The 265,521-nt window shown below is 41.7% G+C and overlaps 6 protein-coding genes across 7 annotated transcripts; 1 reads left to right on the top strand and 5 right to left on the bottom strand.

The window, feature by feature from the left end:
- Positions 1 to 15,854: 15,854 nt before the first annotated feature.
- Positions 15,855 to 22,716, bottom strand: LOC125380939 (glycine-rich cell wall structural protein 1-like). Its single transcript, XM_048396707.1, has 5 exons — positions 22,578 to 22,716; positions 21,401 to 21,590; positions 19,549 to 20,797; positions 18,247 to 18,308; positions 15,855 to 15,944 (listed from the first exon to the last, which is right to left on the bottom strand). The coding sequence occupies exons 1-5, from the start codon at positions 22,707 to 22,709 to the stop codon at positions 15,904 to 15,906; spliced, it is 1,674 nt and encodes a 557-aa protein (XP_048252664.1). The 5' UTR covers positions 22,710 to 22,716; the 3' UTR covers positions 15,855 to 15,903.
- Positions 22,717 to 49,073: 26,357 nt separating this feature from the next.
- LOC124144898 (protocadherin Fat 4-like) lies at positions 49,074 to 66,341 on the bottom strand. Its single transcript, XM_046514513.2, has 11 exons — positions 65,195 to 66,341; positions 64,095 to 64,494; positions 60,985 to 61,178; positions 60,298 to 60,540; positions 58,913 to 59,169; positions 57,322 to 57,511; positions 55,241 to 56,410; positions 54,964 to 55,099; positions 53,983 to 54,053; positions 51,267 to 51,349; positions 49,074 to 49,346 (listed from the first exon to the last, which is right to left on the bottom strand). The coding sequence occupies exons 1-11, from the start codon at positions 65,298 to 65,300 to the stop codon at positions 49,335 to 49,337; spliced, it is 2,862 nt and encodes a 953-aa protein (XP_046370469.2). The 5' UTR covers positions 65,301 to 66,341; the 3' UTR covers positions 49,074 to 49,334.
- Positions 66,342 to 66,343: 2 nt separating this feature from the next.
- LOC125380979 (cadherin EGF LAG seven-pass G-type receptor 1-like) lies at positions 66,344 to 72,130 on the bottom strand. Its single transcript, XM_048396783.1, has 4 exons — positions 71,715 to 72,130; positions 70,236 to 70,429; positions 69,092 to 69,331; positions 66,344 to 67,063 (listed from the first exon to the last, which is right to left on the bottom strand). Exons 1-4 carry the CDS (start codon positions 72,101 to 72,103, stop codon positions 66,786 to 66,788), a joined length of 1,101 nt encoding a protein of 366 aa, XP_048252740.1. The 5' UTR covers positions 72,104 to 72,130; the 3' UTR covers positions 66,344 to 66,785.
- A 1,174-nt stretch (positions 72,131 to 73,304) lies between these two features.
- LOC124144897 (protein dachsous-like) lies at positions 73,305 to 178,417 on the bottom strand. The gene is made up of 61 exons (XM_048396705.1): positions 178,219 to 178,417; positions 176,751 to 176,992; positions 174,846 to 175,032; positions 172,688 to 173,117; positions 171,022 to 171,212; positions 170,154 to 170,396; positions 167,608 to 167,855; positions 161,846 to 162,107; positions 157,958 to 158,320; positions 155,753 to 155,832; positions 154,744 to 154,898; positions 153,454 to 153,647; positions 152,335 to 152,571; positions 151,118 to 151,371; positions 149,705 to 149,865; positions 148,242 to 148,571; positions 147,584 to 147,789; positions 146,709 to 146,945; positions 145,341 to 145,582; positions 142,968 to 143,154; positions 139,292 to 139,727; positions 137,459 to 137,652; positions 136,389 to 136,631; positions 128,967 to 129,196; positions 127,358 to 127,544; positions 126,196 to 126,604; positions 124,064 to 124,254; positions 122,003 to 122,245; positions 119,137 to 119,387; positions 115,849 to 116,032; positions 114,998 to 115,412; positions 113,702 to 113,895; positions 112,530 to 112,772; positions 110,083 to 110,306; positions 109,070 to 109,256; positions 108,233 to 108,656; positions 106,857 to 107,050; positions 106,290 to 106,532; positions 105,480 to 105,724; positions 104,894 to 105,083; positions 103,302 to 103,722; positions 101,964 to 102,154; positions 100,140 to 100,382; positions 99,481 to 99,731; positions 97,455 to 97,641; positions 95,515 to 95,935; positions 93,869 to 94,059; positions 92,554 to 92,796; positions 90,200 to 90,444; positions 88,806 to 88,989; positions 87,049 to 87,469; positions 85,767 to 85,960; positions 84,745 to 84,987; positions 81,756 to 82,003; positions 80,476 to 80,659; positions 79,058 to 79,478; positions 78,357 to 78,550; positions 76,215 to 76,457; positions 75,135 to 75,382; positions 73,831 to 74,014; positions 73,305 to 73,312 (listed from the first exon to the last, which is right to left on the bottom strand). Exons 1-61 carry the CDS (start codon positions 178,415 to 178,417, stop codon positions 73,305 to 73,307), a joined length of 14,940 nt encoding a protein of 4,979 aa, XP_048252662.1.
- Positions 178,418 to 220,219: 41,802 nt separating this feature from the next.
- On the bottom strand, positions 220,220 to 236,020 carry LOC124144889 (ADP-ribosylarginine hydrolase Tri1-like). 2 transcript variants are annotated; one of them, XM_046514504.2, is made up of 9 exons: positions 235,913 to 236,020; positions 234,905 to 235,024; positions 233,476 to 233,625; positions 230,577 to 230,720; positions 227,918 to 228,072; positions 227,049 to 227,208; positions 226,278 to 226,436; positions 223,460 to 223,590; positions 220,220 to 220,466 (listed from the first exon to the last, which is right to left on the bottom strand). In XM_046514504.2, the coding sequence occupies exons 1-9, from the start codon at positions 236,012 to 236,014 to the stop codon at positions 220,409 to 220,411; spliced, it is 1,179 nt and encodes a 392-aa protein (XP_046370460.2). In that variant the 5' UTR covers positions 236,015 to 236,020; the 3' UTR covers positions 220,220 to 220,408. The 2 variants fall into 2 exon arrangements, 1 of the variants encoding a protein (XP_046370460.2); XR_007221554.1 differs by lacking the exon at positions 220,220 to 220,466 and having other exon boundaries at positions 223,468 to 223,590; positions 226,215 to 226,436.
- Positions 236,021 to 238,441: 2,421 nt separating this feature from the next.
- On the top strand, positions 238,442 to 264,097 carry LOC124144888 (dnaJ homolog subfamily C member 2-like). Its single transcript, XM_046514503.2, has 18 exons — positions 238,442 to 238,651; positions 239,057 to 239,247; positions 239,876 to 239,951; positions 241,464 to 241,562; positions 244,425 to 244,569; positions 244,873 to 244,953; positions 246,004 to 246,069; positions 247,073 to 247,164; positions 248,950 to 249,071; positions 250,721 to 250,789; positions 253,284 to 253,364; positions 254,319 to 254,407; positions 255,706 to 255,775; positions 256,830 to 256,996; positions 258,401 to 258,498; positions 259,960 to 260,067; positions 261,063 to 261,241; positions 261,986 to 264,097. The coding sequence occupies exons 1-18, from the start codon at positions 238,597 to 238,599 to the stop codon at positions 262,049 to 262,051; spliced, it is 1,854 nt and encodes a 617-aa protein (XP_046370459.1). The 5' UTR covers positions 238,442 to 238,596; the 3' UTR covers positions 262,052 to 264,097.
- Positions 264,098 to 265,521: the final 1,424 nt, after the last annotated feature.

Here is a 265,521-nt window from a genome sequence, read left to right as displayed (position 1 = left end):
ATGGCATCACAAGTCAGTATCTCGTGTGTCCGCCATGTCCATTGAAGACTGCCGTGCAACGTCGATACATGGAATGGATGACGCGGTTGATGAAGGCCATAGGCACTTAAGCCCCCACTCTGAGAAACGCCTGACGCAGTTCAGCTGCAGTTGTCTGCCTTGGTCGGACGTCATTCAGCCGTCTTTGAATCTCGTCCCACAGGTGCTCAATGGGAATTAAATCGGGACTGAGAGCAGCCCTCTGCATGGTTATGATGCCATTCTACTGGAGGAAGTCTCTTGGTGATCTCGCAGTGTGGGTACGTATCATGCTGAAACCCGTGGTTGCGGCAACGTGACAAATGAGGTATTGCGGGTGGTCTCAAGACTTGATCAATGTACCGAGCTGCTGTGACACCATTTGCTCTCCTCCCTGGACTGATGTTCTGGAAGACCAAAGGGCCGACCCTCTGAGTAAGACCAATTCCATCACACACCATGATGCTCGGACCACCCCACGAGTCTCTCTCAACAACACAAGCATCCGAATAACGTTCCCCGCGGCGTCGCAAGACTCTCTCTGACAGTAACGGCTCTACTCTGAGAAGAGGACTCTTCTCCACTGCTGGTGGCGCCAATGCTGGTGCTGTGTTGCCAACTGAAGACGGTCCCGGCGATGACATGGTGTCAGAATGGGTCCATGGTGTGGCCTTGCACAGTGGAGGTGTCCCCGTGGTCTGTCGAGCACTTTTCGCAGCAGTAACAAAGCGATCTTGAAGATGCTGTTTATCCTGACGTCGGGTGGTGACCCTTGGTCTTCCACTATGTTGTCGGTCATCTGTTGTGGTCGGGTACATTTGCTAGAGCCTGTATATGGCCCTTACGTGGACTTGAAATGCATTGTCTCGTCAATCTTGGCATGTGGTAGCAATTCAATAACGAATGAATGTTATCCGATCTAGGTGGATTTTTATAGGGCAAGACATGGGGGAACGCATGTGCATTTCAATTTGCACGGAACTCACGTGCATCGGGTTACCATGGCCGTTGCCGTGATGCGTTTGGGCGATCGGTTTTATTATCATCTGTTTTTTTATCATCAAATTTCATTTTTCCGGACAAGGCAATGTTAAATTTTAGAAACTTTGACAAAAATAACCAGATATTTAAATGACAACTTTTCATGCAATGTGACTTGGGGTGACGTTTCTTTTGCGGTTCAGTATAAATACTCACGCGCAAAGGAAACGCAAGTGGTTTTAAGCAAATAGGTAACAAACACGTAACCATAAATTAATACGGGTTTTAGCATGTAGTGAAGCCTGATGGTGTTATCAATATTGTTGGTTGCATTTTGGAAGCCCCGAGTAAAAACGCAACTTAAAAAACCAATCACCAAAACGCACCATTTCAATGAATATGTGGGTATCATGCACTCATTTCTCGTGAAATCGAAAATTCACGAGCTGTAGTAGGTATAAAACTGTGACCGATCCTTGGACCTACCACTCCTTGGTCAACAATGCCACGCCTAACTCAAATTCATAGAAACCAGGCTATCGGACGTTTGGAAGCTGGAGAGTCTGTCCAAGATGTTGCCCGTCATTTCAACGTTAACATAACCACAATTTACCGTCTCCTGCATCGATACAATGCTACACAGACCACAGATGACCTTCCTCGGAGCGGTCGTCCTAGAGTCACCACACTTCGACAAGATCGGCAGATTACCCGTCAACACCAGCGACATCCGTTCAGGGTCATCGCAATTGGCGTCATCGTGAGAGGAGGCGTGTCATCTTCTCTGATTAAAGTCGCTTTTGTGTCTCCCATGCAGACGGAAGAGTCAGAATTTAGCGGCGTCGAGGTGATCGTTTCGCTGACAGAAACGTTGTGGAAAGGGATCCATGGGGTGGACCTAGCGTCATGATATGGGCAGAGATTGGACTTCATGCGAGACTTGGCCCCATGTGCTTTCTGAATGTTGGTCAAGGTCGGGGACACGGCGTCACTGCTCAGCGGTATATCGACAAAGTGATCAGACCCCACGTTGTTCCATTTTGCACAACATCAGCAACACATTTCCAGCAGGACAACGCTCGTCCCCATGTTGCCAGAGCTACCATGGCCTTTCTGCAACAAAAACAACATCCGTGTTCTTCCGTGGCCAACCCTCAGCTCTGATCTGAACCCCATCGAACACTTGTGGGATGAGGTTCAAAGGCGTCTCCGCAATATGCGCCCAGTCCCTACAACTGCCGATGAACTACGCACAGCTGCTCTGGATGTGTGCAGGAGGATCCCTAAGGCCTCCACAAATCGTCTGATCCACTCAATGTACAGGAGATGTGTGGCAGTGATCAATGCTAATGGTGGTCACACCAGGTATTGACTGTCATTTTGGGTATTGACCCAAAACTGTATAAGCCCTTAACATTTGAAAAAAAACAATTATGTCATCTGCCTTTTAATCCATTAAACTGTCTTCAGTAATTTTTTTGTCAATCTTGCCCTATTAGTATTTCTTGTCTTTACTGTTGAAAATAAATAACATGTATACTGCATGCTCGCCTTGACTTTCTTTTGCGTGTGAGTATAGATATATAGTATATAGCCGAGCAGTCCTTGTTATTGTTATGTTAGTTATTCCTTCAAAATCAGGACCAACGCAGGAGTGTGTTTGAGACACATTTATTCTTGAGGGCTACATCGACTCTGGTTGTCTCCACTACATCTCCTCTTCCAGGAGAAAGCAAGTTAACAATACTGTTAACTTTCAACTGTGCCTGGACAATGAAACATTATAATGCAGATAAAAAAACAAATCCAGATTCACTCACACAACGATGTGAACATAGCTTTAGCATACCCATGACCTCAGGGTTACAGAATAATAAAACTCACAACCATACACAATATTAATGAATATTGACACACTTGTCAACATTTAAATGAGAGAAAGTCTTGGTATCTATCTAGATTTCTTGATACTCTGCCAGATCGTGTTATGTAAACTGAGGAGTCATTTGTTTGTTTCAGACATGGATGAGGATTTGGTTCAGGTGAGTATTTTTTTTCAGGCACATTCGGAACTTGCTTTTCAGGAACATTTGGTAACAAGTTAATGTCAAGTCTATTCCGCCTATAGGTTCCGTCGTCAGTCTGTACGAGGTAAGACCGAGGACTTAGCTGTTTGAGCACAGTACCTGTTTCTTTCCTGTCTGGTACCCATGCATTATCTCCCCTTTGCAAAACAGGAAGTGAGCGCACAGCATGGCGACGATTGAAGTTATATTCCTGCTTTTGCTTTTGATGTTTCTCAAAGTTTACAAACTTTTGTTTCACAGGTAGATGAACTTCAACTTTCTTTTTCATGATTGGCAATTTTGTGCGCAGTTTCCTTGACATCAGCAGTTCAGCTGGGCTGTAACCACAACTGAGTGGGGTTGATCGGTAGCTGAGAAGAGCTGAATACGGATCTTCTGCTGAATGTAACAGAGTCTTTATAGTGCGCACAGCGCGTTCAGTTTATCCATTCCCAGGTTGCATCTCCAGAACTGCTGGTAACATGAGAGAAACCATAGTCTCGACTGAAGTTGTCAAACTCTGAAGAACTGTACTGAGGACTGTTGTCAGAAACTAGAGTCTCTGTCACACCATGTCTTGCAAAGATACTTTTAAGCGAGTTGATTACTTCTTTTGAAGATGTACTTGACAGTCGGACAATTTCTATGAAACGGGAGTACTAGTCCACCACGATAACATACTGGTTCTTTTTAAACTCAAAGAGATCGGAGGCAACTTTTTGCCAAGGTCTTTCAGGAGTTTCAGAAGTTATCAATGGTTCAGGGTGTTTGTCCATTTTCTTACAGCACACATGACACTTTTACACAAATTCAGCGATCTGTTTGCTTAAATTTGGCCACCAAACACATTGCTTTGTGATGCCTTGATGTCCATCATGAAGCTTTTCCAGGATGGTTGGCCTTAGTGTTTCAGGAATCACAAACCTTTCACCACAGAGCAAGAGATCAACTTGAATGGTAAGTTCAGCTTGATAAGGCCAATAGTGTTTAGCAATGCCTTTGATCATGTGTTTTTCAGGCCATCCTTCCAGACAATATCGAGTGATCTCCCTGCAGATGTCATCCTCTTTCTGATGAAGTCTGATTTCTTCCAATCTCTGATCTGAAGCTGGAAAAAAGTCGAGAATGTGTTCAACATACACTTGTCCATCTGCTTCAAGAGTCTTGTCTGAACTAGATTGAGATGCTACTGGAGCTCGAGGTCAGCATCAGCATCAGCTGTATAGAGATCACGACCAGGCACATGTTCAACCGTATAGGAGAACCTCATTAGTCTCATCCTGAATCTTTGGATCCTTGGAGGGAGTTGATCAAGATCCTTCAGACCTAACAGAGGGACGAGAGGTTTGTGATCTGTTTTGAAAAGAAAGTCTATACCAACAAGAAAGTCCTGAAATCGTTCACACGCCCAAGTCTGCGCCAACGCTTCTTTTTCTATCTGCGCATAACAGGATTCGGTTTCAGAGAGGGACCTTATACGAGATGCATATATGACTGGTCTCCAGCCACTTGTAGTCTTCTGAGTGAGGACTGCACCAAGACCAAATGCAGATGCATCAGCTGTAACCTTTGTTGATAAGTTCGGATTGAATAGTGCTAGCACTGGACTGCTACTGAGGGCTTGCTTGATCCGAGAGAATGATTCTTGTTGAGGCTTATCCCATGTCCAGACAGATTTCTTGTTGAGAAGATCTCTGAGTGGCTTTGTTATATCAGCTAGATTGACGACAAACTTTCCAAGTTGATTGACCATTCCAAGAAAGCGCCTGACATCGCCTACATTCTTAGATTCTTGCATGTCTTTGATTGCTGAGACTTTGTCCTCACTGACTTCAATTCCCTTGGCACTCACAGTTTGTCCTAGGAACTGGATCTGTGACTATCCAAATTCACACTTATCCTGGTTGAGCGTGATGCCAGCTTCACGAAAAGCTGTCAGAGTGTTCTTTAAATGTTTATCATGCTCCTCTCCAGAAGCACCATATATTATCACATCATCCATGATGCCAGCTGTTCCATCCAAACCATCAAGAGTTTTCATCACTTGCTTCTGGTAGTATTCTGGAGCAGGTTATTCTGAATGGGAGTCTTTTATAGCAATATCTCCCGAAAGGAGTGAGTGAGTGAGTTGGGTTTAACGCCGCTTTTAACAGTATTCCAGTTATATCAAGGCGTGTCAGCTCAATGTGGGAGGAAAGCCCGAAGTGATGCAGGTCTCATACGTTTACCACTTCGGTGAAACCCATGAGCACGGGTATGGTGCTGACAAACCTAGAAGCATAATCAGGGCAAACCGGGATTCGAACCAACAATCATAGGTTTCTGGCGTGCCCAAGGGACGCATCTTTGCACAGCAAATCGCGGCGCCTTAGACGACTGGGCCACCCGTGCCCCCCGAAAGGAGTCATGAAGGTTGTCAACAGTGCGGATCTCTCAGTCAGCTTCACTTGATGAAATCCTGAGTTAGCGTCTATCTTCGAAAAGATCTTGGCACCAGCTAACTTACCTAGAGTGTGATCAACTGTGGGAAGCATGTGATGTTCCCGCTGCACAGACTGATTCAAACGACGTAAGTCCACATATATCCTGACATCCCCTCGAGGCTTAGGCACTACTACCATAGGAGCACACCAGTCTGTGGGCACATCGACTTTGGTGATGACACCCAATTCTTCCAATTTCTGCAGACTTTCCTTGACCTTAGGAAGAACTGGAGTTGGAACACGCCTTGGTGTGGTGACTGCGTAAGGTATGGCACCTTCACGTAGTTTGATGTTGTACTCGCCCTTCATTTCACCTACACCTCGGAAGAGTTCTGGGAACTGAGACTTCAAATCTTCAGTTGTGATACTGCTACAAAACTTCACTAGTGCCAGCTGTTCACTTGCACTGCAGCTGAGAAGTGAGTGTGTCATTTCACAGAGAACATACACCTTGTCCTCTTAGGTCTTATCTCTCCACTCGAGCTTGACACTGTAGTAACCAAGAACGTAAAGTTCACTCTGGATTCCATGAAGGATCCTCTTGGTTTGCATTAGAAGTTTGTCGGGGAAGTACTTGTTATATAGTTGTTCAGATACAACGTTCACGTCAGCACCTGTATCCACTTTGACTGTGACCTTTGTTTTGTCCATGAGTATATCGACAAAGTGGTTTTCTCTTCGGTTTGAACTTTGAACAGTGATTCTTGACTTTCAGATGCATCACTAGAGTAGGTGACGTCATCATCTACAGTTCTGACGTAACTATGAGACCTGCACACTGATGAGTAGTGTCCATGCTTCTTGCACGAATTGCAGATAGCTTTCCTAGCTGGACAAGGTGTATGTTCTCTGTGACTGGTGTGCTCCTATGGTAGTATAGCCTGGACAGGCTCTTCTATCATGTGCGTCTTTGACACAATACGAACAGCTATCGTTTCGTCGCCTATCATTCCGGTTAGGAGCCTGGCGAGCATGACTAGGAGGTTGACGAGAGGGCTTATCTCTACTGGTTGCCTTTGACCTGGGACCTTGAGAGTGGCCTGTAGTCGTCTTCTTGAGAAAGCCAACAGCAGCAGGAGTTTCTTCTTGTAAAGATTTAGCATGTAGCTCACTCATTTCAGCAGTTCGACAAATATCAAGGGCTTTCTCCAACGTTAGATCATGTTCTCTAAGAAGTCTAGATCGAACTTCATCACTCATAATCCCTAGCACAATCCGGTCTTTAACAAGTGAATCACGTCACTGACCAAATTCCCAAGTTGCACTTTTGTTTCTAATGTCAGTGTAGAAAGTATCAAATTTCTCTCCTGGAGCCTGGTTTCGACTCCCAAACACAATTCTTTCATATGTAATGTTCTTTCTTGGATTACAATTATCCGTGAATTTCTGCAGAAGAACTCCCACTGATTCGTGATCTGTCTCGTTTTCAAATTCAAAAGTATTATACACTTGTCTGGCTTCTTTTCCAATAACATGTAGAAATGTATAAGCTTGCATTTTCTCAGGTTTCTTATCCAATCTGCTGGCAATTGAATAAATTTCAAATTCTTGTTTAAATGTCCTGAAGTTTTCAGCAATATTTCCTGTCAATTCAAGTTCACAAGGTGGTTTCAAATTATTCATTATAACTCAAAACAGCACAAGTTAACAGTCTATATACAATATGCCTGGTGAGAGAGCACTTCAAAGAGACCGCCAGACGACGAGTGAGACAAGTTGTAAACAATGTTGGAAGTCTAGCGAGAAAAGCTTGCAAAACGTGAGCCAGTGAAGCCTTGCGCCAGGACAATGACTGCATGCGAGAGATGCGATCCACATAAGGCAACTTCAGGACGATTGTTCACTTTGCGTTATGTATTGTAAAATACTTGAGTGTGCTGAAGGACGATGATTGGCAAGCCACTTGAAATATTGAAAAAGTTCGTATTAAGTTCAAAATAAAGTTTTTGACACAGAACTTTCGAGTACCTTTTTGGTATGATGTCCGTTAGGTCCTGTTTTGACACCATCCCACTTCTGACACCATGTTATGTTAGTTATTCCTTCAAAATCAGGACGGACGCAGGAGTGTCTTTGAAACACGTGTATTCGTGAGGGCTACATCATGACAACTCTGGTGGTCTCCCTTTGTGCATACCACTACACTTATAACCCCTAGTGCCGAGCGCCAGGCAGCGTAACAACAAGTACCATCTTTGAAGGTCTTTTGGTTTGACGCGGCCGGGGATCGAACCCCCGACCTTCCTCTCTCCAGGAAGACGCTCTACCACTAGACTACGGAGGCGGTTTTAGTGGTGGTAGTAGTAGTAGTTTGTTTGTTTGTTGTTTGACGCTGCACTCAGCAATATTCCAGCTATATGTCAGCGGTCTGTAAATAATCGAGTTTATCGATTATCCAGTGATTGACGACATGAGCATCGATCTAGGCAATTGGGACACGATGACATGCATCAACCAAGTCAGCGAGCCTGACCACACAATCCCGTTAGTCGCCTCTTACGACAAGCATGGGTTGCTGAAGACCCGGATCTTTACGGGTCAGTAGTAGTTGTAGTTGTATACTTGGTAATTGCCCCAATCAATCAATACTAAACTAGTGTCCAAAAGAAACGATACCAACTTATTTTCAAAATTGTTATTTACTAACTTAAGTGAATTGTCAAGTATGAAAACATGCCAATTCGTATTGCACATCCCAAACACAGCATAGTCGATAAAAAATACCGGGAACACGGGATCACTTCCGGGAAAAAACGTAAATTTCGTGAAAATGACATTTCCCTCTCTAGCATGTTCTGCACGTGCAGAAAAACTGTATAAAACGGCTGATCAGACACGTTGATATCACAGCAACAAAAAGAACACAAGATATGCCACGTTTGACAGCCATCGAGAGAGAGAGAGCCGTTGGAATGGTCCAACAAGGAGCGTCACACGTCGACGTCGCCAGAAGGTTGGGCTGCGCACGCATCACTATCACCAGGTTGATGCAGCAGTTACGTCAGAAAGGTCAGACGTCAGACAGGCCCAGGAGTGGAAGACCACGAGTAACCACGCCCCGTGAAGATCGTTACATCCGGGTATTACACCTGAGGAACCGCACCGTAACAGCGACGTCCACGGCGGCTACAGCACTGGGACACAGGATCAGTCGACAGACCGTCTACAGGAGACTACGGCAGTATGGTATCCGGCCACGTCATCCCTACCGCGGACCGCTCCTGACGCCTCGACACCGGAACAACAGACTGATCTGGGCCAGGCGAGTTCAACGTTGGCAACGGCGGGACTGGGCACGTGTTATGTTCTCTGATGAGAGCAGATTCCTCATCTTCAGAAACGATGGACGGCAGCTTGTATACCGACGATTTGGTGAACGTTTGGCGCCTAACTGTATCCAACAGGTCCGGCCGTTTGGAGATGGAGGGTTAATGGTTTGGGGTGGCATATGTGGTGACGTCAAAACGATGCTTGTCGTAATTCGTGGAAACCTGAATGCACAGCGTTATCTTGATGACATCCTACGGCCTGTTGTGGTGCCCTTTATTCAGCAACAGCCTCGTGGACTCCTTTTCCAACATGACAATGCAAGGCCACACACAGCAAGATTGACACAGAACTTCCTTGCCAACGCCAACGTACAGGTTTTGCCATGGCCCGCATGTTCACCGGACATGAATCCCATCGAGCACTTATGGGACCACCTCGATCGGCAAATCCGACGTCGCCGTGTGCCTCCAGTCAACGTCCAGGTCTTGGAACGATGTCTCCTCGAGGAATGGCAACGCTTCACTCCCAACGTCATCAGACGTTTGACGTCATCAGTCCGTAGGCGTGTTCTGGCATGTATTGATGCTCACGGTGGACATACCCGCTACTGACTTGACTTTGAGACGTGTGGTGTGACATTTCCCGTTGTTTCTGTGATCAGTGCTCTAACGAAATGTTCATTTTTCGACCCCACCCATCTTTAAAGGCTTGTCATATTGGTTGTACAGATTTTATTGAAATGAAATTTTTGTACAGATGTTGTGCAAGGATTTCTCAAAAGCATAACACCAATCCTAAACTTCTGCATTGTTTTGTTTTTCTTTTATGTCGTTGCAAACAGGTGGTATCGTTTCTTTTGGACACTAGTTTAGTTTCATAATAACTGGGATCACTTGTCCCACTCTACCCAAGCACAACCTGGAAGAATGTAAGAGAGATGCACAGGAGTGTACACTGTGAAGGGTAGCATTTGCACGGTTGGTTGGTTGGTGTATTGTTTAACGCCGCACTCAGCAATACTCCAGCTATATGACGGCGGTCTGTAAATAATCGAGTATGGACCAGACAATCCAGTGATTAGTACCATGAGCATCGATCCAGGTAATTGGGATCGATGACATGCATCAACCAAGTCAGCGAGCCTGACCACCCGATCCCGTTAGTCGCCATTTTACGACAAGCATAGCCACCTTTTACGGCAAGCATGGGTTGCTGAAGACCTACTCTAACCCAGGTCATGGACTGCAACAAAGCTGTGGATCGTTAAAGTAAACACTACGCCAACCCTTCTGTTTGCCTAGAGAATTCGAACACGTATGTTTTAGAATCTCGAATGCGATCGCATGTGGGTGTCGGGTTACTTGGTAATGAAGCTGGGACCGGTGTATTGTACTGTTGCATGCTTCTGTCCCAAAATACCCCGCTTGCCGTAAAAGGCGACAATGCTTGTCGTAAGAGGCGACTGACGGGATCGGGTGGTCAGGCTCGCTGACTTGGTTGATGCATGTCTTCGATCTCAGTTGCGTGGATTGATGCGCATGATATCAAAAGTTCACGTCAAAATAGTATCTTTCGCAAAGGAGTGCAGTATTGACACGCCAAACGGAGTCAGTGAGTGAGTATGGTTTCGCGCCGCTTTAAGCAACATTCAAGCAATATCACGGCGGGGAACACCAGAAATGGGCTTCACACATTGTACCCATGTCGGGAATCGAACCCGGGTCTTCGGCGTGACGAGCGAACGCTTTAACCACAAGGCTACCTGACCGCACCTGACACGCCAAACGGAAATTGCCTCGAAATACGCATGAACAGGAATATTCAGACATGCTAAACTTCCTACAAAGACATATTGGTAAATAGTTCATGTTGATGTATTGGGTATGACTCTGGATTATCAGAACCCAATTCGTTGGCACCATGTTGCTTTCATCATCAGATAGATTTTCGGGCCTGTTCGGGAAGCTTCCAAGTCCTTCACTTTTCAGAACGTTGTGCCTGGTTGAAAGTTTCGAAAACTCACGGTCCTATAAGGACATTTTGTAAACCTCTTGATTTCAGAAATCTATCAAAACGTGACAGTTTTGATCTTTAAGTGCCGGGGTCATAGTCCTACCCATTAGAGACCTCTTTGCCACGGTAAACAGCAACATAATGTATCGCATAGTTCATTTGTTCAACAAGTCTTATAACACCCTTCCAATTCATGGAATTCTCCAAAATGTTTATGTCATATTAAGTGTTCGATTATTTACTTTATTTCGATTTTGTTGTAGGAAATTGTCAATGTTTGAAGAATTATACCAAACATTATTTTGCTCGAGGAAGTCCTTGGCTGCAGTTGTGACACGGATACCAAATGACATGATTTTCATGCTATACATGTCGGTTATCTATCAAAGTCTTTCAGACATTTCTCATATGTGTTTCTTATTTTGAGGAGTATATAGATTTCAAATCAGTCTTCAGCAACCCGTGGTTGCCATAAAAGGTGACTATTCTTGTCGTAAGAGGCGACCAACTGGATCGGTTGGTCAGGCTCGCTGACTTTGTTGATGCAGGTCATCGATCCCAACTGCGTGGATCGATGCTCATGATATCAATTACTGGATATTTGCGGCGTTAAACAACAAACCAACCAACAACCAACTTTATCAAACAGGAAAAAACACACACAATGGCTGCAGAATCATACATGTACTTCCTCGTCACGATCGTCACGATCGTCATGCAGAGAGAAAAGACAAATATTGGAACTTATTATCAATAATGTTATACATACATTACGACATGTTTAACAACAATGAACCATGTGTTTGTATATAGCTATCTGGTTTCGGGAACAGGATGTAAACGTTGAAATCGTGATTCTATTTCAAATACAGGTACATTGTAAAATGTTCATGTAGAAGAGATGTCTTCTGAGAACCAATGTTCCAATCTTTGAGCGTACATAACATGTTCTAATGCGTCAAGATATGTGTGATACGGAATCAGTTGTGTGAGAAAGAAACTGGTCTCTCAAATGCTTTTTAATGGGTGCAAGTTCTTGACGTTCAAAGAGCGATCACTCTACTTTCACTGTATTAATATGCAAGAAGTAGCCCCAAAACATCGTTTCAAACAAAGAAGTTGTGATGCATAAAAGATTCATGTCTTCAAGTTCTTCTAACTTGTAAATGCTCATCAAAAGACCCGTGAAGATCCGGGGTAGAATAGGTCTCCAGCAACCCATACTTGCCGTAAGGCGACTGTGCTTGACGTAAGAGGCGACTAACGGGATCGGGTGGTCAGGCTCGCTGACTTGGTTGATGCATGTCATCGATCCCAATTGCGTGGATTGATGCTCATGATATCAATCACTGGATTGTCTGGTCTAGAGTCGATTATGTACAGACCGCCGTCATATAGCTGGAATATTGCTGAGTGTGGCGTTAAACAACAACAAACAAATACATTAATTTATTGTGTCAAGCATACACAAGACATGAGCAAAAAATAACATAATTCCAAATGATTAATTTCGGTCTAGACAAATGTATAAAACTCTCTTGCTTTGGCAATTTTGCAACTGTAACCCATAAACTTGCGTATTAAAAACACCTATCAATTTCCTGCATTTCATTGTCTAACTCTGAAAGCACGGACATAACAGCCAGGTAATGCAATAGCGCGCACGGAAGATTTATTATGCTCTGATCAGATATTAGTTACGTTAATAACAAGCTAGCCCCAACTGTCAGTACAGAACAGGGAAGGGGAAGGAATTTCTGTAAATATTTGTTCGGACCACGTGATCTGCATACATTCACAAAGGAGAAAAACTTTTTCAAAGCGTTTGGAAAAGTTAAACTATGTTCATATGGATGAATGAATGACTCATGTGGTCTTATAAGAACATTAATAAAATGTGGAGGTCTGCTAAAATGTACTAATATGGCTGATGGTGACGCTGTATATGTGTTTTACTCCAGATATTTTAAAACCAGCACGGCGGTAGGAAGAGGTAGAAACAGACCGTCAAGAACAATGTAGAAAAAAGCCTTGGGTGACTGACTTTCTCATAGTTATGCTTTCTGCAGTAAATCGAAACACCGACAGTTATCGCTCATCTGAATTTATCAATATTTAGGTACTTGAGAATGTCCGAAACGTGCAAGCAATAGTTTGGTTGGCTTGTTGTTTAACGCCGCACTCATCAATATTCCAGCTATTTGACGGCGGTCTGTAAATAATCAAGTCTGGACCAGACAATCCAGTGATTAATATCATGAGCATCGATCCAGAGAAGAGAAGATGTGGATTTATCTTAAAATTATGGGTGGTGAAACGAACTATTGGACATATATTAATCTCTTGTTCTTTTTCAAGTTGTCTGGTACAAAGGACAGTAGCATCCTTCATAGCTCACAAGTAGTTGATGGCGCCGTCCTGGGACCGCTCCTGGCTTCCGATTGGTCGGTTTGGTCTTCAGGTCACGTGACCTGCGCAGGGCATTGTGGGTCATGCGCGCGCATCCAAGATAGCTGCACTTCCGTTTCCGATGGCGCGCGCTTCCAAGATGGCGGCATTTCCGTTTCCGGGAGGCGAGCGCGCCTCCAAGATGGCGGCACGTCCGTTTCCGAGGGGCCATCTCCCCATCCGAGATGGCGGTACGGCGCCTCCAAGATGGTGGGAAGGGAAGGGCGGTGGCGGCGGCGACGGAGGGAGGGAGGGAAGGGCGGCGGCGGCGGCGGCGGCGGGTGGAGGGAAGGGAGTCGGGTTCCTTGTTTGGTTTGAGGGTCGTCAACGCCAAGGATGAAAAGCATTCTTTCGGGAGAGATGGGTGGCCCTGAAAAAAGGGCGGTTTTACGGAAGAAGAAGATTACTCCCTCACCCACACAGACGCAGTGGTGCAAAGGCGTAAGAGTCTCGACTAATGGGATCGGGTGGTCAGGCTCGCTGACTTGGTTGATGCATGTCATCGATCCCAATTGCGTGGATCGATGCTCACGATATTAATCACTGGATTGTCTGGTCCAGACTCGATTATTTACAGACAGCCGTCATATAGCTGGAATATTGCTGAGTGCGGCGTAAAACAACAAACAAACAAACCAACTAAGCTTATCGTTCCTGAGAGTAGTTTACGAGAATATCAAATATCGTAAGTATACACCTAGACCAGTAAGTACTGGTTCAGGACATGGATAACCCATACGTGAATTACTTTATTTAAATACGAACTTGGATTTATATGGTTGTCTCGGGACATTGGTTGCATCTCAACATTTAAGTTAATTTCCAAACAGAGATTTTCTGACCGCTTGTTTCAATACTGGCTCCCTCGATGCTCCAGCTAAATGCAATAACCACTCTCAGTTTACATCTTTGCTTAGTGTGGAAACCTATTTAACCTGCGAACTTCTCATTTAACAACATAAAATAGCCATGTTTCAGTGTAATCACTCCAGACTTGCAGTTGAATGTGGCTTTTGTGACTCCATATCACAAACGCTTTTGAATATTCTGCCATGCAAGAGGCCTTAAAATCCTATTCAAAGTTCCGTTGGTAGTCTTGACGTGTTAACAAATAGGGGGGGGGGGGGAGTGAGAGATAAGGTACATGCTACTATGTAAACAAGTTTAGGTCTAGTTTGAAACATGCTTTATAACACATTTTTAACACACATTTATGAATAATTATCAAAATAAAACAACATAGCTGAGAATGTCATGCGTGTTTTGCAATCTGTGCCACGGAATCCTGGAAGAGAGTGTCCAGTCATCTTGTTACATGTGGTGTTGCAAAGTCTTCGCCAAACCACCCGTTACTGCAAAATATTAGGAATCAGCTTCATGTTAGTCGTTCCCGTTAGTCGCCTTATACGACAAGCATAGTCGCCTTTTACGGCAAACATGGGTTGCTGAAGACCTATTCTACCCCTGATCTTCAATGAAGAAAAACACCTTCGAAACAACCCGATTATCCTTCGTCTGTTCTTACGACAAGTACTAATATATGTGATAAATGATAAAGTCGATTTCTTTACAAATTTGATCATTTTGATCATTCAATTGTTAGATATTTGTCAGGTTGATTTTGCATATGAAGCTTTTGGTGGTCTGTACAAACATAGACACTTTTTCCATGAAGGTTGATGCAATTTGTTCGCCTTACCAAATATCTGTACCTCACAGAGAGTGAGAAATTCCATGCGTGTTACCGTGTGTCCCGACAACGCTTGGTAGCAGGTGACGTCAGCTTCAACTGGTGGAGTTGATGACCAGTTGTAGCACATCTCGGCGACTATACTTGTCGTAAAAAGCGACTATACTTGTCGTAAAAGACGACTAACGGGATCGGGTGGTCAGGCTCGCTGACTTGGTCGATTCATGTCATCGATCCCAATTGCGTGGCTCGATGCTCATATCTATCACTGGATTGTCTGCTCCATACTCGATTATTTACAGACCGCCGTCATATAGTTGGAATAATGCTGAGTCAAACAACTATCAAACCAAACCATTCACTAGTATATACATTCCTTCGTAACGATTGCCATCTGAATTGCCTCTCGCTTAGGGACCGTCTATTTAATAGTACGGGGAAGGTGCGGATATTTTTCAAAACAAATTCGCTGGACATCCATGATGTCCTCAAAAGTATGTCTTGTGAAAACTGGGAAATATTGTTTTGAAACAGTGACCTAGAATTATTTCCCTATAAAGGAAGGGTCTCTGGTGTCGATCATCGATGACAATTGAATTATTGAAACCAGACATTAGGAAATATAACATTTCAAAGGTAATAATCAAATCTACAAATTGGATCTGCTGTTACAGTGGGGGGCCAGAACCATGCAGATACGTCAGTTAAAACATTGAAGGTTAAACAGTAAAATGTGAGGTTCATTTGAAACAACTTTTAATACGTCCTCCTATAATCGTTCTTCTTACAAAACATCAACAACAGGGGTGTTACATCTACTATGACACCGTACATATATATGCTAGCATATTCAATGCGTTTATTGTTAGTTTCGAATTGGTCGTTTCATCAATAGGCGCGTCATATTTCAAAGATAGCGTGGCGCCAATAGCTTCTACCTGTGTGTATCAATCGGCGCAGGAGCCTTGAACTCCGCTGAAAAGAAGAATATAAGTCAATATTTCCATCAATTCCATCATGTCATTTCAATGAGATATTACGACAATCTACCCATAAAGCGGCAATATACGAGTAGCCATCATCAGATCATGGTGGGTATGGAAATCACATCCTTTAAACTGACCCGATTTCATATTAGGCTTGTGCTTAACTGGTTCCCTACTAACTGGTACTGCTCTCCTAACAAGCTCTAAATCCACATTGTTCGTTTGTTGTTTAACGCCCAAGTCGGCGATATGATGACCTGACCATCGGTCCATTTCATCGCCTCGTACGACAAACTGGCATACTACATTAAAGGTTACATGTGACCTAGTCTAACCCGTAATCCTCACGGGAAGAATCCACATTTAAACATCAGAACAAAATACGTATAGTGGCCAACGCGTCAATGGTTACTGAACTACAATTTCAAAGTTTCATATTCACTGTTCAAAACAGCATTGAACCCAACTCACTCACTCACCCACTCACTCACTCACTCACTTGAGAAAATGACCTCATGATCAGTTGGTAGCCGCGCTGCAAACCGATCTATTTTCCAAAAGCATATTTGTTATATGTTGAGGCCATTAGAGAGTAGTGTTCCTTGGTAATATATTATGTTTACCGTTTATGTACATCAATAAACCAAAACGCATGCATTATACCTAAATGGACATGCAATGGATAAAATACCTTATTGTCAATCCACCATTGGTCGGATAATCCATGTACTGATTAAGCTTCGAACACTAAGTGGTTTCAGTGAAGATTATGGCTCTGTCAATACATTTAATGAAGTAATCGAAGTTTAAAGGTAATTTCAGAATCACAATATGGGTAAAACGTTGTGTATTTACCTTTAATACACAATAAATAATACATTGATGCGTGCACAAATGACCTGGTAATAGTCCAACAGAATTTTCAATCCTCATGGCTGGCATGATGAACATATATTGAGACAATTCGCCATTATATTCCAGTTTGATGAGCAATTACAAACGCTCGAAATTCATCAGGTGTAACTGTGTGTTATGTGTTTTATTATATCCACATCAGTGAGCAAGAACAGACGGTGATTATATAAACTTAAAAGTCTTATCCCATGGCATTTAGTGGAGATTTCTTGTGAGGTGAGGTGAGGTGAAATGGGGTTAAACGACGCGTCCAAGATTATTGCACTTATAAAGCGACGTGCATGCACGTGTACGTGTGTGTGTGTGTGTGTGTGTGTGTGTGTGTGTGTGTGTGTGTGTGTGTGTGTGGGTGTGTGTGTGTGGGTGTGGGTGTGTGTGGGTGGGGGGGTGGGTGGGGGGGGGGGGTGGGTGGGTGTGTGTGTGGGTGGGTGTGGCTGCTTGTACTAGACCGGACTGATGCCGATTTATAGCGCTAGCTCACTGAGATACCATGCCGCAGTTTAACATGGATACCCCACTCAGACACAGTATACTGACTCCGCGCCGACCAGTCCTTGTTTTAGCCCCTTAATGCCGAGCGCCAGACTGGGTAACAACAAGTACCATCTTTTAACGTTTTTTGGTATTATGCGGCCGGGGATCAACTCCGGACCTTCCGCTCTCCGGGCGGACGCTCTACCACTAGAACACGGAGGCGGTCAGATATCTTGTGGCTATGGAAAGAGTTTTATTTAACATCATTTGCTTGATAACGGTGTTAAAATCTACACCGAAACGTCGCCCAATTGTAATAAAGAAGTTGCTCATCCATAACAATTTTGTCTTAGTTAATGAATGTCTGTTGAACAAAACAGCCCTGACAAATTGTATCTATTCTTTGCCAAAACAGGTGTCATAACTTATTAAACCCGTGGTACCAACGGAGCACAGAACACTGTCAGACCACTAGTGAGTGAGTGAGTTGGGTTTAACGCCGCTTTTAACAGTATTCCAGTTATATCGCGGCGTGTCAGCTTAATGTGGGAGGAAAGCCCAAAGTGATGCAGGTCTCAGACGTTTACCACTTCGGTGAAACCCACGAGCACAGGTATGGCGCTGACAAACCTAGAAACATAACCGGGGCGAACCGGGATTCGAACCCACAATCATGGGTTTCTGGCGTGCCCAAGGGACGCAACTCTGCACAGCGAATCGCGGCGCCTTAGACGACTGGGCCACCCGTGCCCCCTCAGACCACTAAATGGAGTAGTGCAGATCAGTGATATACTAGTATTCTGAATGACGTTTTTTTCTATATGTTTCAATGGTTGAGTTGGCACATTCTAGAAACTGTATGAACGTTGCAATTCTCCAAATAGATTAACTCAAGATCTTACCTAACCCCGGACAGTCGTGAAGGCCAAGTCCATTGGCAGTACTCGCTGGTGTTACAGCAATGCTGTTTCAAGAAAACAAAATATTTAACCAACCACCGAGTTCCAACTCCTTAAAGTACTCAAGCATGCTATAAATTGACTCAACTTCACGAAAACATGTATATTTTTCTTCTTATCAACTTGTGTCTCCGTTGAACGTGTGGATTGACCTGATTCCTATTAAAACATGCATCATTTGGATATTTTACTCACCTTCATGTGCGAAAATCAATCAACATGTCGTTTTACTTTCATAATTGATTACTGGTGTTCAAGACATGTACAAGTAGTGTGTGTATATATGTAACATTAAGGTGTAGGCATTCCATACCCGACTCTATAAACAATGTATATTCAGCATCCTCTGTCTGACATAGAGCATGTTTTGTTGTTACTCATTAACATACTTTTATATATATTTCCAACCTATCAGAACAGGTATATCACCAAAAAAGCGAAATGACACATGGTCCTTTCTCTCTCGGTCGGTGTAATCCGCTGCCTACATTATAAATCAGGTACCGGAGTTAGTCAGTTAGTTTGTTTGTTGTTGTACGCCGCACTCAGCAATATTCCAGCTATATGACGGCGATCTGTAAATAATCGAGTCTGGACCAGACAATCCAGTGATTGTAGTGATATTGCATGGATTTGCTGTAAACCTTGTGACGTCAGATCCCATGGTATATAGTTCGTATAATACCTCGGCTTTTTTAGGAATATGTTAATGACTATTTTTTGCTTAACATTATCAAGGTGTACCCTTTGATTTGAAGGCAAAAGCAAACTGAAACATTGTAAATATCCAAATTATGACCATTACTTCCGCCAGATTGTGTTGTGTCATATGATAAAAGAGACAAAACCCTTTACATAAGAAATCTCGAGACGATTGTACGATTCCGACTATATCATGAACACGTGTCTGTGAATCACTATCAAACAATGATGATACCAAGTGTACGCTGAAATATGAGCGTATCCTACCCCAGTGATGGATCCCGTCACAAACACAAGCAAAGGCAAGGCAACTGTTCACCTGATACAACACGGACATGCGTCAAATTAGGAAATGTTCTTATGATTACGGACATCGCTTTGTTTTATCGCTTGTATTCCTTATAATTATGTAGGGAAATGTTAATATGAACTATATAAACTTGCCACAATATCGATATTTGGATCAATAATTACACCTTAAGTCATTTGCACTTTCATTCTTAATCATTCGAAGTCAGTTTTGTTCATGTTCAGGGTACTTACGTTTTCTTCTTAATTTTCCACATAACCGCCAGTGATCCTAAAGCTCCAAGAAACAACAGCAGGCCATAACCACCCCTTAAAGCCCATATCTCGTTGTTTCTATGAGATGCTACAGTAGAACAAATGTGGACACTCCTTCCCAATCCATCTCTGGGCTTATCAGTTCCTCTGAAGCAACCAGACCCACCGTTGTCACAATTGCCACCTGCTTCGCCAGCACCCCGTACAGTTCCTGTTCCCGTTTTTTTCTCAATGCCAACTATTTCACCTTGTCCCCTGTGGCCACCAAATCTACCATCACCACCCTTACCTGATACACTATCACTACCCATATCATTGAATCTACCTTTGTCAATTCCTGAACCAGCTCTCATTCCTTTTCCCATTTCTGCTGCTCCACTTGCACCAGCCCCGCCACCATCTACAACTCCTGCACCTCCTATTCTACCCGAACCAACTCCCAAGGAACCACTCATCCCTCCTCTCATTCTTGCTTCTCCACCCGCGCCAGCACCAGCTCCACCACCAACTCCCTTTCCTGCATCTCCTATTCCTAATGCCCCACCTGCACCAGATCCGCCAGCACCTCCCATTCCTGCACCTCCCATTCCTGCACCTCCCATTCCTGCACCTCCCATTCCTGCACCTCCCATTACTGCACCTCCCATTCCTGCACCTCCCATTACTGCACCTCCCATTCCTGCATCTCCCATTCCTGCACCTCCCATTCCTACTACCCCACCTGCACCAGATCCGCCAGCACCTCCCATTCCTACTACCCCACCTGCACCAGATCCACCACCAACTCCCATTCCTACTGCCTCACCTGCACCAGCTCTGCCAGCACCTCCCATTCCTACTGCCCCACCTGCACCAGCTCTGCCAGCACCTCCCATTCCTACTGCCCCACCTGCACCAGCTCTGCCAGCACCTCCCATTCCTGCTGCCTCACCTGCACCAGTACCTCTTATTACTGCACCTCCCATTACTGCACCTCCCATCCTTGCACCTCCCATTCCTGCACCCCCCATTCCTACTACCCTGCCTGCACCAGCTCCAACAGCACTATCGAATCCTAGAGATACTTTTAATTTTCCATTCACACTTTTTGGACTACTTCCACCATCAATTGCCTGTACTGTAATGTCAAAAGAAGACGACACGGCTTTTATATCAAAGTGAGATGCCTTCTTCAGCTGTCCAGAATACATGTCCATGAAGAAGTGATTACCCACGTCTTCACCCTTATCTGCGATGAAACAAAGTACTATAATTATGGTCATTGATTAGCTGTCAAGAAATTATATAAAAAATTATAATCTGTAGTCAAAGGAGCGGCCGGCAGCCTAGTGATTAAAGCGTTCGCTCGTCACACCGAAGACCCGGGTTCGATTCCTGACATGGGTACAATGTGTGAAGCCCATTTCTGGTGTCCCCCGCCGTGATATTGCTAGAATATTGCTAAAAGCGGCGTAAAACCATACTCACTTACTCACTGTAGTCAAAAGTCATCAATTGTCACATCATTATACGTTAGGTCCACAATGACGTCTGTGTACGTATGAAGTCATCTACGGCGTCTGTGTTACGTCAACATGGTGAAATGATTATCATTAAATTGTGTACACTATGTTTAACTTAATACCAAACTGGGTTAAAACTGGAACAACGCTCCGCCCTTAGCCATGAAAGGCCCAATTGTGGATATATTTAATTAAATGCGACACATCCCTTTCCATATTCATAAGAAATCTATGACAAACGCAGTCTATTGTACAACTCCGACACGTGACAGATTCTAATATCATAAAGGCATTAATATAGGCTGTTTGACATCTCAGTGAAAACCCACCTGATTTGACTGATATAATTCTGTATGTTACAGTTCCATCTTTACCCTTGTCATCATCTTTCGCTCTGAACGTTTCCACTATGGTTCCAACTGGGTCGTGCATAAGAATAGCTTTGTCTTCAAAACTGAAAGAGTTGGCTTGAAGCTTTGGAGACGTCCACTTTGGATAGAATTCATTGACCGGTAGGACCTTAAATACGAAGTGAGCAAATACAACTGATGCACATATTATTTGACTAGCGTATAGCGGGTGTAAACTTTATGACATTGCTGTGCTTGCTCCACGCAGGCGACCATAGCATGGAAGTGGCAATATGTCGACAATGCCGGATTCATGGATTACATACTATGTACATTTTGCCAGAGGTCAGAAAGAAGGCTCAGGGTTGGTTGGTTGGTTGTTTTACGCCGCACTCAGCAATATTCAAGCTATATGACGGCGGTCTGTAAATAATTGAGTCTGGACCAGACAATCCAGTTAATGATACCATGAGCATCGATCCACGCAATTGGGATCGATTACATGCATCAACCAAGTCAGCGAGCCTGACCACCAGATCCTGTTAGTTGCCTCTTACGACAAGCATAGTCGCCTTTTACAGCAAGCATTGGTTGCTGAAGACCTATTCTAACCCGAATCTTCACGGGTCACAAAGCTCAGGGACAGAAGTTGGTTCAGATCATCCTTGATTCCCATTTGATGCTGGGATTACTTGTTTTAAATGATTTGTTTCAGAAAATGCTAGAAGAAAAGCAACAAAATACTGCGGGGTGTCATGAAAAACATATTCTGTGAAACAAATTGTTCGGCTAGTTTCACAACGAAAACATTTCCCTTTGGTACCGAGCCTGATTCCCTTAGGTCGCCTTGTGCAACAAACATAGCTTGCTGGGGACTAATTCCAACTGGAATCACTACGGAGTCAAGTGATTAGTGACAGACCGATTACATCAGATAATCAAATCGTGATCACAGACTCAATATTAAACATTCATACATGAGAAAGAATCTTTTCATGTCACACGTTTTAATGAGTCCAAATTTACATTTTTTAAGAAAGTTCCAATCCCTGGCTTCAGACTACCTACAAGGTTATGTATTCGAAAAGGGTGTGTGTGTGTGTGGGGGGGGGGGGGGGGGGGGGTGCATGTGACAACCAATTTGAATGACACATACCTCGACCACAACAGTTGCTTTCCCTACGTTTACCCTCCCTGTATCCGGCATGTCAATTGCCCCCACAGTCAGGGTGTAAGAAAAGTCCTGTTTCTCTAACTCTTCGTAGTCGATCTTGGATGCATCCACCATCAGGGACGTTCCTTGCACGGTAAATATATTCTTATTGACTGTGTTGGGTAGGCGAAAGCGCACTTTTCCGTTCCCACCACTGTCTGCGTCGGTGATAGCGAAGTTGGCCAGTTGTATTGCTGAAAATACAATCCTTCCAGTTAGGTGGGGTGAGATGCGTTTAAGGCCGCGTTGAACAGTATTTCAGATTCAGGCGTGTCAACGTAACGTTGGAGGAAAACAACGTGACAGGGTGAGGACGTTTCCAACTTTGGATTTGGAACCCTTGAGGTTGGAACCCTAGATCGTGCTGATAGCCCAATACCCATAATCAAACAAAATCGGGGATTTAACTAACGACCAGTGGATCATGGCATTACTGAGGCACATCGCCTACCATTCCATTGAATTACTGGTAGGATTAGGTTAATATATACTCTGCAATCACTTCCACCATTCTAGCTGTCTTTGGTGCGATGAAACAAGTTACGCCACAAAACCAAAATATACTTAAGAATTGAACGGATGGGTTCATTGAAGTGTGGACGATTTAAAAGCGCTGGTTAAACTGTGTGAACCTCCAAGCTTGCCAGTTTCTCAATGCTTACTAAAACGCTGAGTTCAAGATTAAAGGTCTAAATGATCAGAAAGAATGCTTCTGTGTGTATTCATGCTAGGGAATTCTCAGTGGTCCCGTCAGTGTTATACTACGGCGACAACTTACAGACGCATATCGTGCTACCATTTGCACGCAAGTTTGGTCGACGTTTTGTATTCCAAGATGGCAATGTAGGTGCCCACCTCAGTGACATTATATCTAGGCAGTTACAGCAGCATGACCAGAAGACGTCAACATCCAACACCAACTTTAGATTACCTGCCACTTGTGCTTCAATGGGTGTTTAATGGATAGGGTACACATTTATCATTGGATGGATGACTATGAGCGTGCCACGATTAAACAACGAATGTAGGTTGAAAATGGAGGCTTTACCTGTTACTGATGGACACTTTGAAACTTTAATGAACTGTTTCCTATCAGGTTCCAACATTTTCCCTCTAGTTAAAGACAATCAAATCCTTCATTGACATGAAACACTCATTAATAACACTGCAAATATTTTATGTGTAAGCTCTTTGATATCCCCTACTTAATAAAATGTATCGAGACTAAAGATGCCACTTTAGAAAATGTCTCCATTTGGTATTAAGCACTTACCCTGACCTCCGTGTTCTGTGACGTTGAAGTGGAAGTAAATATCTCCAAAAGATGGGGCGTTGTCGTTGATGTCAATCACTGGAATCGTAAGCGACGCGTCAACCCGGTTACTCCCCTTATCGGTGACGGTCAAGGTCATCTTGTCAATCTTCTTTACACCACGAACACCATCGAAGTCGATTCTTCGTTTCAGTGTCAGTTTTCCATTGGCCTCATTGATGGCGAAATAATTGTGTCCCCCTTCAAAATAACAAAGTCACATTCGACATGTTCAATACCCATACTCTCTTACAATTATGTTACTAAAGAAATGATATGATAGTTAAGTTTGAGTTGAAAAGTGACATCTTTGAGCTTTGCTGTCATACCCCACGGGTTCTCCGTTCGTATACTGAGCCATTATCCAGGGCTCAGTCACAAGTGATCTTGAAATACAGTTAAGTACGGTTATAACGAACACGTTTATAACGAACTAACAGATATAACGAACTAACTTTTAAGTCCCGATTATGTGCTGTAGTTACGCTGTATATATGCTTATGACGAATTACGGTTATAACGAACTAAAATTAGTAGTCCCTTCGAGTTCGTTATAACCGTAGTTTACTGTATTTACATGCAACTACATGTATATATATGCACATGCAAGGAAAGCAAAAGTACATTACATGTACATATACATGCTCTCTGCCTCATAGCATTCATTCACCTGATGAAGGAGTATGCATATACTCTGAAACGTTGTGTTTTGTCCTAAGAAAGAAGTTGACATCCATAAATTCTCTTCCTTATGTGTATCACTTCTAAATGCCATTCAAAGACAGACACTATTATATTGATAGAATTGATGAAAACTCGTTTTCACAAATGATTAACCAGTCTCGGTTATTGTTGTTAGTATTTGTGTTGTTCTATAGGTCACAGATGATCATCGATGCTAACCTTGTAAGTTATATTTAAGATCGTCGTTGCGATCTGCATCAGTTGCGACAAACAAGCCGCTGAGTACAGTTCCAACCCTCAACTCTTCGGGAATCGAGAGGTCATCGCTGATTTTCAAAACGGGAATTTCGTCATTTACATCCACAACTTTGACACTCATAGCCACAAGGACAGTATGTAGACCATCAAACGCTCTGAAATAGATCATCAGACGCTCTGAAATAATCCATCAAACGATCTGAAAAAGCCCATCAAACGCTCTGAAATAGACCATCAAACACTCTGAAAAAGCCCATCAAACGCTCTGAAATAGACCATCAGACGCTCTGAGATAGACCATCAAACGCTCTGAAATAGCAAATTGTAAGTAAATAAGCACTTCATTGAGATTAGCTAAGATCAGATTAATATCATACAAATGCCTTTAACATAATTAGGACGAACATAGAAGCACAAAACAGAGAACACGTCTAATACGAATAAATAAAATACATGTATACGTATATAACACTAACTTTACAAATAAACAAATTAGAAAAAAAATATATATATAATAAACCGTTTACGTGATTATGATAATATATGTATTCAAAAAGCTGCTTTCAACTTGATTCATAATGAGCACTGAAACACAAACAACGAGGCTTGACGGAAACGTTCTGAGTCTAAATACAAAGGATGCATTGTACAACTCTTACAGCTTGCATCGTATTAAGTACAATACTGTCCATGCTTACAGGCTTAATAGGAACCATACATACACACAAACAAGCAGCATATTTCTGCAGGCATCAAAATGACTAGGTATTGTTATAAGGATACAATGAGTCTTAAAAAACGTTAGAAAATAGAAACTGCAATGACGTGGTTGCAATATTGTAATATATTGCAATATATATATATATATATATATATATATATATATATATATATATATATATATATATATAATAAAATAATAAAGTCCACGTTAGTCCATCATCTTCTTTATATCAGTTTCATACATAGTACTTTCGCTGTCTCATGACAGCTCTTCAGTGTAACTAGGTATTGTTATAAGGATACAATGAGTCTTAAAAAACGTTAGAAAATAGAAACTGCAATGACGTGGTTGCAATATTGTAATATATTGCAATATATATATATATATATATATATATATATATATATATGTGTATACAGTTACACTGAAGAGCTGTCATGAGACAGCGAAAGTACTATGTATGAAACTGATATAAAGAAGATGATGGACTAACGTGGACTTTATTATTTTATTATATATTACATGTACACCGAGTGAACATTTACCTCATTTTTGTATATATATATATATATATATATATATATATATATATATATAAAGTTTGTGTCCAGTCTATGACGAGTCTTGCCTGTTTTATTTAGCAGTTGTATTTGTAGATGGACTGGAGCGTTATGAAAAGTATGGGAGTATAACCTGTGTGTTGTGTTTACTCCTGATGTATGCAAGGGCCGGTACATGAATGTTGATAGAGACAGTTCGGAGTAGGAGTCGATTGACCAATCACTCCTTGACTAAGATGACCCGATTCTGACCACGAGATTAGCTAAGTCATGGCTTACCTTGACTATGACGACACGAAACGACAAAAAAATAAGGTAACTGTTGTAGGGCTGTGCGCGTAGGTTCGATTCCAAGATTCCCCATGAGGAGATTTCTAGGTTTGTCAACACCATGATGAGCACGTTAGTTTCACCAACGTTGTGAACGCTTCGGACCCGCATCACTGCGAGTTCTGCTCCAACATCAAGATGACACAGCCTGATAGAGCTGAAATACTGTTCAAAGTGGCGTAAAACACAACTCACTCACTCTTAATGTTATGCTAAAGCCATGAAGGTAATTGTAATGAGTGCACAATTATCTTTCTCAGTTCCCTTCTGAAGTGCTTCTCAGATATCACTCATGAAACAAAACTAAAATATCGCCATCGGTTACAGTTGAGTGAGTGAGTTTGGTTTTACGCCGCTTTTAGCAATATTCCAGCAATATCACGGCGGGGGACACCAGAAATGGGCTTCACACCTTGTTCCCATGTCGGGATTCGAACCCGGGTCTTCGGCGTGACGAGCGAACGCTTTAACCACCAGGCTACCCGACCGCCCCCCATCGGTTACAAATAGTCGAGTATACCCGGGGCACATTATATTATGGTTTTACCTAGTTTATTGTATTCAAACAAGGAGTACTTACTCTATCTTGAGGGAATATTGCCGGTCCTTTTCATAGTCAAGTATATGCTTCAGGATTACAGTAGAATTGACAATATGGAAGAGGTCCACGTGATTCTTCTGTGTCAACGTAATGGTGTCGTTTTCTGGGTCCTCGCACATAATGTTGAATAAAGCCTGGTGAAGTGAAAAACCGATATTCTTATGACACACTTTTATCAAACTCATGGGAAAGCCCACTCCATTATACTGTTTTAGCATGCACGGCTGACGTTACTACATAGTGTGATAATCGGGGTAATAAATATTAAGTGTAATAAATACTGTGATAGTCAGTGTAATAAATACTGTGATAGTCAGTGTAATAAAAACATGTGATAGTCAGTGTAATAAATACTGTGAGAGTCAGTGTAATAAAAACATGTGATAGTCAGAGTAATTAAAATTGTGATAGTCAGTGTAATGAAAACATGTGATAGTCAGGGTTATAAATACAGCTATAGTCAGTGTAATAAATCCTGTGATAGTCAGTGTAATAAATACTGTCATAGTCAGAGTAATAAATACTGTGATAGTCAGTGTAATAAAAACATGTGATAGTAAGAGTAAAAAATACTGTGATAGTCAGGGTTATAAATACAGCGATAGTCAGTGTAATAAATACTGTGATAGTCAGTGTAATAAATACAGCGATAGTCAGTAACAGTTTGTCAGTGTAATAAAACATGTGATAGTCAGTGTAATAAAACATGTGATAGTCAGTGTAATAAAACATGTGATAGTCAGTGTAATAAAACATGTGATAGTCAGTGTAATAAAAACATGTGATAGTCAGAGTAATAAATACTGTGATAGTCAGGGTTATAAATACAGCTATAGTCAGAGTAATAAATACTGTGATAGTCAGTGTAATAAAACATGTGATAGTCAGAGTAAAAAATACTGCGATAGTCAGGGTTATAAATACAGCGATAGTCAGTGTAAAAAATACTGTGATAGTCAGTGTAATAAATACTGTAATTGTCAGTGTAATAAATACAGCGATAGTCAGTAACAGTTTGTCAGTGTAATAAAATATGTGATAGTCAGTGTAATAAATACTGTGATAGTCAGTGTAATAAAACATGTGATAGTCAGTGTAATAAATACTGTGATAGTCAGTGTAATAAAACATGTGATAGTCAGTGTAATAAATACTATGATAGTCAGTGTAATAAAAACCTGTGATAGTCAGTGTAATAAATAATGTGATAGTCAGTGTAATAAAACATGTGATAGTCAGTGTAATAAAACATGTGATAGTCAGTGTAATGAAACATATGATAGTCAGTGTAATAAAAATATGTGGTAGTCAGAGTAATAAATACAGTGATAGTCAGTGTAATAAAACATGTGATAGTCAGTGTAATAAATACTGTGATAGTCAGTGTAATAAATACTGTGATAGTCAGTGTAATAAATACTGTGATAGTCAGTAACAGTTTGTCAGTGTAATAAAACACGTGATAGTCAATGTAATAAATATTGTGATAGTCAGTGTAATAAATACTGTGATAGTCAGTGTAATAAATACTGTGATAGTCAGTGTAAAAAATTTGTGATAGTCAGGGTTATAAATACGGTGATAGTCAGTGTAATAAATACTGTGATAGTCAGTGTAATAAAAACATATGATAGTCAGTGTAATAAAACTTGTGATAGTCAGGGTTATAAATACGGTGATAGTCAGTGTAATAAATACTGTGATAGTCAGTGTGATAAAAACATATGATAGTCAGTGTAATAAAACTTGTGATAGTCAGTGTAATAAATACTGTGATAGTCAGTGTAATAAAAACATATGATAGTCAGTGTAATAAAACTTGTGATAGTCAGTGTAATAAATACTGTGATAGTCAGTGTAATAAAAACATATGATAGTCAGTGTAATAAAACTTGTGATAGTCAGGGTTATAAATACGGTGATAGTCAGAGTAATAAATACTGTGATAGTCAGGGTTATAAATACGGTGATAGTCAGAGTAATAAATACTGTGATAGTCAGGGTTATAAATACGGTGATAGTCAGTGTAATAAAAACTGTAATAGTCAGGGTTATAAATACTGTGATAGTCAGTGTAATTAATTTGATTGGCTCTTTCAGAAATTACGCCCTATGGTTCGAAAAGCCTAAAGTCGTTTGAACATATTTTGCATCATACTGATCCCTGACTTTTAAAATTACATTTGAGGGATACATAATACATGCTGGTGTTTTCGAAATTATGGTTGTTAAAGATTAATATCAAGGACGGAAACATCATTGGGAACCCATGTCGTCAGTGGAATGTTTAAAATTTGAAAAAAGATCGCGCATCAAGAAAAATGTTCATACACATTGATAAGGGTGATTGCAACACACATTTGTTTTACAGTAAAGTAAGTAAGTATTGTCTGGTCCAGCATTGAAATCAAAGTGTGCCGAAAATATATTCCCTGTTTGAAGTCGAGATTCATTTACAAACGAGTCAAGTTTCATCTTGGATAATTAGACCTACATTTTCAGGACGCTAATGTATTTCAATACATTTAATTTCACCTGTCAATGGCTCAAACTAGGTTTCATCATGGAAATAATACTTGTATGTTTAGGGCACTAATGCAGTTCAATAGATTTGATTTCACCTGTCAATGGCTCAAACTAGGTTTCATCATGGAAATAATACTTGTATGTTTAGGACACTAATGCAGTTCAATAGATTTGATTTCACCTGTCAATGCCTCAAACTAAGTCGCCCTTAGGCGCACCAGAAACCTACGACGTGGGTTCGAATCCCAAATTAACCTTGTTTCTGGGTTTCAAGGTTGTTACAGTTGTTGGTTCAGATCCCGTAACCAAGAGCGTGGGTGTTAAATGTTTGTAAACCTGCATAACTTTGGGTTTACTCCCACATCAAACTGACACGCCGAGATATCATTTAAATAATTTACAAAGCGACGTGTTAATTAATCATTATTAAGTCGTATACTTCCCTCGTGAATAAATGTTTTAGGTGATGGACTTGAAAAACATTTTTAATTCCTATCCCTTTATTTGCACATTGTTGTTTTTTTATTTGTTTGTTGTTAGGTGTTTTTTTGTGAACAACAAATATTTTATAAACAAGGACTAATACATTACTTGCCTTATTGACTGGGCTGTTCTCGGGAACGCTGATCGTCGTTGACCCTGATGGCAATGGAACAACAAACACTGGAGGGTTGTCTACAACAGATAGAACAGATTTATTGGTATTGATCCATCGGGTATGAAATAGAATCCATTGTGGGATGTTTCATTTGCATGTTAGTCGAACCTCGTTGTGTCGACCTTGGATATGTCGAATTCCCCGTTGTCTCGAACTCATTTGGGAGACAAAAGTATCTAATAAAGCATAAAATGTCTCTGATGTCTCGAACCGCGGATAACTCAATTTTGTTTCCAGGTCCCCACGAGTTCGACACAAAGAAGTTCGATTGTATTAGGCAATAGTAAATAAAGACACGCAAGATGTAATCAAAGATTCGCTCATTACCCTTCAAGTGACTATGGATATCGTCATAGGGCACCTCAGTTCCCTATGCAGTTATGTCGACGATATCAGTTCGAATCCCATTTGTTTCTAGGTTTGTCAACTCCGTAGGTGTACTCGTGTAAAGTGGTACAATTCTACGATCTGCATCACGTTGGGCTTTCCTCTGCCTTAAAGGGGCGATCGGGTAGCCTTGTGGTTAAAGCGTTCGCTCACCACGCTGAAAACCCGGGTTCGATTCCTGACATGGGTACGATGTGTGAAGCCCATTTCTGGTGTCCCCCGCCGTGATATTCCTGGAATATTGCTAAAACGGCGTAAAGCCACTCACTCACTCACTCTCCACTTAAAAAATGACGAACCATGATATAAATGAATGGCATAACACCACTGCCACAGGCTAATTTATATATCACGTGACCGGACTTTTCTCTTGTTTATAAACAAACGCGCTTTTTCTGAAATGAGAAAAGAACGGCCTATTGCAAGTATTTTGGTGCGCTTTACCTATTGTTTTGCATAATCATGCAGATATGCTGCTAAACTGCGACAGTGAGTTGCATGACAATATATATTTATACATCTATTTTCCAAATACATGTAAGCTAATCTTAATAGGGTGAACGGGTGGCCCAGTCGTCTAAGGCGCCGCCATTCGCTGTGCAGGGTTGCGTCCCTTGGGCACGCCAGAAACCTATGTTTGTGGGTTCGAATCCCATTTCACTAGGTTTGTCAGCACCATACCCGATCTCGTCGGTTTGACCGAAGTGGAAAACGTCTGAGACCTGCATCACTTCGGGCTTTCCTCCCACATTGAGCTGACACACTGTGATATAACTGGAATTATATTAAAGCGGTGTTAAATCAAACTCACTCACTCACTCACTCACTCACTCACCCACTCACTATGTCTTAATAGAAAGAACTGATTCAATTCTAACTCTTTTTGGAGTCGTATTTTTGCAGAATAATTGCGCAAAAAGGAGGTGGGGTATTTAAACGGTTTTTGATGTTGAAATATATTTGGATACATATATGTCATCGTATCCCGATCGCATGGATCGATGCTCATGATGTCAATCACTGGATTGTCTGGTCCAGACTCGATTACTTACAGGCCGCCGTCATATAGCTGGAATATTGCTGTGTGTGGCATTAAACAACAAACAAACAGACATATGTTACTCTCATTTATACGAAGGCACGAGTGGACACGACTAGCCCGCCGCAATTTGTATTGCAAGGAGGCGTCCGTGGGTTCGAATCCTGGTTCGCCCTGATTATGTTTCTTGGTTTGTCAGCGACCATACCCGTGCTCGTGGGTTTCCCCAAAGTGGTAAACGTCTGAGGTCTGCATCGCTTCAGGTTTTCCTCCCAAATTAAGCTGACACACCATGATATAACTTGAATAGTGTTCAAAGCGGCGTTAAAACCCAACTCACTCACTTACTCACTTATACACTGCCTTATGAAAATAAAGATTATCAAAGTTGTGTCCAACTATCTTTGTGTTAGGCTCACCACCGTCTGTATTTGTGTCGTTTTCATTCATAGCGTGTGATTGATAACGTAATGTATAATTAAAATCTATATAAATATAGTAATCTTTATTGATTCAAAAACTTTCATTTGAAAATATTTTCAATGTCTAGGTTTTAGATTTCCAAACAGCTTATGGGTACATTTCAGGCAGTTGTCCCTGTACACCAGCAAACAAATGATATTTTGGTAGATATTTCGTCAGGGTTTATTACAAATACCACAGTGTCATAAACATTCACCGCAGTTAATTACCTTTTGCCACAATGTGCATGGTTACCCACACCAAAGAACAAATGTACGGGCTTTGAACCAAACAATACATATCCTGACATGCACAAGGTTCTCAACTCGGCTACCTGTACATGTGTCCCCTACTCTGACAATAAATAATAGTCCAGTTTCTACATACCCACTCGAAATCTCCACTGGCCTGGGGAAAGAGGCGTGAAAACGCTGATGAAATTGACCCCGCATGTTTGTGGACCTTTGTAATCCAAAATTGGATGGCTTTGGGTCAGGCTGGTTCCACGTCCCACTTTGATGTGTCCATTTTTCCATGAAATCCACAATTGGGTGAATTTGTCAGCAACCATAGTTGTTGCTAATGCTGTGGTGCTGAATACTGAACACTGAAGGCATCCATATTTGATGCCATTCATCCTATTTTTCCCGTCTCTGTGTTTCACTGCAAGAGTGATTCTGTAATACTTCCCCTTGCGAGGGTTAATTGACCTGGTCTCGGAGAGAATTATGTATGCGTGACCTTTTCCCTTGATTTAAAAAAGTAGGTGGTCTTTTCCACCAACTGGAACTCCAAGTTCATTGATCTCAATCAGTTTTGCGGCTCCATCTGTATCAATCTCTTTGAACTGGCCTGAAACACGAAGACAATAATGATAAATACTGTTAATCGGTTCTGGTGAGGAAATACCTCGGTCGCAACGCATATTAGTGTCAGCCACAGCAGAATGCGGACAGACAACATTCATTTACCGGTAATATCAATATTAAGCATTGTGACCCTTATCAGTATCACGTATACACTGCAGTTGACTTAGACATGTAACCCAAGTCACCAACTGACACTATCCATATCCTCCTGTGCCTGACTTACCCAAGTCACTGACTGACACTATCCATACCATCCTGTGGCTGACTTACCCAAATCACTGACTGACACTATCCATATCATCCTGTGGCTGACTTACCCAAGTCACTGACACTATTCATACCATCCTGTGGCTGACCTACCCAAGTCACCAACTGACACTATCCATATCATCATGTGCCTGACTTACCCAAGTCACTGACTGACACTATCCATACCATCCTGTGGTTGACTTACCCAAGTCACTATCATACACTATCTATATCATTCTGTAGTTGACTTACCCAAGTCACCAACTGACACTATCCATATCATCCTGTGGCTAACGTATCCAAGTAACTATCTGACACTATCTATATCATTCTGTGGCTGACTTACCCAGGTCACTGACTGACACTATCCATATCATCCTGTAGTTGACTTACCCAAGTCACTATCTGACACTTCCAAATCATCATGTGGCTGACGTAACTAAGTCACTATCTGACACTATCTATATCATTCTGTGGCTGACTTACCCAGGTCACTGACTGACACTATCCATATCAACCTGTGGTTGACTTACTCAAGTCACCAACTGACACTATCCATATCATCCTGTGGCTGACGTATCCAAGTAACTATCTGACACTATCCATATCGTTCTGTGGCTGACTTACCCAAGTCACTATCTGACACTATCCATATCATCCTGTGGCTGACTTACCCAAGTCACTGACTGACACTATCCATACCATCCTGTGGCTGACCTACCCAAGTCACCAACTGACACTATCCATATCATCCTGTGGCTGACTTACCCAAGTCACTGACTGACACTATCCATACCATCCTGTGGTTGACTTACCCAAGTCACTATCATACACTATCTATATCATTCTGTAGCTGACTTACCCAAGTCACCAACTGACACTATCCATATCATCCTGTGGCTAACGTATCCAAGTAACTATCTGACACTATCCATATCATTCTGTGGCTGACTTACCCAAGTCACTATCTGACACTATCTATATCATTCTGTGGCTGACTTACCCAGGTCACTGACTGACACTATCCATATCAACCTGTGGTTGACTTACTCAAGTCACCAACTGACACTATCCATATCATCCTGTGGCTGACGTATCCAAGTAACTATCTGACACTATCCATATCGTTCTGTGGCTGACCTACCCAAGTCACTATCTGACACTATCTATATCATTCTGTGGCTGACTTACCCAAGTCACTGACTGACACTATCCATACTATCCTGTGGTTGACTTACCCTAGTCACTATCATACACTATCTATATCATTCTGTGGCTGACTTATCCAAGTCACTGACTGACACTATCCATATCATCCTGTAGTTGACTTACCCAAGTCTTTATCTGACACTATCCAAATAATCATGTGGCTGACTTACCCAAGTCACTATCTGACACTATCCATATCATCCTGTGGCTGACTTACCAAAGTCACAATCTGACACTATCTATATCATTCTGTGGCTGACTTACCCAAGTTACCATCTGACACTATCCATATCATCCTGTGGTTGACTTACCCAAGTCACTATCTGACACTTTCCATATCATCATGTGCCTGACTTACCAAAGTTACTATCTGACACTATCCATATCATCCTGTGGTTCACTTACCCAAGTCACTATCTGACACTATCTATATCATTCTGTGGCTGACTTACCCAAGTCACTGACTGACACTATCCATACTATCCTGTGGTTGACTTACCCAAGTCACAATCTGACACTATCTATGTCATTCTGTGGCTGACTTACCCAGGTCACTGACTAACACTATCCATATCATCCTGTGGTTGACTTACCCAAGTCACTGACTAACACTATCCATATCATCCTGTGGTTGACTTACCCAAGTCACTATCTGACACTATCCATATCATCCTGTGGCTGATTTGCTCAAGTCACAATCTGACACTATCTATATCATCCTGTGCCTGGCTTACCCAAGTCACTATCTGACACTATCCATATCATCCTGTGGTTGACTTACCTAAGTCACTATCTGACACTATCTATATCATTCTGTGGCTGACTTACCCAGGTCACTGACTAACACTATCCATATCATCCTGTGGCTGATTTACTCAAGTCACTATCTGACACTATCCATATCACCCTGTGGTTGACTTACCCAAGTCACTATCTGACACTATCCATATCATCCTGTGGCTGACTTACCCAAGTCACTATCTGACACTATCCATATCATTCTGTGGTTGACTTACCCAAGTCACAATCTGACACTATCCATATCATCCCGTGGTTGACTTACCCGAGTCACTATCTGACACTATCCATATCGTCCTGTGGCTGACTTACCCAAGTCACTATCTGACACTCTCCATATCATCCTGTGGCTGACTTACCCAAGTCACTCACACACTATCCGTTTGATACTGTGGTTGAAATTTTATATGTATAATTATCGGTGATTCCTCTGAGGAACCCACGGTTTTTGGCGTGCCCAAGGGCACAGCACAGCGAATAGCAGCTCCTCAGACGACTGGGTTACCCGTTCCCCCCTTTTTATGGACGAGTACTCCACTCATTGTAGTATATTGTTTTTTGAGTAATGAAGCCAAGTACATTGTTGAAATCACGTATATTGGACCAGGTGTTTTCTAAAGTCATGTCGCTTCATTAATCAACTTTGCCTTCGGTTCCTTCGGTTTAACTTATTGCCGTTAAATATCCAGGTAACATTATGATAGCTCAACATTTCCAACACAGATACGTGAACTGTGAAGGCTGGTCATATCATATTATACATTCTGCACAACAACAAAAAGAAGTAGTAAAAACGTAAATATCTGACAGAGTGTCGCCGACATCCATACAAAATTAATACCAACAAATGAATTGGTCATTTCTGGATGAATTGGGATTGATTTGTGTGGAAAGAATGAGGTCCTACAGAAATTAGTTGAAAAGATGGAAAAATCGCAAAAATACAACCATGTGAGAGCCTTTCGCCGAAAAACACCAACATGACAAGCACGTGCAACATCTCTTGTGGAACCATAAACACGTTGGTTTTTCATTTGCATGCCATCACAATCTCATAACCAAGTTAATAGCGAAAACGTGCCACGACTGACGGAAGCCCAGCGCAACAACGCAATCGGCCGACTGCAAACAGGAGAACTTACAGCTGTAGACAGAATTGCCCACGTAGCATCAAGCACCAGTACAAGACTATGGAACCCTCAAGACACACGGGACAACAAGGGACCTTCCCAGATCCAGTTGACCATTTATCACAACTAGAGCACAGGACAAATTCATACGGCTTCGTCACTTACGTGAATGAACCACCACGGCCACCTCTACAACTATAAAATATCAGGATTGCGTTGGCACAAGCACTGCAGACAGATTGGGTGAAGATTTTCTAGGCCACACTTCGGGATCTGATTGCTTCCATGGGACGACGATGACAGTCAGTCTTGAACTCTAATGGTGACCATACAAGGTAATGAGGACAGATTACCTTCACCTTGAAAATCTACATGTTTGCCATATGGAACCTGGGTCAATGATGTGTGTCAATTTTGAACAATCGATTATCATCTGTTGATTATTTATATGATATATAAAATATACATCTAAAATCACTTTTGTGTTTCTTTTTTTTGTAGAGTATATGTAGTATTTGGTTAGATTGCAATTACATCGGGATTCAGTGGACATATAGTTTACTCAATACCTCATGAGAGTCGAAAGAGCCGACTTAAAGGGCGACCAGGTGGTTACAACTGCACTACACACATCACGACTTGGATGACGGAGAGCAAATTGAAGCTGAATGATGACAGAATTGAGGCACTGGTAGTTGTCACAAACATCAGCTATACAGAGGACAAGTCATGAAACCCGGGTCTTCGGCGTGACGAGCGAACGCTTTAACCGCTAGGCTATCCCTGTAACAACATGATGGTCAAATTTGAGACAATAATATATACATATTTAATAATTCCTCATACAAATAAGGATCCGTGAAGATCCGGGGTAGGATAGGTCTTCAGCAACCCATACTTGCCGTAAAAGGCGACTATGCTTGTCGTAAAAGGCGACTAACGGGATCGGGTGGTCAGGCTCGCTGACTTGGTTGATGCATATCATCGATCACAATTGCGTTGATTGATGCTCATGATTTCAATCACTGAATTGTCTGGTCGAGACTCGATTATTTACAGACCGCCGTCATATAGCTGGAATATTGCTGAGTGCGGCGTTAAACAACAAACCAACAAACCAACCAACCAACCAAGAAGTGTGTACTCAAGATATTCTTGGCTTGGTTCTGACCCGCCCCCTTGGGCTAGTCCCATCTCCAGTTTGGTTGGTTTGTATACCGGGGGAGGCTGGCTGGGCTGCGGAGTTAAAAGATGAATTTCTTCTTGGCGTTCTGTAACCCAGGAGTAAACCAGCTTCGGGGGTTAGCCCTGGCGATGTACGTTTAGTTCAGGGGAATAATTCCCCCCTTTCCAGTCCCACCATGGAGACGCGTACATACATTCTTTATGTTGAAATAGTTGGTTATTTTCATCCCCTATCACAGATGTAGAGCAGCTTGAAATCGAATGAAAACTTGGCATGTGACCATATAATCACGTGGGTTTTTATTTGAGGGGGGAGGGGGGGGGGGGGGGAGGGGGGGGGGGGTCAGCTGAACAATTGACTTGCGTGTGCATGTGTTTGTGACGGGTGTCACCGATAGAGCAGGATACGCTCAACTTTTCGCGAATACTTTGTTTCATCACTGTTTAATAGTGGTTCATAATCATATACTCAAGATATAGTCGGAACCGTACAATCGACTCTGGTTTTAGAAGAGCTTTCATATGAACATGGAAAGGATATTGTCGTTTTTATTTATTTTGAACTTTAAACGGCGTGAATCTACAGTGGCCTGTTTTGACGGGCGTGTATAGTGCACACAATTTTCTCTTTCCCGGTGGTCAACCAAGTGCCTCCTCCTTAGCCAGTGTGATGCGACTACTCGTTCAATCTTATACATTCTATTCAACAAATTATATATGTTTTTCATCTATTTCATCTTTTTACAAATAAATATAAAGATATGTGAGAAAATGGTTCATTTGTTTGAGATTTCATACTAAAACGTGACAAACTATTTTCATTTGAGTGGTCCATTGTTTACAAATTATGGTTTCACGATAAGAAATTTTACAAACAACGGAAATGTTTGGATATCATGAGATATGAAAATTGGCACGTGTCAGTGGTTCCAATGATTTTCTGTTATCAATTAAAATGTCATAATGTGCTGGTACAGATCCACTTAATACTGCAGCAAAACAGAACATTCACTCACTCACTCGTCTATAGGAATTATTCAAATGTATATTTCGTTTACTGTCAATAAAAAGTTTCAAATATTATGATATAACATGATTACCAGCTTCACTATTCTGTATCAGGAAGATGAGAATTGTCCATCCAAGAGAGCCAACATGACTACGGATTGGCAACCGTCGCATCCCAAATAATGATTAAAGTTGAACTCGAAAACTGTAAAAAGGAGGCAGACTGTTCCTGTGAGTCGCTGAAAAGAAAAGTTAGATTAAAGGCGACAACTGTACAAAAATAACGAGAGTTGAAATTATGAAAACAACATTATTTATGTTTTTAATCCTCCTTATTCAGCTTCAGAACGCACAACAGGAGGTATCACGTAACTCACACGGCTCAAACACGGCTCAAACCAGAACATGACGATAATATCGGCAGCAAGAAGAAGAGTCCATTCTAGAACTTGGTTAAATAGTTTCATGAGTTCAGTTGACCATAACATTAGATAACACTGTCTGGTGCCAGTCATGACCCTTTCGAAAGGTTGTTCTATACCAAATTGTACTCTTTATTTGTATCATTTGTTTGTTTGTTTGTTGCTTAACGCCGCACTCAGCAATATTCCAGCTATATGACGGCGGTCTGTAAATAATCTAGTCTGGACCAGACAATCCAGTTATTGACATCATGAGCATCGATCATTTTGTTACAGGGTCGGTCGGGTAGCCTAGTGGTTAAAGCGTTCGCTCGTCACGCCGAAGACCCGGGTTCGATTCCCGATATGGGTACACTGTGTGCCCATTTCTGGTGTCCCCCGCCGTGATATTGCTGGTATATTACTAAAAGTGGCGTAAAACCATATTCGCTCTCTCACTCGTGTTGTTACAAACTGTATACGGAAGGAACCCGTTCATATGCTTGGAATTAGGTAGGTAATGTAATAACCTGAGTCAACCTGAATGTCTTTCGGCTGTGATGACACTGCAAACATCGTGCTTTCGTAAATGGTCATTGGACGGGAAAACGACGTTAGTTGGACGTGGTGACGCTTCTTTTCCGAAATTTTATTCTGTCTTATCCGATTTCTTCAGCCTTATTCTACCGAATTACTCCAGGTTGAATCTGTTCTGACTTCCCTCCGCTGTGATATTCTGGCATATTTTGTAAATGTTCTAAAATCCAATCACGCATTCTTAACCAAGCCGGTGCGTCAACATACCATGCCTTACAGTCTCCTTACTCTCTACATAACCCATGGTGTGTCAACATACATTGCCTTACAGTCTCCTTACTCTCTACATGACCCATGGTGTGTCAGCATACCTTGCCTTACAGTCTCCTTACTCTCTACATGACCCATGGTGTGTCAGCATATCTTGCCTTACAGTCTCCTTACTCTCTACATGACCCATGATGAGTAAACATACCTTGCCTTACAGTCTCCTTACTCTCTACTTAACCCATGATGTGTCAACATACCTTGCCTTACAGTCTCCTTACTCTCTACTTAACCCATGATGTTTCAACATACCTTGCCTTAGAGCCTCCTTACTCTCTACATAACCCATGATGTGTCAACATACCTTGCCTTACAGCCTCCTTACTCTCTTAATAACCCATGGTGTGTCAACATACCTTGCCTTACAGTCTCCTTGCTCTCTACATAACCCATGATGTGTCAACATACCTTGCCTAACAGTCTCCTTACTCTCCACATAACCCATGGTGTGTCAACATACCTTGCCTTACAGCCCCCTTACTCTCTACATGACCCATGATGTGTCAACATACCTTGCCTTACAGTCTCCTTACTCTCTACATAACCCATGATGTGTCAACATACCTTGCCTTACAGTCTCCTTGCTCTCTACATAACCCATGATGTGTCAACATACCTTGCCTTACAGTCTCCTTACTCTCTACATAACCCATGATGTGTCAACATACCTTGCCTTACAGTCTCCTTACTCTCTACATAACCCATGATGTGTCAACATACCTTCCCTTACAGTCTCCTTACTCTCTACATAACCCATGATGTGTCGACATACCTTCCCTTACAGTCTCCATACTCTCTACATAACCCATGGTGTGTCAACATACCTTGCCTTACAATCTCCTTACTCTCTACATAGTCTCCTTACTCTCTACATAACCAATGATGTGTCAACATACCTTGCCTTACAGTCTCCTTACTCTCTACATAACCCATGATGTGTCAACATACCTTGCCTTACAGTCTCCTTACTCTCTACATAACCCATGATGTGTCAACATACCTTGGCTTACAGTCTCCTTACTCTCTACATAACCCATGATGTGTCAACATACCTTGCCTTACAGTCTCCTTACACTCTACATGACGCATGATGTGTCAACATACCTTGCCTTACAGTCTCCTTACTCTCTACATAGCCCATGATGTGTCAACATACCTTGCCTTACAGTCTCCTTACTCTCTACATAACCCATGATGTGTCAACATACCTTGCCTTACAGTCTCCTTACTCTCTACATAACCCATGATGAGTCAACATACCTTCCCTTACAGTCTCCTTACACTCTACATGACGCATGATGTGTCAACATACCTTGCCTTACAGTCTCCTTACTCTCTACATAACCCATGATGTGTCAACATACCTTGCCTTACAGCCTCCTTACTCTCTACATGACACATGATGTGTTAACATACCTTGCATTACAGTCTCCTTACTCTCTACATAACCCTTGATGTCCAAACATACCTTGCCTTACAGCCTCCATACTCTCTACATGACCCATGGTGTGTCAACATACCTCGCCTTACAGTTTCCTTATCTCTACATAACCCTTGATGTCCAAACATACCTCGCCTTGTGATCTCGAGCTCCTTACTCTCTGCAATGTGTCAACACACTTTGTTTTGCAGTCTCCTTACTCTCTCGACTCCAATGAGGATTAGTCAACAGTCATCCACCATCGACCCCAGCTGAGTTAACAAGCTTCCAGCAATAGCTGTTCAGTAAAGACAGCAGGCGAGAAATATCCTCATTCTTTATCCTTGCATATGCAAAAGATTATATCTAAATCTAGATTTGAAGGTCAATTAGCAATTACCTAACCCTGTATAAAACATTCGGTCACATGACCACTGTTCAATCTGTTACCTGCTAATATCAATACAGCATTCACTTGAAAAGAGTATGTTGTAGTTTATTGGGAGTCCTGCGTGGAGGCCATAAAATTATCATTAAGATGAAAGGTAAATCTAGTTAGAAAAGAGTAAATTTTAGTTAACGGAGCTTTGAACGGTTAATGATGTAGTCGAAATCGTACAATGGATTTCCGTGTGGATTTGCAAAAAGTCAAAGGATGTGCTTGACTTTTTTTTGCGATCTCAGGAAAATACAAGTTCAATTATGTCAATACATGTGACTATTCCACACGGCAAATCGCCATTTCTTCAGCCAACACTATTTGATAGTTATTCAGAAACAGATGCACATGATATAGTCGTAATCGTACTATTGACTCTGCTTTATGCAGAGATTTCTCACGAATATGGAAAGGGTTTTGTCGCTTTTTTTTATCCATGGGGCATTTGTCCCTAAACTTGTTGACAACAGATACAGTTACATCTCAGGACAATTTGTCAAAAATGAAAAATATCCTCTTAAATTTACAGAAAAAACATACTTCGAACTGCTGGATTTCCTCATTGATGATATTTATGTGAAATTTACTTGACATGTGACAAGTACAAATCCCCATCGTCACCAACAGTTCTCCACTCCTTACTGATCTGTTTCTTTATGCATACGTGGCAGAATTTCTGCTCATATAAGCAAACTCCAAACAAGGGAATTAGGTCAAGAAGATAAGCTTCAGGTATATCGTTCAAGAACTATCAACCAGCCCATTCCCTCCCTTTACCCACCTTAGAAAAAATATTCACAAGACAGTATGACGAGAAGGATGACTTCAACTTTCCCTTTTTGTCGAATTATGGTCAAGCAGCTTCAGTCTACTTCTCAGGACTTCGTAGACAAATTTCCAAATTTGACGTATCAGTGACAAACATGATGCCCAAGGCAATTTCTTTATTTTAACTATTTTACGGTATGTTCTCGTTGGTTGTTTGTTTTAAAGTGAACAATTAATGTGCCTGTTCATGTGTGTGTAACGGACGCGGCTTTTGGGGCAGGATACGCCCACATTTCAGGAATACCTTGCATTATCAATATTTGATAATGATTCATAAAAAACATGCTCATTATGTAAAAAATGTACTCTGTTGTTAGTACATATTTCTTATGGTTATGGAATGTTTTTTGTCGCTTTTTTCATGAAATTTGCAAACGTCTAAGGCATGCGTCACTTTTTACTTTCTTCCCGTATTAGGCTAGAGTCATATAGTTACCGTATTCGACGTAATAAGCGCCCTGGGCGCTCATAAAATTAGAAATAGGGGGCTCTTATTAGAATATATAGAGTTGAAAGATAAATTTCATGGTTATACTGACAGCCTAAAATGTTTATGTACGACAGATATATTTTTCCAGAATTTAATTGCCCATAAATTATGGGTGCATATAACACACGAGTGAGTATTATACGCGAATAAATAAGTCTTGTGTACATTGATCAATCGGAAGGGGTGCTAATTTGGATTGTTCACTAGCCAATATATCAGCAAATGTCATTGTGGGCGCTTATTACGTCGAATACGGTATATGTTTTTAAAGCAGCATTATATGATCCTCAATTATTATATTTTGTTTATTTATATCATTCTCAGATTTCCTTACCATTACGTTTAAATGTATACTTTATCCAAAATTTCTCTTCTCTCCACCAGTGTACATATGGTACATGTATATCGTGTTGCTTCCCACTTGTGTGGTACATCGTGTTACATACATTTCTCAGGCAAGAACATAGTTATATATCTGTCTCATGTTTGATAATGTGATATTTGATTGGGCCGTGTGAACACGCTCGTTTCAGTATGTTGTTTCCCATGCCCCGATGTGTTTACCTTGAGCGATGCTGCAGAGAAGTAATGTGCAACATGGCGATAAAAATCATAAAATAGAAATATTTTTTATTTACCAATTAAATCGTATAGAGAGACCCAACAAGTCGATACATTCTGTACTAATGTTAATCTAAGATGGGCGATGTCACGAAAATACAGCTTGTGTCGCGTGGGAAAATAACAAATTGCTTTACTCGAGGTTGATTGCGCTGGTTAAACGGTGTAATGTTGGGCTTGACTTGGGTTCAACACGTCCCCTTAATACCTGCACATCTGGCCTTTTCGTTCATAGTATAAGCCAAATATGTGTGAATTGTCGCATTAAAATTTCAACATTCCCCTCATCCGTTCACGTATGTAATGTTTTGATGAAATGCTGAAAACATATGACAGTTTTTCACTACCACGGCTCAAAACGTTAATTTGACAAGTTAATTAAAGTTAACTGTCCTAATATACTAAGAAATTAACACGGTTAACATTTTTATTAATTTTAGGCAGCTTTATATCTGATGTATCGCCTGGTGTGTTGTATCGCCCACTGTGTTGTATCGCCCAGTGTGTTCCATTGCCTAGTGTGTTGTATCGTCCAGTGTGTTGTATCGCCTTGTGTGTTGTAGCGCCTGGTGCGTTGTATCGCCCAGTGTGATTGATCGCCCAGGGTGTTGTATCGCCTAGTGTGTTGTATCGCCTAGTGTGTTGTATCGTCTAGTGTGTTGTATCGCCCAGTGTGTTGTATCGCCTGGTGTGTTGTATCACCTCGTGTGTTGTATCGCCTAGTGTGTTGGATCACTTAGTGTGTTGTATCGCCTCGTGTGTTGTATCGCCCAGTGTGTTGCATCGCCCACTGTGTTGGATCGCCTAGTGCGTTGTATCACCCAGTGCGTTGTATCATCCATTGTGTTCCATTGCCTAGTTTGTTGTATCACCCATTGTGTTGTATCGCCTAGTGCGTTGTATCGCCAAGTGTGTTGTATCGCCTAGTGTGTTGTATCGTCCAGTGTGTTGTATCGCCCAGTGTGTTGTATCGCCTAGTGTGTTGTATCGCCTAGTGTGTTGTATCGCCCAGTGTGTGATATCTCTCAGTATGGGGTATCACCCTGTCTGTTGTAACGTCCAGTGTCTTGTATCGCCTAGTGTCTTGTATCGCCCAGTGCGTTGTATCGCCCAGTGTGTTCTATTGCCTAGTGTGTTGTATCACCGAATATATGTATCGCCCAGGGTGTGGTATAACCTCGTGTGTTGTATCGCCTAGTGTGTTGGATCACTTACTGGGTTGCATCGCCTAGTGGGTTGTATCGCCTGGTGTGTTGTATCACCTATTGGGTTGTATCACCTCGTGTGTTGTATCGCCTAGTGTGTTGGATCACTTAGTGGGTTGCATCGCCTAGTGGGTTCTATCGCCTGGTGTGTTGTATCGCCTAGTGGGTTGGATCACTTAGTGGGTTGTATCGCCCACTGTGTTGTATCGCCTGGTGTGTTGTATCGCCCAGTGAGTTGTATCGCCTAGTGTGTTGTATCGCCTAGCGTGTTGTATCGTCCAGTGTGTTGTTTCGCCTAGTGTGTTGTATCGCCTCGTGTGTTGTATCGCCCAGTGAGTTGTATCGCCTAGTGTGTTGTATCGCCTAGTGTGTTGTATCGCCTAGTGTAGTATCGCCTAGTGTGTTGTATCGTCCAGTGTGTTGTATCGTCCAGTGTGTTGTATCGCCTAGTGTGTTGTATCGCCTAGTGTGTTGTATCGTCCGGTGTGTTGTATCGCCTGGTGTGTTGTATCGCCTAGTGGGTTGGATCGCCTGTGTGTTGTATCGCCCCCTGTGTTGTATCGCCTCGTGTGTTGTATCGCATAGCGTGTTGTATCGTCCAGTGTGTTGTTTCGCCTAGTGTGTTGTATCGCCTCGTGTGTTGTATCGCCCAGTGAGTTGTATCGCCTAGTGTGTTGTATCGTCCAGTGTGTTGTATCGTCCAGTGTGTTGTATCGCCTAGTGTGTTGTATCGCCTAGTGTGTTGTATCGCCTAGTGTGTTGTATCGTCCGGTGTGTTGTATCGCCTGGTGTGTTGTATCGCCTAGTGGGTTTGATCGCCTGGTGTGTTGTATCGCCTGGTGTGTTGTATCGCCTTGTGTGTTGTATCGCCCAGTGAGTTGTATCGACTAGTGTCTTGTATCGCCTAGTGTGTTATATCGCCCACTGTGTTGTATCGCCCACTGTGTTGTATCGTCTCGTGTGTTGTATCGCCCAGTGTGTGGTATCGCCCAGGGTGTTCCATTGTCTAGTGTGTTGTATCGCCCAGGGTGTTCCATTGCCTAGTGTGTGGTATCACCCAGCGTGTTGTATGACCAAGAGTGTTGTATCACCGTGTCTTATTTCGCCCAGTGTTATGTATCGCCTAGTGTGTTATATCGCCCACTGTGTTGTATCGTCCAGTGTGTTCCATTGTCTGGTGTGCTGTATCGCCCAGGGTGTTGTATCGCCAAGGGTGTTCCATTATCTGGTGTGTTGGATCGCCCAGTGTGTTCCATTGTCCAGTGTGTTTTATCGCCCAGTGTGTTCCATTGTCTAATATGTTGTATCGCCCAGTGTGTTCCATTGTCTAGTGTGTTGTATCGCCCAATGTGTTCCAGTGCCTAGTGTGTGGTATCACCAAGCGTGTTGTATCGCCAAGAGTGTTGTATCGCCCAGTGTGTTATTTCGCCCATTGTTATGTATCGTCTAGTGTGTTGTATCGCCCAGTGTGTTCCATTGTCTGGTGTGCTGTATCGCCCAGTGTGTTGTATCGCCTAGGGTGTTCCATTACCTGGTGTGTTGTATCGCCCAGTGTGTTCCATTGTCCAGTGTGTTTTATCGCCCAGGGCATTCCATTGTCTAATATGTTGTATCGCCCAGTGTGTTCCATTGTCTAGTGTGTTGGATGGCCCAGTGTGTTCCATTGTCTAGTGTGTTGTATCGCCCAGGATGATCCATTGTCTAGTGTGTTGTATCGCCAAATGTGTTCCATTGTCTAGTGTGTTGTATCGCCCAGGGTGTTCCATTATCTGGTGTGTTGTATCGCCCAGTGTGTTCCATTGTCCAGTGTGTTGTATCGCCCAGTGTGTTGTATCGCCCAGGGTGTTCCATTATCTGGTGTGTTGTATCGCCCAGTGTGTTCCATTGTCCAGTGTGTTGTATCGCCCAGGGCGTTCCATTGTCTAATATGTTATATCGCCCAGTGTGTTCCATTGTCTAGGTTGTTGTATGGCCCAATGTGTTCCATTGTCTAGTGTGTTGTATCGCCCAGGGTGTTCCATCGCCTAGTGTGTGGTATCATCCAGCGTGTTGTATCGCCGAGAGTGTTGTATCGCCTGGTGTTATTTCGCCCATTGTTATGTATCGTCTAGTGTGTTGTATCGCCCAGGGTGTTCCATTGTCTGGTTTGCTGTATCGCCCAGTGTGTTGTATCGCCCAGGGTGTTCCATTATCTGGTGTGTTGTATCGCCCAGGGTGTTCCATTGTCCAGTGTGTTTTATCGCCCAGGGTGTTCCATTGTCTAGTGTGTTGTATCGCTCAGGGTGTTCCATCGCCTAGTGTGTGGTATCATCCAGCGTGTTGTATCGCCGAGAGTGTTGTATCGCCTGGTGTTATTTCGCCCATTGTTATGTATCGTCTAGTGTGTTGTATCGCCCAGGGTGTTCCATTGTCTGGTTTGCTGTATCGCCCAGTGTGTTGTATCGCCCAGGGTGTTCCATTATCTGGTGTGTTGTATCGCCCAGGGTGTTCCATTGTCCAGTGTGTTTTATCGCCCAGGGTGTTCCATTGTCTAGTGTGTTCTATCGTCCAGCGTGTTGTATCGCCCAGAGTGTTGCATCGCCTAGTGGATAATGTCAGTGACACTGTTTCTGTTGAAGATTGTATCCATGTGCGTAACTAGACTACGACGGACAACATAACACACGTGGACGGCATTCGTATAATGTCATAGACAGCGGCGATGATGGTGTTTTGTTTCTACCATAAAGGGTTAAATTGTTTTTAGGTATTTTTGGTTCGACTGTTTTTCCCATTCAAACTGCACTGTCAGGTGACTCACTTATATTAGGCGACTTGCTCTATACGATCAGTTTGTAGAACTGAAATCATTCGTTTTATTTACAATTGCAAAGATGAACTTTGACTAAAATTCTGAATAACCAATCCAAACTGATAATAATAGTCTGTATTCAAATATTAATCACATCAGAAGAATATACATGAGAAGTGGTTCAACCTAAAAGACTGAAAATACCCTTTCAAGATTCATACGTCAATAGTAGCAGCCAATATGGTATTAACATTCCCATGATCTCAGCTAATATCAGTGTGTACATATCCGAATAACCACGCATAACCTGACATTTGATCTCTTTTTGTTACGTCTGTTTAAACCAAAGCTCAACTTGGCCCTGTTCATGTCTACCAGTTTATGACATTTTGTTTTTAGTTAGTTCTGTTTTTACTTAATCTCATATCCAGAATTAATACTTATTCAAGTTCGTTTTAGTTCACCGGATGATGGCAAGCTTGTCCGTTGTGTGTGAAGCTGAAACTTTGCATGCTTGTTCCCACATATGACGACACCCAAATTAGAGGTTCGATTTTCGGCATGTCTCCCACAACATATTCTGATGATAATATCCCATTAAGACTCTAATTTTAAGGTATAGTCATCAGTATATATACAACCAATATTTTGACATGGTGACAGGACCGCCTCCGTGGGCTTGTGGTAGAGCGTCAGCCCGGAGCGCGGAAGGTCCGGGGTTCGATCCCCTGTCGCGTTATAACAAAATACGTTAAAAGATAGTACTTGTTGTTACCCTGTCTGGCGCTGGGCATTAAGGGGCTAAAAGAAGGACTGGTCGGCTCGGAGTCAGTATACTGAGTCTTGGTGAGGTATTCATGTTGAACTGCGGCATGCCTTCTCAGTGGGCTAGCACTATAAATTGACATCAGTCTGGACAAGTACAAGCAGCCACACGCGCGAACACACAAACACACATACACGCACGCACGCACGCACTCACGCACACACAGACGCACATACACACACACAGACTTGCATGCACGTCACTATATAAGTGCAGTAATCTTGGACGCGACGTTAAACCCCATGTCACCTCACCACCCAAATGGTGACAGCAAATTTTGTGAAGTGGCCATCTTTGATATTTTAAACATTTGAGTGAGTGAGTGAGTATGGTTTTACGCCGCTTTTAGCAATATTCCAGCAATATCACAGCGGGGGACACCAGAAATGGGCTTCACACATTGTACCCATGTCGGGAATCGAACCCAGGTCTTTGGCGTGACGAGCGAACGCTTTAACTACTAGGCTACCCGACCGCCCCTTTAACATTTGACATATCCAGGTGAGCTTCAGTGCCAGGACACTTTTTGTATATAATATAAACGTCCGAAGGTTTTGTACCGGTAAAATATTTTATTATAATCTAAGGAATGTTAATACTAAGATACACCAATAAGTACAAATCAAACATGGTATGTACAAACAACGTAAACGTTTGCATTATTGTCAATTCTGACTGTCGTCAATGGAAATAAGCACCATACGTCTGGATAGATACCCAGGTCCAGGAAGTACATACACTTAGCATAGCGTACAAGTCATACAACAATACTGACAATGGAGTACAGTTCACAAGATAAAATCATTCCAACTGCAGCTTGAGAGTATCAATCAAGTGTCTGAAAAAGAAAAATTAAAATGTTAGACCAGCTTAATTTGAAAGGTGCCATGGAAATGATACTACTGACAGGACAGTTTCAGTTTGAAATTATTCGGTTGAACTTTTGGTTTGTCATGCTGCTAAACTAAAGTTAAGGATCACACTGATGAGGAGCCATACGCGGGTAAATGTCATAAGCACAAACTTGACAGAATGTTAATTCATTCTTGGCATTGCGTCCTTGGGTGTGATACAAATCAGTTATAATAATGATGGCAATAATAATAATAAAAAGAAGAAGAAGAAGAAGAATCGTAGTCCAACCCAGTGGCCTATTTGACAGTTGTGGATGGTACCTTAATCAACAATCAGAATCAATCTGTTTAATCAGTATTTGAGCGAACCGTTCTTCTTGTTTATGAAAGGGGACATTATTTTATTTATTGGTATTGGAGAGAACCGCTCTTCTTGTGTAGAAAACGAAACCCGTTCAATTTATATTTGAGAGAACTGTTTTTCTTGTGTAGGATACGAAATACTGTTTAATTGATATTTAAGAGGACCGTTCTTCTTGTGTATGAAACAGGATACTGCTTGATTGATATTTGAGAACTTTTCTAGTTTTTGCGTGTTTTGGCTTCGGCGACATAATATTAATAACCTTTAAACAGGTCGCCAATGATATATAAAAGTAAGAAAGATATAGAAATCGACCACCAAAAATAAGTAAAAATGTAAAAATATTTTGCTAAGGAACCCCAGGTGGGAATTATTATAGTGCTAAGATAATCATAAGCATGTGGTGAAAAAAGGAAATTGGGCCTTTTAAAATACTTTGAAGAAATGCAGGGTCACAAAGTTCGGTTAAATCATTGTCAATACGTCAAATAACAACGACTTCCTCCTTCTTCTAACCATTACGGGCATAATAGCAAACCTTGCCTAAAAGAAGGTATATATTAAAGAGTCATAACCTTCATATTCGAATATGCAGTAAACGCGAATTGAAACATCTACAAAAATGTATATTTCATCCTTAACTTCTTTTGAGCAACACATGGGACTACATCTGATTGGACAGTTACAACTCAAGCACATTCAAATTAAGCCGGTCATAGAAAACACACATCCAGTGTCACATCACTATCTAACAATTAATATCGTGACAAATAACTCTGGGAGTCCAGTTCTCTCAGGCGCTGCAATACGTTGAGCAGAGTTTCAGGACCTGCTGTTGTTCGTTCGATTCCCCGATTCAGTCCCAGGTCCGTTGCCAGCATATCTTTCAACATTTAGCTGTTACGCCGTGGCATATCTGAAGCACTGTTCAAAGTGGCGTTGACCCAAACTCACAAATCATTACACCAAATACATATATCCAGTACAGTATGTCACGCATTCTGTATATACTCCAGCAGAAAAGTAACTGTGGTGTCATAAACGTATCGTTAACAATGATGATATGAATCAAACCAGTAAACGCCAGGGTAGTGTGATCCTGTTTAAATGCACAGAAATTCACGCCTCAAATATTATTTACACTTCTCCCAAACTGATATACATCTAAAACAGGGAAGGAAAATAATTTTAGCATCATGCGTGTGTAAAGATCACAAATGTTGGTGCACAGAATTTGAAATTTTGAATTGTTAAAATATTAAAATGATAATAACAAATCTTTAGGAAGTCCATCTTCTGACACTACATTTTAAATCTTCAGGGACAAAAAGAGTAGCTAAGTACTTCTAAACATTCACAAATAGGACCAGGAACACAGTTACTTTCATGTTTGAGTATATATACGGATAATCTGAAAAAGAATCTGTATAAATACCACATGCACATTTCAATGATGATGAAAATGTTATACCTATATATGCTAAATAGTAAATGCGTGTGTGTTAGTTACGTAGCAAGTTCATTTACAGTAAACACGCACCAAAGATTCTAAAGAAAGGTATGAAGCAAGTCCTTTGTTCTGGGTGTCCACTGGTGCTAGGCCTCGAGGCATTTTGGACACAACTGAAAGACAATCGAAAAGCATATCAACCAATATATCGTTCGGTGTAAGAGTAGGATTTTGCAAGGACATTCTATTAATATTTCAAATATCATTTCATAGAGGGCCCTTGAGTAAGCTTCAGTAATGGGGTAAAAGGTGTCGCTAAAGCCAAACAAATGTGGTTCCAATAAGATACGGATAGGAACATTAATGACAGAGGCCCTGCCTACATGCTGAACATTAATGACATGGATCGGATAGGAACATTAATGGTGGAGGACCTACCTGCATCAGGTGGGAACATTAATGATGGATAAACTAACTAGATCGTGCAGGGACATTAATGACAGAGGACCTACCTAGATCAGGTAGGAACATTAATGACGGAGGGCCTCCCTAGATCAGTTAGGAACATTAATGACTGAGGACCTACCTACATCGGGTAGGCACATTAGTGACTAATAAACTAACTAGGTCGGGTAGGAACATTAATGACAGAGGAACTTAATTGATCGTGCAGGAACAATAATGGCAGAGGACGTACCTAGATCAGATAGGAACATCAATGATTGAGGACCTATCTAGACCTGGTTGGAAAATTAATGACAAATGACCTACCAAGATCAGATAGGAACATTATTGACGGAGGAACTAACTAGATCATTCAGGGACATTAATGACTGAGGACCTACCTAGATCGTGCAGGAACATTAATGATGGAGGGCCTACGTAGATCGTTTAGGAACATTATTGACAGAGAACCTATCTTGATCTGAGGGGAAAATTAATGACAAATGACCTACCTAGATCAGATAGGAACATTAATGACGGCGGAACTAACTAGATCACGCAGGAACATTAATGACTGAGGACCTACCTAGATCGTGCAGGAACATTAATGATGGAGGGCCTCCCTAGATCAGTTAGGAACATTAATGACTGAGGACCTACCTACATCGGGTAGGAACATTAATGACTAATAAACTAACTAGATCATTCAGGGACATTAATGACTGAGGACCTACCTAGATCGTGCAGGAACATTAATGATGGAGGGCCTACGTAGATCGTTTAGGAACATTAATGACAGAGGACCTATCTTGATCTGAGGGGAAAATTAATGACAAATGACCTACCTAGATCAGATAGGAACATTAATGACGGCGGAACTAACTAGATCACGCAGGAACATTAATGACTGAGGACCTACCTAGATCGTGCAGGAACATTAATGATGGAGGGCCTCCCTAGATCAGTTAGGAACATTAATGACTGAGGACCTACCTACATCGGGTAGGAACATTAATGACTAATAAACTAACTAGATCATTCAGGGACATTAATGACTGAGGACCTACCTAGATCGTGCAGGAACATTAATGATGGAGGGCCTACGTAGATCGTTTAGGAACATTAATGACAGAGGACCTATCTTGATCTGAGGGGAAAATTAATGACAAATGACCTACCTAGATCAGATAGGAACATTAATGACGGCGGAACTAACTAGATCACGCAGGAACATTAATGACTGAGGACCTACCTAGATCGTGCAGGAACATTAATGATGGAGGGCCTCCCTAGATCAGTTAGGAACATTAATGACTGAGGACCTACCTACATCGGGTAGGAACATTAATGACTAATAAACTAACTAGATCATTCAGGGACATTAATGACTGAGGACCTACCTAGATCGTGCAGGAACATTAATGATGGAGGGCCTACGTAGATCGTTTAGAAACATTAATGACAGAGGACCTATCTTGATCAGGGGGGAAAATTAATGACAAATGACCTACCTAGATCAGATAGGAACATTAATAACGGCGGAACAAACTAGATCACGCTAGAACATTAATGACTGAGGACCTACCTAGATCGTGCAGGAACATTAATGATGGAGGGCCTACCTAGTTCGGATAGGAACATTAATGACGGAAGACCTACCGAGATCAGATAGGAACATCAATCACAGAGGGCCTACCTAGATCGGGTAGGAACATTAATGACAAATGACCTACCTAGATTGGGTAGGAACATTAATGGCGGAAGACCTACCTAGATCGGGAAGGAACATGAATGACAGCAGACCTACCTAAATCGTGCAGGAATATTTATGACAGAGGACCTACCTAGATCGTGCAGGAACATGAATCACTGCGGACCTACCTAGATCGTGCAGGAACATTAATGACGAATGACTTATCTGGACCTGGTAGGAACATGAATGACAGAGGACCTACCTAGATCGTGCAGGAACATTAATGACAGCGGACCTACCTAGATCAGATAGGAACATCAATCACAGAGGGCCTACCTAGATCGGGTAGGAACATTACTGACGGAGGGCCTACCTAGATCGGGTAGGAACATTAATGACGGAAGACCTACCGAGATCAGATAGGAACATCAATCACAGCAGGCCTACCTAGATCGGGTAGGAACATTAATGACGGAAGACCTACCCAGATCGGGAAGGAACATGAATGACAGCAGACCTACCTAAATCGTGCAGGAATATTTATGACAGAGGACCTACCTAGATCGTGCAGGAACATGAATGACTGCGGACCTACCTAGATCGGTTAGGAACATTAATGACAGCGGACCTACCTAGATCGGTTAGGAACATTAATGACAGCGGACCTACCTAGATCAGGATGCTCATCCTGCGAGTCTGAGTCATAGAAGGAACCCTCTGGAGTCACAAGCGACTTGTTCCTAGAACCAGTATACACAAGGTAATGGAAAAATGGACAATTGAGAAAGGAACTTATACGAAAAACATTATATATCTGTTTGAGGAGAGTGTAAAAGGACAAAAAGAACATGTGATATGTTCCTGGTGTCAGAATTCTACCTCTGATCCTCCGTGTACATTTCCTATGAAACATGTATACTGCTATGGGAGCACGCCAATTCTTTGTCAGGTATATTCTTTGTTTCGGCTAGGATGTATTCAAACTTTATGTCCTTGAAGAGAGTGATTAGAAAACAATATATGTTCAAAGGTACGACACAAAAAGATTGTCGTAAAATCGAGTTACATATCCACAGAACTGAACTACAGTTAGTCATGATGGTACAGTTACTGTAGTCTATAGGTCACGGGACCGCCTCCGTGGTCTAGTGGCAGAGCGTCCGCCCGGAGAGCGGAAGGTCCGGGGTTCTATCCCCGGCCGCGTCATGCCAAAACACGTTAAAAGATTGTACTTGTTGTAACCCTGTCTGGCGCTCGGCATTAAGGGGCTAAAACAAGAACTGTTCGGCTCGGAGTCAGTATACTGTGTCCGAGTTGGGTATTCATGTTAAACTACGTCATGGTATCTTAATGAGCTAGCACTATAAATCAGCATCAGTCCGAACTAGTACACATACACACACACACACACACACACACACACACACACACACACACACACACACACACACACACACACACACACACACACACACAAGCATGCACGTCGCTATATAAGTGCGCACACGCACACACACACACACACACACACACACACACACACACACACGAGCATGCACGTCGCTATATAAGTGCAATAATCTTGGACGCGACGTCAAACCCATTTTCACTTCACCTCACCTATATGTTACGGGTGTTTGAACTCTGTACCTGTTTTTCTTCATTTTGTATACTGCCAGTAGCGACCCCACCACTCCTATTGATAGTAGACCACACGCTCCTCTCAAAGCCCAGTTCTCGATCTCCGATATATCTACTGTTGCACATCCCTCGCCACCAGATCGTCCTGGAAGAATTTAAATCAGTTCATCACATATAATGATGTGTGAGTAAGCTGATGATGATGTTTTGGTGTGTTTTTTTTATATTCCATTGAACTATAGCGTTTCATTTTCCCCAGGGATAATAATATATGAGATTATCTCACCTTTTCCAGAACCAGCCCGGCCACCTGACCCGCCGTTTCCACCACTGCCACTTCCTCCTCCTCTACCATCGCCACCGGCTCCACCACCACCACCCCCGGCGCCACCTGCACCACCGGCTCCAGCACCACCTGCCCCACCGGCTCCGGCTCCGGCTCCACCTGCACCACCAGCCCCGGTGCCTCCTGCACCACCGACACCACCGGCTCCAGCACCACCTGCCCCACCGGCTCCGGCTCCGGCTCCGGCTCCAGCTCCACCTGCACCACCAGCCCCGGTGCCTCCTGCACCACCGATACCATCGGCTCCGGCTCCAGTTCCACCTGCCCCAGCACCACCTGTCCCACCGACACCACTGGCTCCGGCTCCAGCACCGCCAGCTCCACCACCTGCCCCGGTGCCACCTGCACCACCAGCTCCACCTGGTCCGGTGCCACCTGTCCCATTACCGCCGCCGACACCACCTGCTCCAGCACCACCGACACCACCAGCTGCACCAGGCCCAGTACCACCTGTCCCATTACCGCCGCCGACACCACCGGCTCCAGCACCACCAGCCCCAGCGCCACCTTTACCACCAACACCAGCACCGCCAGCACCAGCACCGCCAGCTCCTCCTGCACCAGATCCACGTGTTCCATTACCTCCTCCAACACTACCACTAGAATTATTGTTGCAGACGCTGAATTTCACAACAATATGAGCTTCAGTTTTTAGTACAGGAATGCCGCTATCTGAGGCTGCAACGGTAACAACCTGGAACCGGTCTCCCTTCTTATCAGGCTTCTTCTGAAGATTTAATGTCCCGTTTGTGTTATCCACACTGAAATAAGACTTGCTGCCTTTCACAATGGAGTACGTCAATGTCTGAGAAGCGTCACTGTCAGTTGTACCAAATGTCGTTATAGGCGTTCCAGCAGCGACGTCACAAGCTACATCAACTTGATACATGGATTTGTTAAAATGTGGAGAGTTGTCGTTGAGATCGCTTAAAATGACTTTTATTTGTCCATCCACGCTCTTTGCGCTATTTCCGGTGTCAGTGGCTTGCACAACAATGTCATAGAAGTTGGAGCCACCAGTCTCATGATCATAATCAAGTCGAGATGATGTTGTCAGTTTACCAGAAGAGAAGTCCATGAAAAATAGGCTGCTCGCATTTTCACCCGTATCTGAAATACAACATTACAAGGTGAGGGAGTGCGTGCGTTGTGTTTTGCGCCACTGTGAACGGTATTTCACGGCGTGTCAGCTTAATGCGGGTAATCTCCAAAGGAGGCAGGTTCGCAGACGTTTGCTACCACTTTAATGAAACCCTTTAGCTCGGATATTGTGAAGACAAAGATGACAACAACGTAAAAGGCGACTGTGCTTGTCGTAAGAGGCGACTAACGGGATCGGGTGGTCAGGCTCGCTTACTTGGTTGATGCATGTCATCGTATCCCAATAGCGTGGATCGATGCTCATGATGTCAATCACTGGATTGTCTGGTCCAGACTCGATTATTTACAGACCGCTGTCATATAGCTTGAATATTGCTGAGTGCGCCGTTAAACAACAAACAAAACATCAAAAAAAACTATTTATGGGCTCGGGTGGCTGAACTGAACTAAACTTTAATTTATACTCAGCCCGGCATCAGAGGTACAACAACAAACAAAACAAATGAAAGCGCTTCTGATGATTACAGTGAGTGAGTTGGGTTTAACGTCGCTTTTAACAGTATTCCAGTTATATCGCGGTGTGTCAGCTTAATGTGGGAGAAAAGCCCGAAGTGATGCAGGTGTCAGACGTTAATCACTACGGTGAACCCCGCGAGCATGGATATAGTGCTGACAAACCTAGAAACATAATCGAGGCGAACCGGGATTCGAACCAACAATCATAGGTTTCTGGTGTGCCAAAGGGAGGCAACTCTGCACAGCGAATCGCAGCGCCTTAGACGACTGGGCCACCCGTGCCCCCTGTCAGGATATTGAAGGTGACGGATACATAATGTTTTTTTTCCTTTTTCCTGCACAGTGAATCGCAGCGCCTTAGACGACCGAGCCACCCGTGCCCCCTGATATTAACAACCTCTCACCTGATTTCACGGATACAATTCTGTAGGCGACAGAACCATCTTTGTCTTTGTCATCATCCTTGGCTTGGAATGTTTCCACTACGGTTCCAACAGGGACATCCTCCGCTATGCTCTTGTTCGGAAAATTGGAAGAGTTTGCCTGCAGTTTTGGGGTTGTCCACTCCGGCTCAAACTCATTAACAGGAAGCACCTGTATTCAATAAAGAATAGATTATTTTGTTGCATGGTAGTTGTAATCGTTAAAATATAAAGTTTTGACTATCTAGTAAAGGTTAACATAATTAGTGTGTCATGCGGCATTAAATATTTATAACTCCTTTAAATATTTTAGTATATATTGGTGGCCGATGGGTTGCACTGTAATACCATCGGATGAAATTTAGGTTACGCGGGAGACCATCTCTATTGCCTTGTTAACCAAATATAGTCGCAATTCAGGAGATTTTCATTTTGGGCTAGTGGCCGGTGATGAGACCTGGCTCCATAATCCCGAGATCACACAAGAATCCATGGAGTGGAAACACTTCAGGTCTCTAAAAAGGAAAAGACCGCCTCCGTGGTCTAGTGGTAGAGCGTCAGCCCGGTGAGCGGAAGGTCCGAGGTTCGATCCCCGGCCGCGTCATACCAACAGACGTTAAAATATGGTTCTTGTTGTTACCCTGTCTGGCGCTCGGCATTAAGGGGCTAAAACAAGGACTCGTCGGCTCGGAGTCCGTATACTGCGTCCGATTGGGGTATTCATGTTAAACTGCGGCATGGTATCTCAGTTGACTAGCACTATAAACTCGGCATTAAGGGGCTAAAACTAGGACTGGTCAGCTCGGAGTCAGTATACTGTGTCTGAGTGGGGTATTCATGTTAAACTGCGGCATGGTATCTCAGTGTGCTAGCACTATAAATCGGCATCAGTCTGGACTAGTACAAGCATCCACACAAACACACACACACGTACATGCACGTCGCTATATAAGTGCAATAATTTTGGACGCGACGTTAAACCCCATTTCACCTCACCTCACCCAAAAGGAAAACGTTTAAAGCAACTATATCCACTACGAAACTTCTGGCCACCTTCCTTTTCATATATTTACGGGGAACAACAATAAATGGCGAATATTATGCCAACGTATCGAACACATTTGGGACCAGGTGTTCTCCTCCAGCAGGACAATGTTTAAGTTGACACCAGTTTCAATGTGGATACGACCTTATACCCCAAACACCTTATTCATCAAATCTGACCCCTAGATACTACCACCTGTTTCGACATTTGACAATAACACTTGGGTGGTCAGAGATTTAACAAGGATCAAGAATTGGTTGCTGATGTGGAGTGCTGGTTGACAGACCAGAATTTGCCTCCTACAAAGCAGGGACAACTGATCTGGAGATGAGATGGAAAAATTGTACTGAAGTACAAGGGGACATTGTTGAAAAATAAATTAAAGCTTCCGACAATATTGAAGTTTTTTGTATGTAGGCTAAAATAACTTTTGATTCTCCTCGTACCTTGTCCTTTGAAAAACACGTAACGTTTTTTACTTAATCAGTGTCTTATCTACCAATAATGAGGTATGTACCCTGAACCTACCTCGACCACAACAGTGGCTTTCCCTGTGTTTACCCTCCCTGTATCCGGCATGTCAGCTGCCTCCACCGTCAGGGTGTAAGCAAAGTCCTGTGCCTCCAGCTGTTCGTAGTCGACCTTGGATGCATCCACCATTAGGGACGTTCCCTGCACGGTAAACACACCCGCCTCTGCACCTCCAGTGTTTGAGAGAGTCACGTTCACCTGCCCGCTGTTGCCACTGTCAGCGTCACTTATGGTAAAGTTTGCAAGTTCCAGTGCTGTTAGAAGAAATACGTGCAGGGTTCGAAATTCCTTGTTTTAAGTGCTAATGACACGCTTACAATCGCATTGATTAAAATGGGTTGCTGGTGCCTGAAGGGTACACTTAGAATTGGGTTTTTTCCTGGAAAAACTTTTGTTATGGTATGATTCCAGTGTCACATGTACTTTCGCACTGGTAAGCTGCAGAAACATGAAAACATGAACACCTCAACGCAAAGTTTGAATCTCAAAGTAAACCTGGGGATCCATGTAATGAGAAGCGTATTATCAGTCTTAATTAAAAGGAAGGGGACTTCCTGAATACCAACTGCTTTTCTATCGCGTTCCAAGAAAGGTCGAAAATATTCTTCTTGTGGGCAGACTTACATTCCAAAGAGTGAGTGGGTGAGTTTGGTTGGGTTTAACGCCGCTTTAACAGTATTCCCGTTATATCCGGGTGCGTCAGCTGAACGTGGTAAAAGCCCGAAGTGATGCAGGTCTCAGACGTTTACCACTTCGGGGAAACCCACGAGCACGGGTATGGTACTGACAAACCTAGAAACATAATCGGATCGAACCGAGATTCGAACCCACAATCATAGGTTTTTGGCGTGCCCAGGGGACGCAACTCTGTACAGCGAATCGCGGCGCCTTAGACGACTGGGTCACCAGTGCCCTCAAATTCCAACGACCACACTAAATAGTGGGATGAGTGCGCTGTGACATCTCATGAAAAGTATGGTTAAACAGATTTAAGTCAGATTTAAGACAAAACAATTTTCATAATCACAATAATAATAAATAATAGCGACAAATACATTTCCATAATTATGAGAAGATATCTCCATTGCACAATTCAAACAATATCATGAGGATACCGAGTGTTCGCAAAAAGTTGGCACCCATCACAAACACACGAAAAGACAAGTAAATTTTTCACCAGGAGAAAACACTGGAACATACGGTAAAGGTCAAATAAGGAATTGCATCTGTATCACTGATACGTCAAATGTGAAACGTCCTTCACATGTCTACCAGAAAACGTTTTGAAAGCTGTACTTATTATGGATTATGAAAATAATGGACGGATTAGATGGATAGATTAAACAAAGTCAGATATATGTTACAGTACAATTTATACGTACTCTGAGTTCCATTTTCTGTGACATTGAAGCGGAATATGATATCTTCAAAAGTCGGAATGTTGTCATTGATATCGTTGATTGTGATCGTCAACGACTCATTAAGCTTGTTTGTTCCCTTGTCTGTGACGGTCACAGTCAATTTGTTGATCACTTTTATTCCACTGGCACCATCAAAATCGATTCTTTGTTTCAATGTAACCTTCCCGCTTGCCTCATCGATGTTGAAATACTTGTTGTCATCTCCTGTTAATACGAGAAATCAAAAACAAAATATGGCAATGTTTGCTTTCCAACATAACGCAGTCAACTGGCTGCAAATGGTGTGATGTTGCAATACAATACGATTGCCTATATAACATGAATAAAGAATAAGGAATTACGACATGAGACAATGCCACGTATTGCTGTGACCACTAGAATAGGTCTTCAGCAACCCATGCTTGCCGCGAAAGGCGACTATGCTTGTCGTAAGAGGCGACTAACGGGATTGGGTGGTCAGGCTCGCTGACTTGGTTGATGCATGTCATCGTATCCCAATTGCGTAGATCGATGTTCATGATGTCAATCAGCGGATTGCCTAATATTGAAGCAACGCGTTGATAAGATGGTTTCCACAACGCACACACATCCAAGAACATGAAATGGTTGGTCCCCCTTCTGAATCAGAGAGTTAAAAGAACTACCTACCCTCCAGCCCAAACTTGAGTGTGTCGTCCTTATCCTTGTCAGTGGCCGAGAACAGACCCCCGACCACGCTGCCGATCTGTCTCTCCTCGGCCAGGGATGCTGAAGGCGTCACTTTCAGCGCTGGCTTCTCGTCGTACACGTTCGTCACCGTCACCAACAGGGAAAGGGTACTTTCTCTCTGTCCGGTACTGCCTCTGTGTATATTTTAGAATATGTATACAAGTACTTACCGCCAAAAGAAACGCGAACCACATAAACATATACGTTAAGAAGAGATGTTTCCAACGTGTACCACGGAGTGAATGTTTTTTGTTGTTGTTTATTTGTTGTTTAACGCCGCACTCAGAAATATTCCAGCTATATGACGGCGGTCTGTAAATAATCGAGTCTTTACCAGACAAACCAGTCATTGACATCATGAGCATCGATCTACGCAATGGGATACGATGACATGCATCAACCAAGTAAGCGAGCCTCACCACCCGAAACCGTTAGTAGCCTTGCCATTTACGACAAGCATATATAGTCGCCTTAAATTTACGGCAAGAATGGGTTGCTGAGGACCTATTCTAACCCGAATCTTTACGGGTCTATTTCCATTGACGACTGTCAGAATTGACAATAATGCAAACGTTTACATTGTTTGTAAATACCATGTTTGATTTGTACATATTGGTGATCTTAGTAATAACATTCCTTAGATTATAATAAAATATTTTACCGGTAGAGAGAGAGAGAGAGAGAGAGAGAGAGAGAGAGAGAGAGAGAGAGAGAGAGAGAGAGAGAGAGAGAGAGAGAGATGGAAGTACACGATGAGAACAAAAAGAAATGATAGGACTGACACAGGTGGACACAAAGTGTTCACAATAGTGGGAGCTGCACCCCTCCCCCACCAGATCCAACAGTGCAAAGCTAAACGTGCCGCTGAAAACAACGGTTTGGATTTCAAATGCTTCCTAAATAAGCGTTATCAAAGTAAGGTTCCAGGGCTATGATTTGGACCTGTATTCATAAAGTGCAACCGGTGCATCATGTGCAACCAATACGATTACAATGAGAATGAATATATTCTGACATGGGATATATTCATCTGGGCCCACTTGCACAAAGCGATCATAGTGCTAAGATGATCGTAACTCCCATGCTTTTTACAATAGTTGTAGCGCTAAGATCGCTTTGTGCAAGTGGGCCCAGGACTTTGTCCACTTGTAACGAGCGCTCCACAACAACGTGTTCTTGGCGTCAACACAAAATGAAAAAAAAAGAATATGGAATGTGGAAGTAAAGTTTAAAAAGTTTTGCAACAGATTCAGAGAATTACACTTCGTAGCTGCTGCTGCTACTCCGGAAGAACGAAATCCAAAAGTTCTGAGTTTATAAGAGGGGACAACTCTTTCTCTGGTTGCAGAAACGTAGGAATATACATCTGCCTGGGTTCTGACACGTCCCAGGGAACAAATAATATATCCATTAACAATTTTCAAAGTGTATGAGACGAATGACAGCCCGTGTATTCCTACCATATATACCTATGTGAGATTTCCGTGACGGAACACGTCCGCACTTTATGTATGTTGTGATATCCAGCCTCAGGGGGCACGGGTGGCCCAGTCGTCTAAGGCGCCGCGATTTGCTGTGCAGAGTTGCATCCCTTGGACACGCCAGAAACCTATGATTGTGGGTTCGAATCCCGGTTCGCCCCGATTATGTTTCTAGGTTTGTCAGCACCATACCCGGGCTCGTGGGTTTCACCGATGTGGTAAACGTCTGAGACCTGCATCACTTCGGGCTTTCCTCCCACATTAAGCTGACACGCCGTGATATAACGGGAATACTGTTAAAAGCGGCGTTAAACCCAATTCACTCACTCACTCCAGTCTAAGAAAGGATCGGGGAGTAAAGCTGAGCTGCGTCAAGCAATAAATTTTTACTTTATTTATCCAAACTATGTGAATGGCTAGTGCTACCGGTAGGACAGGACATGCTTACACTTTTCGCCAATACCTGGTGTCATCACTGATTTTCAGTGGTCCATTCACAAATTTCCACAACTATTTGCCCTTTACGCAAGTGGAATCTGTTTCGGCAGAAAATCTTGGTTGGTTATTTTCTTGCACCGACAATTTATATCATCACGTTTGATTTGAACACTTCGTCGTCATTAAAACATAACGATATGACAACATATTGTTTTAACATAGTAGGTTATTAGGTTTCACCCTACTCGCTGGAGTGTTTCTTTTCACATGGCATCAACTACGGACCTGTCTCACATGATTAATAACATGCCACTGTGTCATAATTTAATATCTTCAATACATTACGACTTAAACATGAAATCCCAGTCGCTAAGTAGAGTGGCGTCCCTTAGACGTGCCAGAATCCAATGATCGTGTAACGGATCCGCCCTGTTTATGATTCTTGGTTTGTAGACACCATTCCCATGCTCGCGGGTTTGACCAAAGTGGTGAACTTCTTGGACATATATATCATCGGAAATTCTTCCCATATCAAAGTGACACGCTGTGGGAGAACTGATCATATACTCTTTGGTGAACTAAGGTCACTCTCTCACCATGAAAATCCGAATCCATAAAAATAATCAACCCGTGAAGATCCGGAGTAGAATAGGTCTTCAGCAACCCAGGCCTGCCGCAAAAGGCGACTATGCATGTCGTAAGAGGCGACTAACGGGATCGGGTGGTCAGGCTCGCTGACTTGGTTGATGCATGTCATCGATCCCAATTGCATCGATGCTCATGATGTCATTCACTGGATTGTTTGGTCCAGACTCGATTATTTACAGACTGCCGTCATATAGATGGAATATTTCTGAGTGCGGCGTAAAACAACAAACCATACATAAAAATCGAACAACAATGACATACGTGGGGATTCCATGTCAGTATTTAGGTCCCCAGGAAACACTGCTTGTCGTAAGCGGCTGCAAAATATCCTAATTGTGTGGATGATCGATGCTCGTGATCACTGGATTTTCTGGTCTAGATTCGATTATTTACAGACCGCCATCACACAGCTGTAATATTGCTAAGTGAGGCGATAACCAACAAACACATAAACATAGAACAGCGATCGGAAAAGGTTTTTACCTCACTTTAACCATGTGGTATTCATTTTCCTCATAATCCAACTTCTTGATCAGCTTGATATTAGATCCTTCAGCTTTGAACACACTGGCCCATTTTTCAATGACCTCGTAGGTCATGTTCCCCGGTCCTTGATCTGGCATCGTGAACACGACCGCTCCGATGTCCTTGCCCTCTGATACCTCTGCCTCAAAGGAAGACTGATTCATTTTCATCTGAGGTAGGACCTTGTGAATCTTAATCCTAGTGGTGCCAGACACACTCCTTGGCGGACTCCCACTGTCGGCTGCTGTGAACTTCAGATTGTAGTGTTCGGAAGCCGCGTTCTTCATGCTCTTTATGAGTTTCAGTATCCCTGACGTTTTATCTAACGTCATTACATCCGTCACGTTGGCTCCAGTGTCTGAAGCAGAATGAGTTGTCGGTAAATCAAAGTTATTTCTTACTAGAATTATCAAATTAAGTATATATCAATAAAATAGTTCATACAATTATTATAACTCCATGACACAGCTTCACTCGCTGTTTTCATACGAGTGAAGTGATCCCGAATTACCTGCATGTGAAAACTTTCGCTTTTGTCATTCAAATAAAACGGGAACACATTGGCTGTTCGTTAAACACTTTTTCATTGATCAGCTGCATTCACAAGATATTTTATGCGAAGGTAGATGAGATGTACGAGTTTTTAAAAACAAATACGTGACACGAAACTAGAGTGGGTAAGTGAGTATGGTTTTACGCCGCTTTTAGAAATATTCCAGCAATATCACGGCGGGGGACACCAGAAATGGGCTTCACACATTGTACCCATGTCGGGAATCGAACCCGGGTTTTCGGCGTGATGAGCGAACGCTTTAATCACTAGGCTACCCGACCGCTCCTATTAAACTAGACACAATGCTAGAAGATAGATGAAACTCCACATAATACTATGCTTTATGAAACGAGAGAGGGGAGCCAGCAAAGACTCACACCAACGATCGCTCAGATTAAAAAGCGCTGACGGTAATATTTCTCGCTTGAAAACGGTCGTCGGCTTCACACATTACCTCAATGCCTCAAGACCGTGAATTATTCACGATGCAAAAAAAAGTAAATACCTGATGTCACTGAATCCAATGAATATGACAAAGTCCCATCCATCCCCAAATCGTCGTCAGTTGCTATGTAAGCAGCTATTACAGTGCCTTTAGGTGTCGAGTCCATTATGGTAATGTTGGGGAAGGATCCATCTTGTTCAGGGGCCGGGGACTTCCACTGTGGGTCAAATTCATTTTTCGGCAGAACCTAAGGAATATCGATACATGATTAAAATTTGTTTATGAGTCAAATGAGGGAAACTCTGATACGGTCGTAAATAATGCAAATGACCATATGAAGTATTTAAACACTCTGTGAAAAAATAAAAATGTCAACTGTTAAGAGACGTGTTGCTTATTCAATATCTTGTATTTCACTTGTATCAAATGTTAATCAAGTTATGAATACTTCATTTACCTATTATTTCACGTGCAAGAAATTTAATGGATTTTTCGTATTTGAATCAATGTCTGTCATTTAAGATTGTTCTTGGAAAAAATCATGAGATGCTAATCTTTTACTATTTGATCATAACAAACAATCACAAACATCAAACACAATGTAAAAACACATTGCTAAGTATCAGACAATACGAAGTTTCGACACGACATCGTATTAAGGTAACTCTACGCATTTGATTGTGTTATTATTCACATGCATGAATAGTGGAACCTCATTATCCCGGACTTTCTTACTCCGAAATGCGGACATTACGTGCGTTTCAGTAATAAGCAAATCGTGATGACGAAATTTGTTTCAAAACTGTAGCATCCAGAGTAGTGAAGTTCCGCCAATATAAAGAATACATACTACATCACTCCGTGTTAGTATGACGTTAAATCTGAAACAAACGTCACATCTATATAAAATGTTTGAAAATCCAATGGAATGTTGTTTACAATAAAAATATAAAAATATTAAACTCATGGTACGAATGATAATTTCTTATTATCCATGTTTCGTTCTTAATGCAAATATTTCATAATGTGTTAAGGCACACAAAGGCTAAATACACTTTACAATGCCATATGTATCTGCGTTAATAATTCAATAACTAATAACATGCATGTATTTAGTTTCTTTTTCAAGAGCCCTTGGACGTTGATACTCCATTAAGAATCTCATGACGGTTCACAACATCCCATACTTGTACTGAGAGTTGGCAAAATGAGAATCGGGTGGATACAAAGTGTGAACCGCCTGACTGTCACCCTTCCCCAGCGTTGATTGTTGTTCTTGTTATCAACCACTGGTTCGCCTAGCCAAGATTCATAAAAAGGTCCACTATAAAATATTCTAAAAGATTGCTGACTGTGACGTAAAACAACATTTTGTTTCACTGTTGCCACAATATCTGTTCGCCTGTTTCAGGGTATTGAAACATCAACTTGATAAATAAACTTATAGCAACTATGAACCTATTCCTGCTATGGGACGTAACTGTGCAGTGTACCGTTCATTGTATGACCTTATGCAGTAAAGCCCACTCAATACAGACGGTACCGTTGCCAGCTAAAACGACCGGACTAAACAATGTCCAGACTTACTGGCAACAGCAAACAATAAGAAGAGGTTTTCGAATTATCCCTGTCCGAATTAACTCAGATTTACTTAATTTAAGTTGTAAATACGTTCCCATGTTGTTACCTTGACAAACACCAAGACAGTGGCCGTCATCGCCTTGTCTTTATCGGGTTTATCTACTGCGATTATCGAGATCAACATAGGATTATCTCTGAGGGTTTCAAAATCAATATTTTGGCCATGCACAATGAGGTCACTGTCATTTAGGGTGAACGCGTTGGCAATTGTTTTTCCCATAATCTGAAGAGAAAATTCTCCATTTGTGCCGGCATCCATGTCTGAGCAGTTCAGGGCCTTTATCACATCTGAAAAGGTGAATATTTAACAAAGACATTACACAGATCCTAAGAGTGACCATTTCAAAATATTTGATGTCCATTTTTAATACTTAGTTTATGGCTCCGAAAGATCAAGAATTATAAGGGTAGAAAAAATCAGGTGGTCAGGCTCGCTGACTTTGTTGATACATTTCATCGTATCTCATTTTGGTAGATTGATGCTCATGATGTCAATCATTGGATTGTCTGGTCCAGACGCGATTATTTACAGTCCGGTGTCATATAGCTGGAATATTGCAATATAACAACAAACAAACAAAATCAATAGAAAGGACAAATCTGCAAATATAAAGGGTCATTAAGCACACGAAGCAGCACGTATCATTCCATTGTTGTATACAGTAAACTACGTTTATACCGAACACGCTTATAAAGAACTGACGGATATAACGAAGGTATTGTTTGGTCCCGGCCATTTGTTATATATATTTATCATTTAACTAAAGCATTTATCCATGACATAAGCTTATGACATAAAAACATGTATGTCATACCCCAATGACATAAGTATGCAAATTAGATATGCAAATTAGATAACCGGAAGTGGGACTTTTTTCGCCGGTGCACGTGAGTAGGTGTTTACAAACAACATGGATACCTTTGATGTTGGAGACATTATTTCAATTATTCTGCAAGTCTGTTCAAGTATTTTGTTTAAAATAATCCGAGGAACTTTTTTTCTCAGCGAAGGAATATGCGATAAAGGAGTTAAGAGGTTGTTTATTTTGGTTTACACGGCAATGGAAAACATGTATCACTACGCACGATCTATACGTAAGATTTCGACAAGTTGCTGATGTTAATGTTTAATGTAATTATTCCTTAATTGGGAAGCAAAAATGTGAAAATGATAAATATAATTCATTACTCGTGTTTTTTAATATGGGAAATATCAACCTCGTCCCGTTAATGGGTATTTGCCTCGCCAAAGGCTCGGCAAATACCGATTAACTAAGACTCGGTTGATATTTCCCATATTAAAAAACACGAGTAATGAATTATATTTATCATTTTCACATTTTTGCTTATAACGAACTACAGTTGTAACAAACTAAAATCAGTGGTCCCTTTGAGTTCGTTATAACCGTAGTTTACTAGTTAACACTAATGACATAAAAAAGGATTATAAAAAGACATGCGCCCACCCACATTATGGTTTGGAAATATTATCGGTAACCCAGTGATGAAAACTTGTATTCAAGTTAAATTTAACGTGGCGTAGAATATTTTCAAATATTACTGAAATGTCACCGTTTTCAGTTTTGATCAGACCGCCTCCGTGGTCTAGAGCGTCCGCCCGGAGAGCGGAAGGTCCGGGGTTCGATCCCCGACCGCGTCATACCAAAAGACGTTAAAAGATGGAACTTGTTGTTACCCTGTCTGCGCTCGGCATTAAGGGGCTAAAACAAGGACTGGTCGGCTCGGAGTCAGTATACTGTGTCTGAGTGGGGTATTCATGATAAACTGCGGCATGGTATCTCAGTGAGCTAGCACTATAAATCGGCATCAGTCCGGACTAGTACAAGCAGCCACACAAACACACATACACGTACATGCACGTCGCTATATAAGTGCAATAATCTTGGATGCGACGTTAAACCCCATTTCACCTCACCTCACCTCACCCAGTTTTGATCATGCTTATATCAACTATAAGGTTGTCTAGGGACTGGTCATATATCATTGGGCCGGTGGGTGGTGGTGAGGTTAGGAAGGTGGGCATGACTAATTGTTTTCTTTTTCTTTAAATAATAAGGGATTATGATATTTATGTATTATGTATTTTGTAAAGATGGGCTTGAAAATATGTTACATGAAATATGGGCCAACAGTCCCGGACCAATCCCCCTACTAATAAATTACTAGTAACGTATCATTAACATTAGTTCAACCTTTAGTATAGATGATATACACCTTGGGACTTTGCTTACGTGTGTACTAGCATCCATGTGTGAGATTTTCGGCTTATTGTAAGAAAATGTATACTTATCGTACCAGTTGTATTTTCTGTCACAGAGTATTTTAACACTCTCGGTTCACACTGGGGGCCGTTATCATTTCTGTCACGTATGGAGATGTTGAACATTACACTCGAGGCCAGTCCGCCCCTATCTGTCACTGTCAAGTTTAAACCATCGAGCATCTGGCGTCCGTCTTCCCCATCAGCATCTATTTTCTTGGCGATACTCATTTGCCCACTGGTGGCGTCTAATTCAAAATAGGCACTGTCGTTCCCTGTACAGAGAGTAATGTAGACAAATACTTCCCAATCAATTATAGACAGTGTGTGAAACGTACTGTTTGTTTGTTTGTTGTTTAACGCCGCACTCAGCAATATTCCAGCTATATGACGGCGGTCTGTAAATAATCGAGTCTGGACCAGACAAGCCAAGACAAGTCAGAGAGCCTGACAACCCGATCCCGTTAGTCGCCACGTACGACAAGCATAGTCGCCTCTTAAGACAAGCAAGGGTTGCTGAAACCTATTCTACCTCGGATCTTCACGGGTATTGCTTCGGCTGAGATGACTGTGCCACTCGTGCCCCCGATTGACAAATTAAAGCACCACTGTTTTAATGTGCCGAGAAGACCAGACAATCCAGTAATTGACATCATGAGCCTCGATCCATGCAATTTGGATACGATGACATGCATCAACCAAGTCAGCAAGCCTGACCACCCGATCCCGTTAGTCGTCTCTTACGACAAGCATAGTCGCCTTTTAAGGCAAGCATGGGTTGCTGAAGACCTAATCTTCCCGGATCAAAAGCGTTTGGCATTATCAAAGTATGAATATAATACACTGGATAATTGAGGATTGGCTAATTAATATTGTGAAAAAGTTTTGCATCATCAAAGTATGAATTAGCTAATCCTCAATAATCCAGTGTATTATATCTATATTCCATTGTGATAAGTACCCTGGACCCTATTGTCTCCGTAGTTTCGGTTTGAAATATCCTCCCAATCAAATTACTCTCACAAGCGAGAGAATTTATGTGCTAAATCGAGATAGGAGAGATGGTGAACAAAATTATACGCTGGATAATGGAGTGTGACATTAGTCTATATTACATACATAGTATCTGAGCGAAAAGCTTTATCAATGACTTACATTAAGGAGACAAACACCACATACCATTCAGAACGAACGTGAGCTTATCATCCTTGTCGTTGTCCTTGACCTTGTATATGCCACTTATGAAGGACCCTACTTCCATCTCCTCTGGAAGTTCACGAACATCTGAAAGCTTTATTTCAGGAGCTTCATCATACACATTTTCCACTGAAATGTGCACGAAAAAAGGAACGTCATTTTCGTCGTCACTTGCACTGAAACAAATCCATGTGAAGGTGAGCCATGAAATAATCCTGTGTAATATATTAAGTACCTCATGGATGTGCTTGGAAACCTTTGTTTGTATTATCGTGACATAATCGTTGCACATCATTATCAGAGGGCACTACATTTGCTTCTGAGGATTGCAATAATTGAATGCACTGATGCCCCCTCAGCGTCAAAGACGTCGTTTGACGACCGAGGAATTAGGCATGCTTGAAACTGGGTCAACAAAACGTCATGTTCTAAACGTCTTTGGCGTTAGCCAAAGTGTGATCAACAGGGCATGAACTCGACACCAGACGTTTGGATCAGCTACCCAGCGACAAGCAGGTGGTCGACAATGTTCCACCACACAGCGAGTAGACAGGTTCCTCCTGATGCAGCAAGACGTCATAATTTCGTGACTGCCACCATGCTCAAACATGACCTGCGGAACGCTAGTGGCGTTAACGTTTCTACTCAGACAGTTCGTAATCGTCTCAGTGAGGATGATTTTGGGGCACCGAAGGCATGCAATCGCATCCCAAAGACCCGACATCACAGGCACGCACGTTTGGATTGGCTGGAGATCATGACTGGGCTCCAGTACTTTTCACTGTTAAATCGAGATACTATCCAGACTTGGACGATAACGCACAACCACGGTTTGCAAGGATCGTTGATGCCTACTTAGAGCAGGAGACCATTATCCGCATAGAGTGGCCCGCCCTGTCACCTGACGTCGACCCTGTCGAATACATGTGGAACGACCCGCAGATCGTCCTCTCACGACGCCCTGTCCCTTCGGCAACTCTACAGGAATACTCTTACTGAAGAGCGGAACAATCTTCCCTTGGCAACCTTCCAGACACTTATTGGGAGCATGAGACGACGGTGCCAGGCTATGCTCGCATCACGTGAATCACATACGCGCTACTAAGAGGTTGTTTGTTTTTACATTGAATGTATTTTCATGAGTTTTTACGTTTCAATGTTGGTCAGATACTCTCATTTTGACGGGTGATCTGGCTGCTTATTGGTCGAATGTTTGTTGCATTGTGTGGCACATGACAACGGACATTTGTTCATGAAACATGTCTTCGCGCAATACTGTCTTTAGCTATTTCAACAGATGGATACAATTTGACGTATAACCTTTTAAAGTGGTGATCCTTAGAAACCGTTCAGTATTACAATGTACATAATGTCCGAAAATAATGTAAACCAAGAGGTCTTTTCTTAGCTCTCAACAACTGCCACTAACGCAGTGATGTTCAAAAATAATAATTTACTTACCTTGCTTTAATGATGTAAAATGACTTTTCTTCATAATCCAGTTCCTTCACTGATATAAGAGTGTGCGTGTCGAATGTGAATTCACTGGACATTTTCCCATCTACTTTAAGTGTAACGTTCCCGCCATCAGGATCGCTGGTGGTAACATTGAGAACTTGTCTCCCTTTTTTAGTGGATTCAGGCACCGAGACACTAAACATGGTTTTCTCCAGATAAGGCGGCTGGTTGCCTGAATGTTTGATCTTGACTCGTAGAGAGCCTTGTATTGAATTGGGGAAGAGCCCGCTGTCTGTTGCCATGACAATTACATCATAATATTTGACGGTTTTGATGTCCAGCTGTTTCAGAAGACTGTCTTGAAGATATAAATTCCCTGTTGATTCATCCATTGAAAACAAGCCTGTCACATTTTCATCTGTATCTAAACACAGGAAAATGAACACAAAAAAAGAATCGATCATAGTCAATGAATCAACAGTAATATCGGGTCATTCATACAGCCCTCATATTTTAATAATCCAAAATGTTAATGTTGTGTGCAACTATTCATATCTGAACATTTATAAATAACACATGTGCATGCATGTTCATAGATAACTGGAAACAAAGCCATTAAGTTTCCAGAAATATGAATTCGAAAAATATTTTGATTATATTTGTTAATGTTTGATCTTGATATAAAATGTATTGCTGTCAGTAACATTGACTCCGCCATGTTGACTGCTAAAACCTGTTTCAATATTTAGGAAAGTCGTAAATAATTATTTATTGTCTTATGGAGGACACGTGTGAGTAATTATGTTTTTGACGGGAGCGCATTGACGGAATCCTTTACCCTAAATAGTAGGGGATGCCTAATGGTGAAAGCGTTCGCGCGTCACACCGGGGTTCGATTCCCCACATGGGTACAATGTGTGAAGCCCATTTCTGCCGTGATATTGCTGCTGGATAATTGCTAAAAGCGGTTTAAAACCATACTCACTCACTCATTCGCCCTAAATACATGATTTGTAATGTGGAGATATTACGTTACGATTTCTTTGATAGCAATTTCGAGTTTCTTGTATGCTGAATATAATGTTTGAAATTGATGATGATTTCACTCATCATTACTATAATTGTTTATAAATGACGCATATTTAGATCTATACATAACGTCCAAGAAGTGGTCATTGATGTGCTTCGAACTCAGGCGCCTATCAATTAAATGCGCCTATTCCATACGTTAAAAAATATCCTGCATACCACCTGTACCGAGTTAGAGCTATATTGAAAAGCGCAATAGCGAGGGAACACTGTACTCTTGTTTTCGGACAGGCAGATTGGATAGGAATATATATATATAGTGGAAGCTGCAACTAAAATCACACGATATTTGAAGATATTATTCCTGATAAAATAATAATTTCAGATAAATTTTTTTTCAAACAATTGCATCAAAATCATTGGGTGATTGATGTAGTTACCGAGCTATCAAAACAATACCATGGAATTGGGAAATAATTGAAATGATGTCAAGAATTGAAAACACCAGTTTCAATTTGGTCATTCTTTGTGTACTGAAGAAAACCGTTAGTTTTGAAGATATGCTCACATCCCTGTGAAATGAGTCAAAGTCAAACTTGTTGCCATGAAAATGGAACAAATAATAATTCTAAAAATCCTTAAATAGCAAAAGGCATCAGTTGACAATTTGGTCTCTGTGTGTACAGAATTTAATGAAAGAATATCTATTAGTTTTGGAGATATGGTCCGATAAACACACCACTATGAGTCAAAGTCAAACTGTTGCCATGGAAACGGAAAAAATTATATTGTAAACATTCCTAAATAGGAAAAGGCATTAACTGACACCCTGAATTTTGAGCGTGCCAAGTTTCATGAAGGAATATCTATTAGTTTTAGAGATATGATCCGGACCCATAAAAATATTATGGACGGACGCACAGACACGCTGAATACTATACCACACACACACACACACACACACACACACACACACACACACACACACACACACACACACACACACCCATATCACATACCAGGGGGATAATAAGATGACCTTTCTGAGTCTAAATTTTATAGACTATTTACGATTTAAAAGACACTGTACCTTTTGAGACGGTCCCTAGAGTATATGTGACATGTCCGTCAGTGCCCGTGTCCTGGTCAGTAGCCTGGAACATGGAGATGACCGTCTCTGTCCTGGCGTCCTGGGGGACAGTTACGGGTGGGAATGTCCCATTGTCAGACTCAGGGTACTTCCACACTGGTGAAAACTCGTTCTTTGACAGTGTCTAAACAGAAGTTGTAATACGTTCATACGGTATGTAATACTCATAAGCAAATGTAACTTAGTCTGATAATGGTCTTCTTTATCGTTTTTGTGATGTTTATAAAATAAAAAGGAACACTTTCCAATGTCATATCTGAAATGAACAGAATTAATCGAACGTTTCCGACTGTATATCAAGCATAGTGTCATCACCATTGGATAGTGATACACATGATATAGTCAGAATTGTACAATGGACTATGCTGTGACAAAATTTCTTATAATCTTGGAGTTTTGTTGCTTGAGTAAAACATATAACTTGAAGATTTAAACTGATTTAAAAAGTTTCATTAGGGAGAATTCGGAACCCCAGCAAGCTTCCTAAAAACTCTCTTTTTCTGTTTCGACGTTTCAAACTCTGCCCAGCAAATCGGGTCTTCAGACTTTGTGGTGAAATGTGTTCTTTTCAGACATTATGGAGAGCATTGCGGTTACTTTCATTGCCAATTAGAGAAAATGTAATGTGTTTCTTTCACTTTGTCCCCATAACAAACATCAAAACGGCCTCACGTTCCCCTGTTCTGTCTTAACAAATAGTTGAGTGTGTGCATAGTTAAATGACTGCCCAATCTGTCAAGCCATGTTGTCCATACCTTCAAAATAATTATTTACTTCGCGTTGTCAAATTAATTTTTACTTGACCACAGGACCCGTGAAGATTCCGGGGTAGAAAAGGTCTTCAGCAACCCATGCTTGGCTAAAATGTGATTGTGCTTATCGTAAAGGCGACTAACGGGATCGGGTGGTCAGGCCCGCTGACTTGGTTGATGCATGTCATCGATCCCAATTGCGGGGATCGATGCTCATGATATTAATCGCTGGATTGTCTGGTCCAGACTCGATTATTTACAGACCGTTGTCATATAGCTGGAATATTGCTGAGTGCGGCGTTAAACGACAAACCAACCAACCAATCAACTTGACCACAGTTACTTTGAGTATTGAGCATTCATGTTATTATATCTTGTTTATTGGGTCCATATACTGCAAAGTATGAATACATAATGTAACTTTATATTTCAACAAAATATCAACTCCCTAAATTGAAGTTTAAACTTTAGGTAAGTAAGAGGTTGATATACCTGCACATATATCATGACATTAGTACTCTGACAGTCCTCCCTGCCAGGTCTGTCTTCAAGAAGGATGGTAAGGATGTATGACGATGCCCCTTCCTCCAGCGCCTCAAAGTCTATGCTGTTGCCTTCCACATACAGTTCCGTCCCCGACACTGTAAAGGTGATGTTGTCAGGTGCTCCCTTCAGCGTGGTGGTGAGGTTCACGTCGTCACTGTCACTGTCTGAGCATGTCAGACTCAGTAGTGGGTGATCTGTACGTTGAAGGAAGAACGTTAAATTGCTGAGTCATCTGTTTTACGAAACACATGCCTGTGGGTCCCATAAATTGTGGAATGACATAACAGGACATACAATGGTTATTGCATTGCCTTAGTGCACAGAAGTGCTAAACATTATTTGTTTGTTTCTCGTTTAACGGCGCACTCAGCAATATTCAATAATCGAGTCTGGACCAGACAATCTAGTGAGCATCGATCCACATTAGGATACGATGACATGCATCAACCAAGTCAGCGAGCCTGACCACCCGATCCCGTTGTTGCCTCTTACAACAAGCACAGTCGCCTTTTACGGCAAGCATGGGTTGCTGAAGACCTATTCTACCCTTGATCTAACTTCGTAACAAAAAGTGTAAAATGAAGAACATGCCTAACATTCAAAGTGCAGGTTCGAGTGGTGAATTCGATTACCTCATACATGAATTAACATCCAATAAATGTTTGGACCAGATGGTTTGGTTGATGTATTAATCATAGATTTTTAACGCCGCACTCGACAGTATGCTGATAACAGGACAGTGAACGTTGTTCAGCCTATATTAGTAGAAATATATCGAGATGAAAATTGGTAACGCCCCTCCTGTATATTTGAAAACGAACTGTCCAAAATTAAACTGTTAGAATACTATTTCTTCTGAAAGCAAAACACAATTACTCGACCCAAAACACATTTCACAAAAAATGGTCTTTGCTATTGTTTCATAAAATAATCTTTACATATTTGGCTATATTTGGCTTTTGATATTATTCTTGTTCTGAATCCAGCAACTGCCATCACTGCTATGGTTGCAAAGCTTACACGTACCGTAAGTCGTATTCTCGGTCACATTGATCCTGTAGAGAGCCTGTGTACAAACAGGAGCATTGTCGTTGATATCGGTGATGGTGATGTTCAGTGAAGTGTTGGCAGAGTTACCTCCCTTGTCAGTGACGACCAGTACAAGGTCATGAAGTTCACGAACCCCAGAACGTCCGTCGTGATTGATCAAACTTTTTACAACCATCTCTCCCGAAGACACGTTGATGTCAAAATAAGTCGAGTCGTTTCCTGTAACAATAGGTACATGTTGAATTTGTAAAGTGAACGCCAATTATGTCTGTGCAGGATTAACGCCGCAATTAACCACCCTGCTTTTTCACTCTGGTGAACCAACCACAAAGTCCATGCTAATTTACAAGATTTTTATAATCAGTGTTCCCTTCAGCTTGGTCTTTCGATAAAGTTGAGACAGAAAATGCACCTTATCTGTCGACGGAGTCCATAGGAAGTACCAATCAGCAACGAGTATCTTAACGCATGGTAAGATAAGGTTATATGCCATGTGTTTCATTGACGCGCAATTATTGTTTGTTACTGTTGGTACTACGCATTCCTACGCATTCTGGATATGTTATCGTTGATACCTGCTTTGAAAAATGCGGTACATGGCTGTTATCTGAAAAAAGTGACAAGGTAACCCATAAATTTTATATGCTGGAAAATGACGAACTTCATTATAATGACATGATTATGTTTTATTGAGACACTTATCAAAGGTAGTTGAGTACACTTAACATAGCATATACGAGAGAAATATAAGGGAGATAAGGTGTGTTTTAGGTCGTGTGCCAGCCGTCACTGATCTTCCCGAGGCAAGCATGTCAGCTAGCCTATATCAAAAGCCTAGTTTTCACCCATCAAGCCCACTTTTCTTTGCTCGATCCTGGCGCCACATCACGTAGATCACGAGTTGTGCCCCTTGTAATGAAAACGCGACATCCAATCAGATTGCTGTTCTCATATCGTATGGCTCCACAAAGATTGTGACTACCATAGACGACGACCTTGTCGATCAGAAAACGAACATATTACCGATTTCATCCCTGACAGACAAACACAGGCAATCATCGACGGGTTTAAACGATGAAAAAAACATGTTCGTGTCAACAAAGAAAGTCAGGGTTAAATCACTTTCATACGAAAATGTACCAGTTGTGGATGACGATTTTGTGAAACGTTCTCGTATTTAGCACAGGAAAGTGGGCTTGATATGGCAAGGGTCGAAACAGGGCTTTGATAAAAAGACAAGTGGACACTCTTGCCTCGGGAAATATGGCTGTCAAGGTGTCCGTCAAATGGTTCGACATCAATACAGAGGAAGATATTTTAGATAAACAGGCAACAATTATGCCCGTAAGATAATTTCGTTGTCAACTGGTCAATCGGGTATATGGTGTGATGTACCCTGTGTTCGAGCCTAACTGTAGGTTCACGTAGGTACATCATACCCAATACTCATCGAGACTGGTTGACAAATAATATCACTGCGTATTGTTGAACGTGTTGGCACGGGTGGCCTAGTCGTCATCGCTGTGCAGAGTTGCGTCCCTCGGACATGCCAAAAACCTATGATCGTGGGTTCGAATCTCCGTTAACCCTGATTATGTTCCTATGTTTGTCAGCCCTCGGGAGTTTCACAAAAGTGGTAAACGTCTACGTCTACGTCCATGCGCTGCGTCATTTCGGGCATTCCTCCCACATCAAGCTGACACGCCAAGATATACTGTTCAGTGCCGCGTTAAACAGACATATTGGTGTCAACAAAGACAGGCAGTAGAAAAGCACTTACATACGAATGTAAAGTTCTGAGAATGACTGATCTCGTCACCTTGCCGCTTACAAGCGCAGTACTTGGGCGACTTGATTGAAAACATCGAAATACTTATAGAATATTGCTCTTCGCTTAATTGTTGAAAGAACTTCAACGCAAATTCGAAAATCTACATGTTTTCGAGCCCGGATGTTGATTTTGTGAAACGTTCTCTGATTGGACTGTCAATATGTGAGATAGGCCAATCACATTTAGCACAGGAAAGTTGATTTGATGTGGCAAGGGTGGAAACTAGGCTTTGATATAGGATAGTGGACATGTTGCCCTCGGGGAGATGGCATAATGATTATACATACCCATGAGAGTGTAAGTCAAATAATCTCCCCTGTCCCTGTCCTTCACATTGAAGATACCGCTGATGACAGATCCAACAGGAATCTCCTCTCGAATTTCTCTGACATCGGAGAGTGTGATCACTGGGACTTCGTCATATAGGTTCTCCACAGATACGTGTATAATGAATGATACATCATTTTCACCGTCACTGGCACTGAAGACAAAGAGGGTAACATGAACAAATTCAGTCATATGAAGTGTGATAACATTACATTTAGTCAATTGACCGTGGGGATCCCACCCCGATGGCGTGGGACGATGCTCACAATATCAATCACCTTGATTGTCTGGTCATGACTCGATTATTTACAGGCCGTCTTCATGTAGCTGAAAAACTGCTGAGTGCGGTGTTAAACAACAACAAAAAAAAACACGTACTGAATTAGGAATGCAAATGTCTGTACGAATTCGTCCAAGTAAATTCAAAGAACCTTGCTATCACACCAGTGTTTGCAAAGTGGATAAACGTTTCCCTACACCATCGTGAGTTAAGATCGAAGATGCTGTGCAGATTGCCAACTCAAATACTTTACTGAATATCTGCTATACAATATGTTCATGTATGTAACATTATTTGTTTTCAGAATCTATTTCATCAACAAAATCAACAATATTCGTAGTTTTCAAGAATGAAGCAGGCATTAGCAAAATATTTTATTACCTTGCTTGTAAAATGTAAAAACTCCTCTTCTCGTAATCCAACACAGCTTTGGTTACCAACCCGAGGCCATCAAACTGAAAAACACCTTCATCCTTCCCCGTCCTAGACAGTGTAACGTTGCCCCCATCAGGATCAGTCGCAGTGATGTTGACCACGACGGTGCCTACTCCAGCCGACTCGGCCACTGATACACTGTACACTGTCTTCTCGATATAGGGAGGCTGGTTGTTGGAATGTTTGACCTTCACTTTGATGACCCCTTGGATTTTCTCTTGCGGGAAGCCATTGTCCCGGGCCAGGATTTGTATGTCGTAATACTTGATGTCCTGGATACCTTTCTGTTTCAGCATGCTCTCCTTCAGGTACAAATTCCCAGTTTGTGGGTGGATCTCGAATAGTCCAGTAATGTTGTCACCGTTATCTGTTGACAAAAATGTTGAAAGAATCGATGTTAACAGAACATGTTAAGAACATAACTATTTTGTAATTTTCACCAATAATGATGGCAACTTGTATTGCTCAACAGGCACGGGTGGCCCAGTCGTCAAAAGCGCGACAATTCGCTGTGCAGAGTTGCATCCGTGGGGCAAGCCAGAAACCTATGATTATGGGTTCGAATCCCGGTTTGCCCCGATTATGTTTCTAGGTTTGACAGCACCATACCCGTGCTCGTGGGTTTCACCGAAGTAGTAAACGTCTGTGACAAGCATCACTTCAGGCTTTCCTGGGCGGTCGGGTAGCCTAGTGGTTAAAGCGTTCGCTCGTCACACCGAAGACCCGGGTTCGATTCCCAACATGGGTACAATGTGTGAAGCCCATTTCTGGTGTCCCCCGCCGTGATATTGCTGGAATATTGCTAAAAGCGGCGTAAAACCGTACTCACTCACTCAGGCTTTCCTACAACATCAATCTGACATGCCGTTAAATAACTGGAAGAAGCAGCGTTAAACTGAACTCACTCATTCACTATATTGCCTTCAGGCTATATGACGGTGATACATTTTTAACTCTAAGACATAGAGACCTTCGAATATATGTCCATATGTAGATCGATATGAGCGTATTTAACCACTGCACCGAAAGGATTTTGTCAGGACCTTACAATTACATCATCTTCAGCTATAAATATAGGATTATGAAGTTATCGAGATGTCATTGTATACAAATGCTATAGTACCGACAATGTGTAACAATGTGTCAGGCACTATGTGACAACCTGGTTTTTGTGTGTGCAAAGTTTCATGAGAAATACTTATTAGTCTTAGAGATATGATCCGGACAAAAAAAATATTATGGACGGACGGAAGCACAGAAAAGCTGATTACAATATCCCCCCGTATTACATACCAGGGGGATAATAAAATGACCTTTCTGAGTCTAAATTTTATATACGATTTACGATTTACAGGACACGGTACCTTTTGAGACGGCCCCTAGAGTATATGTGACGTGTCCGTCCGTGCCCGTGTCCTGGTCAGTGGCCTGGAACATGGAGATGACCGTGTCTGTCCTGGCGTCCTGGGGGACAGTTACGTGTGGGAATGTCCCATTGTCAGGTTTAGGGATCTTCCACACTGGCGCAAACTCATTCTTTGAAAGAACCTAGAGATCGAGAACTTCAGACATTCATAATGGATACACCGTGTACATACTAGAGACAATAGAGACAGTATACGTGTATACACATACTGCAGATGTTTTGTACATACTGAGACAGTACGAAAAAGACTCTGCATACATATACATAAGGGATTTTTTTATAAACAGGGGGATAAAATGAGCATACTGAAGACAAAATGTACAAAAATACATTCAGGAGAAACTGTGTATTATCAGAGAAACTGTAAACGTGGTAGTACTGGTACATACAGGAGAAGCTTGAACCACAGAGGAGATTCTTTATAGTTTCAGACTTAGTCACATATCTATCTTCAATGGTTCAGGACAATTTGTCAAAAACGAAAGCAAATGTCATTCTGGGAAAACAAAATGTGAAATGCTTGACATCCTCATTGATAACAACCATGTAAAATTTGGGGGTAATCCTTTTAGTCAAGAAGTAGGCATCCCTATGGCAGCAATTGTGACCCCTTCTTGTGGATCTGGTTCTATAATATAGGATGCACTGCTTACAAGCAGATGTGTTTTGTAGAAGATACATACGACAAATACCACACTACTCTTAACTGGGGCGGTTAGGTAGCCCAGTGGTTAAAGTGTTCGCTCGTCACACAAGTAGTTGCATCCTTGAATATTGCTAAAAATGGCGTAAAACCATACTCACTCACTCAATCACTACTCTTAACTACAAACTAAAGACACAAAGCTTTGATAAGTTACCCTTTAAAGTAAAGCATGAGCGTTAGGCAACTTTTATGAGTAGTTTTCTAAGAATACTTACATAAAATACTATCTTGTAAAAGTGACTTGTAGTATCATCCTCATTTTAAACTACTTTAATCTTTCTACACATTCCTCATTATCTACCTACCAACAGCTCAAAAACAGAATATCTTATAAATTGTATTTTAACTTTTTAGATCCCTCAGGCTCCAGTACAAAAGGCATGTAGAAACGAAAGTCTTTCCCCGATTAAAGGGTACATATCCTTCATGTACACTACAATAAGGGCACATTCTTCTGACATCTGCAGATTTTCTATATTATCTATACAACACTGGATGAAAGGTTGATATACCTGCACATATATCATGACATTAGTACTCTGACAGTCCACGCTGCCAGGTCTGTCTTCAAGAAGGATGGTAAGGATGTATGACGATGCCCCTTCCTTCAGCGCCTCAAAGTCTATGCTGTCGCCTTCCACATACAGTTCCGTCCCCGACACCGTAAAGGTGATGTTGTCAGGTGCTCCCTTCAGCGTGGTGGTGAGGTTCACGTCGTCACTGTCACTGTCTGAGCATGTCAGTCTCAGTAGTGGATGTTCTGTACGTGGGAAGAAGAATGTTACATTGCTGAGTCATCTGTTTTACGAAACACATACCTGAACGTCACATACACATACATTGTGGGTTGACATGTTACAGGATATAAAACCGTATTAAAACGATCACCGAAGTGCCTAACTTTGTTTCCAAACAGTTTATGTAAGATGAAGAACACATTTATTCATGCGTCCTCTGGTTCTAAGACTAGTCCCACAATGGAACCATGCATACGATCATTCCTTGCACGAACTAAGTGCTACAAGATATTTCCACATACATCATTTTCATTATGACGCTTATGTCAAAGATATTGGAAAATATACACTCTAACACACGCATTATAACACACGCTGTGTCCCATATATATTGACACCTACATGTCACCTACATTGTATCTCATGCATTATGTTGTTATGCATTCATACACATTAGGACAGATACTATACCAACGAACATACAAGGGGTTTTTTTCATTTCATTTCTAAATAATAATTTTCTTAAATTTGATACAGAGTCTGTGTGAGATGTGAGACAACGTGGACCCATTTGGTTAATCAAACTTAACAGAGCAATCCAATACTTTCGCTAAATTGTTGATGTTACATCCAAATGAATACCACTACATGTCAGCAAGTGACCAGACAATTAACCCCGTATGACTATGTATGAGTTCCGTCCTACTGGCGCGTACCATTAAGAAGAAATGGGTAGTGGGTGGACAAGTCCTTTCTCGGCTCTAACGAGTTCTAGTGACGAGTTCAAGAGCACATAATAGTACGCGCTGATGTGAGGCACCGATGACTGTGAAAACGGTTGCATAAAATTTGCATAGATAACAATGAAGGGGATCCGTAGCTGTCAAAATGGAATACCTTTATTACCCCAGAGAACAATAATGAATAGTGTCATGTCATTCATCAAGTGATTGTGAAGGATGAGACCTTAAGGTCGTGATAGTTGACTCAATGACATTACCCCATGTGATTGTGTATAGGGTTTCAGCATACTGTAAACGTAATATTGCTAGCTGGATTTATACTGAGATAACTGGATAATCATAGGACTAGTCTTCATATTCTGATGCGGTTTCTGTATCTCATCCACTCGTTTGACAGCTGTCCATTTTTCTTTCAACCGCTATTTCCCGTTGCCAGTAGCCATCTTCAACACACCGGACATGCTTACAACATTCTGACTATTCCTTGGCACCGATTGCAGACATTCGTTCTCTCACATGCAGTTCGAAGCGATGTTTCCTTGTGAACTGCAAGTTTTGTTTGGCAACAAGTTTCTTCTCATTAACCCATATCAAGTCAATTGAGTTTAAGTATTCATATTAAAGAGGTAAACGCAGAAAAGCCTGTCAATGTTGTTTTAGCATGGTATCTTCCATCTATCATCAACGCAAGATCAAGCCTTTGCAACCATGCTTTTATTTCATTTCTATTAGCGGTTGTTGGGCATTTATCCACTTGCTTGCTATGATATGATAGGTTGTCCAAAGCAATGACGGGCTTATCAGACTTAATGACGGTGGAATATTGGGGATCAGATTTTCCTGCAACCGTGTGGAGAAATTATCCCATCTCATTATGTTAATCACCTGTTTTTTAGTTTTGCATTCAATATAAGCAGTGTTTTTGGCACTGATCCGTTCTCGGACCCTGCATGTCCTATGATCAGCTGAGGTCTGGCCCCGGGCGGGGGTTGAACACCACCTATACCCATATCACCCTCCAACTGCCAACATTTTGGGACAGTGTGGTGCACACACAACCACGTTTCTTCAATAAAGATGATTGGCCGGTTCTCATCTCGGTTGTTTTTCATATTGCACGTAAGTACTGCATGCACTTTGAAACAATATATTTCCGTTTCATTAACACCTTCCAATTGGACTGCGCTTTAGGCCTTTCTAAAAACTGAAATGTTTAAAGATAAGCATACACTTTCTCCAGAACTCCCATAATTCAGATCAGTATTGATCATGTCATATAAATGTCTTGAGTTGGCAGTGTTTTCGCACTACATTCGAATTGTGTACAACTTGGCGAACAGCGCCCTGGTCGAAACGTCAAGTTGCGATTTGATGACGATTTTGCGAAGTATACCGGTGAGCTTTAGTGTAGATACAGACAGACCAGAGGCAATGCCAGCTTTTGACAATGGTTGAGATATCTTTGTATGTCTTTCTCCATGTAATTTATGACATTATAGGCCAATTCTCAAACCTGAGAATGTATGATTTGGACATGCTTACCTAGCTCTCACATGTTTGTTTGTTTGAAAATATTTCTTCAAACGACTTTGAGAGAATTCTGGTATCGACTTGTCACACCGACCTCTTAATTGTCTTGTGAGCAACACGTGTGTCCATGGGAGTGTAGTCAATTTCATCGTCATGACCTGCACACGCACAGTAACCATGCACCCTTTCTAACTGGAACAAACTATGACTCAGCAATCTTTGCCCAACTTCTGTGAACAGGCTACATGCACATGTCTCAAATGCATTTTGTGAGTTGGTTCAACTTATTCTGGATTACCAGTAAGCAATGGCCAATCTTCTCTCTTCACACAACCAGCCTGACATCTCATTTATACTTCAAATATCTTATCTGTTTGTGACTAATTGTTTATCCTTAAATAATATTCTTATTGTAAAAATATTTGTTACCCTAAAATTAAGTTTCCAAAAACAACTACCTTCAGTACTTTTGTCACCAAGCTTATACTTACCGTAATTTCTATTCTCCGTCACATTGATCCTGTAGAGAGCCTGTGTACAAACTGGAGAGTTGTCGTTGATATCGGTGACGGTGATGTTCAGTGAAGCGTTTGCAGAGTTACCTCCCTTGTCAGTGACGATCAGTACAAGGTCAACAAATTCATGAAGTCCAGAACTTTCGTCGTAATTGATCAAACGTTTTATAGCCATTTCTCCTGATGAAACGTCGATGTCAAAATACGCCGAGTCATTTCCTAAAATACGAGCAGAAATGTGAATGTCTTAAAACATATTAGTCATGACCTGTGTTAAATCACCTTTTACAATTGGCCATGCTTCAGTCCACTGACTTGGAGATAACTGACTTCAACTCTGAGATACAAACTCCTGAGCATTGAAAAGAATAAAACAGTACAGAACAGTCATCAACTGTTCTACCAATGAAGGTCAATCACCCAGCGATATTGATGAACACTTGTATTGTATTGAAAAATAGGAGATCGCAGGGATGTGTGTGTAGAGTTTCGGATAATAACTCCTCTTTTGTCAGTGTTGTTGCAATAAATTTCGTGATTTGGGTGTGGACACATACTCCGTCTTCTTACAGTTAAATTTTAATTTGGGAAGCGTGACAGAGTTGATGCATATCGCTGATGTTACCATGGCAGGATACTATAGGAACCATTATCTGTGTCATTTTCAATTTGAATCAATAACAAACGGGTGGAATATTCACACATGCAAACTCCATTACTGATATTTTCTTAGGCAACCATTCCCGGAATTTGAAGGAGTAGGGAGAGAAGGAGAGAAGCTCTAGAAACAAATGATAAAGTTCCAGACCTTATCAACGGTCAATGTTACCAACATTATATAAGCATGTATAGTGCCAATTGGAACACCTGATAACTTACCACAGTTAGCCGCAACACCTTCAACCATTTGGGCCCATGCATCACCCCTACTTAAAATATCAAAGGTAAACCTAAACAAATCCACCCATGACTGACGGAGTGATAAGACAAACACTTACCTGTGAGAGAGTAATTCAGGTTATCTCCCCTGTCCCTGTCCTTCACATTGAATATGTCACTGATGATGGACCCAACAGGCATCTCCTCCCGAATTCCTCTGACATCAGAGAGTGTGATCACTGGAACCTCGTCATAAAGGTTCTCCACAGATACGTGTACGATGAATGATGCATCACTTTCACCGTCACTGGCACTGAAGATTACAAATGCGTTTCAGTGTGCATATAACACTTAAGATACATGAACAGGGGTGTTTCTTATATGGCATATTTTGATATTGGACCTTGTAAACTGTTTCAGGTTTTTCCTGCATGTACCTCTCGATATGGCAATTCCTCACTATTCTTGATTTTCATCAAAACCAAATTTAAATTGACAGACCGGCAAAAGAAAGTATAAACCCATGTTTGATTGGGGCTATAAATGAAACAAACAAGAAACAGGTTTTTCGATGGTGAAGTAATGAGCAGGTATTGTCATGATCTGATTGAGTTGGTTCACAGATACCAGACATTAAGACATTGTGATGTTTTGATACGTTCTGTTGTCTGGCCGTTTAGCATCTCACCTTGTCAACATGGAACCCTTGAGAAAACGTATTTCTAGATCATTAAATAAAAAATACCTATTCTCATAATCCACAGAAGGTTTTGTTATCTCGAGACCATCAAAGAAAATTACACCATTATCCTTCCATGCCCTCCACAAAGGTTTAACATGAATCCGTTCCAACAATTCGAATTATGATATAAAGCAAAATCCTAATCGACTTTTCAGATCTCAATAAATATCTTTAAAGTTCGAGCTTTGATAAGAGTCCTTTTAGGCCACCGGGATGTGCATAATTTAAGAGATGGGCAAAACCTTTGCAAATCATTGAGAGTTATTAGAGGTGTCATATAAATGAGAATTAAAGACTGATTTTAGATGTTTTGAAAAAGAATTTTGCAATATCTGAAAATGAACACGTCTTTGACCCAAGTTTATTTTCTTAGGAAATATAGCTAATAACCGTACAAACATATAAGATGAACACTTCTTTTGGGGTCATGGTCTTGCTTATATTTAGAATTTCTCTCGAACTTCCAAATTTCATTATTTTTTACTCATTTTAACTATTCTTATATATTTGGTTATGCCTTAATTCTAAAACTTATTACAAAGCAAAAAATGATTTTCAACCATTTAAACATGTGTGGTATGGGTTTCATGGCAATACTTCAGAGGTTTCTTTCACTTTAAAATTTGATATGCAAACTTAATTTTAGAATATTTTATTACCTTGCTTGTAAAATGTAATAACTCCGCTTCTCAAAATCCAACACAGTTTTGGTTACCAACCCGAGGCCATCAAACTGAAAAACACCTTCATCCTTCCCTGTCTTCGACAGTGTAACGTTGCCCCCATCAGGATCAGTCGCAGTGATGTTGACCACCACGGTGCCTACTCCAGCCGACTCGGACACTGATACACTGTACACTGTCTTCTCGATGTAGGGAGGTTGGTTGTTGGAATGTTTGACCTTCACTTGGATGACCCCCTGGATTTCCTCTTGCGGGAAACCATTGTCCCGGGCCAGGATTTGTATGTCGTAATACTTGATGTCCTGGATACCTTTCTGTTTCAGCATGCTCTCCTTCAGGTACAAATTCCCAGTTTGTGGGTGGATCTCGAATAGTCCAGTAATGTTGTCACCGTTATCTGTTGACAAACGTTGGGATTGTTTATGTTTAAGTTAACTAAATTACTAAAGCATGTACATTGTATGTATGTAAATCTATGCTTGAAAATGTGACATCAACCAGAAACAGGAATTCTCTAACAGGGTGTTACCGGACGTCACATACACATAAATATTTGAAGTGTTCACAAATCAAACAGACAATGAGTCGAATGGGATGCAAATATGTCATTAAAACCAATCGGTGTTGCCATGCAAAGAGGCATGCTTGTTACATTCTTCCGTCCATGTCCGATTTATTTTCTTTACCCGTGTTTCGTTTCAAACAAGAAAAGTCCGATCCTTCATTAGCTTAAGGCTTTCCAAGTACTTCATATTTCAGTTGTTGGTGCAGTAGTCACTGACCTCCCCAAATCAAGACTCTTGTCAAGCAATGTTCCAGCAGCTCCGGCTGCACAACTTTTGAGGAGCAATAGCGCATGCTCTCTCCATGAAACTTTCAAAAACGTCATTAGACTTGCTTGATCAGGGGTACAATATTCAAGGCCTTTCAAATATTTTATGATGGACATGTGGGGTACATTTCCAAACTTGACTCATCAGTGACAAAAAGGATGTCCGATGTTATTCCCTATTTCGAATTCACCTTGAACAATGCGTTCCTGTATTTGTTCAGGCGAACAATAGCTTTTGTATTAGTTTGTGATGGTTGCCAGCGGCGGGGCAGGATGTGCTCACCTTTTCGCGAACACCTGGTATCATCACTATTTAATAGTTTTATAAATGCATGTTAAATATGATAAACTGAGTGGGTGAGTGAGGTTTTACGCCGCTTTTGGCAATATTCCAGCAATATCGCGGCGAATGAACACTTTAACCACTAGGCTACCCGACCGCCCCAAATATGATAAAGTGATTGTAGTGCTTTTAACAGATATTTATTTCTTATGATTATGGAAAGGTATATGTCGTCTTTATTTAAATCATAGATTGATCCCTTGGAGGTGAGGTGTGGTTCATTTATATTGTACTTATATAGCGACGTGCATGCATGTGTGTGTTTGTGTATGTATGTTTGGCTGCTTGTACTAGCTGGATTTTATAGCTCTAGCCGTCTGAGATACCACGCCGCAGTTTAACATGAATACCTCACTCAGACACAGAATACTGACTCCGAGCCGACCAGTTCTTGTTTTAGTTCCTTAATGCCGAGCACTAGAAAGGGTATGACGCGGCCGGGATCGAACCCCGAACTTTCCGCTCTCGGATCACATAGATATGGAGGGACATCTAAGGTAAATCACGTGCGTCAGTGTGGGGGCTCACTTCACTTCAACACTTAAAAGAACATATTACCTTTTGAGACGGTCCCTAGAGTATATGTGACGTGTCCGTCTGTGCCCGTGTCCTGGTCAGTGGCCTGGAACATGGAGATGACCGTGTCTGTCCTGGCATCCTGGGGGACAGATACGGGTGGAAATGTCCCATTTGTAGACTCAGGGTACTTCCACACTGGCGAAAACTCGTTCTTTGACAGTATCTAAAAGAAACATAGCCGTACAAAATTAAAAATCGACACATAACATCAACATATTATAACTTGAGATTGCCACTAACTGTAACAATGTTTTTTGTAACATTTAAAAAAAAGACACATCAATATATGACAGGAATTTAGTTGATAGTTGGCCAGTACTCGGTGACATCCGGATAAATGAATCACAAGTTCAGAGCAGTTATTTCACGCACATGTTTGCAAACTCAAAATGGTTAGTCACAACACATGTATGTGTTGGCGTTATTTAGTTCCTCTCACTTCTCTCAAACGCTGGAGACATTTTGTAGCAGGCGTAGCAGATATAATTCATCTGATATCAACGCAGTTTCTGGTTTTAGGTGACCAAAATGTATTTGACAACCATTCACACGTCAAGTTGAAACCATAAACTGTTGGCTAAAATACTGGGGAGAACAGAGACCGATTCTCGACAAAAGTTTGCCCCAAAATAGTTTGCAAACAATTTTTGCAATGTTCACACACATAAAGTTATGTTTGCATGCATATATTGACAAAGTGTAAGTTTGTGGCGTGAAACCACCTCTGGTAATATGGGAAACATTGCGAGCAGAGACGAAGGGTGTAATTTTCTTTTCATTAAAATGTTTAGAATGGTCGAAGTGTGTGTACTCACTCTTCTATAGTCATAAATAAACCCAAATACGGGATAAAACATGTTCATAATAGCGCTAGAATATTTCTAATATCGGCGTGAAACCTTAATCATATTAGTTTAGTGCATTTTACAAAGAGTTAAATCATACAATAAATGCATTAATATTTAGGAGAAATGACAACAATAGGTCGTGCTTGAGGAAATATTTTAGGGACCGGTTATTTGATATTCTAGGGCAGCTGGGAGTTTTATTCTTTACAGAATATGTTTTCGGACACTTTTTTTAAACGCGCAATGTTTTTTGCTCTAAAAACCTGTTTTCTACCCACAAAACTATTTTCCGAAGCATCCAGCATATCTTATGAAAGATATATTTTTTTAATTTATTCGTAAAACCTCAGGCTTAATTTCTTTTTTCAAGTATTTTCGATAACAGAAAAGTATTTTAAAACCAAATGTACGGTTTCGTTGTATGTCAGTTCGGTCTGTATGGATGGCATTGGTGTCTTTAGAAGGAAGTTTTTTTTCTGAAATATCAGATCTGACGGGTGTCTTAGTATGTGATTAAGGTATTACCTGTACATCGATCATCACTGTCGCTGTCAAACTGTTTTCTCCGTCACCGTCTGCCACAGTAGCAATGAGTAGGAAATGTGTATCTTCAGGTTCCAGAGATTCTAAATCTATGTTGCTACCATCAGCAAATAGTTCAAGTCCCACAAGCCTGAATGTTGCATTAGGGATCATGCCATGTATGTGTGTTGTGAAATTGAAGGTGTTCTCATCTTCATCTGTACAAAGTAACGTCAGAATGGGTTCATCTGTAAATGGACAGATATCATAAAATATAAATGATTGCTTATTTCAATTTAATATGCAACGACTATGAAATCGCTACTTTTGCTCGTAAAAGTTGAAATCGCTACTATTTCTCGTAAAAGTTAGGTCCGTGAAGATCCGGGGTAGAATAGGTCTTCAGCAACACATGCTTGCCGTAAAGAGCGACTATGCTTGTCATAAGAGGCGACAGATGGGATCGGGTGGTCAAGCTCGCTGATTTGTTTGATGCATGTCATCGATCCCAACTGCGCGGATTTATGCTCACGTTATCAATCACTGGATTGTCTGGTCCTGAGTCGATTATTTGCAGACCGCCGTCTTATAGCTGGAATAGGGCGGTCGGGTAGCCTTGTGGTTAAAGCGTTCGCTCGTCACGCCGAAGACCCGATTCCCGATATGGGTACAATGTGTGAAGCCCATATTTCTGGTGTCCCCCGCCGTGATATTGCTGGAATATTGCTAAAAGCGGCGTAAAACCATACTCACTCACTCACTATAGCTGGAATATTGCTTGGTGCGGCATTAAACAACAAACAAACCAACCAACGTAAAAGATAATCTATCACTGATATTAAATCATTTGGTTTCAAACACATACGAGAAATACCTACAAGCCACCATTAAGGCTTACCATCGATTAATCGATGGCATGAATGTTAAATTTCCTTCTCCCTATCGAAAGATTGCCTCCGCAACCACAAAATAAGAATACTTGCAGATACGTCACCTTATTTCCTGTCAATTGCAAGAATAAACACCCTCTAAACAATATCTCACACTGAGTTTCAGATCTCATTACACAGTGTGTGATAACTAGTCCTGGCAACTAAGTGACACCCAACCCAAAATACCAATCACTCTTAGTGGTAGGATAACATATCTTCCTCGGGCCCACTCGGGTCCACTCGCCTTGCACAGCTACCAACAGCTACCAACATAACTACTTCTCGGGCAGCAAAGTAGCGACATTGTTCCAATGTAAATCGTAAGGCGTCATGTATGTCGCATACCATGACGTTTTCGAAAAGGTTTTCCAATCAGGAAATACCCTTTGATTTGAAGACAAAAGTAATCGAAAACAATTTGAACAGTTATATAACGTTCGCGACTGTCGCCAGTTTATGTGATAGTCACGTGCACGAAACCTGTTCCAATATGGATTCCTGTCAATGCTGGCCGAGGTCCTGTTTGTGTGAGATGAGCCGAATGCAGAGAAAGCTGGCACCGAATAGTACGGGGTTATCACGTGCAACAACCTACCAGAGGTCCAGATAGACGGCGTATTTGCGTAAAATACACACAATGAATCACCATAACCCAATTTGGAGTTGCTTGCGTACACATATGCATGAAACATTTTTTTTATTTTTTTTTAAACCAGTAGCAAACAATAGTGTGTATAAATAGCCAATGCAGCCATTTCAGCTTGCGTACCCGAATACCTTTACACCTGTTTATTTAATGATCGAATGTTAGCATAACCTACGTCTCGTTTATTGAAACTGAGATGTGTATCGCTGTTGTGCGACCTGTGACGAACCTGGGGTAGGACATGAACAGAAGAGGTGAAAGGTAAGGTGAAATTGGGTTTAACGTCGCGTCCAAGATTATTGTGTGTGTGGCTGCTTTTACTAGTCCGGACTGATGCCGATTTATAGTGCTAGCCAACCGAGATACCATGCCGCAGTTTAACATGAATACCCCACTCAAACACAGTATACTGACTCCGAGCCGACCAGTCCTTGTTTTAGCCCATTAATGCCGAGCGCCAGACGGGGTAACAACAAGTACCATCTTTGAACGTCTTTTAGTATGGCGTGGCCGGGGATCGAACCCCGGACCTTCCGCTCTCCGGGCGGACGCTCTACCACTAGACCACGGAGGCGGTCTGAACAGAAGACAACAGAAGTTACCTGAAGCAGCAGGTAAAGCAGAATTATTTTTAAAATTCATTTTTTACCTTACAGTCCCAACCCAGAGAGTAAAAATATATAGGACACCTAAAGAAAACAGCCAAATACCTAAAATGACTGATAACATATGAATAAATACTAATTGGTTCAATACTAATATCTAGATCCCTGACTTACCGTACGTAGTATTCTCTGTTACATTAGCTCTGTAGACATCCTGAGAACACAGTGGAGGGTTGTCGTTCACGTTCGTTACGTTGATACCGACAGAAACGTTGGCAGTGTTACCTCCCTTGTCAACCACACTCAGAATCAAATCATTGATGACCCGAGTGCCATTTGGACCGTCATAGTCTATCGCCGTCCTCATGAACATTGCACCCGTCAATTCGTCGATATCGAAATAGACACTGTCATTTCCTGTTGGATATAGATCAATATAAAAGTTGTAAAATTACTTTCGTAGCAGACATTCATATATATCATGAACTATGTTCAGGGTACATGCGATAATCTGGTAGCCTTGAGCGTCTGAGATATAATAAAATCTTTCAAAGCTATCTGTTGGTTGGTGATTTATCATATTTTACAATATTTTTACAGGACAGGGGTTGGATAGGATGTTTTATGGCCAAAGAATTGTCACGTCGCCAAGGCAATCGTTTAAGAAACGTCATGATAGATTATGTGACTGAGAAAATGTTGTATTTCTTTCAACACTTTCATGCTATGAACACACCATTATCAGTCTTTACTATATTTCCAAAGGAATCCTGCTTGGGTCAAAACCGTTAAAACTATTAAAGCCCCTCCGGAAAGCCCAAGTTTGGTCTTCTCGGCACATTAACACAGTGGTGCTTTAATTTGTCAATCGGGAGCCTGAGTGGCACAGTCATCCAAGGCGAAGCAATACTCGTGAAGATCCGTGGTAGAATAGGTCTTCAGCAACCCATGCTTGTCTTAAGAGGCGACTATGCTTGTCGTACGTGGCAACTAACGGGATCGGGTGGTCAGGCTCACTGACTTGGCTTGGCTTGTCTGGTCCAGACTCGATTATTTACCGACCGCCGTCATATAACTGGAATATTATATTGCTGAGTGTGGCATTAAATAACAAACAAAAACAAAACTTCCATGTGTGAGTTGAGTCCTGTGTCTGTCAGGTCTGCCCAAAACATATAATAGTGGGTTCGAATCCCGGTTCGCTGTGATAATATTTCTAAGTTGTCAGCACCATATCCGTGCTCGTAGGTTCCACCAAAGTGGTAAATGTCCAAACCTTCAAAAGACTTCCTCCTAAATCACTCCTTGATAAGAATGAAATACTGCTTTAAGCGGCGTTTATCCCAAGTCATTCAATATTATGAATAACAAACACAAATAAGTGCTGACAGTCATAAAAAAAACACGTCCGTTCACTGTCATGACACTATTTTGTTATGTTTTTTGTCTCTCGTGCGCCAATAGGTGATCCTTTAGTAATAGTTCTCACCACTTAGTGTGTAGTTAACGACGTCATCAATGTCCCTGTCCCCTACATGGAACAGCCTGTGGAGAGCAGCTCCCGCTGACAACCCTTCCTGCAGCTGTGTGGATTCCAGCGTGATTTCAGGTGTTTCGTCATACACGTTTGTCACAGTCACGTAGACTGAAGCAGAGGCGTCCTGCTCCCCATCAAAGGCCCTGGAACATGAATCATAAGCTTGAGTAAAATATTAACAATATTTCTAGCAATATCACGGTAGGGGACGTCAGAAATGGGCTTCACACATTCACCCATAGGGAAATCGAACCCGTGTGTTCGGCGTAACGAGCGAACGCTGTAACCTCGAGGCCACCCCAACCCAAATGATAAATGATAAATTCAATATAATTTTCACCACTATTTTGCCTTTTACGCCAAATGGCATCTGTTTCGGCAGATAATCGAGACTGGTTAATGTTTGGCGTTTAGCATGTATGAGTATTTAAGCACAGTTACAGCCAAGGCTACTCTAAGACTTGGTTTCACACATTGTACCTACTTTTGAACTCTAACCCAGGTGGTTGTTGGTGGTGTTTTTTTGTTTTACCCCGCACTCAGCAATATTCCAGCTATATGGCAGCGGTCTGCAAATAGTCGAGTCTGGACCGCACAATCCAGTGACTAACATCATGAGCATCGATCCACGCAATTGGGATACGATGACATGCATCAAACCAGTCAGCCTATTACGACATGCATTGTCGCCTTTGCGGCAAGCATGGAATGCTGAAGACCTTATTCTAACCCGGAACTTCACGGGTCTCTAACCTAGGTCTTCGGCATATTAAACGGACGTTGCAACAACTAGGCTTATCCACATATCTTATGAGATCCCTTAAACATGGAACTACCCCTATAACACCGTTTTATTTAAGTTTTTGTGACCGCCTCCTTGGTCTAGTGGTAGAGCGTCCGCCCGGAGACGATCCCCGGCCGCGTCATACTAAAACGACGTTAAAAGATGGTACTTGTTGTTGCCCTGTCTGGCGCTCGGCATTAAGGGGCTAAAACAAGGACTGGTCGGCTCGGAGTCAGTATACTGTGTCTGATTGAGGTATTCATGTTAAAACTGCGGCATGGTATCTCAGTGAGCTAGCACTATAAATCGGCATCAGTCCGGACTAGTACAAGCAGCCACACACACACACACACACGTGCATGCACGTCGCTATTTAAGTGCAATAATCTTGGACGCGACGTTAAACCCCATTTGACCTCACCTCACCTTGTTTTTTTTGGCCAGGTGGTCTAAGGTGCCGCAATTTGCAGTGTATCGATACATCCGCTGATGGTGGGGTTGAATCCCAAATTTGCTCCGATTATGAACCTGGAGTGTAAACTCTGTACGCATGGTAAGCGGGTTTACCACGGCGAGCTGACACACCGTGATATATTATAACTAAAATAGTGTTCAAAGCGGCGTTAAACCCAACTAACTCACATATGTTTCGTATATTTGTCGTTTATGCCGCGGTCGTGATTACGACGTCCTATAAAAGGTTATCCGGGCGTAATGATTCTTCACGATACAGCTGGAATATTGCCAGATGCGACGTAAAACAATATCTAATCAAGAGCACGCAAACATTCATTCAGACAAATTGGCAACCTACTTCACTTCGATGGCAAAAAACTTTTTCATTTCAAAATCCAAACTTTTCTGCAACGTTAACGCCAAATCTTCGAATTTGAAATAATCCGCATTGGTCTTCACGACATCTAAAGTCAGGTTCTTTCCTTCTGGATCAGAAGCGGTAACGTTTAGTATCACATCTCCAATATCCGTATCCTCCCCTACTTCCACTCTGTAAACAGTTTCTGCAAAGACTGGTGGCTGGTTGTTGATATGCTTGAGTCTGACCCTGATCTGACCTTGAACTGACTTTTTGACTGAGCCTCGATCTGATGCTTGGACTTCTATATCATAGTATTGTACATGTTCGCTGTCTTTTTCAGCTACCAAATTTCGCATAATAGCCAGGTTTCCCGTGGAATCATCTACAGTGAACAAACCCGTTGTGTTCTCTCCAGTATCTGAAAGAAAAAAGGGTCAGCAGTCAATTTATAATTAGCTTGACTTTCACTTTGTGTGAGTTCATTGGAGTTATAAACTTTCATAAAGTGAGGGCCAAACTGTATGAAAGTGGGAGCTGAACCTTCATAGAGTGATGGCCAAACTGTATGAAAGTCGGAGCTGAACCTTCAAAGAGTGAGGGCCAAACTGTATGAAAGTCGGAGCTGAACCTTCAAAGAGTGATGGCCAAACTGTATGAAAGTCGGAGCTGAACCTTTAAAGAGTGAGGGCCAAACTGTATGAAAGTCGGAGCTTGTCTCCCTAGAACACACACAAAGTGAAAGTCAATTCTTATGGTTTTTATCTCCATATTTGTTACCTCGAATGGCATAGGCCTAGATCTATACACAATTTTATTTAGTACATGTGACTTCATGTTTTCACTGAGAGCCATACAACAATCAGCTGTTTCGCGGAATAAAATAGTTCCTCAACATGACAGGTGACGTGGGAGTATGTATGCTCAACATGTTCTACAGGTACATCTGTTGTAGTTTGTCTACAACAAAGGTATTCGAATAACATCATCATTGGATGGGAAAGGTGTGTTAAGAACTACCTCAGTAAGTCAGTCAGAATAACAACGCGTCGTGATACATTTACATCAAGTACAAGACGTCAAAATGGCCGACACCATAAATGTGACGGGAGAGATTTCCTAAGTGGTTAATGAATCTGTGGCGGTCACATGTGTTGGTCATCATTGTGAATTGGCCGAACATTGAAAGGTGATTAATATTAAGATGTGCCAAATAGACACTCAGGTAAATTCATAGATTGCTGCAGACTGTCACTGTCCGTCTTGACACGGATCGAGTCAATACTACGATAATTTGGATATGAATTTCTTTATTTTGTTCACTAGAATGGGACGCAGCGAGAATATTCGTAAACGTTCACGCAGTCAAATTCTCTGACGTTTCTCAGTGTATGCTAAAACGCTGAGTTCAAAATTAAAGGGTTCAAATTATTAGAATCAACGCTTCTGTATGTATTCGTCCTAGGGAATTCCCAGGGGTTTTCCCCAAAGTAGTCCGTCAGTGTTAACGTCACTTCAAGAACACGGTCTCGTGAAAAACGTATGAACGTCAAATTGGCGGTCATGTAACAGACCTCTCGTTCAATGGAAAAGCTGTATATCGTGTAAACTTCAAATTAAACATGTATGTGGCATTATACAGATATTTGTCATGACATACCCAACAGTATATTCAACAAAGTACATGTTTAATAGTAAATGTTTTATGTCCATGAACCTGTTTTTGTACACACTGCATTCTTGACTGAAAATTATTTCGTTCTTAAGGGATTTCCTACATAGTATATATATACAAGGCCATTTCTGGTTACATTGCTCAAATATTGCTAAAAGCGACATAAAACTATACTCACTCACACTTTGCGGATACCCTAATTTTTTATCAAGTAAAAGTAGAAACTAGTTGTATACATGTGCAGAAAAAGTTCAAAAATATTTACCCGAAGTTGTGGATATAACGTTGAACTTAATTATTCCATCATCTCCAGCATCGTCGTCCTTGACCTTGAACGAGATGAGAACGGTGCCAACAGGAGCATTCTGGGATATATGAAGATCCGGAAATGACCCATTGATGTCTGGTTTGGGTGATGACCATTCCGGTTCATATTCGTTTGAAGGTTGTATCTGGTATAGGACAAAGTGGTTTCCAATTGTTATATAAGAAGAAGGGGGAAGATACACGTTCAATGTTGAAACCATCATACTATCAACGATGAAAGAATGACCGTGAATGCTGTATACGTATAACAGTATTGTTATGATTGACTATGATAGAAAGAATAATTAACAATATAAGTAAAAAAGATTCGATTTTTGAATATTATGTAAATGTATTCAGTTATGCATTTGAAATTCATAATCTGTTTAGAAACACCATTGCTTAGATGATAAATATACACAGAACTTCTACTTCATACACAAGAAGTTTCCGGAGATTTTGAAACCGAAAGGGTCGTTACTGGGGGGAAAATCAAAATATGCCAAACAAATCGGCACTACAGTGCAGTAGCATAGGAACGTGTTGACTAAAGGTATGCACGTTTTTCTACATATAATTACTTGGGGCACGGGTGGCCCAGTCGTCTAAGGCGCCGCGATTCGCTGTGCAGAGTTGCATCCCTTGGGCACGCCAGAAACCTATGATTGCAGGTTCGAATCCCGGTTCGCCCCGATTATGTTTCTAGGTTTGTCAGCACCATACCCTTGCTCGTGGGTTTCACCGAAGTGGTAAACGTCTGAGACCTGCATCACTTCGGGCTTTCCTCCCACATTAAGCTGACACGCCGCGATATAACTGGAATACTGTTAAAAGCGGCGTTAAACCCAAACTCACTCACTCACTCACATATTATTACTAATATAATCTTCACTATTGATAGTTTATTTGACAATTGACTGCAATATATTTTACTGTTGTTGGGGTACAAACACAAAAGATATTTGATAAACAATAAGTCAACAATAATAACTTCACAGATTGCTAATTTAATCATAACCACACAGCATTATAGACAAAGATACGAATCCAGTCACATCGTTCAGCATAAGAATGCAACACAATCCCCGCCCACTCCATTATGAGCCAATCAGGAGTCCTCTAGTAGAGTAGCCTTATGTAGCTGGGGTTTATGGAATATAAAGGCAAACAAAATTGCTGGTTTGGCCAATTAAATGCCAAAGAATCATTTCCAATGTATAAATTACGTTGTGACATTTGTTGAAATTGGCGTAATGTGAACTGCCTTGTATGTAACATAACAGCTGAGAAGTGTAAAGGTAAAATTGGCACAGGATACTTGTACTGCCAAAAGGCCTGTGAAACTCTACACCGTTAGACTACTCCCTAGAGCATTTTTAAATAATTATGTGAAAATCACAAAATTCCCCAGTTCCGTTAATCTGCAAATTTGTTCATCAGGACGTTGTAACATGGGAATGGTTTCATACGAATTAACGGGGTTCGATTACATCTGTATAGATTGGAATATCAAGTCAAACTTATCAAACCAAAATTGCGGAATCCTTGGACAGATATGGTACTGACGGACCAATAACAATTATCGGGGACATTGTGGAATACGATTTGTTTGTTTGTTTAACGCCGCACTCAGCAAAATTCAAGCTATATGACGGCGGTCTGTAAATAATCGAGTCTGGACCAGACAATCCAGTGATTGAAATCATGAGCATCGATCCACGTAATTGAGATACGATGACGTGCATCAACCAAGTCAGTGAGCCTGACCACCAGATCCCGTTAGTCGCCTCTTACGACAAGCATAGTCGCCTTTACGGCAAGCAAGGGTTGCTGAAGACCTATTCTCCTCCGGATCTTTACGGGTCCTACGAACTCACGTCCAGTCACGATGACTTAAAACAAACTCTGCAAATCGAGTTGCGGCGCTTCAGACAACTGGGCCATCTGTGTCCCCTGTGTGTTAAAAGGTCATTGGTCAAACTCACCAGGACATGAACAAGGACAGTGGCAGTGTTGACCCGCCCACGACTTCCGTTCTGTTGATCCGTTACAAGGACGGCCAGGAGGAATGGTTGTTGGTGTACACAACATTGCTCGAAATCAATTTCTCTATCCAAATAAAGGCTAAGGCCATTCGTCTTGAACATCGTATAATGGTTTCCATCTTTAATCTCTGAAGTCAGGTTGGTTGTATTATCGTCTATGTCTTGGCAGTCCAGTGTGAAGATTGAATCATCTGAAAGAGAAACTCACTTTAAGCAAAGAAGGCTTCATTTAAATAATAGGGTTTTCTATAATGTTTTCTTTTCCTGATGCTCTTCGTCAGTTACTGTTACTCTCATTTCTGTAGATATTAAGATAAATACTGCTTTAATTTGTTTATTTCACTTTAAACAAGACAAAAATCAAAGCGACAAGAGCCTTTCCAAAATCAGAAATATCTGCTAAAATCGTCACTATGAATCACTATTAAGTGGTAATGATACTAAGTGTTCGCGAAAAGGTGAGCGTATTCAACACCGCCGATGGCACCCGTTACAAACACATGCAATGACAAGTCAAGTGTTGACCCAAACATGGTGAAAATATTACAACTTCCAAACTAAATTACACTCACCATTTAAAAATGATAGGGACTCCTTACTTGTGGGTGTGTTTTCTGTGATGTTTACTGTATACAGGGTGTCTGAACATATTGGGGCATTGTCGTTTATGTTCGAAATTGTAACGTTGAACGTTACGTTGGCCGTGTTGCCTCCCTTGTCCACAACAGTCAAGGTCAAATCATCCAGGAAGTGACGACCATTATCGCCATCAAAGTCCACAGCCTTTCTAATTCGGATCTCCAGAGATGTTGGATTTATGTCGAAGTACTGACTGTCATTGCCTGTTGGAATGTTTGTATAAATCATATTAGAATATTTCATAACAAAAATGTTGTAATCTATCTTATCTGTAAAACAGTATATATTTTCGCAAAAATAATGAATATGTATGGCACAGTATCATACACTTGTTTCTTCCTGTATTCTAAGTGATGTCACGGCGTTGTTAGCAAAGCGTCTTAACAAATTTAAACTTACACGTGGTGATACCGGGTATGAATACATGCTTTATCACACAAAACTGGCTTCCACGGGAGTAATCGCTTGGGTGAGATCAAGCAATATCTCTGAGGATATACTGCTTCAATAAAATGGCATCACAGTACTTGCAGACCATTGTGACCTCATCGCTAATCATGGCGTCACTATCAAATGACATCAGTATTCTCTCTGCCACCAAAACTGGTTAGCTTTACTTTACTTTACTGCTTATTACTGTTTACAAACTGAAAAAAGTTGGAAGAATTATTTTGGATTATGAATATAAATCCTACCTTCGTGTCTTTTGATATCAAATACATCAACACTTCGACAAGCCTCGGTGTTTAAAAATTTTATCGACTTGTGTTGATATACTGTAAAACAGGAATTTAATGCGACATGAAAATAATGCGAGCTCTTGATTTTAGACATTAATGCGCATTTTAAATATGCGAGTGCCCATACTCTTTCCTAAACATTTACGGGCTGGATTTATGTTCTGTGTTATTTTAATTAATGTAACCTACGTAAATAAAAACCTTACCTGAAAACGCTTCGTTTGTTTCAAATGACGTTTTGAGCAGAAACTGTGAGCAGACAGAGATAAATAAAATAACTGTGCACTATAAATCCCCTGTCCATGTTTTTTCATTGAGATTCCTACCTTATTTTAATATTATTTAAGCTAACTGTCCGTATGTTTGACGGTCAAGCGTGAGAATGGTTTCCTTGCAGCTATCATTGTGTTAGTGTTGTTTTAGTTGACAGTCTGTTGGTACTAGTATATACGTTCGGCCCTTTGATGAAAAGAAGTAGAAAACAGATCAGTGTATCGAATAAGGGGGATTATGCTGATAGGATATTCTCAAATAATCAGGTGACAATCCTCACACACCTGTTGACCTGCGATATCAAAAGACACTCGGGTGAGATTCTCTATGAAACACTAGAAGTGCATAGTCGATTATGACGCTTGCTAAGTGGACAATGTCTGGGGGTTCAACTCAGACAACATTATTGCAATACCATATACCCATTTCCTTGTTTTCTGTCAGTTCGCTGAACATTATTTCCCAAATTCCGCTATGCGTTTTCATAGTGTGTCAGTATTTCCCGCTGCCTTGAACGGTGTTTCAGATAAATGAACGGTGTAATCAACGATCAACATTCCTTGTTGCGACGAAAGGACTTAACGCTTAGTCAATCCGTGTCCTTATATGTATCGTGAATAGTTTAATAGTTAAATATGAGAACACAACGCTTGCAAAGTGATCATACGGTCACGTTATCATTATACAGGCTGTCAAATGGATATCGTAGCTGTCCAGATGTAACTGGACGTGCGGTATATCAAATTCTTATTAAGCAAGGTTCAAGCTCACCATTCAACACCAAGGTAAGACTGTCATTGAAATCCGTATCCTCAACTGTGAATAGGTGAACTACAGTACCCGGTGGTATTTCTTCTGGTATTTCTAGAGGGTCTTTAGTTAATATCACAGGGTCTTCATCGTTGATATCCAGAACTTCTACAGACACAGTTGCAAGTGTTTCGTGTTTACCGTCACTTGCACTGAAAACCAAAGAATCTTGGTCTCATTGTTATAGTGACGGCAAGGTACTACTAGCCTAGAAGATAAAAACCGGGTTCTTCAATCGGAAGTCCCAGGTTGGAATCGCAATAGGAGAACAAAATGTAAGGCTGTGGAGTGCTGAAAATATGACTAACACTCTCAGTGAGGAAAATGATCTCAGGATGAAGATGCAAACAATGTAATCAGTATTCAAAATCGTTTAGTAGCTGCAATGAATCAAAGCGAATTGAAACGTTGTGAAAGGTCCAATAAAAGGAGCAGCTGGGTGAATGTTGTTTGTTGCAATATTCTAACTTTGTCACAGTGTCCTTAAGTGTGGGCTGAATAAACCAGTGGTTGTCAGTAAGAACACATCACATCAGACTACCCCTGAAATGTTTGACAAGTCCATTTTACGAATAGGTGGGTTAAGTCTGGTATTTCCCTCATATTCTCACAATCCTCACATCGATTTTCTGTACCGTTCCTCCTTATACCGATTGTAATATCTCTCCCACTTTTGGGTGCGATCGTTTGGCCACTGCGTTTATCTGTGTAGCCCAGCTATATATATGGGGAACAACTTACTAGACACTTCCCTCTCAAAAATAACGTTGTCTAATATATAACGTTATCAAGTTGCGAGCGCATATTCGAATCTCCAGAAATAACGTCATGATGGAACAATGTTTTATTGGAAATAAACCACGCTTCGTTTCTCATTGTTCTTTGCGATTTATCGCGAAGCTATCGTAATTAATGTGAAACCCACGATCACAGGTACGGTGTGGACAAGCCACGGATCACAATCAGGGCGAATCTGGAGAAACAATAAACTTCTCTGACCTTACGCGGGTCATGATGCATACGTCTGAAAAAGTATACACGAAAATATAAAAAGTCAATGCAAGAGAACAACCAGTCTTGATTATCCGCAGAATCAGATTCCATTTGGCGTAAAGGGCAAAATTGTTGTGAAAAGGATATGAATGGACCACTGAAAATCAGTGATGACACCAGGTGTTCGCTAAAAGGGTAAGCATGTCCTGCCAGACATGTCCTCTTCAAACCAGACTACAAACAAACACTGAAAAAATGGGAACGTTGTCTCTTAAACTATGATCGTAAATATATTAACAACTTTACCTTACTTGGAAGACAAACAGTTTTTGGTCCTCATAGTCAAGTTTTTCGACCAGCTTTAGCTCATCATAATCCAGAAGGAACTTGCCGGAGTCCATCTGGACCAAGCTCAGGGTGAGGTTGTCATCCTCCGCATCAGATGCATTGATCCTGTGCAGGACAGAACCTGGTAAGGCGTCTTCCATCACCCGCAGACTGTAAAAGGTTTGCTCTATCTCTGGGGGACGGTTTCCAACTCGCTTCACAAACACCTTGATGTTATCTTCTACAGACTTTGGAGGATTCCCTTTGTCAGAAGCCACGATGATTAGGTTAAAGAAGTTTGCATTCCGTGCCTGGGGTATTGAGGACAGTTTGTGGTTGAGTTGTAAATTACCTGACACGTCGTCGATGGTGAAGAGACCTGTGATATTATTTCCCGAATCTGGAAGAGGAAAATGATGTGATACCTGATACTTATACATTTACGTCAGTTACAACACGAAGTTAATCTCACTGGACCATTGTTATAGTCTCTTGATTGGTCTTACCCAAGAACAGTTCCACAGGCTGCAAAAAGTTCAGAACACTGCAGCCCGTATCATATCTTTAACGTTTAGACATCTACATATCACATCAGTTCTGAAAGCCTTACATCGGCTTCCTGTAAAGGTCAGGATGGAATATAAAATCCTGTGTGTGACTTTACAATGCCAGATTGGAAAACATATTATTGCTCTCGACTACTTCGTGGAGCTCATCAACCTCCCATCCCACCCAGAAGTCTTAGATCAGAGCATCAACACATGCTATGTCCTATGACCACAGAACAGCAGCAGCTACACTTTGGATATCTCGCCCTGTCAACATCAAGCAGTCTCCCTTCTTGGCCTCTTTCAGGAAAGTCCTGAAAACCCATGTCTTCCATCTTCCCGAGGCATCAGAGTAAACTGACTATAAAAGTCCAGTTTCCACCCTTGCCGAACTAGGCTGGAATTCCTGGGCTCGATCGTAGCGCCACAAGTGGCTATTACCAGTAATGTCCCGTCTAAGCCTCTTCCATGGACCAATCAGATTCCACCTCGCGTATCACTTGCGTTTGCTTCACACAAAATGGTGGCACCCAGTCAGGACGATCTGATCGACAATCAAGTTCTATATCGTGATAAAACGGGTCTTTCATCGCGAAATACATCAAATCACGTGAGCACCTTGATTGAAATAATGAAAAGATTTGGAAAATATCTGTTGACAACGAGTTGGCGGTGCACATGCTTTGCAAATCCTGCAATCGACCGAAATCTGCACGACAGTTTACGAACTGGATTTCGATTTCGGTGCGCGATTTTGATTGGACTATGCATAGACTCGTTAGTCCAGCCAAAATGTAACTCCATAATACCAGCCTAGTTCGGCAAGGGTGGAAACTGGACTTGTATAGTCAGTTAACTCTCTTGCCTCGGGAAGATGATGTCTTCAGACGCCACTACTTGTAATACCCTTCTGTTCTTTCTCTCTACCAAAGCTTTCATGTTTCATGTAGCGCTATGAGCATGCACTCGTTGGTGGATAATGTCCATTATAAGGAACATCTTCATCATGATTATTATTATTACCTGTAAATATCGAAGAGACGCCGAAAGTCAACTCTCCGTCCAGCCCGTCGTCATCGTCCTTGACCGTGAATGTCAACAATGGCGACCCTACAGCTGTGTCGTGGGGTATGTGAATGCTCGGAAAGGATGTCTCATTTGTGTTCGGTAGAGGGGAAACCCACATCGGCGAAAACTCGTTCTTGGATAATATCTGAAGGACGAAACAACACGTTTTTTTCTGAAGAGGTCGCGACGATGTAACACTTTGCGATTGTTGAGGACGAAAGAAACACACACGTTGTCTCTCACAGTTTCGACCGAGGGAACGGTTGTCTTAAACATTGGTTCATATATGTAGAACATTTTCAACCATGTTTTTATACCGGAAAATTATTCTGTATCATTTTGTATGAATGAATTAAAAATCGGTTAATCGTGTTCGTTCAGTTTGAAATCATTCTCAGAGTTATTTATGATTCTGAAAGCATTTGTGAAAGTAATTGTTCCCCTGACTTCCGCAAATACATATAAGACCAAGTTATACCTTTAATCTAGTTTTCATATTATCTAGTTCATCTAATCACAAATGCAAAATCATACGAGTTACCTCCACAACAACTATAACAAAGCTTGTTTTGGGTTGACCATTTTCCGGAATGTCGTGAAGTTCTATCGTCAGCATGTATTGCTTGTCACCACTTTCGTAGTCTAAAGTTTCATCTACCAGAAACAGGTCCAGAGACTTGACTCGAAAAGCGGAGGAATTCCTCTCAGAACCAAGGATGAGTGTCGTAAAATTGGTTTCATCAATATTGTCTAAATCGGTACAATCAAGAGTGAAAATCGTTGAATCTGTAACAAAAAACATAAAACTTTTTATTTTTAACAAAATGAGACAGGATACTTTTATTTCTTACTTTACCAAACTTAAATTTTTACCTTTTTCAACTGGTGTGTAATGTGAACAAATATATTCTATATATGCGCTTGCGGATAGCTTATTATCTAAATGCCCCATTTGAAAATATTTATCACCCCTTTGTAAAATGTCCATTATGAAATGCCCCCAGCAGTATGATAATTCATGTTTCTTAATCAAGAGACATTCACGTATTGGTGACCATAATGAAATACAAGAGACATGGTAAAAGAGAATACCCTTTGACGTGATCCGGGGTAGAATAGGTCTTCAGCAACCTATGCTTGCCGTAAAAGGCGACTAACGGGATCGGGTGGTCAGGCTCGCTGACTTGGTTGATGCATGTCATCGATCCCAATTGCGTGGATAGATGCTCATGATATTAATCACTGGATTGTCTGGTCCAGACTGGATTATTTACAGACCGCCGTCATATAGCTGGAATATTGCCGAGTGCGGCGTTAATCAACAAACCAACCAACCAACCAAGATACTTACTGTAACTGGTATCCTCAGTAACATTTATGCTGTAAACCTTCTCAGAACAAGAGGGCGTGTTATCGTTGATATTGACAACAGTCACGTTGAACGTGGCATCGGCTTCGTTGCCTCCATTATCCCTCACGGTCAAGGTCACGTTTCTTAACATGATTATTCCATCTGCACCGTCATAATCAATCAGGTTAGCTACTGATATCTCGCCGGATGACTGATCGATAGTGAGAAACCACGAATCGTTTCCTGTAATCAACAACATGATCGTCGTATTTACAATTGTGGTCAAAATAAATATTATTTATTCTTTACGATCTTTCAAATAACTCGTGCTGTAATTTAGAATGTCAAATTTATGACCTACTGATTTAATAGAATTATTTGTTCCATGAAAATATTTAATTTGATTACCTAAACCACGTTATACTGGTCCACTGTGAATCGAACTGTACATTCATGTCTATTGTGAAAATAGTAATTTGCTTTCTGAATTATATATATATAATTATTATTATAATAACGTAATGTGACACTTAGAAAGGATAAATAAAACGAAGCCAGATGTTTTACCACTTAAACTGTAAGTGTGATTGTCGTCAACGTCCATATCCTTCACAGAAAACCAATCATTGAGTGCCGTTCCTATTGGCAGTTCTTCCACCATCTCTATGTCAGACACCAGGTGTATAGATGGGAACTCGTCATAATCATTTTCAACTGATATGTAAACAACTGACGTTACTTCCATCTCTCCATCGCTTGCACTGGAATAATGATTATGACACGTAAAAAGACGTGAGTTAAATGACAATGGAAAGAGGTATAATTATACACAGAATGCAAGTTTTTATTTGTTTGTTTGTTTGTTTGTTGTTTAACGCCGCACTCACCAATATTCCAGCTATATGACGGCGATATGTAAATAATCAAGTCTGGACCAGACAATCCACTGATTGACATCTTGAGCATCGATCCACGCAATTTGGATACGATAACATACATCAACCAAGTCAGCGAGCCTGACCACCCGATCCCGATCGCTTCTTACGACAAGCATAGTCGCCTTTTACGGCAAACATTGATTGCTAAAGATCTATTCTACCCCGGATCTTCACGGGTCCAGAAGGCAAGTGGTTAATACCTAACAATCATGCCAAAATAACTAAATAACAGTCTGATTGTGGCATGAGCTCACCCTCTCCCTGTCTAAAATCCAATGTGAATGCGCTAATGTGAAAACTAGATACTCTTACTGAATGTCGAGGTTACAATTAAATTGAAGAACCATGATTATTAGAAAAAAAAATATAATATTTTGTCAATTTGAAACATGGTTCTGTTAAAGTGAACTCCGTAAAAAAGGACAGACTGTGTGACGTTTACATGACTAGTATGCCCATCATATGACGACTTGGGACGTCAAGAACGAGGTTCACACATTGTGCCCATCTGGATAATCAAGTTCGGGTATATTGATTTACCTACCAGGCCACCCAACACACGAAATACTGCACTATACGCGATCAAGAATGGAAATAGTACAGACACCATTTTGCAATGTTTAAGATTATTCCGAACCTTAATGTATCCATTCTTCATACCTACGCCGTGATGTTGTTATGTATTGAGATGTAAAACCTTTGTTTTGAGTGCTTTCATAGGTTGCTTCTTTATTTCAATGTTTGTTGTTTAAAGACACACTCAGCAATATTTCAGCTATATGACAGCGAAGTGTAAATAATCGAGTATGCTTGATATCAAGAGCATCGATCCAAGCAATTAGGATACGATGACATGCATCAACCAAGTCAGCGAGCCTAACCACCCGATCCCGTTAGTCGCCTCTTACGACAAGCATGGGTTGCTGAAGACCAATTCTAACACGGATCTTCGCGGGTTTAAATGTATAAATAATATTAAATCGAAAACAAATACCCAGGACTCACTTGATCTCAACAACGTATTTGCTATTCTGCTCAAAGTCCAGTTTCTGTTTTAGTCGCAACTCCGTCCCATTGAAACCGAAAACGTCAGAATATGGACCCGTCAAGGACACGTTGACATGTTCTCCTTCAGGGTCAGTAACGTTGACGTCGACCAGCTTGTCTCCAACCTTCATACTCTCAGCAACGCTGCACCTGTATACCGTCCTGTCGAAGCTGGGAGGTTGGTTGCCCTTGTGTTGTACGATAAGCTTCAGGTTACCGGTGATGGAGTTTGGTTGCACGCCTTTGTCTGATGCAGTTACGGTGAGGAAGTAAAATTCAATGTTGCTTGCATTTTGTTCCTTGCTCAGAAGACTTTTCTCGAGTCTGAGAAGACCGGTGACTTCGTCCAGAGAGAACATGCCACTCGCATTAATTCCAGCATCTTAAACACACATGAGAGTTAAAGCCCTTTTAAAGATATTTAGTTGTATGATGCTGTATAAGCTTACGTACCTACCTAGGTAATAGACGGTACTAGAGCATGGGTATTGTTCTTACTGACCATCTTATCGGGCGAAGCGGATCCTGTCACGACCAAGGGATGCAACTCAACTAAGTTCACGGTCTATCCAGATTGCGGTTAGTATTATGAATATATGTATAATGACATTAACGCTTTCGTTATTATTAATATTAATGATAGTCAATAATGTATGTCGATATGACGAAAGCTCTATAACTTCCCAGCATATGGGGAATATGTCTGTTTTAACAGAGTAATCACAAAATATACAGAAATGAATTTTGTTTAAAGTTTCCAAAATTGCATTGAATTCTGCTGAGATGTGCTCCTACCTGTGTGTACTGATTCAATACTGTATTGTATGTCGCCATCTGGCCCAAGGTCTGCATCCTTCACCTTCATTTGTATAAGAACGGTTCCAACAGCAGCATCTTGCGGTGCAGAGATGGAGGGGAATGTGTTGTTTTCATCGGGTGTTGGTAATATCCACTCAGGCACGAACTCATTTTTCGGTAAAATCTGTTTATGAATCAGCAAATTAAATCTCCAGCAGTATTTGTGTAATGTTAATGAACCTATAGATACGGTACACGTAGAACAGAGTCTCAGAGTCATCTAATAGTGAATGTTTGACAGTATTCATCAAACAGGATGTATTAACTTAAAATTATATTTGCGTTGAAACAGCATGAGGAAGTTTCAGTTAATACTAGCGTACATGTATCCCGTACGCTTCCTGGTAATTTATTTATGAATTGCATGTGAGGTTTGGCATTCAGCATTCAGTATTCATCCTACAACAGCGTCATACGACTCTTGCTCAGAAGTTGTTTGATCAAGGTTACAACATTCAAAGGTTTTATGGTATACATGTGGAGGACATTTCCAAATTTGACGCATCAGTGAAAACCCTTATGTCCCAATTCCCATTTTGACCTGTACCACATGATCCCGTGTTTTTTTAGGTGGACATTTGACTTGCCTTTGCATGTGTTTGTGACGGTGTCACCGGTAGGGCAGGATACGCTCGCCCTTTCGCGAACACCTGGGATCATCACTATTTGATAGTGATCCATAAACACATGATCATGAATAGTCGGATTCGAACATTCGGCTCTGCTTTATGCAGAGATTTCTATTGGATATGGAAAGGGTTTTGTCGATTTATTAACTTGAAATTCAATTGGTTATGTAAATAACGGCAGAAAGGGGTTTAGTTTAATACCAGCGTATTCTTTGATGAAACAGATTACGCCTTTCACGAATGACAAATATCGCATGGTATTTCACGTTTCAGATTCATGTTCTGTATACAAACCCTTATATGCAAGATAGTTCTTGCTACTTTATAGTCTGTTCTATTTGGTCTATCTGTGACTTCCACGTCCAAGAATATTTCCCTCTCCTTCGCTGACAGTGATTCGTAATCAGTATCGGACATGTTGGCAAACAACCTCAGATTCCTGAGATGATAGGAGACATTTGAGTCAAGTCCTAGTATCCTTGCTGTCAACGTTTCATTGTCTCCAGCATCAGCATCATGACACATCAGCGTGAGGAGACTGGCATCTGTGAGGAAGAAATGGAATAAATAAAGTATCATATGTGACGAGGTGAGCTATATTTTTAAAAAATACCCATAGGGTTAATCTTGTTACAATCAGACCTTTTACCATAACACGACACCTCTCAGCGTATCTGTCAACTCCTGCATAGAAGGTCGCGTCAGGTGAACGCTGTGAGAATATTAACTGCAAAATGAAGGATTTGTGAGATCTGGAGTCAATCAGATGTCAACTTTGTAAAACGTTATCCTTCATTTCTTGGCCACCTCGATTCGAAAATTTCGATTTTAAAACATAAATTACACACCTGATAAAAAATATTCCTTTGTTGATATTGAACATGACATGCCGTTCAGAAAAGTGGTGTATAAAACACCACAACAAATAATGACAAGGACTTTATTATTTACAAACGGAACTGGTCGTTTAGCTTCGCTGGTTCCTGCCAATTATTCCATTGGTTTCATTTTTGCGAAGCGGCCTATAGCAACGTGAAGTCATACCAACGCATTGTCGCAAACAATTGACGATGACGTCAATATGCAATTTTTATATGACGTCGTTCCAACAATATCTTAATTCTCTCCAGCGTCCCTTGACCACGCCAGAAACCTATGATTGTGGGTTCGAATCCCGGTTCGCCCCGATTATGTTTCTAGGTTTGTCAGCACCATACCCGTGCTCGTGGGTTTCACCAAAATGGTAAACGTCTGAGACCTGCATCACTTCGGGCTTTCCTCCCACATTAAGCTGATGTCACTGGAATACTGTTTAAAGCGGCGTTAAACCCAACTCACTCACTCACTTAATTGTCTCAACATGACAAGTTCATTTTTCTACATTTTCTCTGAAAAATAGGTCGGTAATGTAAAGACTTTCTGTCCATTGTGAAATAATACAAAATACAACTAAATTGACTCCTCGTAGCTCGTATGGTTTTCTCTAAATCCGGAAGTCCAGGTTTATTCTCAAGGCGGTCTGTACATACTTACGTCTGGGCCAGGCAAAATAATGTTTGAGTGCATATTAAGCAACGATCCATACCAACAAGGGAGGATGACAAACAATTTCGTTTTTTTCTAGACGTACACATGGTACTGACATTATTCTCTCTGACTTTGCAAAACTGCTGGGAATTGATAAAGGCAATGATTTCATGAACTTCTGGCAGCTAGAAGATAAATCTAGATCCCAAGTATCAAACCAATAAACTTCAGCTTGACACATTCATATTATTAACGATGTTTATTAGCAGAAAGAACAACAATACTGAATGTTCGAAAGACAATACCCAACCCAACTTATACAATAAATCAATAATGTGGAAAAAAAACATAATGTATCCGTCACCTTCAATATCCGGACTTGACATATAAAAATGTACTTTGTATATGTATAAAGATTACATATGTATGGCCAATGTAGGTGCCGGCTGAAATGAATAAGATGACACCCAAACACCTGGGTCCACTTGCACAAAGCGATCTTAGCGCTAAGATGATCGTAACTCCCATACATTAACATACTATTAGGCTTACAATAGTCGTAGCGCTAAGATCGCTTTGTGCAAGAGGGCCCTGGTCACAGATTGTAACTATCCGATCCTCATTGTCCTTTTTCCACAAGCATGTGTTGTGTATGCCCCGGAATCCCCAAGGCAAGCCACAGTCATTCGGTCAAAACGTTGGTCGCTCAGGGTAAAAAGGTAATTTTTCTTTGTTACAGTAAACTACGGTTATAACGAACTCAAAAGGACCACTTATTTTGTTTCGTTATAACCATAGTTCGTTATAAGCATATATTCAGCAAATATACAACAAATGGCCGGGACTAAAAAATAAGTTCGTTATATCGGTCAGTTCGTTATAAGCGTGTTCGTTATAACCGTAGTTTACTGTAGTTTATGTTTTAGTGGAAGCAGACCTCATTATTTCGAAAAGAATGTTATATTCACGAAAAATAAGTTCGAGTCAGGAAAGGTTCGGCAAGGATCAAATAAATTCTTTCAGAACCTACGTACCGACACGTCGCTACTGGTTGTTCATCCATATATCTAATCCTTTCTAGGAATAAATACCTCTCCTTCAGCAAAAAGTATATTACGGTTATGTTGGACTATAAGAAACGTGAAAATGAATAGATTCTAAAGATTCTAGCGGTTTCAAATTATAACTGGTCATATTATCCGCCTCTCTTTTACTAATGTACTGGAAAATAAAATACTTACTATACTCTGTATTTTCTTGGACTTCCACCTCGTATACTGACATAGAACATGTGGGTGGGTTGTCATTGACATCCAATACTGTTATGTTGAGGTAGGCGGAGGTAGAGTTCCCTCCCTTGTCTGTAACAGTGACCTTCAGATCGTCAAGGCGGTGAATGCTATAACCACCTTCATAATCAAGCCTCGTCTTCATCTTGACTGCCCCAGAAACTGTGTCAATTTCGAAATACTGACTGTCGTTCCCTGAAATAAATATTTTGATATTTATGATAAACAATTCTAGTTTGAAACATCATAATTTTTACGACGTTGCTTCATATACAAATAGCCAAATGAAACGTTGTTGCAAAGACCCAGGTTAGGAAAGGTCTTCAGCAAGCCATGCTTGTCGTTAGAGGCGACTTACGAGATGGGAGGTCGGGCTCACCACCTTGGTTGAGGCATGTCATCGTATCCCAATTACGTGGATCTCTGTTCATGATGTCAATCACTGGATTGTCTGGCCCAGGCTCGATTATTTACAGACAGCCGTCATATAACTGGAATATTGCTGAGTGCGGCGTTAAACAACCAACCAACAAACTATATAGATTCAACACAGTGAAACCTCGGTTATCTAGACGACAAAAGAAGGGACTTATGACAAAACGATTGACCGTCCAGTAAAGTATGATAAGCAATACCCCGACTATACAGTATGTTCATCATTTTCCATGTGTATATTAAAATTGACACATTGTATTGTTGGCACCAGGATTCCTAAATCACAAGGAATTTCGCACCCATTTCACACCCTCGAACCCTCTAAAATAAAAAAGGTAGTATTTCTGTTTCGTAGAGTAGCTGACCGTCAGAGCGTGATCCTCGTGCAGATCGAAATGAATATTTGTTGTACTCCACAGTAATGTATATTCGAGTTGCGTGTATATCACAGAAATAATCCAGTCTGGGGCCTACAAATCCATAGTTGCCGTAATAGAGCACGATGACACACAATCAGCCACGTTAAAATATGTCATACCTGATCTTCGTTATCTGGTTGTATTGACAAGTTTCTTAGGAGAAGGCCTCGTAAGTGTGTCACTTGTGCCTAATCCATTTGGTTTTCCGCAATAAAATATGATTAAATCAATACTGAGGACCTCTGCTTGGGTGATCCTACTCAGTCTTACCATGGAGGGAGAATGTGAATGAATCGTTGAGGTCAGCATCAGTGACGGAGAAGAGCTGTCCGAGGGATGCCCCAACTGGGAGTTCCTCTAATACCTCCAGCAGGCCCTGCACGATGACCTGAGGCGGAGTGTCGTACACGTCCAGGACCTTGACCATCACAGTCGTGGTGTCATTGTTCTTGCCATCAGTCGCCCTACATGAATTGACGAGAAGGGTAAGTTCGTTGTTATATAAATTGTTTGCTTGTCAGCTATATTCCAGCTATATGACGGTGGTCTGTAAATAATCGATTTTGGACCACACAATCTACTGATTGATATCATGAGCATCGATCAAAGCAATTGGGATACGATGACATTCATCAACCAAGTCAGCGAGCCTGACCGCGATCCCGTTAGTTGCCTCTTACGACAAGTATGGGTTGCTGAAGACCAATTCTAACCCGGATGATTACTGCGTTTAAACAATGGGAACAATGACTTATAGTGAAACAGCATTAAAACCAAACGCTAATGATAAACGATGTGTGAATTATAATGGTTTCATTATCCTATGGAATATGTGATATATTGTCATAAACTTGACTAATTCAAGTAGGAGTACTGATCATGTCTTGACCCTGGACATGATCACAAAATAGACAAAAGTTGCATCAATATCAATTTAGTTTCTCCCTATAGAAATTATACGTTTGATCAAGGTTACAAGATTCAAGGCATCAACAAAGTTTTCAAAAAGTTTTATGGGAGACATATGGAGGATATTTCCAAATTTGACGCATCAGTGACTAAAATTATGTTCCATGCAATTCCCTATTTTGACTTGTACCATATGTTTCCATGTTTTGGTTCAGGTGCACAATTGACTTGCCTTTGCATGTGATTGTGACGGCTGCCACTGTTTTTGGCAGGATACGCTCATGCTCATGCTCATGCTCATGATATACTAGGAATTGTACAATCGACTCTGCTTTATGCCTTATAGAGATTTCTATTGGATATGGAAAGGGTTTTGTCGCTTTATTATACAAGTTATGGATGAATTCTACAAACGACATAGCGAAACATGGACATTGCGTGATCAAAATCTTTCGGTATAGAAAATGCACGTCACACACACACGCACGCACGCACGCACGCACGCACGCACGCACGCACGCACGCACGCACGCGCCGCACCGCACCGCACCGCACCGCACCGCACCGCACCACACCACACCACACACATATCATATTAGAATGACGATATAATATTGTGTGTGATCGATGATAAATCGATGATGTATGTGTACGTACTGGACTGTGATCATGAACGCACGAGACGTTTCAGCATCTAAGCTGGTGTTGAGGACCACCTGAAACCCGTTCATGCTGAAATACACGTCCCATGGCCTCGCAACACTAAGAGTCAGTGGATCACCCTCGGGATCAGCCACAGTAAGGTTGGCCACCACACTGCCGACGGGCTGATCCTCGCTGATTCTCGCCATCGCTATTTTCTTGGCGAACACTGGTGCTTCGTTTGCAGCGTTTTGGAAGTTGAGTGTCATGACTCCCTCAACGTACTTGGCTGGATCTCCCTTGTCCGACACTCGTATTGTTATGTTCAGAAAGTCTGTTTTATTTTTCACTCCTGATAGAGATTCTGCTAATGTTATCACTCCTGTGTCCGAGTTGATGTTAAAAAGTCCTCTGGATGTATTTTCAGAATCTAGGCGAAAAATGACACACAAGTGTAAAATTGTGAAATATTTAAACTTTCCGTGTATTTCTAGATTTTCTTTCATATTTATGTACATATATATAATACAGATATATACGTTGCTTGTTGGATAAAAGTATAAAGTTGTTTTATATACTTAACTTAAAGACTTGAGATTAACGGCGCTTTCATAACAGTATTCCCGTTATATAACAGCGTGTCAGCTAAATGTAGGAGAAAATTCCAAAGCGATGCTTTAAGCAGAGTTTTCTTATGAATATCAAAAAAGGTTTTATCGCTTTTATTTACCGTTTCGGTGAAACAAGGAGAACGGTGCCTACTAAAAAACAGAAACAAGGGACTTGAACCACGTTCACGGGAACGTAACCTGCACTGCTCCTTAGACGACAGAGACATTGCGCCCACGTTCCCTAAAATTGCTCACCTGGTTGTATGGAGACTATTTGGTATTCCATCTGTCCGTCAGTGCCGCTGTCCTCGTCAGTTCCTTGTATCTGTGTTATGTAGCCCCCAACTGACGTTGACAGGGGAATCAGTAGATCTTGGAAAGTCCCGTTTGTTAACGCTGGGCTTGTCACTTCAGGGGAGAATTCATTTTTTGAAAGAACCTAAATCACAAACACTTCACTGTAAGTATTATTTATTGAGTATATGTTTAATGATAATATGATTTCATTTTTAGATCTTTGCATAAAGATTCAGACTGATCACAACTATCCACAAGACTGTATGACAGGTGGGATGCCTTCATATGTATATGAGTAGGAATTTCTGCTTGGATTGGCAAAGTTCAAACAGGGGAATTTCGCTTAAGTTGAACTTAAGCTGCAGGTATATCTATGATCTGACATCGTGCAATAACCATCAAATAGCCAATTCCATTTCACTGATTTAACCACCACAACTAGAAATAAAGGAAACTGGTAAGACCACTCCCTCCGTTTCATATCTAGATCTATGCATAAAGATTCAGTACCAACACTCTCCACAAGAGTATTCAAGTTTCCTATAGTGAGTATGGTTTTACGCCGGTTTTTGCAATATTCCAGCAATATCACGGCGGGGGACACCACAAATGGGCTTCACGCATTGTACCCATGTCGGGAATCGAACCCGGGTCTTCGGCGTGACGAGCGAACGCTTTAACCACTAGGCTACCAATGGTCAACTCTCCCTTTATGTCGAGCAATAATCCTGCCGCTCCAGCCTTTAGGGTTTACGTTTCACAGCTTTTGAGGCACAATCAAGCATGCTCTTTCAACGAAGATCTAAAGAACGTTCAAGGGCTTGGTAACCAAAGCTTTCAAAACGTTTTATGGCAGACATGTAGAGGACATTTTCAACTTTGATGCCTCACTGATAAAAATTATGTCCGATGGAATTTCCTATTTGACCTGTATCATGTTTCTGTGGGATGTTTTCAGGTGAACCATTGACTTGCCTTTGCATGTGTTTGTGAGGGGTTGCAACAAATGGGTCAGGATACGTTCGCCTTTTCGCGAACACGTGGTACCATCAGCATTTGAATTGGTTTTGTCGCCTTCATTTATTATATTGATTTTATATGAAAAAACAGTTGTAGCATTGACAATGTGCATTGTCGTAGGTGTGTGAAGAGGGCTACATCTCTTAAGCATCGTAAGAATTTGAGGAGGTTTTACACGTAAGCTTACTACGCGCGGATTGTTATCTATCAATTCAGGGAAAACGTAGAAACAATAATATTCATTATATACTTCGGTGTGAAAGACTGGGTTTTCCGAAGTCGAGAAAAGTGATATTTTCAGTGCAGTGAACATAACAGTGATATTTCACTGCAGTGAACATAACACTTTGACGGAACTATTGTCATACAAGAGTGACCTCCCCTTAAATTGCCTCCCTTTGTCGTAAGTGTCATGCCCGCACACAAACTGTTGGCGTCCTTTTTACGTTAGTTCCACACTGACAAGGCAAAATAATGACAAACGTTCATTTATAGAGTTTATATCACTTCTTGCCGTTCGTTAGTCTTTCGAAAATGTTTCGTTATAAACTGTTAATTTCTCAGTTAACTCGTCAAAGCGCCATTTTTGTTACTGGACCAGCGTGTATTCTTTCGCTTCCAACAGCTGTCTTCCTAGTTTTCAGGAATATATTTTGTCTAGGTTGATTTTGTATTAATCATATCGAAATGTATGACAAAGAATTTTCGTGACCCTAAAAAAAAATTTTATACTTCGTTTACATTTTTTAAGATTTTGCAAACACGAAATCACTTTTTTTAGTCGCAAATACAAGAGGTAGTGAACCGTCGCTGTGTGTTAGGTATGGAGAATTTACGTTTCCAGGTTTTACATTTGTAATGAAATAATAAACTTTCCGGTAGAAAACTACACAAAAAGTATATGATAAATGGGATATTCCATGTGTCGAGTAAAATACCTCCTTTTCATCCGTCACGAGATGCGAGAAACATGATATTTATAAAACATACATGATCATAAAACAAGTAACGAGATAAAAAAAAAATGTGAGTTCAACAAAATGAATGGATTAAAATCTGAAGGTTTTAAGGTATATTTGTGTTACCGTTAGTTTCGAAATCAATTCGTTTTATCCAAAACTTAATTTTTTTAAACGACTTCAATATTTGTTTTACGTTTATAGAAGTATAAACGTAAGAACTCGTGTGCAGGCTGTGATAACAGCGTTGCGGATTTGTGCAAAGTGTGCACACCGGTTTTACGTTTATTCATCCATAAACACATTTATGTTGAATTCAACCTATGGATACCTTAGACAATACTAACTCCACAGACTGCCTACTTCAGTATTAACGCTGTACTATCTTAACATAATGTGTATCAAAAACTTTAAACGCTCATCTGTGTGGCAGTACTGTTTGCTATAAACGTAAATTTACATTACTTATATTATTTATGCAGTTAAACAGCTGCTGTTATGAATTTATTTTTTTAATGAAGATTTTGTAAATGTTATTCAATTATTGTTTTATGCAATGGATTAATTCAATAAAAATTCCTTGTATGCCTATCCAAGTATTACTCCTTCCCTGGCCAGGCACTGGAACATTCCTGTGGTTGTACAATTTCACATTGCATTCTGATCACTGTCAATTTCATAAACATTAGATAACATGTCCTTCATTTTAGGTACTGAATAGGGTAAAACTGGGTAAAATATCTGATATTAATGAGATTTTATTTTGCTGAAAGGAATTTTTTTTTTGTCGTTGTTAAACGCCACACTCAGCAATATTCCAGCGATATGACAGCGGTCTGTAAATAATCGAGTCTGGACCACACATTCCAGTGATAGACATCATGAAGATCGATCCACGCAATTGGGATACGATGACATGCATCAACCAAGTCAGCGAGCCTGACATCCGATCCCGTTACTCGCCTCTGACGAAAAGCATATCCGCTTTTTACGGTAAGCATGGGTAGCCCGGATCTTCGCGGATCTTCAGCTATCAAGTGCTGTCCAAAGCAGGAAGGCCTGAATCAACATGTGACCAAAATACGTCACAATGCAGTTTCCTTTTTGTACATGACACCTGTTATATAACTAATAGTTTCGGAATATGTTTTGCAAAACCCTGCGAGGCTTATAAGAATAAAACACGCATTCGGCGCGTTCGATAGCTACCCTGAGTAAAGTGATGAAGTAGACAGACAGACAGACACACACACACACACACACATACCCGAACCATCACAACAGCTGTACTTGACAGCGACCGTCCTGACGCTGTGGTCTCAGTTGCCATGACAACCACCATGATGGGATTCCCGTCCACGGTTCCATTGTCCAAATCTACAGACTCGGTGTTCGCATAAAGCTCGGTCTTGTTTAGCAGGAATATGTTTAAGTCATTCCCTTTAACGATCGTCGTAGATATGTTCCCAGATGTGTCGTCATCAACATCCGATATATTAACACTTAGTATGTGGGAACCTGTTGAAAAACGTAACCACATTAGTTCAGCAACATTTGGTTTTCATTCAGAATATATTTCATTACTTGGCTGCTGGTAATGGCCGGGAAAGATCGTTTTGCAGAATGCATCGTCAGATCTTCGCAGGTTTTTATACACAACGTTCTTCCATCACCTATGAACACATACGACCGATATGTGTAGGGTAAAACACGTCCGAGGGTTTTTAATTTCATTTTAAAAAAACAGGGAAACGGGGGTTGATCTAGAGTGTTTTGTCTAACATATAAACACAGGAACATCTGAAAAAAACATTTATCAACAGTTGTTTCAAACATACTTTATGAGGGGCGGTCGGGTAGCCTAGTGGTTAAAGCGTTCGCTCGTCACGCCGAAGACCCGGGTTCGAATCCCGACATGGGTACAATGTGTGAAGCCCATTTCTGGTGTCCCCCGCCGTGATATTGCTGGAATATTGCTAAAAGCGGCGTAAAACCAAACTCACTCACTCACTCAAACATACTTTACATGAACCTTATGAAACGGAAGTAAAATATCCCTTGCTGGTGTAAATGTACTTGAAAAAGAGAATCTTAAAAGCATTGGGATTTATTAGCGACTCTTTAGCCTTATGGTACACTCGGTACGGATAAGAACGGGGTCGTCCAGATAACCGAGGTTTCACTGTGTTGAATCTATATTGTTGGTTGGTTGGTTGTTTAACGCCGCACTCAGCAATATTCCAGCCATATGACGGAGGTCTGTAAATAATCGAGTATGGACAAGACAATCCAGTGATTAACATCATAAGCATCGATCTACGCAATTGGGATACGATGACATGCATCAACCAAGTCAGACAGCCTGACCACCCGATCCCATCTCTTACGACGAGCATGGGTTGCTGAAGACCAACTCTTTCCCGGATCTTCACGGGATCCACATTTGAGAATATGTTTGAACATACATCATAGCAAAATTACAATACTTTAAACAGGGTCATACCATGCCAATTTAGCAGTAATCTATTCCCTAAAATGCTTGGAACAAAAACATGTGTCCTACTGGCTGCTCTGTTAGATATTTTCTCGTGGATTAGTGAGTGAGTGAGTGAGTGAGTGAGTGAGTGAGTGAGTGAGTGAGTGAGTGAGTGAGTGAGTGAGTGAGTGAGTGAGTGAGTGAGTGAGTGAGTGAGTGAGTGAGTGAGTGAGTGAGTGAGTGAGTGAGTGAGTGAGTGAGTGAGTGAGTGAGTGAGTGAGTGAGTGAGTGAGTGAGTGAGTGAGTGAGTGAGTGAGTGAGTGAGTGAGTGAGTGAGTGAGTGAGTGAGTGAGTGAGTGAGTGAGTGAGTGAGTGAGTGAGTGAGTGAGTGAGTGAGTGAGTGAGTGAGTGAGTGAGTGAGTGAGTGAGTGAGTGAGTGAGTGAGTGAGTGAGTGAGTGAGTGAGTGAGTGAGTGAGTGAGTGAGTGAGTGAGTGAGTGAGTGAGTGAGTGAGTGAGTGAGTGAGTGAGTGAGTGAGTGAGTGAGTGAGTGAGTGAGTGAGTGAGTGAGTGAGTGAGTGAGTGAGTGAGTGAGTGAGTGAGTGAGTGAGTGAGTGAGTGAGTGAGTGAGTGAGTGAGTGAGTGAGTGAGTGAGTGAGTGAGTGAGTGAGTGAGTGAGTGAGTGAGTGAGTGAGTGAGTGAGTGAGTGAGTGAGTGAGTGAGTGAGTGAGTTTGGTTTTACGCCGCTTTTAGCAATATTCCAGCAATATCACGGCGGGGGACACCAGAAATGGGCTTCACACATTGGAACCATGTCGGGATTCGAACCCGGGTCTTCGGCGTGAGGAGCGAACGCTTTAACCACTAGGCTACCCGACCGCCCCCCTCGTGGGTTAATAAACAAGGGGAGACGTTTTCATGTCATGTATATAATGGATAGTCGGTTAGCCTAATTGTTCGATTACCCACATAGGTACAACACGTGAACCTCACTCTTTTTCCCCCGCTTTGGTATGCCTGAAATATCACTCAATAAACATTAATAGAGACACCCTACTGAATTCTCTGTTAGTTTGTTTGCTCTTTAACGCCGTGCTCAGCAAAATGCCATCTATATGACGACGGCCTGGAAATGATCGAATCTGGACTAAACAATCCAGTGATTCATTTTGTGAGCAATGACCCCCGCCGTCGGGTAACGAGAATCCAGTGATTGATAACATGAGCATCGATCCACGCAATTGGGATCGATGACATGCTTCAACCAAGTCAGCGAGCCTGACCACCCGATCCATTTAGTCGCCTCTTACGACAAGCATAGGTTGCTGGAGACCTATAACCCGAAATCCCCACTTTGGCTCTGTTCGTATACTGTGTAAAGCCCATTCTTGGTGTACCCCGTCGTGAGTGAGTTTTACGCCGCTTTTAGCAATATTCCAGCAATATCACGGCGAGAGACAACAGAAAAGGGCTTTACACATTGTACCCATGTCGGGATTCGAACCCGGGTCTTCGGCGTGACGAGCGAACGCTTTAACCACTAGGCTACCCGACCGCCCCTACCCCGTCGTGAAAAGGTAGCCATATTGATAACAGCGGCGTAAAATGTTATAAGGATAAATGTGATCACATGAATAAACAATAACATAGACGTCCTACCTGATTCCGAATTCTCTGTAAACTCCGTCTCATATATAACCTTATCAAATGAGGGTGGGTTGTCATTCACTCCCACGACCGTGATATATATCTGTGTGCTGGAGTTGTGTCCTCCCAGATCTGTGACTGTCACGGTCACATTGTCAAGATACTTCCGCCCCGTTGGTCCGTCATAGTCCAGCCTCTCCCGCATCCTCATCACACCAGATGCCTCATCAATGCTGAAGAAATGAGCGTCATCTCCTGTAAAAGAAGATTGAAATCGTGGCTCCTTTGAGTAAGTGAGTTTGGTTGGTTGATTGGTTGGTTGGCTTGTTGTTTAACGCCGCACTCAGCAGTATTCCAGCTATATGACGGCGGTCTGTAAATAATCGAGTCTGGACCAGACAATCCAGTTATTAATGATATGAGCATCGATCCGCAATTGGGATACGATGACATGCATCAACCAAGTCAGCGAGCCTGACCACCCGATCCCGTTAGTCGCCTTTTACGACAGGCATAGTCACCTTTTACGGTAAGCATGGTTGCCGAAGATCTGTTCTACCCCGGAATCTTCACGGGTGAGTGTAATTGGATTAACGCCGCTTTTATTACTAAGCGCGTCGTAAAACCATACTTACTCGCTCTAAGCGAATGCGGTAGCTACGCTGATACACAAGACACAAATCTAGAGCAAAGAGTGAGTGAGTGGGTTGGGTTTAATGCCGCTATGAACAGTTTCTAGTTATATCACGAAGTGTCAGCTTAACGTTAGAGAAAAGCCCGAAATGATGCAGGACGTTTACCACTTCGGTGAAACCCACGAGCACGGGTATGGTGCTGACATAAGAAACATAATCAGGCTGAAACTGGATTCGAACCCGTGTCTGCCACGCCTTAGGGGCGCGACTCTGCACAGCCTTAGATGACTTGACCACCCGTGCCGCCTTAACAGGACATAAACTTGCTGATTTATAAGTTTAACTACACCGCGCAATATAGGGACTATTCTGCCTTTATTTAATTTTATGATTGGAACAATTTGATTGAAAATTCTGTCGCAAGACATTCGAACCAGTACCTACATAGAGCTAAAGAATATCTTTTGTCACGGCGACATGGAAGTGAAAATTAAATAATTTATTCACTAACATCAAGACTAGTTGAATGTAAACAATCAGTATTATATACAACACTGAACTACCTGTGACTTTGTAGCTTTTCGTTATAAGAAACGCATGGAATTAAAGAGTTCTCTTTTCTTGATCACTGCAATGTTTGCTCAAAATAGGCCCATCGGCACGGGCAAGTCATATTTATGTGATTGATTATGATAATGTGATGAGGTGTGTCATACTTACCCCAGGTAGGTATTTCATAACCTGACTCAACAAACAGCGAAGTGCACGTGCGAAAGGCAATCGGAACATATTTCATGTGCTTCACGTGGAGGGAACACACATACAATATAAAAACAGTGTTGTCTAAACATTTTTAAGTGCCCAGGCTCAATGCTTGTTGACAATAGTTTAAGTTAGTTTGACCGAGGGTAGAGCACTCGAACCACTGATAAATGTCCAAATGATAAAACTCTTTAGCTCAGATTTTCAACTAATAGATCTTGCCTTTAATGAAAACCCAATATGTTCAAAAACGTGAAATAAATAATAATTTCAGAATAGGTATATATTTTTCTGATTTTTATTGTCAAAGTGAGAGTACGAAGGACGCAATATAATTGGTGTTCGGGTTTACATGTTCACATGACCAAAACAGTATTTTTAGAAAGTAGAAATCTCTTAGAAAATCATGTTTCTGATCTTTATATCCCGAACTGTAGCCCAGATTATCCTTTTATAAGTAAAGGTCCTTGTCGTTTTAAATAGACTTTATTTCTTATTCAGGACTATGGTCGATATATAATTCTATTTTTGCCAAAGGATAATCGTAATACTCCAGACTGTGTGTACCCAACGTTTCCCTCGTAAATACATATAATTACTCAAAGTTTGTTACCACAGAAACACAAGACAGGAAAACAACAGTTTCGGCGTTAAAAAACAAAAATAAAACAATTACCTTCTAATGTATAATTATGCCTGTCGTCGATGTCCCCATCAGTAACAACAAAGAATTTTGCCGTCAGAGAACCGTGAGGAAGCTCTTCGTTGAGAGAGGCATTGGTTCCGGACAAGCGGGGTGGTTCATCAAAGACATTCAGTACCCGTATCAGCAGTGTTGTGTCATCAGACTTCTCCCCGTCGGACACACTTTATACAAAACACTGGCATCAGATAGGTGCATCAATATACAAACAAAAATGTTCAAAACAATGCCCTCTAAAACACGACTCCTTAACATTGAGCTATAACGCTTGAAGATCCGGGTGATAATTGGTCTTCATGCTTGTCGTAAGAAGCGACTAAAGGGATCAGGGGGTCAGATTTGATGACTTGTTTGATGAATGTCATCGTATCCCAATTGCGTAGATCGAAGCTCATGATGTCAATCACTGGATTGTCTGGTCCAGACTCGATTATTTACAGACCGCCGTCATATAGTTGTGATATTGCTATGCGTGGCGAATCGCGGCGCCTTGGACGACTGGGCCACCCGTGCCCCCATGTCAAAATGACTGCCTACTTCAATATCCGTTGTCTTGTTTTTCACTCAAGACAAGTGTAAAGACTCTGTATTCCGGGTCTGTACGAATGAAAGTCGGTAAGATTCATCCGTTGTCAACGAAAGCCCGAAGTGATGAGACCGTTACTCTTACTGTATTACTGTATTACTTTATTCAATATAGTATTACCTCACGTTATTTCCACAGTATTCAAGATGTATTACCTGACCGCTACTTCCACAGTCTTCAACACACTATTACCTGACCGCTACTTCCACAGTATTCAACATAGTATTACCTGACCTCTACTTCCACAGTATTCAACGCAATATTACCTGACCGCAACTTCCACAGTATTCAACATAGTATCACATGACCTCTACTTCCACAGTATTCAACACAGTATTAATTTACCGTTACATAAAAGTTTTCGAAATAGTATTATCTTACCGCTACGTCTAAAGTATTTGCCACAATATTTACTTACCGTTACTTCCACAGAATTTAACATAGTATTATCTGACCTTTACTTACACAGTAATCAACAAAGTTTTAATTTACCGATACTGTACGTTATTCAACTTACATAATATTACCTCGCCATTACTTACACATTATTGAACAAAATACTACCTCGACGTTACTTCCACATTATTGAACAAAATACTACCTCGCCGTTACTTCCACATAATTGAACAAAATACTACCTCGCCGTTACTTCCACATAATTGAACAAAACACTACCTCGCCGTTACTTCCACATTATTGAACAAAATACTACCTCACCGTTACTTCCACATAATTGAACAAAACACTACCTCGCCGTTACTTCCACATTATTGAACAAAATACTACCTCGCCGTTACTTCCACATAATTGAACAAAAAACTACCTCGCCGTTACTTACACATTATTGAACAAAATACCACCTCGCCGTTACTTCCACATTTGTGAACAAAATACTACCTTGCCGTTACTTCCACATTATTGAACAAAATACTACCTCGCCGTTACTTCCACATTATTGAACAAAATACTACCTCGCCGTTATTCCACATTATTGAACAAAATACTACCTCGCCGTTACTTCCACATTATTGAACAAAAAACTACCTCGCCGTTACTTCCACATTTGTGAACAAAATACTACCTCGCCGTTACTTCCACATTTGTGAACAAAATACTACCTCGCCATTACTTCCACATTATTGAACAAAATACTACCTCGACGTTACTTACACATTATTGAACAAAATACTACCTCGCCGTTACTTCAACATAATTGAACAAAATACCACCTCGCCGTTACTTCCACATTATTGAACAAAATACTACCTCGCCGTTACTTACACATTATTGAACAAAATACTACCTCGCCGTTACTTACACATTATTGAACAAAACACTACCTCGCCGTTACTTACACATTATTGAACAAAACACTACCTCGCCGTTACTTCCACATTATTGAACAAAATACCACCTCGCTGTTACTTCCACATTATTGAACAAAATACTACCTCGACGTTACTTACACATTATTGAACAAAATACCACCTCGCCGTTACTTCCACTTTATTCAACATACCGAACTGTTATCGTGTGAGTGTCCTTGTCTTCGAAGTCCAGCCTGCTGACCAGCACGAGATTCGCACCAGCAAATGAGAAGAATTCCTTCCCGTTATCCGTGATGTTAAATGTCAAGTTGGCATTTTCAAGATCATACACTGTCAGGTTGAGCAACGGCTGGTGGAGCGGACTGTCTTCGGAGATGTCGAACTGATACAAGTCCTGAAGGAACCGTGGGGGTCTATTGGAGGACTCAATATACACTTTCATTTCTCCCTGTATTGATCTGAAGGGGTCACCTCTGTCCCGAGCCTGGAAGGTTATGTTGTAGGTTGTCCCACTGGCAACACCGAGAAGTACGTTGGCCAGAAGGAGTGTTCCTGTTCTTGCACTTATTCGGAACAACTCGTTTGCATCATTGCCTGAATCTGACAATAAAATGAAATACTAATACCATAACTGTTATGTGCACGTGATTGACCATTTGATTTTCGGGGGGGGGGGGGGGGGGGGGGGGGGGGGTGTGTGTGTATTTATTGAGAGTTGATTTTTTGGATAACACACGCACACAGACGAACTCCCTCACTCCCTCACTCACTCACACACACACAACACAAACTCACTCACACACACTATCTTTAACGCCGTACTCAGCAATATTCCATCTATATGACGGCGGTCTGTAAATAATCGAGTCTGGATCAGACAATCCAGTGATTGACATTTTGACCATCGATTCACGTAATTGGGATCGATGACATGCATCACACCAAGTCAGCGAGCCTGACCACCCGATCCCGTCAGTCGCCTTTTGCGACAAGCAGAGTTACCTTTTACGGCAAGCATGGGTTGCTGAAGACCTATTCTACCCCGGATCTTCACGGGTCAATCTCTGTAAGAACATGTTTCTGGGTTAACCTTTGCGTTTCAAACTGCAAATTACCATCTAATAGAAGATTGATTGAATATGGTTTTACGCAGCTTTTAGCAATATTCAAGCAATATCACGGCAGGGGGACACCAGAAATAGGCTACACACATTGTACCCATGTCGGGAATCGAACCCGGGTCTTCGGCGTGACGAGCGAACGCTTTAACCACTAGGCTACCCGACCGCCCCTCTTATAGAAGGAGATTAGTATGATAGCTTAATGCAAAAACATAAATGGCCTTGATCTTACCATCAACGACACTCAGTATTTCATACTGGACAATGCCATCATTCCCCCAATCTTCATCCGTGGCTTCAACACTAGTGACAATGGTACCGATATCATCCGAGTCCAGTAATGTCTTATTCAGGTATATCTTCTCGCTGCTGTTGAACGGGAGGAGCCAGAAAGGTGTGAACTCATTTACTGGAATCACCTGAAAGGTATACTTTCTAAATAACATGACAATAAGTTTTCCGTCACTTTTAAAACAAAACGAGTCCCACGGCTTTCTTATTTCACAACACTTTTTTTCAGGACATGATTTATTTGTTGCTTAAAGCCGGACCAAACAATCCAGTGATTGACATCATGAGCATTGATCCACGCAATTGGATCAAGCAAGTCAGCGAGCCTGACCACCCGATCCCGTCAGTCGTCTCTTAAGACAAGACCCGTGAAGATCCGGGTTAGAATAGGTCTTCAGCAGTACATGCTTGTCGTAAAAGACGACTATGCTTGTCGTAAGAGGAATATTGCTGAGTGCGGCGTTAAACAACAAGCAAACAAAATCTTTAGACAAGCATAGTTGCCTTTTACGGTAAGCATAGGTTGCCGAAGACATAGTCTACCCCGCATTGAACATGCGAACAATTATCGTTATCAATATTTTCTGAAACATTTATATTTTCAAAACAAATTTATATTATCCCACAGCATTAATGGTAGTGGGTTATTTTCAAACTATACCAGCGACAAAAAAATATGGGAACTGATGAAATGACAGTGGAGGTGTAATAACGATGACTGTCTGCAAAATTAATTTCGGGCGTGTAGATCACCATAGTGATACTGTCCACCATGTTGGGCGACACATGCACGACACCTTGATGGCATACTAATGATTAACTTGGGTATGGTTGCTCTTGGTATTGCCCGCCATTCTGCCTGAAGAGCTACCCCAAGCTGGGACAGGGGGCACGGGTGGCCCAGTCGTCTAAGGCGCCGCGATTCGCTGTGCAGAGTTGCGTCCCTTGGGCACGCCAGAAACCTATGATTGTGGGTTCGAATCCCGGTTCGCCCCGATTATGTTTCTAGGTTTGTCAGCACAATACCCGTGCTCGTTGGTAAATGTCCGAGACCTGCATCACTTCGGGCTTTCCTCCCACATTAAACTGATACGCCGTGATATAACTGGAATACTGTTAAAAGCGGCGTTAAACCCAACTCACTCACTCACTCACTCACTCACTCACTCACAAGAGTAGAAGGTGTGAAGCCCCAATCTGGTGTCCCCTCTACCTTGATATTTCTGGAATATTGCTAAAAGCGGCGTAAAATCATTTTCATTTACTCACCTGACTTGATTGGTTATTTATAGTTAAATCTTTTAGAAATAGATGACATGTGTAATAACACAAAGTATCACCAAAAGTGCCAGGTTGGTCCAGACCGACAATCCAATGTGAAATGCTGATATTCAGTAGGCAAGGGACACCACTCTGCATAGTAAATAGCAATCACTGGACCACCCGTGCTCTTCAGTATGTAGAGACCCTAATGATAAGTAATTATCCTTCTACCGAAAGAAGTGTCGCAGACTAAGACTTACGTTTATAAATAGAAACGACCCACCAACCCTGGGTCTCCCATACGGGTCAGAATCTTGTACTAGAATTGGGAGGACGTATTGCGTCTTCGTGTTGGTCGTGGACTCGCAGTCGATCAGCTCTCCATTCACTGTGATGACATTTCCATCGACAGAAAATATTCCGAGTTCATTACCAGATCCGAATACAATGTTAAAGTTTGAGATGTTCGAGTGTGGAATGTCGGCATCGCTCACATTAAGCGATAACAGCTCAGTATCTGAAATAGATTTGGAATCATGTGATGTTATTCTGTTCTTTTTAATTAAAATGTGTTTTTGACGAGGTGTGAGACAGAGGATTTGTTTGTGTTTTTTAACGTCAACATCGAGTGGGGACCAGACAATCCAATGACTGACATTGTGAGCAACGATGTACGCGGGGGTTTACCGGGACACCATGCCACACAAGCAACCAAGCCACCGAGCCTGACCATCCGATCCATTAAGTCACCTAGTACATAGGTTTCTGGGGGCAAATTCTCACCCGCAACTCCAGATAGGAAGTGACGTACTCCTTTCAAAAACAACATATAGTATTATCTTTCCGACATTCGACATTACTACTAAGATGGCACTTAAATCTATTATTTTGAATTTAATTCTTTTTTTAAATATTTCTTCCATCGACCCAATTGGTAAAAACAGATGCATTATATTTCTGACTGCAGCTTTAGACAATATGATATAAATAAAAACACTTTTCCTGGAACAAACGGAATATTGACTGAACGAGTGTAATACCACATCAGGAATAATATGATAGCAAGTGCCCCAAAAAAGCAATCCAGCTCCACAACACAGGACACCATCCACATCCTAACCTAGCCCTCCAGCTCCACAACACAGGCAACCATCCACATCCTAACCTAGCCCTCCATCTCCACAACACAGGACACCATCCACATCCTAACCTAGCCCTCCAGCTCCACAACACAGGACACCATCCACATCCTAACCTAGCCCTCCATCTCCACAACACAGGACATCATCCACATCCTACACTTGGCCCTCCATCTCCACAACGCAGGACACCATCCATATCCTAACCTAGCCCTCCATCTCCACAACACAGGACACCATCCACATCCTAACCTACCACTCCATCTCCACAACACAGGACATCATCCACATCCTAACCTACCACTCCATCTCCACAACACAGGACACCATCCACATCCTAACCTAGCCCTCCATCTCCACAACACAGGACACAATCCACATCCTAACCTACCACTCCATCTCCACAACACAGGACACAATCCACATCCTAACCTACCACTCCATCTCCACAACACAGGACACAATCCACATCCTAACCTACCACTCCATCTCCACAACACAGGACACCATCCACATCCTAACCTACCACTCCATCTCCACAACACAGGACACAATCCACATCCTAACCTACCACTCCATCTCCACAACACAGGACATCATCCACATCCTAACCTAGCCCTCCATCTCCACAACAAAGGACACCATCCATATCCTAACCTAGCCCTCCATCTCCACAACACAGGACACAATCCACATCCTAACCTACCACTCCATCTCCACAACACAGGACATCATCCACATCCTAACCTAGCCCTCCATCTCCACAACACAGGACATCATCCACATCCTAACCTAGCCCTCCATCTCCACAACACAGGACACAATCCACATCCTAACCTACCACTCCATCTCCACAACACAGGACACCATCCACATCCTAACCTAGCCCTCCATCTCCACAACACAGGACACCATCCACATCCTAACCTAGCCCTCCATCTCCACAACACAGGACATCATCCACATCCTAACCTAGCCCTCCATCTCCACAACACAGGACATCATCCACATCCTAACCTACCACTCCATCTCCACAACACAGGACACAATCCACATCCTAACCTACCACTCCATCTCCACAACACAGGACACAATCCACATCCTAACCTACCACTCCATCTCCACAACACAGGACACCATCCACATCCTAACCTACCACTCCATCTCCACAACACAGGACACAATCCACATCCTAACCTACCACTCCATCTCCACAACACAGGACATCATCCACATCCTAACCTAGCCCTCCATCTCCACAACAAAGGACACCATCCATATCCTAACCTAGCCCTCCATCTCCACAACACAGGACACAATCCACATCCTAACCTAGCCCTCCATCTCCACAACACAGGACATCATCCACATCCTAACCTAGCCCTCCATCTCCACAACACAGGACACAATCCACATCCTAACCTACCACTCCATCTCCACAACACAGGACACCATCCACATCCTAACCTAGCCCTCCATCTCCACAACACAGGACACCATCCACATCCTAACCTAGCCCTCCATCTCCACAACACAGGACATCATCCACATCCTAACCTAGCCCTCCATCTCCACAACACAGGACATCATCCACATCCTAACCTACCACTCCATCTCCACAACACAGGACACCATCCACATCCTAACCTAGCCCTCCATCTCCACAACACAGGACATCATCCACATCCTAACCTAGCCCTCCATCTCCACAACACAGGACACAATCCACATCCTAACCTACCACTCCATCTCCACAACACAGGACACCATCCACATCCTAACCTAGCCCTCCATCTCCACAACACAGGACATCATCCACATCCTAACCTAGCCCTCCATCTCCACAACACAGGACACAATCCACATCCTAACCTACCACTCCATCTCCACAACACAGGACACCATCCACATCCTAACCTAGCCCTCCATCTCCACAACGCAGGACATCATCCACATCCTAACCTACCCCTCCAGCTCCACAACACAGGACATCATCCACATCCTAACCTAGCCCTCCAGCTCCACAACACAGGACATCATCCACATCCTAACCTAGCCCTCCATCTCCACAACACAGGACATCATCCACATCCTAACCTAGCCCTCCATCTCCACAACACAGGACACCATCTACATCATAACCTAGCCCTCCAGCTACACAACACAGGACACTATCCACATCCTAACCTAGCCCTCCATCTCCACAACACAGGACACCATCCACATCCTAACCTAGCCCTCCATCTCCACAACACAGGACACCATCCACATCCTCACCTAGCCCTCCATCTCCACAACACAGGACATCATCCACATCCTAACCTAGCCCTCCATCTCCACAACACAGGACACTATCCACATCCTAACCTAGCCCTCCATCTCCACAACACAGGACACCATCCACATCCTAACCTAGCCCTCCATCTCCACAACACAGGACACAATCCACATCCTAACCTAGCCCTCCATCTCCACAACACAGGACACCATCCACATCCTTACCTAGCCCTCCAGCTACACAACACAGGACATCATCCACATCCTAACCTAGCCCTCCATCTCCACAACACAGGACACCATCTACATCATAACCTAGCCCTCCATCTCCACAACACAGGAGATCATCAACATCCTAACCTACCCCTCCATCTCCACAGCACAGGACACCATCCACATCCTAAACTTGCCCTCCAGCTACACAACACAGGACATCATCCACATCCTAACCTAGCCCTCCAGCTCCACAACACAGGACACCATCCACATCCTAACCTAGCCCTCCATCTCCACAACACAGGACACCATCCACATCCTAACCTACCACTCCATCTCCACAACACAGGACACCATCCACATCCTAACCTACCACTCCAGCTACACAACACAGGACACCATCCACATCCTAACCTAGCCCTCCATCTCCACAACACAGGACACCATCCACATCCTAACCTACCACTCCAGCTACACAACACAGGACACCATCCACATCCTAACCTAGCCCTCCATCTCCACAACACAGGACATCATCCACATCCTAACCTAGCCCTCCATCTCCACAACACAGGACACCATCTACATCATAACCTAGCCCTCCATCTCCACAACACAGGACACCATCCACATCCTAACCTAGCCCTCCATCTCCACAACACAGGACACCATCCACATCCTAACCTAGCCCTCCATCTCCACAACACAGGACATCATCCACATCCTAACCTAGCCCTCCATCTCCACAACACAGGACATCATCCACATCCTAACCTACCCCTCCATCTCCACAACACAGGACACCATCCACATCCTAACCTAGCCCTCCATCTCCACAACACAGGACACCATCCACATCCTAACCTACCCCTCTATCTCCACAACACAGGACACCATCTACATCCTAACCTACCCCTCTATCTCCACAACACAGGACACCATCCATATCCTAACCTACCACTCCATCTCCACAACACAGGACACAATCCACATCCTAACCTACCACTCCATCTCCACAACACAGGACATCATCCACATCCTAACCTACCCCTCCATCTCCACAACATAGGACAACATCCACATCCTCACCTAGCCCTCCAGCTCCACAACACAGGACACCATCCACATCCTAACCTAGCCCTCCATCTCCACAACATAGGACAACATCCACATCCTCACCTAGCCCTCCATCTCCACAACACAGGACACCATCCACATCCTAACCTAGCCCTCCATCTCCACAACACAGGACACCATCCACATCCTAACCTAGCCCTCCATCTCCACAACAAAGGACACCATCCATATCCTAACCTAGCCCTCCATCTCCACAACACAGGACACCATCCACATCCTAACCTAGCCCTCCATCTCCACAACATAGGACAACATCCACATCCTCACCTAGCCCTCCATCTCCACAACACAGGACACCATCCACATCCTAACCTAGCCCTCCATCTCCACAACACAGGACACCATCCACATCCTAACCTAGCCCTCCATCTCCACAACATAGGACAACATCCACATCCTCACCTAGCCCTCCATCTCCACAACACAGGACACCATCCACATCCTAACCTAGCCCTCCATCTCCACAACATAGGACAACATCCACATCCTCACCTAGCCCTCCATCTCCACAACACAGGACACCATCCACATCCTAACCTAGCCCTCCATCTCCACAACACAGGACACCATCCACATCCTAACCTAGCCCTCCATCTCCACAACACAGGACACAATCCACATCCTAACCTAGCCCTCCATCTCCACAACACAGGACACCATCCACATCCTTACCTAGCCCTCCATCTCCACAACACAGGACATCATCCACATCCTAACCTAGCCCTCCATCTCCACAACACAGGACACAATCCACATCCTAACCTAGCCCTCCATCTCCACAACACAGGACACTATCCACATCCTAACCTAGCCCTCCATCTCCACAACACAGGACACCATCCACATCCTAACCTAGCCCTCCATCTCCACAACACAGGACATTATCCACATCCTAACCTAGCCCTCCATCTCCACAACACAGGACATCATCCACATCCTAACCTAGCCCTCTATCTCCACAACACAGGACACCATCCACATCCTAACCTAGCCCTCTATCTCCACAACACAGGACATTATCCACATCCTAACCTAGCCCTCCATCTCCACAACACAGGACACCATCCACATCCTAACCTAGCCCTCTATCTCCACAACACAGGACATTATCCACATCCTAACCTAGCCCTCCATCTCCACAACGCAGGACATCATCCACATCCTAACCTAGCCCTCTATCTCCACAACACAGGACATCATCCACATCCTAACCTAGCCCTCCATCTCCACAACACAGGACACCATCCACATCCTTACCTAGCCCTCCATCTCCACAACACAGGACATCATCCACATCCTAACCTAGCCCTCCATCTCCACAACACAGGACACAATCCACATCCTAACCTAGCCCTCCATCTCCACAACACAGGACACTATCCACATCCTAACCTAGCCCTCCATCTCCACAACACAGGACACCATCCACATCCTAACCTAGCCCTCCATCTCCACAACACAGGACATTATCCACATCCTAACCTAGCCCTCCATCTCCACAACACAGGACATCATCCACATCCTAACCTAGCCCTCTATCTCCACAACACAGGACACCATCCACATCCTAACCTAGCCCTCTATCTCCACAACACAGGACATTATCCACATCCTAACCTAGCCCTCCATCTCCACAACACAGGACACCATCCACATCCTAACCTAGCCCTCCATCTCCACAACACAGGACATTATCCACATCCTAACCTAGCCCTCCATCTCCACAACGCAGGACATCATCCACATCCTAACCTAGCCCTCTATCTCCACAACACAGGACATCATCCACATCCTAACCTAGCCCTCCAGCTACACAACACAGGACATCATCCACATCCTAACCTAGCCCTCCATCTCCACAACACAGGACATCATCCACATCCTAACCTAGCCCTCCATCTCCACAACACAGGACACCATCTACATCATAACCTAGCCCTCCATCTCCACAACACAGGACACCATCCACATCCTTACCTAGCCCTCCAGCTCCACAACACAGGACATCATCCACATCCTAACCTAGCCCTCCAGCTCCACAACACAGGAGATCATCAACATCCTAACCTACCCCTCCATCTCCACAGCACAGGACACCATCCACATCCTAAACTTGCCCTCCAGCTACACAACAAAGGACACAACCACATCCTAACCTAGCCCTCCATCTCCACAACACAGGACACCATCCACATCCTAACCTAGCCCTCCATCTACACAACACAGGACATCATCCACATCCTAACCTAGCCCTCCATCTCCACAGCACAGGACACCATCCACATCCTAACCTAGCCCTCCATCTACACAACACAGGACACCATCCACATCCTAAACTTGCCCTCCAGCTGCACAACACAGGACACCATCTACATCCTAACCTAGCCCTCCATCTCCACAACACAGGACACCATCCACATCCTAAACTTGCCCTCCAGCTGCACAACACAGGACACAACCACATCATAACCTAGCCCTCCATCTCAAACTTAGTGTAAAGTAGTGGCTTGTGATCTGAACTGTTAACTTTGGGGGGGGGGGGGGGTTTGCGTCCTAAACTGTATTGAAATCATGGTTTGTGTCCTAAATTGTAAATTAGGGGTTTGTGCCCTAAACAGAATGATTGAACACATTTACATGTGTCTTTGGTATATTATTAGATGCAAGACATATGTAACATCAAAAATTATTTCTGAGGGATTCTTTCACGAAGAATCATACGCGCATTCTCATTGGTTTGTCCTATTTTTGCACATAACATTCATCGATAGGGGGGCGAGTCTTCTTGCAGGTTACGGAAAGGGGCGAGTGGTGACGAATGTAGTAGTTATTATCTGCTAATTTCAAGAAGCCATTCCAAACCGGACTTCTTTCTCATCTGTACAGTGTGCCAACCGACATACTTCCACCCGAGTAGCACCTACACAGCATGTCACCTACCTTTAGGCGAATTTTCCTTGATGCCGACATAGAAAGATGCTTTCCCTAGGCTCGGTGAGTTGTCATTAACATTGGTGATACGGATGGACAAGTTAGCCGTTGTGGTCAGCCCTCCACTGTCGGTGACCACGAGTGTGATGTTGTCTAACATCTTTATGCCCTTGGGACCATCGGCGTTCATCGCCCGATACACGGCCAGTAGGCCCGTGGTACGTTGGATGGCGAAATAACCGCTGTCTGAACCTGTAGTGAGTGAGTATGGTTTTAAACCACTGAAAGCAATATTCCAGCAATATCACCCTACATCACTACTAGCATAACGGCTGGTGATCATACATTGATTTATCTTGGCGTTTCGAGTGGCCAATATTTAGATCCAAATGTACCTCAATAGCATTCCAGGGGGCACGGGTGGCCCAGGCTTTTAACAGTATTCCAGTTATATCACGGCGTGTCAGCTTAATGTGGGAGGAAAGCCAGAAGTGATGCAGGTCTCAGACGTTTATCACTTCGGTGAAACCCACGTGCACGGGTATGATGCTGACAAACCTAGAAACGCAATCGGTTCGAACCGGGATTCGAACCCACAATCATAGGTTCCTGGCGTGCCCAAGGGACGCAACTCTGCACAGCGAATCGCGGCGCCTTAGACGACTGGGCCACCTGTGCCCTCGGAGGAACATAGAAGTGACATAACTCGTAATAGGCGTTGCGATCGAGCCTAGAAATTCATGCCAAGCTCGGCAAGGGTGGAAACTGGACTTTTGTAGTCAGTTAACTCCCTTGCCTCGGGAAGATGTACCACATGAATCTAACACGCCACGATTTACATGAGTTAAAGCGGCGTTAAGCCAAACCCATTCATATTTCATAGGATAATGATTGCTACATGTATATATTATTCTTACAAAGAACCCCCAATTACTTGCAGGCATAAAATATATAATATATAACTTATCCTCACACAAGTGTAGAGATACCAATGGTTTTGTTTGGTAATTTTAACATCGAGAAAATAAAAAACACTGTAGATGGCAAGACTAGAAAAGGTGTTAATACTCTCATCTTACCTATCAGAGAATAATGTAATTTGTCGTTAACGTCAGCGTCTGTGACAGAAAACAGGCTTCCGATAATCGTCATCAACGGCAACTCCTCCGGTAAGCTGTTGTGTTCTTTAACTGTGATGACGGGTGCTTCATCGATGACATCCTCAACTTGCAAAAGTATCCGTGTCATTGAGGAGCCTCGGCCGTCTGTTGCTCTGGAACGTCATCGCATTCTGTTACTTATAGAGTGAGTAAGTGAGTGAGTGAGTTGGGTTTAACGCCGCTGTTGTTGGTTGGTTGGTTGTTGTTTAACGCCGCGCTCAGCAAAATTCCAGCTATATGACGGCGGTCTGTAAATAATCGAGTCTAGACCAGAAAATCCAGTGATTGATGTCACGAGCATCAATCCACACAATTGGGGTTGATGACATGCATCAACCAAGTCAGCGAGCCTGACCACCCGATCCCGTTAGTCGCCTTTTACGACAAGCATAGTCGCCTTTTACGGCAAGCATGGGTTGTTGAGACCAATTCTAACCAGGATCTTCACGGGTCTAACGCCGCTGTGAACAGGATTCCAGTTATATCACGGCGTGTCAGCTTGAGGTGGGAGGAAAGACCAAGTGGACGCAGACATTTACCACTTCGGTGAAACTCACGAGCACGGGTATGGTGCTGACAAACCTAGAAACATAATAGGAGCGAAACGTGGTTCGAACCAACGATCATAGGTTTCTGGCGTGCCCAAGGGACGCAACTCTACACAGAGAATTGAGGGGTTTTAGACGACTGGTTCATCTAAGCCCCCGTTACCCAAGAGATTAAAGAAGAATCATTTGAGGATGACTTGAGACTTTGTTTTAAATATTCTGTTCCCGATGCCGGAACACACAGTTCGTCTTCAGCTTTACACCAAATAAGAGGGGCGGTCGGGTAGCCTAGTGGTTAAAGCGTTTGCTCGTCACGCCGAAGACCCGGGTTCGATTCCCGACATGGGTACTATGTGTGAAGCCCATTTCTTGAGTCTTCCGCCGTGATATTGCTGGAATATTGCTAAAAGCGGCGTAAAACCATACTCACTCACTCACCAAATAAGACATCGTCCACTGCACATCTTAAAAGTGATGTGTTGTAGGTCATATAATTGTTTCAGCTCTTGCTTATGAAGAAGAGAATTGTCTGTTTTGAAGCTCTGCTTGTAAAGATATTCTGTATCCATATTTTATTAATATCTCTGAAAAAGGTGATGACACCAGGTGTTCGCTAAAAGGTAAGAATGTTCTGCTCTAGCGGTAGCACGCGCTACTAACAGAAAACATTAAAAGGAATTCATTAGATTTTTAAATGGCCATAAAGTACGCATCCTTTGAGTCGGATTCTTACAGTATATGCACACAATACAATTTAAGACTTCAAACTCACTCTGTAGTAAGAGAATGAGCGATAGTCTTCTCGTTGTCTTGGTTTTTCAGGGGGCACGGATGGCCCAGTCCTCTAAGGCGCCGAGATTCGCTGTGCAGAGTTACGTCCCTTAGGCACGCCAGAAACCTGTGATTGTGAGTTCGAATCCCGGTTTGCCCGATTATGTTCCTAGGTTTGTCAGCACCGTACCCTTGCTCGTGGGTTTCACCGAAGTGGTAAACGTCTGAGACCTGCATCACTTCGGGCTTTCCTCCCACATTAAGCTGACACGCCGTGATGTAACTGGAATACTGTTAAAAGCGGCGTTCAACACAACTCACTCACTCACTCACTCACTCACTTGGTTTTTCAAGAGTACCAAGCTTTCATTTAGTTGGGACTCATTTTTACATTATTATATGCATACAGTACATATTCAGATTTCAGACTCACCTCACTGTTAGAAGGTGAACTCTCGTCTTCTCGTAGTCTAGTTTTTTCAGGAGTACCAAACTTTCATTTTCAAAACCAAATATCCTTTCTGACTGATTAAGCGCCACCTGTTCTTCAATTTCTAGTGTATGATTATCTCCCCCTGACCACGTGATCGAGAGGTTGAGCAGAGGAAACCCAGTAGTAGTATTCTCAACAGTCTTCAGCGTGTACACTGACTCGCTAAATGTCGGACCTGCGTCAACCTTTTGGGGATCGATAAAAATCTTCATGAAAGTTTGGACATTTTTTGGTGGTTGTCCAGAATCTGCTGCTCTTAGTTCTAGAGTGAAGTATTTGACATCTTTAAATGAGGCATCGAGGAATGAGGATTCGGTTTTAAGAATTCCGGTGTCTTGGGTAACGGAGAAGATGCCGCGGGTGATGCTGCCTGCGTCTGAAACAAGATAACGTTGACAGCGATGTCATCAAACCTATTGAGCTCGTAACACTGCTAAAACCGATGAATACTTCATATATTTCATCTCAAGTTTTGTTTGTTTGTTGTTCAATGCCACACTCAGCAATATTCCAGCTATATGACGGCGGTCTGCAAATAATTGAGTCTGGACCAGACAATCCAGTGATTGACATCATGAGCCTCGATCTACGCAGTTGGGATACGATGACATGCTTCAACCAAGTCAGCAAGCCTGACCACGCGATCTCGTTTGTCACCTCTTACGACAAGCAAAGGTTGCTGAAGACCAAATCTAACCTGGATATTCACGGTGTTCACTGGTGTACCATAATAGTGAACTCAACGACACCAAGCAGAGTGCTCGTGTTGTTATTATTTACTGATGAAATAGGTGTTCATAGAAAGATTGTGGAGTCCAGTTGGAAATATATACTAGATAAAACATTTTGTCATATATCACGTGAACTGGTAACCTGACAAAACATAAACTATCAACTTTATCAGGTCCGTCGATAAAATACACATGTTATTTACAAGAAAATACAAATATCCTCTATTTCTCTGTCGACACGTCACATTTATATAAAGACCGCCTCCGTGGTCTTGTGGTAGAGCGTCCGCCCGGAGAGCTGAAGGTCCGAGTTCGATCTCCGGCCGCGTCATACCAAAAGACGTTAAAAGATGGTACTTGTTGTTACCCTGCCAGGCGCTCGGCATTAAGGGGCTGAAACAAGGACTGGTCGGCTCGGAGTCAGTATACTGTGACTGAGTGGGGTATTCATGTTAAACTACGGCATGGTATCTCAGTGGGCTAGCACTATAAATCGGCATCAGTCTGGACTAGTACAAGCAGCCACACACACACACACGTGCATACACGTCGCTATATAAGTGTAATAATCTTGGACGCGACGGTAAACCCAATTCCACCTCACCTGATTTATATAAAAGAGGCAAAACCCTTTCCATGTTCACAAGAAAGAAGTCGATTGTACCATTCCGACTATCTCAAGAGTATGTGTCCATGAACATCCACCAAATAGTGACGACACCAGGTGTTCGCAAAAAGGTGAGCATATCCTGCCCCACCAGTGGCACCCGTCACAAACACATACAATAGCAAGTCAATTGTTCACCTGGAAAAAGGGGGCACGGGTGGCCCAGTCGTCTTAGGCGGGGCAATTCGTAGTGCAGAGTTGCGTCCCTTTGGCACGCCAGAAACCTATGATTGTGGGTTCGAATCCCGGTTCAACCCGATTATGTTTCTAGATTTGTCAACACCATACCCTTGCTCGTGGGTTTCACCGAAGTGGTAAACGTCTGACACCTGCATCACTTCGGGCTTTCCTCCCACATTAAGCTGACACGCCGCGATATAACTGTAATACTGTTAAAAGCGGCCTTAAACCCAACTCACTCACTCACCTGTAAAATACATTATTCTAATCATCTGAACCTCATATAGTTTACGAAACGGTACCGTTATTAATGTTTGGTTGGGTACACTGTGTGAAACCCATTTCTGGTGTCCCCCGCCGTGATATTGCTGGAATATTGCTAAAAGCGGCGTAAAACCACACTCACTCACTTATGTTTGGCTTCTGATGGTACATTGTGCTTTGTTCTGTCTGATCGTATATTTATATGCGCTGTCGTGGGTTTTGTTTTAATCGGTTTCACGTGTGCCTTTGATGAGATATTGATGACTACTGAGACGTTTACACGTACCTGGGTGAGTGAGTGAGTTGGGTTTAACGCCGCTTTGAACTAAGCATTCACAGTTTGTTAGTCATATCACTGCGCATGGGTTTGAGGTGGGAGGAAAGCACCAAGTGGTGCATGCATACAAGACGATTAACATACAATGTAACAGACAAGATCATTGTCACAACACGCCTCTGACAATGTGTGACGCGTGCACGATTTTCCCGCGCTTTGAGCGCCACGTGGTCTAGTCCTCACAATAACAACCGTGTACCATGTTCTTTGAGGAATCTGTTTGTTGAGGAATCTGTTTGTTCACATATTTGGATAACATTTATGGAACTATGCGTGGACAAGGCTACAGCACGTGAGTAAGAAAAATTTGACTTTACTATGACACTGCGATGTCCAACAAGTATGTGTCGCCGATCTGTGACTTAAGATCTCTTCGGGATATTTTTTAACTTTTATGGATATAACTTATTATTTATGTGAACTTTTAACATTTAACATTAAGTCGTAAATAGTCTGAAATATATATAACAAGTGATGCAGGCCTCAGGCGTTTACCAATTTGGGGAAACCCACGAGCATGGGTATGGTGCTGACGCAACTCTGAACAGGGAATTGAGATGGCTTGGACGCCTGGGCCACCAACATGTTGATTGGTTTGTTGTTTTACGCCGCACTCAGCAATATTCCAGCTACATGACGGCGGTCTGTAATTAATCGAGTCTTGACAAGACAATCCAGTGATTGATATCATGAGCATCGATCCACGTAATTGGGATCGATGACATGCTTCAACCAAGTCAGCGAGCCTGACCACCCGATCCCGTTAGTCGCCTCTGACGACACGCATAGTCGCCTTTTACGACAAGTATGGGTTGCTGGTACCTATTCTACCCCGGATTTTCACGGGTCCCACCAAAGTGTATCTGAGAATATTGCTCCCAATACAAGGACCTCTTAGACAACCGTCACTGTCGACATGTGACACAGTCTCAGCGCTTTGAACACTGTGTGTACTTCCGCCCAGAGAGAGGAAGGTCGGTGGGTCGATCCACGGCCGCGTCAGAAGATGGTACTTGTTGTTACCCTGCCTGGCGCTCTGCATTAAGAGGATAAAATAAGGACTGGTCGGCTCGGTGTCAGTATGCTGTGTCTGAGTGGGATGTCCATTTGTAACTGCGATATTGTGTCTCGGTTGGCTAGTAGTATAAAACCGACATTAATCCGGTCTAGTACATGTAGGCGCGCGCACGCGCACACACGGAAGCGCTCACTCAAACACACAAGTGTATGCACGTCGCTATATGAGTGGAATAATCTAAAACGCGACGTGAAACCTTATTCACTACACCTCACCTCACCTCACCTCACCTCACCTCACCCCACCGCACCGCAAGTCACCTCACCTCACCTTGTAGACTGCATGTCATATATATTTTTGCAGCCCATGGACGATGTCAAAATGAGCTAACAATCGAATGATGTCATTGAAATTATTACCGGAAGTGACGTTGTCCAGAAAGTATGACACCTTTCCGTCGTCGCCCAGGTCCTGGTCTGTGGCTGTTATGACTGACACCATCGTTCCTACATCGGTGTTTTTCGCAAGGTGTATGTCTGACCTTGAAGTCGCCATGCTGCCGTTTGACAGTTTCCAGGAGGGAATAAACTCATTTCTTGGAAGAACCTAAAATATCATTGTAAAATTACATAGTGAGTCTTCACCAACCCATGCTTGCCGTAAAAAAAAAACATGATCGTGGGATGGAATGTTTCTAGGTTTGTCAGCACCATTCCCGTGCTCGTGGGGTGTCACCGAAGTGGAAAACGTCTAAGACCTGCATCACTTTGGGCTTGCCTCACACCTAAAGCTGATATAACTTGAATATTGTTAAAAGCGGCGTTAAACCCAACATACTCACTCACTCCTGCGTATTATATATCTCCATTCGCCACCGACGTCACCATATCAATATCTCTTATTAATTATGCTTAACATTTTCTCTTGCTCATAACCACCTCCGTGGTCCAGTGGTAGAGCGTCCGCCTGGAGAGCGGGAGGTCCGGGGTTCGATCCCCGGCCGCGTCATTCCAAAAGACGTTAAGACCCGTTAAGATCCGGGGTAGAATAGGTCTTCACCAATCCCATTCTTGCCGTAAAAGGCGACTATGCTTGTCGGGAGAGGCGACTAACGGGTTCGGGTGTCAGGCTCGCTGACTTGGTTGATGCATGTCATCGATCCCAATTGCGCGGATCGATGCTCATTGTGTTATTCATTGGGTTGTCTGGTCAAGACTCGATTATTTACAGACCGCCGTCATATAGCTTGAATATTGCTGAGTGCAGCGTTTAAGAACAAACAAACAAGTACATGAGTCAATACATTGGGTTTTACTCTGCTTTCAACAATATTACCAGGAGGCACCAAGAACAGGCAGCCAACTTTGCACCCATGTGGGAAAGAGTAACCAGATCATCTGCGTGACGAGCTAACGTTACACCGCCTCGTTATAAGCTTCCGCACCCCGTACCAGTAAACTCTTTGTGGTACCAGTTGTATCTGTCTGCACATTGGACCTGTTGAGGACCGCCTCCGTGGTCTAGTGGTAGAGCGTCCGCCCGGAGAGCGGAAGGTCCGGGGTTCGATCCCCGGCCGCGTCATACCAAAAGACGTTAAAAGATGGTACTTGTTGTTACCCTGTCAGGCGCTCGGCATTAAGGGGCTAAAACAAGGACTGGTCGGCTCGGAGTCAGTATACTGTGTCTGAGTGGGGTATTCATGTTAAACTGCGGCATGGTATCTCAGTGAGCTAGCACTATAAATCGGCATTAGTCCGGACTAGTAGAAGCACCCTCACACCTACATACACGTGCATGCACGTCGCTATATAAGTGCAATAATCTTGGACGCGACGTTAAACCCCATTTCACCTCACCTCACCTCACACATGAGGGAAAGAGTAACCAGATCATCTGCGTGACGAGCTAACGTCACATCGCTTCGTCATAAGCTTCCGCACCCTGTATAGACTATACCAGTAGACTCTTTGTGGTATTAGTTAGTTTATTTGTTGTTTAACGCCGCACTCAGCAACAGCCTAGTAACGGTTTGATAACGTTTGTAGCATTTACAGTTAAATCCAATTCCAAGTTTATTCTTTGGCCCCGCAGGTTATTTGTTTGTTTGTTTGTTGTGTAACGCCGCATTCCCGCTATATGACGGCGGTCGGTAAATAATCGAGTCCGGACCAGACAATCTAATAATTGACATCATGAGCATCGAGCCACGCAATTGGGATACGATGACATGCATCAAATCAAGTCAGCGAGCCTGACCACCCGATCCCGTTAGTCGCCTCTACGACATGCATAGTCGCCTTCGGCAAGCATGGGTTACTGAAGACCTATTCTAACACGGATCTTAAAGTGATGTTAAGATTGGTGGTATATTGATATTCGCATTGCCTTATGAGGCTCTAGAAGGTTTACAGACACATTTAGAAAGGTAGGAATTTTACAAACCTAAAGATTTTATAAAAATGGTTTATTGAAGATCAATATCACTTTTCATGTTTGTTCAGTGTACACCGATGTTAGAGTAAACTATCTTAATATATACCAAAATCAGAATGTTAACAAAATTGTTTAAATTAAGGTTATGTGATTGCACAGAAAAGTATGTAAGTTCATTTAACATGCTATGAAACAAAGAAAGTGTTTGAATTTGTAACACACCCTAGGCCATGTTCTGTAGGACTGACATTCACATTACTCATCCTACCAGGTACCCATTCACTGCTGGATTAATAGATGCACATTTCGAACCAAGTCACGTCCCTAATGAGACAATACATGCAGCATGTGATTCCCACCTTGACCAAAATGACCGTTGCTCCTGTCCTGGGTTGGCCAGCGCTTGGCGAATCCACAGCGTGGACTGTGATGGTGTAGCTGGAGTCGCCGTCGGTGTCGTAGTCGACCGTGGTGCCGTCCACTATGAGGTTATGGCCGTCAATGTTGAAAAGTGACTTGTCCCCATCAGTTATGTACATGGTTATATTGCCATTGCCTCCTCTGTCGGCGTCACTGCATGTGAGATTCACCAATGAAATGCCTGAATGAAACACAAATATCTGATCACTGATCAAGGAGGATAGTTATTATAATTGGTGAGCATATACAGTTTTAACCTCGTGAAATGTGTGATATGAATGATTGAAAAATTAACGGTATTCTGCAATTAGATTGGTTGAAAACCGTTTTTGAATCTCGCAGACCTTTCATTGCTTATGAATATTTTTCTTGATGGATAAGTATGTTTTTCTCAATCCCAAATTTGAAAAGAAGAGTCATTATGCCTGGTGATGCTGATATATATTAATTAAATACGTTTGATGAAAAATTTCAATTCAGTTGATTTTTCCACATTCTGTATACTGTGTCTGTGTGGGGTATTCATGTTAAACTGCGGCATGGTATCTCAGTGGGCCTGCTCTATACATCGGCATCAGTCTGGACTATTACAAGCAGCCACACACACACAGGCACAGACACACACACACAGGCACAGACACACACACACAGGCACAGACACACACACACAGGCACAGACACACACACACACACGTCGCTGTATAAGTGCAATAATCTTGAACGCGACGTTTAACCCCATTTCACCTCACCACACTATGTAGATAATCATGTGTTTTCAGATTTGTGGGTGTTATTGGGGTTTTTTATCCCCGGAAATTGTAACATTTTAAAACCCTGGCAATAATGCCCCGTCGGTTCCAAATAAAATTTCCGAGCATACGTAATGTATATCTCCTAAATGTGTAGCTGATCCTTTGTCGTCGAATATATTGAATAGGATGGACTTAGAAGAAATTGGGTCTGATTTTTACATTATTTATGTTAACTTTTCCTCCACCCACAAAACCCTGTTAAGACTCACTGGACCCGTGAAGATTCCGGGGTAGAATAGGTCTTCAGCAACCCATGCTTGCCGTAAAAGGCGACTATGCTTGTTGTAAAAGGCGACTAACGGGATCGGGTGGTCAGGCTCGCTGACTTGGTTGATGCATGGCATCGATCCCAATTGCGTGGATCGATGCTCATGACATTAATCACTGGATTGTCTGGTCCAGACTCGATTATTTACAGACCGCCATCATATAGCTGGAATATTGCTGAGTGCAGCGTTAAACAACAAACCAACCAACCAAGCAACTAAAACTCACTTGTAGAATTTTCCGTGACGTTCACAGTGTAGAAGGTCTGTTCGAAAAGAGGCATGTTGTCGTTGATATCTTCAATGGTCACTGTAAGGTCAGCTGTTTTCACTACGCCTCCTCCTGTGTCTACTTGAACGGTCAGTTTATCAAGAAGGAGTCTCGTCCTGTTGTCCGCGTCAATCCTTTCCTTCACTGACATCTCACCCGTGTCCCGATGAATACTGAAGAAGTGGCTGTCGTCCCCTGGTGTAAAATAATCATCTAACTTGTAATGTCAACTGAACCTTCCACAGACCTGCAAATCATGCCCACGAGTGAGTGAGTGAGTGAGTTGGGTTTAACGCCGCTTATAACAAACAGTATTACAGTTATATCGCGGCGTGTCAACTTAATGTGGGAGGAAAGCCCGAAGTGATGCAGGTCTCAGACGTTTACCACTTCGGTGAAAACCAGGAGCCTGGTATGGTGCTGACAAACCTAGAAATATTATCTCGGTGAACCGGGATTCGAACCCATAATCATAGGTTTCTGACGTGCAAAAGGAACGCGTGTCTGCACAGCGAATCGCGGCGCCTTAGACGACTGGGCCACCTGATGCAGGTCTTAGACATTCGACCCAAGAGCACGGGCATTGTGCACACGAACCTAGAAACATAATCGGGGCGAACCGGGATTCGAACCCACGGTCATAGGTTTCTGGCGTGCGCGAGGGACGCAACTCTGCACAGCGAATTGCGGCGCCTTAGGCGACTGGCCCTCTCTTGCCCCCAGAATCTTTACTGAAAATATTTCGACTTATGAAAGTTTCTTCCAGTCTTTTTAGGATTTGTACGAGTGAAGAATAATTAAGTGACATGCATCACATTGATATAATTACACACCAGTAAGTGAATAGCTGATATTCTTGGCGGAGTCTGTCGCCATGACAACAAAGAGACTGGGCACAGGTAACCCTGCTGGGATCTCTTCTGGTATTTTGACATCGGACTTTGCGCTGACGGATACCATGTCGGACTTGTTCGGACTTTCAGTCTCGTCTCCATGAATGGACACGGCACATGACGCCACATGGACACCGTCGGATGCTCTGTAACAGAGAGAAGATCACAATTGTAAAATATTTAGCCTTGGCCCCATTAGTCGTTGGAATGAGTGAGCTTGTCTTAACGCTACAATGACTTAGTTGGTTGGTTCGTTGTTTTACGCCGCACTCAGCAATATTCCAGCTGTATGACGGCGGTCTGTAAATAATCGAGCCTGGACCAGACAATCCAGTGATTGATGTCACGAGCATCCATTGACATCCACGCAAGTTGGATACGATGACATGCATCAACCAAGTCAGCGAGAATGACCACCCGATCCCGTTAGTCGCCTCTTACGACAAGCATAGTCGTCTTTTACGGCAAGCATGGGTTCCTGAAGACCTATTCTACTCCGGATCTTCACGGGTAAGTAACTATAGAAACGAATACAGAGCAAAGAGAGAACTAAACCTCTTTTCGAAGATAAAGGATTCCGATCACAAATATGTCCAACCTTAGTTCTATCAAATAGCTTTTTCTTTTGGACAATTTATTCTTGGTCTTCAGCTTGGAATCTAAATATTCAAACAGATCCTTGTCTCTTCCTAAGATACTGTAGCTGATGGTGTCGTTGTCAACGTCTTCGGCTATGATTGTTGCCAATGATGATCCTGGCGGCTTGTCGGTGGACAATTCCAAATCTTCAAGAGTCTTTTCGAATCTGGGGACATTGTCATTAATGTTTTCAATCTTGAGGACAAGAGTTCCAGTCACTGTCGTGGGTTTGGTTCCTGTGTCTGCTGCTTCGACAACCAGAGTCAACGTATCCATTCCGGCAGCGTCGCTGTCAAAGAGGCGTACCGTCCTTAAAACACCTTTATTGGGGTCCAGTGAAAAGTATTCTGTGACGTTAACGCCAGAACCTGAAGATAAGCAGATTTAGTGTCCGTGTTATATTCCAAGGGCAAGTGCATTTTCAAAAAGAATTGGATCTAACACAATGTCCATAAATAGACATGCATGATTTCTTGTTATTAGCCGAACACTCGGACAGTGAATGGTCTTTTAAGGCTGGGTTTTATCAAAAGAAAGAAATTGTCTCAGAAATGCTTGAAAAAAATAAATATGTGTCCGACTGTTACAAAAAGAAAGTAATAGTCTGCCACCAAAAACACAATGGTTTATGAAAAATATTTAGCCTAATAGTTTTAATTAAAGAAATATCAGGTTTTGCAGATATAGCTAAAAACATATCTAGTCTAGTCGAGGGAGGGAGGGAGTTGGGCTAAAAGCTGCTTTGAAAAGTATTTCAGTTATATCACGGTTGGCAGCTTGATGTAGGACGAAAGCCCGATGTTGATGTGATTCTTCGACGATAATCACTTTAGAGCAGACCTTGACACACAAGGAGAGCACGGTGATAGGTTTCTGGCATACGAAAGGGGCGTTACTCTGCACGGCAATTGGTGGCACCTATCACAGACCTCATTGAGCCCACGAGCACACTGGTGCTGACTAACCAAAAAATATAATCTGGACTAATTTGAGATTCGAACCCACGACAAGCTAAGGGGCGAAACACCGAAGTGGGAATTCAGTGCCTTATACTATTTCGCCATGATCGTGAATTGTAATGAGAATTCTTATCTAATTCTCCAAACATTCACACCGATTAAGGGGCGGCCGGGAAGTCTAGTGGTTAAAGCGTTCGCTTGTCACGCCGAAGACCCGGGCTCGATTCCCGACATGGGTACAATGTGTGAAGCCCATTTCTGGTGTCCCCCGCCGTGATATTGCTGGAATATTGCTAAAAGCGGCGTAAAACCTCACTCACTCACTCGATTGGTAATTTCAGCCCTTCTCCGTCTCGATTTATAATGGATGCAAAACGCCAGTAAAACGTTATCCAATTGCAGTTAGAGGTCCTTGCAGTCATATTATAACAGTTTACCAGATGTTGCTGAAGCTAATGTGTACCGCACATAGCCATCAACGCCGACGTCCTCATCGCTTGCTGTGAAGAGGGCCACCTCAGAAAAGAAGCTGATGTTCTCCGGAACACTGATACCCTTGAAATTATCCTTGTCTTTCATTTCTGGGGACGTCCATGTAGGGGAGTATTCGTTCTTTGAAACTATCTGCAGCGGTGGAAATACAGAGTATTTTAGTTTTCTTTCGGCGGTTAACAAACTTATAAAAAAATTAACAGAACTTGAACGCTTCACCCTTTGTGAACGTCCCGGCCACAGAGGGAACATCACATGGTATTCCCCTGGTGATAGGTCTACAACTTATATCATTCACTCAGGCATTAATCCGGTCAGTGATGCCTGTCACTCCCATTTAATCTATTAATCTTAAACGTCAACGCCAGAGAATAATCAGTCTCGATTCCACTGGGAGTAAATGGAAAAATTGTGGTGAGAATTATATGGATGGTTCACGCCAGAGAATATTCACCTTAACCATCCACCGAAATAGATTCCATTGGACGTGAAAGGAAGAATATCGGTGAAAATTATATGAATATATCATGCTGATATCCTACAGTCAAGCAATCTCATTAAAATCAGATCTTAGTTCTCGCTACCGCTAAACAAAGATCTGAGGACATCCCATTAGGGGTCAAACCGACCTTTCATCCGACCAATCAGAGCGTCGCTTACCACATCATGAAAGTGACAGTCGGAATGTGATTTCTTATAATGCAGCCATTGAAAACTTTAAACCGGGGTATTCCGAAAGTTAGTTACGGGCTTAACGACTAAATCTATACAATCTAGACCATATATTAGCCATTCAAGAATGTTCTTTTGTTCATGTTTCAAATTTGTAAGCGAGAACTTGTCAAAATATGTTTCGAAGCGTAGTCGCCAATTTGAAATGAGTGCCGTAGAGCACGAGAAAGCTGCCTTCTAATTGGCTCACGTCGACTTCTTGTCAGTAATTCCATTGGTCGGTCAGAGTTCGCGAAAGGTCGGTCTGACGTGACCCGTAATGGGATGTCCTCAGATCTTTGTTTAGCGGCAGCGAGAACTAAGATCTGATTTTAATAAGATTGACAGTCAAGATCCTGGAGAAGCATTTGGTTCTAGGGACCAACTCTGAATTTATAACGTCAACGCCAGATAATAACCAGTCTCGATTATCCGACGAAACATTCCATTGGGTACACAAGGAGTGAGTGAGTACGGTTTTACGCCGCTTTTAGCAATATTCCAGCAATATCACGGCGGGGGACACCAGAAATGGGCTTCACACATTGCACCCGTGTCGGGAATCGAACCCGGGTCTTCGGCGTGACAAGCGAACGCTTTAACCACTAGGCTACCCGACCGCCCTGGGCACACAAGGAAGAATAGCATTGACGTTATAGAAGCTACTACTTACGGACACGTAGATACTAGCGGTGCTTGTCTTGGCGTCACCCAGTGATGGCGCATCGGATCCCTCCACAGAAAACCTCAGTATAGAGTTGGCCTCTCCAAGTGTCTCAAAATCCATTTTGTCACCATCAGCATATAGATTAATTCCTTCGAGGTGGAAAAGGTCTTTTAAATCATCACCAGTCTTTAAAGTTAGAGAAACATTCCCGTTCGGACCTTCGTCAGCGTCAAACGTTCGAATTCTTGTCAATAGTGTGTCTGTAGAAAAACAAGGGTCATAATTAGGTGAGTTTTGCATTCGAGTTGGGTTTATCGCCGCTTTAAATAGTACTTCAGTTATATTACGGCGTCTTGTAAAGTCCGAAATGGTACAGGTCTTAGACGCATACCACCTGGCGAAACACACGCCGGTAAGGCGCTAAAAACATGAAAACAAAATCAGGGCTAACCGGAATTGGAGCCCGTATGCAATGCCTTAGGCGTCTTGACCACTCGTGCCCTTTCTGGGTGACTTCTTCTTGCTTGATTATTGCTGAGTGCGGCGTTAAACAACAAACCAAACAAAGATCCGGGGTAGAATATGTCTTCAGCAACCCATGCTTGTCGTAAAAGGCGACTATGCTTGTCGTAAAAGGCGACTAACGGGATCGGGTGGTCAGACTCGCTGACTTGGTTGATGCATGTCATCGATCCCAATTACGTGGATCGATCCTCATGATATTAATCATTGGATAGTCTTGTCCAGACTCGATTATTTACAGACCGCCGTCATATAGTTGGAATATACCTGAGTGCGGCGTTAACCAACAAACCAACCAACAACAAAAACTTCTTGCTCTTAAACCAACGTCTAGGTGATCCCGGCATAGATGAAGGACTCACTCTGCACCACTCCAAAGGCCATTTGACTGCCGGGGCGGTCGGGAAGCCTAGTGGTAAAAGCATTCGCTCGTCACGCCGAAGACCCGGGTTCGATTCCCGACATGGGTACAATGTGTGAAGCCCATTTCTGGTGTCCCCCGCCGTGATATTGCTGGAATATTGCTAAAAGCGGCGTAAAACCATATTCACTCACTCAATTACTCCCAATTTGACTGCCCGTTTATGAACAAAACATCCCATGATCAATGCATCGATAAAATAGCCTGTTAACAAATACATATTAATTTTCCTTTCTACATCAAGAGGACAATGTGTGTGGTGAAAAAGCAGTATTCTTACGACTTGAAGAGTTTTCACCAACGTTGAGGTGATAGATATTCTTTTCGAAGCAAGGATAGTTGTCGTTGATGTCTAACACTTTCAAAGAGCGAACGGATTTAGCCTCATGACTGCCTGAGTCCTTGACGATGAAGGTCAGGTTGGGGAAGCCATGAGGTCCTCTTGGCAAGTCCCGGTCAATGTGGTCGATGATCCTGAGGACGTTGTTGGTGAAGTTGAAGTAGCTCGCACCATCACCTGGTCAGGAAACAACTAATATAGTCTCACATCAACTGGATTTGTTGAGATCTGCCCGCAACAGATTACATTTGTATGTTTACAAATGATCATCCGTTTCCGCAACGAGATTTTCAATACTTGAAACCAATGCGCCGTTTCTGTTGGTAAGCGCAACCAATATCTACAATATCAAAATATTAACTGCACTCAAAAATATAGAGAAACATTACAAACTAAACAAGGCACAATCTTGCTGGCCGGATAGTCTAAACTAGGTCGATTTTCAGGACACGCATGTGTCAAAGGATACACATCCTGTGTACCCGTGAAGATCAGGGTTAGAATTGGTCGTCAGCAACCTATGCTTGTCGTCAGAGGCGTCGTCAGGCTGGCTGACGGTAGTCAACGTATACCAACTGCTTAGATCTATGCTCATGATGTCAATCACTGGATTGTCTGGTCCAGACTTGATGATTTACAGACCGCCGTCATATACGTTGAATATTACTGAGTCCGGCGTTCAGCAACAAACAAAGACAAGAATGTTATGCTTCTCTACATATCAAGCTGTCCCCGTTAGAAAATAATGTAACATATCACCGTTTCTAACCTGCCGGGCAAAAGGATACACTTGGAATTGGATTTGACTGAAAAAAATACAAACGTTATCAAACCGTTACCAGGCTAAAAACAGTCGCCAAAAAACTGCACACTTGAGGTCAAAACAGACAACTATGAGACCCGTATGAAATACATCACTATCGAATAACCATTTCTGTTTGTTTTTATTTCTAGTCTCCATCAAACATAGATGTATATTTCTTTTGCCTAGCAGTTTATATTCTTTTTATATGTTGAATGTTCTAAATCTCTAAATGAGATTAAATTGTGGGAATTCACCTTGCAAAATATAAGTAAGATTGTCGTTAGGATCAGCGTCCACCGCTTTGAACAAGCCACCAAGAATGGACCCTATTGGCATCTCTTCTGGAATCCCAAGGTCATCACCGAACGTCAGAACTGGGGTTTCGTCGTTAACGTCAATAACATTGACGCTAAGAGTAACGGGAACAGTGTATAAGCCGTCAAATGCTCTGAAACAGTGGTTACAAATATACAACATGAATACAACTTACTCCATCTGGTAAATCCAGATCTATTACCTTACAAAACCTGTTGGTCGAATGGGGGTCAGCTGAGGTGGCATGGGGTTAAGGTCGCGTACAAGACTATCGCACTTAAGTGCGACGTGTTTCCCAGGTCAAAACTCATTTACAGCCCGCAGTGATTCGGCTGCGGCATAAAACAACATTTACTCACTCACAGTTCTATTTTACACCATCATTATTTTCTTAACACGTGTTAAATATATCATGCTTAATTGGTGTACTTTTTTTAAATTCTATATGTGTGTTTGTTGTTTAACGCCGCGTTCAGCAATATTCCAGCTATAAATATTCGATTCTGGACAAGACAATCCAGTTAGTGACATTATGAGCAACGCACCACGAAATCGGGGTACGATAACACGCAGTCAACCATGTCTTCCAGCTGAGCCCCATCCATTTGGTTGCCTCTTGCGACCGACCCGTGAAGATCCGGGGTAGAATAGGTCTACAGCAACCCATGCTTGCTGTTAAAGCGACAGACTATGCTTGTCTTAAGAGGCGACTAACGGGATCGGGTGGTCAGGCTCGCTAACTTGGTTGATGCATGTCATTGATTTCCAGTTGCGTGGATCGATGCTCATGATATCAATCACTGGATTGTATGGTCCTGACTCGATTATTTACAGACCGCCGTCATATAGCTGGAATATTGCTGAGTGCGGCGTTAAACAACAAACCAACCAACAAACCAACCTCTTGCGACCAGCTTAAGTTTCTGGGGACCAGTTCTAACCCGGAGTCCCCTCGGGGATATGTTAGATGGTGTAAAGTTTCTTATTGTATTAGGGGCGGTCGGGTAGCCTATTGGTAAAAGCGTTCGCCCGTCACGCCGAAGACCCGGGTTCGATTCCCGACATGGGTACAATGTGTGAAGCCCTTTTCTGGTGTCCCCCGCCGTTATATTGCTGGAATATTGCAAAAAGCGTCGTAAAACCATATTCACTCACTCACTTATTGTATTACATCAAAGTGAAAATTGAACATTTAGACAGCACCTGCACGACAACGTTTTAAGGCTTACTCTATTTTAATGGTATACCGCCTCTCCTTCTCATAATCCAGTGGACGAGTGAGTATTAAACTGGCGTTGTTGATGTGGAACAGGTCCCCATGACTCTTCAGTGAATACGTTATGTTGTCGCCTTCATTGTCTTCACACAGAAAGTGCAATAATGTCTGTTGAAGTATGATATGCTCTTAAGGATAGATATTATTAATGTACAACTTGATTTAGTCACGATATGGCTGAAATATTGCCGATGTGACTAAAATCTTAACTCACTCACTCTTAAGGATAGATGTTAATTATTTAACTCTGGGTGTGTGTTTTTTATTAGGTGAAATTGGGTTTAACGTCGCGTCCAAGATTATTGCACTTATAAAGCGACGTGCATGCTCGTGTGTGTGTGTATGGCTGCTTGTACTAGTCCGGACTGATGCCGATTTATAGTGCTAGCTCACTGAGATACCATGCCACAGTTTAACATTTATACCCCACTCAGACACAGTATACTGACTCCGAGCCGACCAGTCCTTGTTTTAGCCCTTAATGCCGAGCGCCAGACAGGGTAACAACAAGTACCATCTTTTAACGTCTTTTGGTATGACGCGGCCGGGGATCAAACCCCGGACCTTCCGCTCCCTGGGCGGACTCTCTACCACTAGACCACGGAGGCGGTCTCTCTTTGTTTGAGGTTCGACTGATCTAATATTTCCAAAATATGAAATAAAATATGCGAGAAAGCTTTCAACGTCTTTAAGAGCTTTCATGAAAGATAAATCTTCAAAGTAAGTCAAGTGGAGGTTGAGGTGTCAACATGTGGGAGATAGACCTGACGTGGTGCAGCCCTTAGACGTTTCGGCTTCTTATTTATTTTTCTTTCGTTTACTTTATTTCATTTTCCTTTACCTCATAATGCATCCCTGGATGACGGGTATGATACTGACAAACCAAGCATAGATGGGCGAATCTTGGATGAGCCAAGGAATGAGATGCATATATGTCCATGTCTGTTGATTGGTATACTTACCTTATCCGCTGGGCTGTCCTCGTGGACGTCGATCAGCGTTGATCCTGTCGGTAACGGTGCGGCAAACACAGGCGGGGTGTCTGATATAGATGATAGTGAGGTTATAACATCATACACAAAACTTACACACGAACTACGAAGAATTCATATTAGTCCAGTTCCTTTTGAATATAGACCGCCTCCGTGGTCTAGTGGTAGAGCGTCCGCCCGGAGAGCGGAAGGTCCGGGGTTCGATCCCCGACCGCGTCATACCAAAAGACGTTACCTCATTGTAATTTGAATCCGAAAGGTCTTGTATTATAAGTAAACATTGCAGTCAAAGATCAGCCTGTTTTTTAACCCAAATGTGTCTGCCATGTTTGAGATTACTTTTGTGATATTTTTGACCAATCGTAGGCAAGTTTACAATTAACGACACCAGGACTGCACTGAATATTATTTTCCGACCAATCAGATTTATCGTTTCTAAATAGATACTGTCATAGCTGGCTGTGACAAGCATGGCGTTTGCTAAACAGATTAATCAAATGAACATTAAAACATTTCTTTTGAATTAAAAGTTTTTATTGCCGTTTATACCATATTTTATTGAATTTAGACCATAAAATTGAATTTATTGAATTAAGACCATAAAATTAAAGGACAGTACATAGCATTTAAAAATCATCAGCCCGGAGAGCGGATGGTCCGGGGTTCGATCCCCGGCCGCGACATACCAAAAGACGTTAAAAGATGGTACTTGTTGTTACCCTGTTTGGCGCTCGGCATAAAGGGGCTAAAACAAGGACTGGTCGGCTCGGAGTCAGTATACTGTGTCTGAGTGGGGTATTCATGTTAAACTGCGGCATGGTATCTCAGTGAGCTAGCACTATAAATCGGCATCAGTCCGGACTAGTACAAGCAGACACACACACATGCACGTAGCTATATAAGTGCAATAATCTTGGACGCGACGTTAAACCCCATTTCACCTCATCTCACCTTTTGAATATGGTACTTCGGCAACCCATGCTTGCATAAAAGGCGAATATGCTTTTGGGAAACATTGACATGCACCTACCAAGTCAGCGAGCCTGACCACCCGATCCCGTTCGTCGTCTCTGACGACAAGCATAGTCGCCTTTACAGCAAGCATGGGGTGCTGAGACCAATTCTAACCCGGAGTGACGCCCTGTATATTCTTTCATTTGGTTGAGTTCCTTGTACTGACGTCGGATTGTTATTACATATATCCAAAGAAGGAATGTATACAATTATTTGTTTGTTTAACGCCACACTCAGCAATATTCCAGCTATATGACGCCAGTCTGTAAATAATGGAGTCTGGACCAGACAATCTGGTGACTGACATCATGAGCATCGATGCAGATGGGATACGGTGACATGCAGCAACCAAGTTAGCGAGCCTGACCATCAGATCCCGTGAGTCGCCTCTTAAGACAAGCATAGTCGCCTTTACAGCAAGCATGGGTTGCTGAAGACCTATTCTACCCCGGATCTTCAGCAACCCATGCTTGCTGTAACAGGCGACTTTGCTTGTCGTAGGGGGGGACTAACGGGATCGGGTGGTCAGGCTCGCTGACTTGGTTGATACATTTCATCGATCCAAGTTGCGTGGATCGATGCTCATGATGTCAATCACTGGATTGTCTGGTCCAGACTCGATTATTTACAGACCGCCGAATGAATACCCCACCCTGACACAGTATACTGACTCCGAGCCGACCAGTCCTTGATTTAGCCCCTTAATGCCAAAAAACAAGTACCATCTTTTAACGATTTTTGGTATGACGCGGACGCTCTACCACTAGACCACGGTGGCGGTCGCAAGTGGAATTAACCAAAATGATAAGACCTGCATCACTTCGGGCTTTCCTCCCACATTAAGCTGTCACGCCGTGATATAACTGGAATACTGTTCGAAGCGGCGTTAAACCCAATTCACTCACTCACATTTGTTTAACTAACCGGTTTACAGGACATGTTCAAAAACAGTTGGTGGTGGAATTGAGTGCCTATTTACCACTTTTCATCAGACGTGTTAAAAAAGAGCACACAAACACATGCCACTAGTTTGTCATCTGACATAATTCTTCGACATACCTATTCGAAATCTCCAATCTCCCGGAACCCCGCTCGTAAAAATGCTGATGAAATTAACCCCATACGTTTGGGGACCTTTGTAATCCAAGAGTGGATATTCACTGTGAATGTCGGTTCCATCTCCGACCTTGATCCGTCCATCTGTCCATGAGATCCATAATGGACTAAATTTGTCCTCAACGATGGATGTTCCTAATCCTGATTTATGGAATGTGCTACACGATATGCACCCATATTTGATGCCGTTGTTCCTTTGCTTCCCGTCATTGCTTGTGAAAGCAAGATTGATGCAGTAATATCTCCCCTTTTTAGGATTAAATTTGTTGGACTCGGAAAGAACTATGAATGCCCGACCCTTTCCCTTGGCCTCAAACAGTAGACGATCTGTTCCGCTGATTGGCACTCCTAGTAAATTGACCATATTCAGGTTACCAGTTCCATCAGTCTTCAGCTCTTTGAACACACCTGGAAAAGAATTAACTTTTATTAACTTTTAACGGATTAACTTTTATGATGCTGGACCTACTACATTTTATAAGTTATTTACATGAATTTTGGTTTAGCACAGAAGACTGGCCAAATTATTTGAAAAGCTTCTTTAAAATGCTTAGCTGATAAAGTACACTTAAAAGACCGACTATTTGATATTTGGAGTGGGGCCTGGATTTTGTATGCAGCCTGGTTCCCTGGGTATGCTGCGCAGTCGCTACAGTGTAACTGACTATAGAAGTCCAGTTTCCACCCTTGCCGAACTTGGCTGTTATAATGGAGTTACATTTTGGCTGGACTAACGAGTCTATGCACAGTCCAATCAAAATCGCGCAACGAAATCGAAATCCGGTTGGTAAACTGTCGTGCAGATTTCGGTCGATTGCAAGATTTGCAAAGCATGTGCACCGCCAACTCGTTGTCTACAGATATTTTCCAAGTCTTTTTATGTTTTAATCAAGGTGCTCGCGTGATTTGATGCACTTGATTCCCGACATGGGTACAATGTGCGAAGCCAATTTCTGGTGTCCCCCGCCGTGATATTGCTGGAATAATGCTAAAAGCGGCGTAAAACCATATTCACTCACTCACTCTTGCCCAGGAAGATGCATACCCAGGGAACCAGGCTGTTTTGAATGTAGATTTGATATTCTTTTCGGCTACAGCTGCAAAACCAGACATCTCTTTAATTTAAACTATGAGCCCAATTATCTTTTTTTTTTAAACCTTGCAACAAAGTATTTTTTTGTGGCAGACACTTTCATTTTTATTCTACGAAAGCGCCTTAGTACGGAAACGCTGAGGGTTATGAATATGAGAAAAAATCATTATTATGTCGTGCACGAGATAGTTAAGTGCGCGCGCGAAATAATATACAGTGCGCGCGAAATAATATACCATGCGCACGAAATGAACTGACATTATTGACATTATGACTGCATATGTCGAGTACATTTCTTGTTAATCGTCAAATCTGAAGACCAACAACAGTACATACTTGTATTGGTGTCATATCAAAAAATAAATTCATGCTTTAAGTAAGTTAAAAGATATTGTTTTAAAATTAATAAGTCAAATTTATTAGCGCATTGGTACGCAGCGGACATGTGGTGTATATACCAACGGAAAAAAAGTAACTGCTTCAAAATAAGTTCACCCGTGAAGATCCGGACACACGCGTTGCTCACGGTGTCGGTGTTACAAGTCGATACCAGATTCTCTAAACGTCGTTTGATAGAAGTTAATTGCAAACAAGTTAACATGTCAAAGTTAGGTAAGCATTGCCAAATCATACATTCTCAGGCTTGAGAATGGGCCTATAAAGTCATAAATTACACGGAGAAAGGATGTACAAGAAAATCTCAAGCATTGTCAAAAGATAACATGCCCAGACAGGACACGCACTTATCCATCGTACTACTTGTCGCGGACCACCCGCTACCCCTTTCTTCCCAATGGTACACGCCAATGGGCGGACCTCATACATTGTCATACGGGATTAATTGTTAGGTCACAACTCAACTTGTCCTGGCTTACCATTAGTTAGTGAGATACGAGTAACAATGGAAGAGATGGGGCATGAAATAGGGGTTTAACGTCGTGGTAGAGATTATTGCACTCATATAGCGACGTGCATGCACGTGTGTGCGTGCGACTGCTTGTACTAGTCCGAACTTATGCCGGTTTCAAGTGCCATACCATGCCGTGATATAACATGGTTACCTCCTTTGTTATATCCCCTTAATGCCAGGCAGGGTAACAACAAGTTCCATCTTTTTACGTCTTTTGGTATGACGCAGCGGAGGAGGAGATTGGCCTGGTCCCGTTCCACAAAACGAAAGTAGCTCTACGACTACCGTAAACCTATGTTAAAGTATGCGATCACGATCACCTTAGAGCTAAGATCGCTTTGTGGAAGGGGATCTAGGCCATTTGCACTCGGGTTTCGAGTGGAAAGCCAAATGTACGTTAGAGTGAATTGTTTACTTCGTACAGGAATGTGCTATTTGTGGCAGTCGAGGATTTGGCTGTGCCGAAATACAATGATTACACAACGGTAAGTTAACATCCAGATAACGTGCTGTGAGGAGTCCTCTACATATTACTAAACATAAACGGGGGGGCACGGGGGGCACGGGGGGCCCAGTCGTCTAAGGCGCCGCGATTCGCTGTGCAGAGTTGCGTCCCTTGGGCACGCCAGAAACCTATGATTGTGGGTCCGAATCCCGGTTCGCCCCGATTATGTTTCTAGGTTTGTCAGCACCATACCCGTGCTCGTGGGTTTCACCGAAGTGGTAAACGTCTGAGACCTGCATCACTTCTGGCTTTTCTCCCACATTAAGCTGACACGCCGCGATATAACTGGAATGTTGTTAAAAGCGGCGTTAAAACCAAACTCACTCACTAAACTTGAACGGAGAAGACTAAATATGAAACCACATAACACCTATTGTTTCACGTTTATCATGAACACGGCTATAACGAACACACGGAAATAACAAACCATGTTCCCGAACATGTTCAAGAAATATTTTGGTTCTCATTTCAATCCAAGATGGCGGACATATTCTCAAATTTCGCGAGTAACAAACAACGGATATAACAAACTGATTTTCGAGTTATTTATATCCTTGTTTTTCTGCATATAGTTATATTAAATAACATATCTTAATGATTTAATTCCAGCCACATTACGGCGGGGGGACACCAGAATTGGGCTTCACACATTCTTCCCATGTGGGGAATCGAACTCCGGGCCGGCGTGACGAGCGAACGCTTTAACCACTAGGCTACCCGATCGCCCCACTCTGTGTCGGAAGATATTCAAATTACTACTCAGGGATTGAGTAGTAGAACTTTCTTCTTTTCACCCATGTGTATGTGCCTAAATACTCCTTAAGTACCCATGGCGATTTCGGGTAAGAAATGACAATATAGGTCCTCAGCAACCGACCCGTGAAGATCGGGGGTAGAATAGGTCTTCAGCAACCCATGCTTGCCATAAAAGGCAACTATGCTTGTCGTAAGAGGCGACTAACGGGATCTTATGGTCAGGCTCGCTGACTTGGTTGATGCATGTCATCGTATCTCAATTGTTTGGATCGATGCTCATGACATCGGTCACTGGATTGTCTGGTCCAGGCTTGATTATTTACAGACTGCCGTCATATAGCTTGAATATTGCTGAGTGCAGCGTTAAACAACAACCAACCACCCCTAGCAACCTATGCTCCATCACAAGGGGCGACTAAACGGATCGGGTGGTCACGCTCGGTGACTTGGTTGATTTTATGTCATCGTATCCCATCTGCGCGGATTGTTGCTCATGGTATCAATCACTGGATTTACTGGTTTGGGTTCGATTTTTACAGATTGCCATCATACTTGAATATTGCTGTGTTCGGGATTAAACAACACATGGGCCTTAACTATACATGCTTCTGTTTAGGTCTGGAACATCTCCAGGTTGAGGTAAAGGTTACAAATATGAAAGATCCTTACCTGCTCGAATTGTTCCAAAAACGACCAATGCCACTGTCCATTTTAATATGGTGGCGTGGTTAGGACAAAACTCGCGCATCCCGACAGCTTCTAAAACAGCAGAGAAGAGAAGATCAATTTGGAACTGTTTCATTTCGGGTACATATGTTAATAGCGACCGGAAGATGGTTTGGTTAGCAACATAACAGAAGTTGACCATGTCTGGCATCGACTTATTTCGCAAACTACACACACCTCGGGGAGGCTGAGGTCGCGAGGATGGCTGAACAGAGGCGAGTATGGTGCCTTATATGATTTGTATTTTCGGATGATTGTTATCTGTAGACATATGCATATTTATGACTTTAAAGTTAAACATTCTTCATTGTAACTATCATCCAGACGTCGCCTCGATGAATCTGGACATTGTTCCACAAAGCGATCTTAGCGCTACGACTATCGTAAGCCAGTGTTAAAGTATGGGCGTTACGATCACCTTAGCGCTAAGATGGCTTTGTTGAACGGGGCCCAGGACAGTTTTTCCTTAATGAAGAAACCACACACCAGGAAAAAGACGTCATAGTAATATACTCCGTTTTGCTAATAGTTTCTCACACCTCTCTTGGTCTGCATTAGTTATTGTATTTTAGTAATACAAGTCTTTTTTCAAATATCTGGAATTAAGCAAATGTACTGTTAATTAAAATATGATCTACCTTAAATTCCAGACTTTTTCATGTCTTTTTCCACGCATTCATCGCTGTTGAAGATATAACTACGACCTTCCTTCTCCGTCTGAAGTTCAATATGCAAGATGTCAGCAATAAGTAGTCGTGTAAACTATGAGTAGATACTATCCATTTCTGACCCCTACACATTCACGAGATGCTATCTATATTTGCTTGACAGATCAGTATAAAGTGGCTGAAACGCTCTGATTTATGTTTCTTTAGCGTTTGATGGTGGTGAATACATATCAAAGATAACCAAGTCTTTTGACAGTCCTTGTGTTGACTCAAACACAATGTCTTATCAAAAGGCTGGTTCTTGTTGGTTGTATGCGGTCATACAAGTTGTATGCCCCTATTGTTTTTTTCCAATAATTATCATTGCTATTTTTTTCTTCGGTATGAAAATATAAAACGTCAAAGCCATAGAATAATCAGTCTCCATTATCTGCCTGAACAGATTCCGTTGGGCGTCCACGCAAAATAGTTATTATTAAATTATAAGGATGGATCAGTGAAAATCGGTGAAGTACCAAGTGTTCGCAAAAAGGGTAACCACGTCCTGCTCGACCGGCAGCACCCACCATCCACACAATTTGCATTAAAAAGTAAGTGTTTGTTCCTACAAACAATGAAGTCTTGACTCCAGTAAATTTGGACCAGACAATCCAGTGACACACTACTGGTTGGTATGTTGGTTGGTTGATTGATTTTTTAAACTAAAAATACGATTATTAATTTTGAATTACATATACTACGTACAAATGCAGAGTTAAAACAATAAATCCTGAGTTTTTGTTATTTTAACATTCGAAAATTCTTAGATCCTGTCTTTTTTGTGATGTGATGAACATTTTTTAGCTAGAAGTCATTTTCAAGGTGATATTTTGAGCAGAAATTGAGACTGAAAGAGGAAATCTCAACAATGTGTAGTTTTATTTTAAATTAAAATGTAATGTAATGTGATAGTTAAGCAGATTTGCATCGTTTCGTTTTCACAAACTCATTTTACATAAGTTGACATGTAGCACATATACAAACTAGCATTGGGGTACCTACAATCACACACTATCTAATCTGATTTAATAAGATTGACAACATCAATCTGATTTGTCAGATGGGTGATGTGAAATGGGGTTTATGTTTCCACGTTTGTCAGCATCATACCCGTGCTCGTGGGTTTCACCAAGTGGTAAACGTCTGAGACCTGCATCTCTCACTTCGGGCTTTCCTCCCACATTGAGCTGACACGCCGTGATATAACTGGAATACTGTTTAAGGCGGTGTCACTCACTCACTGAACGTTCACAGTTCTTACTCCTAGGCCCAAACATATCTGCAGCTACAGCTTCCATTTTGAAGATGACAGTAAAATACTGGAAGTGTTTTATGTCCTATAGAATTGTGAGGATTTTTTTTTTTTCATTTTTTTTTTATTTTACTTTTTTTTCTTTCTTTTTTTTTTTCTTTTTTTTTTTTTATTCATTTTTTTTTTTTTTTTTTTTTTTTTTTTTAGGGGGTGGGGGGGATTCCACAACGTAATAATGTGATGATGAAGTCCATCTCTTAAAGTGTTATTTGTGATTGATGGTTAAAATAATTTCAAATTGTTATTCAGAATTTTCTAACCAGTGGAGGTTTAATGTACCCACAAATTAATGGAGGTTTGATACAACCGTCCCCAGTTGTTACGATCCCCATTCATAAACTCTCTCTGAAAACTACAGACCAAGTTACCAGCCCCCTCGTGTCAGTTAGAAGCCACGTTTGTATTTTAGTAATACAAGTCTTTTTCAAATATCTGGAATTAAGCAGATGTTAGAAGCCCATTCGTCTAAGACAATTCGCTGTGCAGAGTTGCTTCCCTTGGGCAAACCAGAAATCTATGATCGTGGGTTCGAATTCCGGTTCGCCCCAATTATGTTTCCATTTTTGTCAGAATCATATCAGGGTCTCGTTCAAAAAGCGATCTTAGCGCTAAGATGATCGTAGCTCCCATACTTTAACATAGGCTAACGACAGTCGTAGTGCTGAGATCGCTTTGTGGAACGTACAGTGCCCAGGGCCCCGTTCCTCAAAGCGATCTTAGCGCTACGATGATCGTAAGCCTATGTTAAAGTATGGGACTTATGATCACCTTAGCGCTAAGATCGCTTTGAGGAACGGGGCCCAGTACTCTTGGGTTCCACCAAAGCCTCCTCTCACCTTTAAAATGACACACCGTGATATTACCCACTATAAGAATCAAACACCCTGATTAATGAAGCTTTACTATTGTACATACCACTCTTTAACTTAATCAAATTTAAAACCATCACATTGAAAGTGAAGCGTAAGTAAGAACTGAAAGAGGCAGCAATGTCGTCTTTGTTTCATGCGTGTTATCACCATCAGTATCTTTTCCCGTGACATACAGCAGAACAAAAGCCGGCGGAATGTTTCAGGTAGGGCCCGCCAGTATCTGATGAATCAAAGGCGCCGTTCAAGTTGATTTTGATTGTTAAATAACCTCCAGTTGAAATTAAACACTGAAGAAAAATCATTTATTTTCTCCTAACTGTTAACGAGTGATGGACAACTTGACAAAGCGGCTCAATCAGAGATTAAGCCTGGCAAGGTCTCACCGGTCTTTTGTTTTCTAATACGATAAAGCCACAACTTGTACCGGGGCTGTATTCTACACTGTGTGTCGAGCAATATACCAATGGCGCAGGGTTTAGCGTCAACATTGCTCAATCGCTTTAGGTGATTTAGAGTTAGATGTACATTTTTTCCAATTTCATCGAAAGACTTTTTAAGTCATTCCAAACCTTGTAGGGAGACAGTCAGAGGATTTTACATGATGCGCTATGCAATCACATAATATCTGTTTTCACATCTCCTTCTCAGTGGTACTTTTTTTAAAATATAAATTGTGGTGAGGTGAACTTGGGTTTAACGTCGCGTCCAAGATTATTGCACTTATATAGCGACGTGCATGCACGTGTGTGTGCGTCTGTGTGTGTGTGTGTGTGTGTGTGTGTGTGTGTGTGTGTGTGGCTGCTTGTACTAGTCCGGACTGATGCTGATTTATAGTTCTACCCCACTGAGATACCATGCCGCAATTTAACATGAATACCCCACTCAGACACAGTATACTGACTCCAGTCCTTCTTTTAGCCCCTTAATGCCGAGCCCAAGGCAGGGTAACAACAAGTACCATCTTTTAACGATATGATATGACGCGGGCGGACGCTCTACCACTGGACCACGGAGGCGAGTCCCGAGCCAATTGAACGGTCATGAATTAACAACATCATCATCCGGTCAACGCTGTCTCAGTCGGACTTCCTCCACTTGATTGGACAAGGTGTCTTACAATTCTAACTGCGATGGTAACAACCTACATTTAGGCCTCTGTGCGTGAGTGGATGTTTAAAACACAGGTCTGAAGTTTTCCAGTGATATTATGTCAGTCCTTAATTAATCGAGTATGGACCATACAAGCCAGTGTTTGATAAAGTGAGCGACGTCACACGCAATCACGATGGCACGTAGTCAGCTAGGTCACCCTTGAAGATACGGGCGAGAGAGGCGACTAGTGGGATCAGATCGTCAGACTGCTGACATGGATGCCGCATGTCATCGTATCCCAATTGCGTAGATCGATGCTCATGATTTATATCACTGGGTTGTTTGGTCCAGACTCGATTAATTACAAACAGAAGTCATATAGCTGGAATATTGCTGAGTGTGGCGTTAAACAACAAACAACAAACAAACCAGGTATGAACCTACCTGCGCAATTCCAGCGGTGTTGTGGCAACTTGAACTCCATTACGCTGCATTCTCCACTCATGGATCCCCAAGGTAACGTTGACGGTATCGGCCGTGGTAGTGACGTTATCAGTACGTTAGTAATCAATTTAATCAAAACCGTGTTATACCTATACAAGCGCATTTACAAAATGCATCCCGTACGCAATACATGTAGTTCTAAGCCATAATTTGAAATGTAAAACAAAAAATTATATACTTCAAAATGTTATTACAACGCATAACATGACACATGACGTAAAAGAAATTCGCTGCATCAAACTGAAACGTCAGATTAAACCAACGTTTGATTTGATCACGTTATTGTTACTGGGACATACGATCTAACGTATATAAAAAAATCGCTCAGGAAATATAAGAAATCTGACACCCGTTTCGTAAAACCAGTAAGACACGTATGATCATATTATAATCTCTATATCCAATCAAAACTTAAGGATTATTTATCACGCGAATTCATCTCTTCAAGGCTTGGATTTACGTCATCCTTCGCATTGGTTGCGATGTTCAGTTCTTCCTCGTAAATTACTTATTCTGCGAATCTGACAACACAATAATTCTTCTTTAAATAAGTAAATACATTCCTTGGGTCCTGTTAGCCCTAATCTTTTAAAGCCTTTGCTTCAGAAGCAAATGATCAAACGTCTACAGGCCCTGGAAACCGCTACCATGTATATGTTGAACACATGCGTGTCCATTATTTCTTATATACCATTTTAGAACGAACCTCTCTTAAACGGACACACGTCTATTTCCTTATAACGAGCATACAATTATTTATCTACAAACAACACACCTCTATCGCCCAAAAACGATCAAAGATCTATTCATCTACAAACAACACACCTCTATCGCCCCCAAAAAATCACAGATCTATCATCTACAAACAACACACATATATTGCCCAAAAACGATCACAGATCTATTCATCTACAAACAACACACCTCTATCGCCCAAAACCGATCACAGGCCTATTCATCTACAAATAAACACCTCTATTGCCCCCAAAACGATCACAGATCTATTCATCTACAAATAAACACCTCTATTGCCCAAAAAACGATCACAGATCTATTCACCTACAAATAAACACCTCTATTGCCCCAAAACGATCACAGATCTATTCATCTACAAACAACACATATATATTGAACCAAAACGAACACACATCTATTCCTTTGAGTCACACACATGTACACAGCCATACACAACAACTATAGCATACGACGTCTTCTCACTTGGATATCGACTGTGATAGATGCTGTGCGGGGTGGACCGCCATCGGGGTGGTCAGTGGTCAGAACGGTCAGTTTGTACCCAAACTGTTGGTTACTAAGTCCTTCATAGTCAATGACGGTACCGTCAGCCGTCAGATCGGACCCTTTCATCTTGAAGATGTTGGTCAGTTCAGTTTTCAACTGGATGGAACAGTTGCCGTTCTGACCTTCATCCGGGTCCTCGCAGGTTAGTGAGGTCAAGACTGTATCTGAGTTCATGTACAGAAAGCAATGCGTCAGCTGGGTCGTTTGACAGTATTCTGGTTATATCAGGATGTGTCGGATTAGTCAAAATTCATACAGGCCTTAGATTTGTAATCTTTGGCGAAAACCATGCTTGTTGGTACGTTTGACAAAGTCATCTGAGAGCAATGACCTAGTCCTAAGCCATTTTCACATCTATTACCGAATTACAAATTTCTTATTTTCATGGTTTCACGAAATACATACCGATTTCATCAATTAAATGTCATTAATTCTTCTGATGTTACAAAAATAAGTATCACTTATATCATTAAAGAAAAGTTTTATCCTTTGACCTAAACATCATCGTTTTGTTCTACAGACTGCCTCGTGGTATGGCTTCATTCTAACGATGAGTGGAAGGTAAGTAGTATCATCTACAACGTTAAAACGTTTCATCGATATCCACCATAAATATGATCACTGAGAGATCATTGTCAAAGTTGTCAGCATCACACCCGTGCTCGTGGGTTTCACCAAAGAGGTAAACATCTAAGACCTGCATCACTTTCCCCCCACTTCAAGCTGACACGCCCTAATATAACTGGAATACTGTTCAAAGTATAAAACCAAACTTACTCCCTCGTCGTTAGAGGTACGCTTATGGCATGAATGGCACCATCTCCCCGAGGCAAGGGACTTAACTGACTTCAAAAGTCCAATTTCCACCCTTGCCGAACAAGGCTGGAATTCCTGGGCTCGATCGTAGCGCCACCAGTGGCTATTAAGAGTTATGTCCCTTCTATGCCGCTCCAATGGACCAATCAGATTCCACCTCTCGTATCGCTTGCATTTGCTTCAAACAAAACGGCGGCGCCCAGTCAAGACGATCTGTTCGATAATCAAGATCTATATTGTGATAAAACGAGTCTTACATCGCGAAGTACATCAAATCACGTGAGCACCTTGATTAAAAACATGAAAAGATTTAGAAAAAAATATGTTGACAACGTGTTAGCGGTGCACATGCTTTGCAAATCCTGCAGTCGACCGAAATCTGCATGATAGTTTACGAACCGAATTTCGATTTCGTTGCGCGATTTTGATTGCACTATGCATAGACTCATTACACCGAAACGTCGCACTTATTGTAATAAAGAAGTTGTTCATCCATAGAACTCGTCTTACTTCATCACACCGACTTCTAAATGCCACTGAAAGAAGTTATGCATAGACTCGTTAGTCCAGCCAAATGTAACTCCATAATACCAGCCTAGATCGGCAAGGGTGGAAACTGGACTTTTATTGTCAGTTAACTCTCTTGCCTCGGGAAGATGGAATGGCACATACGCAGGCACATTGAGGCCTCAGTAAAGCAAAATGTTTTATGGTAGACATGTGGAGAACATTTCCAAATTTGAGGCATTAGTGACCAAAATGATGTCCACTGTAATTCCCTATTTCGCCTTGTACCGTATGTTATCATGTGTATGTGTTTTTTTCATGTGCACACTTGACTTACCTTTGCATGTGTTTGTGACGGATGCCTTTTGGCAGCCCCCGATATTTGTTGGTAATTCACACACATATGTTATATATGATATAGTCGGAATTGTAAAATGGACCCTGCGATAGCGGATAATTCTTATGATTGTGGACAGAGCGTTGTCACTCATGATTAAACCTCAGTTTGTTCAAGCTGACCTATGTGATATATACAGCATATGCAGCGAGGAAAACAAAGATCTACAAGAAATATTACCATTTACACAATACAGGAGATGATTTCTTAGATGCAATACTGTTTCTGTTAGATACAAGGACAAACTGTAACCGACCACGATATTATTCATTTCGAGAAAATCAGATGAATTCTAATACCTAAAGGGTTCTGGGCACAGGGAATAATAAATCTCTGAATGAAATAAGAAGAATTGGTGTGTTTTTCATATTCTTATGGGGTCTGTCTAAATAAAACCCTTTTTCGGTCGTTTTTTTTTTTGTTTACACAAGACAAATAGCATTTATCAGTTAACTGCGTGTGATATTTCATTGCTCATTGGCCTTCAAACTCTGTAACTTAATACCCCGATGACATCAGACGTTCATAATGCTGTCAACCACTGGTTTGCCTGTTTTTTACACGTGATATACGTGGAATGTTGCTGACTGTAGTAAAAAACAACTACAACCCAAACAATCATTGCGCAACGGCAGTTTGTTTTATTAGATTTGATTTTAATTTTCTGACTAAAATCCAACCCATCTAACTTTTAGAATATGCCCAGAAGATCCTAGCGCCCTCCCACCAGACAAAGACTCACCACTGGTGGAGTTTTCTGTAATGTTCAGATTTACACCACCGTTCCCTAGCGTCGGGGTGTTGTCGTTCATATCAAGTACGGTGAGGTTGAGAGTGGAATTAGTCGTCAGCCCTGCACGATCCGTGACAGTCAGCGTCAGTTGGTCGAGCAGATGGACGCCATCTTTACCGTCCCGATTCAGTGTTTCTTTCATCGTCAGAATTCCAGTTTCCGCGTTAATGTCAAAATATTTGGCATGATCACCTGGAACGATCAACATATCGAGCTATAGGTTACATCTCACGAACATGGAACTAAATTCTCCAAATCAGAGTTCTTCAAAAATTGAGGATATTGAGCCAGGGAAATTTATATCTTGTACATTGATCAATGAAGTTACAGCGAAGGGGGGGGGGGGGGGGGGGTTACAGCGTTCGCTCGTCACGTCGAAGTCCTTGGTTCGATTTCCCACATGATATACTGTGAAATTCCCTTTGTGATGTTGCCTGCTTTGACGTTGCGGGAATATCACTTTAAGCGGCGTAAAACCCACTCACTCATTCACTCACTGACACTCTGAATGGCTCAATAATAATAATAATAATAATAATCAATTTTATGGCGCTTTTGTCATGCTGAATGTCATGCTCAAAGGATCAGTGATTAGTGATCAGTCAACAATCATTCTCAGCTCCCTTGGGAGTATACAACCCAAGCTCCCTATGAGGCGCTTGAAGGTTAACAGCCACATTGCCATCTCATCATACATGAGCACATATGTATTTTATAGATCAATTCAAGTACCATCCAATATCACACAAAGAATACTCTGAAAGAACCACATTTCGGGCGTCACCGGTTGAGATGATGAGGCCGCCCGTAAGAATACCTGTTAGTTGGTATGTAAGTGTATCGTTGTCATCGCCGTCAGTGACCCGAAACAGACGGCCGACCACAGAAGCGGGGGGTAACTCCTCTGGTACTGATGACGACAAGACTTCTATTTTGGGAGCCTCATCTGGAACGTCATTTACACTGACTGCCATCACCGTTGTTTCATCTTTAGAACCGTCGCTTATCCTGAAGAAAACAGAGTGAGTGAGCTTTATGTTACGCCGCTTTAGCTTTAAAAGGGTTTCACACATTGTATCAATGTTGGGAAACGAATCCGGACGTATTCGTGACGAGCGGATGCTTTGCCAACTAGACTACCCCACAGCCCTCGGGGTTTCCAGTATATGTGCGCCAATTACAATGGCAAAGTTCTAGCTGTAGCCAGCTTACAGGCACATCAGATACAATCAACGTTACCAGAGAACATAGAAGTATTTATATAGGACAGAGAAATATATATATGTTATATGTATAGACCTACAACAGTCGTAGCGCTGACATCGCTTCCTGGATCGGCACCCAGACGTCAAATCTAGAGGTTCTTGGTGCAGTGGGTATATTGCAAGGTTGAAACCATGTTTACTAAGATACAGATATGATTTTATTACTTGCCCGTGGAGAGATCACCCGTTTGATAAACATACAGCTGTATTACACATTGTGTAATACCAAAACGCGTGCTTATTACTCTCGGAACACGTTTTTCGCTCGTCAGATACCACAACTATTCACTCGTTTCATAAAATTGGTATTACACGGAAGCTCGTTTAGTATTCTATATATATGGCATGACTGTTGTGGATAGGTTTAGCTCAATAAAAAGTGTGAGATCTCTATTTGTAGTAGACAGAGCATATGAATATTTGGTTCGTTCCCAGTGAAATTGTTCTGGATTAACGGATTACGATATGTTTGTTTGTTGTTTAATGCCGCACTCAGCAATATTCTAGCTATATGACGGCGGTCTGTAAATAATCGAATCTGGACCAGAAAATCCAGTGATTGATATCATGAGCATCGATCCACGCAATTGGGATCAAGGACATGCATCAACCAAGTCAGCCAGCCTGACCACCCGATCCCGTTAGTCGCCTCTTACGACAAGCATAGACGCATCTTACGGCAAGCATTGGTTGCTGAAGACCTATTCTACCCCGGATCTTCACGGGTCTCATGCTAAGTAGAAATATTCCTTGTATTGTATACGTGTTTAAAAAAGTATTTGTCCGGAAAATGGGTTTTCCAGATAAACGAGGTTTCACTGTAATAATGTATGTGTTTTTAAGTAAATAAAGTGACAGAAAACATTTCCATAGTCATAAGAAAAGTCAATGTACGATACCGATTATATTATAAGCATGTGTTTATGAATCACCATTTAGTAGGGATGATACCAGGAATTCGTGAAAGTGTGCGGTATGATAGCCTTGTGATTCAAGCATTCGCTCGTTACGCCAAAAGCCCGGGTTCGATACCCAAAGTGGGTACAATGTGCGAGGCCCATGGAGATTCCCCGTCGAGATGTTGCTGGAATACATGTTATGCACTTAATAAATATCCAATTGCAAAGGATAGAGACGAATAGCATCCATAATTATCTCGACGTTATTACTCATATCATGGTTGAGAAAACCCTATAACACCAGAAACATGAACCATACCTGATGTCAACAAAATGAATGCGTGTATCTTCATAGTCTAGCTTCTTCATCAGCTTCAAGTTGAGGCCATCGAACTCAAAGGTATCGTTCCACTTCCCCGTGACCTTATACTCCGTCTTCTCCGCGGCGGGGAAGGCTCCGGTGAAGTTCTTTACTACATCGCCGACCGACGCATCCTCAGCGACCTTGGCCACGAACTGCGACACAAAGCGCGCCGTCTTGATCAGCTTTGACACCGTCTGCGTCACATCGATGATGACACGGATCTTCCCCTCGGCGGTCTTCGGCGGGGTTCCCCGGTCGGCGGCAACTACGACGACGTCGAAATAGGAACTTGGCGTCCTCGCGCCGCTGTCGACATGGACCGTCGTCAGCAAGACGCCGCTGACGGGGTTGACTGTGAACGCACCTGTTACGTTCTCGCCGTTTTCTGTTGAATGGATTATGTGGGAGTGAGATGGGTTTAACGTGTGATTGAAGAGCATTTTCTTATGGAAGGGGTGGGGTAGCCGAGTGGTCAAAGCGTTAGCTAGCCACGCCGAAACCCGGGTTTGATTCCCCACAAATAGATGCAAGAAGCACTTTGAGTCTGTGAGTGAATGAATTTAACACCCAGTTAAACAATATTTCAGTTTTATCACGGCGTACCATATTTTAAGGTCATTTGGTATGACGCGGCTAGGGTTCGAACCACCGACCTTCCGCTCTTGGAGCAGACCTTATATCCACTAGACCACGGAGCGGTAGTTATTATGAGAATCAAAGTGTTTTCTTATACCTCTATGATGAATCATTGAATTTCATTGGTTAATACTTATCACGAAACGGTAAATTCCAGTGCTGACCTAACAATGGAAACGTGTTTTGTTAAATCAAGTGATTGATATATTAACTTGTCACATGATCACCATTGACCTGTCACGTGATTGTTATTGACTTCGTCTGCTAGGAAACGACATGGTGTCTGTTGGTGTCAATACGGGTCCCCGATCATTCTGAAGAATATTTCTTTAAATGTTTGAGAACAGAAAGGTCAAATGAAGGTGAAATTAGGCTTATTAAACTAATTTCGGAATTAGAAAACAATCGATTGCACTTGACGAATTTCTTATGCGTAAACAAGGAGTCGGACATCCTCAGAAGTCCGGTCCTCGAGTTTAAAAGTTCTTATTTTTGTGATCCTGGTAGTCACCCATGTGTTGAACATGCGCATGAGGGTAAGTTTGCAAAGTGGACGCAACACACTCCAGAACCAATATTTACAGGTAATTTGCCCTTGGACGCAATTCGTGTCACTCATTCATATTTATTGGGATCATTGCCATTCGTCACAACTCTCCCCTTTCCGTAAATTGCAAGGACGCTCGTCCATTCGTCACCACTCGCCCCTTTCCGTAACCTGCAAGAAGACTCGTCCCCCTATCGATGAATGTTATGTGCGAAAATACGACAAACCAATCATAATGCGCGTATGATTTCAAGTTCTTCGTCAAAGAATCCCTCAGAAAAAAATTCTGTTTTTACATATGTCTTGCATCTAAAAGTATACCCAAGACACAGTTAAATGTGTTCAATCATACTGTATAATTTCGCATGTCCTGATGTGCTTTTAATTGGATCTGAAATATAAATGATATATGGGGAAATATATGTGAACCATTGCGCAACGAGTTGACAATTGTTTTAGGTATGCCCGTTTGCAAAAATGGCCACGAGAGGGGCACGAGTCGCTATTCGGCTTGTCCCGGAATAACACGAGTTGGTCACGAATGAACGCTCGTCCCCTAACGATCAGTTTTATGTGCAAAAACACAACCAACAGGAAGTTCTTTTGTGTCTTTTGTGAATTATTGCTTTTTCCTATAGTTTTAGACATTTGTAATTGATATATTTACCAACGTGACTAACACAACAATTGTTTCACCATACTCAATGTCAACTGTGTGATATTAAGAAAAAAATCAATCTAAACTTACAAAGCAATGGCGGGGAAGTTGACTAATCAGGTCGCTATTCCAGCCAGCGCGGGGACGAAACCACTTTGATAAAATGGCCACGACAGGGGCACGAGTCGCCATTCGGCTTGTCCCCGGAATGACACGAGTGGTCACGAATGGGATCACTACGCGAGTCTCGTCATCGCTACTGTGTACGTTACCTGTGACAGCTGAAGTCAGGGAATAGACCAGGTGCCCGTCTTCGCCGCCATCTTGGTCTGTGGCAATGAATGTGCCCACTTCGGCCAGAGGCGTGTCAACTCCGAACAGCGACTTGTTGGGGAAATTGCCACCCGAATCAATGTCGGGCGAGCTCCAAACAGGAACATGCTCATTGTGAGATATAATCTAGACATAGAAAAGGTAAAAATAACTTATTGTACATATAAAACGCCCGAGCTAACAATTTAAGCTGGGTAACATTGACAATATACACCACGAGTGTGAGGAAAGCCAGCGAATCCTCAGAGTGCCCAATTTGCAAACCAATAGCAAAGTTTCTCGTTTGAACGAATAAGGTTCAACGCAACTTTCAGACGCAATCAAGCAATATCGTTTGTTTCTGTTGTTTGTTTGTTGTTTAACGCTGCACCCCAGCTATATGACGGCTGTATGTAAATAATCGTGTCTGGACCAGACAATCCAGTAATTAACATCATGAGCATCGAGCCACGCAATTGGGAACGATGACATGCATCAACCAAGTCAGCGAGCCTGACCAACCGATCCCGTTAGTCGCCTCTTACAACAAGCATAGTCGCCTTTTACGGCAAGAACGGTTGCTGAAGACCTAATAAGAGAACATCATAATGGCCTTCATTCATTGTACCTATGAGGGAAGTCGAAACCATATCTTCACTTCAGTCACGAATCCCCAACCTTCCCGGAGAGTTTTGAAGTGAAATTTATGAACAAATACTATAACCGATATTCATTAAAACTCTGCAGACAATAAAACCTGTGAGTATATACTAGAACTTATATCATAAAACATCAATATATGACTGAATCTTGTTTAATGATGCCAGTAAAGAACCAGTAAACATTAACACATATTAGAATATTTAACCATAAGCACGGATTGAACCATGATGAATGATGCCGCCCTGAAACACGAAAAGATAATAAAACCAGAAAACTATATCATCATCATTAAACATGAACATGTGGAGTTGCTTCCCTTAGTTGTGGCAGCTCCTACGATCGCGGGTTGGAATCCCAGATTCGCCCTGATTACGATCCTTGGTTTTTCAGCACCGTGCCATGCTCGTGAGTTCATCAAAGTAGAAAACGTCTGAGATTTGCATCACATCAGACTCTCCCCACACACCAAGCTTGCAAGCCGTGATACAGTAAACTACGTTTATAACGAACACGCTTATAACGAACTGACCGATATAACGAACTTATAATCTAGTCCCGGTCATTTGTTGTATATATTCTGTACATACACTTATAACGAACTACGGTTATAACGAACTAAAATTAATGTCCCTTTGAGTTCGTTATAACCGTAGTTTACTGTACAACTAAAATACTGTTTAAAACACTGTTTCAGTCACTCACTCAGTCACTCTACTTGTGGCAACTGTCCCTGACTACAAGTGTTCTTGACTACAACTGTGCTTGACTACAACTGTCCTTGACTACGACTGTCCTACTTGTGTGTTGACCCGTGAAGACTCCGGAGTAGAATAGGTCTTCAGCAACCCATACTTGCCGTAAAAGGCGACTATGCTAGTCGTAAAAGGCGACTAACGGGATCGGGTGGTCAGGCTCAGGATCCCAATTGCGTGGATCGATGCTCATGATGTCAATCACTGGATTGTCTGGTCCAGACTCGATTATTTTACAGACCGCCGTCATATAGCTGGAATATTGCTGAGTGCGGCGTTAAACAACAAACAAACAAACAAACAAAAACTTGTGTGTTAGCGTACAAGCACTACATCTGTGGAGCTGTGAGTCACGCTGACACATGTTCTGACTCATTCAGAGGAAACTGAACCATTCCTCTCACCTTGTGCCAGTCATTACAGCTCTTCTGGCCATGTTATTGGTCCTACCTTAACGACTACCACTGCCTGTCCTGTCTTGGCTTGACCACTTTGAGGGTGGTCCACCGCTTGAATGGTCACAGCGTGTTGATGATCGGGGATGCCGTCCTCGTAGTCCAACTGAGTTCCGTCTACATACAACTTGTCCCCTTCCAGGCGGAACAGAGGACTAGTGCTACTTATCTGTAGGGTCACGTTGCCATTTGGGCCACGGTCAAGGTCACTGTAGGTAAGCTGGGTCACAAGCACATCTGACCAAAAGTGAATTACAATATTAGATATCTGCACCTAGTAACATAGAGTCTATGTAAGCTGACACTTTTTTTAAATTAGAGTCTATCTAAGCTGACACTTTTTTTTAAATTAGAGTCTATCTAAGCTGACCCTTTTTTTAAATTAGAGTCTATCTAAGCTGACACTTTTTTTTTAATTAGAGTCTATCTAAGCTGACACTTTTTTTAAATTAGAGTCTATCTAAGCTGACACTTTTTTTAAATTAGAGACTATCTAAGCTGACACTTTTTTTTAAATTAGAGTCTATCTAAGCTGACCCTTTTTTTAAATTAGAGTCTATCTAAGCGGACACTTTTTTTAAATTAGAGTCTATCTAAGCTGACACTTTTTTTAAATTAGAGTCTATGTAAGCTGACACTTTTTTTTAAAGTAGAGTCTATCTAAGCTGACACTTTTTTTTAAAGTAGAGTCTATCTAAGCTGACACTTTTTTTTAAATTAGGGTCTATCTAAGCTGACACTTTTTTTATATTAGAGTCTATCTAAGCTGACACTTTTTTTTATATTAGAGTCTATCTAAGCCGACACTTTTTTTAAATTAGAGTCTATCTAAGCTGACACTTTTTTTATATTAGAGTCTATCTAAGCTGACACTTTTTTAAATTAGAGTCTATCTAAGCTGACACTTTTTTTTAAATTAGAGTTTATCTAAGCTGACACTTTTTTTATATTAGAGTCTATCTAAGCTGAAAGGTTTTTGTATTAGAGTCTATGAAATCTGACAGTCTTTTTATATCAGGGTCTTTGTAATTTGACACTCTTTATATGTCAGAGTCTTTGTAATTTGACACTTTTTATAGATCAAAGTTTATGTAATCTGACACTCTTCATCTGTCAGAGTTTTTTTGTAATCTGTCAGTCTTTTTGTATTAGAGTCCTTGTAATCTGTCAGTCTTTTTATATCAGAGTCTATGTAATCTGACAGTCTTTTTATATCACAGTCTATGTAATCTGGCACTTTTTTATAACAGTCTATGTAATCCGACGCTCTTTTTATATCGGAGTTTATGTAATCTGAAACTCTTTTTATATCAGAGTCTATGTAATCTGACACTCTTTGGTATGTTAGAGTAAAAGGAATCTGAGACTTTTTAATGTCAGAGTTTATGTAATTTTGACACTCTTTTTATATTTAGATCAGTCAATGTAATCTTAAGAGTTTATGTCATCTCGGTAGTTCTTACTTTTTGTTGAATTTTCAGTTGCATTTGCTGATATCAGTGTCTGATCAAACTCGGGTACATTGTCATTGACATCAATAAATTTTATGGTGATGTTGGCTTCTTTCTTCTTGGCAGCTGAATCCTTGACCGAGACCATGAGGCTATCCAACAAGGTCTTCGTAGTGTTAGACTCAATGTCCACCCGCTTTTTAAGTTGCATCACTCCTGTGTTCGGTTCAATGTCAAACAGGACACTATCGTCACCTGTGCAACAGTGAAATCTCTGTACTTAATAAAAGACTACATCATTCGTGATGATATAAAGATCGAGTGTAACCTTTCCGATGTTTGCATTTTAGCTATTCTCAATGCTGATTGGTCTGTTGAAGCGATATGACGTCACATTGCTTCAGACAGTTAAGTGGTTGACATGATGGACATCGATCTACGCAATTAGAATACGATGACATGCAACAACCAAATCAGCGAGTCTCACCACCCAATCCCGTTAGTCGGCTCTTACGACAAGCACAGTCACCTTTTACGGCAAGCATGGGTTGATGAAGACCTATTCTATCCCGGATCTTCACGGGTCCCAATGTTAATGATGTCGTCATCTGAACAGTGAAACTTGTCTGCGAGGTTGACATTTCATGCGTTTTTCTTCATTTTCCTTCTTAAAGGGATTATAAGAAATTAAAAAAATAATCTGCTTGAAGCTCTGAATTACGGAAGATATGTCCCTCGGAAACGAATGTTGTAAGTCCCTCGCCGAAAGTCTCAGGGGTTGTACACCGTTCATTCACAGCTAACCAGCAAATCCTCTAAGCTTTTATGTTTACATTTCACAACTTTTGAGGTACAATCGAACATGCTCTTTCTGCCAAGATTTCAAAGAGCGTCATACAACTCTTGCTAAGAAGTTGTTTGATCAAGGTTACAACATTCAAGGCCTCAGTAAAGCTTTCAAAAAGGGTTATGGTGGACATGTAGAGTACATGTCCAAATTTGACACATCTATGACAAATTTATGTCCGATGCAAGTAGTAGTAGGAGTAGTAGTAGTAGCAGTAGTAGTGAAATACGTTTATATTTCTTCAAGGATCTATCTTCACGGGGACGCTACATGTGTAGTAATCACTAAATACCAATGCAAGTCTATGAGTGAGTGGGTATAGTTTTACGCCACTTTTAGCAATATTCCAGCAATGTCACAGTGGGGGACACCAGAAATGGGCTTCACATCTTGTACCCATGTGAGGAATCGAACCCTTCGGCATGACTAGCGAACCCCTAGGCTAACCCATCGCCCCTGTAAAGTCGATGAAAGTCGACAGTTTCACGTTAAAGATTGTACAGTCACAGACTACACCGCAAATCACTTAACAAGATTGTACGCGTGTCCTTTGAAGTCGTTTCATGTGTTTGGATAAAATAGAAAGAAGAAAGGCCCAAAACGTTCTTTCCCACTGAATATATTGTTCATTGCTAAGGAGAATTTTCAACTTAATTGAGCCATAATTTAGATTCAAAAGAAACCGTTTAGTTTATGCAAAACATATGAGGTGCAACGGGAGAAGCGAAAGCAATTAACATCTTTAAATTACAAAAATCTCAAAAGAGGAGTTCATTAAAAATCACAAAATGGTATAACAAAATATATATACAGTTCCATATTTCTGCAAGCAGGTATGAGTGAGTAGATGAATCTGATTCTGTCCACGGTAATGACAAACAGATGACCAGATAGCATGTGACCTCATTTACTTCAAGTAGTCACACATACAAATACTCTCCATACCACAGCATGTAGAATCATATACTCCTACTTTATTGTAGTATGGGCAATCCATACTGAACCGTTGTCACCATCTTTGAGCAGTCTCATACTCACAAGACACTGACGACCTTATTGCCTAGGAGATGAATTAGTGCTAGTTTGGTCAGAATAAAAATCCAATCTCCGTTATTAATTGATACATCATCAAGTATTCTACGAAACCCCTTTTCTTGGTCACTGTGTCAATCTCCGTTATTAATTGATACATCATCAAGTATTCTACGAAACCCCTTGCTTTGTCACTGTGTCAATCTCCGTTATTAATTGATACATCATCAAGTATTCTACGAAACCCCTTTGCTTGGTCACAGTGTCAATCTCCGTTTTTAATTCATACATCATCAAGTATTCTACGAAACCCCTTTGCCTGGTCCCTGTGTCAATCTCGTTATTAATTGATACATCATCAAGTATTCTACGAAACCCCTTTTCCTGGTCACAGTGTCAATCTCCGTTTTTAATTGATACATCATCAAGTATTCTACGAAACCCCTTTGCTTGGTCACTGTGTCAATCTCCGTTATTAATTGATACATCATCAAGTATTCTACGAAACCCCTTTGCTTTGTCACTGTGTCAATCTCCGTTTTTAATTGATACGTCATCAAGTATTCTACGAAACCCCTTTGCTTTGTCACTGTGTCAATCTCCGTTTTTAATTGATACATCATCAAGTATTCTACGAAACCCCTTTGCTTTGTCACTGTGTCAATCTCCGTTTTTAATTGATACGTCATCAAGTATGCTACGAAACCCCTTTGCTTTGTCACAGTGTCAATATCCGTTATTAATTGAATAAGTGACATACATCATCAAGTATTCTACGAAACCCCTTTGCTTGGTCACTGTGTCAGTCTACAATATTTACCAGAGAGTTCGAACGTCAGCGTATTATTCACCCCTCCTCCGAGTACAGTAAAGGGACTTGGTAGGGGGAGTCCAATGGGGTATTCTTCGGGTAATTCAAATCCTTTCCGGGCCTCCAAAACAAGCTCTGCACTTCCCCCTCCTCCGACTCCCCCTCCTCCGACTCCTCCTCCTCCTATTCCTCCAGCTCCTGCTCCTGCGCCCCCGGCTCCTCCTCCAGCACCCCCAGCTCCTCCTCCCACTCCGGCTCCTGCTTTTCCTCCAGCTCCTGCTCCAGCTCCAGCTCCAGCTCCAGCTCCAGCTCCAGCTCCGGCTCCAGCCCCAGCTCCGCCGGCTCCAGCTCCTCCCCCAGTTGTATTTGCGCCCCCTGCACTGCTGTTCTGGTCAGCTGCCTTCCCTATGATGGCCGTTGCTGCTACCTTGTGGACACCGTCCGATGCTCTGATGAACATACGGTCAACTCTCGTTAAACCAGTCTTCTCGTTATTTTGTTTGGCTATATATGGGTCCTTAATAAAATACGGGCATTCATAGCCCTTCATTTAACTGGCGACTCGGTGTCTTTCTTTGGCCACATAAACAAGATTAGCACTTTCCAGAACATGGTGTATTCGAGTGTCGGTGTGTGTCTATTTAAACATTCGTTATGATTTGGAATATGTATTTTCACAACGAAACCTTATTATTAGATCGGGTCTTTTTGTTCGATGAGTTTATTGTTCACGTCAATCACAAAAAGTCTACATGTGACTAGCTTTTCAGAAAACTGTCCTGTTGTACTATTTCGATTTCTTTAATATTTTATATTCATTTACAGACTCTTTCAGATTGAATTGATGAAGGAATGACACGAAGTAACTTTTCCCTCCAAATTATAGACAACTCAATATAACAAACATATATAAAGAGTTCCGTCCTTATACATTCCGTCCACACACACACACACACACACACACACACACACACACACACACACACACACACACACACACACACACAACCGGCCCGCGTTCCACAAAGCGAGCGTAGCGCTACGACTTCCATACGTCTATGTTAAAGTATGGGTGTTACGATCACCTTAGCGTTACGATCGCTTTGTGGAACAGGGCCCTAAATACACACACTGTTTAAGTGCCTTAAAAATATCATCTAAAATGCCATTTTACGACATCAACTGATTTATTTTCGAATATGGGCCCACTTTTTATTTCATATAATTTGAAATCGCCATACTCGAAAGTAATCGTAAACCAAAAAAATGGATAACTCTAATTCTAGTTATTATTCTTTATAGATGTTTCATAGACCTATCAGTAATTCATTTCTGAATATATTACAGATACACAAATACCTCAATATCAAAACGTAAGATTTCCCACTGGCGATCGTACTAGCCGCCTTCAAGTCCTTGCCATCATACTGAAACAGGTCTTTGTACTGCCCTCCAAGGGTGAAGGTCATTTTGTCACCATCCGCGTCAGTCGCAGTGAAGGAGGCAACAACGTCTCCTTTACTCATGCTTTTCGTCAGAGGCAATTCAATCACGGTGTTGTTGAATGAGGGTGGGTTGTCGTTGACGTTAGAGATGCTGATTCTAACAGATGCGGTAGTATTCCTGGGAGGGTTACCTGCGTCTGCCGCCATGAGTTTCAGATCATAGTACTCCTCCCCACCTGGTAGAAAACATAATGGTATGGTGACAAAGATGGCGAGCGTTATCGTCTCTTGAAAACCAAAATCAAGCATTTAATCATCGTCAATACTGCGCAGGTTTGTCAACAGAACGTTCATCCATCACCTTTGAACACCCCTTTGCATAGTCGCTATTTTTAACCAACGAATGCAAACATGGTCTGGTTACAGCTCTATGGCAACCAGCAAGAATTCTGACCAATGAGCGCTCAGATAACATTCACAGACACTAGTATTACTCTTTACGGATGTGTCTATACGCACGATATCGTGTACATAAAGAGTACATATTCCACAATATGCACGACATCGTGTAAATAACAGACAATTTATTACAATATGCACGACATCGTGTAAATAACAGACAATTTATCACAATATGCACGACATCGTGTAAATAACAGACAATTCATCACAATATGCACGACATCGTGTAAATAACAGAACTTTAACCATAATATGCACGATATATCGTGTAAATAACAGACAATTTATCACAATATGCACGACATCGTGTAAATAACAGACACTTTATCACAATATGCACGACATCGTGTAAATAACAGACAATTTATCACAATATGCACGACATCGTGTAAATAACAGAACTTTAACCATAATATGCCCGATATCGTGGGAATAACAGCACACGATACTCACACGTTATGGTATCACGGGTTATATTATTCGATCTATCAGCAGCGATTACGAACATTATATACAAGTACATGTTATCTTTGGGGGGTTTTCAGATTATGATGAAAATTATATTTTTGTGAGAACTGAGTCATTTTGCAAAATGACCAAGAATACTGCTGTATTATTTTTGTAAAGAAGTTTTGTTATTTCATGCTACTGTATATTTTAGTTGTTTTGGATGTGCTTATTTATGTTCTTTTAGCAAAAAACATTCTTGATCATCTTTATCATAACAAAGAACTGTCTTCAGTATGGGATCTTAGTATTTCAAATTTAAGGTTGAGTAAGATTGGATACTTACCCTACATCTTAAGGCTGTCTCAAATATTTAGAAAAGAATGTTCAGTCATCTTATGGAGCCAAGAAATTGAACTCTTAAATTGAAATCAAAATGACAGTGCGACTTACAGCCGCCTTGCTATTTCCTCGGCGCATTCAATATGATGCAACGGTAGGGTTCACCAAGCATTCATGCACGGAGTGGGATAGGATAGAGAGGATAGAGCTTGGGAAGAGGGCCAATCAGTATTGCCCGTTTTTCAACCTTTGTCTGATGGTTGTAGAATGTGATTTTGTATTGATAATGACATCATGTTTTCGTATCAACTTGTTGGAATATAGGTCGTATGGGGAATCATCCACGACGGATCTCTAGCAATTGTTAGTTATGAAATGCGAGATCTAAACATTTCCCAATATCTTGGCTGTTTGAACCAAGGAAAACGCTTACCTGTCCCCGTGTCGCTGTCGAGCACAGCTGCTGTTTTCAACTCGCCAGTCTTCACGTCTATCCAGAATGTGCTGTTGGTAGTCGAGCCTGACGCTGGAGACAGCAAGCGGTTAGGTGAAATAGGGTTTAAGGTCGTGATAATTGCACTGAAATTGCGTGTGTGTGTGTGTGTGTATGTCGCTAGCCCACTAAGATGCCATGGCACAGTTTAACATGGATAAAAGCATTATCATGACTCCGAGCCGACCATTCCTTGTTTAATCCCCTCAATATATTAATATTTATTTTCAAAACAAATTTACAGAAATTACAGAAATCAACAACTTAAACATTTTAGATATATTTTTGTTTGTCTAAAGTACTACACGAGAAAAGGTGGGTTTGTAAGTACCTAGGTAAAACGAAGGTCATTCTTCGTTAAGTTTTGAATATTTTGAAAAAAAACTCGAATTCTCCCTTGAAAAAAGTCCAAAACAAGGGATATTTCAATTCCTAAAATGTTTACAACGCGACAATGTCCTTTTGTTCCAATGTTAGTATTGACAGTTAGCTTACCTGTGGTAATAGACAATATGCTGTAACTAATTTTCCCATCCTCTCCCTTATCCTCGTCATTGGCTGTAACTATGACAACGGGGGACAGAGGAGCCGCATCTTCCGATAACGTCATATCCGGGAAGGCATTGCTGCTGTTTAATTTCGGAGTAGACCAAACAGGATCGTATTCATTTTTTGAGATTATCTGAAAACAATTGTCGTTGTAAGATGAATGGTATGTGACCGATACTCGTGCAGTAAGCGCTATTTACTGGCGTTAGAATTCACTAATACAATATGACACACTTGCTCGTATACTAATCTCTATGTATCACGTGAGTTTACTCTGTTAGCTTCACAATGCTTCTTGTAGGAGAAGTATGTCATAACTGATTACCTTTAAACGAATAGTGGCTGATCCTGTTTGAGGTTGCTCGAAGTCAGGCGTATCGACGGCCATAACCGTCAGCATCAATTCGTCATTGCCTTCCTCCATTGTTTCCAAGTCAATCATATCCCCGTTAACAAACAGATCAGTGTCATTCAGCTTGAAATACTTTACAGTCTCGTTCTCGCCAGCCAGGGAGTACACAACGTGGCCATTTCCACCGTAGTCGTTGTCGCTCGCCGACATTTGAAGCAGAAATGTCTCTAAATTGGAAAATATTGCTGTCAGTCATTGGCTGGTTATGTTAGTATGGACTATCACTGTGGCGAGGGGAGCACAAGTGGCCCAGTTGGCTAAGGCGCCGCCATTCACAGAGTTGCGTCCCTTCGGCGTGCCAGAATCCTGTAATCGTGGGTTCGAATCACAGACTCACCTTGATAATGATCCTTATTTTTGCATCACCAAACCGGGGTTCCACCAAGTGGTACATTACGGGTGATACACTGCATGTATCGGTTGGATTAGATCAAGCGATATCTACACGATATCTACGATATCTAGCTGCAATGAAATTACATCACAATGCTTTGCAGACCATTGTGACGACACTGGTTACCATGACGTCACAATCAAATTACATCACTAATGGCTCTGCTACTGAAGCTGTTAGCAGTACTTTTTACACTGAAGACACTGCTAATTACTGTCTACAAATTGAAAAAGTTGGAAAAATGATGTTGGATGATAAATAAAATCGTTGATAAAAGTGGCAAAAATCCTCGGCAAGTCTCGGAATTTTTCCACTTTTATCAACTCGTGTTGATATATTTGATATCAAAAGACACGTGGGTGAGATTCTCTATTTAAATGGGTGTTTGACCAAACTCATTCAGACACGGTGGTATGCTAATTTGCCCCTATGTTAGACTACTAGGAGTGACTGAATACGGTTTAACGTCGTTTCTAGCAATATTCCAGCAATGTCACGGCGGGGGACACCAGAAATCATCTTCCCGAGGCAAGAGAGTTAACTGACTATAAAAGTCCAGTTTCCACCTTTGCCGAACTAGGCTGGTATTATGGAGTTACATTTTTGCTGGACTAACGGGTCTATGCAGAGTCCAATCAAAATCGCGCAACGAAATCGAAATCGAAATCCGGTTCGTAAACTTCCGTGCAGATTTCGGTCGATTGCAAGATTTGCAAAGCGTGTGCACCGCCAACTCATTGCCAATAGATATTTTTCAAATCTTTTCATGTTTTTAAACAAGGTGCTCACGTGATTTGATGCACTTCGCGATGTAAGACCCATTTTATCAAATACAGATCTTGATTATCGATCAGATCGTCCTGACTCGGCGATACGTGATACGAGAGGTGGAATCTGATTGGTCCATAGGAGAGGCTTAGAAGGGACATAACTCATAATAACCACTGGTGGCGCTACGATCGAGCCCAGGCATTCCAGCCTGGTTCGGCAAGGGTGGAAACTGGACTTTTAAAGTCAGTTAACTCTCATGCCTCGGGAAGATGACCAGAAATGGGCTACAGACATTATACCCACGTAGGGAATCGAACCCGGACGTCTGGTGTGACGAGCGAACGCATTAACCACTAGACTACCCCACTGCCCGGGACTACTAGGATGCTCCATGCATACTTCTCTTTACATATTTATTCCTCATAGTATCTGGGAGCAAAGGGGATAGTGAAAAACGGCATAATGCCATGTGGGGCTAGCTTATTTATTGCCAGTGGTTAAAGCGTGCGCTCGTCACGCGGAAGACCCGGGTTCGAACCCCGACATTGGTACAATGTGTGAAGCCCATTTCTGTCCCTCCCCGTGATGTTGCTGGAATATTGCTAAAAGCGGCGTAAAACCATACTCACTCACTCACTATTGCAATCATTGCAGTAGTTCAAAAGTGTACGTTGATATGAAAGAACACAGAGAAGGAAGGTGTAGTGTAACATAATGGCTTTCCTTGGCAGTTCTTTAACATCAGGAATATCTCTTAAATGATTCAATATGCGTACGGTCATTCACTGCAGCTACTGGTATCTGGTATTTGACAAAGAATACGATTTCTCAGAATTTACGAATTGAAATGGGAAGAGCATTGCCAGACATGACCGATTCTGTATATAGTAAACTACGGTTATAACGAACACGCTTATAACGAACTGACGAATATAACGAACATACTTTTTAGTCCCGACTATTTGCTGTAATTATGCTGTATATATGCTTATAACGAACTACGGTTATAACGAACTAAAAATTATAATCCCTTTGAGTTCGTTATAACCGTAGTTTACTGTATATTGAAAATCAGGGTACACAGAGGATGAGTGTCCGCCCGGAGAGCGGAAGGTCCGGGGTTTAATCCCCGACCGCGTCATATCAAAAGACGTTAAAAGATGGCATTTGTTGTTAGCCTGTCTGGCGCTAGCCATTAAGGGGTTAAAGCAAGGAGTGGTCGGCTCGGAGTCAGTATACTGTGTCTGAGTGGGGCATTCATGTTAAACTGCGGCATGGTATCTCAATGAGCTAGCACTATAAATCGGCATTAACCGAACTAGTACAAGCAGCCACACACACACATACACGTGCATACACGTCGCTATATAAGTGCAATAATCTTGGACGCGACGTGAAACCCAATTTCACCTCACCTCACCTCTTTTCATACTTGTCTGTTCAGTATATTCTGATCTGAGAGAGAAATATTTGCCATTGAATTATGTAACGATGCCGTCATTCAGGAAGCTTTATATATTAATGTCAAGTAAGCAAGAAGGTGTTGGTAATAGTATTATTAGTTATGGTGTCTTATGGTAAACCTAATATTGTCTCTGCTAACCTAATATAACACCGATACGGCAACTAAAGACACCATAACGAATTTATTATGCCGAAAAGTTTACACTATTTGGTATCTTTGTCGCACATGTCATGTCAAAACCTAAATCTCAAAACTTAAAACTTACAACCTAAAACGTTAAGGGTCAAAGGGAGACTACTCTTCAAACCTCAGAGGCCAAACCTCGTTGATAATTTTATCTTTATATAATCTTTATTAAAGTCACGCACGTGATCCAAAAGACCAATCAGAGAGCAGAACTATTGACCCTACATATACATGAGGCTGCATACCGTCAGTATAAATCCAAGAGGGTTGTTACTGACCTACTATGAGACCGTATACCGTCAGTAACAGCCATCTTTGATTTTCAAACAACACACCACATATTTCTCATAAATATTCTGGTACAGAAATTCTTGCTTCGACACTGTTTTGTGTTTTAATATCATAACTTGTGATGTGCAAGGACATTAACCTTCTTCAAATCACGTTCGCGGCTTTATTCATAAAGACTATAGAAAACAAATGTCTACATGTTTGGCCTCTAAAGTTTGAAGAGTAGCCTCCCTTTAACCCTCAACGTCTTTGCACTGGGTTTAGAAGAGTAGTGCGATATAGATACCATATAGTGAAAACTTTTCGGCACAATAAATTCGTTATGGTGTCTTAAGTTTCCGAATACGGTGTCATATTAGGTTAGCAGAAAATATTGGGCACTCTCCTGTGAGTGAGTGAGTGAGTGAGTGAGTGAGTGAGTGAGTGAGAGTGAGTGAGTGAGTGAGTGAGTGAGTGAGTGAGTGAGTGAGTGAGTATGGTTTTACGCCGCTTTTAGCAATATTCCAGCACTATCACGGCGGGGACCCCAGAAATGGGCTTCACACAATGCCAGTTGAGAAAAAAGAGTGATGTGGTAGTTTCAGTATCTACAACCAGTCAACTGCTCACTGGACCGAGGGACTGGGGGCTATTCGTTTTAAATGACTCATTCCTAAATTAGTGGGATTACAAAGAGAATATTATCCGCAGTTCACGAATGCCGTTCAGGCGCAAACAATGTGATATTCGGGGAGGGGGTTGCAGGGATTTTGTAAGGAAACTACACATTCTTTCAGCAACAGATGCAAAACCGTTTAATTTTCATATATATAAATGGCCCTAAAAGGCTTCCGTAGGACCTTGAAATTTCAAGATTATTCACTTCAAACGCATTTTACATCTTAGGATGTTAACTTATTATCTTAAAATTTCAATATATTATCTTGAAATTTCAACTTCGTTTCTTGAAATTTCAACTCAGTATCTTGAAATTTCAAGATAGTATCGAAATAAATGGCCCTAAAAGGCTTCCGTGGGAACAATTTATTTCTTCGATAAAAACCCAAGGCCCCCCATCCCAAGAACCCAAATTTAGGGTTCATATTGTGTGGGCATTTTCAGGGTGTCCTTAACTTCGTTAGGGCTGCTTTTTTTTTTACCCATCTAGAAACATTTGTAGATGTGATTGGTCATTTAAGTTTTATTAAAAATCCAAATATACCAAAAGACAAATGGATCAAATAATTACTTTCTTGTGTGTGAACATTTTCAAAAGGCATCAGTGATTTATCATCCAGAACAGGCTCCCACAGGAGATACCGCTTGGATGAGATCAATTGTAGATATCGTTGCAATGAAATTACATCACAATGCTTTGCAGACCATAGTGACGTCACTGGTTACCATGACGTCACAATCAAATGACATCACTAATGGCTCTGCTATTGAAGCTGTTTGCAGTAATTTTTACACAGAAGATACTGCTAATTACTGTCTACAAATTGAAAAAATTGAAAGAATGATGTTGGATGATAAATAAAATCTCACCCTCGTGTCTTTTGATATCAAATATATCAACACTCGTTGATAAAAGTGGCAAAAATCCTCGGCAAGCCTCGGAATTTTACCACTTTTATCAAAACGTGTTGATATATTTGATATCAAAAGACACTCGGGTGAGATTCTCTATATAACGAATTTATTCTGAATATCATCGTTACTTTGAATGATTATTTTATGGCCCAATATGCTCCTCACCTCGCGTGGAGTTTTCAGTGATGTTCAGTTTATATATGTACTGTGAAAACTTCGGCGTGTTGTCGTTCATGTCCATGATGGTGATGTTCTTGGTGATGTTGCTCTCGTGGTTGAGGCTGTCAATTACCCGAAACGTCAACCCGTTCAGAGAGAGGTGTCCCTGGCTGCCGTCATGGTCGATGCGGCGTTGAACCCGAAGAACGTTGTTGGACAGGTTCAAGTACTCGCTTTCTGGACCTTCAGTGTGTGAGAAGAGTTTAAGAAAGTGTTGTTTTTTTTCAGTGTAGCATGATTAAAAGTTAGTACATAAACCGAGTAGCAAAAGAAACTATACCTCTCAGATCATGTTATCCTATGTTTGAGTTTCAATTTCAAAGAGAATATTAATTCCACTTAAATATGAGTGAGTATTGTTTTACGCCGCTTTTAGCAATATTCCAGCAATATCAAGGCGGGGACACCAGAAATGGGCTTCACACATTGTACCCATGTGGGGAATCGAACCCGGGTCTTCGGCGTGACGAGTGAACACTTTTACCACTGGGCTACCCCACCGCCCCAATAAGATGTGAATGAATGAGTGAATGAGTATGGTTTTACGCCGCTTTTAGCAATATTCCAGCAATATCACGGCGGTGGACACCAGAAATGGGCTTCACACATTGTACCCATGTCGGGAATCGAACCCGGGTCTTCGGCGTGACGAGCGAACGCTTTAACCACTAGGCTACCCGGCCGTCCCCAATAAGATGTGAACTGTACTGACGCTTATTCAAAGAATATATTTACATGGTTTCAGTTTTTAATATTATTTGATTTCAAACCTTTAAAAAAAAAATTAAAAATGGTCTGCTGGTGGATATTCTTTGACATCTTATCTTTGAAAATAATTTCAAACATGGTAGAAGTCATGTGGTTGCAAACATTAATTCATTTCTTACCCCAGCCTTCATCGAACCAATCTATTTTTGCACAAAATTACCCTGCCACAGAATACTTTTTAAAAGCTGTTGCAGGAATGAGTGATGGTTGTACAGGCATTGAGCACAATTTAACAATTCTTTCAACATTTGGGGGCACGGGTGGCCCAGTCGTCTAAGGCGCCGCGATTCGCTGTGCAGAGTTGCGTCCCTTGGGCACGCCAGAAACCTATGATTGTGGGTTCGAATCCCGGTTCACCCCGATTATGTTTCTAGGTTTGTCAGCACCATACCCGTGCTCGTGGGTTTCACCGAAGTGGTAAACGCCTGAGACCTGCATCACTTCGGGCTTTCCTCCCACATTAAGCTGACACGCCGTGATATAACTGGAATAATGTTCAAAGCGGCGTTAAACCCAACTCACTCACTCACTCACTCTTTCAACATTTAGTTACATAACAAACAAACTCGGTAGGCTTTCTATTGTCCCTCAGTTTATGATCAAATTACAGCGGTTGACAGAGGGTTACATCTATCCTAACGCGTTCTACAGTGAGTGAGTGAGTGAGTTGGGTTTTACGCCGCTTTTAACAGTATTCCAGTTATATCGCGGCGTGTCAGCTTAATGTGGGAGGAAAGCCCGAAGTGATGCAGGTCTCAGACGTTTACCACTTCGGTGAAACCCACGAGCACGGGTATGGTGCTGACAAACCTAGAAACATAATCGGGGCGAACCGGGGTTCGAACCCACAATCATAGGTTTCTGGCGTGCCCAAGGGACGCAACTCTGCACAGCGAATCGCGGCGCCTTAGACGACTGGGCGTTCTACAGAGCAATGTTAGAGGTGGGCTTGAACATTTATGAGGGGCAGAATATCACTTTTTGCTCATTTAAGTTTTCGGAAACCTTTTTTTCACAACCCTCTCTTCGGAACATCCAGCATGTTCAACGAGCAGTTTCTTTTTTTTCTCGTATAACATGAGACAAAATTATTTTTTGCAGTATTCTCTGAAAAGTTATTAATGTCTTTCAGTAGATGATTTTTGTCGTTTTTATTTCTATACATTCCCAGGCCCACTCTAATTATTGATATCATAAAGTTTCTGGGTAGTCGAAGAGTTGTGCCAACGAACTGTCGCATTTGTATCAGAGCTTTCTTCCTTGGTAAAGGTACCTATCAAGTGTTCATTTCAAGCTTCGCTTCATGCGAAAACGAGGCTTAAAATATTGCAGTGTTTAACCTGTCTGAGGTGTTTTCTGTCGATACGATCCTGTTTTATAATTTGTGTATCGCTCGCTTTCTTTTAAAATACATCTTATCTTATGTTTGTTTATTTCTTTGTTTGTTTGTTGTTTAACGCCGCAGCAATATCCCAGCTACATGACGGCGGTCTGTAAATAATCGGGTCCGGACCAGACAATCAAGTGATTGACATCATGAGCATCGATCCACGCAACTGAAATACGATGACATGTATCAACAAATCAGCTAGCCTGACCACCCGATCCCGTTAGTCGCCTTTTACGACAAGCATAGTCGCCTTTTACGGCAAGCATGGGTTGCTGAAGACCTATTCTACCCCGGATCTTCAAGGGTCATCTCATATGTAATATAGTAAGAATTATTTACCTTCTAGCATAAACGTCATGCTGTCATTCATGTCTTTGTCTGTTGCACTGAACAACCCGCTGATGACGTACCCAACCGGCATCTCCTCGGGGACCTTGACCTCATCATTGTAATTGAGTGTTGGCGGTTCATCGTTGACGTCGGTCACTCGCACCGCCATGGAGGCGGGGACAGAGTTAAAGCCGTCACTTATCCTGGCGATGACAATGTTGACATGTGAGATCCGTTTGGTATTTGTGAGTGAGTGAGTGAGTGAGTGAGTGAGTGAGTGAGTGAGTGAGTGAGTGAGTGAGTGAGTGAGTGAGTTGGGTTTAATTATGATAGTCCAGTTATATCGCGGCGTGTCAGCTTAATGTGGGAAGAAAGCCCACATGAGTATAGATTTAGGCCGCATTTAGCAATATCCCAGCAATATCAATAGCAATATTTCGTAGAGGTTTTAAGGCTCATAAGAACCCGAAGGGAAATGTTGTATTTTACTTAAAAACCGAAAGAAAAATCTGAAACAACATTAATCAGCACTTATATATTTCAAACACTTTCAATGAAACTATGAAACTACATGTATGAAACTTAGGAAACGGACGTATCTCTTGGTGGCGTACTTGAAAAAATATATTCTTATAAGCAATGGTTTGCAGATAAGACGGTTGAAAGTTCGGTCCACTGAAATGTATAATCAACGGTGTTTTGTGTGCGAAATTTGCGGTATTCTGTGCGTAAAATGGGATGGATTTTACATATAAAATCCTGGGTATTGCACAAATTGGGGATTTAAGGAGACATAAATACAATGACAGGATAATCCGATGACGTCACTGGAGGTTTATGAGATCAGCAGACTGGGAATGGGAGATGGAGAGGGAGTTGGGATGCGACTGTCGGGAGCAGGATATAAAGAGTATGCGTTTAAGAATGAACGCAATGCATTAAAGCAGTGATCTGTTTTCTTAACATTCACCACACCAATATTCTTTTGAAACAAAATAGGACATACGATATTTCTATACTGTAGAACGACTGTTTCTCATAGTCCAACATTTTCTTCAGCATGAGGCTTGATCCGTTCAACTTAAACACATCCGTGTGCTGTGTGCCCAAAGAAAAAACAATTTTGTCGGCTTCAGGGTCCCATGCTTTGAGCTTGAAGATCTCCTGGAAGAGGACGCATCGTCATGTTCAGGCAAAACTCTCTGTAATCAACGCACATTATAGGTGAGGTGAAGGTGAAATGGGGTTTAACGTCCCGTCCAAGATTATTGCACTTATATAGCGACGTGCATGCACGTGTGTGTGTGTGGCTGCTTGTACTAGTCCGGACTGATGTCGATGTATAGTGCTAGCCCACTGAGATACCATGCCGCAGTTTTAACATGAATATCCCACTCAGACACAGTATACTGACTCCGAGCCGACCAGTCCTTGTTTTAGCCCCTTAATGTCGAGCGCCAGACAGGGTAACAACAAGTACCATCTTTTAACGTCTTTTGGTATGACGCGGCCGGGGATCGATCCCGGACCTTCCGCTCTCCGGGCGGACGCTCTACCACTAGAGCACGGAGGCGGTCCAACGCACATTATAGAATATTGTGGTTCACGTATTTAACCGAGGTAAAAACTAAAACACTTTGTTAAATAATCTGTTTAATGTTCTTTATGTAGATTATGGATGTGCAATGACCAGTAGTACTAGAAACATACTAGTACATACTTTATCAATAACTGCATAACCTACACTCAACACACACCAAAAATATTTTATCAATAACTGTATCCTCTACACTCAACACACTCACTTAACTTACTTTCTCAATGACTATATCATCCGCACTCAAAACACACTAAACTTACTTTGTCAGTGACTGTATCCTCTACATTTAACACACACCTAAAATACTTTGTCAATAACTGTATCCTCTACATTTAACACACACCTAAAATATTTTATCAATAACTGTATCCTCTACACTCAACGCACTCACTTAACTTACTTTGTCAGTGACTGTATCCTCTACACTCAGCACACTCACTTAACTTACTTTGTCAGTGACTGTATCCTCTACACTCAGCACACTCACTTAACTTACTTTGTCAGTGACTGTATCCTCTACACTCAGCACACTCACTTAACTTACTTTGTCAGTGACTGTATCCTCTACACTCAGCACACTCACTTAACTTACTTTGTCAGTGACTGTATCCTCTACACTCAGCACACTCACTTAACTTACTTTGTCAGTGACTGTATCCTCTACACTCAGCACACTCACTTAACTTACTTTATCAATGATTTATCATCTCTCTCAAAATACACTTAACTTACTTTGTCAATGATTGTATCATCCGCACTCAACACACGCTTAACTTACTTTATCAATGATTTATCATCTCTCTCAACATACACTTAACTTACTTTATCAATGATTTATGATCTCTCCCAACATACACTTAACTTACTTTGTCAATGATTGTATCATCCGCACTCAACAGACACTTAACTTACTTTATCAATGATTTATCATCTCTCTCAACATACACTTAACTTACTTTGTCAGTGACTGCATCATCCGCACTCAACACACACTTAACTTACTTTATCAATGATTTATCATCTCTCTCAAAACGCCTTAACTTACTTTATCAATGATTTATCATCCGCTCTCAACATACACTTAACTTACTTTATCAATGATTTATGATCTCTCTCAAAACACACTTAACTTACTTTGTCAATGATTGTATCATCCGCACTCAACATACACTTAACTTACTTTATCAATGAGTTATCGTCTCTCTCAAAACACACTTAACTTACTTTGTCAATGATTTATCATCTCTCTTAAAACACACTTAACTTTCTTTGTCAATGATTGCATCACCCGCACTCAACAAACACTTAACTTACTTTGTCAATAATTAATCATCTCTCTCAAAACACACTTAACTTACTTTGTCAATGATTTATCATCTCTCTCAAAACACACTTAACTTACTTTATCAATGAGTTATCATCTCTCTCAAAACACACTTAACTTACTTTATCAATGATTTATCATCTCTCTCAAAGCACACTCAACTTACTTTATCAATGATTCTATGATGTACACTCAACACGCACTTCACTTACTTTATCAATGATTTATCATCTCTCTCAACATACATTTAACTTACTTTGTCAATGATTGTATCATCCGCACTCAACATACACTTAACTTACTTTATCAATGATTTATCATCTATCTCAACATACACTTAACTTACTTTGTCAATGATTGTATCATCCGCACTCAACATACACTTAACTTACTTTATCAATGATTTATCATCTCTTTCAACATACATTTAACTTACTTTGTCAATGATTTATCATCTATCTCAACATACACTTAACTTACTTTGTCAATGATTGTATCATCCGCACTCAACATACACTTAACTTACTTTATCAATTATTTATCATCTCTTTCAACATACATTTAACTTACTTTATCAATGATTTATCATCTATCTCAACATACACTTAACTTACTTTGTCAATGATTGTATCATCCGCACTCAACATACACTTAACTTACTTTATCAATTATTTATCATCTCTTTCAACATACATTTAACTTACTTTATCAATGATTGTATCATCCGCACTCAACATACACTTAACTTACTTTATCAATGATTTATCATCTCTCTCAACATACACGAAACTTATTTTATCAATAACTGTATCCTGTACACTCAACATACACTAAACCTATTTTATCAATAACTGTATCCTGTACACTCAACATGCACTAAACTTACTTTGTCGCGCATACGTGACTTACTTTATCTCTCTCAAAACACACTTAACTTACTTTGTCAATGATTGTATCATCCGCACTTAACATACACTTAACTTACTTTATCAATGATTTATCATCTCTCTCAAAACACACTTAACTTACTTTATCAATGATTTATCATCTCTCTCAACATACACTAAACTTATTTTATCAATAACTGTATCCTGTACACTCAACATGCACTAAACTTACTTTGTCGCGCATACGTGACTTACTTTATCAATGGCTGTATCCTCTGCCACCTTGATCACTGTCGCGCCATGGCCAAGTGGTGCAGTAAAATGGGGCGGACTGTCTGGAAATTGTGTAAATCAGCTCTTTAACAACCAATTACCCAGACGAATTGTTATTATGTTGACGGATGTTGTTAATGTATACAATAATTCGTACCATAGTAATTGTGTCAGAATACTATATAGTAATAAAGTGATAAAAATCGGAATGCACAAATGTGGCTCAGCTTGGCAATGGATGGTTGGAGCATTTGTGCATTCCTAATTTGGTAAGGGTACATGCCGGAAAGCAAAATGGTACAAAGATACACGTGTGATGTACTCCATTCGAAAATGATCCCTTAGTTTACGCATTCACAGGTACGAGGGGCGTTCAATAAGTTTTGCAACTTCAATATAAGACCAAGTCGCAGAATATCTTTTAAGCTTCTTTTTTTTCAATATAATCACCATTCATTTCAATTCCATTTGTTCTTCAAGCTTAAAATACCACTTTTATAGATATTCTCAGATTGGCCCTCTAACCAAGCCTCTGTGGCAGCCTTTATGTCCTCGTCATCCTGGAAGCGTCTTCCACGTAGGGCAGATTTCATTGAAGTTGCAAAACTTATTGAACGCCCCTCGTATGTCACACAAATCATACTCACATTCCAATCACAATTTGATACGATTAAACTTAAATCACGTTCACAGGGAAAACATAGTTTTGAAAAGAATTGTTCAACAAATTAGATTTTAATCCTGACGGGGCAGCTTGAATAAAACAAATGGTCGGTCCCTAAGGAAATTCCTCTCTCAACTTTTAAGAGTGAGTGCGTGACTATGATTTTACGCCGCTTTTAGCAATATTCTAGCAATATTCTAGCAATATCACGGCGGGGGACACCAGAAATGGGCTTCACACATTGTACCCATGTCGGGAATAGAACCCGGGTCTTCGGCGTGACGAGCGAACGCTTTAACCACTAGGCTACCCGACCGCCCCTGAACTTTTAAGAATTGTACTTACCAACTCTGAATCTCCACGTTACATTCGCCTTCTGTGACATCACGTTGAGAATATTTACTGAAATCTTAGTTTTGCTCTGGTAATGAAGGAAGTTTTCTTTCGTGACGTCTGTTCCTGAGCCCACATCGATAGAGCCTCGGTTATCCCACTTGGCGTAATAGGCGTTGAAGCCGGTGCAGTTCATGGTCGTCTTCACAGCCGTGGCGTGGAACGTCTGACACTTGAAGCAGCTGTCTTTGATGCCGTTCATACGTCTATTTTTCGTCGCCCCAAGCATTATCATGAAGTAGTTCTTCTCTTTGACGAAGTTGGACGTCTTTGATAAAACCATGAATGCGTTCATGCATCCTTTAACCTCAAAGAGTACGTGGGTGAATCCGGAAATAGGAACACCGTAGCTATTCATTGGTACCAGCTTAAGATCGCCATACGTTTTTGTTTCGATTAGACGACCTGGAAATGAAGAATATACTTGGTAACACCACCGTTATTCGGTTGTGTAGTTATCAGGGGTGACTGTTGTTTTACGTCGTGGGCAAAAATACCGATAAGGGCTACATCACCATGGGGTATCGGTAACCGTGTCGGGGCTACATGAGTGAGTGAGTGAGTGAGTGAGTGAGTGGGTGGGTGGGTGAGTGAGTGAGTGAGTGAGTGAGTATGGTTTTACGCCGCTTTTAGCAATATTCTAGCAATATCACGGCGGGGGACACCAGAAACGGGCTTCACACATTGTACCCATGTCGGGAATCGAACCCGGGTCTTCGGCGTGACGAGCGAACGCTTTAACCACTAGGCTACCCGACCGCCCCTCGGAACTACATGAGCTACTGCTACAAGGCGTCCGACCTCGGATGGGATGTTCCGTGGTTCAAATCTTATCATGCAGGCACATGGCACTAATTAGAAGTCCAGCAAGTGAGTTGACACAGGCACCAGACTGAAGTAGTAGTAGTAGTAGTAGTAGTAGTAGTAGTAGTAGTAGTAAATGGAGTGGAAGTAGTAGTAATAATAGTAGTCGTAGTTGTAGCAGCAGGAGTAGTGGTAGTGGTAGTAGTATTCGTAGTAGTAGACAGAAGCAGGAGTAGTGGAAGTAGAAGAGGTAGTAGGTGTAGTAGTAGTAGTAGTAGTAGTAGTTGTTGTCGTCGTAGTAGTAGCAGGAGTAGTAGTAGTAGCAGCAGCAGGAGTAGTAGTTGAAGTGGTAGTGGTAGTAAGAGTAGCAGCAACAGCAGGAGTAGTAGTAGAAGTAGTAGTAGTCGTAGTTGTAGTAGGAGTAGTAGTAATAAAGTAGTAGTAGTAGCAGTAGTAGTAGTAGTAGTAGTAGCAACAGTAGACGTAGCGACAGTAGTAGTGGTAGTGGTAGTAGTAGTAGTAGTGGTAATAGTAGTAGTAGTAGTAGTAGTAGTAGTAGCGGTAGTAGTAGTGGTAGTGGTAGTAGTAGTAGTGGTAATGGTAGTAGTAGTAGTAGTGGTAGTGGTAGTAGTAGTGGTAATGGTAGTAGTAGTAGTAGTAGTAGTAGTAGTAGTAGTAGTAGTAGTAGTAGTAGTAGTAGTAGTAGTAGTAGTAGTAGTAGCAACAGTAGAAGTAGTAGTGGTAGTGGTAGTAGTAGTAGTGGTAATGGTAGTAGTAGTAGTAGTAGTAGTAGTAGTAGTAGTAGTAGTAGTAGCGACACGTTCAGTGTTAGTGTTTCTACTTCAGTGATAGTAAATACGTTGAAGAATGATTATTTTCTACACTGTTAACGAAAGTTGACGGAGTCCATGGTTTCCTAACTGAACATGTTGTCCGTTCATTAATTATTATGGGCTTGTTTCATGGAGACAAAAAGCATAAGGCGTTTCACAAAGAACAGTTATGAGCCGATCATTAATGTATACTGGCCGGGGGACCCCGGAATATTGTTATTGTCTTTGTCTCTGCTTCTGAAAGGAGGGAAACACGGGTGGCCCAGCCGTTAAAGGCACAACCCCGATAACGTTTCCAGGCTTGTCAGCACCATACTCGTGGTTAACGTCAGAGACCTGCATCATGTCAGGCTTTCCTCCCGCATTAAGCTGACATGCAGTGATATAACTGAAAAGCTGTTCAAAGCGGCGTTAAACCCAACTCACTCACTCACTCACTCTAAAAGAAGGAGCCCAACAAGTGTTTAGGTCCCTAATAAAACGTTATATTAGTTCTATCATCACTGTAGATGGTAAATACAATTCAAGTTGCAATGTAAACAGTACCCACCTGCATAAGCGGTTGTCATGGAAACCAAAAGGATCCATAGTCCAGTAAGTGGCGCCATTTTCCTTGTCATTGGTCACCAACCATGAGCCCACTGCAATAGTCAGAAACACGAAGACAACTAAAGCTGACGATAATTGATGTTAGGCCCGGTACACATAGAACAGGGTATATCTCCATTTCAAAGAGATACCATATACCGACATATGATATCAGATATCAAATGGCCAAAAAGAATTAGAAAGCAAGATGGCGGCTCTCACGAAATTGCTTCCGGTTTTAGTTTTCAAGCTGAAATTTTTACTCAAATCATTACTTATTTTCATTGAGATAAGGAATGTGTTTGCGGGGAGACGAGATAAATGGAGAGACATGTGGATGGTTATTATGATAAGTTGGACTTTGGGGGATCGTTGACACCGGAACGCTAATGGTCGTGCTTCCCTAAGGCGCGCTACGATTCGCTAAAGATGAGTTCGAAATCTAGGATCGCCCCTGTGATGACCAAACTGATAGAACTGAAATCTGTTTCAACACGACGCCTATATACAAACGACCTTCTTACTCGGAGGTCAGACCCGTGAAGATCCGGGTTAAATTGGGTTTTCAGCAACCCATGCTTGTCTCCTCCCGTAAAGATCCGGGTTAGAATAGGTCTTCAGCAACTCATGCCTGCCGTAAAAGGCGACTATGCTTATCGTGAGAGGCGACTAACGAGATCGGGTGGTCAGGTTTGCTGACTTGGTTGGTGCATGTCATCGTATACCAGTGCGGCGTTAAAAACAAACAAACAAACAAACAAAACACCCGGGGGACGCGGGGGTGGCCCTGTCGTCCTTTAGGCGTGGCAGAAACCTTTGATGGGTTCGAATCTCATACTCGCCTTATAATGTGTCTAGTTTGTCAGCGCCACACCTACGCCTTCGACGATCGTCTAAAATCCATATTTACGTTAAGCCACGGTTTCAATCCTCTTCTACGGGAGATGACGCGCATTTCTTCAGCATTGATGCTTCATCTGGTATGATGAGGATGTGAGAGAGACTGGACTATATGACGGACTACTTTCGGGGCGGAAGGACACATCTTGACAAAACTGACACGCCCTAATATGACTGAAATACTGTTCAAAACGACCTTAACCCAACCCACTCACTCACACATATGTGACGTCATTGCGATTAAAATGGTTAAACAAATTAAAAACCTTTCCGACGTGTCTAACCCATTACAGCGTTGTGAGAGTATGCTTTCTCCGGAACAGTCTCCATTGCAGTTGTTCTATAAGTACAGTACACTCGCGCAGTATTCATTCACAGAGATGTTAGCTGAATTTCGACAAATCACACAAAAATGAAATTAAACCTATATTTGAAAATTATTATAAAATCCATAACCTGAAATGATTTCAATGGTTAACACGATTTCTAAATGTAAAGACAAAATTTAGTTGCTAGTTAATAAGTGCTAATGACTATTAAAATATATCTTTTTGTAGAGTTGCATGTTAACTTATGAGAGAAAAATAATGAATATTTTACGAGGAGAGATATATATTGTGATAAATGTGATTATCAAGTTATAGACGAAAAGTGCCTTTTCTTGTAAGTTTGTCGCGTATTGTAGAGTTTCTTCAAACTTTCATAGTCAGAATTCCTCACATTACCCTCAAGTGATAAATATAATTTGCTTATTTCAAATTATATTTTTATCCTAATGAAAAAAACATGCTATTTATTTTAAGTAAACTGTTGACAAGACATGACTAAAGAAAACGTGTAACTTGTTATGTTATCTGACAACTTCGACACGTTTTACTCGTACAGCCTGTGTTCGGTGTATGATAAATATTTCGTGCGTAGTATTTATCTAAACTGCCGGGTAAATGAAAATTAGATTTGACCAAAAAATGCGAAACGTTACTTGGCTGCAAACTGTCGCCAAAACACTGTAAACTATGGAATACTGTAAGGGACATTCTCGCGATCTCGCATTCTCGTGATCTCGACCTTTGGAAACGAGGTAAATATGCCCAAAACACGAGAACGCGAGATTTGGTCGTTCTCGCGATCTCGCATTCTCGTGTTTTGGGCATATTTACCTCGTTTCCAAAGGTCGAGAATGCGAGATCGCGAGAATGTCCCTTACAGTATTCCATAGTAAACTAAGGTCTAAAACACAGCTATGAAACCCTATCAGTCACATCATTATGGAATAACCATTTTTTCTTTGTTTCATATGTAGCCACCATCAAACATAGATGGAAGCTTTCTTTTGTCCGGTAGTTTATAAATGAAAATTAGAATATACTTTTGACCACGGTTCCGCACAAACATGAAAAAAAAACTGGAAACAAAATTATATTTATTCAGCACACCTCGCCAGTGCTTATGTTATCAACCTAACTGATAAACGCTCTACTTACCGTTGGTGAAATGAACGGACCTCGAGCTTAAATGATTGGTATTGATCACTTCCAATCATATAATCGATACCCCTGCCATATCCTCTGCATCCCGCTTGTCTACATGTCCATACGTATGTAAGACGCTATGTTATTTGCGCCTTACATCTTGATATTGTTTAATGCGTTGGGGGTAAGCTCGAGTGCCGTGTGAACTGAAATCTATGTGACCGCTTCCATTGTACTTTTGACACGTGTTAAATAGCAGAAAGGCAGGGGAACAACGGTTCTCATTTATCACTGTGATTGCTCTTAAGCTATCGTGAGACCAGTGGTGAAACTATTGTCGATATTTCCGAGCCATCCATGTATATGTTTCATGTTTTAACGGATGGCTGGTTGGATATTTTGAAACACATAAATCAAGTGTTTTAAATTATTTAATTTCAAAGAGGGCTTTTGTATCGGAATGGCATAGAGGTAGATCGTGTAAGTTATTGTGTCGTTTAGAAGCTGGAATAGTATGATTTACTTTTATTATGATTGGAACCCCCGCGAAAACTATTTGCAAATGAAGTCCCGCATTTCATAAAACTAAAAGTCCGTCTGAGGATCCACGGCGTTTATTCCAAGACCTTCACATCAAGTTTGACTCTCCCATCTCAATTCCAAACTGCCATGTTCTCGCTGGTGTTTGAGTGAGTGAGTGAGTGAGTGAGTGAGCGAGCGAGCGAGGTTTTACGCCGCTGTAAGCAATAATCCAGCAATATCCCGGCGGGGGAAACCAGACTTGGGCTTCACACATTGTACCCATGTCGGGAATCGAACCCGGGTCTTCGGCGTGACGAGCGAACGCTTTAACCACTAGACTACCCGACATGAGCCATCATGAGCTACCCATCATGAGCATCGATCCACGCAATTGGGTGAGGTGAAATTAGGTTTAACGTCGCGTCCAAGATTATTGCACTTATATAGAGACGTGCATGCACGTGTGTGTGTGTGTGGTTGCTTGTACTAGTCCGGACTGATGCCGATTTATAGTGCTAGCTCACTGAGATACCATGCCGCAGTTTAACATGAATACCCCACTCAGACACAGTATACTGACTCCGAGCCGACCAGTCCTTGTTTTAGCCCCTTAATGCCGAGCGCCAGACAGGGTAACAACAAGTACCATCTTTTAACGCCTTTTGGTATGACACGGTCGGGGATCGAACCCCGGACCTTCCGCTCTCCGGGCGGACGCTAGACCACGGAGGCGGTCCAAACTTATGAGGGTAACGGTTATTTATCGTGCGTACTTATCGCAGGTTATCTCGACCTCTGATCATATCTGTTAATTCTTTGGAAGTTCATTTGGTCAAGAACTCTTGGCCGACATTTTAATTCGTGGACCCAATGACGCTCAAAGATCAGCAGCAATAAACACTTTAACTCTGGAAGAATCGATGGTTGTGACCTGACGATCGTGCATAAGTACATAAATTTAGTATGATGTTATATGTGTCACTAGCGGGATGTAACCCGTGAAGATCCGGGTAGAGAATTGGTCTTCAGCAACCATGCTAGCCGTAAGAGGCGACTAACAGGATCGGGTGGTCAGGCTCGCTGACTTAGTTGATGCATGTTATCTGGTCCCAATTGCGTTGGACCCGTGTAGATCCGGGGTAGAATAGGTCTTCAGCAACCAATGCTTGCTGTGAAAGGCGACTATATTTGTCGTAAGAGGCGGCTAACAGGATCGGCTGGTCAGGCTCGCTGACTTGGTTGATGCCTGTCATCGTATCCCAGTTGCGTAGCTCGATGCTCATGATGTCAATCCCTGGATTGTCTGGTCCAGATTTGATTATTTGCAGACCGTCGTCATAAAGCTGGAATATTGCTGAGTGCGGTGTAAACAATAAACCAAACCTAAAAACCTAGTGCGTAGATCGATGCGCATGATGTTAATCACTGGATTGTCAGGTCCAGCCTCGATTATTTACGGACCGCCGTTATACAGCTGAAATATTGCTGATGCGGCGTTAAACAAAAAACAAACAAACTAGCGGGGTGTACGTTGTTATTATTGTTACATGCAGGGATGAGTACGAGTCGATATTGTATTCAGAAAGATATGCAATCCAGGTGCTGTTTACACGTGGTTTTCTGAATACATTGTCGACCTGTCCTCAACCCAGTCAATAGTTTTAGTGTGCAAAACAGACAGCTACTGTACACATTTCTACGTTTTTGAACACACGTTTGTTTGTTTTTCTTAAGTAGGCCTGAAGCACATACCAAGCCCTTGGTATATGGTCTCTGGTCGAAGGAGTGAGTGAGTTGGGTTTAACGCCGCTTTTAACAGTATTCCATTTTAATGTGCCATTTTAATGTAGGAGGAAAGCCCGAAGTGATGAAATATGAATTTTGATAACTGTACAATAGTAGGTTCTATGATTAGAACACATCAGGCGAACAAAGGATTCCAGTGACGGATTTACAAAGTATTTAGGATCAATGTATCGAGATCTTAAATCATTAAAAGCAGGGCATGTGCAAAATGATATTCATTATCCACTAGACTAATATTTAATCGAAGACAATATCTACACAAGCGACATTCTGGATCGATGCCATTGCGTCTGCCCATTTCGATCATCAACTGATGACAGCTGCATATGAATCTTGACAGCGCGTGTTTCAATAGTGTAGAGTCGACTTGTGTAAGATATAAATCTCCCTGTTTAAACATGCTGCGCCTTGTACATAAATACGATCTTGTCTATGATTACATAGCTAACTGTAATGTTCCCAGAAAATGTAAATGGACTAGTCTTGTGAATGAAAAGATAAGAAATGTAGATTCTGTAAGGCTTTTGAAACAAATGTGCGACCGACAGGACGTGTTAAGATGTACTGGTATCAGATCAGAAAGTCAACACAGGATTTGGCAACTTTCTTTACGATTTCCTTCAAAGTTTTATGTTCTGTATAATATGGTCAAAATAGGATGCTCCAAGATAGAATCACGAGAATGTCATTGCGGAACTGTAGCCCATGACATAGTCAAACACATTTTTATGTCACGTACTATTAATATGCAAGAAAGAAATGAAATGTTCGAAAATATCTTTGATATCACAGATGCGAATTCCTTTGTTGACCTTTGGTCAAATGATGATGATGTTATCATGTCTTTCCTCTTAGGCGGACTGCCTGATTGCATGAAAGACCTTGAGCTTGAGATATGGGGCGAAACTATGTTACTCGTCTCTCATTACGTTATCAAGTGGCAACACTAAGTCTTGTTCATACCCCCTTCACTATGAAATGTAATTATTTGTTTAGTTTTAATCTAATTCATCTATCTACAATGTATCTTATATAATGTATCTTCAGTACTGGAGGAAATAAAGACAATCTATCTATCTATCTTCGGTCTGTAAAACTGATTTGTAGGTTGAATATGCCATTATCTTTGGATGTGATGATATTGATGAATGCCGTCGTTGGATGCTGTAATCGGATACACGTTGCTTAAACTGAGACATAAAAAGATAAACATTTCCAACATCTTGCATAATCCAGGCGTAGCTAAAGCCAAACTGGAATAAGATGCTATGAACCAGAACCATGCTATCGAAAATCTTTAGTGCAGTCGTAATTGGTAAGACACGGATCGAGTCGATACTACAATAGTTTGGATGTGAATTTATTTTTTCGTTCACTTGGATGGGTCGTAGCGAGGATATTCGTGAACGAAAATGCATTCAAACCCTTGATCTTTCTCAATGTCTACTGACTCGAAGATTAAAGGTTCTAAATTATCAGAAACAACGATTCTGTGTGTAGTCGTGCTGGGGAATTCCCATGGGTTTCCCCAGGAATGAGGAAGTAGTCCGTCAGTGTTTACGTCATTTCAAGAATAAAGTCTCTTGAAAAACATTTAAACGACAAATTGTGTCGTTCATACACTTATGAACTGCAATTTCGCGGTCATGTGACCTACCTCTCTGGAGAAGCCGTATATCGCGAAACTTCAAATAAATAAATTATATATGAATAATAAACGGTGTGGTGTTTCAACGTACGTTTTCAATGGGCCATTGCCTATTTAGCGATAACAACCTGTGTAATATTGTTCGAATTATCACCAGTGCGTGAGTGAGTTTGGGTTTCTATCGAGTTTAACCATATTGTTACAGAATAAAGGTAAATGCTTAAACTTAGATCATTTTATAGTTAACAGATCTGAATATCTTTAAACATTTCATTTGTAAAACAACGAAATTTGAAATAAAATACATACAATTTATCATTTGGAGGATAATTTTAAATAACAAATATAATTAATGTTATTGTATAAGAAATTTAAACAGCGAATGTGTCCAACTTACAAATTATTAGTTTGGCTCCCACAGCAATTAGCGATACATTTCATTTGTTTAAAATTCATGTGCGAAATTTGAAACTAACAAAAACTAAGACATATAAGGGAGAGGGGCGTCAAAAATAGGCTTCACATACTCGGTACCCGTATGGAATCGACATGACTCGATAAGTAAAAGCTTTAACCGCGTTGGACTACTCCAACGCCATGGCTTCGTCGGTTAAGATTATTTATATAAACAAATGTCAAATCAGGTCAGACGTGTTGTATATTTCACGCAGGTGTTCGCCAGAGTTGTCACGTTAGTTGTCACGTGTCATGGTTAGCCAATCGGGACACACTTCCGCTGCACGAGTTTTTGGTGCGCGTAATCCAGACTCAACGGATGGAAGCAGACGTGACTAAATTTATTCCAACAAGCTTTTTAGAATTCATTCAAATCGATATTAGATTGAGCTTAGTCTCCGATTTCTTATGTTTGTAGTATTTACGCGCAACGGTGAACGCTGCTTTTTAAATTTCCGTATGCGATGAGCATTATCACAATGATTGTGTATGAAGAAACGAAAAACCATTACCAACGTGATGTTTTGCTCGGCCGTAATTTTTAGTTTTGAGGGAACGTTGAACAAATGATAAGGTAAGTGTTTGAATATGTAATTAAACTACCTGTCGGTGGACATACATATAACATATTCACTTATTCTACAACTGTAACGTTCAAAGTGATAGTGAATTAATTTAGTGTAGAATAGGTCTTCAGCAACCCATGCCTGCCGTAAAAGGCGACTACGCTTGTCATAAGAGGCGACTATTGGGATCGGGTGGTCAGACTCGCTGACTTGGTTGATGCATGTCATCGTATCCCAAATGCGTGGATCGATGCTCATGATGTCAATCACTGGATTGTCTGGTCCATACTCGATTATTTACAGACCGCCGTCATATAGCAGGAATAGTGTTTAACGCCGCTTTGACAGTAACGATTCAGAGATTCACAGTGAACGTATATCCTGATGTTACACTAGTATTCGATACAAAACCGTATGAGGCTTTGAGGAGTCTTCTTGCATGTTAATTGGTCCGATACAAGATACCGCATATTATCACTGACTATTTTACTCTGAAAATAAGTTCTTTTACTATTATCATATCACCCGTTTACGTAAATTGTTTATGAGCTACGTTCAATATGTCTGTGAACCTTGAGCTCGAGCTTTCATTGGACATTGAAATGTACAGCTTATTGCTGTGGGAGCCAAACTAATAATTTGTAAGTTTGACATATTCGCTGTTTCTAATACAATAACATTAAATTTGTTATTTAAAATTATCCTCCAAATGATAAATTGTATGTATTGTATTTCAAATTTCGTTGTTTTACAAATGAAATGTTTAGAGATATTTAGATCTTTTAACTATAAAATGATCTAAGTTTGAGCACTTTGGACTACCTTTCATTCTGTAACAATATGGTTAAACGTTAGAAACCCAAGCTCACTCACGCACTGATGATAATTCGAACAATATTATACAGGTTGTTATCGCTGAATAGGCAACGACTACACACGGAATGCGCTGGGTGCCATGAAATGTTCATCTAGTGCTTTCCAGGGTAGCCACCATACTAGAATCGAGATATAACAACAACTCCTTTTGAAAACCAAATGTTTTACCTTAAATTACTGTCTTTAATCATTAAATCTTTATTGAGTGAGTGAGTATGGTTTTACGCCGCTTTTAGAAATATTCCAGCAACATCACGGCGGGGGCATCAGAAATGGGCTTCACATATTGTACCCATGTCGGGAATCGAACACGGGTCTTCGGCGTGACGGGCGAACGCTTTAACCACTTGGCTACCCGACTGCCCCCGAAATTTCAACATTGAAATATTGATATACACGCACTAGATGAACATGTCATGGCACCCAGTGAAGCATTCAGAGTTCGCCACCCTCCTAAAACAATGAAATCGTTAGATATGATCCAAAATCTGGGTGCATCCTGCCCTGCCTTTCCAAGGTTTGACAGTGCCTTCTACATACACCGCAGCCACGGCATCCCCAGACTGCGAGATGTGAATTCAGTGTGCTTTCCAGTCCACTGAAACCTTACCATCTTCAAGGCAAGAAGACTATAGAAGTCCAGTCAGTTAACTTCCTTGCCTCGGGAAGATGAAACCTTACATGGATGGCACATTTTTTTCCTGTCCCACAGACAAGGTTCTAACACATATAACCTTTATCATTACTCGTAATAAAATCCAGCTATCTGATAGGTTGGTCATCGTGTGGTAATATTATGTTTTTATAACACGTTGTCGCGACATTGTACCTTCTATGATTCCATACAGATGTGAGTGAGTTGGCAATATTCCAGCAATATCACGGCGGGTGACACCAGAAATGGGCTTCACATATTGTACCCATGTCGGGAATCGAACACGGGTCTTCGGCGTGACGGGCGAACGCTTTAACCACTTGGCTACCCGACTGCCCCCATACAGATGTGAACATATTCGGGTACTCAAGTTAAAAATCCTACACTTGGGTACCTAGATAGCATGGTAGCGTTGGATCAAAGCTGGCGACTGGTTGGAACCGTTGCCATATTGTTTTATGTGTAAAACAAATCATGACACACCATGTTTTCTTTGACTTGGCTTTATATACGGTACTAATCTAATTCGGCGCACTCTTTTAATGCAATTACTCACTAATAAGAAACTTATTTTACAAGTAAATATTGCTTATTCAAGATTTGTTTGTTATCGTTCCGATTGTGTATTCATTTTAAACCACTTGAAAATAATGTGACCTCATTCAGACATAATATGTGACGTCATGACAGTGACATGTCTGATATGGCGAGTACTGACAAGGAACGCCAGGCCCAGCGTAAAATGTTTCTTTGTTTGTTTAACGCTTCACTCAGCAATATTCTAGCTATATGACGGCGGTCTGTAAATAATCGAGTCTAAACCAGACAATCCAGTGATTGACATCATGAGAATACGATGACATGCATCAACCAAGTCAGCGAACCTGACCACTCGATCCCTCTAGTTCGCCTCTTACGACAAGCATAGTCGCCTTTTTTGCAAGCATTGGTTGCTGAAGACCTATTCTACCCCGGACCTTCACGGGTATTGTTCACTAGGATGGGTTGTATCGATGATATGCGTGAACGATCGTGCAGTCAAACCCTGAGGTTTCTCAATGTATATGTAAAAGCTGACTTCAAGATTAAAGGTTCTAAATGATCAGTATGTATTCGTGCTAGCGAATTAACGAGGCAAGGAAGTTAACTGACGGGGCTTCTATAGTCTATTCTACCCCGGATCTTCACGGGTCGCGTAAAATGTAAGTACTCTATGATAACCAAAAAACCCTTAATAGCAGGTTTGAGTGATAGCCAATACTTGAAACCAATAATAGTTTCTAGTGTTACGTCATTCTGACCTCACGTAGCTTTCTTTTCAGAGGCATCTACCATTACCACGTACTCCTACTCAAAAGTATAACTGCAGTGATATAAATTCAGCGTTTTAATATTAATAATGTTCATATGTTTTTTTTCTACAATTTTTTGTAATTTACCTTTTCAGGCAAATATCAATTTTAAAAATTATTATTTGTGTTTTTAGACATAATTTACATTATCGAAACATAATTCAAAACCCCACAATGTTTATTACCTACAAGGGCAAACCTATCGGGGTTCATAGAATTTCAAATCATTATCATCCAAAACTTGTTACCATGACGTCACAAGCAAATGACATCACTCATGGTTCTGCTACTGAACCTGTAAGCAGTACACCCTTCCACCATGACAGAACCGGCTTTCATCCGGTGAAGACGACCCTCTGTCAGTCATGTCGCCACCAAGCTGACGCACCACTTACTCTTATAACACACCATTTCCTTTTATAATGAATTGGTCTTATGTTTCAGCTCCAAGTTAAGACGAACCACTCGCTCTTATAAAGAATAGGTTTCTTAGTGTTACAGGTCCATTGGAGACGTGCCACTTCTTATGATAATGAGTTGGTCTCTCATGCTTTAGCGCCAAGTTGAGACGCACCACTTGGTCATATAATGAATTGGTCTTGTAATGTTTTAGTTTCAGTTGACACCTGCCACTTGCAATTATAATGAGTTGGTCTCCAACGTTTTGGCTCCTAGTTGAGATGCAGCACTTCATATTATAATGAATTGTCTCTAATATTTCAGCTACAGTTGAAACGCAATTTACAATAATAATGAGTTATCTCTAGTGTTTCAGCTCCAGGTACGATGGGCCATTTCGTATTATAAGGAGTTTGGTTTCTAAGGGTGTGGCTCTAGTTGAAACACTCCATCATCGAATATCATGATCTTGTCTCTCATCTTCAGCTCCAGTTGAGACGCGCCATTTCCTATTATAATAAATTGTCTCTAAAGTTTTAGCTCCAGTTGAGACGTGCCTCTCATTTGAATGAGTTGCTCTCTCGTGTAATAGCTCCTAGTTGAGATGCGTCACTTGCTGTTATAACGTATTTTAATGCTTAGCTCCAGTTGAGATGCGCCACTTCATATAATTAGTTGTATATAATGTTTCAGCTCCTGTTTAGACTCGCTACTTGCGCTTATAAGGAATTGGTCTCTTATGTTTTAAGCTCAAAGTTAAGATGCATCCCTTGTTTTTTTAATGAATGGGTCTTTTCATGTTTTATCTCCTGTTGAGACTATGCAGATTTTTCATCTAGACCAAATAGTTATCAATATTATGGTTTAAACATGGCACTACCTTAACTCGATATAGTTTCGATAGTCACGGTCACGTTGATGGACTTTAAACATGTCCGACCAGATATGCAGGTTTTAGACGACCAAGGTGCCTGGACATGGTTTGCACATTACAACTGTCCGTGGTCACGTGGGCTCCATTCTGAGAAAGCTATGACATGCTGGACTTTCCCTGTGAAGAATGTGATCAGTAGATATAGGGGTGTATTTTGCTGGTCAGAATGTTCCGAGTAGCGGGGAAAGTATAACCTTCCGCATTCATGGTGAAGTGTAAGAATGAGTTGCGGGTGCTGTCCACACCCAATGATACCCAAGTTACCGTAGAAAGGCAGTTGTAGTGTCAGCTGAGGTCGTCTCGAAGTCTGCTCTCGTTTGTTCATCATATATTGGTAGATATTGAATAGTTCTATAAGCTACCGTTATAAACGGCCAGATAAGCTATCGCGAATTGACTATAAATTTAGCACAGTAGTCAGTGCAAATATTTCGATTTGTGGACCTGCCTTGTGGATACTGCTTCCAGGAATTAAGGGTGTAGAGGTTTATGACGATCTGCGTATCAATACCAAAGAATTATTGCGAGAACAAAATTAAGACTCTATATTCAGACACGCAGCCTACTATCATAATGAGTTGGTCTTTTAATGTTACAGCTCTAGTCAAAACGCGCCACTTCATTTAATTATGTTTATCTCCAGTTTAGACGCGCCACTTCCTTTAATGAGTTATCTCTCATGTTTCAGCTCCAGGTGAGACGCGCCACTTCCCTTAATGAGTTGTCTCTCATGTTTCAGCTCGAGTTGAGATGCGCCACTGCCTTTAATGAGTTGTCTCTCATGTTTCAGCTCGAATAAAGACGCATCACTTCCTTTAATGAGTTGTCTCTCATGTTTCAGCTCCAGGTGAGACGCGCCACTTCCCTTAATGAGTTGTCTCTCATGTTTCAGCTTCAGGTGAGACGCGCCACTTGCCTTAATGAGTTGTCTCTCATGTTTCAGATCGAGTTGAGACGCGCCACTTCCTTTAATGAGTTGTCTCTCATGTTTCAGCTCCAGGTGAGACGCGCCACTTGCCTTAATGAGTTGTCTCTCATGTTTCAGATCGAGTTGAGAGTTGTCTCTAATGTTTCAGCTCGAGTTGAGACGCACCACTTGCCTTAATGAGTTGTCTCTCATGTTTCAGATCGAGTTGAGACGCGCCACTTCCTTTAATGAGTTGTCTCTCATGTTTCAGCTCCAGGTGAGACGCGCCACTTGCCTTAATGAGTCGTCTCTCATGTTTCAGATCGAGTTGAGAGTTGTCTCTAATGTTTCAGCTCGAGTTGAGACGCACCACTTCCTTTAATGAGTTGTCTCTCGTTTCAGTTCGAGTTGAGACGCACCACTTCCCTTAATGAGTTGTCTCTCATGTTTCAGCTCGAGTTGAGACGCGCCACTTCCCTTAATGAGTTGTCTCTAATATTTTAGCTCCTGTTGAGACTCGCCACTTGCGCTTATAAGGAATTGGTCTCTAATGTTTTTGCTTTAAGACGCATCTCTTGTTTGTTTTTTAATGAATGGGTCTTTTCATGTTTTATCTCCTGTTGAGACTATGCAGATTTATCATCTAGACAAAATAGTTATCAATATTATGGTTTAACAACAAACCAAACCAAACTAAAAACCATGCCACAGTTTATCAATTTCACTCCCTCTTAGATTTTTGCACTTATATACCTATGTACATACACGTGTGTGTGTGTTTGTACTAGCTGGTCCTGATCTATGCCGTTTTGTAGTGTCAGTCATCTTTGACTCCATGACACAGTTCAACATGGATTCCCCACTCAGACACAGTAAACTGACACCGAGCCGACCAGTCGTTGTTGAATCACGTTAATGCTAAGCGTCAGACATCTGTTATAGTAGGGCGGTTAAGGCTAAAATTGTGCACTTTGGGTTAAAAGCACCAAACTTGGCACACTTATACATTGAACCATTCCAAACATTTTTGGATATGGATCCATCTCAGCAGCATGATCTACCTCCATGCTATTCCGATACAAAAGCCCTCTTTGAAAATAAACAAGCATGAAATACTCATATCCCCCGCCAATATGACAGGTCCGGTTGTGTGCAATGCATTAGCTCCTGTGAACTATGTTCACTGGGCCTTTTTGTAAATGGCCTAATTGCAGCACTAACAACTTGTTGCCATGGAAACGTAAAACATGAAAAATTATAAAACTCCTAAATAGCAAAAGGCACCAGTTCAGTATGTCTGGTAAACATGCAAAGTTTTGTAAGAAATTATTTAACGGTTTTTGAGTTACGCTCCGGAAACGAACACCACCCTTATAGAACCTAAGTTCAACTTGTTGCAAAGGAAACGTAAAAAATAAAAATTTATAAAATTCCTAAATAGCAAAAGGCACCAGTTCAGCATGAGTCTGTTAGACATGCAAAGTTTCGTAGAGAAATATTTAACGGTTTCTGAGTTATGCTCCGGAGACGATTTCGGGACGCACACACGCACGCACACACACAGGCACGCACACACGGACGGAACTCATTTCTATATCCCCCGCCATCTTCGTCCAAAGGGGGCGGGGCAAGGATAATAATCTAGAGAGAGGCTGATGTTAATATTCTGCTGTCATCCAGCTTGGCGCTTCACACGGATGCAGTAGAGGTGTGGAAGCTTCTGATGCCATCTAGGGGCTGTGAGTACTGCTGTCTAGAGTTTTCGTTAAGGATGCCTGGTTTGAAACTGTCTTGGTCAGGGGTTGTCACAGGTGGGTGGCCACCACATCTCCGTGATGTGGTGGTTCTGTTGATGACATTGCTATGTGTCATATGGTGTTCCATAAATTAACCTGCGATGTCATGCACCCTATCCAAGCATTGCTATGGGTCGTCATGGTGAAATCTCATCAAAACAGTCAAAAGTGTTGCTTTGTGAAATGTGCACTTCATAATATTGAGGAAGTTTGATGCATTTTCTCCCCAAATTATTGTTTTTGCAAAAACTCCCCATGCAATGCCAGCAACAGTTAGTTGGTTGCATATCTTCAAGATTTTTCATAAACATTTTGCCTGATTCAAATAAATAATAACAAAATCATACAAAAGTTTGTACATGAAAAAATTATATGTCACAATAACTTTTAAAATTGAAATGAAATATCCTGTATAAAACAAGGATGACCCACGTGTCATTTATTTAAAGACTATTCATACCAGCCCTATGCCAAGCATAAAATAGTGCCATTCTTGCACCCCTGGTCCAGTGCTGCTGTATGTGTTTAATGGTGCATTCATCAATATTCCAAGTAAATGATGCCTGCCTGTAAATAATCAAGTCTGGATCAGGCCATCCAGTGATTGATATTATGATTGGTTGGTTGCTTTGTTGTTTAACACCGCACTCAGCAATATTCGAGCTATATGACGGCAGTCTGTAAATAATCGAGTCTGGACCAGACAATCCAGATTGATATCATGAGCATTGATCCACGCAATTGGGATCGATGACATGCATCAAACCAAGTCAGCGAGCCTGACCACACGATTCCATTTGTCGCCTGTAACAACAAGCATAGTTGCCTTTTACGGCAAGCATGGGTTGCTGAAGACCTATCCTACCCCGGATCTTCACGGGTCTGATACGAGGAGCAACAATCCACTTGGTCTGGGTATAACCCCATCCATTCAACGAAGTCCATTACCTTGACTCGTACAACCAGCATTGATTACTTCATACTTTGGATGAATGGCACATATGGAATATGTCTTCATGAACAAATAACAAAACACTGTTGATAATAGACTGTTTATATAAGATAGTAACAGTACTATAATTGCACATACATACTTGGGCCTTTGGTTAAATATCAGTCTGAGGATATTTTTATCATGGAATGTACAAATATTGACAGTTTATACAGGTTAAGCATCTGAATACATACTACTAATTACTGGCATAATAATCATGTATAACTGACACTGGTTGCAGCTAATCTATTCTAATATCACAGAAATGCAATGTGTTAAAATTTCACAATGGTGTTGCCACAATAAGATCTTTGCAAAACCTTTTCCCAGCATTTTGAATATATCAAAGTAAATTAGGTTTTAAGTCGCACATGATTTTTCAGAAAACAAACAAATCAATCAAAATCTGAGGCTTTAGATCACACATGATTTTTCAGTAATTAAAATGTTCAGCTCAGGTTCTAACTGTCTAGCTCCTGAATGCAAGTTATAGTTCATAAGCCCAGTGTTTTCAGAGTGAGGTAAAAATAATGCCACACAGTAGATTGTTCTTGCATTCTGAAGAAGGGTCATACAATGTGATATGTATGTACAATGTGACAGCAAGTACTACACAAAGGAGTGACTTGAGCACCACTGATCAGTCTTTCAGTTAAAACACAGTTGGAGGATCATAATCAGCGTGATGCTGAGATTCAAACCCACAGGGATCCAAGAACAAGTAAGCTGTTCTAACCTGGGAGCACTGGTGGCCCAATCATCTTAGGCATCGCGATTCGCGGTGCAGAGTTGCGTCCCTTGGCCACGCCAGAAACCTATGATTGTGGGTTTGAATCCCAGTACGCCTTGATTATGTTTCTAGGTTTGTCAGCACCGTACCCGTGCTCGTGGGTTTCACCGAAGTGGTAAACGTCTGAGACCAGCATCACTTCTGGCTTTCGTCCCACATTAAGCTGACACGCCATGATATAACTGGAATACTGTTAAAACAGCGTTAAACCCAACTCACTCGCTTACTCACTGTTCTAACCTACTTCTAACCCAGAATCCCCATGAGGTTGGGTCCTAAGTGCAAAAAATAACAAGAACTAAATTTTCACTATGGTCACCACATAGTAACCATAGTGACTATGTTCTTGACCAGTCTCTTACATTCTGCCATCTTTCAGTACATTTACTCCTGGGTATCAAATTACAGGTGTGGTTTGTGAAATGACCTGATGATACTCAACATGGACCCAGTAAAACTATACACACCATCCCCAAATGAAATATTTTAGGCTCGAAACCATATTCTGTGATCACAATAGTTTTATCACAAAACATGATTCTGACTGAAGCACAGGGGGTAGACACAGCTGAAAGACGAGGGCAAGACTAGCAACAATCGAGCCCTTTAGTTCTTTCACATAACATATCCGAAATATGCTGTGGACTAGATGGAAATGACGACTGGTGTCTATCTCTGACTAATATCCCATAGAAATCATGAATAGAGCCAGCTTGGGCATTTTCATCAGAGAGGACAGTCATAAGCTTACCAGGACGAAATCAACCCTCTTTGAACATTCTTTTTTTCCCAGTTCATAATTTGTGTACTTTACTATTTCTTCATAAATCATTTTGCATATAATAATGTTATTATCTGCTACATATATTATACTGTTATCGAAACCATGGAATATGTACAGCGTTCCTAGAGCGAAACAGGGTCAGCATTTGTAAAGCTGCAAATATACATCTTGAATCCCAGATTGTCTGTTCAGTCTTAACAAGCTGCACAACCAGTAGACATATCCCCATTGTGCCGTGGAAAGAATAAGAGATTTATGAATACCTCGGTATACAAAAGAAGATTATTACATGTCAAGAATTCTCTCTCCAAACATGGCAAATATATGTTCTGTGATTCTCCATGGGAAAGTTCACAAATAACATGCATAGACAAACCTTAACACTTAGCAAATTCAGAGGGTGAGTGAGTTTATTCTGCTTGTGCAATACTCCAGCCACACCGCATCAAGAATGGACTTCACAAACTGGACCCATGTGGACCCACGTGAACTGAAATAGTAACCTTAACATTTAAAAGAACTTTGGCAAACAAAATATAACTATTAATGTGAGATAATACACAAATGGCTTCACATGTGGACTAACGCACCTGTAGACATACAAATCATTTGTATTATTGTACATGTCCACATCTCTGAGAAGTGTTATTTCAGCAATATTCCCAATATACGATGGCAATCAATTCTGGACCAGACAATCCAGTGAATATTATGAGCAACGATCCACGCTGTCAGGGTTGATTGACACACCACCAACTAAGTTACCTAGCTTCACCAACCTAGTGATTAAAATTCACAAAGTCAGTGAGTGAGTGAGTTTGGTTTTCACTCCACTTTGAACAGTATTTCAACCATGCTTGATTTGGGAGAACAGCCCTAAGTGATGCAGGTCTTCGACGCTTACAACTTTGATAAAACAGATTCCAAATCACAATCATAAGATTCTGTCACAGCTAAGGGACACAACTCTGCACAGCAAATTGTGATGCCTTAGATGACAGACTTAAAGTAGAACCCTAAGATGATTGGAAGGTGCTTGCTGGTCGGTGTGCATCAGGAAAATCCTCAACAAAATATGAAAAAAAAACTCTGTAGAAGTGTGTAAGGAATTTAGGATCATGAAAAAAGAACAAGTGTAAGGAGGAGAAACCTGTCTGGCACAGATTTACTTTTCTACATCACTGAGTACCTCCCCTACACCTCCCCAGTTCAATATCAAGCACAAACGATGGGGTCCTTGTCATTAACCTAATGTTACAGTGTTCCCTCTGGCTGTTGAAACTGGCAACTGGTGAACTGGCAACTCCAAAAATTACCAGTCCCCCCTAATTGTTGTCAATCTCAACTTTCAACAAATAAAAAAACTTGTGAAAATTACCTCGTTTTAACTCTTCCAACATCATGTTCAGTGCACTGACATCATCTCTGAACACATGCTAAAGTAACTTAGATCTAAAGTCATTCACACAAACTTCAGCAACAATTTTCTCTTGTTTTTGAATATTTCGACACTAAGTGCTACAAATATATATTTAACCTTGAAGCAAAGCTAAATTTTATTTTCTTGCACTAGAAATATGAATATCACCGATGTTTTGTTCAACAACAGATTTAAAAGATACTTTATTTGCAGGTCCACAGGGACTGGCAGTCACATGAATTACCGGTCCAAGCCTAATTTTACCAGTAAAAAACTGGTAATTACGGTAAACGGGAACACTGTGTTAAAAGTTTCAGATTTAGGAGTCCCTAGATCAAAATACCCTAGGAGAAGACCTCAAGATACCCCAGGACACCCTTAAAAATTCGGACAGTGCTTAAAGTGGAGTAAAGACACTCTTCACAATCGAACAGTGGTTTGAAAACTTTAAACATCAAACACAGTCAACAAAACAGCATATACACAACATGAGAGTATCAAGATATTATGCAAAGATATAACAAAGAATCAGACATATCACTCCTGCCCCTAATGGGGACAGGAAAAAAAGTGAAGCTGACATGTGAATGTCTGTAACCTTTGATTATCATAAGCAGCGTTAAACTACAACCCTTTATGTGTCTATGTAGCTATATGTAATATGTGCATGTTCAGTCAAATCCTGGCTACATTCATAACACATTTCCCCACACCACGCTTTATCAAGCTAAAACAGAAATTACGCCGAACACTTGGCATAAAAAATCTTGTGAGTCATTCATTGGATTTAGTTTGACTAGTACTGAGCTGTATACACAGTGCCTCTGATTAATCGAGTGAGTGAGTGAGTGAGTTGGGTTTAACGCCGCTTTTAACAGTATTCCAGTTATATCATGGCGTGTCAGCTTAATGTTGGAGGAAAGCCCGAAGTGATGCAGGTCTATGACATAAACCACTTAGGTGAAACCCACGAGCACGGATATGGTGCTGACAAACCTAGAAACATAATTGGGGCGAACCGGGATTCGAACCCACAATCATAGGTTTCTGGCGTGCCCAAGGGACGCAACTCTGCACAGCGAATTGCGGCGCCTTAGACGTGGTTTGATGTTGCTTTGGTATTCCAGTTCTATCACGGCGTGTCAGCTTTGTGCGAAAGGAAAGCCCAAAGTGATGCAGGTCTTATACATTTACAGCCCACGAGCATGGGTTTAGTGCGGTCAAACCCGAAAACATAATCAGACTCTTCCATTACTGACATCACTGGGTGTTCAATTGGGTAAAGTGTACAGGTTCTCATTTCATGAGTGCATGGTAACTGAATCAGATTGAGAAATGTGTGCATTTTGGAAGTAAAGTTTTTCACATTTTCAATCACTGCAAGTTTCAAATAGCAGAACTGAATGCATATGTGTTGTACTGATGATGTGGAATTTTGTCATATCATTAAAATAGTATGTACATCACAGTATAATCTGTCCTTGTTTTGCATGAACACATACATCCAATTCTAACAACCATGGTACAGCATCCAGCAATGTAAAACAGGCATAAAACTTGAGAGAACCAGGTCTTCTAACAGTGACATGGACAAGAGGAAGACACAGTTATCAAAGAGTTATCTCCCCTACTGTTCAACAGCTGCAAGAATCCATATCAGCAACTGAATATTTGGAGGAAAGAAACTGACAATACCCATTCATCATTCTGTCATTGTCAATTTGTTTCCAAAATATTATACAGAGAACAGCAATCATCCATCTTCAATTCAAGTGTACCTAAGTCTAACTCTTGAAAAGTGTTCACATTTTGTGACAAGATTCTATGAATAATGGTAGTGCTTTTCACTGGATATGTGGTTCAGTCTCCAAGGTCCACCGTTACCTACATAATGACGAAGGCCCTTCTAGTTCACATCAATAATGAGGCATGTACATCTCAGTTTGGACTTCCAGAGACTAAGTGAGTGAGTGAGTGAGTGTGTGAGTTGGGTTTAACGCCACTTTTTTAACAGTATTCCAGTTATATCGCGGCGTGTCAGCTTTATGTGGGAGGAAAGCCCAAAGTGATGCAGGTCTCAGACGTTTACCACTTCGGTGAAACCCACGAGCACGGGTATGGTGCTGACAAACCTAAAAACATAATCAGGGCGAACCGGGATTCGAACCCACAATCATAGGTTTCTGGCGTGCCCAAGGGACGCAACTCTGCACAGCGAATCACGGCGCCTTAGACGACTGGGCCACCCGTGCCCCCTCCAGAGACTAAGCCTGTCATGGCACATATTGAGCAGTAATGGGAATACTAAGGCAGCTTCTTTCACCCCTCCTCTGCTATACTGTAGTCTCAATCTTGGGGTGAAACTTCCCTTTCTCCATGATGTTGAAGTAACTGGAAAGACAAAGAAAACATGGTTCTAAAAATGTTTACAACATACCTGCCTGACCACAATGTCATGTAAATATGAGGGAGTGAGTTTGGTTTTAATGCCGCTTTTAACAGCATTCCAGTCATATCACGTCATGTCTGCTTCATGAGGGAGGAAAGCCCGAAGTGATGCAGGTCTCTGATGTTTACCACTTCGGTGAAACCCATGAGTACGGGTATGGTGCTAACAAACCTAGAAACATAATTGGGGCGAACCGGGATTCGAACCCACAATCATAGGTTTTTGGCGTGCCCAAGGGACACAACTCTGCACAGCGACTCGCGGCACCTGAGACAACTGGGCCACCCGTGCCCCCATGTAAATATGATGATAAGGTAACACTACATTAAAATGTTCTTGAATGCTCATTTAGGCCAATGTGAACATCTGAAAAGTCATTTCTTAAAAATATCAATTTTGCAGTGTAGTTCCTAGCCTCCATCAACCAAGGGTTCTTTTGGAAGGCCTCATCCCTAATAAAGCAAAATTGATGATGATTTTTAAAAGCTATGTACTGTCCTTTAATCTGGTCTTAATTCAATAAATTTAATTTTATGGTCTTAATTCAATAAAATATGGTATAAACAGCAATAAAACTTTTAATTCAAAAGAAATGTTTTAATGTATATTTGATTAATCTGTTTAGCAGACGCCATGCTTGTCACTGCCGGCTATGACAGTATCTATTTAGAAGCAATAAATCTGACTGGTCGGAAAATAATATTCAGTGCAGTCCTGCTATCGTTAATTGTAAGCTTGCCTATGATTAGTAAAAAATATCACTATAGTACCGGTAATCTTAAACATGGCGGACACGTGGTTTAAAAAACATTCTGATGCTTGACTGCAATGTTTACTTATAATACACGACCTTTTGGGTCCAAATTACATTGAGGTAAGTGAAGGTGAAAAGCTTATAGTGCGCCCAGCCGGATGCGTTGTTGTATTTTAATTGCGTCATGCACAGAAATGTTGCGGGAATCCCGAAAGGCCACAGTCACAGCACAACACTGAAGACTTTGTCAGGTCACTCAATGAGATCAACATGAAGATACTAGAGACCTGTGAAGATCCAGGTTAGAAAAGTCTTCAGCAACCCATGCTTGACGTAAGAGACGACTAACGCGATTGGGTGGTCAGGCTTGCTGACTTGGCTGATGCATATCATCGTATCATAATTGGGTGGATTGATGCTCATGATGTCAATCACTGGATTGTCTCGATTATTAACAGACCGCCATCGGATAGCTCAGCTGGAATCTTGCTGAGTGCAGCATTAAACAACAAACTAAGAAGATTCTAGAAAGTACAAATATCCTCTATATCCAGAAGGGTAGAATGATCGTGTGTAATAACTTTATGATAAGTAATTGTACATGTACATTTGAGAAATTCTCAAAGCTGATTTGTCAACTGAAGCCATATGACATCACAGCACTTTATTTTTGAGAAAAATATGATGTCATCCATTGTTCATGACATCACAACTTGATTATGTTACATCATCTGAACAATAGGCAGACTTCATTGAAGTTTCTCCGTAGGGTTGACATCTAGGGCGCGTTGCAAGCCACGAATCGCTTAGAGGAAGCAAAAAATTCATCGCTCAACCCGGGGTCTGCAACAGTTCGAAGCGCTGCGCACTCTTCCAAAGTGGCGGCGCAACTACCGGTTGGTTGCCTTGACGTTTGTTTGTTTGTTGTTTAACGCCGCACTCAGCAATCTTCCAGCTATATGACGGCGGTTTGTAAATAATCGAGTATGGACCAGACAATCCAGTGATTGACATCATGAGCATTTATCCACGTAATTGGGATACGATGACATGCATCAACCAAGTCAGCGAGCCTGACCATCAGCGTAATGAAGAACGTAATAGAAGAGGCTCGATGACGAGCTGATGAAATTAATGACTATTTGAAGATGTGGAGCAGACTGAGGATGATGGTGTGTTAGCTACCTTTGGATCAACGCTGCTCATTTTCTCGTTGATCCAGTCAAGAATTCCTTGTTCCGCTGTCAAAGTAAGCCGCCATTTCGGTTTGAGAACGAAGCGACCTCAGTCAGCGATTGTTTCGCTTATAAGCGACTGAAAGTTAGCGCACTGTTGTAAGGCGAATCGCTGCACATCGCTTACAAGCGATTGGCGCTTTGCAACGCACCCCTAAAAGGTTTTTTTCTCTAAAGATGTCAATAAGTAACATACAACCTACTTGAAACTCCGAATTATGGAATATCTGTCACACATGAACCAATGTTGTAGGTCCTCACCAAATTACCAACAATAATCCATAATTCCTCATAGATCGTTGTTTATTCTCTAATTAACCTTTGAGAAGTGGAACCAAGAATTATACACCACAAAAACAGGCCACTTCAGCTGGTATGAACCCATTTGTAAGGTATATACACAGTGAACTGCACAGCGTTAGAAACTGGCACTGGTCCTGTAGCCCTTGCCAAACTGCCCAATAGTTAAGGTATCATAAGTACAAGTAGAAATGTGCCATTAGTAAGGGTTTTGCTATATTAATGTCATCATTATTCATTATAAGAACTAGTGGACTAAAACTGTTAGTTTTTAACACTGATGGATATCATGGTATGCACATAAAATATTTTTTTTGCTTTACTGAGAATTTCTTTCAAACAGTGAGTGAGTGAGTGAGTATGGTTTTACGCCGCTTTTAGCAATATTCCAGCAATATCACGGCGGGGGACACCAGAAATGGGCTTCACACATTGTACCCATGTCGGGAATCGAACCCGGGTTTTCGGCGTGACGAGCGAACGCTTTAACCACTAGGCTACCCGACCGCCCCTCTTTCAAACAGATAAGTACAAGTAGAACAGGGAACGGGGACACAGCACCATACAGGTCCAAGAAGGGTGTGGCGCCGTACCTCTGTTCCCCATACTACAGTGCTAATTGCAGGAATGTGAGTGAGGTGGTCACCTGTCTATCACTTTGTCCAGCCAGCGCCGGTGCTTGAGGTCCTGGATCCAGGTGGTGGGGATCGCGTCGAGTCCCAGCTTACATCCCAGGAAGGCCCCCGCCAGAGATGCATTAGCATCAGCATCTCCACCCTGCAACCAACACGCGGTACAACAGCTGTAGGCCCTGGAGCTCACTTTATAACTATCTTTCATTGTTAAATAGACCTGTGAAGATCCGGGGTAGAATAGGTCTTCATCAACCCATGCTTGCCGTAAAAGGCGACCATGCTTGTCGTAAAAGGCGACTAACAGGATCGGGTGGTCAGGCTCGCTGACTTGGTTGATGCATGTCATCGATCCCAATTGCGTGGATTGATGCTCATGATGTCAATCACTGGATTGTCTGGTCCAGACTCGATTATTTACAGACCGCCGTCATATAGCTGGAATATTGCTGAGTGCGGCGTTCAACAACAAACCAACCAACCAATCATTGTTAAATAAGAGGGGTGATTGACAAGTTCTGAGCCTTCCATAGAAGGAAATGGGTAATATTGAAATCTTCTGTTGTGGACATTGCATAATGTCTCCCAAGGCAAGGGAGTTTACTGACTATGAAAGTCCAGTTTCCACCCTTGCCAAACTAGGCAGGAATTTTGAAGTCATGTTTTGTCTGGAATAACAAGTCTATGCCAATTCCAATCAAAATTGCATAACGGATTTGACATGCAGTTCATAAATAACATGGCAACTGCCATGCATATTTCGGTCAATTGGCAAAACATGTGTACTGTCAACTGGGCATAGACATATTTTCCAAATCTGTTCATGTCTTATCAACTTGCACAAATGATTTGATGCACTTCGTGAGGTAAGACCCGTTTGCTTACAATATAGATCTTGAGTATCTATCAGATCATCTAGACTGGGCAGAAAGTGGGATATACAAGTAAGTAGTTGGTTGAGCAAGTTTTCCTATGTGATACTGAGTGGTGTTGGAGAATTCCTTGTAACTGTAAAATACTCGTATGTCATTGGGTAGAAGTCGGTCCTGTTATCAATCAAAGGCTGAGGAAGGAGTCAAAGATCCATGAACATCCGGGATAGAATAGGTCTTCAGCAACCCATGCTTACTGTAGAAGGTGACTATGCTTGTCGCAAAAAGGCGACTTATGGGATCGGGTGGTCAGACTTGCTGACTTGGTTGATGCATGTCATTGCATCCCAATGACGTAGATCGAAACACACAATGTCAACCACTGGATTGTCGGGTCCAGACCCGATTATTTACAGACCGCCATCATAAACCTGGAATATTGCTGAGTGCAGCGTTTAACAACAAACAAACACTCGGAGGACGTCAATGGCCCTGGTGTTCCTTAGGCATAGCAGAGTGAGTGAGTGAGTTGGGTTTAAAGCTGCTTTTAACAATATACCAGTTATATCGCGGCGGGTCAGCTTAATGTGGGAGGAAAGCCCGAAGTGATGCAGGTCTCAGACGTTAACCACTTCGGTGAAACCCATGAGCACGGGTATGGTGCTGACAAACCTAGAAACATAATCGGAGCGAACCGGGATTCGAACCCACAATCATAGGTTTCTGGCGTGCCCAAGGGACGCAACTCTGCACAGCGAATCGCGGCGCCTTAGACGACTGGGCCACCCGTGCCCCAGGCATGGCAGAAACCCATGATGGGTTCCAATCAGATACTCCCCTGATCATGTGTCAAGGTTTGTCAGCACCATACCTGTGCCCTTGGCAAACGTCTAAGATCTACATCAACATTAAGCCACTGCATCACAGTAGCCTGTTACTAATGCTACTATCACACCAAAGTAGTTTTATCCCGTTCTACCCCGTTCTAAAAAAATACTAGAACGGGCTGTGATCACGGTAGAACGCGTAGTTTGGCTTAAACTAGATGCTAGTTCGTTCATAAGCAGTCCTCAATACATCTATCTCGTTCTTAGCCAGTCTGCAGTACGTTTGTATCCAGTTCAGATCGTGTAAAAGTGCCCGTTCACCTCATCCTGACAACGTTTCAAGGCAGTTCCAGCATGTCCGTAGCCGTTCTGAACCTGTTCTTAACCAGTTCAACCTCGTCCTACCTCGTTCACAATACGTCCATGACAGTTCTAACTAATCCTTAACCCGACCAACTCGTTCGCAGTACGTCCTCATCTCGTCCCAAGTGCGTGTGTATTCGCGTCCTGGCCCGTCCTGGCTCGACTCCTATGGATACCGAGCGCGTTGAAGCCAGTCTTCATTCAAGTTCAGGGCTCTGAGCTGTACACATCATGCCTCCAAAGAGAAGTCAACCCGGTCCGTGTGCACACGTACTGAAATTTATGTCCGACTGCACCACGTCTTAACATGTCCCTAGTAGGTTCGAAGTACGGCAATTCCGTTCGAAGTACGGCAGTTCTGTTCGTAAAACGTCTTTCTCGTTTTAAGTACGTTGTCAATCTGACTAATTGCAGAACGGGATGGACAGGATAAAATTTTGAGCAGAATCAAAGTTCTAGAGCACCCTCCCTGTCTGAGCCCGCCCATGAAGTTCGTAAATAGTTGCTACCACGTCCACTACGTTCATACACAGTTGGAGCTCGTTCGACAACATTTTCACGAATGTATTGAGAACTAATGTGATGGGGGTATAAGCAAGGCATGGAGTAATGATCCAGTGAACAGGCTACAATGACACCACAATCAGTTTCAAAATGCAACAACTACGACAAGGGATAGTGGGCGCTATCTGCCCAGGACTACCCACCAGTCAGACAGAATACGGCAAGTCCACTTCCTCATCCTGCTAACAGTCTAGCTATGGCCTCACCTCCATGACAATGTCTCGTATAGCAGTACGGAAGTCCTTCTGTTTAAGAGCCCAGAACCCAGCTCCAAGGGTCTTGTAAGTGTGATTGATCTTGCCTCTCTCATCCAGCTTCAGATCTTTTAGCGATGTTGTGTACAGGATCTTCTTGAACTCCTTAATCTGAATATAACAGTTTCTCCTTAACCCATATCTTAACACTGACAATGACATTCATGTCGTAAAAAATAAATTGCAAATGATTGCTTTGCATTTGATGAGCGAAACTCATTGATAAAAGTGGAAAAACTCCTCGGCAATTCTCGGAGTCTTTCCACTTTTATCAACTCGTGATGATATATTTGATATCAAAAGACACTCAGGTGAGATTCTATTTATCTACAGGGTTTTTATTGTGTTAATGATAATATAAGCAGTCTGTGAAGTTATTTTCCTTTACATATAAATTCATAAGAATTGACTTCAATATGTTTTTCGCATTTATGGAGTGAAAAAAGGTGTGCATACCAGACTTTATGTTAATCATGTTAATACCTCCACAAACGCAAAAAAGTCAATTCTGAATTGAATTTGTAAGTTTGTCGTCATGCTCATATTACAATCCTAACTCTCCATGACGAATGCCCTTAAAACAAAACCGATTATTTTTAACATTATGAAAATATTTTCAAGGTTTATTTTGTTCAAATATATGAACACAACTGTTCAATAGACTATGTCTGAAGGAGTGGACCATGTTAGAATGGATCCCTTGACCAGTCAAGGATTACTCACGTCAGAATAAGGCTGCCCCAGCATACACCGACAGCCATAGGAGAAGGCCTCCTCAATTATAGAATCTATATCATAGTCTCCAGTCTTCTTCAAGTGTTTCTCATCTTTCTGTAGCAGAGCCGACATGACAGTTGCCACAGCAACACATGAGGCTTGACAGCTGAAATGCAACATGTTTAAATACATTTTGGGGATACAAAGGCTAGCTTTTTGAGGGATTGAACATCAGAAGTAACATTTGGATACCGGTCGTTAATTCCACATTTTCTTGTGCACAATATGTGTCATCCACACTATCTTTTTAAAAATACAGCTGTGTAGAAGGGTGTGTGTATTATCATGATCATATTAGCAACATTATTACTAGCATGCTAAGACTGGAAGAGTGTCTTAAGCCAGAGTGAGTGAGTGAGTGAGTGAGTGAGTGAGTGAGTGAGTGAGTGAGTGAGTGAGTGAGTGAGTGAGTGAGTGAGTGAGTGAGTGAGTGAGTGAGTGAGTGAGTGAGTGAGTGAGTGAGTTTGGTTAAATGCCGCTTTGAACAGTATTCCTGTAACAGTATGTCAGCTTGATGTGGGTGGAAAGCCAGAAGTGATGACGGTTTCAGACCTTTAGCATTTTGGTCAAACCCATAAGCACAGGTACAGTGCTGAGAAACGGGATTTGAACCCACGATCACGGGTTTCGGGCATGCCCAAGGGACCCTTAGAGAAGTAAACCAGTTAGTACGTAACTACACTGTATGAAAACATGTTCAGTGTATTTCAGGCTGAGAGGTGGTGAATCGAACCCATGTGGGGAATCGAACCCGGACTTTAGCGTGACAAGCAAACACATCGACCACTGGGCTACCCCACCGCCCCACACTGTACCTGGGATCCACATGCGTGATGGAGCATATATCCAGGGAGTTCTTGATCACCTTGCCCAGCACATGGTAGTAATGTATTCCAGACATGGGGGCGCGGGCCAGGGCACAGTTGGTGGCTCTCAGACTGCGACAGTCTCGCCACACAATCTCAGCTGCCTGCAGAGGAAACAACATGTGAATACAGTCTCGCCACACAATCTCAGCTGCCTGCAGTGGAAACAACATGTTAATACAGTCTCGCCACACAATCTCAGCTGCCTGCAGAGGAAACAGCAAGTGAATACAGTCTCGCCACACAATCTCAGCTGCCTGCAGTGGAAACAACATGTGAATACAGTCTCGCCACACAATCTCAGCTGCCTGCAGTGGAAACAACATGTGAATACAGTCTTGCCACACAATCTCAGCTGCCTGCAGAGGAAACAACATGTGAATACAGTCTTGCCACACAATCTCAGCTGCCTGCAGTGGAAACAACATGTGAATACAGTCTCGCCACACAATCTCAGCTGCCTGCAGAGGAAACAACATGTGAATACAGTCTTGCCACACAATCTCAGCTGCCTGCAGTGGAAACAACATGTGAATACAGTCTCGCCACACAATCTCAGCTGCCTGCAGAGGAAACAACATGTGAATACAGTCTCGCCACACAATCTCAGCTGCCTGCAGAGGAAACAACATGTGAATACAGTCTCGCCACACAATCTCAGCTGCCTGCAGAGGAAACAACATGTGAATACAGTCTCGCCACACAATCTCAGCTGCCTGCAGAGGAAACAGCAAGTGAATACAGTCTCGCCACACAATCTCAGCTGCCTGCAGAGGAAACAACATGTGAATACAGTCTTGCCACACAATCTCAGCTGCCTGCAGAGGAAACAACATGTGAATACAGTCTTGCCACACAATCTCAGCTGCCTGCAGAGGAAACAACATGTTAATACAGTCTCGCCACACAATCTCAGCTGCCTGCAGAGGAAACAACATGTGAATACAGTCTCGCCACACAATCTCAGCTGCCTGCAGAGGAAACAACATGTGAATACAGTCTCGCCACACAATCTCAGCTGCCTGCAGAGGAAACAACATGTGAATACAAGATGGTCAAAATTGAGACATAACTGAATGTTTTTTTCAGAAAAGTCATCTCTGAAAAGGTTGGTCATGACAAATGAAATGCAAGCCAATGCAGAATTTGATCTGTTCCTTGAATGACATAAAAACAGACCCTTCTTTATCCACGTGGATTTACTTTTGAGTATGGCTTGTTTTAACTAGATAAGTAGAAAAGGACTCTTTTTTAAATTTTACTAATACCGTATTCGACGTAATAAACACCCCGCTCTAATAAGCGCCCATGGCGATATTTGCTAATATATTGGCAACTGAACAATCCCAATTAGCACCCCTTCCGATTTATCAATGTAATTTCTTGAAAAATATATGTGTCGTGTATAATACGCACAGACTATCTTTTGTATCATTTCGAGCTGTCAGCATAAACCACAAAATTTACGATCTTTCAACTCTGGCATTTTTTTTCACCAAAATATATTCTAATAAGTGCCCCCTATTTCTTATTTTGAAAGCGCCCTGGGCGCTTATTACGTTGAATACGGTATGTTGGATAGTCAGATCTATAAATCAAGTCTGAAAGATATCATAACTTATCAATCATGTTTGTTTGTTTGTTGATTACATGATTAACGCTACACTCAGCAATATGACGGTGGTCTGTAAACATTCGAATATGGACCAGACAATCCAGTGATTGGCACCATAAGCAACAATGAGCAACAATCTATGCTATTGGGATGACATGCATCGGACAAGTCAGCGGTCTGACGATCTGATCCCATAAGTCGCTTCCCTCAACAAGCATAGCTTGCTGAAGACCAATTCTAACCCGGACAATCATGTCAACAGCTTAGCTCTTCATGAACCAGAGAAAATGTTGACTACATTCATCAACTATGCCAGATAAGCTTTTCGTGTTGTGGGTATTTTACCCATGCATTTTAAAATCATTGGGTATCAGTAATTCTATCTGGGTATTCAATTTTCTGTTACACACTAGTTTTTACACATGTGGGTATTTAAGTTAAATATTTAAAAACACTATTCATCTAGTCCCTGCAAACTGGTGTCGTCTGGGTACGAGAGCTTTATAGGACTCAAAAATACCATACTTCCACAAGAAAGTGTGATGGCAAATGATTATGATGTAACTGTCATCGTGGAGTTTGGCAAGGTTGATGGAATGCCCGTTTATAATTTCAAAATAAGTTGCTGATTTGCTAATCGAATACGCAGGGTTACTTCACAATATTTTGATGATACACACAAGTTTTATTTTTGTAGCGTATCTGTAATGTTCGTTGCGTATTTGATACGCTTGGATTTTATTTTACTGCATATTTCTGCATTTCTGATGTGTATTTTACGCAGATATGCAGCTTATCTGGAGCTCTGTATGCCACACACTGTTTGCTGTTTAATGGCATGTCCAAGGGCTACAACTCTGCATTGTCTTGTTCAAGCAAGACTAGCTACAAACTGAGGACTAGTGAAATATGGTTTACACTAGTCATCTGGACTTGTCTTTAAAGAAGTAATTCTTAGGTTGCATCCCTGTCACTGATATTAATTCTCTCTACCTTGTCAGGTGCCTCTGAGAACTGTGGATGGTTGACAACATTCTTGGTGAAGCTACACAACCCAGGGCCACACACATCTCCCAGCTCCGGGAAGCCACGCTCCAACCATTCCATCAACCGCTTGGCTATGTCCTCGGGCACCACCTGTGTACAATGATCCAAGGGTGCATATAACACATGAGTGTGTATTATAGGCAAATAAATAAGTCTTGTGTCAGTGTTTGCGTTGTGTTCCAAAATAACGGGGTCCCCTGTGATGCGGTAGCCGTGAGCGCCATAGGCGCGAAGCTATCTAGGGGGGTTTTGGGGCATGCCCCCCCACGAAATTTTGTTAAATGTGGACCTGAAATGGTGAACTTTAGGCCATTCTGAGCATAAATAAGTGTGTGGTTAAAATCTTTAAGTCTCAGTTTTTATGTGTGTACACAAAACATCTTTGAAATCTTCATAGATTAGCCACTTGACTCTTTCAACACCAGTCAACCAGGAGCTTTATCTGCTGTGACACCAAGTTCCCAGAGACTCTTGTGTGATAGATGAAGCCAACATTTATCAAGGAAAATATCTGCTTGTAAAACATTAGTCCTGCACCATGACTGTGGAATATATATATTTTGTGAAAACAACACCAATCTAGAAACGTATACAAAAGCAAGTCAAGCCAGCTCTAGCTAGGAAATCAGCAAAGGGGAAATTATATATTTATTTTTAGAGTCGAGAAGGGTATTGTGTAATATAAGATTTCATAGACTAAATGTTAGTCTAGTAAAACATCTTTGCAACTACATGTTATACACCATTTGAAAGGTCTAATCCTACTGTTTATACATATTTATGTTTATCCCATTATTTAAATAAAGCATTTACAACTTGCGATCGCACGAAAAGATTGAAATAATAACTTAGCTGTAATTTCGACAACTTATAGATATATTTTGGTTGATGTTATTTATCACTTTGTATACTAGATTTAAAGATTTGCTTGAAACGTCTTTGTTTTGCTCTTTGACATGTTCGATGTGGACCGTTGTCGAAGTGTGTGTCCGAGAATTTCATTTTCAATAACATTGCGGGAAATAGTGAATCATTTAATCTTTCGATAAAAAATGATAAATTGAAATGGAATACGTATTTCAGACATTGTGAAATGTGATTGATTTAATAAATGAATGATATGACAGGTAGGTTCATAAAATTATATAGATCTAGCCTTTATTTTGACGTGACTACGACATGGCTGGTCTACCGGCCTATGGTGTTGAAAGAGGATATTGGCTCTTCAAGCAAACTTTCTTGAAACCTATTTTTCTTTTGACAAAGTTTCGGGGATGCCATTTGGACTTAAATACTGTTAACAGGGTCTGCGATTGGCTTACATTTCTATTTCCGTTTTGTAAACCAATCAGCGATGCCATTACGGACACGACATGGAAGAGAAACGCCATCGGATACCTCTCAGTTTCCCACCGAAATCTGGCTTGCACCGGAACCCAGCGAATATTGGATACACATTATCACATGGGTTTTGGGAGCGAGAGAAACACAAAACAAAACAACAATAAGTTATGCGTGAAGTGAACTTTTTTCAAAATAAAAACGCGTAAGGGGACGCGTGAAGGTTGGTTTTTTTGCGTCCTATTTTTTTTCAGTGCGTATTTTTGTATATGGGACGCCGTAAACGCAAACACTGTGTGTACATTGATCAATCGGAAGGGGTGCTAATTAGGATTGTTCACTAGCCAGTATATTAGCAAATATCGCCATGGGCGCTTATTAGAGTGGGGTGCTTATTGCGTCAAATACGGTATTACATTTACTGTGAATCCTTTCATAGCTTTGTTTGTTGCAGAGTCTAGTGGTGTGTCATTTAATTGAAAAAAGAAAAGAAAATAAGAACAAAGATTCCACAACAGCCTTAGACTGATATTGTACAAAGTTTCTATTGTACAAAATTTCATGGAGAAGTACATAACAGAACTGAGATAAAGTAGTTAAGATTGCTTCCATTCAATTTAAGTCTAAATTTATAAAATTTATATCAAAATCAAAATAATTGGGGGAATCATAAATAGCAAAAGGCACATCAACACTATTGTAGAGTGAATGTGTTTACCAAGTTTCTAAATGATACCTCTAAATTAATTTTCCAATTCTACTCAGGAAATGAAACTCACTGTTTTCATTCAGTCCAAGTTTCAAAAATCTATATAAAATATATGAAAATTGCAGGGGAAACCTCAATAGCAAAAGGCACATCTACACCATATGGTGAATGTGTACCAAGTATTGTAATGTTATCTCATGGTTTCCGAGTTCTGCTTCAGAAACTAAGCATGGCGGACGGACAGGTGGAGCCCCTTTCTAGATCCCCCGCCAACTTTGTCGAGGCGGGGGATAATGAATACATTGCAAGTGATTCCATGGCACCCTTAATTATGGGCAATTAAATTCTGGAAAAATATATCTGTCGTATATAAACATTTCAGGCTGTCAGCATAAACCACGAAATTTACGATCTTTCAACCAAATAATAAGAGCCCTATTTCAAATTTTGAGAGCGCCCTGGGCTCTTATTACGTTAAATACAGTTATCATGTTAGGAGCAAGTCGGCTCCTTCGGGAGCCTTGCAAAATCCCTGGTGTTTATCCCAATTGTTGTTAAACGCTGCACTCAGCAATATTTCAGCTGTACCTGCTATGACAGCAGCCTGTAAATAACAGGCAAACCAGTGATCGATATCATAAACATCAATCTACGTTGTCATGGTATTATGACATGTAATCAAGCAAATCACCAAGCCGGACACCAAATCCAGAGTCATCTCGCAAGACCAGCGTCGGTTGCTGTGGACTTACTCCAAGTTGGAATCTACAGACTGTATACAGCAGAGTTGCTTACCTGCCCCTTGTTCTCCACCAGGGACTGAATGAGGAGGATCATGTGATCTGTCTCGTCTGTCCAGTCATACACATCCCACTTGCGACGATGTGCATCTGCCAACATTTTCTTGTGGACTAGCTGGAACTTGTTGCACACAGGCCCATATAGCTGTAATAGAAAAATCATCACAGTTTGTATGGTGTGTATATGTTATTATACCATGAATTTGCAAAATACGCAATTTTGATTGGTCAATCAGAGGTAACAAATCACAATAAACCCCCTCGGATTAAAACAGCATATTTGATGGCCGCATCACCGTGAAGGCTAATATTTTGAGAATAGTCCTTCTTTTACAGTCATTGTCAGTAGGCATATTTAAATAATCATATGTACAAATATAGGCAACAAAATGCACAGTTGCAGTTACCGCAATATTCAAAGTATGTTTGGCAATACATTTAGTGCAGAAAACACAATAGAAATCTGCAAAGAGAATGTATTTCATGTTTTGAGGACAACAGAGAGCTTGCTATTTGGTGCTTTTCTATATAGGACTGTGATAGATGCATGGAAAGTTCTAAGCATTAGTGAGGCAATATTGAAGTTTCACTATCAGAACAGATTTATCAACATCAAGTCTGTAAGAGAACTATTGCACGAAACAATATTCCTGTATATAATCAAGTCTGGATCAGGCAAGACAGTCATTGACACGATGAACAACAATCCTGGACATTTGGGTACATAAAGACAAAAAATGAGCCAAGTAACTGTGCCTGACCACGGGATCCATTTGACAAGCAAAGGTTGCTGAAGACCTATTACAACCAGGTGAGTGAGTTGGGTTATATCACAGCGTGTCAGCTTAATGTGGGAGGAAAGCCCGAAGTGATGCAGGTCTCAGACGTTTACCACTTCGGTGAAACCCACGAGCACGGGTATGGTGCTGACAAACCTAGAAACATAATCGGAGAGAACCGGGATTCGAACCCACAATCAAAGGTTTCTGGCGTGCCCAAGGGACGCAACTCTGCACAGCGAATCGCGGTGCCTTAGACGACTGGGCCACCCGTGCCCCCTATTATAACCAGGAATCCCTGGTATTTCATAACTGCGTAACCAGCATCAGCCCTCAAAGTAGCGTCCATTTTGGTGGCCAAATGCGACTCAAAACAATGATTGGTGACATAAATTTATAAACTGCTCGCAACTTGGCTACCTAATAGTAAGCATAACTGGTGACATTATCTGCCTAAAATATCTGTTGGCTCCTAAAGACTTAGGTTTGTCTCTGAAAAAACTTAGAGGGTTACATAGTAGCTTCTAATAATTTCTTTATTACAATGTCACACAATTCAAATCAATATCAAATCAGGGAAACGTAATGTTATCATGTATACATGTTCTTAATCGTAAAAATGGTAAAGTCATTAACACTACATACCTTTTTAGCCTCTTCTTTAGATTGAGTTTCTGTCAATAATCCCAGGGCATCTCCAACGCATTGACCATATATAGCTGCGTAAATCCGATCATATACTCGACATGCATCTCGACGTATAACCTGATAAACCAAAACCTCAGACTTCACATGAAGAAAACAAACCTTGTAAGCATGATCTTGATGATAAGTATTGGTCTTAGGACTGGATATCATATTTTGCACCACACCACACCCATTTTATCTGTTAACTTTATGTAACACTTTTCATTTAATTGAACAGTTGTCAGTAGTGAAATACAGAACAGGAGATGTGCATTAGCCAATGGTAAAGTAGGAGGGAGTGAGTTGGGTTTAACGCCGCTTTTTAACAGTATTCCAGTTATATCACGGCGTGTCAGCTTAATGTGGGAGGAAAGCCCAAAGTGATGCAGGTCTCAGACGTTTACCACTTCAGTGAAACCCACGAGCACAGGTATGGTGCTGTCAAACCTAGAAACATAATCAAGGAGAACCCGGATTAGAAGCCACAATCATAGGTTTCTGGCATGCCCAAATGACGCAACTCTGCACCGCGAACCGCGGCGCCTTAGACGACTGGGCCACCCGTGCCCCCTGGTAAAGTAGGAAAGGTGTGGGCAGGATAAAACTTGGTGTAACGGTGACAATTTGATTTAGAGTTTGGGCAAGTTTACAATCTTCGGTTTTCACCTTACATGTTCATGATGTTTACATCAACATCATAATTATGATCAGGTATTTGAAAGGTACGATTAAAGTGAAACAAGCATTGGTTTACACTTTTCTTGAATTTCAGTGTCCATTTGCGAGTGGGTACGAGTCTAATCCAACCGTCAGTACCGCTACCAACGAGGAAATATGATCACAAGTGTCACTGTCAGTGTCAAAATCGTTTCAAAGGATAACGACAACTTGTTAAAACTATGACGTTCTTCATCCAAATATGTCACAAAATGATCAAATTACACATGCTTGAGGTAAAATACATACCTTGTATGGCTGACACCTTGGTGAATTAACATCACGTCGACTGCGATCAGTTTTCTTTTTCAATTTCCCGCTCAGGATAATACCTCTCCCTGTCGTCGCCATTTTAAATTTCCCACCGTACTTTTCTATAGGAGTAATAGGACCGTCCCCACTGGCTTCACTCGAATAGGCAACATCCTGAGTTATCTCCCTTAGTTGTACAAACGCTCCTGTGAATGCGCAACCGTGTTTTGACCCCGAACATAGTGGCAGAAGAGTGAGTGAGTGAGTGAGTGAGTGAGTGAGTGAGTGAGTGAGTGAGTGAGTGAGTGAGTGAGTGAGTGAGTGAGTGAGTGAGTGAGTGAGTGAGTGAGTGAGTGAGTGAGTGAGTGAGTGAGTGAGTGAGTGAGTGAGTGAGTGAGTGAGTGAGTGAGTGAGTGAGTGAGTGAGTGAGTGAGTGAGTGAGTGAGTGAGTGAGTGAGTGAGTGAGTGAGTGAGTGAGTGAGTGAGTGAGTGAGTGAGTGAGTGAGTGAGTGAGTGAGTGAGTGAGTGAGTGAGTGAGTGAGTGAGTGAGTGAGTGAGTGAGTGAGTGAGTGAGTGAGTGAGTGAGTGAGTGAGTGAGTGAGTGAGTGAGTGAGTGAGTGAGTGAGTGAGTGAGTGAGTGAGTGAGTGAGTGAGTGAGTGAGTGAGTGAGTGAGTGAGTGAGTGAGTGAGTGAGTGAGTGAGTGAGTGAGTGAGTGAGTGAGTGAGTGAGTGAGTGAGTGAGTGAGTGAGTGAGTGAGTGAGTGAGTGAGTGAGTGAGTGAGTGAGTGAGTGAGTGAGTGAGTGAGTGAGTGAGTGAGTGAGTGAGTGAGTGAGTGAGTGAGTGAGTGAGTGAGTGAGTGAGTGAGTGAGTGAGTGAGTGAGTGAGTGAGTGAGTGAGTGAGTGAGTGAGTGAGTGAGTGAGTGAGTGAGTGAGTGAGTGAGCTTCATCGAAAATGTTTCGTAATCATGCCCCAACTAATTGTTGATACACCTATATATAACACCTCCAACAACCCCTTAAAAATGATTTTAATTTTTCAAGGGGCTGGCCATTGATATTTAAAGATAAGAGGGGGGCCCGGGTTTTGGGGTAGAGTCATAGGTTGTTGTTTTTATTGTAGGAGCTGAGATTTTTTTTCTTCTAAAAAGAGAACTGAGATCATTTTTACGGCACATATCGAATTCAACCTATGGAAAGAATGTTAAAATGTTCTCCCTGTTCACTTAAACATAATAACGGTACAGACGTAGGTGATTTTGAAAGAGAACAATGAAAATAGCAGCATGATAAAGCATTTTTTTTAAATAATTAAAAGGACCAAGGACCAACATGTGAAGCAAATCCCAGTCAGCTTGATATGTTTGTACTCACATCTACAGAGGAATGTACTCAATTACAGTAAACTACGGTTATAACGAACACGCTTATAACGAACTACGGTTATAACGAACTAAAAATAGTAGTCCCTTTGAGTTCGTTATAACCGTAGTTTACTGTACTAAGATTGAGGATGATGGGCATAAGTGCAATAACTTTTGATGTCAACTGAGGAAAAATAGAAACATTACCAAACTGAAAGTTGGACACCTTTGGTCAAAACCCCGAATAATGTTACAAAATAGTTGAGAATCAACCGCCCAAACACAACAACAACAGTTTGCTGAGTAAAGCAGTGCTACATTACCCAGATCAGTGGAACTCGAGTTTGAAGTGAAACGTTTGCTGCACTTGCAGCATTCCAGCCTACAAAGATCTGGATGTAAAAGGAACGATGAAGTGTTCATTCACACCCAAACCGTTCGACAGTGACAAATAACATGCTGAGAATAAGGATACGACTGAGAGAACTAGCTATTGGTATGATACATCAAGAAGCAACGCATGACCATGTTGCAAGGAGTTTGGGCTGTAGCCGAATGACAGTCATCAGGCTGGTGGTCCCTTATAAGCCTCTCTGTCATTAAAGTAAAACATATACCCAAAAACACTCTCAGTCACAATATGTGTCAGCCAGCGCCAGCCGGATTTGTTCACACTGTGACTAAATCTTTGAGGCTGTCGATTGCTCGATTATTTACAGAGCGTAGTCATTGAGCTGGAATATTGCTGAATAAGGCGTTAAACAACATACAAACACAATCCTTGATCTGCCTCCTGACTCTTAATAACCTTGCTGCAAACGGTGAAGAAATACTGATATGGCATCCAAGCTGTTTCATCGTATCCCTACTACAAAGGACCGCTGCAAAAAACAACGTTCCTGTGAGTCGAAATCGGCACACACAAATTATAGTAACGCACACCATTTTTGTCATTTCATTACCAGATTGTGTAACGCCTATGCAAAAAAACAAACATAATTGAATTAAAGAAATAAACCGTACCTTAAGAAAAGTTTGTTTAGATAGGGTGTAAATGACCAGAAGTCGTATCCCCAATGTGCCGTAAAGCGGCCTTTATCGAACAAGGATTGAGTCAGAAAATATACTGTTGGTAAATACCACAATTCTATTCGTTAGCCTCGATGTCACATGTGCGAGTGAAACATGCCGAAGTGATGAAGACGCCGATTCTGTTTAAGTAGTCAACAGTATATGGTGATTTAAAGAATAACAGATAAAAAATGTCTATGTTCATTTAACAGAAAAATACGTATTGTTGAAGTGACCTTGCTAAGAAAATGTTGCCGGTTGCCACTGACGGCCAGACGACGGAAGTCTTTGGAAAGTTGTCAAGTGAGGACCTACATACAACATTGATAAATCTTTTTTTTTAAGAGTCTTTTTTCGTATGAATTATATTCCTTACTTCAACGGATAATTTTAGGTCACAATATTTTGTTAAATTATGATATATGTTTTCTGCGAAATTATGTAATAAGAAGAGGATTAAGCCACATGTTGATGATGTAGCCTATAAAGAACTATTTCTTTCAGGAATTATTTTACCATTTGTTATTTGCCAGAGAGTTGCCTGTTACGTTCTCCCTATTAGTGAAAGTAGCTGTTTCTATGCATATCCTCCACGTTTGCTACATATTTGAAGAAATATGATTGTAGGCTATATGAAATCATGTTTCATTATCAAAGTATCATCTAGCTACAGGCTAAATTTTCATTACCTAACTGAATATTTGTCAGGTCCACTTATTTTGGAGGTGGAACCAGTTGGTCGCTGGTTTGAAGCGTATACTCAGCGTCTCCAGAACAAGCATTCAGTATCTCATCATTCCCGGTCCAGCTCCAGCTCTTCCGAGAGTGAGACAGATATCTATGATGATGATGAATTCAGCGAAGCACTGCTACTGGGTTTAGACCCAAAAGAGTGGAAGGTATGAATGTCAAGATAAGAAATGACAAAATTAATAAGAAACAATGACAATAGCTTCCATTGTCTATTGCTAATCACCTATCAGCACCAATCATCTGTTGGCTTCCCTTGTTAGTTTCTATCCTTTGTTATTTTCCACCTTTTGTTATCTTATTAATTTTGTTGTCCTTACATGTACATATACCTGCTCTCTGCCTCATGGCATTCATTCACCTGATGAAGGAGTAGGCATATACTCCGAAACGTTGTGTTCCTCATAATAAAGAATTTTACATCCATATATTGTCTTCCTTATGTGTATTACTTCTAAATGCCTTTCAAAGATCTTACATGAACAGGGTTGAGATTTTCTTAAGATGAAAGATGAGAAAGATTGGAAAGGAATTGGCAATAGATAGGACTAGCCCGTTAGCAGGGATCAGTTTTGTTATGTAAAGCATTACTAAAATTCCAAATATTTTTGGGGGTATTGCTGTTTTACCATTCTGGCAAGTCGACCTTTCTGGTTAATTTCTATGATGTATATTAAAGAATTTCAGGTTGTGTGTGTGTAATATGTCAATAAAAATAATAGAGAAAGGGTATTCTTGATGTCAATTCAAGTTTATCCTAACCCCTACTGATTGCAGCATCAAGATCACTATGCAGTGTTAGGACTGAAGAATCTTCGCTACAAGGCATCAGAGGATCAGATAAAGAGGGCATGTAAGTATTGGTAGGATTGACTACTTGGTGCTTTTTTGCACCATATTTGCCATAATAAGTGCTCTGCGTGCTTCGAAAGTTGACAAAGGGGGCAGTTATTAAACCAATGCACAGGAAGTTAAATTTGTTTTCAGAGATAGAATGATAGTCAAGTAATTAAGTTCAAATGTTGATAAAACTAAAATATTTTTAATAATAGTTACAATGCAATCATACATGTTATATGACCCTTCTACACTACTGTCTTCGGTAATGTACACATGAAAGAAATGACTGTCATGTACATTTTCCGTCTTAGCACAGGGTGCTTATATAGATTACGTATAGATTGGTCTAGAATTTAGTCTGGGGGCATCTATTGGAGCAGGCCACTTAACACCACAAATACGGTAACTGTAATCATGTGTGGACATAATACGTCTGTAAGCGATATGATGCATATCTCAATAGTAAGGTAAGTTCATACCATTTTACATGTCACCCCGACCCGTGAAGATCCCGTGGTAGAATAGGTCTTCAGCAACCTATGCCTGCTGTAAAAGGCGACTAATGGGATTGGGTGGTCAGGCTCACTGCCTTGGTTGATGCATGTCATCAATCCCAATTGCGTGGATCGATGCTCATGATATTAATCACTGGATTGTCTGATCCAGACTCAATTATTTACACAGACCGCCGTCATATAGCTGGAATATTGCTGAGTTCTGTGTAAAACAACAAACCAATCAACCAACCAACCAACTTGTCATCCCAGGGATTTATCTTGACCTGCCCTGAGGCCAAATATTGGACACCAGTCTGAAGCAAATGTCAGTTAGTTTTCCCAAATAGGAATTTACAGTTTCCCAATTTGTGTTATAGCCACAACTAATATGATGGCTTGGAAGAGGGGACTTGTTTTTCACCAATAGCAGACGTCTGGACCAATAAAGGAAAGGCATTAATTTACATTCTTGCAATGAATGCAATGCTAAATACCTCTGAACTTAAGAAGAAAGAACTTTTAAGAATTCTCAATTACAAACTTTTTATGTATTTTTGTTTCATTTTGCATCGAGACATGACATAGCTGCACAAATTGAGTTATACCAGTATCATAGCCGGGTGTATTGCAAGGCAATGAATATTTGGTAAATGGTTACCGCCCTTGATTTAGTATTGTGATATCAAGTAGCCATGGTCATATTGCAATACATTCATAATACAGATAACTATAAGAGGTGACTAATGTGATCGCGTGGTCAGGCTCGCTGACTTGGTTTGATGCATGTCACCGTATCCCAATTGCGTAGATCGATGTTCATGATGTCAATCACTGGATTGTCTGGTCCAGACTTGATTATGTACAGACCACCGTTATATAGCTGGAATATTGCTGAGTGTGGCATTAAACAACAAACAAATCTATTTGTTAGGTTTTTGGTAGCCAATGGTATATCATGCAGCTCTTGGTGCATTAACCTTGAGAGATAAAACAATGCCAAAGAAAGTGAACGTTTACCATGTTTACAGATAAAAGGAAAGTGTTGAAGCATCACCCTGACAAGCGGAAGGCGAGAGGCATGAAGGTGAAGGATGGTGAAGATGATTACTTCACATGTATCACCAGAGGTATGTGTCCTTAACACAGTCGGGACCCGTAAAGATTCCGGGGTAGAATAGGTCTACAGCAACCCATGCTTGCCGTAAAAGGCGACCATGCTTGTCGTAAAAGGCGACTAACGGGATTGGGTGGTCAGGCTCGCTGACTTGGTTGATGCATGTCATGGATCCCAATTGCGTGGATCGATGCTCATGATATTAATCACTGGATTGTCTGGTCCAGACTCTATTATTTACAGACTGCCGTCATATAGCTGGAATATTGCTGAGTGCGGCGTTAAACAACAAACCAACCAACTAACACAGTCGGGGTGAAACGATGCATCGGTGCACTGGTGCATGATGAGTTTTCATGTGACGAAACGATACAAGATACGTTTTTCTCTGTATCGATACAAGACATACACTTTCTGAAATAAATTACTTTCTACTCGTTTAATTACCCCTATTGTTTTTATCACTCAGATTCAGGAAAATGTGTTGTAATTTGCGTTTCAAGTTCACTACTAAAAATAGCCATTACGAACATGTGTCTACAGCTAGCTTTTCCTTTTGAACCTGCTCTGAAATATTTATAGTCAAGAAGTTTCCATGTGATTTGACGTAAATATGTGTATCGCGATACGTACCGTATTGTGACCTATGTGTCGCGATACGTATCTTATCATGACCTTGCAGCATTGTATCAAAGGTCAATGTATGAGCTGTGATGTATTGGATGTTCACTATCATAGTATTATGGCTGAAAACATCCACTGATGCCTTGCTGTATGGCACTGAATGATACCATACAGAAGACACTTCATTATGTATTGAGGGGGCACTGTGGTCTTGTACTTTAAGGCACAATTCTCTGTGCAGAGTTGCGTCCCTTTGGTGTTCCATGATCCTATGCTTGTGAGTTTGAATCCCAGATTCGCCCTGATAACTTTTGTGGGTTTGTCCTAAAGCTAGTGTAGGTGATGCATTCACATTTCAGTTTATTCCCAGAGAAGCCTTTATTACCAACAGTATTGTATACAGTGTCACTGACAGCTTCAGACTAAAATGCTTTTGGGTCATAAACATTATGACATGAAAATATCCGTGTGGGGATTTCTGGGCAAACTAGGTACTTGGTAACCCATGTTTGATTCAAGAGCGAACCAATGAGCATGATATGGATCAGGTTAAATATCCGACCTCGCTGATTGTTTCAGTGTTAACTTGCAGGGGTATATTTAACAGCAAATCTGTATGTAGCCAGCAGGGCTTGCTCCTTTGAAAGTTATTGGCCCTTCTCCAAACTAACTAGCCTACAACTAAAAGGTGGAGACCGCGAAGTGGCCAGGCATGAGGTCACGTAGTCCCCTGGCAGGACTCTAAAAATTTTAGAACTCCTCACCCCTAAAATGCTTTTTCCTGCGCTCTTGAGATTAAACCGTGGCTTCCATTTGCCTCATTTTGTGGTGATTTATGAGCAATTAAAGATGTTGTACAGAACATTACGAAATGGTGGCCAGTTGTCATTCAACTGGGGGGCACGGGTGGCGCAGTTGTCTAAGGCACCACGATTCCCTGTGCTGTGTTGCATCCCTTGGGCATGCCAGAAACCTTTGGTTGTGGGTTCGAACTCCGGTTCGCCCTGATTATGTTTCTAGGTTTGTCAGCACCATACCCGTGCTCGTGGGTTTCACTGAAGGTGTAAACGTTTTAGACCGGCTTTCCTCCCACATTATGCTGACACGCCGTGTATAACTGGAATACTGTTAAAAGCGGTGTTGAAAACAACTCACTCACACTCATTCTACTGAGATGATCAAATTAAAAAAATGAAACATACACAGAGAAGGGGCGGAATTTTGACTACCCAGACGCACCATCTACGTTTCAGCAAGCCCTTTGTAATTTTAACTGGCCATGGGCCAATGGGCCAGCAGTTAATCTACCCTGCCTTGCATTGTAGATCATTGCTCATGCAGTCAACCACTGGTTTGCCTGGACCATGCTTCCATGATATTGCTGGAATATTGCCAAAATATTACTGACATTGGTGTCAAACAACATGCTCTCAGAAGTGTTTGAAATTAGCAGGAGTTTGCTAGTCTGACACCATGTCTGGAACTAGTAAACGGTAAAATTCAGGAAGAACTCTGAAGCAGAAATATTTTGTGGAATAGTGAAAACAAAATATAATTCCTTACCCTGGGAGCTCCATTTGCTCATGTGCGAAGGATGGTTCTGGTTTCCCATACTGTGCTACTCAAAGGAAGTTAAAGAACATCCAATTCTTTCATATTACTATAGTTAATCTGGCATGAGACCGCCTCCGTGGTCTAGTGGTAGAGCGTCAGCCCGGAGAGTGGAAGGTCTGGGGTTCGATCCCCGGCCGCGTCATACCAAAAGAGGTTAAAAGATGGTACTTGTTGTTACCCTGTCTGGCGCTCGGCATTAAGGGGCTAAAACAAGGACTGGTCGGCGCAGAGTCAGTATACTGTGTCTGAGTGGGGTATTCATGTTAAACTGCGGCATGGTATCTCAGTGAGCTAGCACTATAAATCGGCATCAGTCCGGACTAGTACAAGCAGCCACGCACACACGGGCATGCACGTCGCTATATAAGTGCAATAATCTTGGACGCGACGTTAAACCCCATTTCACCTCACCTAATCTGGCATGACATATATCTGTAGTAATATGAAAGAATCAGGTGGTCCTTAACTTTTTTTAAGTAGGATACTTAGAAATGTGTCATGTGTCTTTCCCAGAATCACAAATGACCCATGGCCCAAGCAATGTTAAGCAGTGCTTGTTTAATGCTATTGTGTTTAACTGTGTTAGTGTTTGAGTGAAGTCAGGTGACTACAGAGGCTGTATTGGTGCTTGTTTCAGCCTATGAGGTTCTGGGTACTCCCTCCAAGAGACGAGCGTATGACAGTGTTGATCCTGAATTTGATGATTCAGTACCATCAGCAACAACAAACTCAAAAGAAAACTTCTATGAAGTCTTCACATCAGTGTTTGAAAGGAATGCAAGGTTTGTATTTCTGAAATGTGTCTTTGACCTGTCACAATTTGACAATACATTTACCAGATGGATGGTTCAAAATTTTGTTTATTACCCATATGGGCTCAAATATGCAGTGTAATAACTTTTTGATATTTGCACAGTGTGCAATTAGTGATTCTCAAAGCTCGGAACGTAAAACATTAATTTCACTCGTGACATATTTTCCGTAATCACTCGTACCTCGTGGGTTATTCTATAAGTCCTGCATCATCTGCAGGTGTGGCAGAACAGCCGGCCAGATCAAGCTAGTAATTTCATTGTACATTTCAGGTGGTCAAACAAGAAACGAGTGCCCTCACTAGGAGATGACAAGTCCACATTTGATGAAGTCAATGACTTTTATGGTTTTTGGTAAGTGGTTTATATCATTGCTGTACTAAGTTGTTTCTTTTAGCTGTATGCTGTTAACACTAGAAGTTCCATTTTGCAGATTGCAGCCATATGTCTGCAACACTGTAGGCTGTTATCACCTACCTGAAATGTTGTAGACCACCTCCGTGGTCTAGTGGTAGAGCGTCCATCCGGATAGCAGAAGGTCCGGGGTTCGATCCCCGGCCGCATCATACCAGAAGACATTAAATGATGGTACTTATTGTTACCCTGTTTGGTGCTCGGCATTAAGGGGCTAAAACAAGGACTGGTCGGCTCAGTCGGTATACTGTGTCTGAGTGGGGTATTCATGTTAAACTGCAGCATGGTATCTCAGTGAGCTAGCACTATAAATCGGCATCAGTCCAGACTAGAACAAGCAGCCACACACACACATGCATGCATGTCGCTATATTAGTGCAATAATCTTGGACGTGACGTTAAACCTCATTTCACCTCACCTGAAATGTCGACCATATCCCTGAGCCATTGCAGGCCAGACCAGAAAAATTGCTTGCTGTTTTTCAGAGATATTGTGGAGATAAGACAGTAAATCTGACTCACTAATTCAGGAAACAACAAAATTACTATGTTACTGTGGGAAAATATGGCTTCGCAATGTCTAATATGTTTGCCAGAATAGGAAAATCGTAATTGTGAAAATACCAATCAAAAACCGCTCTTATGCTGTAGAAAATATTAGTCTTGGTTCCCAGGCTCCGCCGCATCATCATAACGTCTGCCACATATTTCATTTTTATTTCCATTTTCCCCCCCAAAAGAATCTTTAAATATTCTGCATCTCAAACACATGACCCTGGCAGTGAAATGCTAGAGTACTTTAAGAACATCATGATTTCACAGAAATTATTGTTAAGAAAATTTGGTTACATACTAGCTTGAACAACCGAAAAAAACAAAAACCTGCACAATGTTTTAAAAGCCATTGCCTGAGAACCTATTCTTTTATATATTTTTTTAGCCTTTATGTGGTACGGTATTTCTATCTCATCATCATATCCTATATTCCAGGTATGAATTTGATTCATGGAGAGAATATTCATATTTAGACGAAGAAGAAAAAGAGAAAGGTGAAAAGTAAGTATGTGTGTCATCAGTCGTAAGGAATATTGAGCTTGTTCCTTTTCCATCCTTACGCAACATGGAAAGAATTGAGGATATTATATGAGTGTTCACTGCCTCCATGGTCAAATGGTAGAGCGTCCGCCCGGAGAATGGACTGTCCGGGGTTCAATCCCCGACCGCGTCATACCAAAAGACGTTAAAATATGGTACTTGTTGTTACCCTGTCTGGGGCTCGGCATTAACGGGCTAAAACAAGGACTGGTTGGCTCGGAGTCAGTATACTGTGTCTGAGTGGGGTATTCATGTTAAACTGCGGCATGGTATCTCAGTGAGCTAGCACTATAAATCGGCATCAGTCCGGACTAGTACAAGCAGCCACACACATACATACACGTACATACACGTAATTGCACGTCGCTATATAAGTGCAATAATCTTGGACGCGACAGTAAACCCCATTTCACCTCACATGAGTGTTCATGTCATACTATTTAGATTTAGGCATGAGTGCCGTAAACATAGTAGGACATGAACACGAATATAATGTCCTATTTATTACCGAAGAAGATGTCTGTATAGAGACGAATTTAGTCTTTACCTACCTATAAGGACAGCAAGTTGCAAGAGCAGCGGAACCACAATTGGTCGAATGATGTAAACAATCTTCAGCTATGATGTCGTTTCTAGGGTGACGTCATTCCAACCTTATGTCACAAAAAGATTCGAATGACATCAACAATGCCGTCCCGATGACGGAAACAATACACTGGTTTTTTTTGTGACATGACAAGACCCTAGGGCACATATGATTTTTATGAACCCCGATATGTTTGCCCATGTAGGTAATAAATAGTTTTTTTTAGTCTTTACGTTACACTATATGGCTTCCAATATGATATGGAAAGTTGCTAATGCTAAGGTACCGAGGTATTTATTCTGACTTTGTCACAGCAGACTTTTGGTGCAGTATGATTGCACAATACTCAGTGGTATGACTTTAATTTCTGTGTCACAGTCGGGATGAAAGAAGATGGATTGAAAAACAGAACAAGGCTGCTCGACAGAAGCGAAAGAAGGAAGAAGTTTCAAGGATAAGATCGTTAGTTGGTGAGTCAACTATTCATTTGGGTATACTGGGTTGGTGTTCACATCGTTTCTTTTATCTGTTTTTTGTAAGAGGTGACTATTGGGATTGGGTGCTCAGACTCGCTGACTTGGTTGATGTATGTCATGATATCCCAATCGCGAAGATTGATGCTCATGGTGTCAATCACTGGATTATCTGGTCCATTATTTACAGATCGAGGTCATATAGCTGGAATATTGCTGAGTGCGGCGTTAAACAATAAACAAACTTCACTGCATCATCAGTACTTCATTGCATTATTAGTACTTCACAACAATGTCAGTATTTCACATCATCAGTACTTCACAACATCGTCAGTACTTCACAACGTCGTCAGTACTTCACAACATCATCAGTACTTCACAACATTGTCAATAATTCACATCGTCAATACTTCACAACATTGTCAGTACTTCACAACATCGTCAGTACTTCACAACATCGTCAGTACTTCACATCGTCAGTACTTCACATCATCAGTACTTCACAACATCGTCAGTACTTCACAACATCATCAGTACTTCACTACATTGTCAGTACTTCACAACATTGTCAGTACTTCACAACATCATCAGTACTTCACAACATCGTCATTACTTCACAACATCATCAGTACTTCACAACATCATCAGTACTTCACAACATTGTCAGTACTTCACAACATCATCAGTACTTCACAACATCGTCAGTACTTCACAACATCGTCAATACTTCACAACATCGTCAGTACTTCACAACATCGTCAATACTTCACAACATCGTCAGTACTTCACAACATCATCAATACTTCACATCGTCAGTACTTTACAACATCGTCAATACTTTACAACATCGTCAGTACTTCACAACATCGTCAGTACTTCACAACTTTGTCAATACTTCACAACATCATCAGTACTTCACAACATTGTCAGTACTTCACACCATCAGTACTTCACATCATCAGTACTTCACAACATCGTCAATACTTCACAACATCGTCAGTACTTCTCAACATCGTCAATACTTCACAACATCGTCAGTACTGCACAACATCGTCAATACTTCACAACATCGTCAGTACTTCTCAACATCGTCAATACTTCACAACATCGTCAGTACTTCACAACATCGTCAAAACTTCACAACATCGTCAATACTTCACAACATCGTCAGTACTTCACAACATCGTCAGTACTTCACAACATCGTCAATACTTCACAACATCATCAGTACTTCACAACATTGTCAGTACTTCACATCATCAGTACTTCACATCATCAGTACTTCACAACATCGTCAATACTTCACAACATCGTCAGTACTTCTCAACATCGTCAATACTTCACAACATCGTCAGTACTGCACAACATCGTCAATACTTCACAACATCGTCAGTACTTCTCAACATCGTCAATACTTCACAACATCGTCAGTACTTCACAACATCGTCAAAACTTCACAACATCGTCAATACTTCACAACATCGTCAGTACTTCACAACATCGTCAGTACTTCACAACATCGTCAATACTTCACAACATCATCAGTACTTCACAACATCGCCAGTACTTCACAACATTGTCAGTACTTCACAACATCTTCAATACTTCACTGCATCGTCAGTACTTCAGAAAACATCTTCAATACTTCACTGCATCGTCAGTACTTCACTTCATCATACACAATCTTCATAAAGGTGGAGTGATAAGTATGAAATTAACAGGTATTAGCCCATCCAAGAGTTGTGTGAGGCAGAGATATGACCACAGCCCTCTATGTTGTAGACAACAGCTATGCCTGTGATCCCCGTATACAGAAGTTTAAGGACGAGGAGAAGGAGAAGAAGCTGGCAGCCAAGCGGGCCAAGCAGGAAGCAGCCAGGTTGAAGGCCGAGGAGGAAGAAAGAGTAAGTGAAATATTGTGACAGGAATTAACTTGTATTTCTAAGATGATTAAACTGGCTTCATCAGTATTGTTATCATATTACCGTATTCGACGTAATAAGCGCCCTGGGCGCTTTCAAAATTAGAAATAGGGGGCTCTTATTAGAATATTATTTTGGTAAAAAAAACAGAGTTGAAAGATACATTTTGTGGTTTATGCTGACAGCCTGAAATGTTTATGTACGACAGATATATTTTTACAGAATTTAATTCCCCATAATTAACGGTGCATATAACACACGAGTGTGTATTATATACAAATAAATAAGTCTTGTGTACATTGATCAATCAGAAGGGTGCTAATTGGGATTGTTCACTTGCCAATATATTAGCAAATATCGTCGTGGGCGCTTATTAGAGCGGGGCGCTTATTACGTCGAATACGGTATACATTTATATACCACAGGTATCCAGGTACTAGTTTCTGCTCAAATGCGGTTTTATTTGTTCCCCGACCTGTGGATCCATTTGCATTCCAGTTATCATTCTCAGCTCCCTGGGGAGTATACAACCCAGGCTGCCCAGAGGTGCAAGAAGGTTTTTACATCCACCTCACATATCGGGTACCCATTCCCTGCTGGGTGAACAGAGGCACATTTGAACTAAGTCACTTGCCCAGGGTGACACCACACGATTTGACACTTGTGTTTTTGGTGAATGTACATATTCGTGTTTCCACTATCTGGGTGGGTTCTATGAGTGCACAGGGTGTATGTACTGTACCCTAGGGGTAGTGACAACACTGTAAAGACCTGTAAACATTGTTGGTCCCTAGGTTGAATATCAACCTGGTCACTAGTGGGATACGATCTCAGCACCTGGCGCTTGCTAGCATGGCGCTTTTGTCACTTGCCCACTCCCTCCCCAGAATAGTTTGGCTTGGAGGTTACAGGTCAGAATAAGTTCCTTATCTCCATGCATACCTAACCCAGGATTTTCATACCGTAATGTTACTTAATAGGTGGGTTTGATGTCAATGATTGCAAGTGCATTATCAACATATACAGTTCTAATGGGTTTTCTGTAGCCATTGTTAATTGCATCAATATGTATGATATCAATAGTTCAGCATATAAGAAATTGGCGTTACTCACCTTAGTGGGGGCACGGGTGGCCCAGTCGTCTAAGGCGCCGCAATTCGCTGTGCAGAGGTGCGTCATTTGGGAACGCCAGAAACCTATGATTGTGGGTTCGAATCCCGGTTCGCCCCGATTATGTTTCTAGGTTTGTCAGCACCATACCCATGCTCGTGGGTTTCACCGAAGTGGTAAACGTCTGAAACCTGCATCACTTCGAGCTTTCCTCCCACATTAAGCTGACACGCCATGATATAACTGGAATACTGTTAAAAGTGGCGTTAAACCCAGCTCACTCACTTTTGTAAGAGGCAACATACCAGACGGTCAAGCTAGATCTCAAGGTTGATTGTATCATACCCTTATAGTTGTTCTTAATGTCAACCACTGGTTTGTCTGTACCAGTTTATTTGCAGGACATCGCCATATAGCTGGACTATTGCTGAACATGGCATTAAATAACAAACAGAAGCTTCAGTAAAAGCAAACATTTTTCCATGGGGTTAAATATTTTGACTGGGGTTTATCTGTCTCAGGTTCGCAGAGAGGCAGAAGAAGAGGAGAGGAAGAAGAAACAGGAAGAAGAGGATAAAGCTAAAGCACAGGTACGTTAAAGGTGTATTGTTTCAGCAGCGGAAGAAAGCGTGCATTAGACACCCCTTCCAGATCACTGCTGAGGGAGGCACTGACCTACTTACACCACATGGGCTATGAACACGATGTACCTTACACAATAGTGCAAAACCCAGAACCATTGCTTACTCCCCTCTAATCTAAATGGAATCATCCAACCTCGGCATATACACATATAGCATAGTTCCAAATGTATGTGTGTTTCATTGTCGTCCAGTACTGTGGCATGCTGTCGTGTGGTGTCACATTCGAATTTTCATTCCACTCTCGACTGCGTCGACTGGTTTCTCGTACCACTCTCTCCTTCTGGCTCCGCTTGATCAGGCATATTTCTGCCTGTGACGTAAAATAACATTCGTTATCATATACCTATCAATGATATGACGCATTTTGCATATGAGACAGTCATATCACAGGGGGTGTTGATACCCAGACCCATATTACACCCAAATTATGTTTTTAGGTTTGTCAGCACCATACCCGTGCTCGTGGTTTTACTGAAATGGTAAATATCTGAGACCTGCATCACTTAGGGCTTTCCTACCACATTAAAGGGGCACTGATCTAACGCAATTCCCCGGGACTGGTTGTTGCCTTTGTTATTGTTTTTCCCCAGTTAGTACCCGGATGTTTAGCAGAAATCAAGACTAGTACATTTCTATGTTGTTTGGCTTCTAATCCTACATAATAATCTGTTGTGATGTTTGTAGGCCCTTTTGATCGTCATAATCAATCCGGACAGATTTTTAAGTCAAAATGACTGACATATTTACACATTTTATAAATTGCCTGAGAGAATCACATTTTACAAATTGACGGTAATATATACACGCTTACAAAGGAAAAGACCTGTGAAAACAACGTCTATCGCGCATTGAAGAATTTCCCAACCAAGACGTAGAGAAACAAGAACGAATCGGTTCAAATGAAGGCAACAAAAGGCATATATCATAATTACAACCTACCAAATTTATGTGTATAAATTTTAGGCAGCTTCCTTGTTCAAGGAATGTATCCGTGAATATCCACACAAAGGAACAATATCCCACTCGTCTGCAGCTGTACAAAGAAACTTATTCGATGTCACGTGTCTCTGTAACAATCAAATATTTTAAAAGATGTATATCGTTTCGGGATATTATAACCCGTGTTCGTTTCTCAACTGATCACTTGGATTGTTTCGGGTGTTTTACATAGATGTCAAGTCTCAAAGGCCCACGTGACAACGTCCACGGTTCCTAAAAAATCTATTGAGTGATAGATAACAATGATCAATCAATCAACGTATTATCAGTTAACCCTTTGAACAAAGTATGTTGTTTTTACATCGGCACTTCACGCCATGATATAAGTGTATTCCCTTTGTTTTAGTAAACCTACACATGTAAACACTCACTTGTGACATATCTACTGTGCAAGATAACAGTGATTAATCAATCAACGTATTTTCTGTTAATCCTTTGATGACTAGGAACTATCTGTTGATTTACAAAAAAAAGTAAATCAACTGATCATTCATCTCTTGCTGGGCTGCCACGTGCGTATTACATAACACACATTTCACCTCACTTCAAACCTGGATTTAGATTGAATAATTACCCCAGACACAATAAATGCCAAATGGGAACCTTTGTCAGGTAATCTAAGTGGTGCTACCACTAATTGTACCTGTAATAAATTCATTAACTGAGCATCAAGTAAATGACGACAAATACACAAGTGTAGGGTTTTACGAGAAAACGTGGAGTAGTAATCGTATTATCGACGCAAGCCGGAATCCGAAAATGCTTTCACTGCATGGATACTTTTTTTAGTATTTCCAAATGACGACATCCGATGAGCTCCGCCGTTCTTTTTGTCTGTTTGTTTAGCCTGAAGAAATTAATTAGCATACGCCCTTTGTCGAAATCTTTATAGATCACAGTTAACCAATCAGTGTTTATGCAAAAATGCGTAAAACAAATATTGCCTCCAGCCTCCAAGTTTATTTGGCTGTCCTTGCAGACGGTAGCAAAGTCTCTGGTCACGCTCAGTTGCGTTGCGTGTCATCCGGGTACTCACGGGGGAAAAAACAATAACAAAGGCAACAACCAGTCCGGGGAATTGCGTTAGATCAGTGCCCCTTTAAGCTGACACGCCGTTATATGACTGGAATACTGTTAAAAGCGTCGTTTAACCCAACTCACTCACTCACTCACTAGTGCATCGACTACTCTGCTAGCTTTCCCAAGGGAATGTCTTCCAAACAAGGTGAAAATGTGTTGCATTCACTTGCAAATGTGATGTTATGATATATAATGAAGAGGTTATAAGTTAGTTTTCCTATTATTCCCCATATCAAGCCAAGAATCTCATATCAGCCCAAGGGCTGAGTATGGTGAAGGTTACATGTGTTGGATGTAACTTAGTAACAGAGACACTAATGTCTGGTTAGTGTGATGTCTCTCATGTTCCTCTGTGTTGCAGGCTGCAGCAGCAAAGAAGGAGAGAGAAGTTCAGAAGAAGGCGCTGAAGAAGGAGAGGAAGACCCTGCGAACTGTGATAAAGGTCAGTCAGAGGCAGTCAAGTAAACCTTAAAGTTTTTAACCTTTAGTGACTGCTTGATGCGCATCCTATGAACCTCTGCTTTGCCAGGACAAGACTTTGACCAGTTTGAAATTTGTTAGCAAGATGTCTCCAGAACCTCTGGATTTGCTTCAAATTGTGTGCCCCAACAAGTAGATAATTGTGACCTTGACCTTATTTTCAAAGTCAATGGAAAAATATTTGACCAATTTTGCTGATGTGTCAATAAACAGTGTACTGTTTAAAGATATTAGATTAACCTTCTGACCTTGAACATGTATTTTAAGGTCTTGAAAAGGTTATTCCTTCTTGCTGTTTTGCTTGTGAAGTGTCTCAAGATTTATTTCATTGATTATGTTCATATGAGGTCATTTAGGAGATTTGGCATACTCAACTAGATTTGGTGACATTGACATTATTTTCAAGGTCACAGATAGCAATTGACTGATTTCGATTTTGAACTTATTTGCGTCACTGATTGGTGCCTCATGCAGGTGCCATCACAATAATATTGTTAAGCAGACATGTGCTTTCTCCAGACGTGTCATTGTACCAATTACACAAAAGGGATTATAGATGAGGATCAAGTTTTGTCAGCATTCTCTCTCAAAATGTATCTGCTCTAAGTCAGATGCCTTTGGAAATAGTGGAGCTTGTTATTTATACCTGATCATGATTTTTTTACTCTTGTTTCATATTATTTTTGTTAATGAACTATCCAATTGAGAAAAAGCCATAAGTTTCAGACCTAGTTGATGTTTCAGTGTGGCGACAAGGTTTATTTTTAATTACTCCATGAATTTTTCCTCACAGATGAGGTCAGATCAAAATATCTTTTCAAAGAAATGACTTGTAGCGTGTGGTAATACACATGTAATACTATTCCTACGTGGCAAATACATGTTTAATGAACAGTGCTATATTCCATCGTTGCAGGACTACGAGTATTTTGCCAGTGATGAGAAAGAAAGGTTGGACTACATGACGGAGGTTGACAAGCTATCTGAAATATTGTCACTCACAATGTAAGTGGGTCTTGCATGATACACTGTGTGGGGAGTTCAGGGTTGGGCTAACCCTCAGAAATGTGGGTTTCGGGTGGTCTACATGGCTGGATGGTGATTCTGCGTGGGTACTTGGCTGTACTTGCCTTATGATGCAACTTAATGGGTGATGTTGTAAAACTCGGTGGCTGGGTTGATAGCCTGTCAATGTACCACGCCGACATGGATGTTTGCTCAGAATATTAATCACTGGTTTGTCTGGTCCAGATTATTTTCATTCTACATGCAAAAGGATGAATAGTCCTGGATGTGGAGTTAAATAACAAACAAAAACTAACTGGACCCCTTGGCAGCGTTAGAAACTAACAGTTTTTGTCCACTAGTCCTTATAATGATAACATAAAGCAAAACCCTTAAAATGGGCGAATTTCTACTAGTCCTTAGGATACCTTTACTATTGGGCAGTTTGGTAAGGACTATAGGACTAGTGCCAATTTCTAACGCTGCTTGGATGATGAGCTTGTCAGTAGCATAAATCTTTCTCGATTGTCCTATATGTGGCTTAAAAAATGTCCGTTTCAAGGATTCCTGTAATTATTAAAGACAGGAACTCACATACGTTTGTACCCATAAGACAACAACCAAGAAAAGATGCGATGCACCTACATCAAAGTTGCCTGATGTTTAAACTAATTCCCTTCAGAGGTTAATTTATCAGCTGGCCATTTGTTTCCATTCACTTGGCCACATAGTGGTTGAGACGTTGACGTTGACGATTTCTATCCATGTTACAGAGGTGTGCTGTTTCGGAGTCTATTCTTACCATACATCTGTATGTGCCCTCCTTATGCAAATGATTAGGGGCCACATAGTGTTTGAGACGTTGACGTTCTATGATTTCTATCCATGTTACAGAGGTGTGCTGTTTCAGAGTCTATCCTTACCTTACATCCGTATGTGTCCTCCTTATGCAAATGATTAGGGGTGAATCGATACATCAGTGCTTTCATGCGACGATACGATACACTACACGTTGTTTACTGTATCGATACAAGATGAGATACTTGCTAAAATAAATTACTACTCCTGAGCCCCTCAGCGACTTTGTCAGTTAAATATCGCAAAATGTATTGTACTGAGCTTTTCAAGTTCACTGCTAAAAATAGACGCAATGAATACATGTCTACGGCTAGCTTTCTCTTTTGAACCTACTCCGAAATACTGAAAGTCAAGAAGTTTCCACGCGATTTGATATCGTATCGTATTGTGACCTTGCTGTATCGTGTCACCCCTACAAGTGATTCTTGTCTTACCTGTAGGTTACAAGCCCTGAATGAATCTCTTAACTGTGGGGACAAGGAGAAAGCAAAAGATGCTTTTCTGAAAAATGTAAGTAACATAAACAGCACAAACAACAGAATATGTGTCTCTGGATGAATACCCTTTGTGTGTGTGTGTGTGTGTGTGTGTGTGTGTGTGTGTGTGTGTGTCTGTGTGTCTGTGTGTCTGTCTGTCTGTCTGTGTCTCTGGATGAATACCCTTTGTGTGTGTGTGTCTGTGTCTGTGTGTCTGCCTGTGTCTGTGTCTCTGGATGAATACCCTTTGTGTGTGTGTCTGTGTGTCTGTGTCTGTGTCTGTCTGTCTGTGTCTGTCTTACAGAGACAAAGGCGCAGTGCAGTGGTCTAGAGGTTTAAGCATCTTATTGTCCAAAGAAGACCCCTGTTTGCTGCCCCACATGGGTACAAAGTGTGAAGCCCATTTCAGTGTCAATTGGTTGGAATAATACTAATACTCACAGACTTCAGAGGGGCGGCGGGTAGCTTAGTGGTTAAAGTGTTTGCTCGTTACATCGATGACGCGGGTTCGATTCCCCACATGGGTAAAATGTGTGAAGCCCATTTCTGATGTCCCCCACTGTGATATTGCTGGAATATTGCTAAAAGTGGCGTAAAACCATACTCACACACTCATGCACAGACTTCAGAAATGATACAGAGGAGAAAGAGTCTTGGTGGCTTGATTATTTACGTGACTTGTACCCAGATGGCATGGATCCTTGCTCATATGTCAATCACTAGATTGTCTGCTCCAGACTCCGTTATATACAGGCTGCGGTCAGAGTGTGGCATTAACAAACAAAGCAGAGGCTTCTTGAGAATATGTGTCAGTGACTGCCGCTATCTTTCTATACATCAGTATCATGGATGAGGATAGATGGTATGAGCCATGGCTTACCTGCTTTCGCCCTAATCACATCCACTGCGTGTTGCCTTGATAGAGCTGAAAGTTTGCACACTGTGGCACAGAAGTCACCTTCCTCATCAGTTGTAGTAATAACTTTATTGTCTGATTACAACGATGAGTGTGACTTGGAACGCTTTTAAGTTTCTGTGTATCAAAGAAATAATATTTAGATAACTGCATATATGGACTAATTGTTCAGGTAAAAGATGTGAATGATGGCATCGAGCGTGAGAAACGTGAACAGATCGAGGCCATGTCTAAGAGCAGTGGGAGCGACAGTAACAAGGGCAAGAAGACCTGGACAGAGGAAGAGTTGTCTTTCCTTATCAAGGCGGTCAATCTCTTCCCAGCAGGAACTAAAGACAGGTTGGTAGTAACTTGCTGGAGAATCTGGTATTTCAAATCATTCAGGGAGACGTGTTTGTCAGTTGTAAATGTGGGCGGTCAGGAAGCCGAGTGGTTAAAGTGTTCGATTCCCTGGGTTCGATTCCCGACATGGGTACAATGTGTGAAGCCCATTTTTGGTGTCCCATGCCGTGATATAGCTGGAATATTGCTAAAAGCAGTGTAAATACTCACTCACTCACTCACCCACCCACCCACCCACTCACTCACTCACTCACTCACTCACTCACTCACTCACTCACTCACTCACTCAGAGGCACGGGTGGCCCAGTCGTCTAAGGCGCCGCGATTCGATGTGCAGAGTTGCGTCCCTTGGGTACGCCAGAAACCTATGTTTGTGGGTTCGAATCCCGGTTCACCCCGATTATGTTTCTAGGTTTGTCAGCACCATACCTGTGCTCGTGGGTTTCACCGAAGTGGTAAACGTCTGACACCTGCATCACTTTGGGCTTTCCTCCCACATTAAGCTGACACGCCGCGATATAACTGGAATACTGTTAAAAGCGGCGCTAAACCCAACTCACTCACTCACTCACTGTTGTAAATGTACTTTGTCGAAGTGCAGGAGATGCTGATGGTTTGTTCTGTCATGTCTATACTCCCACATCTTCCCGAGGCAAGGGACTTAACTGACTGTAAAAGTCCAGTTTCCACCCTTGCCGAACTAGGCTGGAATTCCTGGGCTCAATCGTAGTGCCACCAGTGGTTATTACGAGTTATGTCCCTTATAAGCCTCTCCTATAGACCAATCAGATTCCACCTCTCGTATCACTTGCATTTGTTTCACACAAAATGGCGGCGCCGAGTCAAGACGATCTGATTGATAATCAAGATCTGTATTGTGATAACATGACCTTACCTCGCAAAGTGCATCAAATCACATGAGCACCTTGATTAAAAACGTGAAAAGATTTGGAAAATATCTGTTGACGAGTTGGCGGTGCACATGCTTTGCAAATCCAACAATCAACCTAAATCTGCACGACAGATTACTAACCGGATTTCGATTTCGGTGCCCGATTTTGATTGGACTATGCATAGACTTGTTAGTCCAGCCAAAATGTAACTCCATAATACCGACAAGGGTGGAAACTGGACTTTTGTAGTCCGTTAACTCTCTTGCCTCGGGAAGATAATACTCCCATGACTATGACTGATGTCTGCTTGGATCTCCCCATCATTCTGTACACATGTGTAATATACTGTTATTCTAACCGGGCACGAGAAGTGCCTCTGATATTTTGTAAAGTAAAGATACAGCTTGAAGTTTGTTCTTACGTTAATATGTTCTCACAATGCTCTCAGGGACAGGAATGTTTCATTAAGTTGTCACAACAAAGATGTGAGTCTTCCTGATTGTTACAGGTGGGAGGTGATAGCCAAGTTTATAGGGCAGCATGTGTCTGGTAGCAATAAGAATGCCAAGGATGTACTGGGCAAGGCCAAGGATTTACAGAAAAATGGTAAGTTGCAGGACACCCATGCCTTCAGTTCTAATCCACATGCTTTTGCTTTGTACCCACGATCGCCTCTGTTGTCTAGTGGTAGAGCGTCCACCTGGAGAGCGGAAGGTCTGGGGGTCAATCCCCGGGCGCATCATACCTAAAGATGGTACTTGTTACCCTGTCTGGCGCTCAGCATTATGGGGCTAAAACAAGGACTGTCGGCTCGGAGTCAGTATACTGTGTCTGAGTGGGGTATTCATGTTAAACTGTGGCATAGTATCTCAGTGAGATATCACTATAAATTGGCTTCAGTCTGGACTAGCACAAGCAGCCACACACACGTGCATACATGTTGCTATATAAGTGCAATAATCTTGGACGCGACGTTAAACCCAATTTCACCTCACATTGTACCCATGACAAGGTAGATAACTCTTCAGTGTTTCATCCTACTAGTGGACAAGTGGCCACCCTGAAAGTTGAATTGGTGATGCAACTTTGCCCATTCCTCCCCAGGTTGTACTAGTTAGGCAGGGTACAAGAGTGTTTGCTTAAATATGCACAGATGCACTGAATATTACAACATGCACACATGAAACAGTGATATTAACATCCTCCTTAACCCTATGGAATAGGTCCCCAGCAACCTATGCTTGTTGAACGAGGCAACAAAATGGATCAGGTGGTCAGGCTCTGTGGTTTGGTTGATTATGTGTCTTCGTACAACGACGATAGAGGATGCTGCTCATAAGGTCAATCACTGCTTTGTCTGCTCCAGACTTGGATTATTTACTGGTCACTGTTATATAGCTGGAAAATTTCCAAGTACAGCGGTTAACAAACAAACAAAACTTTATCAATATTATTAGGCTTTCAGTTGTTTTTGGTACCTGTCCAACCTTATTTCTGTTTCAATTCACGCACGCACGCACATATTTTTTTTAAAGAAGCTGAATTTTTTTTAATCATGTTAATAATTTACATGTTATTTGATTTTGGCATTTAAATTGATATGGCTAGAGGTGACCCACAGCCTACACAGTGGATCCTACACACTCCTGACCCATCATTTCAAGACAGACCCGTGAAGATCCGGGGTAAAGTAGGTCTTCAGCAACCCATACTGGCCGTAAAAGGCGACAGTGCTTGTTGTAAAAGGCGACTAACGGGATAAGGTGGTCAGGATCGCCGACTTGGTTGATGCATGTCATCGATCCAAATTGTGTGGATTGATGCTCATGATGTCAATCACTGGGTTGTCTTGGCCAGACTATACAGAAATCCATCATATAGCTGGAATATTGCTGAGTACACCATTAAACAACACACAAACAAACGTTTCAAAACAAGTAACTTTTTATTAATATTCTGCAAAGAAATATTTGATCTTCGGCTGTTTTAACACTGGTCAGATGGTATGAAATGATGACAAAGAATAATATTTGGTTGTGTGTGGTTCAAGTGGTTCGTTTTTTCCAGACTCCTTCTTGAAGGAGGAAGCCCAGAAGAAGGCGTATGAGAAGTTCCTTCACGACCACAAGGCCGCCCCAGCTGGAGTGCAGGATAACCCCAGTGAGAGGATGGAGAGTAAGTCCCCATGTATTTATACAGCAGCAGGCTGCTAGAGTAGCCTAGTGGATGAGGCATTCACCTGTCTTACTGAAGGCCTGGGTTTGATTCCCACCTGCTTACAATGTCTGAGTGAGTGAGTGAGTTAAGATTTAACGTCACATTGGCACTATTTCAGCCATTACATCGTCTGAAACTCATTTCTTCGCCATAATATACTCACCGCCAAAAGAAATGCGAACCATGGAAACATATAGAAAAGTATGTACTTTAAGAAGAGATGTTTCCAATGTGTACCAAGTAATGACAAAACTAACAATCAGTTAAATGTTACCTCAGAGTGTCTTTATTCATGATATGCTGCGAGGGGCGGTCGGGTAGCCTAGTGGTTAAAGCATTTGCTCGTCACGCCGAAGACCCGGGTTCGATTCCCGACATGGGTACAATGTGTGAAGCCCATTTCTGGTGTCCCCTGCCGTGATATTGCTGGAATATTGCTAAAAGCGGCGTAAAACCATACTCACTCACTCATGATATGCTGCATGTGATTTCCAAACTTTACACGATAATTGAATCAAATGGTGCATCTCGAGTCTTGGATCTATCACGTCACATGTGATGTGTTCATGAGCGTCGGTTTGGGGGGTGGGGGGGAGCAATTCAATTGTTTTTAGTTTTCTGCTTCACTACAAGTCACCTGGTATAAAAAAATTAAAAAAATGGGAGGAGAACCTGCAACAGAGTTCTCTTAATTAATTTTTTTTCATTGCAACAATTTTGGGTTGGTGGATCCGTAAAGCAAGTTAAAAGTGTGTGACCCTATATTAGTGCAACTATCTTGAACTCAAAGTTGTACTAATTGTTAAAGTGTTCACACTAACCTGGGTTTCACTTCCGATGCTGGTATAAATACATGTGCCACTCTTAGTGTTCCTCCAAGATGTGGTTGGAATATTGCTGAGAGCAGCATTAAACACAATTCACTCATGCCATCATCTGTCTTCTCCACCCAGGTATTGCCGAGCAGCAGATCCGGGAGACCGGCGCCAACCCTGCCCCCTGGACCTCGGATGAGCAGAAGCTGTTGGAGCAAGCCCTCAAGACATTCAACGCCAGTACGCCCGACAGATGGGAGAGGATTGCCGAGTGTCTACCTGTACGAAGCAAGAAGGACTGCATGAAGAGATACAAGGTAATAACAGATGTCCTACTGGTTTGGTTTCAACATTAGAGTGTCGCATTAAACAACAAACAAACATGTACTCCCATAGCTGTCAGGATGCACTTAGAGTGGGTATTTATAAACGCTAACGCTGCATAGTTAGGGGCCTCTGTTAACAAACTCGACCTGAAATCCGCTATTTCCGAACACATCCTGTAGAACAAAAACCATAACATCATGTGGGAAGCCACCAAAGTCCTGTCTACCAACAACAAGAACAACTGGCGACAAGAAAACTACAAGAAGCCATTGACCAGGGAAAATATCTACCTTGTTTTGGCTTCAATTTCCCCCCTCTCTCTCTCTCTCTCTCTCTCTCTCTCTCTCTCTCTCTCTCTCTCTCTCTCTCTCTCTCTCTCTCTCTCTCTCTCTCTCTCTCTCTCTCTCTCTCTCTCTCTCTCTCTCTCTCTCTCTCTCTCTCTCTCTCTCTCTCTCTCTCAATCAATCAATCAATCAATCAATCAATCAATCAAATGTTTGATTTTATTATTTGGATTTTGTGAGTAAATATGAAGTTTTTCATCTTTTGAACTTATACTGTTTTTGACTTCAACATTTGTGCGAGCTGCAACTTGAAAACTACTTCATGGCGATTAGGTGCCTCACTGGCAAGTGTGGGTTCGAATCCCGTACTTTACTAAGAAAGTGTTATAACAAATATAACATGTTTCACTCACCCTTCAATGGAATGTGACTTTTTTTCTTTTTTTTCAGGAATTATGTGAAATCGTTAAAGCCAAGAAAGCGGCACAAGAGGCAGCGAAGGGGAAGAAGACATGACGACAGTGTCCGCTAGATACCGATGTTGTCTTGTGTCTGCTGTGGATGTACAGTCTCATAAATGTTTTGGACAATCCCTGAGTGTACCAGTGTATACTGTCAACGCTTGATGCTACTTGTAAACATGAGTGCATTGCCGTACACTATCGATACCCATTTAGATCCTCCTTTGGCTACAAAAGCCAAGCACAAGACATCTGAGGCTTTCACTAACAATACGATACCGAAACAATCAAACTAGTGAACTTTGTATTACATATCCGAAATACACATGTCTACAAAACATGGGTTTCGCAATAATCATCTCGTTATTTTGTTTTCGTGAACTTTAAAAGTTGAATTAAAAAACAAATATGCTGTTTTGATTAAATTTCAAAATTAAATGGTTTAAAGTTGAAATATTACTGGTAGTTAAATACAAGTATGTAGTATAGTTTCAAATATTTCGATTATAAAAACAATGATGAAATCATTTACAAAGTGTGCTTGAAAATGTTATGTTGAAATTGTTTAAGAATGTAATGCGAGCCTTTATTCTTGTTCATGTGGCAATGGATATTCTGTCCCTAATATACTGATGTGTTGTGTTAGTGAATGTGTAGCTCACCTAACAAGCATAATACATGTCCATGAAAAGGGTTTCCAGGGAACTTGTTTTTTTGTGGTGGATGTTAGGGTTCGTCTCTGTTCTGTTCATGTTCATATGTCCATGTGTGCAGGAACTACGAAAACTTCAAGCACTCTGCTGAGATAAACTTATCTGGTCCAATGTATGTGTTTTTTAATTCATTTGAGGTATTGTGATCCTCTGTGTAAAGGTTAGTTATATACTGAAACACTTTGAAAATGCATTTTCAAAGTTTTGTAATATTTGAAAGGGAAAGGGCCTCCCTACATAAATGCATTCATTGATGAGTAAAATACTGGAATAAAAGTTGGACTTGGAATATTTAAGGATTTTTTTTATATATTTAAAAAAAAAAATTGAAATAAAACCGAAACGTGCGGCAAACTTTATAATGATGCGGGCGGTGCCTGAGAACCAAGTCTTTTTACCAAGTATTTTTTTTTAACAATGTTATTTTGTCACACTTTCATCATATTTTGTCATGCAAGTAAAATATTTATTGCTAAAATTGAGGTAAAGTTGTTTGTGCGTTTTCAAGGGTGTTTCAGTATATGTGTTTTGTTCGAGTTGACTGAAATTGGATATCATCTCATAGAATGTAGTTATCAGCAGTAGTACGGGTAGCATGTACGTATTCGCTATTTTTATGTACCAGGGTGCCGTTGTACAAAACAACCTTTACTAAGGTTGAACTTAGTTACTAAGGTTAATCTTAAGGTAACCTTATCAAAAAGTTACGCCCGTTGCACAAAACTACCTTTGGACAACCTTAACGTGGACAGGATACTTAGCGGCAACCTTAACTAAGGTTGAACTCTTTAGTGTGGGAGACTCAATTATGTCCGTAGTTACGGTTGAGAGTTATCTCCCCTGCTCGCATCTGCAGACGACTAATATTGCTACTTCAACATGACACAGCCGTCTACCAGTGCACAGAAACGGTGTCGGCAATCAAACTTTACATCAAGTGAGCTGACACTCTTGGCCGATGGAGTCAAGTGTCGCAGCCATGTTTTATTCGGCGCATTTTCTTCAACAATCACCAATCAATCCAAAATGAGGGAGTGGGATGCAATAGCCGCAAAGTAAGTTTTACCATACATTCAACCTAGCTGATGCAGCATCGTTACTTTGTAAATGAGATCAAATTTGTGTATCTATCATTCCTCACACATCAACAAGAAAGTAGCCATGTTGAAATTCAATGAAGTATCAACCTTAGCGTGGCTAAGGTTGGGTCTGACCAACCTTAAAATTTTCATCTTAGCGTAAGGTAGTTTCATGCAACAGGGGGTCAACCTTAGTAAAGGCCTAAAGTTAAAACTGAAGGATATAAGGTAACCTTAGCGCTAAGGTTGTTTTGTACAACGGCACCCAGCCCAGTGGAGGTTACATGTAAGAGTCTAGGTCCCCAGCAACCTAGGCTTGTCATAAAAGGAGACTGAAAGGATCGGGTGGTCAGGCTCTGTGACTTGGTTGATTGCAGGTCATCGATGCTCATGATGTCAATCACTGGATTTTCTGGTCGAGGCTTGATTTGTTTTAGACTGCAGCCATACAGCTGGAATATCATTGAGTGCGGTGTTGAACAACAGACAAACATACCATGGCAATTGATCAAGTATTTCTGATAATAACAGTTACGGATATGAGTTGCGAAGGGGCTTATCCATTATTGTGTCGAATACGAAGGGTGATTATCAAGGGCAAGGACCAGGGAAGTTCATATCTCCCAAGCAGGGATTATGTGCCTTGTCAATCACATTCAGGACACACGGGGCCCGTGGGGTAGCCTCGTGGTTCAGGTGTTTGCTGGTCACGACCTACCTGGGTTCGGTTCCAACGTAAGTTAAATGTGTGAAGCCACTTTCTGGTGTTCCCCTCCATGATATTACTAAGAAAGGCATAAAACCATACTCATTTGCACACTCAGGGCACAGGTCCTTGATTTGGGATGGTGTAAATCATGCTGACAAATAAATATGATACTGGTAATGTTTTCTCTTCTAAGTATTGAAGGGGGCACGGTTGGCCCAGCCGTCTAGGGCGCTGCGATTCGCGGTGCAGAGTTGCATCCCTTGGGCACGCCAGAAACCTATGATTGTGGGTTCGAATCCCGGTTCGCCCCAATTATATTTCTAGGTTTGTCAGCACCATACCCGTGCTCATGGGTTTCACCGAAGTGGTAAACGTCTTAGACCTGCATCACTTCGGGCTTTCCTCCCACATTAAGCTGACACGCCGTGATATAACTGGAGTACTATTAAAAGCGGCGTTAAACCCAACTCACTCACTCTAAGTATTGAAAGTACTTTGATCCATGAGTCCCATTATACACAGGAACACTGCTCAGGGCATCACAGTACTAATTAGGGGCTTCAGTCTCAGCCTCGATTATCCAGGGTATTATATGTCCATTCTATTGCAATAAACATCCTGGACCCATTAATCACCATCACTTTATTTCAGAAGTGATGTCACTATCTTCATCTATCCTATCACTATCTTAGCACATTACTTGTCTTGCTGATGAGAGTTATTTGATTGGATGGCTATTTTTAGTGTCAATCCATTTGAATCAGGCTTGAAATGAAGGTATGGTAACGATGGGTGCAAGATATTTATCGTTATACAGTAGATAGGCCAAGAGCATTAGACAAAAGATAACAACCTGAAAAAATGAGTGAGATATTAGCACTTTTGGACAGCGTGTCGGGTTACAGGAGCAAACATAATACCATTTGGGAGGTAAATCTCATAGTATGGTTTGTGGTTAAAATTAACAAACACATGTGGTGGGTTTCAATTTTAACGATGTATGCATGTCTGTTAAAAACTTGTT

This window comes from Haliotis rufescens, unplaced genomic scaffold, assembly GCF_023055435.1.
Source record: "Haliotis rufescens isolate VD_foot unplaced genomic scaffold, xgHalRufe1.0.p SCAF_16, whole genome shotgun sequence".
NCBI lineage: Eukaryota > Metazoa > Mollusca > Gastropoda > Lepetellida > Haliotidae > Haliotis > Haliotis rufescens.
The sequence above is the reverse complement of the archived record's forward strand: the minus strand, read 5'-3'. Positions and strand labels throughout refer to the sequence as shown.

Coding starts and splice junctions, on each gene's coding strand:
- LOC125380979 (XM_048396783.1), bottom strand. CDS start 72,103: ATGGATGAATCAACAGGGAATTTATATCTTCAAGACAGTCTTCTGAAA. Junction 70,430..71,714: donor TTTTACATCATTAAAGCAAG/GTAAGTAAATTA, acceptor GATTTGTTTCAG/TGCAAGTGACGACGAAAATG. Junction 69,332..70,235: donor GCTCACGTTCGTTCTGAATG/GTATGTGGTGTT, acceptor CTCTCTGTACAG/GGAACGACAGTGCCTATTTT.
- LOC124144889 (XM_046514504.2), bottom strand. CDS start 236,014: ATGGCGACGACAGGGAGAGGTATTATCCTGAGCGGGAAATTGAAAAAG. Junction 230,721..233,475: donor TGGTGGAGAACAAGGGGCAG/GTAAGCAACTCT, acceptor CATTGTACACAG/GTGGTGCCCGAGGACATAGC. Junction 228,073..230,576: donor TCTCAGAGGCACCTGACAAG/GTAGAGAGAATT, acceptor TTTCCTCTGCAG/GCAGCTGAGATTGTGTGGCG.
- LOC124144888 (XM_046514503.2), top strand. CDS start 238,597: ATGTTGCCGGTTGCCACTGACGGCCAGACGACGGAAGTCTTTGGAAAG. Junction 241,563..244,424: donor CTTCACATGTATCACCAGAG/GTATGTGTCCTT, acceptor TGCTTGTTTCAG/CCTATGAGGTTCTGGGTACT. Junction 255,776..256,829: donor AAGATGCTTTTCTGAAAAAT/GTAAGTAACATA, acceptor CTAATTGTTCAG/GTAAAAGATGTGAATGATGG.
- LOC125380939 (XM_048396707.1), bottom strand. CDS start 22,709: ATGGTGGATGCATCCAAGATCGACTACGAAGAGTTAGAGAAACAGGAC. Junction 21,591..22,577: donor AAGCAACTGTTGTGGTCGAG/GTATGTGTCATT, acceptor TTCGTATTTAAG/GTCCTACCGGTCAATGAATT. Junction 15,945..18,246: donor TCACGACTGTCCGGGGTTAG/GTAAGATCTTGA, acceptor TCTTCTTTTCAG/CGGAGTTCAAGGCTCCTGCG.
- LOC124144898 (XM_046514513.2), bottom strand. CDS start 65,300: ATGGACTCGACACCTAAAGGCACTGTAATAGCTGCTTACATAGCAACT. Junction 61,179..64,094: donor TACCACATGGTTAAAGTGAG/GTAAAAACCTTT, acceptor AAATATACACAG/AGGCAGTACCGGACAGAGAG. Junction 60,541..60,984: donor ACTCAAGTTTGGGCTGGAGG/GTAGGTAGTTCT, acceptor TCGTATTAACAG/GAGATGACAACAAGTATTTC.
- LOC124144897 (XM_048396705.1), bottom strand. CDS start 178,417: ATGCAACTTAAAAAGCGGGTGGACATTGAGTCTAACACTACGAAGACC. Junction 110,307..112,529: donor CCAAGAAAATACAGAGTATA/GTAAGTATTTTA, acceptor TCTTCCTCACAG/ATGCCAGTCTCCTCACGCTG. Junction 95,936..97,454: donor CGTTATATCCACAACTTCGG/GTAAATATTTTT, acceptor TTTTTCTTTCAG/ATACTGGAGAGAACACAACG.